Here is a 248,511-nt window from a genome sequence, read left to right on the forward strand (position 1 = left end):
AAAGAGGTAAAGAGACTGCAACCTGGTGTCCTCGTTATTTACTGCCACCTGCACTGCACCACCACAACATCATCACCATCACGCACACCTATCATTGTACGCCCTTCAGCAGGGTCACGGACCGGGTCTAGCCACCGTGACAACCCCAGAACAGAGACTCAGAGGCCCGGTACCGGGTACCCCTCGGCCCTGCGACAGTGGGGGCGCTACAACTTGGCGTCACGAACAGGATCTACTTAAGCCTGAAGAATCAGGTCATGTGTGCCTTGGAACTGTGCTTTATTATACTTGGACTGTGACTTATTGCAAAGACTGTGTATTGCCACTTGCCGCCAAAACTAGTCGCCATTACAGCGCTGAGGAGAGCGCAGGAGAAGAAGAGGGGAGTGGAGTAGGCGTGGACCAGCTGAAGAGCGCGAAAGACAATGGCCGCCCAGTCTAAACATTTTTGCATCCTGAGGACGTGTCCGTCAACAGCCGAGGTCCGCCTTCTCATCCTCTTTGGAGGGTGGAGACCATGGAGACGGGGCCGCCCACGAAAGAGACCGCGGGAAGGAGACGCTGGAGAAGAAGCCAAGATGGCGACGCCGGGAGCACCGCGTGGGGACGACCCGACCCAGCATGAGGCTGTGCCACCCGATACAGCCCCGGAAGCGCCATCGTTGCAGGGACTGGCCCTTACGGAGCTACCAATGGGCAGACCCAACTGGCCGCCGTCGGAGGAGTGTGTGGCCGCAGCCGAGGCCCGGCAGATAGCACGTCGCCTTGAGGCCGACGCCCGCGTGATCGCTCGACTGGGTCAGCCTACGGAGGTCCGCCTAACTCCGGTGTCCCCTGCTTCCTCCATCCCGGCCGCGGCAGAGCGTGAGCTGCAGGCACAGGGCCCGAGGATCCTGCCGGAGGCAGAACACCTGCGGTGCCTGATGACAGCATGGCGGAACAGACCCCAGCCTGCAGCCCAGGTCGATCTGACGAGTGTCGAAGAGACCCCGCCGTCACACTGGGGTGTTGTGGTGTCCTTCAACTCCCGGAAAGGAAGGGGAGTTATTCAGGAGATCGGGGAGCCACTACAGGTCCGTGTTGATCGAGAAGAAGTGGAGCCCTGCGGGGGAAGGTACGATTGCGACCTGGAGCCTGGCGACGCAGTGACCTATACCCGGTGGAGGAGGGAAACTGGCGAAACTGGCTGGATAGCTCGAGGCGTCCAACGGTGCGTCGCACTCCAGGCTGCTGCCGGAACGTCGGAGGACGAGCCTCCTGCAGGGAAGGTGCCGGAGCCCGTCCCCGCGGAACCCCAGGGAATCCAGGCCCACCGTGTGGCTACGGGTCGTGCCGGCCTGGTGAGGCCCGGAAGGAGACCGCCCCCTGCGCAGCCAGAAAACTGAGTAAGCAAGAATGCTTCATTATGTAAATAGTTGATTGTTTGTTTCCCGTTTGCTGCTACAACCCGATCAGGGTTAACTCTTAAAGGGATCCCTTTGTTTACCCGGGATCCCTATTGCTTTCTATTTCTTTTGTTTTCTACCTGTTTGCACAAGTTATCAAAAACTGCTGAATCATGAACAATGCATGATTACAAACTTTTTGTACATAGTTTGCACCTTCTTAAAGGTGCTCTCTACTGGTTTTACACAAGGAAAGGACTCTTTGCGAAGACACTGGTCTTGGAACCAGCACCGGAGTCCTTGCTGCGAACAGACTTGCAGCTTGAGAAGTTGCACTACCTCTTAGAGACTTAGTCCCTTCTTAAAGGGGATGTTCATCAAAAGCACTTAAAGAATGATGATGTTTTGAAGGAAAGTACTAATAATGCTGATATGTAAAAGTTATATGTAGCTAACTAGTTGATTGAGAGAAATGTTTAATGATGTTGATAAAAGAATGAGGACAGAAAGTGAACCCGTACGGGGTTAGTCAGTGAGTCCTCCTAGGAGCCATATAGAGATGGCTCGGTAATCCTGAACTGAAAGATGGAGGATAAGTTCTATACCGTGTATAGTAGCAGAAAGACAGTAGGCCCGGGCAGAAAGGGGCGGTCCTGTAACAGAAAGGAGAGGCAGTAGGCCTGGAGCGGATAGGACAGGCGGTCCTGCAGATGTAAAGAAGGAGAATGCAGAAAAGTTGATTAGCCTTATAATGTTTTATAAGAAGGTCTTTAGTGGATCCAGTGAGTACGTCCTTAAAGGCAAAGTTAAATTATTGTTCAAAAATTTTGCACTTAGTAGAATACCCTGTTGGGTAAGAAAAGTTATTTATAGTATGTTATTTAAAGTATTTAACCATGTTTGTAACGTTCAAGTGTCCTCACCTCCCATAAAGGGAAGCTCTGTTAGAAAGTTTACTTGTACTTGCATTTTCAAAATTGTATGTCTTTTTGCTGACATGTATTGTTGTTTTCTTCCCAGTCCAGGAGTACTGGATTTAACCGGGGGGGAGTGCAGCGCCCCAGAGTCCTGGTCGTTGCAGTACTGATGCTCCGCCGCTAAGGGGGGGCTATGGTACGTCTGATGGCACTGAAGGAGTTCTTCTGACCAGGTATCACAGACACCAATACACTTCACAGTCCGGCCTCCAGGGGGAGCTAAGGGTACTATGTATTAGGCCACTCCTCACAGTCTGGTAAAACTGGGGGTTGGATAGGAAGTTAGTTCAGAAAGCTGACTGAGTTGGAACCAGGCAACACCTTGTGGCAGAGGGTGTTGTAGGGGAAGATTCAGAGGGGTCCCTGTCAGGGGTGGGATCCTGACAGAGGCCTAGCAACCAGAGAGAACGTTACGGGACCGCGCCTGCACGATATAGCGGCGGTACCCCAAGAAAGGACAAGAAGCGAGGTTTATTGTGCTGAGTGAGAAACGAGATCAACGCAACAAGGACAATACCAGTAGGAGTCGTGCTGTAAGACGAGGCAACAGCCTACTGAGGCGCGTAACCGGTGGCCGGAACGCCGAGGAATTATAGAGCTCCAGGCCAAACTTCAAACCTACGGCAGGACAGTCAGTTATAGGCGGGCTGTCTCACCCAATTGACCTAGGAAGACACAGGGGGGTAACAACAGGAGTGGGGCGACGCTAGAGTCCCGGAAGAGCTCCGAGCCTCCCCGTCATACGGGTGCGTCCTAACCATAAGATCTGGGGGACGTGGAAGAACATCAGAATCGAGTTGTGAGGGAACACGAGAAACAGACACAACAGTTGCAAAGACTATCCCGTGGTGCTTAGCAGGGAAGGACTACAACACACAAGCGCTAGAAGGTAGGCACAGATTTCCACCTGCAAAGGGAGCTGTTGTGAACTATACTTTTTGGCTCCCTCTTGTGGTCACTAGTGATTTGGCACTTGGATTGTCTTTTACCAGGTTGGTGCTCACCTGCTTCGTTAGGCCTGGGGTGTTGCTATTTAAACTTCTTGGATTCTCAGTCCAGTGCCTGGCAGCGTTGTAATCAGTTCACTTCTGTTTGCTCCTGTCTTCAGGTCCTGGTTCTTTGCAAGATAAGCTAAGTCCTGCTTTCGTACTCCTGGTCATTTGCATTGTTCATATTTTTTGTCCAGCTTGTACAATATGTGATTCCTGTTATTGCTGGAAGCTCTAGGGGGGCTGATACTCTCCCCCCACACCGTCAGTCGGTTTGGGGGTTCTTGGATATTCAGCGTGGATATTTTGCAGGGTTTTTTGCTGACCATATAAGTCTTCTTACTATATTCTGCTATTAGTCAGTGGGCCTCTCTTTGCTAAATCTAGTTCATTCTTACGTTTGTCTTTTCTTCTTACCTCACCGTTATTATTTGTTGGGGGCTTGTATTACTTTGGGGTCTTTTCTCTGGAGGCAAGAGAGGTCTAATTTTCCCTGATAGGGGTAGTTAGTTCTCAGGCTGGCGCGAGACGTCTAGAACCAACGTAGGCACGTTCCCCGGCTGCTGTTAGTGTTTGCGCTAGGATCAGGTATATGGTCAGCCTAGTTACCACTTCCCTATGAGCTGGTATTTATGTTTTGCAGACTTTGCTGTAATCTTTGAGGTTCCCTGCCATTGGAACCATAACAGTATGCCAGGCCTATAAATAGTTAATGCATTGCTGAAGTGGGATTAAAAGAAAAGAAGTTCTGAGGTTTTTTTTTTTTTTTCTTCCTCCCCTTTATCTCTGAGTGGCTTGAAGCTTTGCTGCAGACATGAATGTTCAGACCTTGATTACTAGTGTGGATCAGCTTGCTGCACGTGTGCAGGGCATTCAGGATTTTGTTGTTAGCAGTCCTATGTCAGAGCCTAAGATACCTATTCCTGAGCTGTTCTCTGGAGATCGATTTAAATTTAGGAATTTTAGGAATAATTGTAAATTGTTTCTATCTTTGAAACCTCGTTCGTCTGGAGATTCAGCTCAGCAAGTCAAAATTATTATCTCCTTCTTGCGTGGCGACCCTCAGGATTGGGCCTTCTCGTTAGCTCCAGGAGATCCTGCATTGGCGGATGTTGATGCGTTTTTTCTGGCGCTCGGATTGCTTTATGAGGAGCCTAATCTTGAAATTCAGGCAGAAAAAGCGCTACTGGCCATCTCTCAGGGCCAGGATGAAGCTGAGGTGTACTGCCAAAAATTTCGGAAATGGTCCGTGCTTACTCGATGGAATGAATGTGCTCTGGCCGCAAATTTCAGAAATGGCCTTTCTGAAGCTATTAAGAATGTGATGGTGGGTTTTACAGTTCCTACAAGTCTGAATGATTCTATGGCGCTGGCTATTCAGATTGATCGGTGTTTGCGGGAGCGCAAATCCGCTAAACCTCTGGCGGTGTTATCTGAACAGACACCTGTCTCAATGCAATGCGATAGAATCCTGACTAGAACCGAACGACAAAATCATAGACGTCAGAATGGGCTGTGTTTTTACTGTGGTGATCCTACACATGTTATATCAGCATGCTCTAAACGACTAACCAAGGTTGTCAGTCCTGTCACCATTGGTAATTTGCAGCCTAAATTTATTTTGTCTGTGACTTTAATTTGTTCATTGTCTTCCTACCCTGTTATGGCATTTGTGGATTCAGGTGCTGCCCTGAGTCTTATGGACTTGTCGTTTGCCAAGCGCTGCGGTTTTGTCCTGGAGCCTTTAAAGGTTCCGATTCCTCTTAGAGGAATTGATGCTACGCCACTGGCGGAAAATAAACCGCAGTATTGGACACAAGTGACCATGTGCATGACTCCTGAACATCGGGAGGTGATTCGTTGTCTTGTTCTGCATAAAATGAATGATTTGGTCGTTTTAGGTCTGGCATGGTTACAGACCCATAATCCTGTTTTGGATTGGAAGGCTATGTCTGTCTCAAGTTGGGGATGTCAGGGAATTCATTGCGATTCTCCGCCGGTGTCTATTGCTACTTCTACTCCTTCAGAAGTTCCTGAGTATTTGTGTGACTATCAGGATGTATTCAGTGAGTCCAGGTCCAGTGCTCTTCCTCCTCATAGGGACTGTGACTGCGCTATAGATTTGATTCCTGGCAGTAAATTTCCTAAGGGACGATTATTTAATTTGTCTGTACCCGAGCATGCCGCGATGCGTTCTTATGTCAAGGAGTCTTTGGAGAAGGGGCATATTCGTCCATCCTCTTCCCCTCTCGGTGCGGGATTCTTTTTTGTGGCCAAGAAAGACGGGTCTTTGAGACCTTGTATAGACTATCTGTTTCTCAATAAAATCACTGTTAAGTTTCAGTATCCGTTGCCGCTATTGTCAGACTTGTTTGCTCGGATTAAGGGCGCCAAGTGGTTCACCAAGATAGATCTTCGTGGTGCGTACAACCTTGTGCGCATTAGGCAGGGAGATGAATGGAAAACTGCATTCAATACGCCCGAAGGTCATTTTGAATACTTGGTGATGCCCTTTGGGCTCTCTAATGCCCCTTCAGTGTTTCAGTCCTTTATGCATGATATCTTCCGGAAGTATCTGGATAAATTTTTGATTGTGTATCTTGATGATATTCTAGTTTTCTCGGATGATTGGGATTCTCATGTAAAGCAGGTCAGGATGGTGTTTCAGGTTTTGCGTGATAACGCTTTGTTTGTGAAGGGCTCAAAGTGCCTCTTTGGAGTGCAGAAGGTTTCCTTTTTGGGTTTTATTTTCTCCCCTTCTGCCGTGGAGATGGACCCAGTCAAGGTCCGAGCTATTCATGATTGGACTCAGCCCACGTCTGTTAAGAGTCTTCAGAAGTTCTTGGGGTTCGCTAATTTCTACCGTCGCTTTATCGCTAATTTTTCTAGCGTTGTTAAACCTTTGACGGATATGACCAAGAAAGGTTCTGATGTGGCTAATTGGGCTCCTGCAGCCGTGGAGGCCTTCCAGGAGCTGAAGCGCCGGTTTACTTCGGCGCCTGTTTTGTGCCAACCTGATGTCTCACTTCCCTTTCAGGTTGAAGTGGATGCTTCTGAGATCGGTGCTGGGGCTGTTTTGTCGCAGAGAGGCTCTGGTTGTTCTGTGATGAGACCATGTGCCTTTTTCGCTAGGAAGTTTTCGCCTGCTGAGCGGAACTATGATGTTGGTAATCGGGAGTTGTTGGCCATGAAGTGGGCATTTGAGGAGTGGCGTCATTGGCTCGAGGGTGCTAAGCATCATGTGGTGGTCTTGACTGATCACAAAAATCTGATGTATCTCGAGTCTGCTAAGCGCCTGAATCCTAGACAGGCTCGTTGGTCATTGTTTTTCTCTCGTTTTGACTTTGTGGTCTCATACCTGCCTGGTTCGAAGAATGTTAAGGCTGATGCTCTCTCTAGGAGCTTTGTGCCTGACTCTCCTGGAGTCTCGGAGCCAGCTGGTATTCTTAAAGAGGGAGTGATCGTGTCGGCCATATCTCCGGATTTGCGACGTGTGTTGCAGAGATTTCAGGCTGGTAGACCTGACTCGTGTCCACCCGACAGACTGTTTGTTCCTGATAAATGGACCAGCAGAGTCATTTCCGAGGTTCATTCCTCGGTGTTGGCAGGGCATCCGGGAATTTTTGGTACCCGAGATTTGGTGGCTAGGTCCTTTTGGTGGCCTTCCTTGTCACGGGATGTGCGGTCATTTGTGCAGTCCTGTGGGACTTGTGCTCGGGCTAAGCCTTGTTGTTCTCGTGCTAGCGGGTTGCTTTTGCCCTTGCCCGTCCCGAAGAGGCCTTGGACGCACATTTCCATGGATTTCATTTCTGATCTTCCGGTGTCTCGGGGAATGTCTGTCATCTGGGTGGTGTGTGATCGTTTTTCCAAGATGGTCCATTTGGTACCCTTGCCTAAGTTGCCTTCCTCTTCCGATCTGGTTCCTTTGTTTTTTCAGAATGTGGTTCGTTTACATGGCATTCCGGAGAATATCGTGTCCGACAGAGGATCCCAGTTTGTGTCCAGATTCTGGCGATCTTTTTGTGCTAAGATGGGCATTGATTTGTTGTTTTCATCTGCCTTCCATCCTCAGACTAATGGTCAAACGGAGCGAACTAATCAGACACTGGAGGCTTATTTGAGATGTTTTGTTTCTGCGGACCAGGATGATTGGGTGACCTTCTTGCCATTGGCGGAGTTTGCCCTTAATAATCGGGCTAGTTCCGCTACTTTGGTTTCGCCATTCTTCTGCAACTCTGGTTTTCATCCTCGTTTCTCCTCGGGTCATGTTGAGTCTTCTGACTGTCCTGGGGTGGATTCCGTGGTGGATAGGTTGCAGCGGATTTGGAATCATGTGGTGGACAACTTGAAGTTGTCACAGGAGAAGGCTCAGCGTTTTGCCAACCGCCGCCGCGGTGTGGGCCCCCGACTTCGTGTTGGGGATTTGGTTTGGTTGTCTTCTCGGTATGTCCCTCTGAAGGTTTCCTCTCCTAAGTTTAAGCCTCGCTTTATTGGTCCTTATAAAATTTTGGAAGTTCTTAACCCGGTTTCTTTTCGTTTGGATCTTCCGGTGTCGTTTGCCATTCACAACGTGTTCCATAGGTCTTTGTTACGGCGGTACGTTGTGCCTGTGGTTCCTGCTGTTGAGCCTCCTGCTCCGGTGTTGGTTGAGGGCGAGTTGGAGTACGTGGTGGAGAAGATCTTGGATTCTCGTCTCTCTAGACGGAGGCTCCAGTATTTGGTCAAATGGAAGGGCTATGGTCAGGAGGATAATTCCTGGGTGGCCGCCTCTGATGTTCATGCGGCCGATTTGGTTCGTGCCTTCCACGCTGCTCATCCTGGTCGCCCTGGTGGTCTTGGTGAGGGTTCGGTGACCCCTCCTTAAAGGGGGGGTACTGTTGTGAACTATACTTTTTGGCTCCCTCTTGTGGTCACTAGTGATTTGGCACTTGGATTGTCTTTTACCAGGTTGGTGCTCACCTGCTTCGTTAGGCCTGGGGTGTTGCTATTTAAACTTCTTGGATTCTCAGTCCAGTGCCTGGCAGCGTTGTAATCAGTTCACTTCTGTTTGCTCCTGTCTTCAGGTCCTGGTTCTTTGCAAGATAAGCTAAGTCCTGCTTTCGTACTCCTGATCATTTGCATTGTTCATATTTTTTGTCCAGCTTGTACAATATGTGATTCCTGTTATTGCTGGAAGCTCTAGGGGGGCTGATATTCTCCCCCCACACCGTCAGTCGGTTTGGGGGTTCTTGGATATTCAGCGTGGATATTTTGCAGGGTTTTTTGCTGACCATATAAGTCTTCTTACTATATTCTGCTATTAGTCAGTGGGCCTCTCTTTGCTAAATCTAGTTCATTCTTACGTTTGTCTTTTCTTCTTACCTCACCGTTATTATTTGTTGGGGGCTTGTATTACTTTGGGGTCTTTTCTCTGGAGGCAAGATAGGTCTAATTTTCCCTGATAGGGGTAGTTAGTTCTCCGGCTGGCGCGAGACGTCTAGAACCAACGTAGGCACGTTCCCCGGCTGCTGTTAGTGTTTGCGCTAGGATCAGGTATATGGTCAGCCTAGTTACCACTTCCCTATGAGCTGGTATTTATGTTTTGCAGACTTTGCTGTAATCTTTGAGGTTCCCTGCCATTGGAACCATAACAGGGAGCTCTGGATGTGCCATCGGACCGTATTCTGACTCATGGGTATGTAGAACGCAGTGGTGCCTGGATAGACCTATTCTTTTGGGCGCTTCCGTATTGACCTGTACTCACGTTCATACCGATTTATCAGATAGCTTAACTCAGCCACGTTCTCATGTAAGAAGACTCCAGGAAAAGAGGATTGCTTTAACCGAAATTCTTGTATTATGATGAAAGTAGCAGGTAAAAAGGAATATTCAACAGAGTACATGCAGTAGGATGCATACAGATATGGTGATGATGACAAAATGGAGAATAAGGGCGTGAACAAACATACATCACAGGACTACAGTGAGAGAGTTGGGACAAAATACAGGGAAAAGCAAACTTCTGCCTAGAAAGAAGGATAAAACACAAACAATGCAAACATTAAATGATTTCTCAAGTCGTGGGACATGACACTCCCCGTCTGAAATCCTTGGATTTCACGATGTCCGTAATTTTTCGAAGTCGTTCGAACCTGAAAAAAACAAGAGGAAGAAAACATGCATGCAATAATAAACATAAAAGATTTTTAAGTCCAACTCGTTGTTGTTGACCCGTAGATCACACCGAAAGATAAGTTCAAGTATATAAAACCCATCTTCAGATTGGGGAAGCCGCAAACATGCAAACTCTTCCACCAACCCAGAATCCAATGGGAATGTTAAGGGTTCAATCCAATGGAAAATGTCAACATTCAATAAACTGGGGAATGAGGAGGAACGCTCCCCGCCGTGAACAACGTCCAGGAGCATGTTCAGTTCATGTGGTATCCTCCTTACGTAGAAGCAGCACGAGTTCAGTGACCGGGCGGAAGAAGGTTCGGGTAGAGCCCCCTTTTGTCACCTTAACTTCTACCTTACGAGTCTTTCCGTCCTCACTGGGTAGGACCTTGGTGATAAGTCCCATTGGCCAGTCATTATGATGAGCCTCTGTATCCTTTAAGAGAACAAGGTCTCCTTCTTGGAGATTGGGACTGGGCGTCTGCCATTTGTGACAGTTTTGAAGCAAGTGTAAATATTTGGTCTTCCATCGATGCCAAAACACGTTAGCCAGGTGTTGTACTTGCCTCCACTGACGTCTGTAAATGTCCTTATTATCAAAGTTCCCAGGCGGAACTGTAGCAGCTCCAATCTTCTGTGTGAGAAGTGTGGCTGGAGAAACATCAGAACCCAAGTTGAGGTCCTTTAGGTTTGTGGCGTGGTCCTCAGATGGAAACGCGTTCATTACGTCTTGTACAACTTCAGCAATTTCTACTGCCAATACCGCAGCGCAAAGCTCGAGTCTGGGTACAGAGTGTGCAGGCTTTGGAGTTAACTTGGCTTTACTCAGGATGAAACCACAGTGTACCTTGTTAGCTCCTAAGGTCATCAGATAAGCTACTGCGGCTATGGCTTCTGTAGATGCGTCAGAGAAAATATGAACTTCTCTTCTGATTGCAGTCAAAGGTGATCTTGGAGAATAACAACGTGGGACTTGGAGTTGCTCTAAGAACTTCAGAGACTTCTTCCACGCCTCCCACCTTTGCTGTTTCTGAGTTGGGAGCGGGGTGTCCCAATCCGTGTTCTCGGCCGTAAGCTGTCTTAACAGTATCTTGCCTTGAATAGTGATGGGTGCTACAAACCCGAGAGGATCATAGATGCTATTTATGACAGATAGGACTCCTCGTTTGGTAAAGGGTTTGTCATAGGGTGACACTTGGAAAGTGAAGGTGTCCCGTTTGATATCCCACAGTAGACCAAGGCTGCGCTGTGTTGGAGGAACATCGGAACCCAAGATGAGGTCCTTTAGGTTTGAGGCATGGTCCTCAGATGGAAACGCGTTCATTACCTCTTGACTGTTAGAGATAATCTTGTGGAGTCTGAGGTTTGATGTGGATAGCATTTCCTGTGTTCTGGAGAGTAGGTCAATTGCATCTTCGCTTGTGGGCAAGGACTTGAGCCCATCGTCCACGTAGAAGTTCTTCTCTACAAATTGCCGAGCATCGGAACCGTACTCTCTCTCACCTTCCTGGGCTGTCCGTCTCAGTCCATAGATCGCCACAGCAGGTGAGGGACTGTTGCCGAAGACATGGACCTTCATCCGGTAGTCTATGACCTGATTGTTGACGTTGTTGTCCTTGTGCCATAGGAACCTAAGATAGTTTCTGTTGTCTTCTTTCACAATGAAGCAATGAAACATCTGCTGAATGTCGGCCATTATGGCAACAGGTTCTTGTCTGAAGCGGATCAATACTCCAAGGAGGCTGTTGTTCAGGTTGGGCCCAGTTAGGAGCAGGTTATTGAGAGAGAGGCCTTCAAACTGAGCACTGGAGTCAAACACCACTCTGATCTGATTAGGCTTGCGAGGGTGATAGACACCAAAGGATGGAAGATACCAACATTCTTCTCCCTCCCTCAGTGGTGGCGCAGGTTCAGCATGATTTCTGTCAAAGATGTTCTGCATAAAGTCAATGAAATGCTTCTCCATCTCTGGTTTCCTCTTTAGGGTACGCTTTAAGGATGAGAACCTTGCAGTTGCTTGCTGCAGGTTGTTCGGCAACCTCACTCTTGGGAAACGAAAGGGTAAAGGAGCTACCCAACTGTTGGAGTCGTCTTGAACAAATTCTTTATCCATAACCTTTATAAATTCTTTATCTTCCCTTGTGGGTGCCAACTTGTTGTCATTACTTGTGGAATCGAACACTGATGACCTGAGGTTTTCTTCCCAGGACTGGAGTGTGTTCATGTTGTTGAAGGATTCCTGTTGCCACTTGGTGTTGCTCACTTTCTCTTTCACCCAGTAGTGATGTGGGCATGGTTGGAAATGGGTGCTGCGACCATTTGACAAGATGTGTGTCTTGTAAGAGGAGATGTTGTTAGGTCTCTTCATCTTGTGTATGCAAACATTGCCTATGATTACCCAGCCTAGATCTAAGCGTTGGGCAAATGGTGCATCGTGTGGTCCATTAATTTGCTGACGCACCTTGTGCAGCCGGAGAATGTCTCTGCCAAGCAGAATCAGGATATCTGCACTGTTGTTGAGGGCTGGTATCTTGTTTGCTATCCCCTTGAGATGTTGGTGATGAAGAGCAGCCTCTGGCGTTGGGATCTCTTCTCGATTGGATGGAATCTGGTTGCACTCGACCAGTGTAGGTAACGGTATCTCGACGGTGTTCTCGAGAGATGTCGCTGTAAGACCACTGGCCCTTCTCCCATAAACCTCTGTAACACCACTGCAGGTACCTAAGGTGTAAGGGTAGGCATTTCCCTTTAAGTTAAACATATCAAAGAGTTCTGACCTTGCAAGTGATCGGTTGCTCTGATCATCCAGAAGGACGTACACCTTCACGGCTTTCTCTGGGTGACCGTTGGGATATACGTTCACCAGGCAAATCTTCGCACAGGACTTGTCCCAGAGGTCTTCTCCGCAGACTTCTGTGCATGAAGAAGATATTGTGGTATGGCTTGCAGTTTGAGCTGCGTCCTCCCCGCCATGGCTCGTGGTGGGGGAAGGAGTAAGTGTAGAGTCAGGACGGAATGGGTGGAGTGCTTGTACGTGGTCCTCACTGTCACACTCCATGCACTTAATTGTAGTTTTACAGTCTTTAGCAAGGTGTTCAGTAGAAGCACAACATCTGTAGCATACCCCGAACTTCTTTAGAAGCTCCTTGCGTTCTAGGAGCGGTTTCTTCCTGAAGCCGATGCACTTTTTTAAGGGATGTGGCTTCTTGTGGATGGGACATTCACGATTTGGGTTCTCTATCTTTTCACCTTTGTTACTCTTGTCTGGGGCTGGTGTTGGTAAGGGAAGAATATCCGTCTTCTTCACTGACACTGGACCCCTGCGGTTTCTGTCGTTCGAGCGTGCGCTGACGTATTTAGAAGGAGGTGAAGCTGGGCCACTGGATTCTTGGTAGGAAAAGCTTGGGTCGTTCTTGCGCTCTGCCACATCTTTTATAAACTCACAGAAGTAGGAGAACGGAGGAAATGACACTTGATGGTCTTTCTTGTATTTTGACCCTAGTGTAGTCCACTTTTCTTGTACGTTGTACGGTAGCTTGGAGATAATGGGATTTACTCCACGAGCAGTGTCCAGATAGCTGAGGCCAGGTAGGTGGGTGTCTGCCTTGGCCAGATGGAGCTCTAACAGCAAGTCACTGAGCTCCAGGAACTTTGAACTGTCTTTGCTTGATATCTTTGGAAAACTCTGTAGACGCTTGAACAGTGCATCCTCTATGGCTTCTGGACTGCCAAAGTTTTTCTCTAGTCTTTCCCATGCAGCCATGAGACCAGCGATTGGATTACTGGTATGTACAGACCTGAGTCTCTTGACACGCTCTGTGGATTGTGGTCCTAGCCATCTGATTAGCAGGTCCAGCTCTTCGGCAGCAGTGATGCCAAGGTCACTAGTTACGGTTCTAAAGGCATTTTTCCAACCTCTGTAATTTTCAGGTTGGTCGTCAAACCTTGTGAGACCGGTTTTAGTAAGTTCGCGGCGAATCATGTACCTTGCGAAGTCGGACATGTCTGTTCTTTCTGACTTAGGATGCACGAATGTGGGCTGAGCGGTGTTGTACATAGGAGTGGAGACGTTTTGGCCTTGAAATGTGGGTAAGTATGGAGTGGCATATGCATTTAGTCCAGCAACCGGTTTGGTGGGTATAGTCTCTGCTACATGCGGAGCTGGTACTGTGCGGTTGTCGAGAGTATAATGACCTGCCGGTATATTGGGTTGCGTGTAGATAATAGCCTGTGGAGTTTGATGAGATGCATGGTCTTGGCGCATACTGGAATACGAAGGAAGTTCAAGTTTGGGAGCATTGTACTGACCTTGAGTGTAGGGTTCTGTAAGTGGATCGGCATCCTGGTGTCCTGGAGAAGCATGAACGCCATCAGAAGTGTTAGTGATGATCTGCGGTTCGCCATTTTGGCTTAGCACGTAGTCTCTTGTGCGTTCAATAGGGTCCTCCGCCTCCACTTCACACAAACTGATGCTGTCTCTTTGACTCCCACTGATAGCTCGCTCCAGGATCCTTAACTCCGCCATGGCTGTTGCGTGCTCACATTCCTTCTCCAGAGCTTCCTTGCGTGCTGCATCCGCATCCATTTCTGCTCTCTTTTGTGCTGTGGCTGCCTCCATTTCTGCTCTCTTTTGTGCTGTGGCTGCCTCCATTTCTGCTCTCTTTTGTGCTGTGGCTGCATCCATTTCTGCTCTGGCTGCTTCTATTTCTGCTCTCTTTTGTGCTGTGGCTGCATCCATTTCTGCTCTCTTTTGTGCTGTGGCTGCATCCATTTCTGCTCTCCTTTGCGCAAAGGTTGCTTGTATCTTAGACGTTTCTGCCTTAGCACGTGCCCTTATAAGCTGCTGGCTGAGAGTGGAATATTTTGATGAACTTGACCTAGATGAGCGTTTTGAGTGCTTAGACGATTTGGATGAGCGAGATGATGCATCTGGTGTCCGTGCAATTTTAGCCTCTATCTTTGTCTTAATGTCGCGTACGGTGTAGTCCCTTTCAGAATTAAGTTGCTGGAAACTTTGCAATTCTTTTAAAGTCTCTGGCAGATTCAGTTTTTTCAGGAGAATAATGTATTGGTCAGTCTTCTCCATATACCTTTGGTATGCTGTGCATAATTGTTCTAGGGCTCCCTCAAGTGGTAACTCATGAGAAGCAGGCCTTGATACAGTGTCTATGTGACTCAGCACTTTCTCCCACAGTGAAGACACATCACGATATACGACACCTTTTGCAGTCTCTAAATTCTCCATGACTTTCCATGTAGGTTTAACTGTACGTTTTCCTCTTTCACTAGCTGGTGGATGGGGATCTGGGTCTCTGTCCTGTGTTTGTAAGTCTGGTAGGGACATTGTATTCCTTGCTTCAGACATGATTTGCTTGCAGGCAGGAAGAGTGGATGATGAGGGTTATACTTCTCACTGTTTATCTGCAGTGTGTGCTTCTATGCACGCTGGGGTCTGGCTGGGAACTGGGTTACTGTGTATCTGGGAAATGTCCTTTTCCACTGAGGTTCAGCACAGACCTTGAGTTACTGTCTCTGAAGGCAGGCTATTCCTTTTTACTACTCTGACTCATGGGTATGTAGAACGCAGTGGTGCCTGGATAGACCTATTCTTTTGGGCGCTTCCGTATTGACCTGTACTCACGTTCATACCGATTTATCAGATAGCTTAACTCAGCCACGTTCTCATGTAAGAAGACTCCAGGAAAAGAGGATTGCTTTAACCGAAATTCTTGTATTATGATGAAAGTAGCAGGTAAAAAGGAATATTCAACAGAGTACATGCAGTAGGATGCATACAGATATGGTGATGATGACAAAATGGAGAATAAGGGCGTGAACAAACATACATCACAGGACTACAGTGAGAGAGTTGGGACAAAATACAGGGAAAAGCAAACTTCTGCCTAGAAAGAAGGATAAAACACAAACAATGCAAACATTAAATGATTTCTCAAGTCGTGGGACATGACAGACCGGCCAGGCTTGCGCAGCCCGGTTAACCGTATTCCGGATTGAGGATCCTGAAGCCTTCAGTAAAGAGGTAAAGAGACTGCAACCTGGTGTCCTCGTTATTTACTGCCACCTGCACTGCACCACCACATCATCACCATCACGCACACCTATCATTGTACGCCCCTCAGCAGGGTCACGGACCGGGTCTAGCCACCGTGACAACCCCAGAACAGAGACTCAGAGGCCCGGTACCGGGTACCCCTCGGCCCTGCGACAGTGGGGGCGCTACACTGGCACCGGAGAATCCGTACAGTGCGTGCCCCATAGAGTGACTGCAGACTTGTAGCCCAAGACCGGACAACCCCTTTAAACTCTTCACCCTTCTAGACCCCTAGGAATGCAAACCACTAGGGTTGTTTAAATTAACCCCATCGCTGCCTTAGCTCAAAATGGATGTTGGAATTAACCAGAATTTAGACCGTAGAGATTTGTGATAATAAAAGTATTTTTGTGAAGCCACATCCTCAAGATCACACTGTGTTTTTATCCAGTTTTGATGGAAATGGTGGTATCATTACTTACTCCTTGGGACAATTTTTATCTGTTTTAGTCACAAATAAATATGATAGATGTCGTGCTACAAATACTGCGTGCGGGAAACAGAGCGCACAACAGGACGATACCCTAGGGAGGAAGGAGAGTGCTGGTTGCGCTCACCTGGTGGAGTTGTGATCCTCACAACTCCTATGTAGGCATGAAGAAAACAGCTCCTGCCCTGTGGCTGGTGGATAAATGGACATTTTTTTTTTTTTTTCCACTTGATAAAGACACCGGTACAGCATTGAAATGCGTTGTAAATAAAAAAAATGTTTCTCATCATCATTTCTGAAGAATTGATTTACTCCAGCAGCGCAGCCCACCTATGTGTTCATCCAACTGGTTCGAATGCCACACACACCATAGTTATTCCGTTTCCAGCATATTTTCTAACATCTAGACTCCATCCAATGACTAGTGTTGAGCATTCCGATACCGCAAGTATCGGGTATCGGCCGATACTTGCGGTATCGGAATTCCGATACCGGGATTCCGATACTTGCCGCGTATCGGATACCGGAATCGGAAGTTCTAAGATTCAAAAAGCAGAAATTCAGCCAATGAGATTGATTCCAAGTGTGGGCACATCCTGTTTAGCATGGAGGGCATGAAACTACTGGCAAGGCTGTGATTGGCTGCTGAAATGATGTCATGATGCAGTTTAAAAGTCGCTGGCGCCATTTTGCGATCACTCTGCTGTGAATTCAGTTAGTGACAGGACGCTGTTTGCTGACTGAGGGACAGTTTAGAGATAGCGATTTGCTTCTTTGTGCTTTCCAAAGGCTAATTTAGCAACCGCTGTGTTCACCTACTATTCACCTTGCTTTTGCCTTGTAGCGCTGTTTTCACAGCGATCTGCAGGGTCTGTGTGTGTGTGTGTGTGAGTGCAGCCCAGTCTCCAGTCTGAGTGCAGCCACATAGGCCATCCATAGTTGGTTGTATTCAGTTCAGGGAGGGTGGTTCATTGCCTCATACTGTTCCTTTTTTTTTTTTTTTTCCCAAGTAGTGTAGTCTGCTGCTAATTTATTCAAAAAAATCCTATTAGTGTCTTTCCACCCGTCTCCAGATAATTTGTGGAAAAACACTACATAGGATAAAGTAGAGGAGGGTTTTTGGGCCTTGCAGCGCCGTTTACGGCTGTCTGCACGGTCTCCGTGTGACTGCAGCTCGCCCTGTAATCTGTGAGCAGCTGTAGCCTGGTTGTCTCCAGCTCAGGGTTTTTCACTGCGTCATACCGCCAAATCAATTTTCTTTTTTTTCAAAGTAGTGTAGTCTGCTGCTAATTAATTTTAAAAAATCCTATTAGTGTCTTTCCACCCGTCTCCAGCTAATTTGTGGAAAAACACTACATAGGATAAAGTAGAGGAGGGTTTTTGGGCCTTGCAGCGCCGTTTACGGCTGTCTGCACGGTCTCCGTGTGACTGCAGCTCGCCCTGTAATCTGTGAGCAGCTGTAGCCTGGTTGTCTCCAGCTCAGGGTTTTTCACTGCGTCATACCGCCAAATCAATTTTCTTTTTTTTCAAAGTAGTGTAGTCTGCTGCTAATTAATTTAAAAAAATCCTATTAGTGTCTTTCCACCCGTCTCCAGCTAATTTGTGGAAAAACACTACATAGGATAAAGTAGAGGAGGGTTTTTGGGCCTTGCAGCGCCGTTTACGGCTGTCTGCACGGTCTCCGTGTGACTGCAGCTCGCCCTGTAATCTGTGAGCAGCTATAGCCTGGTTGTCTCCAGCTCAGGGTTTTTCACTGCGTCATACTGCCAAATCAATTTTCTTTTTTTTCAAAGTAGTGTAGTCTGCTGCTAATTAATTTAAAAAAATCCTATTAGTGTCTTTCCACCCGTCTCCAGCTAATTTGTGGAAAAACACTACATAGGATAAAGTAGAGGAGGGTTTTTGGGCCTTGCAGCGCCGTTTACGGCTGTCTGCACGGTCTCCGTGTGACTGCAGCTCGCCCTGTAATCTGTGAGCAGCTATAGCCTGGTTGTCTCCAGCTCAGGGTTTTTCACTGCGTCATACCGCCAAATCAATTTTCTTTTTTTTCCAAATAGTGTAGTCTGCTGCTAATTTATTCAAAAAAATCCTATTAGTGTCTTTCCACCCGTCTCCAGCTAATTTGTGGAAAAACACTACATAGGATAAAGTAGAGGAGGGTTTTTGGGCCTTGTAGCGCCGTTTACGTCTGTCTGCACGGTCTCCGTGTGACTGCAGCTCTATCTGTTGTCAGTTCAGCCCCCAAAAAATAAATAAATAATAAAGTTCACCAAACACACCAGTTACACCACTTTACATTTCTGTAGGCCACATTAGCTCATATTAAAGTCTAGTCCACACTTTAGATAATTAGTGCTTCTTATACCTGTTAGGAGGAGTTGCTCAGGAATAAGCACACAAATCCGTTAGTACTTTTCTGCTTATCTTTATCAGTCAACCAAGATGAAGAAGGCAGTGAGTAAGGCACGGGGGCGTGGGAGCCGTCGCGGAGCAGGGAGGGGACGTGGGGATTCTGTGCCTGCTGCGGGCACCGGTGACTCATCAGCACCCACTTTCACCAGGCAACAGTCGTTCATGCGAAGCTTTGTGTCCGAGCGCCGTACACCGCTGCTGCGTGAAGAACAAATTGAAGCTGTTGTCGGATGGATGGCAGCTAATGCATCAACTTCCATTAGTGCCACATCCTCTCAGACACAGAGCACTGGAGAGCAGCCATCTGTCTCTTCACCACCTGCCAAATTGCCCAGGCAGACAGAGAGCCCAGGACAGGAGCCGTCTCTACTTCTGTTCTCTGAATCTCTTGGCTTGGAAACAGGGGGCCAGCCAAGCAGCATTGGAGAAATGGAAGAAGAGGCAGGGTGCAGTGATGCCCAACAGCTTTTTCTGTCTTCCTCTGAAGAGGCGGGTGGGCCAGTGGCTCCGGTCACCACATCGCAGGCCGCATCAGCTGATGATGACACTCAGGTGCCACTTACTGGTGCGTGCTCTGCTGCTGAGACTACCCAGGAGGAGCAGTTGGGGGCAGAGGGTAGTGTAGATGATGAGGTCCTCGACCCATCTTGGCGTGAGGGACAGGAAGGTGGTGGGAGCAGCTCTGAGGAAGAGATTCCCCGTACGGCCCAAAGAGGGAGAGGGAGGGGGAAGACTGCGGATCCTGCAGCCTCCGCTTTGGCACCCGTTAGGAGCATGTCTCTTCCAAAAGCCAAAAAGGGCGCTCCCAAGACTTGCAGTGCCTGGTCCTTTTTTGACACAGTTGCAGATGACATTTGCTATGTCAGATGCAACGTGTGTCATCAAAAAGTCAAAAGAGGGAAAAATGTCAGCAACCTCAATACCTCCAACATGTGGAAACATGTGCGCAACAGGCACCCGGCGGAGTTAGAAAAACACACTGAAGAGGTAGGCCAACCAACAGCGGCAGCTACCACCTCTTCAGCTCGTGTTGCCTCTTCCTCTACCTCACACGCAGCTGGTTCGGCGTCCTCCCAGGATCGCCGTGGAAGAACCTCTGCCCCTGTTGTCCAGAGACCCGCTGTAATTCCACCCGCAGCGCCACTTTCCCAGTCATCCACACACTCCCAGCCCAGTCTACAGCCATCGGTAGTACAGGCATGGGAGAAAAGGCGGCCTTTCTCGTCAAACCACCCACGAGCACAGGCTCTGACTGCAGGCATTGCCAAACTTCTGTCACTGGAAATGCTGTCATTCAGGCTGGTGGAGACTGACAGCTTCCGTGACTTGATGTCATTGGCAGTCCCACAGTACAATGTGCCCAGCCGCTTTTACTTCAGCAGGCAAGCCGTCCCTGCCCTGCAGAAGCATGTGGAGGGACACATAAAACACGCGCTACTGAACGCCGTCAGTAGCAAGGTCCACCTCACCACCGATGCGTGGACCAGTCAACATGGACAGGGGCGATACCTTTCCCTCACTGCCCATTGGGTTAATGTCGTTGAGCCGGGTACAGACCGTGCGAGTGGCGCAGGACGTGTCCTGCCCACTCCAAGGATTGCAGGAATCCATTCTGTACGCATTGACTCCTCCTCTTACACCAGTTCCTCAGAATCATCGCTGCAGGAGCCGTCACAGTCCACCTCCACATGGACCCGTGATGAACGTGTACCTGTTACGACCGACATGAGCACAGCCGTGGCCAAACGTCAACAGGCCGTCTTGAAATTAATTTTCTTGGGGAATCGTAGCCACACAGCGCAGGAGCTCTGGAATGCCATCAAGCAGGAGAGCGATGTGTGGTTTGTGCCAGCGAATCTCCAGCCAGGCATGGTAGTGTGTGATAATGGCCGAAATCTGGTGGCAGCTCTGGGCCTCGGCAACCTCACTCACATCCCATGTCTGGCACATGTGCTCAATTTGGTCGTGCAGAGCTTTTTGAGGGACTATCCGGATCTTGATGCACTGCTGCACAAGGTCCGCCTAGAGTGTGCTCACTTGCGGCGTTCCAGCACGGCAAAAGCGCGCATTGCGGCTCTGCAGCGCCGACACCGCCTGCCGGAACATCGCATCATATGTGACCTACCTACCAGGTGGAATTCCACGTTACATATGTTGGAGCGGTTGTGTGAGCAGCAGCAAGCTGTAATGGAGTACCAGCTGCTTCAGGCGCAAAGAAGTCCAGTCAGCGCCGTACAGACTTCACAACCACAGAGTGGGCCACTATGAATGACGTCTGCCAGGTTTTGCGTCCCTTTGATTATTCCACGCGGATGGCGAGTGCAGATGATGCACTAGTCAGCATGACTGTCCCCCTTATCTGCCTGCTTGAAAAATCACTGCAAGCGCTAAGGGATGATGTTGTGGAAGAGGTGGAGGATGAGGATTCACCATTTCCATCATCTTCTGGACAGTCAGCGCCACGTGGTTCCTCACAAACGCGTAGGCAGGGGACCGTTTGTGAGGAGGATGAGGAGGAGTCAATGGAGGAGGAAGACATCCGTCCAGAGGAGGGAGTTACACAATTGTCCAGTACTCAGTGTGTACAGCGAGGGTGGGGTGATGACGAGCGGGCAGAGATCACGCCTCCAGCAGGGGACAGCGTTTCTTGGGCAGTTGGCAGTCTGCAGCACATGGTGGATTACATGCTGCAGTGCCTGAGAAACGACCGCCGCATCGCCCACATTCTCAACATGTCTGATTATTGGGTGTTCACCCTCCTCGATCCTCGCTACCGGGACAACGTAGAAAGCCTCATCACACCGTTGAACCGGGAGCGAAAAATGCGGGAGTACCAAGACACACTGGTCAATTCCATCATCTTCTCCATTCCAACTGAGAGAAGTGCTGCTAGTGCATTCCAAAGCAGCTCAGTGCGTCCAGGCCGTGGTGGAGGCTCTGCACAAAGAGGGAGCAGAAGCAGTGCCTCTGCCCAAGGCAAGACCAGTATGGCCGAACTGTGGCACAGTTTTCTGTGCCCGCCACAAAAGTCTACACCATCACAGACGGCTCCAGTCAGCAGGAGGCAACGGTTCCGTCAGATGGTGACAGACTACATGTCTTGCCCTCTTGCTGTACTCCCAGACGGCTCTTCCCCTTTCAAGTTTTGGGTCTCAAAGCTGGATACATGGCCAGAGCTAAGCCAGTATGCATTGGAGGTGCTGTCTTGCCCTGCGGCCAGTGTATTATCGGAACGTGTCTTTAGTGCTGCAGGTGGTGTACTAACTGACCGTCGCATGCGACTATCCTCCGATAACGTTGACCGGCTTACTTTCCTGAAAATGAACAAGGCCTGGATCTCGCCGGAATTTGCCACTCCTCCTCCTGATTGAATAATTAGGTCACTGTATACGTTATCCAGGTCTCCTGTTGTGTTCATCTTTCTACCACCTGAACTTAAATTCCTGGGCTCCAACACCGCCAGTTGAGGCTCAGACGTGCCGTCTGCACAGTCAAAACATACGACCCAGTGTTATTGGGTTTCAGTAACGTCAGCTGATCCCCAGCTGTGTAGCCGGCAATGTGTCATGCGACCGCCACGCTGACACAACAACTGAAATGTAAGGGAATCTGTCCCCCCCCCCCCAAGGCGTTTGTTACTGAAAGAGCCACCTTGTGCAGCAGTAATGCTGCCCAAGGAAAAGGTAGCTATTTTTGTTTAGCTCCTTGCACACGCAGAACTTAACACTTATAAAATGTGTCCCCTGCAACCGTAAAACCGTCCCGGAGGTGGGACTTTCCTTCGTAATGTGACGCAGCCCAGCCGTCATTCCTACCCCCCCGGCGCCGCGCACCGGCTCCTCAGCGTTGTTTTATTCCGTCCAGGAGCCTGCGCTGTTATGTTATCCCGTGGCCAGGCACACTTAGCGCTGCCCGTCTTCTGGCATCATTTGGTGTCTGGATGGCTGCGCCTGTGCGGCCGCGCTGGCAGAGAGCCCGCCTCGCAGTGTCTTCTGATTTAATCCCACTGGGGGCCTGGGATCCATGGACATGCGCAGTGCATATCTGAACCTCCACCTCTCACTCATTTCCCTATGGCTTCTTCAGACTGTTCGGTGTCAGCTGGTCCCTAACAGCATGCCACGGCCGTGACACCGCACAGTCTGAAGAAGCCATAGGGAGATGAGTGAGAGGTGGAGGTTCAGATATGCACTGCGCATGTCCATGGATCCCAGGCCCCCAGTGGGATTAAATCAGAAGACACTGCGAGGCGGGCTCTCTGCCAGCGCGGCCGCACAGGCGCAGCCATCCAGACACCAAATGATGCCAGAAGACGGGCAGCGCTAAGTGTGCCTGGCCACGGGATAACATAACAGCGCAGGCTCCTGGACGGAATAAAACAACGCTGAGGAGCCGGTGCGCGGCGCCGGGGGGGTAGGAATGACGGCTGGGCTGCGTCACATTACGAAGGAAAGTCCCACCTCCGGGACGGTTTTACGGTTGCAGGGGACACATTTTATAAGTGTTTAGTTCTGTGTTTGCAAGGAGCATGATGAAAAGAGCCACCTTTTCCTTTTGCATCTTTTGTGCTGCACAAGCTGGCTCTTTCAGCTACAAACGCCTTGGGGGGGGGTTAAAGGTTCCCTTTCGACTTTCTCAGGCTTCGGCCTACATTGTGTTCCTCTGCTTTTCCACCTGTCCCTGGGCTCCAACACCGCTAGTTGTTGCCTGGTAGTGCTGTACGCACAGTCCCAACAGTCGCTCCTCTGTTATTGGGGTTCAGTAACGTCAGCTGTTCCCCTGCTGTGTGTGTGGCAATCCCTCCTACCTCCTCCAACCTCCTCCTCCTCCACCTGTCCCTGGGCTCCAACACCGCCAGTTGCCGTCCAGAGGTGCTGTACGCACAGTCAACAGTCGCTCCTCTGTTATTGGGGTTCAGTAACGTCAGCTGTTCCCCTGCTGTGTGTGTGGCAATCCCTCCTACCTCCTCCAACCTCCTCCTCCTCCACCTGTCCCTGGGCTCCAACACCGCCAGTTGCCGTCCAGAAGTGCTGTACGCACAGTCAACAGTCGCTCCTCTGTTATTGGGGTTCAGTAACGTCAGCTGTTCCCCTGCTGTGTGTGTGGCAATCCCTCCTACCTCCTCCAACCTCCTCCTCCTCCACCTGTCCCTGGGCTCCAACACCGCCAGTTGCCGTCCAGAAGTGCTGTACGCACAGTCAACAGTCCCTCCTCTGTTATTGGGGTTCAGTAACGTCAGCTGTTCCCCTGCTGTGTGTGTGGCAATCCCTCCTACCTCCTCCTACCTCCTCCTCCTCCACCTGTCCCTGGGCTCCAACACCGCCAGTTGCCGTCCAGAAGTGCTGTACGCACAGTCAACAGTCCCTCCTCTGTTATTGGGGTTCAGTAACGTCAGCTGTTCCCCTGCTGTGTGTGTGGCAATCCCTCCTACCTCCTCCTACCTCCTCCTCCTCCACCTGCCCCTGGGCTCCAACACCGCCAGTTGCCGTCCAGAAGTGCTGTACGCACAGTCAACAGTCCCTCCTCTGTTATTGGGGTTCAGTAACGTCAGCTGTTCCCCTGCTGTGTGTGTGGCAATCCCTCCTACCTCCTCCTACCTCCTCCAACCTCCTCCTCCTCCACCTGTCCCTGGGCTCCAACACCGCCAGTTGCCGTCCAGAAGTGCTGTACGCACAGTCAACAGTCGCTCCTCTGTTATTGGGGTTCAGTAACGTCAGCTGTTCCCCTGCTGTGTGTGTGGCAATCCCTCCTACCTCCTCCAACCTCCTCCTCCTCCACCTGTCCCTGGGCTCCAACACCGCCAGTTGCCGTCCAGAAGTGCTGTACGCACAGTCAACAGTCCCTCCTCTGTTATTGGGGTTCAGTAACGTCAGCTGTTCCCCTGCTGTGTGTGTGGCAATCCCTCCTACCTCCTCCTACCTCCTCCAACCTCCTCCTCCTCCACCTGTCCCTGGGCTCCAACACCGCCAGTTGCCGTCCAGAAGTGCTGTACGCACAGTCAACAGTCGCTCCTCTGTTATTGGGGTTCAGTAACGTCAGCTGTTCCCCTGCTGTGTGTGTGGCAATCCCTCCTACCTCCTCCAACCTCCTCCTCCTCCACCTGTCCCTGGGCTCCAACACCGCCAGTTGCCGTCCAGAAGTGCTGTACGCACAGTCAACAGTCCCTCCTCTGTTATTGGGGTTCAGTAACGTCAGCTGTTCCCCTGCTGTGTGTGTGGCAATCCCTCCTACCTCCTCCAACCTCCTCCTCCTCCACCTGTCCCTGGGCTCCAACACCGCCAGTTGCCGTCCAGAAGTGCTGTACGCACAGTCAACAGTCGCTCCTCTGTTATTGGGGTTCAGTAACGTCAGCTGTTCCCCTGCTGTGTGTGTGGCAATCCCTCCTACCTCCTCCAACCTCCTCCTCCTCCACCTGTCCCTGGGCTCCAACACCGCCAGTTGCCGTCCAGAAGTGCTGTACGCACAGTCAACAGTCCCTCCTCTGTTATTGGGGTTCAGTAACGTCAGCTGTTCCCCTGCTGTGTGTGTGGCAATCCCTCCTACCTCCTCCAACCTCCTCCTCCTCCACCTGTCCCTGGGCTCCAACACCGCCAGTTGCCGTCCAGAAGTGCTGTACGCACAGTCAACAGTCCCTCCTCTGTTATTGGGGTTCAGTAACGTCAGCTGTTCCCCTGCTGTGTGTGTGGCAATCCCTCCTACCTCCTCCTACCTCCTCCTCCTCCACCTGTCCCTGGGCTCCAACACCGCCAGTTGCCGTCCAGAAGTGCTGTACGCACAGTCAACAGTCCCTCCTCTGTTATTGGGGTTCAGTAACGTCAGCTGTTCCCCTGCTGTGTGTGTGGCAATCCCTCCTACCTCCTCCTACCTCCTCCTCCTCCACCTGTCCCTGGGCTCCAACACCGCCAGTTGCCGTCCAGAAGTGCTGTACGCACAGTCAACAGTCCCTCCTCTGTTATTGGGGTTCAGTAACGTCAGCTGTTCCCCTGCTGTGTATACGGCAACGTGTACTGCGACCGCCACGCAGGCACAACAAGTTAAATGTAAGGGAACCTGACCCCCCCCCCCCCCAGGCGTTTGTTACTGAAGGAGCCACCTTGTGCAGCAGTAATGATGCAAAGGGAAAAAGTGCCTCTTTTCGTGATGCTCCTTGCACATGCTGAACCAAACACTTATGAAATGTGTCCCCACACAGCGTTACACCGTCCGGTAGGTGGAACTTTCCTTTGTCGTGTGACGCAGCACAGCCATCATTTTTACCCCCTTGGCGCCGTGCGCCCCCTCCTCAGCGTTGTTTGAATCTGTCCCGGAGCCTGCGCTGTTAGGTTAGCCCTTGGCCATGCACACATGTTGCGCTGCCCGTCTTCTGACCTCATTTGGTGTCAGGCTGGCTGCGCCTGTGCGGGTGCGCTGGCCGAGATCCCGCCTCGCAGTGTCGTCTAATGTAATCCCACCGCGGGCCTGTGATCCGTGCCCGTGCGCAGTGCATATCCTCTCCTCTCACTCCCCTCCCTATGGCTTCTTCAGACTGTGCGATGTCAGCTGGTCCCTAATAGCATGCCACGGCCGTGACACCGCACAGTCTGAAAAAGCCGTAGGGAGGGGAGTGAGAGGAGAGGATATGCACTGCGCACGGGCACGGATCACAGGCCCGCGGTGGGATTACATGAGACGACACTGCGAGGCGGGATCTCGGCCAGCGCACCCGCACAGGCGCAGCCAGCCTGACACCAAATGAGGTCAGAAGACGGGCAGCGCAACATGTGTGCATGGCCATGGGCTAACCTAACAGCGCAGGCTCCGGGACAGATTCAAACAACGCTGAGGAGGGGGCGAACGGCGACAAGGGGGTAAAAATGATGGCTGTGCTGCGTCACACGACAAAGGAAAGTTCCACCTACCGGACGGTTTAACGCTGTGTGGGGACACATTTCATAAATGTTAGGTTCCGCATGTACAAGGACCATAATTAAAAGAGCTAAGTTTACCTTTTCCAGCATTAGTGCTGTACACAATGGCTCTTTCAGCTACAAACGCCTGGGGGGGGGGGGGGTTAAAGGTTTCCTTTCAACTTGCTCGAGTGCAGGCTTCGGCCTACACTCCGCTCCCCCTGCTCCTCCTGCTGACCCTGGGCTCTAACACCGCCAGTTTTTGCCCAGATGTGCTAGCTGCACAGAGAAAAACACCAGCCAATGTGTCAGTGGGGTCCAGCACCGCCAGCTGTTCCCCTGCTGTGTAGCCGGCAACGTGTCCTGCGACCGCCACGCAGACACAAGAACTGAAATTGAAGGGAACCTGTCCCCCCTCCCCCAGGTGTTTCTATGTTTTACAGCTACCTTGAACAGCAGTAATGCTGCATGTGTTCAAGGTGGCTCAGAAACTTATTCTCCTTGCCCATGTTGAAGTGAACACGTCTAAAATGTGTCCTCTGTGACCATTAAAACGTCCCTCAGGTGTGATTTGACTTTGTATTGACACACGCAACAAGCTCCTTGGTAACGCTGCCCGTCTTCTGGCATCATTGTTTGGCTGGCTGCGCTTCTGCGGCCGCCCTGACCCACACAACAGCCCTCGTTGTCTTATTTAATGGGACTGCGAGGGTGTGATTGATGGGCAGGATCAGTGCATCAGTTCGCCTGTCCCTCCTCTCCTTCCGCCTTCTTCGGACTGTGCGGCTTCATGGCCGTGGCATGCGATAAGGGATCAGATGACGCCGCACAGTCTGAAGCGGGTGTAAGGACCCGAGTGTGAGAGGCGAACATATGTGCTGCGCCAGGCCCTGAATCCCAGCCCCGCAGTGTTTTAACAATGTTAAGACACTGCGGGGCTGGGATTCATGGTCATCGCGAACCGCACCGGCCGACATTACATGATGCCAGAAGATGGGCAGCGCTAACGGCGCTAGGCCAGGGGATAACACGACAGCGCAGACTCCTGTACAGCAAATAACAACGCTCGGGAGGCTGCACCCAGCACCAAGGTGGGATTCTTGACACCTGTGCTGCGTCTCATTACAAAGGGAACTCTCGCCTCCATTACACAGTTTGACTGTATAAAGGGCTAAATGTTATACGTGTTCCATTCAGCGTGTGCAAGGAGGAAAATTACAAGAGCAACCTTTGACTTGCGCAGCACTGCTGCTGCATAAGCTGTGGCTCTTCTACTTTGTAACCCCTGAGGGGGGGTTAAAGGTGACTTTTGAAATCGGTTCAATTAGGCTTCGGCCTACACTCTGCTCCACCTGCAGAGCCCGGGCTCCAACAACGCTAGTTGCTGTCCGGAAGTGCTGGCTGCACAGAGCCAAACACCTCGCCAATGTGTCAGTGGGGTCCAGCACCGCCAGCTGTTCCCCTGCTGTGTAGCCGGCAACGTGTCCTGCAAAAGCCACGCAGACACAACACACCCAAAGCTGCCGCCTGTGCAGGCTTCGGCCTACACTCCCCTCCCCCTGCTCCTCCTCCTCCTGCTCCTCCTCCTGCTGTCCCTGGGCTCTAACACACCGCCAGTTTTTGCCCAGATGTGCTAGCTGCACAGAGAAAAACACCAGCCAATGTGTCAGTGGGGTCCAGCACCGCCAGCTGTTCCCCTGCTGTGCAGCCGGCAACGTGTCCTGCAAAAGCCACGCAGACACAAGAACTGAAATTGAAGGGAACCTGTCCCCCCTCCCCCAGGCGTTTTTACGTTATCCAGCCACCTTGTACAGCGGTAATGCTGCATGTGTGCAAGGTGGCTCAGAAACGTATTCTCCTCGCACATGTGGAACTGAAAACACGTCTGCAATGTGTCCTCTGTGTGACCATTTAACCGTCCCGGTGGTGTGACTTTCCTTTGTAATGACACGCTGCAACCCCCTTGGTAGCGCTGCCCGTCTTCTGGCATCATTGTTTGGCTGCCTGCGCCTCTGCGGCCGCCCTGACCCACACAACGCCCCTCGGTGTCTTATTTATTGGGACTGCGAGGGTGTGATTGATGGGCAGGATCAGTGCATCAGTTCGCCTGTCCCTCCTCTCCTTCCGCCTTCTTCGGACTGTGCGGCTTCATGGCCGTGGCATGCGATAAGGGATCAGATGACGCCGCACAGTCTGAAGCGGGTGTAAGGACCCGAGTGTGAGAGGCGAACATATGTGCTGCGCCAGGCCCTGAATCCCAGCCCCGCAGTGTTTTAACAATGTTAAGACACTGCGGGGCTGGGATTCATGGTCATCGCGAACCGCACCGGCCGACATTACATGATGCCAGAAGATGGGCAGCGCTAACGGCGCTAGGCCAGGGGATAACACGACAGCGCAGACTCCTGTACAGCAAATAACAACGCTCGGGAGGCTGCACCCAGCACCAAGGTGGGATTCTTGACACCTGTGCTGCGTCTCATTACAAAGGGAACTCTCGCCTCCATTACACAGTTTGACTGTATAAAGGGCTAAATGTTATACGTGTTCCATTCAGCGTGTGCAAGGAGAAAAATTACAAGAGCAACCTTTGACTTGCGCAGCACTGCTGCTGCATAAGCTGTGGCTCTTCTACTTTGTAACCCCTGAGGGGGGGTTAAAGGTGACTTTTGAAATCGGTTCAATTAGGCTTCGGCCTACACTCTGCTCCACCTGCAGAGCCCGGGCTCCAACAACGCTAGTTGCTGTCCGGAAGTGCTGGCTGCACAGAGCCAAACACCTCGCCAATGTGTCAGTGGGGTCCAGCACCGCCAGCTGTTCCCCTGCTGTGTAGCCGGCAACGTGTCCTGCAAAAGCCACGCAGACACAACACACCCAAAGCTGCCGCCTGTGCAGGCTTCGGCCTACACTCCCCTCCCCCTGCTCCTCCTCCTCCTGCTCCTCCTCCTGCTGTCCCTGGGCTCTAACACACCGCCAGTTTTTGCCCAGATGTGCTAGCTGCACAGAGAAAAACACCAGCCAATGTGTCAGTGGGGTCCAGCACCGCCAGCTGTTCCCCTGCTGTGCAGCCGGCAACGTGTCCTGCAAAAGCCACGCAGACACAAGAACTGAAATTGAAGGGAACCTGTCCCCCCTCCCCCAGGCGTTTTTACGTTATCCAGCCACCTTGTACAGCGGTAATGCTGCATGTGTGCAAGGTGGCTCAGAAACGTATTCTCCTCGCACATGTGGAACTGAAAACACGTCTGCAATGTGTCCTCTGTGTGACCATTTAACCGTCCCGGTGGTGTGACTTTCCTTTGTAATGACACGCTGCAACCCCCTTGGTAGCGCTGCCCGTCTTCTGGCATCATTGTTTGGCTGCCTGCGCCTCTGCGGCCGCCCTGACCCACACAACGCCCCTCGGTGTCTTATTTATTGGGACTGCGAGGGTGTGATTGATGGGCAGGATCAGTGCATCAGTTCGCCTGTCCCTCCTCTCCTTCCGCCTTCTTCGGACTGTGCGGCTTCATGGCCGTGGCATGCGATAAGGGATCAGATGACGCCGCACAGTCTGAAGCGGGTGTAAGGACCCGAGTGTGAGAGGCGAACATATGTGCTGCGCCAGGCCCTGAATCCCAGCCCCGCAGTGTTTTAACAATGTTAAGACACTGCGGGGCTGGGATTCATGGTCATCGCGAACCGCACCGGCCGACATTACATGATGCCAGAAGATGGGCAGCGCTAACGGCGCTAGGCCAGGGGATAACACGACAGCGCAGACTCCTGTACAGCAAATAACAACGCTCGGGAGGCTGCACCCAGCACCAAGGTGGGATTCTTGACACCTGTGCTGCGTCTCATTACAAAGGGAACTCTCGCCTCCATTACACAGTTTGACTGTATAAAGGGCTAAATGTTATACGTGTTCCATTCAGCGTGTGCAAGGAGAAAAATTACAAGAGCAACCTTTGACTTGCGCAGCACTGCTGCTGCATAAGCTGTGGCTCTTCTACTTTGTAACCCCTGAGGGGGGGTTAAAGGTGACTTTTGAAATCGGTTCAATTAGGCTTCGGCCTACACTCTGCTCCACCTGCAGAGCCCGGGCTCCAACAACGCTAGTTGCTGTCCGGAAGTGCTGGCTGCACAGAGCCAAACACCTCGCCAATGTGTCAGTGGGGTCCAGCACCGCCAGCTGTTCCCCTGCTGTGTAGCCGGCAACGTGTCCTGCAAAAGCCACGCAGACACAACACACCCAAAGCTGCCGCCTGTGCAGGCTTCGGCCTACACTCCCCTCCCCCTGCTCCTCCTCCTCCTGCTCCTCCTCCTGCTGTCCCTGGGCTCTAACACACCGCCAGTTTTTGCCCAGATGTGCTAGCTGCACAGAGAAAAACACCAGCCAATGTGTCAGTGGGGTCCAGCACCGCCAGCTGTTCCCCTGCTGTGCAGCCGGCAACGTGTCCTGCAAAAGCCACGCAGACACAAGAACTGAAATTGAAGGGAACCTGTCCCCCCTCCCCCAGGCGTTTTTACGTTATCCAGCCACCTTGTACAGCGGTAATGCTGCATGTGTGCAAGGTGGCTCAGAAACGTATTCTCCTCGCACATGTGGAACTGAAAACACGTCTGCAATGTGTCCTCTGTGTGACCATTTAACCGTCCCGGTGGTGTGACTTTCCTTTGTAATGACACGCTGCAACCCCCTTGGTAGCGCTGCCCGTCTTCTGGCATCATTGTTTGGCTGCCTGCGCCTCTGCGGCCGCCCTGACCCACACAACGCCCCTCGGTGTCTTATTTATTGGGACTGCGAGGGTGTGATTGATGGGCAGGATCAGTGCATCAGTTCGCCTGTCCCTCCTCTCCTTCCGCCTTCTTCGGACTGTGCGGCTTCATGGCCGTGGCATGCGATAAGGGATCAGATGACGCCGCACAGTCTGAAGCGGGTGTAAGGACCCGAGTGTGAGAGGCGAACATATGTGCTGCGCCAGGCCCTGAATCCCAGCCCCGCAGTGTTTTAACAATGTTAAGACACTGCGGGGCTGGGATTCATGGTCATCGCGAACCGCACCGGCCGACATTACATGATGCCAGAAGATGGGCAGCGCTAACGGCGCTAGGCCAGGGGATAACACGACAGCGCAGACTCCTGTACAGCAAATAACAACGCTCGGGAGGCTGCACCCAGCACCAAGGTGGGATTCTTGACACCTGTGCTGCGTCTCATTACAAAGGGAACTCTCGCCTCCATTACACAGTTTGACTGTATAAAGGGCTAAATGTTATACGTGTTCCATTCAGCGTGTGCAAGGAGAAAAATTACAAGAGCAACCTTTGACTTGCGCAGCACTGCTGCTGCATAAGCTGTGGCTCTTCTACTTTGTAACCCCTGAGGGGGGGTTAAAGGTGACTTTTGAAATCGGTTCAATTAGGCTTCGGCCTACACTCTGCTCCACCTGCAGAGCCCGGGCTCCAACAACGCTAGTTGCTGTCCGGAAGTGCTGGCTGCACAGAGCCAAACACCTCGCCAATGTGTCAGTGGGGTCCAGCACCGCCAGCTGTTCCCCTGCTGTGTAGCCGGCAACGTGTCCTGCAAAAGCCACGCAGACACAACACACCCAAAGCTGCCGCCTGTGCAGGCTTCGGCCTACACTCCCCTCCCCCTGCTCCTCCTCCTCCTGCTCCTCCTCCTGCTGTCCCTGGGCTCTAACACACCGCCAGTTTTTGCCCAGATGTGCTAGCTGCACAGAGAAAAACACCAGCCAATGTGTCAGTGGGGTCCAGCACCGCCAGCTGTTCCCCTGCTGTGCAGCCGGCAACGTGTCCTGCAAAAGCCACGCAGACACAAGAACTGAAATTGAAGGGAACCTGTCCCCCCTCCCCCAGGCGTTTTTACGTTATCCAGCCACCTTGTACAGCGGTAATGCTGCATGTGTGCAAGGTGGCTCAGAAACGTATTCTCCTCGCACATGTGGAACTGAAAACACGTCTGCAATGTGTCCTCTGTGTGACCATTTAACCGTCCCGGTGGTGTGACTTTCCTTTGTAATGACACGCTGCAACCCCCTTGGTAGCGCTGCCCGTCTTCTGGCATCATTGTTTGGCTGCCTGCGCCTCTGCGGCCGCCCTGACCCACACAACGCCCCTCGGTGTCTTATTTATTGGGACTGCGAGGGTGTGATTGATGGGCAGGATCAGTGCATCAGTTCGCCTGTCCCTCCTCTCCTTCCGCCTTCTTCGGACTGTGCGGCTTCATGGCCGTGGCATGCGATAAGGGATCAGATGACGCCGCACAGTCTGAAGCGGGTGTAAGGACCCGAGTGTGAGAGGCGAACATATGTGCTGCGCCAGGCCCTGAATCCCAGCCCCGCAGTGTTTTAACAATGTTAAGACACTGCGGGGCTGGGATTCATGGTCATCGCGAACCGCACCGGCCGACATTACATGATGCCAGAAGATGGGCAGCGCTAACGGCGCTAGGCCAGGGGATAACACGACAGCGCAGACTCCTGTACAGCAAATAACAACGCTCGGGAGGCTGCACCCAGCACCAAGGTGGGATTCTTGACACCTGTGCTGCGTCTCATTACAAAGGGAACTCTCGCCTCCATTACACAGTTTGACTGTATAAAGGGCTAAATGTTATACGTGTTCCATTCAGCGTGTGCAAGGAGAAAAATTACAAGAGCAACCTTTGACTTGCGCAGCACTGCTGCTGCATAAGCTGTGGCTCTTCTACTTTGTAACCCCTGAGGGGGGTTAAAGGTGACTTTTGAAATCGGTTCAATTAGGCTTCGGCCTACACTCTGCTCCACCTGCAGAGCCCGGGCTCCAACAACGCTAGTTGCTGTCCGGAAGTGCTGGCTGCACAGAGCCAAACACCTCGCCAATGTGTCAGTGGGGTCCAGCACCGCCAGCTGTTCCCCTGCTGTGTAGCCGGCAACGTGTCCTGCAAAAGCCACGCAGACACAACACACCCAAAGCTGCCGCCTGTGCAGGCTTCGGCCTACACTCCCCTCCCCCTGCTCCTCCTCCTCCTGCTCCTCCTCCTGCTGTCCCTGGGCTCTAACACACCGCCAGTTTTTGCCCAGATGTGCTAGCTGCACAGAGAAAAACACCAGCCAATGTGTCAGTGGGGTCCAGCACCGCCAGCTGTTCCCCTGCTGTGCAGCCGGCAACGTGTCCTGCAAAAGCCACGCAGACACAAGAACTGAAATTGAAGGGAACCTGTCCCCCCTCCCCCAGGCGTTTTTACGTTATCCAGCCACCTTGTACAGCGGTAATGCTGCATGTGTGCAAGGTGGCTCAGAAACGTATTCTCCTCGCACATGTGGAACTGAAAACACGTCTGCAATGTGTCCTCTGTGTGACCATTTAACCGTCCCGGTGGTGTGACTTTCCTTTGTAATGACACGCTGCAACCCCCTTGGTAGCGCTGCCCGTCTTCTGGCATCATTGTTTGGCTGCCTGCGCCTCTGCGGCCGCCCTGACCCACACAACGCCCCTCGGTGTCTTATTTATTGGGACTGCGAGGGTGTGATTGATGGGCAGGATCAGTGCATCAGTTCGCCTGTCCCTCCTCTCCTTCCGCCTTCTTCGGACTGTGCGGCTTCATGGCCGTGGCATGCGATAAGGGATCAGATGACGCCGCACAGTCTGAAGCGGGTGTAAGGACCCGAGTGTGAGAGGCGAACATATGTGCTGCGCCAGGCCCTGAATCCCAGCCCCGCAGTGTTTTAACAATGTTAAGACACTGCGGGGCTGGGATTCATGGTCATCGCGAACCGCACCGGCCGACATTACATGATGCCAGAAGATGGGCAGCGCTAACGGCGCTAGGCCAGGGGATAACACGACAGCGCAGACTCCTGTACAGCAAATAACAACGCTCGGGAGGCTGCACCCAGCACCAAGGTGGGATTCTTGACACCTGTGCTGCGTCTCATTACAAAGGGAACTCTCGCCTCCATTACACAGTTTGACTGTATAAAGGGCTAAATGTTATACGTGTTCCATTCAGCGTGTGCAAGGAGAAAAATTACAAGAGCAACCTTTGACTTGCGCAGCACTGCTGCTGCATAAGCTGTGGCTCTTCTACTTTGTAACCCCTGAGGGGGGTTAAAGGTGACTTTTGAAATCGGTTCAATTAGGCTTCGGCCTACACTCTGCTCCACCTGCAGAGCCCGGGCTCCAACAACGCTAGTTGCTGTCCGGAAGTGCTGGCTGCACAGAGCCAAACACCTCGCCAATGTGTCAGTGGGGTCCAGCACCGCCAGCTGTTCCCCTGCTGTGTAGCCGGCAACGTGTCCTGCAAAAGCCACGCAGACACAACACACCCAAAGCTGCCGCCTGTGCAGGCTTCGGCCTACACTCCCCTCCCCCTGCTCCTCCTCCTCCTGCTCCTCCTCCTGCTGTCCCTGGGCTCTAACACACCGCCAGTTTTTGCCCAGATGTGCTAGCTGCACAGAGAAAAACACCAGCCAATGTGTCAGTGGGGTCCAGCACCGCCAGCTGTTCCCCTGCTGTGCAGCCGGCAACGTGTCCTGCAAAAGCCACGCAGACACAAGAACTGAAATTGAAGGGAACCTGTCCCCCCTCCCCCAGGCGTTTTTACGTTATCCAGCCACCTTGTACAGCGGTAATGCTGCATGTGTGCAAGGTGGCTCAGAAACGTATTCTCCTCGCACATGTGGAACTGAAAACACGTCTGCAATGTGTCCTCTGTGTGACCATTTAACCGTCCCGGTGGTGTGACTTTCCTTTGTAATGACACGCTGCAACCCCCTTGGTAGCGCTGCCCGTCTTCTGGCATCATTGTTTGGCTGCCTGCGCCTCTGCGGCCGCCCTGACCCACACAACGCCCCTCGGTGTCTTATTTATTGGGACTGCGAGGGTGTGATTGATGGGCAGGATCAGTGCATCAGTTCGCCTGTCCCTCCTCTCCTTCCGCCTTCTTCGGACTGTGCGGCTTCATGGCCGTGGCATGCGATAAGGGATCAGATGACGCCGCACAGTCTGAAGCGGGTGTAAGGACCCGAGTGTGAGAGGCGAACATATGTGCTGCGCCAGGCCCTGAATCCCAGCCCCGCAGTGTTTTAACAATGTTAAGACACTGCGGGGCTGGGATTCATGGTCATCGCGAACCGCACCGGCCGACATTACATGATGCCAGAAGATGGGCAGCGCTAACGGCGCTAGGCCAGGGGATAACACGACAGCGCAGACTCCTGTACAGCAAATAACAACGCTCGGGAGGCTGCACCCAGCACCAAGGTGGGATTCTTGACACCTGTGCTGCGTCTCATTACAAAGGGAACTCTCGCCTCCATTACACAGTTTGACTGTATAAAGGGCTAAATGTTATACGTGTTCCATTCAGCGTGTGCAAGGAGAAAAATTACAAGAGCAACCTTTGACTTGCGCAGCACTGCTGCTGCATAAGCTGTGGCTCTTCTACTTTGTAACCCCTGAGGGGGGGTTAAAGGTGACTTTTGAAATCGGTTCAATTAGGCTTCGGCCTACACTCTGCTCCACCTGCAGAGCCCGGGCTCCAACAACGCTAGTTGCTGTCCGGAAGTGCTGGCTGCACAGAGCCAAACACCTCGCCAATGTGTCAGTGGGGTCCAGCACCGCCAGCTGTTCCCCTGCTGTGTAGCCGGCAACGTGTCCTGCAAAAGCCACGCAGACACAACACACCCAAAGCTGCCGCCTGTGCAGGCTTCGGCCTACACTCCCCTCCCCCTGCTCCTCCTCCTCCTGCTCCTCCTCCTGCTGTCCCTGGGCTCTAACACACCGCCAGTTTTTGCCCAGATGTGCTAGCTGCACAGAGAAAAACACCAGCCAATGTGTCAGTGGGGTCCAGCACCGCCAGCTGTTCCCCTGCTGTGCAGCCGGCAACGTGTCCTGCAAAAGCCACGCAGACACAAGAACTGAAATTGAAGGGAACCTGTCCCCCCTCCCCCAGGCGTTTTTACGTTATCCAGCCACCTTGTACAGCGGTAATGCTGCATGTGTGCAAGGTGGCTCAGAAACGTATTCTCCTCGCACATGTGGAACTGAAAACACGTCTGCAATGTGTCCTCTGTGTGACCATTTAACCGTCCCGGTGGTGTGACTTTCCTTTGTAATGACACGCTGCAACCCCCTTGGTAGCGCTGCCCGTCTTCTGGCATCATTGTTTGGCTGCCTGCGCCTCTGCGGCCGCCCTGACCCACACAACGCCCCTCGGTGTCTTATTTATTGGGACTGCGAGGGTGTGATTGATGGGCAGGATCAGTGCATCAGTTCGCCTGTCCCTCCTCTCCTTCCGCCTTCTTCGGACTGTGCGGCTTCATGGCCGTGGCATGCGATAAGGGATCAGATGACGCCACATAGTCTGAAGCAGGTGTAAGAACCCAAGCGAGAGGCGAACATATGTACTGCGCCAGGCCATGAATCCCAGCCCCGCAGTGTTTAAACTATGTCAATACACTGCGGGGCTGTGATTCATGGGCATCGCGAACCGCACCGGCCAACATTAAATGAGGTCAGAAGATGGGCAGCGCTAACAGCGCTAGGCCAGGGGATAACACGACAGCGCAGACTCCTGTACAGCAAATAACAACGCTCAGGAGGCTGCACCCAGCACCAAGGTGGGATTCTTGACATCTGTGCTGCGTCTCATTACAAAGGGAACTCGCGCCTCCAACACAGTTTGACTGTATAAAGGGCTAAATGTTATACGTGTTTCATTCAGCGTGTGCAAGGAGCGAAATTAAAAGAGCAACCTTTGACTTGTGCAGCACTACTGCTGCATAAGCTGTGGCTCTTCTACTTTCTAACCCCTGAGGGGGGGTTAAAGGTTACCTTTGAAATTGGTTCAAGTAGGCTTCGGCCTACACTCTGCTCCCCCTGCAGAGCCCGGGCTACAACACCGCTCGTTGCTGTCCGGAAGTGCTGGCTGCACAGAGCCAAACACCTCGCCAATGTGTCAGTGGGGTCCAGCACCGCCAGCTGTTCCCCTGCTGTGCAGCCGGCAACGTGTCCTGCAAAAGCCACGCAGACACTTGCTCTTGTACCTTCTGCTCCACATCCTGGTTCCAGTACCGTCAGCTGGTTCCGGGCAGAGCCTTTGGCTTAGGTGCCTCCCTCTGGGTATCCGAGTTCCACCAACGTCAGGTGGTCCTTGGTAGTGCTTTCAGGCACGGGTACCTCCTGCTTAGTAACCGGGTTCCAGTAACGTCAGCTGGTCCTCGGTAGTTCCATTGGCTCTTGGACCTTCGGCTACCCATCCGGGTTCCAGCACCGTCAGCTGGTTCTCGGCAGTGTCTTTTGCTCTTGTACCTTCTGCTCCCCATCCTGGTTCCAGTACCGTCAGCTGGTTCCGGGCAGAGCCTTTGGCTTAGGTGCCTCCCTCTGGGTATCCGAGTTCCACCAACGTCAGGTGGTCCTTGGTAGTGCTTTCAGGCACGGGTACCTCCTGCTTAGTAACCGGGTTCCAGTAACGTCAGCTGGTCCTCGGTAGTTCCATTGGCTCTTGGACCTTCGGGTAGCCATCCGAGTTCCAGTTCCATCAGCTGGTTCTCGGCATTTTCTCAGCCTTCTTGTACCTTCTGCTACATTTCCAAGTTCAAGAGACTAAACACGATGACCCGGAAGAACACCCCTAAGATGACGACGACACCAGAGACGACAACCACCGTGATGACGACGACCCTGGAGACGATGACCCTGAAGACCACCCCGATGACGACGACCCCGGAGACCACCCCGATGACGACGACCCCGGAGACGACGACCCTGGAGACGACGACGACCTGGAAGACCGAGAAGCAGAAGAACAAGAGGCTGCAGAACAAAGAGCAGAAGGACATTAAGCATAACACAAAATATCAGAGCAAAAAAATATTATGTAAATTATAAGCAGAAGAAGACTAAGCAGTGTATGGGGGTGAGTCCGTTCCTCCTCGTGGTGCCCCTGGATAAAGCCTGATGCTGCAGGCCAAACTGAACGCGGACAAATGTAACTGGTTTGTGACAGGCAGAACGGAAGGTGTAATCTTCAAACTTTTATAGATAACAACTACGGGAATGCCTGTCACAAATAAGAATATGATGAAGAAGTTGAATATGATGAAGATAATAGTAAAATAAAAAGAATATGAACAATGTAACCCAAAAAATAATAGGTAGAAGATGAAGAAGAAGATGAATAAGGTGAAGAAGTTGATGTCAAAGAAGCTGATGATGAGGATAATTAAGAAGAAAGCGTGGGAGAAGTAAAAAAGAAGGTGAAGGGCGTGGAAGTAGTGAAACATCAATATCTGACATAAAAAAAAAAAAAAATAACATAGTCAAATTCTTTCTAACGCCGAACTTCATAAAAAAAAATTAAAAATCCTGCTATTCTATTACATTGGGCTAAACCTCTGTCCCTTTAATATCTCCGCCACGTCCCCCAATACATCCTACATTATTCTTAGTTGTTTTCCTTCATGTAGAATGAACCTACAAGTTTATAAAGGGTTTATTTTAATTCCGATATTTTCGTCCCATTGACTTGCATTGGGATCGGGTATCGGTATCGGATTGGATCCGATATTTTGACGGTATCGGCCGATACTTTCCGATACCGATACTTTCCGATATCGGAAAGTATCGCTCAACACTACCAATGACTCATTACTATGAAAACATTCAAAATTCGAAGCAAACGCGTTTCAGTCGCATGTCTTTAGTCCTTGCATGCATTTAGTCATTGCACCCCTACTCTGCTGCACCAAATATGGGATTACAAATTCATCTTTGTTGATACTGTTACACAAGGTGCATGATAACAAACTCTTCTCTCTGAATACTGGCATTGTTCACACTTACAACTTTGCTACAATTGTTTGTAATCTCTTCAAGCAAGTATTCAATTTGCCTCTTCACCATTGCTATTCTGCGGTTAACTATGTGTTTGATGATTGCACTCGTCTAATCCATTAGCCATCTGTCTACTAGAAGAATATGACTCTGCTATTAACTATTTTTCTGCTGCAAGTTCTTTATTAACTATACACCTGCTACAATTGTGTGTAATTTTCTCTTCAAGCAAGTATTCAATTTGCCTATTCACCATTGCTATTCTGCGGTTAACTATGTGTTTGATGATTGCACTCATCTAATCCATTAGCCATCTGTCTACTAGAAGAATATGACTCTGCTATTAACTATTTTTCTGCTGCAAGTTCTTTATTAACTATACACCTGCTACAATTGTGTGTAATTTTCTCTTCAAGCAATTATTCAATTTGCCTATTCACCATTACTATTCTGCAGTTAACTATGTGTTTGATGGTTGTACTTGTCTAATCCATTAGCCATCTATCTACTAGAAGAATATGACTCTGCTATTAACTATTTTTCTGCTGCAAGTTCTTTGTTAACTATACATCTACAGTTCCACACACCTGACACTGCTTCTTCTTGTGCATCCTGTTCCTCTTGTCTGTCTCCCTACAGTTTTACTCCTCACTGATCAACATGACATCCAGCAAGACCCACTCTGCTCTGTCATGGCTTCGAGTCTGTGCGTCTCACCCTAAGCTACGGCTGAGAAAATCCACCTCACTAGGGGACCCTTAAGATCATGCTGGGTCCTCAAAACAAAGAAAAATACTATAGAGTGTAAAAAAAAAATTGTTTCAAATGAAAACTCCAATCTAATAACTCAGAATGTCTAAATATGATATTTCATATATAAAAAAAGGTTAGGAAACCCTTTAATTAGTGAAACTATAACTGAAGGATTATAACACTGAAGAATATAAAATCACTATCCGAAGCTGATAACTATTGTTGATTATCAACTAGAATTACTACGTACTGTCATGGTATCAGTTTATTTTACCTAAACATCCATATCTGCAGACGTCTGCAAACCTGAGGGCACATTATTTTTTTCTATTAAGGGTAATGTATAAAAGTTAAACTAGGGTCTCAGTTATATTTCTGAATGTTTTCTATCAGATAACATTTCTAATATGATTTATGCATTAAGGTAATTACCTTGATTTTCATATTTGCACTTTCACCGTCTGCTGACATGGGAAACACAACACTGTCACCCCCAAACTGCACTGCCGACATTTGGCAAATGGACCCATTGACTCATTCAGTCATTGTTATATTGACACACCCTGTAAAAGTCCACGACTGAGAAAGAACAGGAACTTAGAAGAATCAGGCAATGATTTCTCCTGTCAATGTTCATACCTATTTCCACTTCCACATACATGCTAATAATATTTTACAGAAAATGGGTCAAAATTTTGTGTCTTGAGCAAATCGGAGATCAGGTTCTTGATATGTCTTAAAATACCATTAATTAGAGGCTCAGGCAGACTGCCCATTTATAATTATAAAGGACCCACAATGTTTTTCTATGAACTTCCCATTTTAGATCAGACATACAGAGATTTTTTTTTTTTTTTGCATATTTCTACAGTATATATGTGAGGCTTGTTGCTATCCACCTTTAGTAGTAGTGTAACTCCTTTTATTAAAAAAAAATACCAAATTCATAAGTCAACTTGACTGCGGACTGTCCATATATGCACATATGTGTGGCTAGCCTTAAAGAGACTCTATCTGTAAGATCAACCACTGAAACTACACATATTGGCATGTAGGTCTTTGAAATGTAAGTCTATCGAAACCTTTATATTTACTATCTGTTGCTGCATTCCCAAGAAATCAGCATTTTAAATAATATGCAAATAAGGTTTATAAGGCTCCAGACGTGACAAAGCACTTAAAGACTCTCTACCTCTACAGCATGTTTCTCTGCACAGCATAAACCTTTTTTGCTTGATCTATAGCTCCCTTCTGATTTCCTTGCCTGGCAACTGACGTCACTCAGACAGTGAGGTGACCATCAAGTGAAAGAGGTGGGTGCTGGGGGGAAGCTTTAGAGGCAGTGGCTCTATAAGTGCTTTGTTACACCCAGAGCACTTAACACCTAATTCATATGTGAATTACAACGCTGATTTCTCTGAAATGCAGCAACAGATAAAGACATAAAGGTGTCAATTAATTCATTTTTCAAAGACTTGTGTGGCCATATATGCAGTTTCAGTTGTTGATCTTACATATAGATTATGTTTAAGGCTAACCACACATATCAAAATTAAACCTATCAATGTATATATGGACAGCCTCCAGTCAAGCTGAACGCAGTTGCCATATCATATTGCTTGTAAGTAAAGTGGACAAGATTTTACCAAATCCCATTATATGCTGAGTAAAAAATCTGTGTAGAATCCATCCAGAAATTGACTCACATTGGGGATTTTAAATCTGTGGCATATATTTGAAAGAAAAGCTTATTTTATCTTTAGAAACTAAATGTAACAACATTAAATGTACAGTGTATTCTCAAAACATATTTATTTTGTACTCATTATCAGAATATCATACATTCCTATGATAGCTACAATATATGTAGACAATTATTCATAGATATTTACAAGTACTAAAGAGAAATATACAAAAAAAGAACAATTATTTCCTAAAGTTTATGGAACCTCTTAAAGGGGTTTTCCACTTTACACCATGTTAGGCTAATAGTTGTGGTCCTACAGACGAGCCACCCTTTGAAAGCAATGGATGCCCATTGATAAAATCTTGGTTGAATACTTATGTCAAGAGTTCTGCAAATGGAAGAAGAAATGGGAACAAGATCTAAATACTGTATGTACTGTAGGGATTCAAGCTCTCAAGTAGTCGCTTGGATACATGTGGAACAGGGTTTTATATCAAAACAATATCAATGGATAAAATAAACAGTTTTCTTCAGGAAGAATGAAACAACATAAATGTAACAGCCTCACCAACTCAATATTCCCAGCAGCAGCTCAAATTATAGTAAATGTGTTCACCAAACAAACACCTCTCTGGCTCCAGCACATCTCTTTTTTGCAGGGCAGATTAACCAGCATCTCTACCTTTCTCCAATCTCAGCACACTTAACTAACCCAGCTGCTGTTCATAGGCCTGTAAATCCCAGAGTGGATCATAGGTGTCATGATTCAGACCGGGTTTTGAGACCTGTCTTCCCCTTTTAATGGTCTGGTCATGCCAGGGGTTAACTTTCTCAGCCTCAGTATGGTCTCAGGTTTGCTATTTATCTCCGTTGTGTCCTGCAGACCATGTCAGTTATAGTTTTTGACTACGGCATGTGTAGCTGACTGCATTTGCCCTGATTTGTCCTGCTGCTTGCTTACTGAACCCGTGTCTGTTTATCGCCTCTTCCCTTTCCGACTCTGTGTTCCCCTTTCGTGTATTGACTCACTGGTTTTGACTTGGCTTGGACCCTGACCTGTTGTTTTGTCTCTTGTCTTTGGCATATCTGCTCCTGACTGGTACTGACCCATTTGGCTTGTTATTGACTCGGTGTTTGCTTATTCCTTTTGTACTGCGCTACAGTCTTATATTGACCCGGCTTGTTTTGACTATTCTGCTGCCACTTGGTGGTGGCCTCGCTGCTGCATTGCAGGTCTGGTCTTGCTGTGTGCAGTCCTCCATCCACTATTGCCACCTAGTGGAGCTTGCAATTACCTGCATTGCAGCGGCGTGACAATAGGATCGACTTTTCCCAGCAAGGTTCTTTTGGTTACTGCAAAAACCCGGACCAAAATCCAGGTACATTAAATCCTCACTGTAACCTAGGGATACATTACCGACACATACCTACCATCCAGGACCTTACCTCCTACTTTCCTACATTACTCAAGTCATAATGCTTCCCTTCGTCTACATTCTCTCCCTTTTTTCCAATTGAATGAACACTGAACTTGATGTACTTTTTCCAACTTTGGAAACTATACAGCCATGTAAGGAAGTGTGACCCAGTAACAAAACTAGCTGTAGATTTCTTGGAAAGAGACTCTTCTGTAGTCATGCAGGTCTTCGTGAATGAGATGTTGCACATGCGCAGTGAAGTACGTATGCTCATCCACCAGAGGCAGCTAGAGCTGTATTATAGTACCAGAACTGGAATAGATTAGACCAAAGGCATCAAAAATGGAGACTCGTAGGCTTTTGGGTCATGTTTGAGTAATATATTATTGCATATGCACTTGATATGACTTGGATCTGGGATCATTGGTTACCTCTTAATTGTGTGTTAAATAGCTGTGTGTCTAGGTCACTCCTTTCCTGTACGGCTCTCATCTGTTAGATTTTCTGTCAACTTTTCATCCTTTTCTATTTTTCAGATTGATGCCTCTTCCTGCTCTTGTAATTCCATTGCAGCTTAGCCAACAGATTTTTTTCTTTTCCGTTAACCCTCACTTTCTCCAATCCGTAATGTTTTCCCACCCACGGATTTCATGGACCTATTCACCGCACCCCATGCAAATGTGAACATATAATATTATAAGCTAATGACCGCACTTCCTGCCCTAATTCCCAGTCTACAGCATCCCTGAACTCTTCATCACTGGCAATAAAACTTTCCCATCTCCTGCTCCACCTAATACTATATTTATTAAGAGAGAAAGTTACATTTTCTAAATCAAATATTATTAGTGCTAATGTATAAATGCAATAGGATGAGTGCAAAAAAACAACACAGATGGAATTCTCAGCAGAGGAACATGAGGCCCCGAAGTAGGAATTTCGATTCAGTAATTTCTATCATGGGTTCTCATTTGTTTGTAAAAAAAAATAGGTCTCGTTGTGCGTATGTTCAGTCTTTGGAACATCTTTTAACCGCTTCAGACTTCCAAAGTCGTCAACTGGTTCAAGGAAGTGAGTTGACCGATCTTCAGGCGTTCGCTCTATACTTTATAATGGTAGTAAATGGGAAAGCTCAAAGAATGCCCAAGTATATTTTTTTAACATTTTGCCAGTGTTTTTGCTTGAAAAGCCGCTAGTGACTTCTTCATTGTTGATTGGAGTATTAAAAAAAATGTTGGTAAAAAAGATGCCGCAAAAACGCTGGAAAAATACAAAAAAATCCCCCACCGATTGCCATAAAGTTGATAAAGCGCTCAGGAAATAACAAAAAAAACACTAAAAAAGATGCTTCAGGAAAAAAAGACTCACGTTTCCTGAAGCGTATTACCCTTGAAAAGCTTGCTGGGATCACCCACTTGGAAAGACATCATGTACACATACATTTTATAAGCATTGAGTAGAGGGAACAATATAACTGTTACATGCCTGTGCAGCGCCCCAGAGTCCTGGTCGTTGCAGTAATGTCACTCTGCCACTAAAGGGAGCGATGTTACGTCTGATTGCACTAAAGGAGTTCACCTGACCAGGTATCACAGTCACACATTACACTTCACACTCTGGCCACCAGGGGGAGCAAAGGGTTCTATGTATTAGGCCACTCCTCACACTCTGGTAAAACTGGGGGTTGGATAGGAAGTTAGGGAGAAGCTGACTGGGTTTTGCCCAGGTAACATCTAGTGAGAGGAGAGCGTTGCTTGGGAAGATTCAGGGGGGTCCCTGTCAGGGGTGGGATCCTGACAGTGGCCTAGCGAAAGGACAGATTGTTACGGAGCCGTGCCTGCACCTCATTGCGGCGGCATCTTAAGAAAGGACACGAAGGGAAGGATATTGTGGAGAAGTGAGAAACGAGATCACAGCACAAAGGCGAAAGAACCAGGAGGAGTCGTGCCCCGAGATCGGCAACATCCTACTGAGGCGCGTAGCTGGTGGCCGGAACTCCGAGGGAGTAATAGACTCTACGCATTACTTTGAGCCAACGGCAGGACAGTTAACTTTAGGTTGGCTGTCTCACCTTTTACACCTAATGAAGACAACGGAGGCAATTGTGGGAGAGGAGCATCTCTAGGGTCCCTATAAAATAACTCCAGGCCTACCCCATCATACGGGTGCATCCTATCCATATCATCTGGGGGACGGAGAGAGAAAGAACAGAAACATACACCACAGTTGTGAGGACTATCCCGTGGTGCTCAGCAGGGAAGTAATACAACACACAGGCGCTAGTAGGAAGGCTACTGATTTCCACCTGCAAAGGGAACTCTGGATGTGCCTTCAGACCGGCCAGTCTCAGCCAGCCCTGTTAACAGTGCTCTGGATTGCGGATGCCGAAGCCTTCAGTAAAGAGGTAAAGAGACTGCAACCCTGTGTCCTCGTTATTTACTGCGACCTACACCGTCACCTACTTCTTTAATTGGGCGCCCCTTAGCAGGGCCACGGACCGGGTCAGGCCACCGTGACATCCCCAGAACCGAGAGAGAGACCCGGTACCGAGTACCCCGCTGCCCTGCGTCTGGGGGCCGCTCCACCTGTCCTGGGTATGGGCTCTGCTCCCTATGCCCTGGTCCGCTAAACTTTCTTGTGCTCCACATCGGGCTTTGCAAGTAGCCTGGCTCGCTCTCTGTGGCTCCCAAGGCACACAAGTGTCTCTTGGTATAAATACTTTTAGTTTGTTTGTGCGCAGCTCCCTGCTGTTATGATCATGTAGCAACTCACTCTGGAAAATAGGTAACACACTAAAAACTGCAACTATCCCTGCCAGTTCCTGTACAGACTAGAGATCCTGACCCCACAGTCCCCAGTGGTTTCTGCGTGAGCAGAGATAGCCCTAACCACACACTAGACGATGGCAACTCGGACCTAAGCTGCCTGAAAGGCCGCCGAGCTCTTCACATACCTCATAAAAAAAACGGAGGACAGAGCATAGTGCAAATTACCTACAGAAGAGAAAGTGCGCTGAAATGGAAAGAGATCCCAGAGTGAGTAAAACAAACCACGAAATACAAAATGAGTGACTCAGTACATACTGATAGTGAATTTTCCGCCTTCTTCCTAAAAAGAAACAGAAGAAAGGTATAGGTAAAGAACATAAAAAGCAAAGAAAGAAACTTATGTTGGTCTTTCACTGACTGGCTAAAGCAGTATGACTGAACATATAATGAGACTATCAGCAGCAGGAAATACCAGCAGGGGAAAATACCGTATTTTTCGGTTTATAAGACGCACTCCCCCCCAAATTTTAGGGGAAAATGGGGGTGCATCTTTTAATGTGGATATACCTTATCGGCGTGCCACTGCAGGTGTCGCGGTGGTGGTGCTGCGTTGTGTTCCTGTGGCGGTGCTGCGCTGTGTCCCCAATGGCAGTGCTGCGCTGTGTCCCCAATGGCAGTGCTGCGCTGTGTCCCCGCTACTGCGGGGGGCTCTGCCGACATTTTGTGAAAGGACAGAGCCCTCTGCAAGTTCTTCCATGGTTTCCTGTGTGGCGGTGGACTCCGGGAAAATGGCCGCCGGGCCATCTCCTGCGATCTTGGTGCCGAGATCTCGATTTTCACATGCGCCGCCTCCCGGCAGCCATTTTCCCAGAGTCCACCGCCGCACAGGAAACCATGGAAGAACTTGCGGGGGGTTCTGGCCTTTAACAAAATGTCGGCAGAGCCCCCCCACAGCATCAGGGACACAGTGCAGCACCGGAGACACAGTGCAGCACTGCACCACCACCGTGGACAGTGGACATAGCGCAGCACTGCCACCGGGGACACAGCGCAGCACTGCCAACGGGATACCCGCAGCGGTGTGCCACACTTTGGAACCCCCCTCATCCTAGCCTGCGACCTGCGGCAACGTTCCACTCCTGCCTCCTCCATCAGCGACCCTGGGCCCCCACTTCACCGCAGCCACCTTCCCCGGTAAGCATAAAACGCATGGATTATAAAAAGTGCAGCGCTCCAGAGTCCTGGTCGTTGCAGTACTGACGCTCCGCCACTAAGGGGAGTTATGGTACGTCTGATGGCACTTAAGGAGTTCACCTGACCAGGTATCACAGTCACACATTACACTTCACACTCTGGCCACCAGGGGGAGCAAAGGGTTCTATGTATTAGGCCACTCCTCACAATCTGGTAAAACTGGGGGCTGGATAGGAAGTTAGACAGAAAGCTGACTGGGTTTTGCCCAGGCAACACCTAGTGAGAGAAGAGGTTGCTTGGGAAGATTCAGGGGGGTCCCTGACAGGGGTGGGATCCTGACAGAGGCCTAGCGAAAAGGACAGATCGTTACGGAACCGCGCCTGCACTTCATTGCGGCGGTATCTTAAGAAAGGATAAGAAGCGAGGTTTATTGTGGAGAAGTGAGAAATTAGATCACAGCACAAAGGCGAAAGAACCAGTAGGAGTCGTGCCCCGAGATCGGCAACATCCTACTGAGGCGCGTAGCCGGTGGCCAGAATGCTGAGGAAGTATTGGGCTCCACGCATTACTTCAAACCAACGGCAGGGCAGTTAATTATAGGTTGGCTGCCTCACCTAAATCACCTAATGAAGACAACGGAGGCAATTGTGGGAGAGGGGCATATCTAGGGTCCCTATAATATAACTCCAGGCCTACCCCGTCATACGGGTGCGTCCTATCCATATCATCTGGGGGACGGAGAGAAAGAACAGAAACATACACGACAGTTGTGAGGACTATCCTGTGGTGCTCAGCAGGGAAGTGCTACAACACCCAGGCGCTACTAGGTAGGCACTGATTTCCACCTGCAAAGGGAACTCTGGATGTGCCTTCGGACCGGCCGGTCTCAGACAGCCCTGTTAGCAGTGCTCTGGATTGCGGATGCCGAAGCCTTCAGTAAAGAGGTAAAGAGACTGCAACCCTGTGTCCTCGTTATTTACTGCGACTTACACCACCACCTACACCTTTTATTGGGCGCCCCTTAGCAGGACCACGGACCGGGTCAGGCCACCGTGACATCCTCAGAACCGAGAGACCCGGTACCGAGTACCTCGCCGTCCTGCGTCTGGGGGCCGCTCCAGAAGCACCACCATTTTATTACAAAAAAAGTTTTTCCCTATTTTTCTCATGAAAATTTGGGGTGCGTCTTATAATCCGAAGCGTCTTATAATCCGAAAAATACAGTATATAATATAAAGCCACATCAGGAAGGTGATAGGGCAGACAAATGAGTAAATGAAAACACGTGTTACACTAAAAAAACTGAAGCAAGGATAACAGAAACTTAACACCCAGAGAAAAGGTGTATCAACTGTTGCTCGGCAGACAGAAAAGTTGACCACAAAGCACTGGCTCAAAGGTTCAAACCCAGATGCATGACACCTGTGTGTAGTCTCTAGGACGTCTACTTGCTGCCTGGACTTCCAGTTGTTCAGTTACCTGTCTGCCAGCAGCTTTTAGTACATCTGCAACATGTCTGCAGTCTTCAGGATACCTACTGGCTGACTGTGGCTTCCAGTTCTTTAGTTACCTGTTTGCAGCTTTCAGGACCTCACCTCTGCAACATGTCTGTGGTCTGCGGTCTCCAGAATGTCTTCTGGCTGCCTGTGGCTTCCAGTCCCTCAGTAAGCTGTCGGCAGTCTCCCGGACATCTCCTATCTGCCTGCAACTTACAGAGCCTCTAGTACCTGTCTGCATTTTCCAGGATGTCTCCTGTCTGCCTGTGGCTTCCAGGCACACACGTACCACACTACATCATACACATGCACATACCACCTACACAACACAGATGCACATCTCATTCAGACCACACACACAAACACACCACTCACTATGCACACCACACCACTCATAAACCACACATACATACCACACCAAACACACCACACATATACATGCTACATATATGTGATGACACAGCATTTATTCTTAATTATGCCAGACATATTATTCAGCAGGTCAAGAGACGTAAGCCATTATTCATATGAACCTGAACATTGGTTCTTGTTGTATATCGACTTGTGATATTGTTGAATGCTTGTTGATTACCCATTGTATCAGCCCCACAATTTATTCTAAATATTATTAAATAACCTTGGAGGACAAAGACTCCACTGAACAATAAATGTTTGTTATTATGTTGATTACCCACTGTATCAGTCCATGCAGCTTGTTGTTCTGCAAACATTACAAGACAAAATATGCAGGTTAATTGAACACTTGAACAATAAGGGATGACCTCCTCCCACCTTCCCCCAATCCTGTGGAAAAATGCCTAAATAAGAGCTGTAAACTACAAAAGGGGGATCTGCCTGTTTCCAGTCACGCTCTACAGGACACCACACACATACACATCTCATTCATACCACACACACACACACTACATATATATATACACACGTAGTTGTAGCGCCCCCACCGCCGCAGGGCCGAGGGGTACCCGATACCGGGCCTCTGAGTCTCTGCTCTGGGGTTGTCACGGTGGCTAGGCCCGGTCCGTGACCCTGCTGAGGGGCGTACAGTAATAGATGTGGGTAGATGATGGTGGTGGTGATGCTGTAGTGGTGCGGTGCAGTAAATAACAAGGACACCAGGTTGCAGTCTCTTTACCTCTTTACTGAAGATCTCTGGGTCCTCAGTCCGGAATCCAGATAACCAGGCTGCGCAAGTCTGGCCGGTCCAATGGCACCTCCAGAGTTCTCTTAACAGGTGGAAATCTGCGCCTTCCTACTAGCGCTATGTGTTGTGGTCCTTCCCTGCTGTGCTTACGGAAAGTCCCCACAACTGTTGTGTCCGTTTCTTAAGTTCCCTCACAACTCGATTAGATGATGTTCTGCTAATCCTCCGTCCCTCCCTGATGTTACGGTTGGAACAGCACCCGTATGACGGGTAGGCTCGGAGCTCTTCCGGGACCCTAGAGTCGCCCCTCTCCACAAGTTGCCCCCCAAGACTGCATAGGTGATTTAGGTGAGACAGCCCGCCTTAGACTGACTGTCCTGCCGTTGGTTTAGAGTATTGCTTGAAGCTGAATATTGTAATACTCCCTCGGCGTTCCGGCCGCCGGTTGTGCGCCTCAGTAGGATGTTGCCTCGGTCTTACAGCAAGACTCCTACTGGTATTCTCCTTGTTGCTTTGATCTCGTTTCTCACTCAGCACAATCTATCTCGCTTCCAGTCCCTCCTTGGGTACCGCCGCTATACTGAGCAGGCACGGTCCCGTTACGTTCGCTCAAGTTGCCAAGCCTCTGTCAGGATCCCACCCCTGACAGGGACCCTACCGAATCTTCTCCTACAACACCCTCTGCCACAAGGTGTTGCCTGGTTCCAACCCAGTCAGCTTTCTGTCTAACTTCCTGCCTGACCCCCAGTTTACCCACAATGGTGGGGAGTGGCCTAATGAATAGAACCCTTAGCTCCCCCTGGTGGCCCGGCTGTGAAATGTATTGGTGTCTGTGATACCTGGTCAGATGAACTCCTTCAGTGCCATCAGACGTACCATAGCTCCCCTTAGTGGCGGAGCCACAGTACTGCAACGACCAGGACTCTGGGGCGCTGCACTCCCCCCCGGTTAAATCCAGTACTCCCGGACTGGGAAGAAAACAACAATACAGGTTAGCAAAAAGACATACAATTTTGTTGAGTGCAATAACAATAAGCATACTTGAACAGAGCTTCCCTTTATGGGAGGTGAGGACACTTGAACGTTACAAACATGGTTAAATATCATAGCAACATGCTATAAGTAACTTTTCTTACCCAACCGGGTATTCTACTTAGTACAAAGGTTCAAACAATAGTTTAACATTGCCTATAAGGACGTACACTCTGAATCCACTAAAGACCTTCTTATAATCACATTATAAGGCAATTTTAACTTTTCATTCTCCTTCTTTAAATCTGCAGGACCGCCTGTCCTAACGGCACCAGACCTTCTGCCTCTCCTTTCTGTTACAGGACCGCCCCGTTCAGCCCGGGCCTACTGCCTTTTCAACTACTATATACAGTATAGAACATAACATTACTTTCAGCTTTGGATCCATGAGCCATCTCGATAGGGCTCCTAAGAGGACTCACTAACTAACCCCGTACGGGTTCACTGTCTGTCCCCAGGTTTCTATCATCATTATTAAACATTTCTCACAATTAACTTGTTAAATACACATAACTTCTTCATATAAACATCATCATCATTTTCTTCTGTCAAGACATTATTACTTTCTGTCTTAAAGCAATATCACCCTTTAAGTGCAACAGGTGAACGTCCTCTTTAAAAGGTGACCAAGTCTCCATGAGGTAGCGTATCTTCTCAAGCTACCAGTCCGTACTCAGCAAAGGCTCCGGTGCGGTAACTTCACAAAGAGTCCTTCCTTAAGTAAAACCAGTAGAGAACACCTTTAATAAGGTGCAAACTATTTACAAAAAGTTTGTATCATGCACTGTTCATGATTGCGGCAGTTCTGGAAACTTGTGCAAAACTTGGAAAAAGCAAACAAAACAATAGGGATCCCGGGTCAACAAGGGGGTCCCTTTAAGAGTTAACCCTGGGCGGGTTTAGCAAAATCAGGAATCAAACAAACAGTTAAGGAACTATTTACATTCTCATGGTATCGAGGTTTATTCTCCTAGTAAACCACAAGACATCAGTCGGAAGTGGACACCTTCCGACTGTGCAGGCTTCGATCCTTGATCAACGGCTGATGCCACACCAGTGTCGCTGGTGAATTTCCCGGGTGCAGTCAGACCACCTGATGCCTGAACCTGAAGGCGGACTCTAGCCGCCAGCTCAGTCGCTGCAATGAGACGTACAGTGGCAATATTGGTAAGATCAGTCACGTCTGGTTCCATCATGGTTGAAGTAACAGGTGACACCCTCCCAAGTTCACAGCGGCGAACGTTCCGGGCATACCACCCGTATGCATTCCGATGACGGGTGTAAGTCACCTGATCCCCTTTTTGCAATGGATCACCATCTCGGCTGCAGCAGGGAGTCTTCACGTTGCAACTAGTAACGAAGACGTCAGTTGGTAGCCCCGGTTCCTGTATGGAGCCCCATCCCCTCTTCGGGTGGAAGGCCAATACAGTTCCCCGCTTTACCACGTCCTTATTACCACATGCACGAGGTGATTGTTGTACTCTCGGTGGGTCAGTCAGCTCTGCCTCTTTCTGCCTTTTCCAATGTAGGATCAAGCATTGTTTGTATTGTTCCCAGGTAAGCACAGCAAGGGTGAACCCTTCCTCCCGAGCTCCATCCGGCCCAATCCTGGGGGTGTCCCACTGGAGAATCACCCCGTCTGGGCCCACGTCTATGGGTTCTCCCATCCTGGTCGGCAGCGGTGGTACCAGCTTCCCCATTGCGTCGGGGGGTAACACCACTAGTTCTGCCGAGAGGAGACGGCTTTTACTGGGGTGAGGGCCGGTCGCGGGAGCGGGATCGTGCAGGGGAGCAGGGGCGTCTTCCATACCTGCGCCCGATGTGATTCCACCGATGTCGATCCGGTCCATTGACGAGGACACTGGAATCGGCTGCAGCCCGGACCGCGGCTCTTCCTCTGTGGCTTCCGGATGCGACTCCGCTCCCCACGGCTCCTCCTCGGCTGGCTCCGATGTCGGGATAGGTGGGTTCAGCTCTCCTGTTGCCGGCTCCGAGGAGTTCAGATTCTCCAGCTGCGGTGGTTGAGGGTAAGTCGGGATTGCTCCTTCCTCTTTCAGGCACTTGCTGTTCATCATCGCTGTCTGATAGTCGGTGGCAATGCATGCACCTGGCTCTGCCATTTCTCTGGGGTCGAGCTTCTCCGTCACCCGCTTCCCGCCGTTGCAAATCAAGGGGTGGTCCCCTGCTCTGAGGCAGTTCTTCGCTTTGCAGCAAGAGGCGCAGGGGGCGGTCGCCGCTTCTGGCGCCACTTTGGTAGTCTCCTCCCATGGCACGCCCTCCTTCTTCTTTGATGTAGCAATGGCGGCGGTTTTTGGCGGGAACTTCTGGCGGCAAACGGCAATACACAATCCTCTCAATAAAGCACAGTCCAAGCACAACTAATCACAGTTCCAAGGCACACATGACCCGATTCTTCAGGCTTAAGTAGATCCTGTTCGTGACGCCAAGTTGTAGCGCCCCCACCGCCGCAGGGCCGAGGGGTACCCGATACCGGGCCTCTGAGTCTCTGCTCTGGGGTTGTCACGGTGGCTAGGCCCGGTCCGTGACCCTGCTGAGGGGCGTACAGTAATAGATGTGGGTAGATGATGGTGGTGGTGATGCTGTAGTGGTGCGGTGCAGTAAATTACAAGGACACCAGGTTGCAGTCTCTTTACCTCTTTACTGAAGATCTCTGGGTCCTCAGTCCGGAATCCAGATAACCAGGCTGCGCAAGTCTGGCCGGTCCAATGGCACCTCCAGAGTTCTCTTAACAGGTGGAAATCTGCGCCTTCCTACTAGCGCTATGTGTTGTGGTCCTTCCCTGCTGTGCTTACGGAAAGTCCCCACAACTGTTGTGTCCGTTTCTTAAGTTCCCTCACAACTTGATTAGATGATGTTCTGCTAATCCTCCGTCCCTCCCTGATGTTACGGTTGGAACGGCACCCGTATGACGGGTAGGCTCGGAGCTCTTCCGGGACCCTAGAGTCGCCCCTCTCCACAAGTTGCCCCCCAAGACTGCATAGGTGATTTAGGTGAGACAGCCCGCCTTAGACTGACTGTCCTGCCGTTGGTTTAGAGTATTGCTTGAAGCTGAATATTGTAATACTCCCTCGGCGTTCCGGCCGCCGGTTGTGCGCCTCAGTAGGATGTTGCCTCGGTCTTACAGCACGACTCCTACTGGTATTCTCCTTGTTGCTTTGATCTCGTTTCTCACTCAGCACAATCTATCTTGCTTCCAGTCCCTCCTTGGGTACCGCCGCTATACTGAGCAGGCACGGTCCCGTTACGTTCGCTCAAGTTGCCAAGCCTCTGTCAGGATCCCACCCCTGACAGGGACCCTACCGAATCTTCTCCTACAACACCCTCTGCCACAAGGTGTTGCCTGGTTCCAACCCAGTCAGCTTTCTGTCTAACTTCCTGCCTGACCCCCAGTTTACCCACAATGGTGGGGAGTGGCCTAATGAATAGAACCCTTAGCTCCCCCTGGTGGCCCGGCTGTGAAATGTATTGGTGTCTGTGATACCTGGTCAGATGAACTCCTTCAGTGCCATCAGACGTACCATAGCTCCCCTTAGTGGCGGAGCCACAGTACTGCAACGACCAGGACTCTGGGGCGCTGCACTTACACAAGCATACCACACATAAACCACACACGCACATCATACACACATATTTACACATGCTATATATACATATACACACCACACACACATAAACACATAATAAAAACCTGAAAAACTTAGATTCCAATGCAATAGATTTGAATACTGACCTTAATGCTGCAGTTTTTCAGGGATGCTGATGACATCTGTTTATTAATATATTATTTCATGATTTGATAGAAATAGCTCTTTTGCCCTGGCTGGATTATTAGATTCCTAGAAATGGTTTCCTTCTGCAGGCCTTTCATTGATGGCACTTCTTATAAAGACAAACATAGAGTATATATTCCTCTCTTTCAAGAATGAGTGGGTTGTCTGTTTCATTTGCTTATAGACTTTAATGCATAAATGTTTGCCAAAAGGCCATCTCTAGGGCTGTAATGTTTTATTCTATAATCCTACGAGGGAGGACTATGGGGAAGGAAATGAATGACACAACTTCATGCAGAAATCTGAAGTGTCACGCAAGCACGACCACAGAAGACTTTTTTTATAAGGCTATGTTCACATCTGCTCCATGTGGAAACTCAACGGACCTCAGTAATGTCCATCAGGCACCGGTGCGTGAGTGACTCTAGTGAGGTCGTCATGTGCACATAAAGATCACTTTGACACCTTGCTTCCTTTGTTCATAAATTTTCTTTTTTATCCCCCCCCCCCATAGAACAATGCAGTGTAGAGTAGTTTAGTGGCCATGCATTATCATTGGAGAACTACTATTGCTATGACTTAGGGAAAAAAAAAAATCATAGTGACAACAGTCTTAGGCCTTATTTACACAACAATGCAGGTAGTGCAGAAAATCCATAGTGAAAACCTGAGACTGGAGCTTGGGTTCAGCTCTTTATGTGGCAGATTATGTGCACACGTATTAGCACTGCCGTCATTCAGTAGAGCTAATTTGATGCTTTTTCTTTGTGAAATCAGTGGTGATAATTTACATGGATTTTAATCATTCACAACGTGTTCATTAGTCTAGAGTCGCACAACCATATTTTTTCTAATCTGAGAGAATCGGTCTATTCACGCTCTGATCAGCGTTTGATCTTGGAAGAGGAGAAGATGGAAAAAAACTCTCCATCTTCTCCATTCTATCAGTCCATGAAAATTTGACTGCACTCAGATGTTTTATGAGTACAGTCCGATTTTTTTTTTTCCCACTGAGTCATTAACTCACATGGCCGAGTATGATCTGATTTTCAGATGCAATGTTTTTTCCGTGACAGACTCAATCCAAGGAAAAAATACGAAATATGCATGGCCCCCATAGAAGAGTGTGGGCCAAGAGTGTTTGTCGGACCGAAAATACATCTGCACAAGTTAATATTAAAAGTAGTTTAGTTTTACAGAGCATGTACATGGTGTTCACATTTCAGAAAATGATGATTTATAGCTTAAAATAGCCTTATAGGGAAAAAAAATTCCTAGCAACACCCTGTATAAACAGCCTGCGGTGCACATCTGCTGCTAGGAAGCCACAGATTCCCACATTACATAAAACATCTGGAAAGAATATTTAAGTAATTCATCTTCTCCAGGGCTCCCTCATTGATTTTCTTCTGTCTGTCTCTCCTCCCTTCATTACTCCCACATACCCAGTCAGTGATTCAGGGGTAAGCTAGATGACATCAGTCCTGTGTTGTATAAAGAGGCAGAGCGTGGGACCAAGAGACACAGAAGTAGAGAAGAATTGTAGAAGTTTGTATTTTACTATAAAGAGGAAAAAAAGATACAAACAAACAAAAGCCACAAAGGATATAAGAAAGCGCAGTGATACATTAGCTCTAAAGAGAACAAGGTAAGATCAAAACTCTGTTAAGAGTTAGTAAACTTTTTAGAATTGTATTTGTTACTTACTTGACCACCTAATTATTTGGAACCATTCTCGTTACTGTTGGATTATTAATACAAGTATGACTGTACTGATCACATTGAAACAACCAAAAGAACCTTGAGAGGAATCTCTCTGAAACATACTGTTCGGGATAGCAGACAGAAAATAACTGGATTGTTACAATCTTCATTGTGTTGTAATCAATAGGAACTTCTTTGGAAAGTAAAAGTTACCGATAACAAAACAGAATCGTGTTCTGTTTGTATTGTTGTAAAATAAATAAATAATATTATGAAAAAATATATATTTGCTCGTGGATAAAACATTTATTACTTTTATTTTGTTTATTATAATGTATTTTAAAAAAATAAAAAATAAATAAAAATATATATATATGTATGTATAAGTTTTGGGAACCAGTCATATTGAAAATGTAATCTGATGTGGTGGCAGCATGTTATAGAGCAGGAGAGGCTGAACAGATTGATATGAGTGTGTGGGAAAAGCTTTGGTCTTAATTATATTCCTGTTGAAATCTCTGTCCAGTCTGGGCTAGGTCGTTAAGGCGGTGGTCCTAATTGGGGAACCCCTATCTCTGCATACAGGGAAAATAGCATATCATTGCACTGGCGGACACAGACAGGGTGCTTTGCAGTTCAATACCTCATCATAATGCACAATTTCACCTGCTTTGCAGGTGGTAATGGGGCCCGCTTACCTGTCGGGCCCCTATATGGCTACACAGGTTGCATCAATGGTAGATCCTCCCGTGTATCATTGATTAGGACCGCTGCTAACATAAAGCAAGTTACCCTGTTTGAATAATTGCAGTTTAGCCTATTCTTAAGTATTTAGTGGGCGTCCATCCTCGACTTTATTTTGGTGTTCTATGAATTTTAATAGTTATGTTCTTAGCATAGTTTCCAATGGGGGCGTAACTAGAATAGGTGTAAGGGTTGCAATCTCACCAGTGCCTTTGAACTTATGGGGGCCCAAAAGGTCCCTTTGGCTCATATAAAAAGACTATTAATTACTATTGGTCAATCTTCAAGGTCAAGATGATCATTGAGGGCCCTGTTGACAATTTTTCTTTGGGGCCCATAAGCACCAAGTTATGCCACTGGTCTCCAACATTTATAATAGTTTGTATTTGTATCAGAACTGGCCATTTGTAGGCACCACAAATTTGCTGGGATTGTTACCGAACAATCAGGGTAGTACCGGGACATTCAAAATAGTTGGCACTGAGAAAATAAAAAAGATATATTGCAGCCTCTTAGTATAGGATTATTCAGCCTTGCAACAATGCTACATGTAGTTCATTCATAAACTGGATATTTTATATTATCATGTATAATCGGCTTTTATTTAGCATTTTATACAAATGATGCAACTAACATTTTTATTTTCTTCTTTTTTATCAGTCTTTGCATTTGCTTCAACTTCAGAATTGTGCGGCCATCATGTCTCTACACGTACCTCCATTTTTCGTTCTGGTTCAACTTTGTGTAACCATTACTTGTTTGCCCCTTGAACAAAACACATCAACCCCAGTGGTCAGTAATGACACTCGGCCATGGCATAGTGATTTAGACTTTCTTCCTCAAACGTCTTCACCACTTAGGATGAACAATGAAGCTTCTGTCCCTCAAGCCCTGGGCATAACACGGAGTCAGAAAACAACGCAGGAACGCATTCTGTACATAACTGAATATGTGGACTATGAAGATGATGATAACTATGAAGATGAAGATGATGATAACGAGGTGTTCACTGAGCCCCCACATTATTCCAATGGAGCGTGTCCATACGATCGCTGCAAACACCTCCAGATACCTTGTGAGGAGATACAGAAGAGGTCGGGAGGGAAATGCCTTTGTCCTGGGATTAGTCCAAGCTCAGTTCTTCCTGACTCCCCCCGTTTGAAGCAGGTTATTCCTGGACAGGCTGTAATTGAGGTGCGCTGGTGTGCTCCTCTTTCAACGGTCCAGTCATACAGAGTGGTGTACGGTACACCTGAAGGACCACTGGAGATGGGACCCTTGCTCAATCAGTCGCATCGCTTCTTCTCAATTACAAATCTCCTCCCAGGAACTGCTTACAGGGTGTGTGTGGTGGCCATAAATGATGCAGGAGAAAGCCAGGTAGACCCTGCAGATAGAGAAGATGAAGACCTGGACCAAGGAGATACTGTAGGACCATGTGGCACATTTCATACCTCTGCTTCACATGGGGTTTATACGGCTATAGGAGTTGGCTTAGCAATACTTGCCGGAGTATTGGGGTCTTCTGTCCTTTTTTATTGGTTTTGGAGAAAAAAGAAAGTCAGAAGTATTAAGAGGGCAAGAGGGGATGATACTGGGGTAACAAATATGTCTTTTAAGGCAGAGAGCATTGAAAACCTGTGAGATTTTTGTAAATCTTATATAGAATGATATGGATTACATTTGTGCTCTATGCTATGTATATTTTATGTACATATTTATTTATTATATTTATATAAAATAAATATTTTTTTTATTGAAATCTGTTACATGTTTGACCCTGTAAAGAGTCGATGGACCACTGTTTTTTTTTTTGTTTTTTTGTTTGTTTTGGTTTTTTTTTTTGGGGGGGGGGGGAATAATTACAGAATCACAATTACACAAAGTTTGCAGGACCGGAATGGGATTTCTGGCAGAATCCCACTGGGTCAGACAGTGTTTATGTCACCGGCTTTGGCAAAGAGTAACTACACTGATAATGTTAAGTCTGTACAGTATCTGAGATTAGATAAGGGATCTGTGCTTATAAGGCCATGTGCACACGTTCAGTATTTTTCGCGTTTTTTCGCTATAAAAACGCGGAAAAAAACGCTTACATATGCCTCCCATTATTTTCAGTGTATTCCGCATTTTTTGTGCAAATGTAGCCTTTTTTTCCGCGAAAAAATCGCATCGCGGAAAAAAAAGCAACATGTTAATTAAAATGCGGAATTGCAGGGGATTCCGCACACCTAGGAGTCCATTGATCTGCTTACTTCCCGCACGGGGCTGTGCACACCATGCGGGAAGTAAGCAGATTATGTGCGGTTGGTACCCAGGGTGGAGGAGAGGAGACTCTCCTCCACGCACTGGGCACCATATAATTGGTCAAAAAAAAAGAATTAAAATAAAAAATAGTCCTATACTCACCTTCGATGTCTTCCCGCCTCTAAGCTGCATGCTGCCGCTTCGGTTCCTGTAGCTGGTGTGCGGTGAAGGACCTGCGATGACGTCACTGTCTTGTGATTGGTCGAGACCGGTCATGTGACCGCGACGTCATGGAAGGTCCTGAACCACACCGGCATTTATAGGAACGGACGCCTGCAGGTGAGTATAAACATTTTTTTTTATTTTTTTTATTATTTTTAAACATTCTATCTTTTACTATAGATGCTGCATAGGCAGCATCTATAGTAAAAAGATGGTCACACTTGTCAAACGCTATGTTTGACAAGTGTGACCAACCTGTCAGTCAGTTTTCCAAGCGATGCTACAGATCGCTTGGAAAACTTTAGCATTCTGCAAGCTAATTATGCTTGCAGAATGCTAAAAAAACGCGAAAAAAACGCGAAAAATCCTGAACGTGTGCACATGGCCTCATCCATCACTTCTCAGACAATTGCCTAACTGTCCGGACAATTGGAGGCTGCAGAGTTGTGTTCCCTTAACAAAAAGGTAACATCAGGTGGATCAGCATTATGACCAAAGTGCTTATATTGGATCACACCACACAGAAAAGAAGACCGGACACAATGAATGGATATAACTAGTTTTATCATTAACTCGCTACCAATTTTCACCATTCAGCTCAATTTGGACAATATACTGCATAAATGGTGTGAACCAGAGGAAGGCGAAACACATCCCCCTATGTATGGTTCCTCTACTACAGTGATATCACTGGGTGGGCCCTGTCACACTTACAGTATATCTTCTATCTATCTTCTATCCAGTATCTAATATACTTATATATGCTCTTTATTCTTTTTTTGTACCATTTTGTGAGACAATACCTATACTGATCTTATCTTATTCCTATAGTGTCTAGCTAATATTTAATGTGTATTCTCTATAATTCTATAGACTGCGACTAATTATCTTATACCATTTTTTTATTTTTATTTTTTTTTTACTATTTTTCAAAACTGTATGTAAATTATTATCTTATTCCTATATAATCCACTTTATATGTTATCTATAGCTTCTATCATTCTATAATATAGTTATGTTTTATTCTGATTTTACCCATTCAGCCGTGTCCAACCCTTGGACGCTCTGTAGGCCAGTACTCACCAGGCTTCCCTGGTTTCCATAGCTTCTTTCAGTTGCTTTATGTCCATTCTTGATGGTATCCAGCCAATGAATCTTCAGTCTTCCCCATTTCTTTTCACCACTGACCAGTATGTGTTTTTTACACCTATTTTTATATACAGCTCTATTCTTATTCCTATCTTATCTGGGTTATTTCTTAACTATGTTACCCATATTTTTTTTATAATAGATTTATTATGTGATACACTGCACTGAGCTCTGTATCTAATCCCAGCGTTACACTCCGCATATCTAATCGCAGCACATGATACACTTCTCATATCTAACCCCAGCGCATGATACGGCGAGAAGTACCAACTAACAGAATCGGTGCGGGTGCTGCCGTCCTTCATCTGCGACACTATCCACATCTCAGTATCACTTTGCAGTCACCAACAAAATGGCTCCACACTAAACTTCATCCTTTCTTATACATTGGAACCGCCCAGAAGGGGAGGAGAGAAGTGACATCACACACATGTGATCAGACCCCGCCCACATTTACTGCAGTCGTAATGCAAGCTCTAGTTATACACTAGGTTTTCATGGCAAGTTTCAACAGTTGTTCCCCCTAGTGTTTAAAAATAGAAAATATCAATAATTTTTAAATTATTTTTCATATTTTATAGAATTTAAACCAAAGTATAATGTTTTTTTTTCTTAAATAAATATATTAATACTTTACATTTTTTTTCAATCGTTGAAATTTTTTTTTTCCATTTTTTTTTATGGCACTTTCCCTGTAATGCTACAGTAAGAGACAATAACAATGCCCCACATTGTGACTCCATAATATAACAATGCCCTCCATTATAGCCTCATACATTTGAAATGCCTTATATTATAGAACTCATGTACAGTCATGGCCGAAAGTGTTGGCACACTTGAAATTGTTCCAGAAAGTGACGTTTTTCTCCCAGAAAATTATTACAATTACACATGTTTTGTTATGCACATTTATTTCCGTGGGGAAAAAAAAAAATTGGGAGGACAAAATTGTTGGCATGCTCAATTTAACTCTCTTCCCATCTCTATTGCCAAGTTGTGAACTGTGAGCTCTCACCAGAATTGGACTCACCCACTAGAAAACTGGAAAATCCTCTGACGGGCACTGGCATCTTCCATGGTGTCCATGGTGGCAGACATCTATGGGGCACCTGAGTTGAGGAGAGCCCAGTGCGGAACCGTGAGCCAGTACCGATGCCTGAGGACACAGATATCATTGAGCACAATGGTGGAGAACAGAGCTGTTGGCTCCCTCCTCTGCCATTCAGTCTGTGCATCTGAAACCTTACATGGCAGGCATGATCACGTCAACAGATCGTGCCTGCTGTGCAAAGCCACAGACCACATGCTGCAGAGACCAGAGCAGTGCACTGGGGAGAAAGCAGCTAGGAGAGCATTGTTTTTATTATTTTAAAAGTCATTTCTTGTGAAGGTCCCTTATTGTATATAGGGAGCTCTGGAGGTAAAATACTGTATATAGGGAAGCTGTGCACTATGTATTGCTTGCTGCACAATGACCTATCTGAGAATGCGTCAGTGAACTTATTCTTACAGTCTGACAGGAGGGTTTGTAATTCGTTTATCTGAGCTCCTCTGGCTCAATCATGACCATGTCACGAGTTTATCATGACAGAGAGGAGCCAGAAGACCGCAGAGTCTGATTTCTCCTACTCCTGCACTGATTAAAAGCACTTCACCTTCTTATCAAACACTGTAAATTTATTTTAGCAGTGCAGGGGTTAATTTGCTCAGTTGAGAGCTCCTGGCAGATTTCCTGCATTAAGGCTCCCAGCTGTTCACTGTTAGCCACTCCCATTTCCTATATAATCTAAGTCCTGGCTAGCACTCATTATCAGAGTTAGCTTATGCTGCATGGCTGGAGATTGTTGGTGTTTGTTATTGGAGAAGGCGTTTGGTGGATTTAACTGTGATTGCTGCTTTGTTTTGAGTGAGTGATAATTCTCTTTCTTCTCCTACTTTGGTTTAACCCCATCCTCCTCTTACCAGTGTTTACCGCTGTTGTATGTGTGAGTATATTTGTATATTTGGTATTTTCCTTTATCCCTGTTTGTATTACCTTGTTAGTCTGGTTGGTGTATTGCGGTACACTACTACTCCCCTCTTCCCTGGGTGGGGGAGGGGTACAGACTGAGAGCGGATTGAGGAGCTAACACAAGGTACACGGTCCCGGCATTTCCACCATCAGAAGCAATCCGGGGAACAGAGCAAGCTAGCACCCCTATCGTTAGGGACAGGGAAGGAGCCCCTAGTCCTGGGACACGCAACACTAGAGTCGTGACAAGATCACATTAAGAGATCACTCTGATGGCTTTATGGCGCAGATGACGATAGCATCACAATGCATGGACTGGCCAGCGGCACTCCTGAGAGCTGCTTAGAAATACACGCTGTCACACTTGGGTCAGGAGAGCCACCAGCCAGTCTGAGCATTGCATCGCGATTGTCGTCCATGTTACATGGTCGTCTGATTGTGCCCTTTAAGTGCAGGGACACAAAAAGCCTGCAAAAGCATAATGGTGCAACATTATTAATGGATCCCAATGGCAAAAAGAATTTTTAGCACCAATTACATGAATTAATGTAAAAACATATAAAATATATATATATATATATATATATATATATATATATATATATATATATATATATATATCTGCACACACATATTTATACCCAAATATGTATACGTATGTATACCCAAAGGTGGATTTGGGTGGCCTCCTTTTTTTTGGCCATTTTGCTCCATGATAATTAAAAAAAACCTGTACTCAGGTTTAATATACTTATTTTATTTGGTAACTAATAACAATGATAATATATACATATTATACTTCCACGGCAGCCTGAGACAAGAAAAATGGTTAATGTCTACAAATAGTGCAAAATTGAGAAGTTGACGCTGATCATGAAGATTTCTTAAGGTCCTTTTACATGGGCTAGGAATAAGAAGAGAGGTTTATTTTTTCTAAAACAAGCTGCAGCCATGGAAAAGGCTTTTTCCAAAACTGGAAAATCCCTTTAAGTACAGTGCCCCTAATATTTGGCGTGCATTGTACTGTATTGCCTCTCTTATTACCCAATGATACAGTTACAGATATTGTATTTGCTTCCTATACGTGGATGCTGTTACCTGGATATAGAAGCAGCTGCTGATAATAATATGAAATATATCAGTCATGGCCTTAACAAAAATGACATCTGAAATCTATGTAAATTTATCAATAAATATATTTATAGGAAATTATATGAAAATAAACATGAAAATAATATGAATTATTATTGTTCATTATTTTTTAAAAGTTCTTGTAAACTTAAGCACTACTCTACCCGTCATGTGCAAAATGAGGAATCTACAAATCAGGTTCTATGAAATAGGCTGGCCAATGGCAAAAAAATGGTAGATGTTACTTGCAATTAAAATGGGCAAGGGGGTTGTCCACTGATTAAATGTTAAAGGGAACCTGTCATCAGGTTTTTTTTCTACCCCTTCTAAAAGGAGCAGAGACCCTGATTTCAGTGATGTGTCACTTACTGAGCAGGTTGATGCAGTTTTGATAGAATCATTGATTTATTTTCTGTAGATCTAGCGGTTCTTTGAATGCTGAGCTCTGTATAACCCCACCCACACCACTGATTGGCAGCTTTCTGTATACACTGTGCATTGGCAGAAAATAAAATCCAAAATGTGCCAAACTCATTAGGAGGCATACGTTTTATTAAAACATTTATACCATTCACTCCAGCAATCTGATTATTATCATTTTTAAGACTGGTGTGTACAATGCCTTTCTTATGAAATATGGGCAAATCTATCTCAGGCGGCTTGTGCATGTAGCCTCTTCCGAGAGAAGGAGGACAGGGACTCTAGTGCCACCTAGAGATGCGCGGATCAATTCACGGGACCCTGGTCTAGTGTCCAGGCCAGTGGTACCTGGCTCCTAGACAGGAGGCCCACCAATCTCTTACTTGGCGCGACGTCATCTATGACGGACTAAATTAATACTTAATCGTGGTACGACCACCTTATTGATACCGTGTGTCCATGATAGATCGGGACTTTCATCACACAGTAAACTCCTCAGATGTGTTCCGTTCCACTGGTTACGCTTGGCCACTCATGATGTCTCTTCCCCTTTGCTGTCCCGCTTGCCTTCAGATCCGGTGTCATCTTCCTCACTGTCCTGTACTCGCCTACTTTGTCTCAGGCGGAATTTATCTCTGGGAGAAGAGTCCGCTCCACTGAAGGATTCACTGCTCCGTATGGTGGAGCTCAGCTTCATACGACGGAAATGCAGAGATGCCGCCTGGTAGGACTGGCTGGAGACGCTGAGCGAGCTTCTGCTGCGACGAAGAGCAACATCTCCAGCTGGGAAATCAATGGTACAGAATACAGAGAAATATGGCAATAAGGAAATATTTCTAATCTATCTTAAAAAGGTGTAAAGTGTAGAATTTATGACCCATCAATCTACTTTATGCCATATAATCAATATAAAATCAAATTTAGATGTTGGTCATCATCAAAGATCATATAAAAGTACCACACGTAATCTCTTTTCTGCAGAACACCTCTTCTTTGCTGTCCTCTTATCTTCTCCTATCATTCCCCATGCTTCTCACGTGCTTCACCTGTACTCTGGAATTCTCTACCCCCACCAGTCAGAATTCCCCCACTTTCTAAATATTCAAAGGCAACCAGAAACCGTATATCTTCTGAAAAGTCTGCAACCTACAATATCTCTGCTACCACTATACCACCATAAGAGTAGCTTCTACCCTCACTTACTATCTCCTCCCCTCTTCCCTGTCTTTATTTCTAAAATGGCCAGTTTTTGCTCTGATTTTTTTTCTATTTGTTGCCCTGAATATGCAGTTTTTAAATTTCTTTAAATCAGCCGTACAGTTCCAGATATGTGGGTTATTTAGTGTTGATTTTTAAGGCCTTTCTAAAGAGGTGTGGCTCACATGATCCTCTGGGGCGTGTCTCTAGCCAGTTCTGCATAATTGCCCTGTGAGCCACGCCTCCTTAATAAACAACATAAAAGTTAGTAGTAATTAAAAAGAAAATAAAAAAATTGATTACTTGATGGAGCAGTAGGGATAAAGTAAGAGAAAAAATAGCCTGTTGATGACAGGTCCTCTTTATAAAGGGGTTGTACATGATTTTAAAATCATGGATGCTATCTCTTAAAACATATTGGGCATGGTTTTGCGGATCTCAAGTGGAACTGTTCTGGGTGTTAGAATACTAGTAATAAAACTATTGTTTCGTTCTTACATTTTGTGGGACTATCTAGCTCCAACGAAGGCTCTTTAGGAGGGTTCAGAAAACGTGTAGCATCTCCAGGGCCTCTTGCAGGTTTCTCCTTGGTCTTCAGGAGTCTCTTCATTTTATCAGTTATCCAATTACTCCTCTTGTGACTGAAAAACAAAAAAGTCAGGAAATGAAACCGATGCTACCGGCCATGTTCAGTATGGAGCTACTAGAGAAGGCTTTACTGGACTAGAGAAGACTTGTAAATCCTCATATCGCGAGCTCTGCACACCGTGAGGATTTTTCAGTCCCCGCACCAGGAGTGGTGGGCGAGTGACCACAAGTCTGTGATTTGCATACATGTGGTCACGTGCCGTCTAGATATGCGCAGCCTCACTCAATGCATTGTATTGAGTGAGGATCGACACAGTCTAGTGGAAATGTTGTAAATTCTTCTTTTCAGGACCATTGGGGAAAGGGCCTTCTGTTCCTAGAAGGTACTATCATATACAGTTAATGATTCACTTTTGATCTGTTCTAGGGTTCAAACTTACGACCTCTAGTATGGCAGGCAGGAGCTACAGGCTGTACTGCTAAAAACAGGAGGATTTTCTCTGCCTAAAAGTCTTTATTATTTTCTTCTTCTTCAAGAATATTGTATTGGCACATAGAAATACATCTCTGCATACTGTACCAAAATATCCACATATGCCAGTGCATATCTATATACCTATATATTAGAGATAAAATTCAAATCTGAGATACTACAAAAATCCCAAAAAATTATGAAAAACATAATTGCATCATTCCTTATACACTTTCTATAAATAAATAAAGTAAATAACATGGACTTATTTGATATCCCTGTAATTGTAAAAACCCACACAATACATTGATGGATTATTTACCATGATCGGTAAATAGTGTAAAAAAAATGGCGATATTGTTTCTTTTTTCTCTCCATCATATCCATAAAAAATGAATACAAATGTAATGGCTACATAATTATTTGGAAAAATGGGACTTAAAAAAAACTACAGCTTGTCTCGCAAAAAAAAACAAGACCTCATATTTATGTAAAAATAATAATTTTACAGTTGTTGCAACTATGAACAAATAAAAAATGTCTCGTCATCTGTACATCACAAAAAATGTGTGTATGCATGTGTTATTTGTATGTGCGTATTTAATGAATGCTTGTGTGCATATGTGTACTGTATTGTGTATATGTGTGTAATGTGTAAATGCATGGGTAATGTATTAACATGTGTGTATTTTATTGTATTGTGCTTAAAGAGAACCTGGCAGCAGAATTTTCCTAAGTAAACTACAGGCATTGTCAGGTTGGCGCTGTTACACTGATTAAAATGATACCTGGGGTGAAGAAATCCATTTTGTGATTCTTGTGTAATCTAGGGCGGCCTGTGGGCTGGTCTTTTCTTGGTGGTCTAGACCAGAGAAACCAAGAAAAGACCTGCCCACAGAGCCCTGCCCCGAAGCCCGAGCATCTTCGTCATCATTCTGTGCATAAATGACAGGTCACTGAACCGTCAGTGACCTGCCTCCAATTTTAAATATCGCGCCTATGCAGTCAGTATTGCAGTCCTCAAAAAAAATTGTTCTCCAACAAAGTGACTGCATCGCGATAGCATCTATCGGCAAACAATGTTTTCAATCTGCACATGCGCCAACCACTGTGTACAGAGGATCAGGTGCAGCGACGATGACAGCCTCTTCTCGTGCACACATCCGCGGCGCAAGCATATCATTAAATTAAAACTTCAAACAAAGATTATACAGGAACCACAAGACTGATTTCTTCACCCCAGGTATCATTTTAATCAGTGTAACAACGCCAACATGACAATGTCTGTAGTTTACTTAGTAAAATCCTGCTGTCAGGTTCTCTTTAATGTGAAAATGGAATTAATTGTGTTTACTCTGGTGGAGCATGACGGGGACCGGGGGGACGCAGCACAAATCCTACGCAGGGCCTCTTCACTGTGGGCGGCCACCCCTGAATAGATGTGCTTGTATTTTGGAATAAGAACAGTTACCTGTGCGCTGCAGGAGCCGGTTCCAGGACTCGATACTGATCCATGATCTTATCAAGGAGCTTTTGCTTCTCGTGTTTCAACTCTGTCAATTTCTCTCTAAATTTCGAAAAAAGGTGAGGTCATTGCAGTATTTCCACTTTTTTGTGTGCGTCTTTTATCTCCAAACTCCCCCAACAAAAAATTCTATCTGCTAAAAAGCATATGGGTTGGTTCACACAAATGTATTTTGTTTTTCACTCCAGTGATTTTTTTTTAAATTTTTTTAAAATTTTGTTAGGTATCATGTGTTTAAGTGCCATGAAGGCAGTAATATAATGACCAGTCGCCGGCTTCTCCTGGTTTCAGCGGCGCTCCGGTCTACTGCAGCACCACGTGACTGCATTTGTGACCTGCCAAATCACCCAGTGATTGTTGTGTGGAGTGGAGGTCACTTTCTAATTTTCTCAATGCAAGTCTAAGAGTGTAAGGGAGCAGTCAGACGGCATATTACTTGTACAATGGACACATTGCAATCCTTGGACTGGCCATCGGCTCACCTGACATCAGCGTGACAGCATGTATTTCTATGGAGCTGTCACTCTCAGGTGAAGGGAGCCAATGGCCAGTCCGAGGATTGCGAGTAATACGGCCGTCTGTCTGTGCCCTTAGGAAGAGGTTACAGAGCACACAGTGGTCACGTGGAGCTGCAATGGATCCGAGCGCTGCTGAACCTTACAGAAGATGTTGACCTGTGAGTATGCTTCTACCTTTATGACACACACATGATACCTAACAAAGGGACAAATAAAAAAATCACTGGAGAGGGCCATTAAAAACACCTGCAATTTTCAGAAGTTGTAAATGTTCTATTACAGGCCTTTAATGGACGTTTTAAAAGTATGTACTTTTGCGCTTGCATTTTCCACTGCAATCTACAGGACAATACATGTAGATTAGGCACAGAAAAACTAGCATAATTCAGATTTCCAAATTTTGCTGAAAAGCATTGAATTCACCTTTTCAATATATAGAATATGCAAATTGTCTTTTCAGAGCGGAAGATGCCTAGTACTCTAGCGCCACCTATTGGAAGCAGAGATCCTAAAAGTCAATATCGGTACCTTAACAAGACATGCAATATGACTTGGGATAAAAGCCAAAGCAGACAGTTTGCAGACAGGGTTATTCGGGGTGATTGCTCCTCATCAGTGACATGTCACTCTCCATAAGGAGAAACGTTATCCCTTAGACCCCAGTCCAGAGCCTCTCACCTAGCCAAATCAGATCTCATACTTTGCACTGATGAGGGGCAACACCCGTAAACACCATGTCTGCAAACTGAGATTCTTGTTTGGCTTTTAACCTAAGTCATATTGCAAGGCTCATTGAAGGGTCAATATTGACTGTTAGGATCTCTCTTTCAACTAGGTGGTCCTGGAGTTCTAGTCCTCTTCCTCTATGAAGAGACAATTTGAATATTTAATTTCCCGGAGGAGCAGGCATGGCTTATAAGTCTCCTCACTCTGACATGCCAGGCTTGGCTTGTCACTCTCCACAAGGAGAAACCTTACCCCTTAGACCCCAATAAATAGAATGAAATTTACTGACAAAAAAAAAATCTACATTGAACACAACTGACATTCTGATGTTAGGTAAAGAAGATGTGTGACCACATATGTATGATTGATTGTGTTAAATCCATATGTGCCCAGTGAGAGTTCAAAAATGTGGCTGCCCGGTCACTAACGCCTCTAGCTCTATGCACATTACCACTTTTGTTCTCCATAGACACAGAGGTCAGAAGAAATTTAATTTAGCTGAAATCTGCACATCAAAGAACACTGTATGAAGCAGACATGTTGTAAGGACTCTGCCCATAAATGAGCACCGGTTGACTGTATGGGGTAGATCGATCGCCAGCAGGATCCTCCTGTGCTCACACAGTATGCATACTATGGAAAGCACGTCATTTGTTTACATGGGTTGATGTGCTGCCAACGACGATCATCGATTAGATGTTGTATTCATTCAACGGCTTATCAGTGGCATGTTTACAATGGCCGATAACAGGAAATTAATAAATGGCCGATGTAAATGGGCCTTATAGTGAATAGTAATTGCAAAGACACAATCCAACCTTCATAGATAAGCACTGCAATTACAAGTCCTGTAAATGTTCAGGATCCATCCTTACAAATGTTAACACCAGTAAGAAGACCGCGTGTTCTGCATTAGCCCATGACAATTCTCTTCCAATTTTATACTCATGGAAATAATAACTGAAATGGTAACCAACAAGCTCAAATTTCTCTCTTTCCTATACATAAGGACAGGATGTAGTCTTTGAATACTGGTGCGTTCAATAAATAGGACAGTCTTACCGGTAGCATCTTTCCTCCTCTTGCCTCAAAGCTCCACTTTCCAAGCTCTTCTCTAATAATTCACGATTATCTTGGGTTAATGCATTAATCTGAGATAGCAAATGGCTATTCTGCTCCTGAAGAGTAAATTTCACCTGGGATAACATCTAAATGACAATAAAAACAAAGAATTACTCATCTTTTGGGGTGCGTTGACATTTTGGCTCTCATCAGGGCCACCACTTTCCAATGTGCCGCTATCTTAGATCATTGACCACAACAACAAATTTCCAGAGTGATACTAACCTGGTATTGATCAGATAGACCAGTATTGCTGATCTCCATGCGTTGTACAGTCTCCTTCAATTCCATACGTTCTCTCTCAAGCTGTTCTCGCTGTCTCTGCCCAGCTCCTAGCTGTCTCTTCATTTCTCTTAGCTCTGAGGTCTTTTCAGTAAAGGTCTTCTCTAATCGAGACAGCTCCTCCTGAAGTCTAAATTGGAAGAGTAAGTTCCATCAGTTAATTAATTGAAGCAATAAATGAGACACTGAAGGTTAAATAGCAACGAGCTAAGCTTAAGGAGAGGATTTAGGATGGTCCTTGTGCCTTTCTAGGTGGATATTATAATAGAACCTTTTAAGGCAACCATTCAGAATTGTTCACCTCTTGTGCTCGTCTTGTAGTCTTTGATTTTCCAGGTGGAATTCTTGAGCTTTGTCCATCTGCTCTTGTACTTTTCTTTGCTGTTCCTGTTGGATCTGTTCCCCTTGTATGGAAAGTTGAGAGAACCTACCGGGAAAGTATACAGTACGAATCATCAAAACATATATCACTTTTACATAATAATATGATAGTCTTGGCAGTGTGCCGTAGTCTAAAAAAAGTCTGATTGGCCAGAGGCTTCCTTGATAGACTCAGATACTGATGTCCTAAAGGGGCACACACTTAACTTCTAGAGATTGGGGGACACTATACAGTAGCAGCCAGTCAGCCCTTAGGAGACAGTTCTGGAGGTATTGCCTTACCTCTCCTGGAGCTCACGATGCTCTTGTTTCAGCACCCTTATGGCATTTCGACCTCGCCTCAGCTCTCTTTGCATCCTTTCCATTTCCCCTTCTTGTCTTTGAAGGTCCCTGAGTATAGAGTCGTAACGTCCTTGTAAATCTGACCTCTCTCTGCGTACACCATGCAGCTCTATAAGTAGCAGAGACAGGGGCGATTCTGTTGCAGAAAGAGGGGTATCAGCAGAATTGGAATCAGATGAAGAAGGTCGCTCTGTAGTAGAGGTCACTTGACTAGATGATCCAGGAAGAGTTTTTGCTTCTGAGGTAGAAGGTAAACTCTTAGAATATGAAAAAGTGGATTCAATATTCTCAGTTTTAGACACAGTTGATGGTTGTGGAATTGGGCGCGTGTTTTGATCTAATCGCTTTATTAATTTCGGCTCCTGACCTTCTTCTTGCAGCAGTTTCTTCATCACGATTACCTCTCCAGACTTTAATTCCAAGTGCCTTTTCCGAGGTTCTGACTCTTGAAAACTGCTGTGCATTTTACGGTCTTCGGCTTTTCTTTTGAAGGATGTCTTTTCTCCAGCGCTTTCTTCTACTTGACTTTTAAGAACCTGCATATCGTTGGCATTTTCTTGCAGTTGTTTTTGAAGAAGTTCTGATAACTTTTTACTCTCATCCAGTTTGTACAAAAGAGACTGCTCAGATATCTCCCTTTCTTTCAGCTGTTTTATTAGCGAATGCTCTTTTCCTGCGCATTCCTCTAACTGGCTTTTGAGGGTTTGTATATCTTTTTCTTTTTGGTGGAGCAGTTTCTGAGCCTTTTCAGAGCTTTCTTGAAGTTGTTTCATTAGACATTGCGTCTGGTCATCTTTCTGCTGCATCTGTTCTTCCAGTGATTTTTCCTCCTTTGTCTCTGTCTGCTTGCTTTCTTCATTTCTTCTGCTCATGTGCTCTCTTTCTCTAGACATTTCATCCACTTGCCTTTTCAGCAATTCAATCTCTGTACCATCTTGTATTTGTTTCTCTGTAGCTTGCAGTATTCTGTCATCCAATTGTCGTTTCAAAGATAGCCTCTCTCTTTCATTTTCTTCCATTTGGATCTTCCAGGACTTTTCTTGTTCGGCACTCTCTTGCAACTGTCTTCTTAGGAACTGGAGTTCCGCACTGTTTTCTTCTAGCTGTCTCTTGAAAAGCTGCTCTCTTTCCTCTAAGCGTCTGTTGAGCATAAAGTTCTCCCCACTTCTTTCGTCTAGATGACTTTTTTGTGATTCTATTTCTTCTGTACTTTTTTGAAGCTGCCTTTTTAAGGATTCTATCTCCTCTAGTTTTTCTTTAATCTGCCTCCTCAGTGAAATCTCCCTTATCTCTTTGTCTTTGGACTGTCTTAACAGTGACTGTATTTCTTCCTCATTCTCTTTCATGATGGTCTGGTGCAATTGTCTCTCTCTTGCATGTTCTTCTAGTTGCCTTTGCTGCACTTTTCTTCTTCCTTCATTCTCCTCTAAATGTCTCCTAAGTACTTGTAACTCCCAGTCACTCTCTTCCAGCTTTCTGTTTAGAGATTGCTGTTTCCCGGTGCCCTCATCTAGCTGTCTTCTCTGGAATAATATTTGTTCGTCTCTTTCTTCAAGCTGTTTTTGCAGGCCATGTATATCCGCCTCGCTTTCTTTAATTTTTCTAAGCAGAGCATCCTCTTTCTCTGCACTTTTTTGTATCTTTCTGGTCAGACTTTCGAATTGGTCTGACATTTCATGAAGTTGGCTTTTCAATGAAGTTGTTTCTGCTGTCAGAGACTGCACGGCATCTGTTTCTTGTATATTCCCTTGAAGCTGGTGCTGAAGACATTTTTCCTCCATATCCTTGAGTTGTAACTTTAGGGACTGCACCACTATATCTTTTTCTTGCACCTGTATTTTTAGGGTCTTCAGTTTATGGGCATTCTCCTCTAGTTTCTTGGACTCTGATAACTTTTCTCTTTGACTGTGTTCAAGCTGTCGTCTCAATAATTGCCCCTCACTACTAGTGTCTTGTAACTGCTTTTGAAGGAACTGGAGAGTGACAGTGCTCTCTTCCAGTTGTTTCTTTACTAACTGTTCTATGCCTTCTATTTTTTCCAAGTTTCTTTTGAGTTCCTGTACTTCAGATGTCCTCTCCTCCAGCTGTCTCTTCACTAACTTTTCTAATTCTTCTCTTTTTGCTAAGTCCTGCTTAAGTTCTTGTACCTCACTTGTCTTCTCTTCCAGTTGACTTTTAACGAACTTCTGAAATTCTCCTTCTTTGGACAAGTTCTCCCTGAGCTCTTTTACCTCCTTGACTTTCTCTTCCAATTGTTTTTTCAGAAGCTGTTCTAATTCATCTTCTTTTTCTAAGCTTCTCTTGAGTATTTGTATCTCTCCCGTTCTCTCTTCCAGTTGGCTCTCCATTAACTTCACTAGTTCATTTATTTTTTCCAAATTCCGTGTAAGTTGATTTGCTTCATTATGACTTTCTCCCAGCTGCTTCTTCAGCGTTCGCTCTGTTTGTTCTCTTTTATCTACGTTTTTCTTGAGAATCTGCACTTCAACAGTTTTCTCTTCCAGTTGTCGCTTCACTAAATGCTCCAACTCTTCTCTGTTTTCTAAGTTTTTCCGGAGTAAATGTATTTCTCCAGACTTTTCTTCCAGTTGCTTCTTCCATAGCTGCTCTACTTCATCTCTTTTTTCTAAGTTTGCTTTGAGAGTTTGAACCTCGGTGGTTCTTTCTTCCAGTTGTCTTTTTAGCATCTCTGTTTCACTTGTGCTTTCTTCAAACTGCTTCTTTAACGATCCTTCCTCTCTTTCTTGAAGATGCATCTTGATGGATTGCATATCCCTCGTGCTAGCTGCTAACTGCATTTTTAAGAGCTGCATCTCCTCAGAACTTTCTTGTAGATGCTGCTTAAGCAAGTGCGAGTCTCTCATATCAGATAACTGCTGTTTTAGTAACGTTACCTCCACCACCTTCTCATAAAGTTGTCTCTGCAACATCGTGTTTTCATTTTCTTTCTCTTGTACCTGTTTCTTTATTGACTCTATCTCAGTAGCACCAAACTGTAGTTTTGAATTTAGAGACTGTATCTCATCTTTACCTAATTCCAGACGAGTCTTCAGTGTCTGCACCTCGTCAGCTCTCAGTTTCTGCTGTGCCTGCAATGATTGAACTTCTTCAGATCTCAATTCAAGTTGTGTCTTCAGTGACTCAAGCTCTCCAGCATTCAGCTCCAGTTGGGTCTTGAAAGATCTTGACTCTCCGGCACTCAACTCCAGTTGGATCTTTTGTGACTGCACCTCTGCAACACTCAAATCAATCTGTACTTTCAATGACTCTACCTTTCCAGTGCTCAGTTCCAACTCTGTCCTCAGAGACTTTACCTCTCCACTTATTAATTCCAGTTGTGCGCCCAGAGATTGTTCCCTGCTTCTGCTCGTTTCTAGTTGTGCCTTCAGTGACCGTAAATCTCCATCGCTGTGTCCTAGTTGAGTCTTTAATGACTGCGACTCTCCAGTACTGAGCTCCAGTTGGGTCACCAGAGATCGTACTTCTCCAGTGCTCAATTCCAGTTGTGTCTTTAATGTCTGAACTTCTGTCTGACATAATTCCAGCTGTGTCTTTAGCGCTTGCTCATCCCCAGTTTTTCGATCTAGTTGACACTGTAACGAGTTGACTTCTCCCACACTCAATTCTAACCCTGTTTTTAATGACTGTACCTCTTCAGTTCTCATTACTAGCTCCAACTTTAAGGATTGTATCCCTCCATCACATTGTTCTCTGTGCTTCATCTGTAGTTTCTCAGTTTCAGAACTATCCAAGCCCACTAACGGCAACAGCTCTGATGAAGTGTCTTTTAAATGGTTTTGGATTATCTGATCATCAGGATCAATGTTTCTGGGATGTTTGTTACTTTCTTTATCATTTCCAGTTTGTAGCTCTGAGTGATCAATGACTTGCTCTACTTTTAATGACTTGTCATCAGTTTCTGCCTTTGTATCTTCTGGATGTCTCTTTATAACATCATCCTCTGCTTTTTTCCTCTCTTTATCATTCCGGTCTCCATCTCCTGTTAGATGATCTTTATCCACCAAACTGCCACCATCTGGCTCCTAGTGGAGTACCAAGAAATTAAGATAAATAATTTAAAGCACTAAAGGCCCCATATATATTACATAATTATCGGCCAAACGATCGTTCATCCAACATCTACAACCCTTTGCTCCCCCATACATGGCAAAGCTTGGACGAGCGTCTTATTTTCCAGAAAACAAAAGGATCAGCCATTGGAAATCCAACCTGACAGATCTTTCTCTCTCCTGACATCTGTAGGGGTAGAGTCTGGAGTTCTCCATACACCTTAAACTTTAGTCAGATGGGGGCCTTAACATTACGTAATGTTATAACACTAGATATATTACAGGAAAGCTACTACTTATTCACAATTCATCATACAATATACTATCCCACTTCCATAGCCTGGCATGTTGTGTCTCCAAGTCTACATACTGAACATTCTGTAAATGTTTTGTGTTGCAAAATATTGGGCATAAGGAAAGTTTTACAACTATAGGAAATTCATAAGTCGGAAACAAACACTGTTACAGTCATTTTGAAAATGATCCTTTCATTCATCCCCTATAAATATATTCACACCCTTTGTATTTCCTGTGCTAATTTTAATCAAAATCATATAAATAACTATTTTTGATTACTTTTACTCAACTTCACTTATATCTTTTTGTATAGTTAGGACGGAGCTCACTATCTAGAATATAGTGATGCAGGAATCTTTCATCGAGTTTTTGGCACCCAATCTGAGAATGGCATAATGTAGAAACCCTGATTCCAGCAATGTGTCACTTACTGGGCTGTTTCCTGTAATTTTTCATAAAATCACTGTTTTATTAGCAGGAGATTATCACTAGAAGGTCTGATTTCCAAGGACTGTCAGAAAGGAGAAGGTAATGTATTTCTCCAAGTATGAGTCAAACAGATGGCTCTCGGACAACACTCTGATCAAACTCTAGTCAGAATATGATCCAAATAATAGGTCAGTTTTTCTTGTATGTGAGAAAGTCAAATTTCTGAATGAGACTAAGAGCAAAAGCCGATTTTAAGGCAGTGGTGTAACTGTTTAAGCATAGTGCCCCACCCAGTGGAGACATTGCAGTGTGCTTTTTTCCCCTCAATGCCCAAAAAGGTACCAGGTGGTGCCAGAATAACCCACCCCGATCTTACAACTTGTGATCAAATGTCTTCCCCAGTTGTGTCTCACCGACACCTAGAGTGGTGCGCCGAGCCCTGACTGTCCTCGAGTACACAGGTCTAGGTCATCTACCTAGGAATCCATCATGCTTCCTAACCTCTTCCTTCTTTCCAGTGTAGTGTTCTTACCTCTCTGACACACAAGTCCCGGATCTTATCTGAGAGCCGATCTTCTTGCTCTTTTAGACCTTTAGAACATTGCCCTGTATTCTCCAGTTCCACATTATCTCCAGTCAGGACCTGCAGTTTTTCTCTTAGATACTGATTTTCTTTTTCTAAGTGTAGCAGCGCTTGGGACATTTCGGAGCTCAGGTCCAAAACTGTAGATCACAATTTTAAAAATAATAGTTTTATGCAATGCAATCCAAGTAATTACAGGGAAACCAAATAATGTGTGAAACATTAAGACTTTACACCAAAACTCTTCTCTGACCACTGAACAAAAGAAGTCAAGAGAAATGGAGAAATCAGAGTTTTAGTAATATGTCTATCAGTACTTACATTCAGATTCAGAATCCAGTCGGTCCCAGCTTTGAGCTCTCTCAGGCACAGGTCTTATTTCCAATTTTGGGATTGTGTCACCATCAGTCTCATACACTCTCTCCCACACTTGAGATGTCTCTTCTCGCAGCATTCGTATCTCTTCGGCCAGTGTGAGGTTATCATGAAGAAGACTCTGCACTCTTTGTCCCTCCGAGTCTCTCTCCTGAAATAAATCAGTTGCATCCATTATACACAGCAATAAATGGCTCAACGCGCAACTTACATGACATACTGGACGGCAACAAACATGTTGATAGGAGAATAAGCCCTAGAATGGGCAGGAGGGTGGCTCAGTGGTTAGCACTGTATATGGCGGCTCAGTGGTTAGCACTGTATATGGTGGCTCAGTGGTTAGCACTGTATATGGAGGCTCAGTGGTTAGCACTGTTGCTTTGCAGCGCTGAAGTCCTGGGTTCAAATCCCACCAAGGACAGCATCTGTAAGGAGTTTGTATGATCCTCCCATGATTGTGTGGGTTTCCTCTGTGTTCTCAGGTTTTCTCCCACACTCCAAAGACATACTGATGGGGAATCTAGATTGTGACCCCCGATGGGGACAGTGATGATAATGTCTGTAAAGCGCTGTGATATATGATGGCGCTATATAAGTGAGTAAAATAAACATATACCATTTCTACTCTCTTGAGTTTCTCTTCGAGCAGCTGCTTTTCTCTCTCGCACATTCGCAGTCTCTCTGATCGCTCTCTTTCTGCAGAAAGTTGATGTTCCAACACTTCTTTATCTTCCAACAAACTTCTTGAAAATTCTTTTTCTTCCTGTAAACACGGTGCAAATTAAAACATTTCTAGATTTTTCAGATGTCAGTTAGGACAAAGGATCTAATGCCTGATCCGACTTTGGACATGGAGAGACATTTTCCGCACTTTGGGCGGTGCAGTTGACAAAGCGTTCTTATCGTACACAGTGGGTATTGTGCAGGATCCTAATTAGCGATGAGCGAGTGTGCTGGAATAAGATGTTATCCAAGCATGCTCGCGTCCTAATTGGGTATTTTTGGCATACTTGCTGTGCTTGCATGACTCACAGATGTTCGACAGCTGCAACACATGCATGAATTTCCTGTTTGTTAGGCTATCCCTGCATGTGTTATGGCTGTCAAACAGCAGGACATTCAGGCGCAGCGACTCGAGCATATGTTTCGAGCACGCCGAAGATACCCGATTAGGACACGAGCATGCTCAGATAACACCGCATTCGAACATGCTCTCTCATCACCAATCCTAATGTAATATTGAATACAAAGAAATTGCTTCCTTGTTATTCATAATTATACTAAGAATGTAGCCATGGGGATCTCGTCTAAGGAGATCACGATCTTTATTACATATTGCAGCATTGCATTACATAGTACAAGTGATCTACCAATCACAGATTCCAGTCATCCATGGGGCCGAAAAAAAATAAACATAATAAAAACTTATAAAAATGTAAAATAAATAAACGAGCATACAAATTCAAATTTAGCCCATCTAAAAAAATAAAAATAAAAAAATAAATAAACAGATTTAGCATAAACCAATACAGTTAACCGCTTAAAGAACAAAAAAATTGAAAAGCCAAAATTGATATTTTACAGTCACTGCACCTCCCCCAAAACAATTCATTGAAAAGTGATTCTGTTTATGTATCAATAAAAACTACAGCTCAGCATGCAAAAAAAAACAATCCCTCCAACAGCTCCATCAATGAAAATATTTAAAAAAAAATTACAGGTCTTAGAAAATGGCGCCATAAACTTGTACGACTATGTAGACACCAAAATAAACTAAAAAGTTATTTCTCTTGGGGAATAAAATAGAAGGTTATCTGTCATTGTGATCCTGCCTCTGATGATAATGAGACTGTTGCAAACTCTTCCTGTAAAGGGCAGGAGGTTTGGGGTCTTTGGTGGCCAGTGAGAGAATTACAGGATTTCTAGTTTGTTTGTTTTTTTTTCAATAAAGATTGTGATATGAAAGAATGGGTGGAAAATTGCACAAACGATCATTCATATGAAAACCTGACATTTTCCGATAGTCAATGCTAGTACTTTACATGTCTATATATAAGGACCTTTATTCCAGCATGAGGGTTGGTCATTCAGTTGGAGCTAATATTGAAGATTTAAGTCTCATAACTAAATTTAGCGGCTGTTCTACTGATCCATCTTGATAGTAGGAGTGATCTATTTTATTAAAGCAGGCGATTTACCAAATAGTTGCTGATTACATTACATCCATAGGTAGCGGAGTAACTTCAACCTTTTGGTCCGCAATGCCAAATCTCTAACAGTGCCCCAAATTTGCAGGGGTCTTTAACAGTATTCTTCTTTTCATATTGGCCAAATGGACTTTTTGAGCTCCTCCCTAAGCTCCAGGGTCCAGATGCGATGGCAACATCTGCACCCATTATGGTTATGCCCCTGTCCATAGTCCAATAATGTGACACAAGAACGCCAGTGGAATACATGATATATACAATGCTACTAACTTCTCATCCATTTCTCTCAAAAGAACATAGAGAGAAGCAAGAAGAGTAGCAAGTTGTCATGTGACCGCAAATTATGCATGAGCCAGACCTGTATAGCTCTCTGGACAAGGTCCATGGTGCGTAACTTCTCGGTGAGAGCATTCACTTGTCCTTCCGAGCGTCGAGAGCGCTCCCTTAGTGCATCAAGTTCATCACGATAACCACGAGACTGTGCGGCCAATTGGGAGAGTTCACGGACCTTGGGAGCAGAGGACAACTTGCTTATACAACAAATATCAAACCTTTTGAATCATTTAATAAACAAATGTATCATGTCAAGAGACAGAATTACAGAATCTTTGGACCAGATCTTGCTTCGTTAACTCTTAGTGATTGCCTATTATCACCATAAAAAAATTAGGAACACAATATGCTTTGGAAAATAGAGGGATGCGTCGAAAGGGGACCCCACTTATAGTGCCCGTATAATATAGCATTGTTAAGATTATAACAAATGGTCAAGGTAAAAGTAAATGTTTAACTATTTGTACTGTACCTGCTGATGCATTTTTCTTAACTCCACCTCTAATAATTGAACTTGTTGTTGACTGTCAAGTAATTCCTCCGATTTCTCTTCCCTTATAAAACACAAAAAGAAAACCTTATACCATAAGTACTGTTTAGACCCCTATCACCCCTTTTCAATTATCCATTTGTATTTAAAAAACATATGTAACTATATGTCATATATGTGGCTGTGTCTCCACATTGATGACCCAAGCATGCAAATGCACTCCTACACTCAGAACTTTATTTCTAATATATTCACTTTCCAAGTGGTTATTATTATTATTACTAATAAAAAAAAATATTTTTTGTTGGTGTAGAGTCTGTACAACTCCTTCACATAGCTGGCTGTGAATTTCCATCTTTACTAAGAGAGAGCTAGCAGTGAACGTTAGCAGTAGCAGCGGTGGCGTAACTAGAGTCCAATGAGTTCTATGGCAAAATTTTATGCTGGGCCTCAACTTACATTGGTCAGATGTATTAGCCCTACAAGCGTTCTAAATTCTATAAATACTTACATGTTGTCCCCCCATAATGTAATAATGTCTCCTATCGCGTACTAATGTCACCCATCTTTGTCACATTCCTGGTATAATGTCCTCCATTCTGGACCCCCGAGGGTATGTTTCCACGTAGTGTATTTGTTGCAGATTGGACACAGCAGGTCTACTTTAGAAATTGCAAATGGACCTGCTCTAGTAATCTCCTCAACACGGTTTCCAGAGCTCGGTGCACAAGTGTCCAAGATCCATCCCATTCTTGAATGGAGCAGAGGTGTGCAGGCTTATCCTCCACTGCATTCATTGTCTATGGAACTGTGTGGAAATAATGGAACTCTGCTTTCCCAGATGATCCCATAAACAGTGAATGGAGCAGAGAACGAGTAGCTCCACTTCCAAAGACATACTGATAGGATGTGAGTCCTGAAGGGGCAATAATGTCTGCAAAATGAGACCGTTCTTATGAAGCAGAATAAATAAGCATATTGATTGTACAGCACTTTACAGACATCACTGCACCCATCAGGGGACATACCTCCTACAGACCTGTCTTCAGAACATGGGAGGAAACCCACACAGTCACACAAAATCAGGGTTATGGAGTCGGTAAGCCAAACCTCTGACTCCTCAATTTCCACGACTCCAACTCCTTCATACATGGCTCATGTTTAAGTTTAAGTGATAAATTTACTGTAGTGAAATGGTAACATGAGGCTTTTAATCATTATACTGATACAATAATCAAGCCATTTAGATAGAACATAAAATATATTTATTGGAATACAACTTTAGAACAAAAAAACTTTTGCATATTTACAATTTGTTATACACTATGCAGTAAGTGGAAAAAAAACCCAGCTTTCATCAAAAATATACTGAATAACATTTGTGCAGTCTATGAATTTGTTCTGAGAAATCGTATCGCCTCCATCAGATCCTTCTTCATAGATGACCTCAAACCTTACCTAATTATTTTAAGGCTAGAGAACAACCTCCCTACACTAACTTGGGTTGGTGGCAAAGCAGTAACCACATGGGCAACATCTCTGACAATTTCAGGGTATAAAGAAATTGCCTCGTGCACAGTCAGTTTTGATGAACGATTGAACTCTTCAACTTCTTTGAGAGCAAGTGGAAAATGTTGCTGAAATGTGGTCAATCTGTTTTCTATGGGAGTGGAATCTTTTTCCCTGCAGCAACGCTTTGCCTGCTCCATGTCATCCAAATACTTGTCGAAATCAAACTCCTCATCTGAAGAGGATGAAGAAACGGCAGCAGCAGCACTGGCAGGGCCCGAGTCCTCTTGCTCTTGGTGGTCCTGTAGCCCACTCATCCTAACTGCTACCTCAATCAGAGCTTCTTTTCCTTTAGTAAGCTGTTGATCATCCTGCAATATACAATGACTCGGGTCCACATAAACAGCTGCCAGAAGAATTTTATTTTCTAATAGCAGTGTCTCTCTCCGTTTCATCGAAGCAGCAATGCAATCTGGGATTAAACCTCCTATTTGGGACAGGCAAAACAACAAGTTCTTCCACTCCTTTATAAAAATGCCAGGAGATAAATCCTCAGCTTGTAACTTTTTAGTCACTGTAAATGGGTGATGAAGAAATTCCTTCAATTCAGTCACCTGTGTCCATTGACCTTCATATAGTGTTACCTGAGGGTTGGCCATATCTACAAGGAAGGGTTTCAGCTCAAGCAATCGCTCAATCATTAAATAGGTGCTGCCCCACCGAGTGGCTTGATCCACAGTTGCCCCTTTTCCAGCACGTCTCTTCAAGATTGAATCAATTTTAGGGGTTCTGGCAGCAATAGCCAATTTCCTCACTTTGCTAATCAGAGTTCCAGCATGTCCCACTTGCAGACTATCTCTTATTGCCAGCGGCAGCATGTGCACAACACAGCGCATGTGATGAATAGGAAAGAGGTGTGAAGCAGCTTCAACAAGATCATCTCCATCAGTCGTGTTCATGCCCAGCGGTGCCAAGAGAAGCAAAGAGAAACTGGTATAAATGTATGTGGGAGAAAGAGGGATGAAACGGGCCCCGAGAGACAACAGTTAGGTCATCTACAGCCGCACTGTGCTACATAAGATGGATGGCTGATAGATGATGTAGATGGGTGATGAAAGCATTATGGATAGATAGGTTGAAGCAGAGATTATATAAGAAAACTACAGAACTTTTGATATCTACTAACCTACCTTTGCCTGACATTGCCATCTCCGTGTGTGGTTCCACCATTACTCCCAAGCAACATGCCCGCTGCCTTGGGGTCATACTTGATTCCGAGCTTTCATTCACCCCTCACATACGATCATTGGCTCGCTCTTCTTATCTGCATCTCAAAAACATTTCTAGAATTCGCCCTTTTCTTACCTTCGACTCTGTAAAAACACTTACGTTTCACTCATTTATTCTCATCTGGACTATTGTAACTCTCTACTAATCATCCTCCCTCTTATCAAACTCTCCCCACTCCAATCTGTCCTGAATGCTGCAGCCAGGATCATATTCCTCACCAACCGTTACACCGATGCCTCTACCTTGTGCCAGTCATTCCACTGGTTACCCATCCACTCCAGAATCCAGTACAAAATTATTACCCTCATCCACAAAGTGCTCCATGGCTCAGCACCACCCTACATCTCCTCCCTGGTCTCAGCCTACCACCCTACCTGTGCCCTCCGCTCCGCTAATGACCTCAGGTTAGCATCCTCAATAATCAGAACCTCCCACTCCCGTCTCCCAAGACTTTTCACGTGCTTCGCCAATTCTTTGGAATGCACTATCCATGTTAATAAGTTTAATCCCCAATCCCCACAGTTTCAAGCGTGCCCTAAAAACGCATTTGTTCAGACTGGCCTACCGCCTCAACGCATTAACCTAACTATCCCTGCGTGGCCCATTCAAAAATACTTAAACCATAATCAGGTTCCTCGCATCATGTTCTCATGCACTTTATGCAGTTAATAGCCTCTGTGTCTGTACTGCTACATATTTAGGCTGTTAACAGGTTCATGCAGCTTTACATGAACGTCCGAACAACGAAAGCAATTGTTACCATCCACCTCTCGTGTCTCCCCTTTTTCCTCATAGTTTGTAACTTGCGAGCAGGGCCTTCATTACTCTTGGTATCTGTTTTGAATTGTGATTATTGCAATGTCTATTGTCTGTACAAGTCCCCTCTAAAATGTAAAGCGCTGCAGAATATGTTGGCGCTATATAAATGAAATTATTATTATTATTATTATATCACAATAATTAAATGATTAAATGGGTATACCTTCCCAGTTTACCATATTTATGTCAAGCAATCCAGTCATGCAAATGCATATGTATGATGTCATATACAAAGCGCTGTGCTCTGAGGTCACCTGTCATGATATGTAGAGACCACACAGGGGGTAGCTCAGCAGACGGCATGACACACACACAATGAAATGGAAATGGGGAGAGGAAGGCCCTACTGATAGGGAAATGAGGGATGGACACCTCCTGCTCAAACCTGAGACTGCCCCTGCACTCCCCAAACACCCTACGTGGGTCCTCACCCCCACTGCAGTCAGGAACCTCGTCCCTCGCTGTCACTTAGCACTGCCCTGGCTAGTGCACTTGTCAGCAAGGGTGCTAGCCTCAGCACTGCAGATGGAATGACACAGGGGACAGTGACAAACATGAGACAGACGAAGACAAAAACACCAAACTTAGCTTAATAGCCTTCTCTACTGCAAAGCACTGCACAGCAGAAGAAAGGGACGCAGACCACAAAACCAGCTGAAACACCACAGCAGCCAGAGAGCTCCTTCCTCCAGGCTTGGTCAATATAGAATGCTCTATCACAGTCAGCTGATGCATCAGGTGACTATTTAAAGGATGGTGGGAGTGGTCACCACCCACATCAGCTGACCTAGCCATTCTACAGTTGCAGCAGGGTTTCAGCAAGGGAAACTGACATTAACCCCCGTTGGTCCTGAAAGGAAAAAAGCTCCATTTAAATCTAAGTGGAACCAGAGCTGCCACATATCCAAGAATGGATCGTGATATCACCTCATCCTCACGCTGGGTCAGTGGACGGTTCACCACCGTGCCGATCCCATATCTTTATTCTCCAGTGCAGGTTTTGCATGTGAGCTGCGGTTATATACTACATAATGTTATAGTAGATAATTTTCAGGACTGCAGGACAGTATAGATCTCGACCTCGTATAAATATAACACCTCAAAAAACCTCTCATGCACACTTTAAAAATTGAAGTGAGTGGCTGCAATGGGAACTAGTTTCTCTTTTCACAACCTTCTCTTAAGGTACCTTCACACTAAACGACTTTGCAACGATAACGATAGCGATCCGTGACGTTGCAGCGTCCTGGCTAGCGATATCGTTGTGTTTGACACGCAGCAGCGATCAGGATCCTGCTGTGATATCGCTGGTCGTTGCTGAAAGTTCAGAACTTTATTTGGTGGTCAGATCGGGGTGTATCGTCGTGTTTGACAGCAAAAGCAACGATGCCAGCAATGTTTTACAAAGGTAACCAGGGTAAATATCGGGTTACTAAGCGCAGGGCCGCGCTTAGTAACCCGATATTTACCCTGGTTACCATTGTAAAAGTAAAAAAAAAAAAAAAAACACTACATACTCACCATCTGATGTCTGTCACGTCCCCCGGCGTCCGCGCTGCTGCTCAGAGCTTCCTGCACTGAATGTGTCAGTGCCGGCCGTAAAGCAAAGCACAGCGGTGACGTCACCGCTGTGCTTTAGGGCCGGCGCTTACACAGTGCAGGGAAGCTGAAGGCGAGGGACGCGACAGACACGGCAATGTAAATATGTAGTGTTTGGTTTTTTTACATTTACACTGGTAACCAGGGTAAACATCGGGTTACTAAGCGCGGCCCTGCGCTTAGTAACCCGATGTTTAAAGATGCGGCAGCACTCACCAGCAAGGTGCGGTTACAATTCTTTATTGCAGACGAAACTTCATGACAGCATTTTCACGGCATCGGGGGATGTGCAAAGGAGGTGAGCAGGGAACGACGACGGTAACCGTTTCGCGCTATTCCAGCGCTTCTACGGGTCTGATGTGCTGGGAAGTGACGCCAGTAGAAATAGGTTGGTCTGGAATGACCCATCCCATTCCCACTGCACGCCCACATCCCGAACATCTAAAATACAACATGAACAACACATTAAGAAGACCAACATTTAAGCGTTAAAAACAAAGAAAAAAAGCCCTGGAAATACAACTGATGATACATAACGATGAAAAAACACAGGAAATTAATTAATCGCTTCCCAATCTCGCAATTACATGACATGCAAGATTAACCATGATGCTATGGGTCTACTCTAATAGACGCTGATAATTCCAAACACCAAACTGAAAAAGTATTATTATGAGGGATAAAGATAATGGCTAATGGTCGGAAACACTCGAGATAGACCACAGGATTATTATAAAAAAACGGACATGTCTGTCCTGTCATTGAAGCCGGAAGGTCCTGCGGCTCTAGTCCGCATGATCCACCGCGCTTCTTGTCTTAGCAAAAACCTATGTAGATCACCTCCTCGTGCAGATGGTGTTACCTTTTCTATCCCTGCAAACATGAGAACTTCTGAATTACCATCATGAGTATCTGTAGCGCCCCCACTGCTGCAGGGCCGAGGGGTACCCGGTACCGGGCCTGTGAGTCTCTGCTCTGGGGTTGTCACGGTGGCTAGGCCCGGTCCGTGACCCTGCTGAGGGGCGTACAGTAATAGATGTGGATGGTGGTGGTGGTGCGGTGCAGTAAATAACGAGGACACCAGGTTGCAGTCTCTTTACCTCTTTACTGAAGGCTTCAGGGTCCTCAGTCCGGAACACGGTCAACCAGGCTGCGCAAGTCCAGCCGGTCCGATGGCACCTCCAGAGTTCCCTTTGCAGGTGGAAATCTGTGCCTTCCTGCTAGCGCTATGTGTTGTGGTCCTCCCCTGCTGTGCTTACGGGATAGTCCCCACAACTGTTGTGTCTGTTTCTGATGTTCCCTCACAACTCGATTAGATGGTGTTCTGCTAATCCGTCCCTTCCTGATGTTACGGTTGGGACGCACCCGTATGACGGGTAGGCTCGGAGCTCTTCCGGGACCCTAGAGTCGCCCCTCTCCACAGGTTGCCCCCTATGTCTTCCTAGGTGATTTAGGTGAGACAGCCCGCCTATGACTGACTGTCCTGCCATTGGTTTGAAGTATTGCCTGAAGCTGTATATAGAAATACTTCCTCGGCGTTCCGGCCGCCGGTTGTGCGCCTCAGTAGCATGTTGCCTCGGTCTTACAGCACGACTCCTACTGGTATTCTCCTTCTTGCTTTGATCTCGTTTCTCACTCAGCACAATATATCTCGCTTCTGATCCTTTCTTAGGGCACCGCCGCTATGCTGAGCAGGCACGGTCCCGTGACGTTCTTTCTCGTTGCCAGGCCTCTGTCAGGGTCCCAAACCTGACAGGGACCCTACCGAATCTTCCCCCACAACACCCTCTGCCACAAGGTGTTGCCTGGTTCCAACCCAGTCAGCTTTCTCTCTAACTTCCTGCCTGACCCCCAGTTTTACCAGTATGTGAGGAGTGGCCTAATGAATAGTACCCTTAGCTCCCCCTGGAGGCCCGACTGTGAAATGTATTGGTGTCTGTGATACCTGGTCAGATGAACTCCTTCAGTGCCATCAGACGTACCATAGCCCCCCTTAGTGGCGGGGCCACAGTACTGCAACGACCAGGACTCTGGGGCGCTGCACTCCCCCCCGGTTAAATCCAGTACTCCGGGACTGGGAAGAAAACAACAATACATGTCAGCAAAAAGACATACAATTTTTGTGAGTGCAATAACAATAAGCATATTTGAACAGAGCTTCCCTTTATGGGAGGTGAAAACACTTGAACGTTACAAACATGGTTAAATACTTTTAAATAACTTTACTATAAATAACTTTTCTTACCCAACCGGGTATTCTACTTAGTGCGAATTTCTGAACAATAATTTAACATTGCCCTTAAGGATTTACACTCTGAATCCACTAAAGACCTTCTTATAACACATTATAAGGCTTAAGCAACTGTGCTACATTCTCCTACTTTTATTTCTGCAGGGCCGCCTGTCCTAACTGCTCCAGGCCTGCTGCCTCTCCTTTCTTTTACAGGACCGCTCCTTTCTGCCCGAGCCTACTGTCCTTCCACTACTATACACAGTATAGAACTTGTTTTTCTTTCAGTTCAGGATCACTGAGCCATCTCTATATGGCTCCTAGGAGGACTCACTACTAACCCCTACGGGTTCACTTCCTGTTCTCATTCTTCTATTAACATTATTGAACATTTCTTACAATCAACTAATTAGGTACATTTAACTTTCACATATCAACATCATCAATACTTTCTTTTTCAAGACATTATTGCCATTCAACCATCTTAAGGCAACACTGTTCATAAGTGCAGGATGCGAACATCCCCTTTAAGAGGGGACCAAGTCTCTATGAGGTAGTGCAACTTTTCAAACTGCAAGTCCGTATGCAGCAAGGACTCCAGTACAAGTTCCAAGAACCGTATCTTCGCAAAGAGTCCGTCTTTTATATAAAACCAGTAGGGAGCACCTTTAAGAAGGTGCAAACTATATACAAGGAGTTTGTATCATGCATTGTTCATGATTCAGCAGTTCTTGATAACTTGTGCAAACGTAGAAAACAGACAAAAACAATAGGGATCCCGGGTCAACAAAGGGATCCCTTTAAGAGTTAACGCTGGACGGGTTTAGCAGCAACGTAGCAGAAAACAAACAGTTTGAAGAACTATTTACATATTCAGAGTTTTAAGTTCTTACTCTTGTGGTGCAGAAGGTGGTTTCCTTCCGGGCCTCACCAGACCAACGGGTCGCGCTGCCGATCCAAGGAGCGGTTCCTGACCCAGCAATGACAGGATCCCTCGCCGTGATGCCCTTCTCACTGATGGACCGGCACACCCCCAAGGTACGTGGTGGGTCCGGGTTCCCCGCTGCTCCGTAAGGACAGGTTCCGTTGCCTTTTCAGCAGGAGGTTCGTCTTCTGATGTTCCGGCAGCGGCCTGGAGTGCGACGCACCGCTGGACGCCCCGAGCTATCCAGCTGGCCTCCCTCCTCCATCTGGTGTAGGTCACAGCGTCACCTGGCTCCAGGTCGTGAGCGAACCTTCCTCCGCAGGGCTCCACTTCCTCCCGGTCTACACGGACCTGTAGCGGCTCCCCAATCTCCTGTATAACTCCCCTTCCGTGTCGGGAGTTAAAGGACACCACTACACCCCAGTGTGACGGCGGGGTTTCTTCCACGCTGGTCAGGTCAATCTGGGCTGCAGGCTGGGGCCGGCTCCGCCACGCCGTCATCAAGCGCCGCAGGTGTTCGGCCTCCGGCAGGATTCTCATGCCCTGTGTCTGCAGCGTACCTTCAGCCGCGGCCGGGTTGGGAGGAGCAGGGGACACCGGAGACAGGCGGACCTCCGTGGGCTGGCCCAGCCGAGCGAGCACGCGGGCATCAGCCTCCAAGCGGCGTGCTATCTGTCGGGCCTCGGCTGCGGCCACACACTCCTCGGACATTTGCCAGTTAGGTCGACCCACCGGTGGTTCCGTGAGGGCCAGTCCCCGCAACGATGGCGTCTCCGAGGCTGTGTCCGGTGATGCGGCTCCATGCCGATTCAGGTTATCCCCATGCGGTGCTCCCGGCGTCGCCATCTTTATCTCCTCCCCAGCATCTTCTTCCCGCGGTCTCTTTCGTGGGCGGCCCTGTCTCCATGGTCTCCACCCTCCAAACAGGATCAGGAGGCGGGCCTCGGCTGTTGACGGACACGTCCTCAGGACACAGAAATATTTAGACTGGGCGGCCATTGTCCTTCGCGCTCTTTAGCTTGTCTACGCCCACTCCACGCCCCTCTTCTTCTCCTGCGCTTCTCCTCAGCGCTGCAATGGCGGCGGTTTTGGCGGTAATCCTTGTAGTAATGGCAGCACACAGTTCTCTCAATAAAGCACAGTCCAAGCACGACAAATCACAGTTCCAAGGCACACATGACCCGATTCCTCAGGCTTAAGTAGATCCTGTTCGTGACGCCAAGTTATAGCGCCCCCACTGCCGCAGGGCCGAGGGGTACCCGGTACCGGGCCTGTGAGTCTCTGCTCTGGGGTTGTCACGGTGGCTAGGCCCGGTCCTTGACCCTGCTGAGGGGCGTACAGTAATAGATGTGGATGGTGGTGGTGGTGCAGTGCAGTAAATAACGAGGACTGTTATGACCCCAATGGCAGAGGGTCTCAGAAATAATTACTAAGTCTGCAAACACAAAAAAACAGCTCATAGGGCAGTGGTAACTGAACTGACCATATATCTAATCCTAGCATCACAAATAGCAGCAGCCGGGGAACGTGCCTACGTTGGTTCTAGACGTCTCGCGCCAGCCGGAGAACTAACTAACCCTAGAAGGGAAAAGAAAGACCTTTCTTGCCTCCAGAGAAAAGACCCAAAAGTTGGATACAAGCCCCCAACAAATAATAACGGTGAGGTAAGAGGAAAAGACAAACGTAAGAATGAGCTAGGTATTTAGCAAAGAGAGGCCCACTAGCTAATAGCAGAATATAGTAAGATGACTTATATGGTCAGCAAAAACCCTATCAAAATATCCACGCTGGATATTCAAGAACCCCCGAACCGTCTAACGGCCCGGGGGGAGAACACCAGCCCCCTAGAGCTTCCAGCAAAGTCAGGAATCACATTTAGTACAAGCTGGACAAAAATAAGAGCAAAGCAAATAACCAAAAAACAAAGAAGCAGGACTTAGCTTAATTTTGCACGAACCAGGACCAGCAGACAGGAGCAAACAGAAAGGATCTGATTACAACGATGCCAGGCACTGGACTAAGGATCCAGGAAGTTTATATAGCAACACCCCTGGACTAACGACCCAGGTGGGTGCCAAACTGAGGAAAGACAATCCCAGAGTCATATCACTAGTAACCACAAGAGGGAGCCAAAAAGTCTAATTCACAACAGTACCCCCCCCTTAAGGAGGGGTCACCGAACCCTCACCAAGACCACCAGGCCGATCAGGATGAGCAGCGTGAAAGGCACGAACTAAATCGGCCGCATGCACATCAGAAGCAACCACCCAGGAATTATCCTCCTGACCATAGCCCTTCCACTTGACCAGATACTGAAGCCTCCGTCTGGAGAGACGAGAATCCAAGATCTTCTCCACCACGTACTCCAACTCGCCCTCAACCAACACCGGAGCAGGAGGCTCAACAGAAGGAACCACAGGTACAACGTACCGCCGCAACAAAGACCTATGGAACACGCTGTGAATGGCAAACGACACCGGGAAGATCCAAGCGAAAGGACACAGCATTAAGGATTTCCAATATCTTGTAAGGACCGATGAAGCGAGGCTTAAATTTAGGAGAGGAGACCTTCATAGGAACAAATCGAGAAGACAGCCATACCAAATCCCCAACACGAAGTCGGGGACCCACACCGCGGCGGCGGTTGGCAAAACGCTGAGCCTTCTCCTGTGACAACTTTAAGTTGTCCACCACATGATTCCAGATCTGCTGCAACCTATCCACCACAGAATCTACCCCAGGACAGTCAGAAGGCTCCACATGTCCCGAGGAAAAACGAGGATGGAAACCAGAGTTGCAGAAAAATGGCGAAACCAAAGTAGCGGAACTAGCCCGATTATTAAGGGCAAACTCAGCCAACGGCAAGAAGGTCACCCAATCATCCTGATCTGCCGAAACAAAACACCTCAAATAAGCCTCCAGAGTCTGATTAGTTTGCTCCGTTTGTCCATTAGTCTGAGGATGAAAGGCAGACGAAAACGACAAATCAATGCCCATCCTAGCACAAAAGGATCGCCAGAACCTGGAAACAAACTGGGATCCTCTGTCAGACACAATATTCTCAGGAATGCCGTGTAAACGAACCACATTCTGAAAGAACACAGGAACCAGATCGGAAGAGGAAGGCAGCTTAGGCAAAGGCACCAAATGGACCATTTTAGAAAAGCGATCACATACCACCCAGATGACAGACATGCCCTGAGACACCGGGAGATCTGAAATTAAATCCATGAAAATGTGTGTCCAAGGCCTCTTCGGGACAGGCAAGGGCAAGAGCAACCCGCTGGCACGAGAACAGCAAGGCTTAGCTCGAGCACAAGTCCCACAGGACTGCACAAATGACCGCACATCCCGTGACAAGGAAGGCCACCAAAAGGACCTAGCCACCAGATCTCTGGTGCCAAAAATTCCCGGATGCCCTGCCAACACCGAGGAATGAACCTCGGAAATGACTCTGCTGGTCCACTTATCAGGAACAAACAGTCTGTCAGGTGGACAAGAGTCAGGTCTACCAGCCTGAAATCTCTGCAACACACGTCGCAAATCAGGAGAAATGGCCGACAAGATAACTCCCTCTTTAAGAATACCAACTGGTTCTGCGACTCCAGGAGAGTCAGGCACAAAGCTCCTTGAAAGAGCATCAGCCTTCACATTCTTTGAACCTGGTAAATACGAGACCACAAAGTCAAAACGGGAGAAAAACAATGACCAGCGGGCCTGTCTAGGATTCAGGCGTTTAGCAGACTCGAGATACATCAAATTTTTGTGATCAGTCAAGACCACCACACGATGCTTAGCACCCTCGAGCCAATGACGCCACTCCTCAAATGCCCACTTCATGGCCAGCAGCTCCCGATTGCCAACATCATAATTCCGCTCAGCAGGCGAAAACTTCCTAGAGAAGAAAGCACATGGTCTCATTACCGAGCAACCAGGGCCTCTCTGCGACAAAACGGCCCCTGCCCCAATCTCAGAAGCATCCACTTCGACCTGAAAGGGAAGTGAGACATCAGGCTGGCACAAAACAGGCGCCGAAGTAAACCGGCGCTTCAACTCTTGGAACGCCTCCACGGCTGCAGGAGCCCAGTTAGCAACATCAGAACCTTTCTTGGTCATATCCGTCAAAGGTTTAACAACGCTAGAAAAATTAGCGATAAAACGACGGTAGAAGTTAGCAAAACCCAAGAACTTCTGAAGACTCTTAACTGACGTGGGTTGAGTCCAATCATGAATAGCTCGGACCTTGACTGGGTCCATCTCCACAGCAGAAGGGGAAAAAATAAACCCCAAAAAGGGAACCTTCTGTACTCCAAAGAGACACTTTGAGCCCTTAACAAACAAAGCATTCTCACGCAAAACCTGAAACACCATCCTGACCTGCTCCACATGTGAGTCCCAATCTTCAGAGAAAACCAGAATATCATCCAGATAAACAATCATAAATTTATCCAGATACTTCCGGGAAAATATCATGCATAAAGGACTGAAACACTGAGGGAGCATTAGAGAGCCCAAAAGGCATCACCAAGTACTCAAAATGACCTTCGGGCGTATTAAATGCTGTCTTCCATTCATCTCCTTGCTTAATGCGCACAAGGTTGTACGCACCACGAAGATCTATCTTGGTGAACCACTTGGCACCTTTAATCCGGGCAAACAAGTCCGACAACAGAGGCAAAGGATACTGAAATTTAACAGTGATTTTATTCAGAAGCCGATAGTCAATACAAGGTCTCAAAGATCCGTCCTTCTTGGCCACAAAAAAGAATCCTGCACCAAGAGGGGAAGAGGAAGGACGGATATGCCCCTTCTCCAGAGACTCCTTGATATACGAACGCATTGCGGCATGCTCAGGTACAGACAGATTAAATAGTCTTCCCTTAGGAAATTTACTACCTGGAATCAAATCTATGGCGCAGTCACAGTCCCTATGAGGAGGCAGAGCACTGGACCTGGACTCGCTGAATACATCCTGATAATCAGACAAATACTCAGGAACTTCCGAAGGAGTAGAGGAAGCAATAGACACCGGCGGGGAATCAGCATGAATTCCCTGACAGCCCCAACTTGACACAGACATTGCCTTCCAATCCAAGACTGGATTGTGGGTCTGTAACCATGGCAGACCCAAAACGACCAAATCATGCATTTTATGCAGAACAAGAAAACGAATCACCTCCCGATGTTCAGGAGTCATGCACATGGTTACCTGCGTCCAAAACTGCGGTTTATTTTCCGCCAATGGCGTAGCATCAATACCTCTAAGAGGAATAGGATTTACCAACGGTTCAAGAACAAAACCACAGCGCTTGGCAAATGACAGATCCATAAGACTCAGGGCAGCACCTGAATCCACAAACGCCATAACAGGGTAAGAAGACAATGAGCAAATTAAAGTCACAGACAAAATAAATTTAGGTTGCAAATTACCAATGGCGACAGGACTAACAACCCTTGTTAGGCGTTTAGAGCATGCTGATATAACATGTGTAGAATCACCACAGTAAAAACACAACCCATTCTGACGTCTATGATTTTTCCGCTCATTTCTAGTCTGAATTCTATCACATTGCATTAAATCAGGTGTTTGTTCAGACAACACCACCAGAGGATTAGCGGTTTTGCGCTCCCGCAAACGCCGGTCAATTTGAATAGCCAGCGCCATGGAATCATTCAGACTTGTAGGAATGGGGAAACCCACCATCACATTCTTAATGGCTTCAGAAAGGCCATTTCTGAAATTTGCGGCCAGAGCACACTCATTCCACTGAGTAAGCACGGACCATTTCCGAAATTTTTGGCAATACACTTCAGCTTCATCCTGGCCCTGAGAAATAGCCATCAAGGCTTTTTCTGCCTGAACTTCAAGATTGGGTTCCTCATAAAGCAATCCGAGCGCCAGAAAAAACGCATCAATATTTGCCAATGCCGGATCTCCTGGCGCTAGCGAGAAAGCCCAATCCTGAGGGTCGTCCCATAAAAAACAGATAACAATTTTAACTTGCTGAGCTGAATCTCCAGATGAACGGGGTCTCAGAGATAGAAACAATTTACAATTATTCCTGAAATTCCTAAACTTAAATCGGTCTCCAGAAAACAGTTCAGGAATAGGTATTTTAGGTTCAGACATTGGACTACTGGTAACAAAATCTTGTATGCCCTGCACACGAGCAGCAAGCTGGTCTACACTTGTAATCAAGGTCTGGACATTCATGTCTGCAGCAAGCACACCACTCAGAGGTAAAGGGGAGGAAGAGAGGAAAAAAAAACAAACAAAAAAAAACTCAGAATTTCCTTTCTTATTATCCCACTTCTGCAATGCATTAAACATTCAATGTTGTCCTGGCATACTGTTATGACCCCAATGGCAGAGGGTCTCAGAAATAATTACTAAGTCTGCAAACACAAAAAACCAGCTCATAGGGCAGTGGTAACTGAACTGACCATATATCTAATCCTAGCACCACAAATAGCAGCAGCCGGGGAACGTGCCTACGTTGGTTCTAGACGTCTCGCGCCAGCCGGAGAACTAACTAACCCTAGAAGGGAAAAGAAAGACCTTTCTTGCCTCCAGAGAAAAGACCCAAAAGTTGGATACAAGCCCCCAACAAATAATAACGGTGAGGTAAGAGGAAAAGACAAACGTAAGAATGAGCTAGGTATTTAGCAAAGAGAGGCCCACTAGCTAATAGCAGAATATAGTAAGATGACTTATATGGTCAGCAAAAACCCTATCAAAATATCCACGCTGGATATTCAAGAACCCCCGAACCGTCTAACGGCCCGGGGGGAGAACACCAGCCCCCTAGAGCTTCCAGCAAAGTCAGGAATCACATTTAGTACAAGCTGGACAAAAATAAGAGCAAAGCAAATAACCAAAAAACAAAGAAGCAGGACTTAGCTTAATTTTGCACGAACCAGGACCAGCAGACAGGAGCAAACAGAAAGGATCTGATTACAACGATGCCAGGCACTGGACTAAGGATCCAGGAAGTTTATATAGCAACACCCCTGGACTAACGACCCAGGTGGGTGCCAAACTGAGGAAAGACAATCCCAGAGTCATATCACTAGTAACCACAAGAGGGAGCCAAAAAGTCTAATTCACAACAGAGGACACCAGGTTGCAGTCTCTTTACCTCTTTACTGAAGGCTTCAGGGTCCTCAGTCCGGAACATGGTCAACCAGGCTGCGCAAGTCCGGCCGGTTCGATGGCACTTCCAGAGTTCCCTTTGCAGGTGGAAATCTGTGCTTTCCTGCTAGCGCTATGTGTTGTGGTCCTCCCCTGCTGTGCTTACGGAATAGTCCCCACAACTGTTGTGTCTGTTTCTGATGTTCCCTCACAACTCGATTAGATGGTGTTCTGCTAATCCGTCCCTTCCTGATGTTACGGTTGGGACGCACCCGTATGACGGGTAGGCTCGGAGCTCTTCCGGGACCCTAGAGTCGCCCCTCTCCACAGGTTGCCCCCTGTGTCTTCCTAGGAGATTTAGGTGAGACAGCCCGCCTATGACTGACTGTCCTGCCGTTGGTTTGAAGTATTGCCTGAAGCTGTATATAGAAATACTTCCTCGGCGTTCCGGCCGCCGGTTGTGCGCCTCAGTAGGATGTTGCCTCGGTCTTACAGCACGACTCCTACTGGTATTCTCCTTCTTGCTTTGATCTCGTTTCTCACTCAGCACAATATATCTCGCTTCTGATCCTTTCTTAGGGCACCGCCGCTATGCTGAGCAGGCACGGTCCCGTGACGTTCTTTCTCGTTGCCAGGCCTCTGTCAGGGTCCCAAACCTGACAGGGACCCTACCGAATCTTCCCCCACAACACCCTCTGCCACAAGGTGTTGCCTGGTTCCAACCCAGTCAGCTTTCTCTCTAACTTCCTGCCTGACCCCCAGTTTTACCAGTATGTGAGGAGTGGCCTAATGAATAGTACCCTTAGCTCCCCCTGGAGGCCCGACTGTGAAATGTATTGGTGTCTGTGATACCTGGTCAGATGAACTCCTTCAGTGCCATCAGACGTACCATAGCCCCCCTTAGTGGCGGGGCCACAGTACTGCAACGACCAGGACTCTGGGGCGCTGCATATCCTTTATGTGCTTAATCAATCTAGGTACCCCTTTGCCAGTGTGAATAGATCTAAGATGTTCTCTAAAGCGTATAAACAACTGGCGTTTCGTTTTACCCACATAAAATCTCTTGCAAGGACAGAACATGACGTAAACGACATAGTCCGTCCTGCAAGAGATAAACTGTTGGACTGTGTGTCTAATAGGACCAATATTCAGGGTTTGACCGGTAATATGACTACTGCAAAAATTACAGTGACCACAACGAAAGTTTCCTTTAAGGGGCGACTGTTGTAACCAACTAACCTGCGAACCCAATGTCTGGTTGTGAACCAAAATGTCCCTAATACAGGTGCTCCGCTTGTTCGAAATTAACGGACCGCTGGAAGTTCTATTCAAAAGGTCCTTATCCCATTCCAGGACATGCCAATGCCTTCTAATAGATGCTCTGATTGCCTGGTCCAATGGTCCATATCGAAAGCAAAAATTAAAACGCGGTTCATTTGGTAGATTACTCACTGCGTTCTGTCCCTGAGATTCATCCTTCACGCGATTCATTGCAGTTTGTAGAAGTGTATCGGGGTAACCTCTTTCACGTAATCTCTGGCATAACTCTCCCGACTGATGTTCAAACACCCTTTGGGTACTATTAACTCTCCGTGTGCGCAATAACTGACTGTAAGGCAAAGCGCGTTTAGTATGTGCAGGATGGAAACTGTTGTAATGCAATACTGCGTTAGTGGCAGTGGGTTTGCGATAGATAGATGTGTGAATGTCACCATCCTGTATGGTGACCAAAACATCCAAAAACTCTAACCTGTCTCATCCAAAGACAGAGGTAAAACGCATGCCCATGTTATTAATCACATTCAAGTAGTCCACAAATAAACCAAATTCCTCCTCCGTTCCGTCCCACACCAGGAAGACATCATCCACATACCTGAGAAATAACCTGATGTATTTGAGGAAGGGGTTCCGTTCGGAATACACAAAATCTTCCTCAAAGACTGCTAAATACAGATTGGCAAAAGTGCATGCGACCGGGGTCCCCATGGCAGTCCCAGTGGTTTGAAGATACCAGCTACCCGCAAAAGTAAAAGCGTTATGGGTGAGTATAAAACTCAATCCACCGCACACAAAATCGATGAAGGCCTGACTCCTGTCAGTGGTGCGAAGAACACGTCTGATGGTGTCGACCCCCAATCGTTGCAGGATGCTGGTATAAAGATTAACCACATCAATGGACGCCAGGGAGAACCCCGGCCGCCAATGGAACCCCTGTATGTGGTTCAGGAATGACTTAGTGTCCCTGGTGTAGGACGGAACAGAGTGAAGAAGTGGACGCAGTAGCCACTCTAAATATTGGGACAGGGGTTCAGTCAAGGACCCTATCTCCGACACAATTGGTCTCCCAGGGGGTTGGGTGATTGACTTGTGTACCTTCGGGAGGTAGTACCAGTATGGTTTGGTGGGAAATTGTGGAAAAAGCTTTTCGGCTTTTTTCTGAGTGATTATCTGCTGTTCCACAGCTATCCTCAAAAAAGATTGTAATTCCCCTTTGAATTTTTTTGTGGGGTCCCCAGGCAATTTGCAGTATACATCTGCGTCTGAGAGTTGCCGTGCCGCTTCGGACAAATATGCCTCCTTAGGCAGCAGGACAGTCCTTCCCCCTTTGTCGACTGGGCGTATAATCACATCAGACCAACCTGCCATCTCTTTTAAGGCTGTCTTTTCGGAGGCTCCCAAGTTGTCTGGTGCCTCTTTATAAATTAAGGCTTCAATGTCTTTCAGGACTAGTGTCTCAAATAGATCAGCCATATTCCCTGGAGAGGTTTGTGGCATGAATGTCGATGGAACGCCACCGACAAAGGGGGTAGGATCGTCAAATGGACCTGCGTTCTGCAACACGACGGATTCATTGATACCAAGCAACAGAGCGGCATCGTCATGGAAATTGGCTAGTGCTTCTTTGGTGGTTCCTGCAAAAAAAACCAGTGGTCCTATTGTACAAGGACGTTCTCCTTCCCGTATAGTAGTGTGAGTAGAGCCAGATGAAAAAGTCTTATGGAGATGAATTTTCCTTATGGCTTTAAATAAATCAATTTGGAATTCTACAAAGTCGAACCTATCTGGGATACAATAGTTCAAACCTTTAGCTAGTAAGGAGTATTATGCTGTTTTTTTTTATAATAATCCTGTGGTCTATCTCAAGTGTTTCCGACCATTAGCCATTATCTTTATCCCTCATAATAATACTTTTTCAGTTTGGTGTTTGGAATTATCAGCGTCTATTAGAGTAGACCCATAGCATCATGGTTAATCTTGCATGTCATGTAATTGCGAGATTGGGAAGCGATTAATTAATTTCCTGTGTTTTTTCATCGTTATGTATCATCAGTTGTATTTCCAGGGCTTTTTTTCTTTGTTTTTAACGCTTAAATGTTGGTCTTCTTAATGTGTTGTTCATGTTGTATTTTAGATGTTCGGGATGTGGGCGTGCAGTGGGAATGGGATGTGTCATTCCAGACCAACCTATTTCTACTGGCGTCACTTCCCAGCACATCAGACCCGTAGAAGCGCTGGAATAGCGCGAAACGGTTACCGTCATCGTTCCCTGCTCACCTCATTTGCACATCCCCCGATGCCGTGAAAATGCTGTCATGAAGTTTCGTCTGCAATAAAGGATTGTAACCGCACCTTGCTGGTGAGTGCTGGTGAGTGCTGCCGCATCTTTCTTCAGTTCACATGTTGATACAGACTTTGTTTCTTGCGAGCACCTCCAGCAGTGAAGTGAGACACCATTCATTCATACACACCGGGGTTGGACTGCAGTATCTCGCTTTCAGAAGCTGTGCGGCTCTATCTTTTTTCTACTATGTAACCCGATGTTTACCCTGGTTACCCGGGGACTTCGGCATCGTTGGTCGCTGGAGAGCCGTCTGTGTGACAGCTCTCCAGCGACCACACAGCGACGCTGCAGCGATCGGCATCGTTGTCGATATCGCTGCAGCGTCGCTTAATGTGACGGTACCTTTAGGTGTTGGAAGTCATTTTCATGACTTAGCCAGTAACAGCTCCTGGACAGCACGGTGGCTGGGTGGTTATGTTGGCAGTGGATTAATCTGTGTAGAGTCTAGCTGTTCAACAGTGAAGATATATTTATTCATGAACAAAGATAATGCAGCTTACAACTGATATTACAGCTCGGGATCTTCGCCTCTTATCTGCCAGCTTGTAAAGTGAAAGCAGAATGTGCTCCAGCTACACACAGTGTGAACAGTGAGCGGGTACATCCTGATACTCTTTTGTTTTAGGCAATGTGTTATTGACAATATAACACTATTGTTGGAGACAGAGACTCAGGCACCAATAAACAGTAGTACATAGTAGTTGTAATATATGCAATAGTAAACATTATTCTGACAGGTTAGCATTGTAGGTTTCCAATGCTCGGGTTATTGGTTAAAATCTAACCAAGGACAATCATTTTCCAGTGAGCCAACTCTCATGTAATGTGTGCTACATATGACTTACGCCCCAGCACAAGATGCATGGAACAACTATGCTCCATATTTGCATGTGAGAACTCAGTGATGCCACTAAGTGGCCATGAGTGGTAAGGCAGTCACATTTTCCACCTTTAAAAAGGACCTGTCACTAATTTTGTTTTTTTTAAACTTTTTTCTTTTTCGTTTTTTCCTCCACTTCTTCCAAGAACCATAACTTTTTTATTTTTCCGTCCACTTAGCCGTATGAGGGATTTATTTTTCTGTTGGACAAGTTTTAATTTTGCGGCAAAATTGCAAACACAAGTGCAATTCCTCAATTGTTTTTTCTTAGTTACCATGTCCACTACATGGTAAATCTGACCTGGCAATATGATTTCCCAAGGTCAGTACGAGTATGCAGATACGAAATGTGTACAGTTTTTTTTTTTTAAGTGGTGAAAAAATGTGGATATATGTGATGAAAAAATTATAATTTGCGTGAGGGCTTATTTTTTGCACCCTGAGCTGACATTTTTTACTGATATCATTTTGGGGTAGATGCAGTGTTTTAACAGCCTCTTTTTGCATTTTATTGCAAGGTTGCGGTGGCCCAAAAAAACGGTTTGACTTTTTTTTCTCATTGCGCCATTTACTGGATTGTTTTATTTTATAAAATGCGGAGATACCAAATATGTGTATTTTTAAAGAAAAAAAATTATTGACTTATATTTAATGGAGAAAAAGGGGGATGATTTGAACTTTTGCATTTTTTTTTTCATATTTTTAAAATATTTTTCCCCTCACTTTTTACTGTGCTGGTTAGACTTGAAGCTGTGATCATCCGACCGCCTGTACCAAACAAAACAGTGCATCCACTCCACCAACGGCTGATAGAGGCAGATGATGGCTGAATAAATCAGTCATCATCTGCCGGGAAATATGTGGGCTCAGCTTGTGAGCCAGGTGGGGACACAATGTATGACGTAACTGTATGTCATATGTCGTGAAGAGGTTACACATTTGCACACATGTTTGTGTATATAGCCCCATGTTATACGTGCCAGTGGATGCTCACAAGATCTATCCTTCTAGATATGACTTACAGCTCTTGCCGTACACGACGTAGCTTGCTCTGTAGATCAGCAATGCGAAGAGAGTGATTCTGCCAAGCATTCGGGTCAGAAATCACACTTTTAGAGACTGTTTGAGCCCTGGGATCAGTCGGTCTCAGCTGATTTTCACATCGGATGATTGACAGCCGCTGTAAAGAAATGACAAAAAGTTTGCTATAAAGCTATAAAGACTTGAGGGTCCCAAGTCCAATCCAACCCATACGTTTCCACTTATCCACAACTTGTCTGCTACTAAAGGGGCTTTGGGGCCTTTTTCTTCCTTACTTAAATGCATGTGTTTAAGGCTAAAAGTCATTTTTGCGATTGGGTTTCATTAAAAATATTGCACAAAATCCTGAAAGGTTCACAATCCCTTTAAGAGAGAGGTCAGATGGCCATATAAATCAGACCGCAGTGCATGGATTGGCCGGCGGCTCTCACAACAGCTGCATAGAAATAGATGGAGCTGTCATGTTTGGGTGGGTAGAGCTGCCGGCCAGTCCGTGCTCTGCGTTCCAATCTCACTATGATGTATACACTCATATGGCTGCACCTTAGCCTCCATTTTAAGGAGCCTTACAATATGACTAAGGATGTTAGCTAAGCCAGACACCCATGCACAGAATTGCACTCTTACCTCCAGAGCGTCGTCTCTCTGCTTCAGGATGTCCTTCAGGTGAGCACATAACATGTGCACCAAGTCTTCCAGGTCAGAATGGGGGAGCTGGCACAACTCCGACCCTGGTAGGGAGAATATTTTCCGAGAGTCTTGGGTCATCTTATAAAGAGAGTACAAACGATTGTCAGCAGAGACTGAGCAGAGAAACAGGTAAGGCAGAGGGTGCACTAGGGTGGTCCGCCGGCTCACCTCCTGAATCTTTCCCGCCAACTCGGTTTGGAAATCAAGACTTAGACTACGAATTCCACCAATTATTTCTTCACGACCCTCACCCTGTAAAGAAACATCATGGGGACAATGGGGGGACTTTATTGGTGCCCTTTATATATATTGATATAATTACCTTGAATTGTCTGTCATCCACTTCTGTCTGCACGTCCTCGAATCCCACAATCCAGCGCGCCGCACCAGAAGTACGCCGGTGGCCATATTGGAATACCCAAGTGATGGCTATACGAATATGGCACCCGCTGGTCATACCAGGCCCTTGCGCAGTACCACCAGCAGGTCATCGCCGGACCCCCACTGCTGGGACTCCCCCGCCGCAAGAACCCCACACCGTAAGGACCTCTCCCCATCACTGCACCCTCCCGATGCGATAGCATCGGGCCTCCATCTAGTAATTTCATTAACCCCTTAGTGACAGCCAATACGTCTTTTAACTGACCTGAGATATAAGAGAATAGCCTCCCCATACAGGTGACAATCCAGCAGCTGTCGGCTGTCCACTATAGCTGACAACTTGCTGCATCAGCCATCATCAGTGTTTGCACCGTCCATATCTGTTTAACCCCTTAGATGCTGCTGTCAATAGTGACTACATCATTATAAATGGTTAACAGAGTATGGGGGCTTCCTCTTTATCCAAATTGGTGCCCTCAGATCATGATTTTGTGGTCCTGATGTTTGTGATGGCAATTCATGACCAAATAGTGGCCTAAGAATCTAACAGCTGTAGTAATCTGTTCAGAAGTTAGAGACATTTAGGTGATAAAAATACACATTTTCATTTCTGTCATGCCACTTTGCATTAATTCCTGTAACGCACCTGAAGAGTTAATAAACTACCTGACAGCAGTTTTCAATACGTCAGGGGGTGCTGATTTAAAAATGGTATCACGTTTGGGGGTTTCCCAATATATGAGACCCCTAAAGTCACTTCAAACATGGATAAGTCTCTAAAAAAATAAATTTTGTAAATTTTCTTGAAAAAATTAAAAATTGCTGCTACATTTTTAATCCTCCTAAAATTCTACCAAAATAAAATAACATTTTACAAATGGTGCTGATGTAAAGCAGACATGTGGGAAATGTTATTTATTAATGGTTTGCTGTGGTATGGCCATCTGGATTAAAGGGATAATCATTCAAATTTTGAAAATTGCTAATTTTTTAACATTTTTCTCAAATTTTTGATATTTTTTATAAATAAACAAAACATATTGACCGAAATTTACTATTATCAGAAAGTATAATGTGTCACGAAAAAACAAACTCAAAATCACTGGGATTTGTTGAAGCGTTGCAGAGTTATTAGCACATAAATTGACACTGGTCGGATTTCAAAAATTTGGCTCCGTCACTAAGGGGTTAATTCACTTACAGATTAAAGTAAAGTTGGCTGAACCTACTGATCTGCATGGGGCCACCTGCGTCACCCCCTGCAGATGATGCCGGACTGATAAAGATCGATATTCGGGAAGATGGAATTTCAATGTTGCCTGAAATATGGCTTCTTCCCATCTCTCTATTGAACATACATGGATGCTCGGCTGAATTGAGCATGCCTGTCTATGGTGGTTTCGGTGAAGAGGTTGCTGTTGGCTGAACAAAGATTTGACTGTCAGGTATCTAAGGTGTATGGCCACCATTAGGGTATGTGAGCATGTTCGGGGTTTTTTTCCAGGTGGATCCGTTCCAAAAGTCATCTGACAAAGCATCGAGAAAATGCTCCCCCCAAAAAAATCACATGTAAAGATGTTGCTCAGAATCATCCTGAATTTCTTTTAACAGATTCAGGTTTCAAAAAACGCTAGAAGAAGTGACCTGACCATTCTTTCGGGGTTTTCTGGTCTAAAGACCCTCTATACTTTATACTTTACAATGCAAGTCAATGGCAAGCTTCAACAGATGCCTGGAAGACACCCAGGCGTCTTTAACTTTTCTTGAAAAGCTGTTAGTCCTTTCTTTATTGCTGATCTGAGTTTAAAAAAAAAAACATCCAAAGCATGAATAAAAAAAAGGTAACAAAAATGCTGAAAAACACACACAAAAAAAGCTGATCAAAAACACATAAAAAAGCTAAAAAATGATGTTTCAATAATAAAAAAAAAAAAGAAAAACACCTGCGTTTCCTGAGGCTGCTTCCTTGATGAGTTTCTCAGCCAGAAAAAGATGTGGAGTGCACACACCCATAGGAGGCATTTTAATAATAAGTCATGATGTGCGGCATGCATTCACGTTCCTCTGATGTAGACACAGTGGGGCACATTTATTAATGGCGTCTAACCGTTGGTCCGGGGAGCTTGAATATGTGCCATATGTATCACCGCTGTGTGATAGACTTGTCTTATCTTGCTAGTTAGGGATTTTCCTCTTACTTGCCCCACTTCCTAGTTGATTTACTTTAATTGTGCTCGTCATTAATACATTTGTCTCAAATCACAAAATTTGTCGAAAACAAGGAAAGTTAACTAGTGAAATTCAAAACAATAATAAATGTTCCCCCCAAAAATCCTTGTGTCTGAATTTTGGTTCGAAGTATGGTGCAGTGACCTTAGTTAATTACCTGAACAGCAGCTCCAAGCATCAGTGATATTATCTTCACCATTTCTTGCAGGGAAGCATCTAAATAAGCAGATGTTACATATAGAATCATTATTCATATGTTACTAGTAATTTGCAATTATATTTACTACATTCATGGCCAAAAGTGTTGGCATGCTTGAAATTGCTCTAGAAAATGAAGCATTTCCCCCAGAAAATTATTCCAATTACATGTGTTTTGCTATATACAAGTTTATTTTCTTTGTGTTTATTAGACCAACACAAAATAAAACACAGAAAAAAAAGGTAAATTAGAAATAATTTCACACCAAAATCCTAAAAATGGGCAGGACACAATTGTTGGCACCTTTCCAAAATTGTGGGTAAACAACTTTGTTTCAAGCATATGATGCTCGTTCAAACTCACCTGTGGCAAATAACAGGTGTGGGCAATATGAAAATCACACCTGAAACCAGATAAAAAGATAATCTTTGCATTATGTGTCTGTGTGTGCCACACTAAACATGGAGAACAGAAAGAGGAGAAGAGAACTGTCTGAGGACCTGAGAACCAAAATTGTTGAACAATATCAACAATCTCAAGGTTACAAGTCCATCTCCAGAGATCTTGATGTTCCTTTGCTCACGGTGTGCAACATAATCAAGAAGTTTACAATCCATGGCACTGTAGCTAATCTTCCGGGACGTGGACGGTAGAGAAAAATTGGTAAAAGGTTGCAACACAGGATAGTTTGGGTATTAGATAAGGAGCCCCAATCAAGGTCCAAAGAAATTCAAACTGTCCTGCAGTCAAGGGGTGCATCAGTGTCAGTGTGAACTATCTGTCGATATCTGAATGAAATTAAGCACTACGGCAGGAGACCCAACAGGACTCCACTGCTGACACAGAGACATAAAAAAGCTGGACTGCAGTTTGCCAAAATGTACTTGAGTAAGCCAAAATCCTTCTGGGAAAGCGTCTTGTGGACAGAATTAGACCAAGATGGAGCTTTTTGGTAAAGCACATCATTCTACTGTTTACTGAAAACAGAATGAGGCCTACAAAGAAAAGAACTTAGTACCTACAGTAAAATATGGTGGAGGTTCAGAGATGGTTTGGGGGCCTTGACGGTGTGCAAGACTTCCTGAAATCTGAAGGCTACCATATGATTTTGGGTCTCAATGTATTGCCCAGTGTCAGAACAGGAGAAAGACTCCAAACAAACTTCAAGGAGCACCCAAAAATGGATGGAAATAAATTGCTGGAGAGTTCTGAAGTGACCAGTAATGAGTCTGGGTCTAACTCCCATTGAACACCTGTGGAGAGATCTTAAAATTGCTGTTGGGAGAAGGCGCCTTCAGATATGAGAGACCTGGAGCAGTTTGCAAATGAAGAATGGTCTAAAATTCCAGGTGAGAAGTGTAAGAAGCATGTGGATGGTTATAGGAAACAATTGATTGCAGTTATTTATTTCAAAGGGTGTAAAAGCAAATATTAATTTGAAGATGACAACAATTTTGTCCGGCCCATTTTGGGGGGTTTGTGTGAAATTATGTCCAATTTGCTTTTTTTCTGTGTTTTGGTTTTTTTTGTGTGCTGTTCCAATACATACAAGGAAATAAACATGTGAATAACAAAACTTGTGTAATCGCAATAATTTTTTTCTGGGAGAAATACTCTATTTTGTGGAACAATTCCAAGGGAGCCAACACTTTCCCAATGACTGTATGTTCTGGCACTGATGGTTGCAGGCTGACCTGAGACTGGGTCTTGAGACATGAGATGTGTGTCTGGGAGGGACATCAGGATCAATTGCTGCAGTTCATCCTGGAATAGATCATAATAATCTCCTTTTATTTCCCAATCATGTACATCACAGCTATCGATGCTGCACTATGGAAGTGGAGTACGCGGACTTTACATGTAGCATTTGCAGTTACTCATCACACCCAATAGACGGTGCTCATAGTGCCGCCATGATACAGCAACAGTGAGTACCACTATAATGGTGCCAGTCACAGGCCTGCATATGTGTTCTATCCAAGTTTTCCACGGATGGAAAACCTACCCAATGTAGTCTAGGGCTGTTCCCGTGGCCATATATTAAGCAGAAGTCAGAATAAGGTTTAGGCCCATGTTCACATGTAGCCAGGTACGGCTGGGACTGAAATTCAGTCCTGGCATTTGAAATCACACAGGCCCATGTTGTCCCCGTCCCCATGAACCAGGTGGGATATATCACCAATATTACCCTGGATGGAGGAAAGGAAGATTTTCTACAAGACCAATATTTCTTATGATACCGGTGGCTGCTGGGGTAAGTGACGGAGTCAGCAACTGTGTGCTCCATCACAACTTAACAGTATGGGCGTCTTGAGAACAATGATTCTGTTAATAACGTAGCAGACAAGGCCGCCCATGACCAGACAGGCCCTTCTGGCACTTGCCAGATAGTGCATATAGTGTAACTTCTGCCCCTTTTTTTGTTACTTTTTATCTGCATGTTTTCTGCCCCAAAATATACAATAAAATCTTTTGAGTATTGTGTTTTTTTTATACATTTTCCCCTTTATTTGATGCATTTTTGGTGCATTTTTTAAACATCATTTCTAAAGGGGTTGTCTGAGACTTTAACATTGATGGCCTATCCTTAGGATAGCCTTAGACTTTAACATTGATGTCCTATCCTTAGGATAGACTTAGACTTTAATAGTGATGGCCTATCTCTAGGATAGACTTAGACTTTAACATTGATGGCCTATCCCTAGGATAGACTTAGACTTTAATAGTGATGGCCTATCCCTAGGATAGACTTAGACTTTAACATTGATGGCCTATCCTTAGGATAGACTTACACTTTAACATTCATGGCCTATCCCTAGGATAGACTTAGACTTTAACATTGACGGCCTATCCTTAGGACACCCGGTACCTCCGACGATCTGCTGTTCTCAGTTTTGGCAATAACAATGCTCAGTTACGGAGCGGCGTAACTCCGTCGATTACTGTTGCTGTCGGGTACTGCTCTTCCGCCCCCTATTGATATGAATAGAAGGCAGGTGTACAGTACCCCGCTGCGACCACTATAGTGTCGACAGAGCTGTATTTTGCAGCTCCACAACTCACCAGTTTCCACTACCACTGACACCAAGAACAGCTGTTGGCAGGGGGTAACTGGTGTCGCACCCCCACCGATCAGTGGGAGCTTGGTGTACAGAGTCTACTGCAGCTGGGAATAAAGAGACATTCACAGCAGAAGAAATTAATTCTTTTACTGCACTGCCCTGGACTACAACTCTCAGCAGTCTTTGCTCCTCTTTACATCCTGGAAGAAGAGGAGTAGATGAGGAAGAAACTGATCGGATGAGCAAGTTGGAGAAGAAAGAAGGAGCTAGCTGTGCATGAGGGAGATGTGTGAGACCTTCCATTGCAGACTGGTAAGAGCCTGACATTGGAGAACAGAGAACAGAGGCACAAAGTGAGTCCTGACAGCTCAGCAGCTCAGTGTGTGAGAAAGGAATATAATCCTGGAGTTGAACCACATCTGCAGAGCAGCCATGTTATCAGGAGATGTCCACCAGATCCCGATCTACCTCAGAGGAGGATCCTGCCATCCATTCCCTGTGCCCAAGGCATCTGGACCCTGCAGCCCCAAGCTTGATTCCTGTGTGACCCCAGAATTGCTACAGCAAGACGTGAGTAGCTAATGCTGGAACATGTAGTTCCACTGTTGAGTTTATAAGAGACACCTTTCTCACGGAGGCGACTTAAATGGGTGTTACAAATGTTTTTTTTTAATTTTTTAAAGGTCCCCGCAGAAGCCTATAGAGAAGAATGCACCAAAAAAACATACTGTACAGTTAAGCAGTGTATTTAAAGGCACAGGGTGCAGGAGTTTTCATGAAATTGTGGCACCCCAGGAGTCACGGGGGAGGTGATGTCATGCCTGGAAACAAGGAGGGATCCCTTAATCAGGTAATACTGATGCAGCGCCCCCACCTCGTCGCAGGGCCGAGGGGTACCTGGTACCGGGCCTCTGAGTCTCTGCTCTGGGGTTGTCACGGTGGCTAGGCCCGATCCGTGACCCTGCTGAGGGGCGCCCAAATAAAGGAATGACCGTTCGGTGTGTGGTGCAGGACGCAATCAATCACAAGGACACAGGGGTGCAGTCTCTTTACCTCTTTACTGAAGGTCTCAAAGTCCTCAATCCGGAATACGGTTAACCAGGCTACGCAAGTCCGGCCGGTCCGATGGCACCTCCAGAATTCCCTTTGCAGGTGGAAATCAGTGTCTACCTGCTAGCGCTTGTGTGTTGCGGTCCTCCCCTGCTGTGCTTAAGGGATAGTCCCCACAACTGTTGTCTCTGTTTCTCATGTTCCCTCACAACTCGATCGGATGATGTTCTTCTCCTCCGTCCCTCCCTGATGGTCTGGTTAGGACGCACCCGTATGACGGGTAGGCTCGGAGCTCTTCCGGGACCCTAGAGTCGCCCCTCTCCTAGTGTGCCCCCCATGTCTTCGTAGGTGATTTAGATGAGACAGCCCGCCTGTGACTGACTGTCCTGCCGTAGGTTTGAAGTATTGCCTGGAGCTCTATACTTCCTCGGCGTTCCGGCCACCGGTTATTTGCGCCTCAGTAGGATGTTGCCTCAATCTTACAGCACGACTCCTACTGGTATTTCTCCTTATGCGTTGATCTCGTTTCTCACTCAGCACAATAAACCTCGCTTCTTTTCCTTTCTTGAGCACCGCCGCAATGTCGTGCAGGCACGGTCCCGTAACGTTCTCTCTAGTTGCCAGGCCTCTGTCAGGATCCCACCCCTGACAGGGACCCTACCGAATCTTCCCCCACAACACCCTCTGCCACAAGGTGTTGCCTGGTTCCAACCCAGTCAGCTTTCTCCTCTAACTTCCTGCCTAACCCCCAGTTTTACCAAAGTGTGAGGAGTGGCCTAATGAATAGAACCCTTAGCTCCCCCTGGAGGCCAGACTGTGAAATGTATTGGTGTATGTGATACCTGGTCAGATGAATTCCTTCAGTGCCATCAGACGTACCATAGCCCCCCTTAGTGGCGGAGCAACAGTACTGCAACGACCAGGACTCTGGGGCGCTGCACTGACATGCAACACCGTTCTGACTCCAGGCCAGAAGGGGGAGCTCTAAATCCGGCTTCAGGGTAGCTTCCCTGGCTACATATATATTCTGTCTGGAGGAGGAGTTGGTAGAGAGTCTGCTATGGACAGTGAGAGGAGAGGGGGCAAAAGGAGAGGAGCCTGGGGTTTGGAGCTGCCAGTGGGCTCACCCCAGAGGAAAACGCCAAGAGACCGGACACCGGGGTCCGTGGTGGTGTGGGAGTTGCAGACCCAGCCACTGAACCCGGAGGGCAGGAGATTGCAAGTCTCCTGTCCGATCCAACACCTGCAGGTACCACAGCAAGTGAGGAGCCTGGGGCTGCCAGAGAAAGGACAGTGCCCATGAAAGTGTCAAGCTGTCAGCCACACAGGTTGAGAATACAGACGCTGAGAGGACTCGTGCAGAGCTTCAGGCACCAACGGTCAGATATACAGCGCAGAGGGAAGGCCTCCGAACCCACCTGGCTAAGTGGATCCCAAGCTGTTTCCAGGCTGCCCGGACCCCATCATCACCTGTTACCTGTACCCTGGACTGTACCTGAATTCTACCAGTAAATGGTAAAGAAAACTGTTATCCCTGTGTCCTGCAATTATTCCCTGCTCCCTCAGTCCTGCATCCCACCGGCAACCATTGCTTTTATCAGCTACACCGGGAGCCCTGGGGACCGAGCTCTACCTGTGGGGAGCTATACCATCTAAGCTGCAAAACCATCAGCCCCAGAGGACCCCTTTAAACAGCATCGGCCTCCCCTGGCCGAATACCTCAGGTGACGTCACGAACACTACTACATCAGACTTTATTCACATTTTGATTAACCCCCTTTTACTGGACGCCCAGGGCCACGGATCGGGTCACTACCACAGTGACCACCCCTTAAAGAACAGAACTGACCCGGTACCGAGTACCCCACGGTCCTAGTGGGCGCTCCAAAATCATATCCACTTTGCTTGGACAGCTAAATGCAGACTTTCTACACAAAAAAACGCAGCAGACTAAAAACCCCCGCAATATATACGCTACGTAGGAACATGGCCTAGGAAGGTACATTTTTTTTTTCGAAAAAGTTTGCCCATCTCTGCCCACTGCTGCCCCGTTATTTTTTGCATTAATCACATTACCTGGTAATAAGATCGCAGTCTCATTTTCAGGCCGTGGAGATCTACATTCCCATGATATGGGCGGGAGTCACTAATTAGGAGACAGTTATAATTACTAACAGTAAAGTACAACATTTCTTTCTCAGTGGTGCACTGCAATATGTAGCGCCTGCACCAGATTCACACAGAAGTAGAGAATCATTCTCTAGGTTAAAAATGGGCAGAATTTGCTCTTATTTTATTCCCACAACACCATGTTCCATTTTTTTTTTTTATTCCACCATAGGGTTCCTGAGTATGGAACTTTTTATATAGTGCTAATTTTTCTAGTCTTTAGTGAGAGGGTGTGTCTTACAGGATCCTCGGGGGCGTGTCTTTAGGTTACTCTGCATTGTTACTCTGTGAGCAACGCCCCCTTGAAAGACCATAAAATTTGCACTAAAAGAAAAGGCAGCTTTTATAAAAATAAAAAAAAGCTTAAGGGGTTAAAATACAAACAGAAAATGGCCACTTTTAACCTAGTTACAGGTCCCCTTTAGGACCCGATATTATATTTTACACCGAAGATAAAAACGTCTGGACCGCTTCTCTTACATAAAACTCATGATGTAGTGCAGAGCGCACCCTGTAGTCAGCTGCAGGTACTCTCTCAGGGGATCCTTCATGGGAGATAGTGGTCCACAGTCAAAAGCTCGAGACTGCTCAAAGGTTCGGATCTGAGGATTGGGAAAAACATAATATGATAGTAAATAATACATTATAATAATAAAAATAATGAATTTACATTATTAAAGGGTTTCTTCCAAAAAATAAAAATAGAACAGCAGCGGAAATGTTTTTAACATAGAAAAAAACAATGTACTCGTCTGTTAAGTCATCCACCAATACAAACTCTAGAGGTCCCTGACCACCTCTGTTTATATTTCAGGAGAAAAGATTTTTCATTCTATTTTATTTGCTTTCCATTGGTTGGAGCTTCATTTCGTAAGGGGGTTGTGTTTATGAGACTTAAAAAAAAAGAAACGTTTTCACATTTTTTAAAAATTTATTTACAATCGTTTGATCTAACTGTTCGGCAAACCCGCCAATCAGCCAATCAAACGCGAGTGTCACTTCTTCAATTTTTTTTCTACACTGCTCAGTAGTTTTACTAGTGGCTGTAAATGGTATTGCAGTCCCATTCACTTTAATTGAATGCTGTTTTTCCTTCAGTTCTACAGAGAATCGGACCCCAATGTTTCTAATATTGAGGGCCTATCCTAAGGATAGGTCATTATTTTTGCAGAACTGGATGTCCCTCTAAAGGGAATCTGTGATCTGCAGCATGAATTAGAGGATGGCTGCGTCATTGCAGCCAGGTATATTTTACTCTGAAATGCTGCGGCACTTCACAAAATACATACTAAGGGTATGTTTCCACGTTCAGGAAACCTTGCATGTTTGACGCTGCACAGAGCCGCAGCATCAAACACGCAGCGTCCAGATGTTACAGCATAGTGGAGGGGATTTTATCAAATCCCGTCTCCACTATGCGTGGTAACACGCACCCAGCGGCCCTGCGATTCCGGACATGCTGCGCATCTTTTAAGATTGCAGCATGTCCGTTTACCTTGCGGCGCCGCTGCGCCGCCGCAAGGTAAAACACAGGGCCCTATGTGTGGGGTGCGATGATGCCGGATGTGTGCAATGAACACATCCGGCATCATCTCGTCACAGAAGGGGGCGGGGCTTAGGGCGGAGCGGGTTTGCGCTCCGTCCAAACCGCCGGCCATCCTGAAAGTGGACACGTACCCTTAGAGAAGCAGGTTGGGAACTTTTTCTATCATTCATCACTCTATGGCCGGCGTCACACTCAGCGTATGAAAATACGGTCCGTTTTTTACGGCCGCAATATGCAGAAATGTTCCCAAAATAGTGATCCGTATGTCATCCGTAGGCAGGGTGTGGCAGCGAATTTTGCGCATGTCACCCTCCGTATGTAATCCGTACGGCATCCGTACTGCGATATTTTCTCGCAGGCTTGCAAAACCGACATCTAATGGATTTATGTGCTCAAATGTTCGTTAAAACATATATACAGTATATATACACTCACCGGCCACTTTATTAGGTACACCATGCTAGTAACGGGTTGGACCCCCTTTTGCCTTCAGAACTGCCTCAATTCTTCGTGGCATAGATTCAACAAGGTGCTGGAAGCATTCCTCAGAGATTTTGGTCCATATTGACATGATGGCATCACACAGTTGCCGCAGATTTGTCGGCTGCACATCCCAAAGATGCTCCATACAAGGCAGGATGGATCCATGCTTTCATGTTGTTTACGCCAAATTCTGACCCTACCATCCGAATGTCGCAGCAGAAATCGAGACTCATCAGACCAAGCAACGTTTTTCCAATCTTCTACTGTCCAATTTCGATGAGCTTGTACAAATTGTAGCCTCAGTTTCCTGTTCTTAGCTGAAAGGAGTGGTACCCGGTGTGGTCTTCTGCTGCTGTAGCCCATCTGCCTCAAAGTTCGACGCACTGTGCGTTCAGAGATGCTCTTAGGCCTACCTTGGTTGTAACGGGTGGCGATTTGAGTCACTGTTGCCTTTCTATCAGCTCGAACCAGTCTGCCCATTCTCCTCTGACCTCTGGCATCAACAAGGCATTTCCGCCCACAGAACTGCCGCTCACTGGATTTTTTTTCTTTTTCGGACCATTCTCTGTAAACCCTAGAGATGGTTGTGCGTGAAAATCCCAGTAGATCAGCAGTTTCTGAAATACTCAGACCAGCCCTTCTGGCACCAACAACCATGCCACGTTCAAAGGCACTCAAATCACATTTCTTCCCCATACTGATGCTCGGTTTGAACTGCAGGAGATTGTCTTGACCATGTCTACATGCCTAAATGCACTGAGTTGCCGCCATGTGATTGGCTGATTAGAAATTAAGTGTTAACAAGAAGTTGGACAGGTGTACCTAATAAAGTGGCCAGTGAGTGTATATATATATATATATATAAGTTTGAAGAAAAGAAGGCAGCACTCCAAATCCTTTTCAAAAGTGCAAAATGTGCAGTTTATTCAAGCCCACATCTTTCTTGTGCGACGTTTCGGCTCGCAATGAGCCTTTCTCAAGCAGTGGGTGTGACTTACTTTTGTGCTTATATAGGTATAATCTACCCCCATTTACATATACAGCCTTTGATTTTCATTTACATACTCGTTTACAATTCATCCTTAATAATATTAATGCTCAGTGTGCTTCCCTTATACATAAAGTGCGATCTATACATAAAGTGCAATGTGCTAAGGTGCTATTGTTTATCACGTGTCTTCACAATTACATTTCCAATGCATTAGATACTGTTTCATTACGTTGACATATTCATATCTCATATTTATATACATAATTATCGTTTTTTTCTTACCCTGCTGCGCCTGGGTAAATGCACATGGAGGACGCTGTGTTCACCATTACTGGCGTTCTACTTTGCCTACTGCGCATGTCTTAGTCTCCCTCCTCTCTGTCACGGACTCTCAGCCAATCACAATATGTTCCAGTGCCCTTCCCCTTGCGCTTGCGCACTGATGTTTTGTCTTCAGTTAAGCGCCATCTTTAGTGGGGCTACCATGCCGAGGGCAACGGACCGCACCTCTCAGTGCTCATTCACTATTAATTAGATACTTTTAATACTGTGGCGATTTATTACAACTTCTGTCATTCTCATTAATTTTCACAGTATTTTGTTTCCACTCTGACATACCGGACGGCACCTTATTCAGGCTGTCTCCGATTGTCAATGGGTCTCCACACAGATGTGTAGCCCCTCCGGACCACAACATCATCATACAGAGAATCCATAAAAGTGGATAATTTCAATAAATTTAACCATACACATATAATTTTCATATGCTCACTTTATTATATTGTATACATTATTGTGACCGGCTGGCTGTCAATCATGACATAAAAATTGACAAAAAATATTAAACATATATAATGAGAAGGGGGGGGAAGGGGGAAAAATAAAGAGAGAAGAAAAAACTTTTTATCCTCCATGTGTTTCCATCCCATTTTTCGCAGGTTGATGATACATTGTGAAGACACCACTAAAATTAAAAACATAAAATGTACAGGTTAAAAATTGAGGCAACGTAACAAATTATATTATGTACTATGCCCCAACACTTCAAACCGGAGTCCATACACATCTGATTCACAAGTGTATCCCTATAGGGGCTAATACATATTGGGCTGAATTTTAAATTCTGCATTAAGTCCTTTTGGTCTTAAAGTATTCAACTCATAGATCCATTTGAGTTCTTGTTTTTTAAGTAGGCATTCTCTATCCCCCCCTCTCCTCTGTACAGGTATTCTGTCTATTATTCTGAACTTGAGATCTTTTTCTGTATGTTTGAATTCTGTGAAATGTTTGGAGACCGGGAGGTCTAATCTTTTCTTCCTAATGGAGTGGCGATGGTTATTCATCCGAACTTTCAACTCGCAAGTTGTTTCTCCTATGTACCATAGTTTGCACGGACATTCTAACAGATATATCACATGATCTGAACTGCAGGTTAGGTACTGTCTTATCCTATACTCCTTACCCGTATCTGGATGTTTAAAAGTGGACCCTTTTATTATATGGGTACAATTGACGCACGAGAGGCATGGGAAACAGCCTTTTGGACTCGTTCCCTTGATTGTAGTTTGACAAGAATTTTTTAGGGAGCCTATATCTGATTTTACTACATAGTCTTTAATGTTTTTACCTCTACAATAAGAGAATAATGGGGGTTCTCTAAGTTCCCTGATAGTTGGTAGGCAATTTTTTAACATGCCCCAATGTTTTCTAATAACTCCTACTATACTTTTACTTTCTTCTGTGTATGTCATAACACACGGTATTCTTGTTAATACTTTTTTCTTGTCACTCCTGACTAGTAGTCCCCTTCTATCTTTTTTTATGGCCACAGATTTGGCTACATTTAATATTTTCCTTGGATATCCTCTTTCCAAAAATTTATTTACCAGTGTGTCCACAACTCCTTTTACTTCTTTCTCTTCTTTCACAATCCTGCGAACTCTAAGTAACTGGCTGAGGGGTATCGATCTCACCATATTACGGGGATGTTGGCTATCATATGTTAGTAAATTATTTTTATCCGTTTCTTTTACAAACAAAGTGGTTACCAATTCTCCATTCTCTTGTCTAATCAACACGTCCAAAAATTGGACATGGGTTTTAGAGGAGGTCAATGTAAATTTAATGGTCTCATCTATCTCGTTCAAATATTGGTGGAACTCCTCCAATTCTTTCTCTGTACCCTTCCATAGGAGGAAGACATCATCTATGTACCGCCACCACGTCTCCACATGCTTAAAGTGGTGGGATACATAGATGAGGTCCTCCTCCAGAATACTCATGACAATATTTGCATACGCGGGGGCCATATTGGCCCCCATTGAAGTACCGCACTGTTGGGAATAAAAGGTGTCTCCAAATAAAAAGTAGCTCCGCCCTAAGATTATTTCCAACAATTTAATCAGAAAATTTTTTTTCCTTCCTTAGTAATCTCAGTTGTATCTAACTTCCTATTTACCGCTCTGATGCCTGCGCTATGTCTAATCGAAGTATAAAGTGAAATGACATCGAACGATGCCAAAATCACTTCACCCTCCAATTTTGTTGATTCCAATTTATTTAAGAAGTCAGTGGTGTCTTGGATATATGATTTTGAATTTCTAGCAATGGGGTTAAGGATTCTGTCTAAGAATATACCTATTTTACTGAATACTGAATCAACCCCCGATACTATCGGTCTCCCCAGGGGATTATTTAACCCCTTCCCGACATTTGACGTACTATCCCGTCGAGGTGGGGTGGGCCCGTATGACCGCCGACGGGATAGTACGTCATAGCCGATCGGCCGCGCTCACGGGGGGAGCGCGGCCGATCGCGGCCGGGTGTCGGCTGCATATCGCAGCTGACATCCGGCACTATGTGCCAGGAGCGGTCACGGACCTCCCCCGGCACATTAACCCCCGGCACACCGCGATCAAACATGATCGCGATGTGCCGGCGATGCAGGGAAGCATCGCGCAGGGAGAGGGCTCCCTGCGGGCTTCCCTGAGCCCCCCGCAGCAACGCGATGTGATCGCGTTGCTGCGAGGGTCTTACCTCCCTCCCTGCCTGCTCCAGACCCGGATCCAAGATGGCCGCGGATCCGGGTCCTGCAGGGAGGGAGGTGGCTTCACAGAAGCCTGCTCAGAGCAGGCACTGTGAAGCAGCCTGCACTTCTCGCAGATCGGTGATCTGTCAGAGTGCTATGCAAACTGGCAGATCACCGATCTGTATTGTCCCCCCCTGGGGCAAAGTAAAAAAGTAAAAAAAAAAATTTCCAAATGTGTAAAAAAAAATAAAAAAAAATATTCCAAAATAATGAAAAAAAAAAAAAAATATTATTCCCATAAATACATTTCTTTATCTAAATTAAAAAAAAAACAAACAATAAAAGTACACATATTTAGTATCGCCACGTCCGTAACGACCCAACCTATAAAACTGCCACACTAGTTAACCCCTTCAGTAAACACCGTAAGAAAAAAAAAAAAAAAACGAGGCAAAAAACAACGCTTTATTACCATACCGCCGAACAAAAAGTGGAATAACACGCGATCAAAAAGACTGATATAAATATCCATGGTACCGCTGAAAACGTCATCTTGTCCCGCAAAAAACAAGCCGCCATACAGCATCATCAGCAAAAAAATAAAAAAGTTATAGTCCTGAGAATAAAGCGATACCAAAATAATTATTTTTTCTATAAAATAGTTTTTATCGTATAAAAGCGCCAAAACATAAAAAAAATGATATAAATGAGATATCGCTGTAATCATACTGACCCGACGAATAAAACTGCTTTATCAATTTTACCAAACCCGGAACGGTATAAACGCCTCTCCCAAAAGAAATTCATGAATAGCAGGTTTTTGGTCATTCTGCCTCACAAAAATCGGAATAAAAAGCGATCAAAAACGGTCACGTGTCCGAAAATTTTACCAATAAAAACGTCGACTCGTCCCGCAAAAAACAAGACCTCACATGACTCTGTGGAGCAAATGTGGAAAAATTATAGGTCTCAAAATGTGGAGACGCAAAAACTTTTTTGCTATAAAAAGCGTCGCTGGTTTCACACTTGCGTTTTTGTCTGCAGCGTTTTTTGCACAAAAAAACGCATGCGTTTTTTCCCTATATTTAACATTGAAAACGCATGCGGTTTTTTTGTACGCGTTTGGTCGCGTTTTCAAACGCATGCGTTTTTTTTCTGCATGCGTTCATTTTCAGAAATACAACCTGCAGTATTTTCTTGCGTTTTTAAGCACATGCGTTTGTTTGCGTTAAAAACGCATGCATTTTTATCGAAAAAAAACAGAAAACACACTGAAAAGCCACCCACCACCATCAAGGTGATAGAGATCCAAACCCTAACCCTAACTCTACCCCTAACCTCACCCCTAACCGTTTAATGAACATTTTCTGACAGTCATAGTGCCACGTATTTCAGTGCCACGTATTTCAGTGCCACGTATTTCAGTGCCATGTATTTCAGTGCCACGTATCACGTATTTCAGTGCCACGTGTTTCAGTGCCACGTATTTCAGTGCCACGTATCACGTATTTCAGTGCCACATATTTTAGTACCACGTATTTCAGTTGCACGTATTTCAGTGCCACGTATTTCAGTGCCACGTATTTCAGTGCCACGTATTTCAGTGCCACGTATTTCAGTGCCACGTGTTTCAGTGCCACGTATTTAAGTGCCACGTATCACGTATTTCAGTGCCACGTATTTCAGTGCCACGTATTTCAGTGCCACGTATTTCAGTGCCACGTATTTCAGTGCCACGTATTTCAGTGCCACGTATTTAAGTGCCACATATCACATATTTCAGTGCCACTTATTTCAGTGCCACGTATTTCAGTGCCACGTATTTCAGTGCCACGTATTTCAGTGCCACGTATTTCAGTGCCACGTGTTTCAGTGCCACGTATTTAAGTGCCACGTATCACGCATTTCAGTGCCACGTATTTCAGTGCCACGTATTTCAGTGCCACGTATTTCAGTGCCACGTGTTTCAGTGCCACGTATTTAAGTGCCACGTATCACGTATTTCAGTGCCACGTATTTCAGTGCCACGTATTTCAGTGCCACGTATTTCAGTGCCACATATCACATATTTCAGTGCCACTTATTTCAGTGCCACGTATTTCAGTGCCACGTATTTCAGTGCCACGTATTTCAGTGCCACGTATTTCAGCGCCACGTGTTTCAGTGTCACGTATTTAAGTGCCACATATCACGTATTTCAGTGCCACGTATTTCAGTGCCACGTATTTCAGTGCCACGTATTTCAGTGCCACGTGTTTCAGTGCCACGTATTTAAGTGCCACGTATCACGTATTTCAGTGCCACGTATTTCAGTGCCACGTATTTCAGTGCCACGTATTTCAGTGCCACGTATTTCAGTGCCACGTATTTCAGTCACGTTTAGGGTTAGGGTTAGGGGTAGGGTTAGGGCTAGGGTTGGAGGTAAAGTTAGGGTTGGGGCTAAAGTTAGGGTTGGGGCTAAAGTTAGGGTTAGGGTTTGGATTACATTTACGTTTGGATTAGGGTTGGGATTAGAATTATGGGTGTGTCAGGGCTAGGGGTGTGGTTAGGGTTACCGTTGGGATTAGGGTTAGGGGTGTGTTTGGGTTAGGGTTTCAGGTAGAATTGGGGGGTTTCCACTGTCCAGGCACATCAGGGGCTCTCCAAGCGCGACATGGCGTCCAATCTCAATTCCAGCCAATTCTGCGTTGAAAAAGTAAAACAGTGCTCCTTCCCTTCCGAGCTCTCCCGTGCGCCCAAAAAGGGGTTTACCCCAACATATGTGTTATCAGCGTACTCGGGACAAATTGAACAACAACTTCTGGGGTCCAAGTTCTCTTGTTATCCTTAGGAAAATAAAAATTTGGGGGGCTAAAAATCATTTTTGTGGGAAAAAAAAGATGTTTTATTTTCACGGCTCTGCATTATAAACTGTAGTGAAACACTTGGGGGTTCAAAGTTCTCACAACACATATAGATAAGTTCCTTGTGAGGTCTAGTTTCCAATATGGGGTCACTTGTGGGGGGTTTGTACTGTTTGGGTACATCAGGGGCTCTGCAAATGCAACGTGACGCCTGCAGACCAATCCATTTAAGGCTGCATTCCAAATGGCGCTCCTTCCCTTCCGAGCTCTGTCATGCGCCCAAACAGTGGTTCCCCCCGACATATGGGGTATCAGCGTACTCAGGACAAATTGGACAACAACTGTTGGGGTCTAATTTATCCTGTTACCCTTGTGAAAATACAAAACTGGGGGCTAAAAAATCATTTTTGTGAAAAAAAAAAAAGAATTTTTATTTTCACGGCTTTGCGCTATAAACTTTAGTGAAACACTTGGGGGTTCAAAGTTCTCAAAACACATCTAGATAAGTTCCTTGGGAGGTCTAGTTTCCAATATGGGGTCACTTGTGGGGGGTTTGTACTGTTTGGGTACATCAGGGGCTCTGCAAATGCAACGTGACGGCTGCTGACCAATCCATTTAAGTCTGCATTCCAAATGGCGCTCCTTCCCTTCCGAGCTCTGTCATGCGCCCAAACAGTGGTTCCCCCCCACATATGGGGTATCAGCGTACTCAGGACAAATTGGAAAACAAATTTTGGGGTCCAATTTATTCTGTTACCCTTGTAAAAATACAAAGCTGGGGGCTAAAAAATCATTTTTGAGAAAAAAAAAAAATTATTTTCACGGCTCTGCGTTATAATCTGTAGTGAAACACTTGGGGGTTCAAAGCTCTCAAAACACATCTAGATAAGTTCCTTAGGGGGTCTACTTTCCAAAATGGTGTCACTTGTAGGGAGTTTCAATGTTTAGGCACATCAGGGGCTCTCCAAACGCAACATGGCGTCCCATCTCAATTCCAGTCAATTTTGCATTGAAAAGTCAAATGGCGCTCCTTCCCTTCCAAGCTCTGCCATGCGCCCAAACAATGGTTTACACCCACATATGGGGTATCAGCGTACTCAGGACAAATTGCACAACATTTTTTGGGGTCCAATTTCTTCTCTTACCCTTGGGAAAATAAAAAATTGGGGGCGAAAAGATCATTTTTGTGAAAAAATATGATTTTTTATTTTTACGGCTCTGCATTATAAACTTCTGTGAAGCACTTGGTGGGTCAAAGTGCTCACCACACATCTAGATAAGTTCCTTAGGGGGTCTACTTTCCAAAATGGTGTCACTTGTAGGGAGTTTCAATGTTTAGGCACATCAGGGGCTCTCCAAACGCAACATGGCGTCCCATCTCAATTCCAGTCAATTTTGCATTGAAAAGTCAAATGGCGCTCCTTCCCTTCCAAGCTCTGCCATGCGCCCAAACAATGGTTTACACCCACATATGGGGTATCAGCGTACTCAGGACAAATTGCACAACATTTTTTGGGGTCCAATTTCTTCTCTTACCCTTGGGAAAATAAAAAATTGGGGGCAAAAAGATCATTTTTGTGAAAAAATATGATTTTTTATTTTTACGGCTCTGCATTATAAACTTCTGTGAAGCACTTGGTGGGTCAAAGTGCTCACCACACATCTAGATAAGTTCCTTAGGGGGTCTACTTTCCAAAATGGTGTCACTTGTAGGGAGTTTCAATGTTTAGGCACATCAGGGGCTCTCCAAACGCAACATGGCGTCCCATCTCAATTCCAGTCAATTTTGCATTGAAAAGTCAAATGGCGCTCCTTCCCTTCCAAGCTCTGCCATGCGCCTAAACAATGGTTTACACCCACATATGGGGTATCATCGTACTCAGGACAAATTGTACAACAACTTTGGGGGTCCATTTTCTCCTGTTACCCTTGGTAAAATAAAACAAATTGGAGCTGAAATAAATTTTGTGTGAAAAAAAAGTTAAATGTTCATTTTTATTTAAACATTCCAAAAATTCCTGTGAAACACCTGAAGGGTTAATAAACTTCTTGAATGTGGTTTTGAGCACCTTGAGGGGTGCAGTTTTTAGAATGGTGTCACACTTGAGTATTTTATATCATATAGACCCCTCAAAATGACTTCAAATGAGATGTGGTCCCTAAAAAAAAATGGTGTTGTAAAAATGAGAAATTGCTGGTCAACTTTTAACCCTTATAACTCCGTCACAAAAAAAAATTTTGGTTCCAAAATTGTACTGATGTAAAGTAGACATGTGGGAAATGTTACTTATTAAGTATTTTGCGTGACATATGTCTGTGATTTAAGGGCACAAAAATTCAAAGTTGGAAAATTGCAAAATTTTCAAAATTTTCGCCAAATTTCCATTTTTTTCACAAATAAACGCAAGTTATATCGAATAAATTTTACCTTTAACATGAAGTACAATATGTCACGAGAAAACAATGTCAGAATCGCCAAGATCCGTCAAAGCGTTCCAGAGTTATAGCCTCATAAAGGGACAGTGGTCAGAATTGTAAAAATTGGCCCGGTCATTAACGTGCAAACCACCCTTGGGGGTGAAGGGGTTAATGATTTATGAATCTTTGGGGTTATGTACAGTACCGGGGTTCTAGGGAATTCTATTGACAAGTAGTCTTTTAGTCCCTGATCGATTGTTCCAGATTGTAATGCTTCTTGTAGGCAGTTATTAATTTCGCTCATTATTTTAAATTTGGGATCACCATCCAGTTTTTGATAAACTCGTTCATCTCTTAACTGCCGATCTATTTCTGCAATATATTTTGCCTTGTCCATGATGACGACAGCACCACCTTTATCTGCGGGTTTTATTATGATGTCGTCATCATGGACAAGCTCTTGTAGTGCTATAAATTCCTCCCTCGTTACATTAGGGTGTCTAAATTCTCCTGAGACCCCATTTTTTAATTCCTCAATATCCCTTCTCACCACTTTCTCAAATGTATCTATTATTGTGGAATTAGTGGGTGGTATAAAATCACTGTTTTTTCTCAATTCCATATTTTTACAGTCAAACAGAGAAGACAGAAAACCCCCATTATTCTCTTATTGTAGAGGTAAAAACATTAAAGACTATGTAGTAAAATCAGATATAGGCTCCCTAAAAAATTCTTGTCAAACTACAATCAAGGGAACGAGTCCAAAAGGCTGTTTCCCATGCCTCTCGTGCGTCAATTGTACCCATATAATAAAAGGGTCCACTTTTAAACATCCAGATACGGGTAAGGAGTATAGGATAAGACAGTACCTAACCTGCAGTTCAGATCATGTGATATATCTGTTAGAATGTCCGTGCAAACTATGGTACATAGGAGAAACAACTTGCGAGTTGAAAGTTCGGATGAATAACCATCGCCACTCCATTAGGAAGAAAAGATTAGACCTCCCGGTCTCCAAACATTTCACAGAATTCAAACATACAGAAAAAGATCTCAAGTTCAGAATAATAGACAGAATACCTGTACAGAGGAGAGGGGGGGATAGAGAATGCCTACTTAAAAAAAAAGAACTCAAATGGATCTATGAGTTGAATACTTTAAGACCAAAAGGACTTAATGCAGAATTTAAAATTCAGCCCAATATGTATTAGCCCCTATAGCGATACACTTGTGAATCAGATGTGTATGGACTCCGGTTTGAAGTGTTGGGGCATAGTACATAATATAATTTGTTACGTTGCCTCAATTTTTAACCTGTACATTTTATGTTTTTAATTTTAGTGGTGTCTTCACAATGTATCATCAACCTGCGAAAAATGGGATGGAAACACATGGAGGATAAAAAGTTTTTTCTTCTCTCTTTATTTTTCCCTCTTCCCCCCCCCTTCTCATTATATATGTTTAATATTTTTTGTCAATTTTTATGTCATGATTGACAGCCAGCCGGTCACAATAATGTATACAATATAATAAAGTGAGCATATGAAAATTATATGTGTATGGTTAAATTTATTGAAATTATCCACTTTTATGGATTCTCTGTATGATGATGTTGTGGTCCGGAGGGGCTACACATCTGTGTGGAGACCCATTGACAATCGGAGACAGCCTGAATAAGGTGCCGTCCGGTATGTCAGAGTGGAAACAAAATACTGTGAAAATTAATGAGAATGACAGAAGTTGTAATAAATCGCCACAGTATTAAAAGTATCTAATTAATAGTGAATGAGCACTGAGAGGTGCGGTCCGTTGCCCTCGGCATGGTAGCCCCACTAAAGATGGCGCTTAACTGAAGACAAAACATCAGTGCGCAAGCGCAAGGGGAAGGGCACTGGAACATATTGTGATTGGCTGAGAGTCCGTGACAGAGAGGAGGGAGACTAAGACATGCGCAGTAGGCAAAGTAGAACGCCAGTAATGGTGAACACAGCGTCCTCCATGTGCATTTACCCAGGCGCAGCAGGGTAAGAAAAAAACGATAATTATGTATATAAATATGAGATATGAATATGTCAACGTAATGAAACAGTATCTAATGCATTGGAAATGTAATTGTGAAGACACGTGATAAACAATAGCACCTTAGCACATTGCACTTTATGTATAGATCGCACTTTATGTATAAGGGAAGCACACTGAGCATTAATATTATTAAGGATGAATTGTAAACGAGTATGTAAATGAAAATCAAAGGCTGTATATGTAAATGGGGGTAGATTATACCTATATAAGCACAAAAGTAAGTCACACCCACTGCTTGAGAAAGGCTCATTGCGAGCCGAAACGTCGCACAAGAAAGATGTGGGCTTGAATAAACTGCACATTTTGCACTTTTGAAAAGGATTTGGAGTGCTGCCTTCTTTTCTTCAAACTTGTATGCTATTTGGGTTGATGTGTGGACCGTCATACCCAGGAGGCCGGGCACCCACTGGTGAGCATTGTGCTGTTCCAATTTTTTGTCTATATATATATATATATATATATATATATATATATATATATATATATATATGTCATTGATACACATATATATATATTCTGTATTTATATTTAACTCAGCGTGAGATATGTGAAAAGCCGGTAATTCAATTGCCGGCTTTTTCTTTCTCCTTCCCAAACCCGACATGATGTGAGACATGGTTTACATACAGTAAACCATCTCATATCCCTTTTTTTTTGCATATTCCACACTACTAATGTTAGTAGTGCATATGTGCAAAATTTGGGCAATGTAGCTTGTAAAATAAAGGGTTAAATGGCGGAAAATTTGGCGTGGGCTCCCGCGTAATTTTCTCCACCAGAGTGGTAAAGCCAGTGACTTGGGGCAGATATTAATAGCCTAGAGAGGGACCATGGTTATTGGCCCCCCCTGGCTACAAACATCTGCCCCCAGCCACCCCAGAAAAGGCACATCTGGAAGATGCGCCTATTCTGGCACTTGGCCACTCTCTTCCCATTCCCGTGTAGCGGTGGGATATGGGGTAATGAAGGGTTAATGTCACCTTGCTATTGTAAGGTGACATTTAGCCAGATTAATAATGGAGAGGCGTCAATTATGTCACCTATCCATTATTAATCCAATTGTATGAAATGGTTAATAAAACACACACATTTTTTTTAAGTATTTTAATGAAATAAAGACACAGGTTGTTGTAATATTTTATTATACTGGTAATTACTTAATTGTATTAACTGGTAGTTACCTTGAGTTGCGGTGATGCGCCCTCTGCTGGATGTCCTCATGAACTGGAGCCTGGTAAAAGTTCCCACGCTCGAGTTCATATGAGGACATCCAGCAGAGGGCGCCTCACCGCAACTCAAGGTAACTACAGGACATTCCCCTGCACTCCATTCATTCCCGGGGGTTTTACAGCCATGAGCAGTGCTTTAGCACAGCTCCTGGCTGTAAAATGATTTAACCCCTTCAGATGGATTTACTTCGTGGGACTTGACCTGAGCGATGGAAGGTATGAGATATTGTTGTTTTTTTATTTTTCCTTTGTTACAGAACGAGGGTCTTCAGGTGGATTACCAGTATAATAAAATATTACAACAACCTGTGTCTATATTTCATTAAAATACTTTGTAATAATGTGTGTGTGTTTTATTAACCATTTCGTACTATTGTATTAATAATGGATAGGTGTCATAATTGACGGCTTTCCATTATTAATCTGGCTTAATGTCACCTTACAATAGCAAGGTGACATTAAACCTTCATTACCCCATATCCCACCGCTACACGGGAATGGGAAGAGAGAGGCCAAGTGGCAGAATAGGCGCATCTTCCAGATGTGCCTTTTCTGGGGTGGCTGGGGGCAGATGTTTGTAGCCAGGGGGCCAATAACCATGGACCCTCTCTATGTTATTAATATCTGCCCTCAGTCACTGGCTTTACCACTCTGGCGGAGAAAATTGCGCGGGAGCCCACGGCAATTTTTTCCGCGATTTATCCCTTTATTTTACAAGCTACAGCACCCAAATTTTGCACATACACACTACTAACATTAGTAGTGTGGAATATGCAAAAAAAGGGATATGAGATGGTTTACTGTATGTAAACCATGTCTCATATCATGTTGGGTTTGTGAAGGAGAAATGAAAAGCCGGCAATTGAATTACCGGCTTTTCTATAGAACACCGCTGCGTATTTCTCGCAAGACACACTGCTGGTCCGTGTGTAATCCGTATTTTTCTCGCCCCCATAGACTTTCATTGTCAATTTTTTTGCGCAATACGGTGACAAAAGCAGCATGCTGCGATTTTGTACGGCCGTAGAAGACCGTATAATACGGATCCGTAAAATACGGCTGATAGGAGCTGGGCCATAGCGAATCATTGGGCCGTGTGTTATGCGTATTTTACGGGTGTATTTTCTGCGCTCATACGTCCGTAAAACTCCCCAGTGTGACGCCGGCCTAAGGGGTAACGTGACTACTTTTTAAAATGTCTCCATTGATAAAACAGCTGAAAACATCTGGAAACCCCAAACTCTGCCCATAAGGCAGAACATAAGAAAAAGCAAACAAACAGGTGAGTACATATAAAATATTTACTATAAAAAAAAAAACATAAAAAAAAGCTGCAAATTAAAAACAAACGAAAAACACCCAAAACTAGACAAAAGCAGATGCAAATCCAATAATGAATATAGCCCTATGAGTCTCAGCTGACTAGTCTGAAGCAGGTCACTGGCGGCTTTTCTCTGTCCCAATCCCCTAGACCAGGGGTGGGCAATTAATTTTCCAGTGGGGGCGCACAAGAAACCATGACTTTTGTGGAGGACCAAACCAATAGGCTGAAATGAATTCTGCTTAATATTAACATTAACACATTAATTATAATTATTACTTTATATTACTATCACTTAATATTGAGCATAACTAAGTATGCTGAAATTCCCTATATACAGTATGAGCCCCGACATACCCTCCTATATATAATATGAGACCACACATAGCCTCCTAATTACAGTATGAGCCCCCACATAGCCTCCCTATACACAATGTGAGCCCCCACATAGCCTCCTATATACAATGTGAACCCTCACATAGCCTCCTATATACAGTGCGATCCCTCACATAGCCTCCTATATACAGTGTGATCCCTCACATAGTCTCCTATATACAATGTGATCCCTCACATAGCCTCCTATATAAAGTGTGAGCCCTCGCATAGCCTCCTATTTACAGTGTGATCCCTCGCATAGCCTCCTATTTAGTGTGATCCCTCGCATAGCCTCCTATTTACAGTGTGATCCCTCACATAGTCTCCTATATACTGTACAATGTGAACCCTCACATAGCCTCCTATATACAGTGTGATCCCTCACATAACCTCCTATATATAATGTGATCCCTCAAATAGCCTCCTATATAAAGTGTGAGCCCTCGCATAGCCTCCTATTTACAGTGTGATCCCTCGCATAGCCTCCTATTTACAGTGTGATCCCTCACATAGCCTCCTATATACAATGTGAACCCTCACCTAGTCTCCTATATGCAATGTGGTCCCTCACATAGCCTCCTATATACAATGTGATCCTCACATAGCCTCCTATATACAGTGTGATCCCTCACATAGCCTCCTATATACAGTGTGATCCCTCACATAGCCTCCTTTATACACCCAAACATCTCATGCATATGAAAAATAAACACATAATAATAATAATAATCTTGATTTTTATATAGCGCTAACATATTCCGCAGCATTTTACACACATTATCATCGCTGTCCCCATTGGGGCTCACAATCTAAATTCCCTATCAGTATGTCTTTGGAATGTGGGAGGAAACCGGAGAACCTGGAGGAAACCCACGCAAACATGGGGAGAACATACAAACTCCTTGCAGATGTTGTCCTTGGTGGGATTTGAACCCAGGACCCCAGCGCTGCAAGGCTGCAGTGCTAACCACTGAGCCACCGTTCTGCCCATATACTCACCTTGCTGCCATTTCCCCGGCGCTCTGGTATCCGGTGCACTGACTCTCCGCACAGCAGATGCAGTGAAGTTACAGGTCCTTCTCAAAAAATTAGCATATAGTGTTAAATTTCATTATTTACCATAATGTAATGATTACAATTAAACTTTCATATATTATAGATTCATTATCCACCAACTGAAATTTGTCAGGTCTTTTATTGTTTTAATACTGATGATTTTGGCCTACAACTCCTGATAACCCAAAAAACCTGTCTCAATAAATTAGCATATCAAGAAAAGGTTCTCTAAACGACCTATTACCCTAATCTTCTGAATCAACTAATTAACTCTAAACACATGCAAAAGATACCTGAGGCTTTTAAAAACTCCCTGCCTGGTTCATTACTCAAAACCCCCATCATGGGTAAGACTAGCGACCTGACAGATGTCAAGAAGGCCATCATTGACACCCTCAAGCAAGAGGGTAAGACCCAGAAAGAAATTTCTCAACAAATAGGCTGTTCCCAGAGTGCTGTATCAAGGCACCTCAATGGTAAGTCTGTTGGAAGGAAACAATGTGGCAGAAAACGCTGTACAACGAGAAGAGGTGACCGGACCCTGAGGAAGATTGTGGAGAAGGACCAATTCCAGACCTTGGGGAACCTGAGGAAGCAGTGGACTGAGTCTGGTGTGGAAACATCCAGAGCCACCGTGCACAGGCGTGTGCAGGAAATGGGCTACAGGTGCCGCATTCCCCAGGTAAAGCCACTTTTGAACCATAAACAGCGGCAGAAGCGCCTGACCTGGGCTACAGAGAAGCGGCACTGGACTGTTGCTAAGTGGTCCCAAGTACTTTTTTCTGATGAAAGCAAATTTTGCATGTCATTCGGAAATCAAGGTGCCAGAGTCTGGAGGAAGACTGGGGAGAAGGAAATGCCAAAATGCCTGAAGTCCAGTGTCAAGTACCCAGTCAGTGATGGTGTGGGGTGCCATGTCAGCTGCTGGTGTTGGTCCACTGTGTTTCATCAAGGGCAGGGTCAATGCAGCTAGCTATCAGGAGATTTTGGAGCACTTCATGCTTCCTGGCACCTGCTCACAGTGCCAAAACCACTGGTAAATGGTTTACTGACCATGGTATTACTGTGCTCAATTGGCCTGCCAACTCTCCTGACCTGAACCCCATAGAGAATCTGTGGGATATTGTGAAGAGAAAGTTGAGAGACGCAAGACCCAACACTCTGGATGAGCTTAAGGCCGCTATTGAAGCATCCTGGGCCTCCATAACATCTCAGCAGTGTCACAGGCTGATTGCCTCCATGCCACGCCGCATTGAAGCAGTCATTTCTGCCAAAGGATTCCCGACCAAGTATTGAGTGCATAACTGAACATTATTATTTGATGGTTTTTTTGTTTGTTATTAAAAAACACTTTTATTTGATTGGACGGTTGAAATATGCTAATTTATTGAGACAGGTTTTTTGGGTTATCAGGAGATGTAGGCCAAAATCATCAGTATTAAAACAATAAAAGACCTGACAAATTTCAGTTGGTGGATAATGAATCTATAATATATGAAAGTTTAATTGTAATCATTACATTATGGTAAATAATGAAATTTAACACTATATGCTAATTTTTTGAGAAGGACCTGTACTTCATCGCATCTGCTGTCCCACACGCTGATTGATGGAAGAAGGAGATAGCGCCTCCGTCCTCCTCCACTAATGTATTCACCACTCTCTGCATCCTGAGGGTATGGATAGTGGGGGTGGTCACATTGAGAAGTGGATGGCGGTAGAAGACAGGCAGCGGGCATGGTGCGGCCCATGGGTCACTGATTTCAGCCCTACAGCTATCTCGGTCCATGGAACGGACTGGAATGGGAGGAGGGCCGCATGTGGCCTGCAGGCTACACTTTGCACATTTCTGCCCTATACTGACATACAGTGCTGCAATAATGCAGAAGTTTTATTCATCCAGTGGTTCCGGCTGCACGAATGAGATGACATGTTCCCTTATGACATGATTTAAGAGATGGCTTTCTTTTGTAATGCTTTAGAGGAACAAGTAGGTAGAAGCTGGACTGTGGAGTCCCAAATTTAGGACATGAGTGTTACATTTTCTCAAGAATTGGTTACTGTCCTGATTTAGTATGTTACATCCTGTAGAGGCCACGTAAGTTTCTGAAACTTTTTGATTGTAATTGTTGGGGAACTGTCTGCAGCTTTAGCATTGTTTGACCTTTTATCAGGGAAGCATACCATATGTACAAGAAGAAACCTTGAAGGCAAAGGATCCCACCACTATCATACAATCAATGTAAAATGGGCCACTCTTGGTTTCACACGCCTCACTAGCCAAAGAGAGCCAAACTGTCATCCATTCATAGGTCGGCGCTCTGTCCAACAGGAGGACTCCTTCCAGCTTCTCTTTCGCTATTCCACCTAAGCAATCTTCCAGTTGCTCCCTGCCTTACTGTAGAGAAACAAGTTGTCATGACCATTGTCTCAACCTAAGAGATCAACCTTCTTTCGGCCTTGCACTTCACATGATACATGGCACACACCTCTGATGCCAGTGCAGCGCCCCAGAGTCCTGGTCGTTGCAGTACTATGGCTCCGCCACTAAGGGGGGCTTTGGTACGTCTGATGGCACTGAAGGAGTTCATCTGACCAGGTATCACAGACACCAATACATTTCACAGTCGGGCCTCCAGGGGGAGCTAAGGGTACTATTCATTAGGCCACTCCTCACATACTGGTAAAACTGGGGGTCAGGCAGGAAGTTAGTTCAGAAAGCTGACTGGGTTGGAACCAGGCAACACCTTGTGGCAGAGGGTGTTGCGGGGGGAAGATTCGGTAGGGTCCCTGTCAGGGGTGGGATCCTGACAGAGGCCTGGCAACGAGAAAGAACGTGCCTGCTCAGTATAGCGGCGGTGCCCCAAGAAAGGATAAGAAGCGAGATTTATTGTGCTGAGTGAGAAACGAGATCAAAGCAAGAAGGAGAATACCAGTAGGAGTCGTGCTGTAAGATCGAGGCAACATCCTACTGAGGCGCAAACAACCGGCGGCCGGAACGCCGAGGAAGTACAGCGTTCTAAGCCATACTTCAAACCAACGGCAGGACAGTCAGTCACAGGCGGGCTGTCTCATCTAAATCACCTACGCAGACATAGGGGGCAACCTGTGGAGAGGGGTGACTCTAGGGTCCCGGAAGAGCTCCGAGCCTACCCGTCATCAGGGTGCGTCCCAACCGTAACATCAGGGAGGGACGGAAGATTAGCAGAACATCATCTAATCGAGTTGTGAGGGAACACGAGAAACAGACACAACAGTTGTGGGGACTATCCCGTAAGCACAGCAGGGGAGGACCACAACACATAGCGCTAGCAGGAAGGCACAGATTTCCACCTGCAAAGAGAACTCTGGAGGTGCCATTGGACCGGCCGGACTTGCGCAGCCTGGTGAACCGTATTCCGGACTGAGGACCCAGAGACCTTCAGTAAAGAGGTAAAGAGACTGCACCCCTGTGTCCTTGTGATTGATTGCGTCCTGCACTACACACTGAACTGGCATCCTTTTATTGGGCGCCCCTCAGCAGCAGGGTCACGGACCGGGCCTAGCCACCGTGACAACCCCAGAGAAGAGACTCAGAGGCCCATTACCGGGTACCCCTCGGCCCTGCGGCGGTGGGGGCGCTGCACCAGCACTCCTCTAACAGGCTAAGACCAATGCTCCTCAAGCTTCCTCACCAGTGCCGACCACCCAAGAGCTGTAATCAGCAGGTTGTCCTGGCACATCATGTGGGTACCACCAAAGACTTAATACTTCGAGCTTCTTATATCCATGGCAATACATTGCAACAAAACATATTTCACATCACATTTCCAGCATGCTCAGTCACACATCGACATGTCTTAAATAGAGTTTCTCCATCTACAGAAGCCCATGCAACTATTTACAAGGGCAGCATATATAGTCAATTTGTTGCCAATGGGGGCTTCACATATCCCTCCTTACACTTCCAGCAAATTTAACAAGTACACTCTACTTACATTTAAGGGGTAGTGTTACCCCCTTTGCTTCCTTTGTCCTACAAGTTGCCTTCCCAAAGGGGAGCAGAGCTTTACATTCTTCACAGTAAATTTCCCACTTCTGTGGAGTTGACTCTTCCACCTTGACGCCCTTATGGTCTTGTAACCTTACAGAAGCCTGCACATCCACTGACAGTGGCTTTAATTTATAGACAGCTGGCTATAAAGACTCAACCAGAAGTGTGTGGCAATATGGTTCCTAAACTCTGACAACCCCATTTCACACTTCCACTACAGATGGAAATTCTAGCTCATCTCACAGCAATAGATCTACATGGTGGAGGAACTCAGTAAATGGGTTCAAGTGTGATCTTCTGGCCTTTCCTTTGCAAACGTTTAGTTTTTTTAAGCCTTACAAGACAAAACAGCCAAACTGTATTTTTTTTTTAAAGTCATCACTCTTCCCAATAGGTGACCTTTTCTTACAGCATCTTACAAGTCTCCTATCCACCATTTCCGACTCTTAGCCCACCACTCCACCTCGGCAAGTCTAGGACTATTTGCAATGTTGCAATATTTTCTTTTTTGATGCATAGGTGAACTCAACCTTTAATGATTACCATTTGTCTGTTGATAATTCACCAAGCCTGTCTTAAAATCCACACCCATGTCCTCCAACAATATTAGCATTACTTACAAACAGAAATGTGTAAGCTGTGCACTGATCTCAAACATGAGCAGTGGGATAGCAATAATGTTATTCACTCATCCGGCTCCAGCCTCGGGCCTGCTCCCAGTTCCTATGGCTTCCTCCATTTGATGCACTCCACCCTTGTAAAGTAACCTGATAATCTCCTTTAACATCATCATCGAAGGCCTTTTAAGGCCGATTCTGACAGCTTAGTACTGTCTGGGTATTCAGTAAGCTTTGCATTCAGTTACAAATTCAGGATTTTTTCTTCACCATTCATTTCTCTTAGCTGGCTAATCATAACTTCAGCAAACTCTGTTTTCTTATCAGCTATCTACACTCACCTGCTAGCTCAGATTTCCTCCAGTTAACCATTATCTGCTTTACAGATAATATATATATGTGTCTCAATGACATATATATATATATATATACTGTATATATGTTTTAACGAACATTTGAGCCCATAAATTCATTAGATGTCGGTTTTGCAAGCCTGCGAGAAAATATCGCAGTACGGATGCCATACGGATTACATACGGAGGATGCCATGCGCAAAATACGCTGACACACCCTGCCTACGGATGACATGCGGATCACTATTTTTGGGACTTTTCTGCGTATTACGGCCGTAAAAAACGGACCGTATTTTGATACGCTGAGTGTGAGGCCGGCCTTAAGATGTTGCAACAGTGTGTAATTTACTCTGCAAGCAAATATCCAGTTTGCCTGTTCATCATTACTACTCACTAATTGCATTCAACTCTGACATTAACTATTTAGCTGCTGCAAGTTCTGCACAGACAATACATCTACAGCTCATTTGGGCAACAGATTCTCACCTAATTTTATAGAAAGCAAATGGTGACTCTATAGCCCATAGAAGGCAAAGAGGGCAAAATCTACTATATAATTGTCTAAGGGTACTTCCGTCTTTCTGTCCTTCTGTCGTGGTTATTTGTTCGCTGATTGGTCTCGGCAGCTGCCTGTCATGGCTGCCGCGACCAATCAGCGACGCGCACAGTCCGGAAAAAATGGCCGCTCCTTACTCCCCGCACTCAATGCCCGGCGCCCGCATACACCCCTCCGCTCACACAGGCTTAATGGCAGCGGTAACGGACCGAGTTATGCCGCGGGTAACACACTCCTTTACCGCCGCTATTAACCCTGTGTGACCAAGATTTACTATTGACACAGCCTATGCAGCGTTAACAGTAAAAGGATCTAATGTTAAAAAAAATAAAAAATCATTATATACTCACCTTCCGCTGCCTTTCCCGCTCCTCGCCACCCTCCGGTAACCGCTCTGTGCAAGCGGCAGATTCCGGTACCACTTAGCGCATAGCAGAAGGACCTGCCATGACGTCACGGTCATGTGACCGCGGCGTCAGCACACCCAGGGACCGCAAGCTGCAGCCTGTACCGCGCACAGGCGACAGAACTACAAGTATGGTGAGTATGTTAGAACTACAAGGGGACTTCGGATCAGAAGGTGAGTATGTTTATTTTTTTATTTTTTAACCTGTCACTTACGTGGCTGGGCAATATACTACGTCACTGGGCAATATACTAAGTGGCTCTGTGCTGTATACTACGTCACTGGGCAATACACTACGTGGCTCTGGACAATATACTACGTAACTGGGCAATATACTACGTAACTGGGCAATATACTACGTCACTGGGCAATATACTACATCACTGGGCAATATACTACGTCACTGGGCAATATACTACGTGGCTCTGGACAATATACTACATCGCTGGGCAATATACTACGTGACTGGGCAATATACTACGTGGCTGGGCAATATACTACGTGGCTGGGCAATATACTACGTGGCTGGGCAATATACTACGTGGCTGGGCAATATACTACGTGGCTCTGTGCTGTATACTACGTCACTGGCCAATATACTACGTGGCTCTGGACAATATACTATGTCACTGGGCAATATACTACGTGGCTGGGCAAATATACTATGTCACTCAGCAATATACTACGTGACTGGGCAATATACTACGTCGCTAGGCAATATACTACGTCGCTGGGCAATGTACTACGGGGCTGGGCAATATACTACGTGGCTGGGCAATATACTACGTGGCTGGCCAATATACTACGTGGCTGGCCAATATACTACGTGGCTGGGCAATATACTACGTGGCTGGCCAATATACTACGTGGCTCTGGACAATATACTACGTCACTGGGCAATATACTACGTAACTGGGCAATATACTACGTCGCTGGGCAATATACTACGTGGCTGGGCAATATACTACGTGGCTGGGCAATATACTACATGGCTGGGCAATATACTACGGCTCTGGACAATATACTACGTGGCTCTGGACAATATACTACGTCACTGGGCAATATACTACGTCACTGGGCAATATATTACGTCACTGGGCAATATACTACGTAACTGGGCAATATACTACGTGGCTCTGGACAATATACTACGTAACTGGGCGATATACTACGTCACTGGGCAATATACTACGTCACTGGGCAATATACTACGTAACTGGGCAATATACTACGTGGCTCTGGACAATAACTACGTCACTGGGCAATATACTACGTAACTGGGCAATATACTACGTCGCTGGGCAATATACTACGTGGCTGGGCAATATACTACGTGGCTAGGCAATATACTACGTGGCTAGGCAATATACTACGTGGCTGGGCAATATACTACGTGGCTGGCCAATATACTACGTGGCTGGCCAATATACTACGTGGCTGGCCAATATACTATGTGGCTGGCCAATATACTACGTGGCTGGCCAATATACTACGTGAGCATACATATACTAGAATACCCGATGCGTTAGAATCGGGCCACCATCTAGTATTTAATAAAACCCAATTTCTTAATGATGTTGCTTACACGACAGTACACCTTGCACACAACAGCACCCAATTTGCACCTTGTGCTCTTATTGGATCATCTGGACTTTCCAATTGTTTTCCAAAATACTAAAGGGATATTAATGATTAAATTTACATTAAAAATGATATTCCAATTCCAGCTACTGGAAGAAAACCACTTTATTTGTAGCATTGTCATGTCTTCAGACTTGTTTATATGAGTCACTGGAAGTCACTGAAGTTTACAGTAAGCAGAACTCGGACAATATTTCGGGTGGGTGTCATGTTATTGTGTAAACTCTTATATACTTAGAAAAAAAATTGTTATATATTTTAACTATTAAGTGACACACAGAAGTGATGACTATCTACCCATAAATGCTACTCAGTATTTAAATGCTAAGATAGTGTAACACAATAATATAAAAATGTCATTTGGTCGACAACTTAGTATATATTACCAATAATTGTATACAGGGCTGAGAGGATGTATAGGTGGAGGTAGGTGCCACATAGTGTAAAAACAGAAGGGCAGCAATTTAAAGGGAATCTGTCAGCAGGTTTTTGCTGTGTAAGCTGAAGACAGCATCATGTAGAGGTTAAAACACTTATTTACATGCAATGATTGTTTCAGCGTCAGGAGCTTCCTTTGCTAGGACACAGCAGAGCCTGGTAGTTGACTCCTCCCCCTCCTGTGACAAGCAGCTCACTGTCTATGAGCCTGGTCGGGGCGGGGTTAGCTTTCTCAGCTCTGCTTCATGATAAACCTAAAAACTCTGTGTCAGAACGCCTGCACCCAGTAAACTAAGTGATACATCATTGGATTCAGCTTCTCTTTGCTTACATCAGTCTGCTCTCAGATGAAATAGCAAAAACCTGCTGACACATTCCCTTTAAGAGAAAAAAAATCACATTGTTTGAGCAGCAGCGCTGACTGAGTCCTGACGCTTATCCTGATTCCTTATAACAAAAGACCAGTAACTGCCCTGCAAACATTGCTGAGTAGTACTGTAGTCAGTAGTTTAATGCCGGCACGGGAAGCAAACTGTATATTATGTTGTTTGTTAATGTGAGTAGCGCTGATCTGGTAGAGAAACTCCCACAACAGTGTGTCCAAAAGAAGCCAAAAAAAAAGCTTAAAACACTAAGCAAGGTTACAGGGAAACTAACAAGAGATTAAATCTTTCCAAACCACAGACAGGATGAATCAGACACTGGCTTTGTTATTGCAGCTGTCTGATTGCAGCACTTCACAGAAAACATACTTTGAAAAACCTGTCTGGGTCCATGTGTATCAGGTGACTAGTCCAAAGCTGGCAGGACCCCAGCAGATCTCCCCGCCCTGCTCCCCTATACCGAAAGTTGTCTCCCTATATGTGTGTATAGGGAGAGACCTTTCCGCAGCGGTGGCATAACTAGAGCCCAATAAGTCTTGGTACAAGATTTGGAGAGCCCCCCATCCTGGTATATACACTCACTGGCCACTTTATTAGGTACACCTGTCCAACTTCTTGTTAACACTTAATTTCTAATCAGCCAATCACATGGCGGCAACTCAGTGCATTTAGGCATGTAGACATGGTCAAGACAATCTCCTGCAGTTCAAACCGAGCATCAGTATGGGGAAGAAAGGTGATTTGAGTGCCTTTGAACGTGGCATGGTTGTTGGTGCCAGAAGGGCTGGTCTGAGTATTTCAGAAACTGCTGATCTACTGGGATTTTCACGCACAACCATCTCTAGGGTTTACAGAGAATGGTCCGAAAAAGAAAAAAAATCCAGTGAGCGGCAGTTCTGTGGGCGGAAATGCCTTGTTGATGCCAGAGGTCAGAGGAGAATGGGCAGACTGGTTCGAGCTGATAGAAAGGCAACAGTGACTCAAATCGCCACCCGTTACAACCAAGGTAGGCCTAAGAGCATCTCTGAACGCACAGTGCGTCGAACTTTGAGGCAGATGGGCTACAGCAGCAGAAGACCACACCGGGTACCACTCCTTTCAGCTAAGAACAGGAAACGGAGGCTACAATTTGTACAAGCTCATCGAAATTGGACAGTAGAAGATTGGAAAAACGTTGCTTGGTCTGATGAGTCTCGATTTCTGCTGCGACATTCGGATGGTAGGGTCAGAATTTGGCGTAAACAACATGAAAGCATGGATCCATCCTGCCTTGTATGGAGCATCTTTGGGATGTGCAGCCGACAAATCTGCGGCAACTGTGTGATGCCATCATGTCAATATGGACCAAAATCTCTGAGGAATGCTTCCAGCACCTTGTTGAATCTATGCCACGAAGAATTGAGGCAGTTCTGAAGGCAAAAGGGGGTCCAACCCGTTACTAGCATGGTGTACCTAATAAAGTGGCCGGTGAGTGTATGTCCCTCATACTGGCGCTATCCTGGCATATACATACGGTATATATCCCCCATCAGGTTATATACTGTATGCCCTTTATTGTGGGCCCCATCCTGTTATATGTCACCTGTTCTGCCTATGTTTGTTTATTTTTTTTTATACATTAGCGATTCCACTCTTGATCCTGTCCCCGCCGCACGGCGTCCTCTTTTGAAGCTGGTAGCTGACTTCGCCGTGCAACTGACAAGAGCACATGTTGTCAGCTGCTGGCCTCTGATAGGCCGGCAGCATGTATTGCCATGCACTGACCCAACAGGTCCTTGTGCCACAATACACTTTAGCTGAATGTGCATCCGAGGACGCGCATCCAGGTGAAGTTTGCTATGACTTCAGTAGGCCCCTCATTCGCATGGGTCCGGTTGCTGTCAAGGGGATTTGGGTATGTGCACACGTTGCGGATTTTGCTGCGGATCCGCAGTGGATTGGCCGCTGCAGATTCGCAGCAGTTTTCCATGCATTTACAGTACCATGTAAACCTATGGAAAACAAAATCAGCAGTGCACATGCTGCTGAAAAGAAAACACGCAGAAACTTAGCGTTGTTTATTCCGCAGCATGTCAATTCTTTATGCGGATTCCGCAGCGGTTTACACCTGCTCCATAATAGGAATCCGCAGGTGTAAAACCGCAAGTGAAATCTGCAAAAAAAACGCAACGCGGTAATTCCGCTGGAAATCCGCAGTGCGGATTACCTGCGGATTTACCAAAATCTGCAGAGTAATCCGCAGCGTGTGCACATAGTCTTAAGATAGGGAAAAGCTGCTGGTGATCTGCCTTGGTTCCCACCTGGCTTTTCAAAGTATGTTTTTTATCTGAAACTCTGCAGCATTTCAGAGTCAAACATACCTGACTGCAAGAAGAAAGCCAGTGTCCGATCCATAGTGCCTGTGGTTCGGGCAGCATTAATCTAATGACAGGTTCCCTTTAAACGCAAGGCCAACAAATAACACAATTCATAAGCGCTTCTTCTCCAAAGAAATTATGCTACTCGAACCAAGGCCTCCTAAGGCCTTATACATTTAGGCCTCATTCAGACCTCCGTTTTTCTCACGTATTAGACTTTCATCAGTTTTTCATGTATGTGGAGACATTTAAAAAAAAAACGTCATCCGAGCGCTGTCCGATTTTTTTCAAAGACTCATTGACTTGCATTTCTCATTTTGCTTTGACCCTGTTGGATCAAAATCAGACAGGACTCCACAATTTTCGGTGGACCTCTAGGTCCGTGAAAAATTACAGATATGTGAATGGCCCCATAGACTATAACAGGTATGATAGCAATCCGTGAAAAGCACAGATAACACTAGTATGCGAAAATTGGATGTCTGAATGAGGCCTAAAGGAAAGACATCCAAACACTTCAATTTCTGTGCAAAACGGCCAACCATCCAAGTAAAATTCAGATGTCCATGTTGCACGTACATGTTTTATCTGGGTTATTTTTTTTCATAAGAACACATGATTCACTGATGGTAAGAATGGACACATGGATGACGCATGGATGATTCACTGTTGGTGAAAACGGACACATGGATGATTTACTGATGGTAAAAACGGACACACGGATGACACATGGATGATTCACTGATGGTAAAAACGGACACATGGATGATTCACTGATGGTAAGAATGGACACATGGATGACGCATGGATGATTCTTGGATGATTCACTGATGGTAAAAACGGACACACGAATGACACATGGATGATTCACTGATGGTAAAAAAGGACACATGGATGATTCACTGATGGTAAAAACGGACACATGGATGATTCACGATGGTAAAAATGGACACATGGATGGCGCATGCGGCACCTACGGAGATCTTACCCACAGGTCATTACTTTCGTTATAGCCTCAGCTGCCGGTTTACCATGTGATCCTTCTGACGCACATACACACCTCTCATGGGCCTTTGTGATCGGTTGGCCTTTGCTATTTCGTCTGCTCTATCCCTCCCCCAACACACTCCTCCTGATGAAGTTGTGACAAAACGTGCATTGGGGCCACGGTGAGCATTCTGACTGACACTAATGCTGTAAGTACATTATTATTTAATAAGCCTTCTTGATTGGTTTTTATTTTATGGTGTTTCCTCCTACACACATGATTTACTCCATTTGGAGACCCTTTTCTGCTGGCCACTATTGTGCCTGGGTTCAGCCAGCCACTCTGTGTTAGGCCACATGGCAGGTGATTTGACCTGTGCATTCATTAGATGGATTCCATTTTTTTGTACTTACTATCTACTACTCTTGGCTATTCCATGTGGTTGAATTATTTATTGTGTTGGACTATGCACTTTAGTTGATCGGTCTTTATGCTCCCGACACCTTGTGTAGTAACCTCTGTTTTGTACCTGTTGTTGTTTTTATTTTACTTTAATAAAAATTATTTTAAGGATTATACTCTGTGAGCTTTTGCCGCTCTTTCTTTGGTGTTATTATGTTTCATCTTATGAGTCAATCCTATCCATGTTTATGGTGGCTTGGGCAATTGTGTAATCACATTAGACACATGGTAGAACTGAAATAATTGCGGATCCACCCATGACTACAGGTGATCCTTTATAAGTCAAGTGAAAATAACTTTTGACTTCTCTAAGGCTGGGGTCACACATGGCGTAAGACAATACGCCACGTATTATACGTCCGTACTACGGCCGTAATACGGAGAAATGTCCCCAAAATATTGATCCGTAGTCAGGGTGTTTCAGCGTATTTTGCGCATGGCATCCTCCGTATGTAATCCGTATGGCATCCGTACTGCGAGATTTTCGCGCAGGCTTGCAAAACCGACATCTAATGGATTTATGTGCTCAAATGTTAGGGAAAACATATATACAGTATATATATATATATATGTCATTGAGACACATATATATATAGTCTGTATTTAGATTTCATTCAGCGCGATATCTGTGAACAGCCGCTAATTCAATTGCCGGCTTTTCATTTCTCCTGCACAAACCCGACAGGATATGAGACATGGTTTACATACAGTAAACCATCTCATATCCCCTTTTTTTTTGCATATTCCACATTACTAATGTTAGTAGTGTGTATGTGCAAAATTTCAGCGCTGTAGCTGCTGAAATAAAGGGTTAAATGGCGGAAAAAATTGGCGTGGGCTCCCGCGCAATTTTCTCCGCCAGAGCGGTAAAGCCAGTGACTGACGGCAGATATTAATAGCCAGGAGAGGGTCCATGGTTATTGGCCCCCCCGTGGCTAAAAACATCTGCCCCCAGCCACCCCAGAAAAGGCACATCTGGAAGATGCGCCAATTCTGGCACTTGGCCACTCTCTTCCCACTCCCTGTAGCGGTGGGATATGGGGTAATGAAGGGTTAATGCCACCTTGCTATTGTAAGGTGACATTAAGCCAGATTAATAATGGAGAGGCGTCAATTATGACACCTATCCATTATTAATCCAATTGTAGGAAAGGGTTAAAAAACACACACACACATGATTACAAAGTAGTTTAATGAAATAAACACAGCGGTTGTTGTAATAATTTATTGTTCTCCCATTCCATTTCCAGGACCTCGCTTGGCAACATAATAAACGCACAAGATACATACCTTCTGCTGTCAGATCTCGTCCCACGAAGTAATCCATCTGAAGGGGTTAACTAATATTACAGGCAGGAGCCCTGCAAATGCAGCTGTGCTCCGTGCTTGTAATCCCCGGGGAATGAATGAAATGTAGGTCATTGACCTACATTTCCTTCAGTCGCGGTGATGCGCCCCCTGGTGGATGTCCTCATATGACCTGGAGCGTGGGAAAAAGTTCCCAGGCTGCAGTTCATGAGAACATCCAGCAGGGGCGCATCACCGCGACTGAAGGAAATGTAGGTCAATGACCTACATTTCATTCATTCCCCGGGGATTACAAGCACGGAGCACAGCTGCATTTGCAGGGCTCCTGCCTGTAATATTAGTTAACCCCTTCAGATGGATTACTTCGTGGGACGAGATCTGACAGCAGAAGGTATGTATCTTGTGCGTTTATTATGTTGCCAAGCGAGGTCCTGGAAATGGAATGGGAGAACAATAAATTATTACAACAACCGCTGTGTTTATTTCATTAAACTACTTTGTAATCATGTGTGTGTGTGTTTTTTAACCCTTTCCTACAATTGGATTAATAATGGATAGGTGTCATAATTGACGCCTCTCCATTATTAATCTGGCTTAATGTCACCTTACAATAGCAAGGTGGCATTAACCCTTCATTACCCCATATCCCACCGCTACAGGGAGTGGGAAGAGAGTGGCCAAGTGCCAGAATTGGCGCATCTTCCAGATGTGCCTTTTCTGGGGTGGCTGGGGGCAGATGTTTTTAGCCACGGGGGGGCCAATAACCATGGACCCTCTCCTGGCTATTAATATCTGCCCTCAGTCACTGGCTTTACCACTCTGGCGGAGAAAATTGCGCGGGAGCCCACGCCAATTTTTTCCGCCATTTAACCCTTTATTTCAGCAGCTACAGCGCTGAAATTTTGCACATACACACTACTAACATTAGTAATGTGGAATATGCAAAAAAAAAGGGGATATGAGATGGTTTACTGTATGTAAACCATGTCTCATATCCTGTCGGGTTTGTGCAGGAGAAATGAAAAGCCGGCAATTGAATTACCGACTTTTCACTAACAGCGCTGCGTATTTCTCGCAAGTCACACTGCAGGTCCGTGTGGAATCCGTATTTTTCGCGCCCCCATAGACTTTCATTGGCGTATTATTTGCGCAGTACGCTGACAAACGCAGCATGCTGCGATTTTGTACGGCCGTAGAAAGCCGTATAATACTGAACCGTAATATACGGCTAATAGGAGCAGCCCCATTGAGAATAATTGTGCCGTATGTAATGCGAGTTTTACGGACGTAGTTTCTGCGCTCTTACGTCCGTAAAACACGCATGTGTGACCCCAGCCTAACAATTAAGGAATTTGACACAGCGGAATAAATGATTCTTCAATCATCTGGTCTAGAAATTCATTAACCTGGGAAATTTAAGGTAATAAATGGAGGTTTCTTGATGGCGACCACCATCAACAGGAAGTGGCTCCATCATGTTTGGGAAGACCCTCCAGATTAAAGTTGCATGTTGGGTTTTCTAGAAGCATGGCCATGCTGGCGGCTTTCAGAAATTCTTTACAGGCTGGACCTGTGCTGCACATCACTGGTTCTGGAAGAATTGCTATGGAGAGAACCAACTTGCATGTCACAAGAACATAACTAAATTGCATGAGAGATGGAAGAAAGCGACATAATCACCTTTATTTGAGATGGTTTACATGGCTTTTACCATTTTCTGGCTCACCGTTACAGATAATGGATTTTTATTGCAGATTGCAATGAAATACCGATAAAATGTTTATAGACACAATGAGGCATTACAATGAAATGCCCCTCAACTTGTAGCAGCCATCAAGTCTATAGATTGTTATGTATAGAGTTATGGAACTTTTTTTTCTGTAAGAAGCCACAACTTCTGTAAAAAAAAATATTTTATTATAGAGACGTTTGCAGAACGGATACTGAACTAGGGGAATAGGGAAAATGCTTTGCTCCATTAATTTGCCATATGAGGAAATATTACTCATTCAGTGGTCTAACTTGGGTCGTCACAGGTGCAATTGCCCTTGGCTCAAAAATTCTTCGGGATGCACTTTCCAAAAGAAAACAAATGGAAAGTAACAGTGGAATTGTAAGCAGCTAAAATCCGATGACAGTGCATATGCCCCAGACTTCTAGTCGGGTGCCCCGGTTCTCCGGCAAACACCACTTTGAACTCTATCGGAAACAACATGGCACAAATACAGTCATATGAAAAAGTTTGGGCACCCCTGTTAATCTTAAGCTTAATGTTTTATAGAAATTGTTTTTTTTGCAACAGCTATTTCAGTTTCATATATCTAATAACTGTTGGACACAGTAATGTTTCTGCCTTGAAACGAGGTTTATTGTACTAACAGAAAATGTGCAATCTGCATTCAAACAAAATTTGACAGGTACATAAGTATGGGCACCCTTATCATTTTCTTGTTTTAAATACTCCTACCTACTTTTTACTGACTTACTAAAGCACTTTTTTTGGTTTTGTAACCTCATTGAGCTTTGAACTTCATAGCCAGGTGTATGCAATCATGAGAAAAGCTACTTAAAGTGGCCACTTGCAAGTTGTTCTCCTGTTTGAATCTCCTCTGAAGAGTGGCATCATGGGCTCCTCAAAACAACTGTCAAATGATCTGAAAACAAAGATTATTCAACATAGTTGTTCAGGGGAAGGATACAAAAAGCTGTCTAAGAGATTTAACCTGTCAATTTCCACTGTGAGGAACATAGTAAGGAAATGGAAGAAAACAGGTACAGTTCTTGTTGAGGCCAGAAGTGGCAGGCCAAGAAAAACATCAGAAAGGCAGAGAAGAAGAATGGTGAGATCAGTCAAGGGCAATCCTCAGACCACCTCCAGAGAGCTGCAGCATCAACTTGCTGCAGATGGTGTCACTGTGCATCGGTCAACTATACAACGCACTTTGCACAAAGAGAATCTGTATGGGAGAGTGATGGGAAAGAAGCCGTTTCTGCAAGCACGCCACAAACAGAGTTGGCTGAGGTATGCAAACGCACATTTGGAGAAGCCAAATTCTTTTTGGAAGAAGGTCCTGTGGACTGATGAAACCAAGATTGAATTGTTTGGTAATACAAAAAGGCGTTATGCATGGTGGCAAAAAAACACAGTGCGTTGTTTAGTTGACCAATGCACAGTGACACCATCTGCAGCAAGTTGATGCTGCAGCCCTCTGGAGGTGGTCTGAGGATTGTCCTTGACTGATCTCACCATTCTTCTTCTCTGCCTTTCTGATGTTTTTCTTGGCCTGCCACTTCTGGCCTTAACAAGAACTGTACCTGTGTTCTTCCATTTCCTTACTATGTGCCTCACAGTGGAAATTGACAGGTTATATCTCTGAGACAGCTTTTTGTATCCTTCCCCTGAACAACTATGTTGAATAATCTTTGTTTTCAGATCATTTGACAGTTGTTTTGAGGAGCCCATGATGCCACTCTTCGGAGGAGATTCAAACAGGAGAACAACTTGCAAGTGGCCACTTTAAGGCCATGTGCACACTTTGCAGTGTGCTCTGCGGGTTTATCCCGCAGCGGAATTGATAAATCTGCAGGGCAAAACCGCTGCAGTTATCCCTGCAGATTTATCGCGGTTTGTTCCGCGGTTTCCGCTGCGGGATTACTCCTGTACTATTGATGCTGCATATGCAGCATCAATAGTAATGATAAAAATAATAAAATTTAGTTATACTCACCCTCTGACGTCGTGATCTCCTCGGCGCTGCACTCGGCGGTCCAATTCCAAAGCTGCTGTGCCGAGAAGGACCTTCATGTCATCACGGTCATGTGACCGCGACGTCACCGCAGGTCCTGCTCGGCACAGCAAACCTGAGACCGGACGGCCGCGGGCAGCGCTGAGAGGTGAGTATAGCATTATTTTTTATTTTAATTATTATTTTTTTTACACTATTCATGCTTCCCAGGGCCTGGAGGAGAGTCTCCTCTCCTCCACCCCGGGTAGCAATCGCGCATTATCCGCTTACTTCCCGCAAAGTGGGCACAGCCCCATGCGGGAAGTAAGCGGTTCAATGCATTTCTATGGGTGCAGAATCGTAGCGATTCTGCACAAAGAAGTGACATGCTGCGGGTTTTAAACCGCTGCGTTTCTGCACGGTTTTTCCCGCAGCATGTGCACAGCGATTTGCGGTTTCCATAGGGTTTACATGTTAATGGAAACACTATGGAAACTGCTGCGGACCCGCAGCATCAAAATCGCCGCGGATCCGCGGTAAAAACCGCGAAGTGTGAACATGGCCTAAGTAGCTTTCTCATGATTGCATACACCTGGCTATGAAGTTCAAAGCTCAATGAGGTTACAAAACCCAAAAAAGTGCTTTAGTAAGTCAGTAAAAAGTAGGTAGGAGTATTTAAAACAAGAAAATGATAAGGGTGCCCATACTTATGCACCTGTCAAATTTTGTTTGAATGCAGATTGCACATTTTCTGTTAGTACAATAAACCTCATTTTAAAGGCAGAAACATTACTGTGTCCAACAGTTATTAGATATATGGAACTGAAATAGCTGTTGCAAAAAAAATAATTTTTATAAAACATTAAGCTTAAGATTAATAGGGGTGCCCAAACTTTTTCATATGACTGTGCAATTGGATCATGTAGCAGACCACCAGTTCTTGCATTGCACAGGGTGCTGGCGACCCACGCAACGCCGCTGCTCTCACTGACTGTAGATTCTAGTTTTTTTGGATGCAAGTGACAAGACTTTTAGGGCCCAGAAGATGACAGAATTCTGCTCGATCTATCCAAGTGCGGAGTCTCAAACTCGAGTACAAACACTACCGTAGTAAAGCTGAAATAACCATAGTATACACACATATTTCTAAATAAGCTTTCCAAAAACTCTAGATTATGATCAATCACCAGTGCTGAAGGCTTTAGAGATGCACGTCATCAGTATGGTTTGTAAAGGTGAAAATAGCCAGCTGCCCACAGACTGGTACACGGGGCTCCAAATCTCACCACTGACCACGTGCGAAAGAAAGAATGACCTTGCTCAATTAATTTTTTTAAGGGCCTTCAGCTTGTTCTTGAGCCATGGTGACTTGGTGGATGAATGATCTGTAGGTAGCCTAGATAGGTCCACCAGCATCTTCTCCACCATTGCCTTGATAGTATCAACCCATCGGGTTGCTGGTTTTCCTCTTCCGACCATGATGTCCTTCTCCAGTGATCACTCTGTTCGTATGATGTGTCCAAAGTAGACAACTTGTAGCTTGGTGATCCTTGCACCCAGTGACATGTCTGGCTTGATTTGTTCCAAAATTAGTTTCTTTCTTCTTGCCATCCATGGTATTGATAACATCTTTCTCCAGCACCACATTTTGAAAGTGTCGATTCTTCTGATGTTTTGTTTCTTTATGGTCCAGTCTTCACATCCATATGTCACCACAAAGACTAAACTGTATATACAGTGGGGCAAAAAAGTATTTAGTCAGTCAGCAATAGTGCAAGTTCCACCACTTAAAAAGATGAGCGGCGTCTGTAATTTACATCATAGGTAGACCTCAACTATGGGAGACAAACTGAGAAAAAAAAATCCAGAAAATCACATTGTCTGTTTTTTTATCATTATATTTGCATATTCTTTTGGAAAATAAGTATTTGGTCAGAAACAAACAATCAAGATTTCTGGCTCTCACAGACCTGTAACTTCTTCTTTAAGAGTCTCCTCTTTCCTCCACTCATTACCTGTAGTAATGGCACCTGTTTAAACTTGTTATCAGTATAAAAAAACACCTGTGCACACCCTCAAACAGTCTGACTCCAAACTCCACTATGGTGAAGACCAAAGAGCTGTCAAAGGACACCAGAAACAAAATTGTAGCCCTGCACCAGGCTGGGAAGACTGAATCTGCAATAGCCAACCAGCTTGGAGTGAAGAAATCAACAGTGGGAGCAATAATTAGAAAATGGAAGACATTCAAGACCACTGATAATCTCCCTCGATCTGGGGCTCCACGCAAAATCCCACCCCGTGGGGTCAGAATGATCACAAGAACGGTGAGCAAAAATCCAAGAACCACGCGGGGGGACCTAGTGAATGAACTGCAGAGAGCTGGGACCAATGTAACAAGGCCTACCATAAGTAACACACTACGCCACCATGGACTCAGATCCTGCAGTGCCAGACGTGTCCCACTGCTTAAGCCAGTACATGTCCGGGCCCGTCTGAAGCTTGCTAGAGAGCATTTGGATGATCCAGAGGAGTTTTGGGAGAATGTCCTATGGTCTGATGAAACCAAACTGGAACTGTTTGGTAGAAACACAACTTGTCGTGTTTGGAGGAAAAAGAATACTGAGTTGCATCCATCAAACACCATACCTACTGTAAAGCATGGTGGTGGAAACATCATGTTTTGGGGCTGTTTCTCTGCAAAGGGGCCAGGACGACTGATCCGGGTACATGAAAGAATGAATGGGGCCATGTATCGTGAGATTTTGAGTGCAAACCTCCTTCCATCAGCAAGGGCATTGAAGATGAAACGTGGCTGGGTCTTTCAACATGACAATGATCCAAAGCACACCGCCAGGGCAACGAAGGAGTGGCTTCGTAAGAAGCATTTCAAGGTCCTGGAGTGGCCTAGCCAGTCTCCAGATCTCAACCCTATAGAAAACCTTTGGAGGGAGTTGAAAGTCCGTGTTGCCAAGCGAAAAGCCAAAAACATCACTGCTCTAGAGGAGATCTGCATGGAGGAATGGGCCAACATACCAACAACAGTGTGTGGCAACCTTGTGAAGACTTACAGAAAAAGTTTGACCTCTGTCATTGCCAACAAAGGATGTATTACAAAGTATTGAGATGAAATTTTGTTTCTGACCAAATACTTATTTTCCACCATAATATGCAAATAAAATGATAAAAAAACAGACAATGTGATTTTCTGGATTTTTTTTTCTCAGTTTGTCTCCCATAGTTGAGGTCTACCTATGATGTAAATTACAGACGCCTCTCATCTTTTTAAGTGGTGGAACTTGCACTACTGCTGACTGACTAAATACTTTTTTGCCCCACTGTAAGTGGTGTCTTCATCGTCAGTGAAATGTTCCAATGTTCCTCAATTTGAAGACCTTGTCCAGTGACTTTAATGGATCAACTAATGTATATTAACATTTCTTCAATGCTTCACTACAAAGTGTTTCAAACAGGTACAGCAAATCCAAAAACAAACAAACTAGCAACGCGATTCTGGTCAGGTACCTTACTCATGGTGCTCTGGATATGATCTTTTGGTTTGCACAAAAGTTCATCGTTCTAGGCAGCGCATTGATCTGTGTAACCAGGACTCGTGCTGCCGAGAACAATGGCAGCCTATGATATTAGGTCAGTGCGCGTCTGATGCCAGGTCTTCTGGGGTAAACATGGTATTAAGTGGAGGACAATCGGTAAATATTTACAAATCAGAGATCATATGACGCTGAACATTTATTAAATGTTAAGGCGCCCAAGCTTGTGATGATTGTGCACAGATGACTGCATCAGTCACATTGTTGATAATTCACTTCTGGTGACACAAAGACAAAATGAGGAAGAGACACAGATGGACATACCGTATAAGCCGATGTTGCAACCCAACCTGCTTTTCAGCGCACTATGACCACTTGTCCTGACTTAAAGTCACCGTCCTATTTACGGCGTTTCACATCCCATGATCTTTGTCCAATATAATGGGCAGAAAGGAGAAGAGCCAAGCTCCTTGTAGGCCCCTCTTAGGGTGGTTCCACACTTGCGTTTTTGTAAGCTGCGTTTTAGCGCTAAAAAACGCATGCGTTTTTTTCCCTATACTTAACATTAAAAACGCATGCGTTTTTTGGCGCGTGCGTTCATTTGCAGAAATGCAACCTGTAGTAATTTCTAGCGGCGTTTTTTTGGCGCGAAAAAACGCATGCGTTTTTTTCGCGGCAGAAAAATGCATTGCTGTCTATGTAAACGCATGCGTTTTTAAGCACATGCGTTTGTTTGCGTTAAAAACGCATGCGTTTTTATAGAAAAACACAAGGAAACACAAAAAAAACAAGAAAATTTTAACCCTAACCCTAAGGTTAGGATCCCTAGTAACCCTAGGGATCCTAACCCTAACCCTAGGTATCCTAACCCTAACCCTTAGGGTTAGGGTTAGGATCCTAACCCTTAGGGTTAGGGTTAAGATCCCTAGGGTAACGGTTAGGGTTAGGATCCCTAGTAACCCTAGGAATACTAACCCTAACCCTAGCCCTAGGGATCCTAACCCTAACCCTTAGGGTTAGGGTTAGGATCCTAACACTTAGGGTTAGGGTTAGGATCCCTAGGGTTATGGTTAGGGTTAGGATCCCAAGGGTTATGGTTAGGGTTAGGATCCCAAGGGTTAGGGGTAGTGTTAGGGTTAGGGGTAGGGTTAGGATCCCAAGGGTTATGGTTAGGGTTAGGGGTAGTGTTAGGGTTAGGGGTAGGGTTAGGGTTAGGATCCCAAGGGTTATGGTTAAGGTTAGGGTTTGGATCCCTTTATCACCTTGATGGTGGGGGGTGGCTTATCAGTGACCTGGTGACCAGGACATTCTAATAAAAAGCTACCCCTAACCCTAGGGATCCTAACCCTAACCCTAACTCTAACCCTAGCTAATTCTATTAATAGTGTGTTTTCTAGTTGATTTTGATGATTGGTAGCTGTCACACACTTCTCAGCATGCATTTCAAAAACGCAAACGCGGGAAAAAACGCCTGTAAACGCGGGAAAACGCCGCGTTTTGCCGCAATTTTTTTTTTTGCCGCAAAAACACATGCGTCAAAAAAACGCGGCGTTTTGCCACGTTTACATGCGTTTTTTCACCACATGCGTTTTTTAAAAAAACGCAGATCAAAACGCAAGTGTGAAACCAGCCTTATACAGTAACTTTAGTATTTTGGGGCTTATAGGGAAATTCCCATTTATTATAATTACTTTAATGTTCATATTTAGGTAAGCAAAGTAAAAATAAGCTATTTTGCTTTTGTCAAGCCCCTGGACCAAAAGGGAATGGAAACAGAAAGGCAAAGAGATTTCTTATATTCTAGCATAAAATGTGTTAATTTTTTAAATGCTACCCAAAAGTGGAGGATTCCTTAAATATTGGTATTCCCTATGAAATAACAATTCTGGACATCTTTTTCTCAAAAGTCGGCTTTGTACTGTTCCTCTTTTATTCCCCTTGGAATGGATTCCTAATTGGGTAACTAAGTTTTCTCTTATCTCCTGGGCGTTTCTGGTGTGTGTGTAGCACCCATAGTCATGGTGTATATCCAGAGATTGTCCATGAGAAACCACCAACACGTTTCTGGTGTGTGTAGCACTAAGGGTATGTTTCCACGTTCAGGATGGCCGGCGGTATCGCCGCTTGGCGCTAAGCCCCGCCCCCTTTCTGGGACGCGATCATGCCGGATGTGTTAACTCTTCACATCCGGGATGATCGCTCTCTCCCATAGCGCCCTGTGATATGCCTTGCGGGGACGCTGCGTCCCCGCAAGGTGTACGGACATGCTGCGATCTGAAAAGACGCGCAGCATGTCCAGAGTCGCAGGGCCGCCGCGTGCGGGTTTCCACGCATAGTGGAGATGGGATTTCATAAAATCCCCTCCACTATGCTGGAACATCTGGACGCTGCGTGTTTGACGCTGCAGCTCTGCGCAGCGTCAAACAAGCAGCGTTTCCTGACCGTGGAAACATACCCTTATACACATGGTGTATATCCAGAGAAAAAGATTATTCACTGCATACTCAGTGTGTCAAGCAGAAATGATGGTGTTTATTTACAGTGGTGCTTTGACATGAACGAATGGAAAATTGCTTCTTGATTATGTCTATGAATAATTGACATTTTGATTCAGAGAATATTTTTCAAAATATCACAATAGAGAAGTAGAGGAGAAGCCAGAAACATGAAAGTATCCTTATAGCACGCTGTGCAGCCTCACTGTAAACAAACGGCTTCACTTCTGCTTCACCCATTGAGTGTGCAGTGAATAATTCTCTTGATGTACACTGCTCAAAAAAATAAAGGGAACCCTAAAATACCACATCCTAGATATCACGGAATGAAATATTCCAGTTGCACATTTTTATTCCTTACATAGTGGAATGTGTTGAGAATAATAAAACATAACAATTATCAATGTAAATCAAAATGAATCTCCCACGGAGGTCTGGATTTGGAATGATATTCAAAATCAAAGTGGAAAATCAAATTACAGGCTGATCCAACTTCAGTGGAAATGCCTCATGACAAGGAAATGATGCTCAGTAGTGTGTGTGGCCTCCACGTGCCTGTATGATCTCCCTACAAAGCCTGGGCATGCTCCTGATGAGGCGGCGCCAAATCCTGGACGGTCTGTGGTGCAATGTGACTTTGGTGGATGGAGCGAGACATGATGTCCCAGATGTGCTCACTCGGATTCAGGTCTGGGGAATGAGCAGGCCAGTCCATAGCTTCAATGCCTTCATCTTGCAGGAACTGCTGACATACTCCAGCCACATGAGGTCTGGCATTGTCCTGCATTAGGAGGAACCCAGGGCCAACCGCACCAGCATATGGTCTCACAAGGGGTCTGAGGATCTCATCTCGGTACCTAATGGCAGTCAGGCTACCTCTGGCGAGCACATGGAGGGCTGTGCTGCCCTCCAAAGAAATGCCACCCCACACAATTACTGACACACTGCCAAACCGGTCATGCTGAAGGATGTTGCAGGCAGCAGATCACTCTCCACAGCATCTCCAGACTCTGCCACATCTGTCACATGTGCTCAGTGTGAACCTGCTGTGAAGAGCACAGGGTGACAGTGGCGAATTTGCCAATCCTGGTGTTCTGTGGCAAATGCCAAGCGTCCTGCATGGTGTTGGGCTGTGAGCACAACCCCCATCTGTGGACGTCGGGCACTCAGACCATCCTCATGGAGTCGGTTTCTAACCGTTTGTGCAGACACATGCACATTTGTGGCCTGCTGGAGGTCATTTTGCAGGGCTCTGGCAGTGCTCCTCCTGTTCCTCCTTGAACAAAGGCAGAGGTAGCGGTCCTGCTGCTGGGTTGTTGCCCTCCTAGGGCCCCTCCACATCTCCTGGTGTACTGGCCTGTCCCATGCTAGCGCCTCCAGCCTCTGGACACTACGCTGACAGACACAGCAAACCTTCTTGCCACAGCTCGCATTGATGTGCCATCCTGGATGAGCTGCACTACCTGAGCCACTTGTGTGGGTTGCAGAGTCCGTCTCATGCTACCACGAGTGTGAAAGGACAACCAACATTCAAAAGTGACCAAAACATCAGCCAGAAAGCATTGGTACTGAGATGTGGTCTGTGGTTCCTACCTGCAGAACCACTCCTATATTGAGGGTGTCTTGATAATTGCCAATAATTTCCATCTGTTGTCTATTCCATTTGCACAACAGCATATGAAATTGATTGTCAATCAGTGTTGCTTCCTAAGTGGACAGTCTGATTTCACAGAAGTTTGATTTACTTGGAGTTAGATGCTGTTGAGTGTTCCCTTTATTTTTTTTGAGCAGTGTATAGTAGGATCCCACTCAGATTTCGCAAGCACCTCCAAGAAACCCCAATTGTGCACTCCAAATAGATTCCATATCCAGAGATTGTCCACTAATGCGATTCGGGTGTGTGTGGCACTCTTAGGGCTCATACTCACTTGCGTGAAATACGGCCGAGTCTTGCATGTTAAAACCCGGCTCTGCCGCCGGCACTCCAGAGCGGAGCGTGCGGCCGCATAGCAATACATGGAGCTGCACGCTCCGCTCCCAAGTGCTGGCGGCAGAGTCGGGTGTTACCATGTGAGCCTCAGCCGTATTTCACGCAAGTGAGTATGAGCCCTTATTCATAGCATATATCTACAGATTGTCCATGAGAAACCACCAGTGCATTTAGGGTGTGTGTAGCACCATTACTCGTGGTGGAGACTGTTCATGAGAAACAAAAACGCGTTTCTGGTTTGTAGCATGCTTACTCATGACATTTAAAGATTGTCCATGAGAAACCACCATTGTGTTTCTAGTCTGTGCTGCACATATAGCGTACATCCAGAGATGGTCTATGAGAAACCATCTACACGATTCTGTTTTGTTTAGTACCCTTACTCATGGCATATATCTACAGATTGACCATGAGAAACCACCATCATTTTAGGTGAGTATAGCACTCTGACTCATGGCATACTACCAGAGGTTGTCCATGAGACACTACCAACGCGTTTCAGGTGTGTGTAGCACCCTTACTCATGGTGCCCATCTACAGATTATCCATGATAAACCACCAACACGGTACAGGTGTATGTAGCAACCTTTACTCATTGCGTACATCCAGAGATTGTCCATGAGAAACCACCAATGTGTTATACACCATGTGTAAGAGTGCTACATGCACCAAAAACACGTTGGTTGTTTCCCATGGACAATATGTGGAAGCACAGCAACTACTTATTAAACGATTCTTAAAAAATCATTGCAGATTTTACCAACGTCCGAGCTGGATTCACGCTTATTAATATTTTATGCCAAAAAGAATCAGCATGTCTGCCATACTCACATGATCAAGTAGGGCAGTAACGTGCCGAGGTTATCATTAGCACACACAAGTTTTTTCCTTCAAATTAATGGCCTAAAGTAAGAGTTGGCAGAAGTCAAAACAGCAATTCCGCAAATAATAAATGGCAATAAATTTGTCCGAAATGCGTTGAGTCTGTGTGATTAGCATCTGGGTGTATGGAGGGCTGATAAGCCTGTGCTGCACTGGAGGAGACAGAATGTCTCAAAATGATGAAATGGATTTGCTCAACATACAATTTCCTCAACACTTGTTGCAATTTGCACTAATGATACGTAGACATATGTGGAAAGTAGAATACGCGATGATATATCTGGTGCTGCTGGCACAGTTCAGGGGGTGGATATGAATATACAAGGACGATTGAAATAATGCACTAAGAGAAAAAAAAATGTAGCAGGGACACAGCTAAAGATTTGGGGTTTGTGCCGGAGTCCTTATTTCTCCAGATGAGCTCCACTTTGAGCTGTATCAGCGTCAACATGAAGGTAAATAAAGGAGCCATAGTGCTGCCCGTCCTGTACGCCGCTACAAGATGTCAGCGTTCTGGCACAGCCGGCACAATGTCATTGCGTTGCACCAGCTGCGTCCATCCTTGTTGTGCGGCAGTAGAGGACTCGGTCGCTCGAATTAGGAGAATTGTGGTGGATGGCACAAAGGTGGCATTGCTACTTTTGGAGGGGGCAAAAATGGACAATTACTTTTAAGGGGTAAATAATACTTTTTAAAAAGGGGCATTGTTTGTTCTACTTATGGGACATTATTATTATTGGGATAGAGTAAGCAATAATCGCCTTTTTCAACCCCCAGAGTTTACAACCCACGTTTCGCCACTGCATTGTGCACCGCCAGATAACTCAGTGCTGACGCATATAACGACATGTGTGATTTTATATAACATCACACTAAATAAATCCATATACCATTTTTGCATAAAGACAAAAATGCAAGTAAGGACTTTCTTACCCATGTGACCAGAGCTCCATCCATTAGGTGGTCGATGGTCGGCCCCTGTTGGTCATCCATGTCTTCCAGTTGCTGTACAGGTTGTTAGGTCTCCTCTGCTAGCTCTCCGGCACTTTAGGAGACATTTTATCTCTGGATATTTGTCTCGTCGCTCAGTCGTCTCCCCTATGTCCTCCGTACATCAGACTTCTCAGCGTCACTGTGGTTTCTGCACATAGATCAGTTCCTCTCTCTAAGTCCTGTATCCTCCCTCTTCTTACCACAGTCAGTAAGATGCCGGAAGTTTATCATTGCGCAGTCTCAGAGTTTGGCCCCCGTAAGTCTTTAGATGCCAGTAGGTGTATACCCGATAACCACCTGTACAGTGTATGGGGCACAGAGTATTTCAGAGATCACTGTTCCACTTGTGCAGTTTCTATGGGATAATGCCTGCCAGGCCTCATTCATCAAGGCCGAGTTCAAAGATTACATTTTCTATGTGGATTTTATGCACATATTTTTACACCTGTACATATTTTCAGCAATCATTCATGGATTTATGTGAATTTTTGCTGTAGAAAATAAATACACAGAAAGAAAAAAAAAAATAACGCAAATATGTGAATAAAATTAAGTTAAAACTTGTGCACTTTACTGTTAATGTTAAAATGCTGCAGATTTTATTTGTGGAAAATCAGTGCTGTAAAAACGTGAACTAAGCGGCAATGTGTCATACAGTCCACGCTCCTATGTTGGCTACTTGGATTGTTTACAGGGGGGGGGGGGGTATTAAATTATTGTAGGTGGCAGTACATTGCCAAGGGCAAATAGGGTATGTGCTGCCAACAAAATGCCCACTGCCTAGGGACAAATTGTAGTAGAATGTACAAAAAAACAAACTTTTTTTTTACCCTGTAACAGGCGCTGACCCCATCTTTTGTATTGAAACATCTAATGAGGATGTGCAAAGGTCATTGTGAAGAGAGGGGGAGGAAGTCAGCTGTGATGTCGCCTATATAGAGGTGTTACCTGTCAAAGTAATCCTGTCTCTGATAAGGAAACTGCTGTAAAACTTTATAAAAAGGAAGATCTGTCCTGACATAGCGAGATACAGCTCATGTTAATAATGAAAGCACATTTCAGGTAAAAGTATTGTCTTTATTAAGGATTATGTTCTATTACACCATTGATGGAGATACTGGTAATTATGTAATGCTACGCAGTATTACTCAGAGTAGTTAAACACATGATAAGTTGTGTAGGATTCCACCTTACAGCTGAGACACTATACTTCCAGCCAAACTGCAAGTCAGGCCTGTCCCGTCTTCTTCGACATTAATGGCTTTCACCTTCCCACCTTCAACGATCAGAGAAAACCTAAGGAAGAATGATAAGGAACATCAGTGATTCTTGAAGAACAACTTGGTTAAAGGGCGCAGTCAGATGGCTGTATAGAATCGGACCGAGATCTTATCGCACTGCTGGGACTGGCCGGCGGTTCTCCCAATCACAGAGTTACAGATGTATGAAACCATCACGGTAGGGTCAGGACAGCCGAAGGAAGAAGGATAAGGAACAGGTCGGCACGCAGTGCACGGATTGGCCGGCGGCTCTCCCAACCACAGTGTTACAGATGTATCAAGCCATCATGGTAGGGTCAGGAAAGCCGCTGGCCAGTCTAGGCACTGAATTTTGATCTCAGTCCGATTTATTCGGCCGTCTGACTGCACTCAAAGAAGCATTCCTAGCCAACATTACTAGCGAACTCACAGGATAAGTCATAGATATCTCTCCATTCATTCTGTGCCTGATTGCCTAAAATCGATCAAAGGACACTCAAGTCTGCACATCGTTGTGGACCCAGACCAGTGGGATCAGCATCAACCAGAACTTCATGGTCTATAGTGTGTATGTAAGGGGTAATTCACACAATGCAGATTTGGTGAGTATTTTCAGGGCAGATTTACATGCAGAAAATCTGCCGCATAACACAGTACTGGCTAATAGTGATGAGCGAGCGTGCTGGGATAAGGTGTTATCTGAGTATGCTCGAGTGCTAGTAGAGTATTTTTGGCGTGCTCTAATACGGTGTTCGATTCCCCGCGGCTGCATGTCTCGTGGCTGTTCGACAGCCGGAATACATGCAGGGATTGCCTAACAATAGCTCACAGTTCGACAGCTGATCTAGCAGACAGATACATTGATTGGCAGGTTCTGGAGGCGAAGAGTGAAAGTGCACGCCTCAAAAAAAAAAAAAAAAAAATCTAAAGAGATGCCCAAGTTGTAATGCGAGCAGAGATTTCACATACTGCTCTCCAAGAGCAACAAATGTGGATCTCTCTGCAATGGAGCGACGTAGCTCAAAACGGAAAAACGTGGTAGAATCAGGGGAACTGCAGGATTTTTACAAGGTATTTAACTAAACTAAAATGGTAGACATATTTGTGCCCAAATCTGGGGCAATTTTAAGCTTTTTTTCTAAATATGCTTAATTAAAACAAAGAGAAGTGCTGTAGGTTGTTTTGATGCACATTATAGAGCCAGACACACTGTATGATGGATAACAGCAGCATCAAATATCACTGACCAAAGTGGATTGGAAAAAAAAAATCTTACAATACATCCTTTATTTTATCAATAGAAAAAACATTTGGCGCTTTGCTTTTCAGGTATATTGCAGAACTTAATTAAAGACGGGCACCGGTAATGTGTTTGGAATATAAAATCAAAGTACCGGTACTTAAAATCTGAGCACAGAACAGGTGATGAACCATGTAGGATGAACAAGAAAATATTGGGAGCATGTATTACTTGATTTAACCAGCCATCATCTGCCACAAACAGGCACTGGTGGAGCGTGCCCATGACGTGATCGTGGGGCGCCACTGGTTTGATAGGACAACTGGGGGTCTGCTGAAGATTCCGTACCTGTCATGGCGATTCTCATGTGAAAGTCAGTGTTTAGCAGGCGGTCATAAGAGAGACTATGAAGCTGTAATTGTCTAATCACGTGACACACACAAAAAAAAAAACTAAATAAAAAAAAAATATTTATTTTTGGTGCCTCAAATGAAAGTAAAGATTGAGAATTAAAAAAAAAAAAATTTACAAAAGTTTAAATCACCCTCATCTTGCACCATTAAAAATAAAACAACAACAATACATAAAAAAAATCATATTTAGTATTGATGCAGTCCTAAAAGTGATCAAAACATAAAATTAATCTTATTGATAAAACAACGGTGTAACGAGAGAAGAATTAAAAAAAGAAAAAAAAAAAAAGAAAAAAAAAAAATTATTATGTTTTGTTTTTACCGCCGCATCTTTGCAATAACAGGAGATCAAAACATCATATCTACCCCAAAATGGTATCAGCGCAAATGTCAGCTAAAAGTGGAAAAAAAAAATGAAGCCCTCACCTGGTCCCAGATTCCCAAAAAATGTAAAATGTTACGCATCTCAGAAAAAGGAGACAAAAAATAAATAAATAAAAAAAATTCAGCTTTTAAACAAAATTTCCACATTTTTTTCACTACTTAAAAAAAACAAACAAACAAAAAAAACTGCATATATTTGGCATCTGCCCTGGAGAATCATATCGCCAGGTTAGTTTACCATATAGTAAACAATGTAACTAGAAAAAAAACAAAAAACAACAAAACAATTGTAGAATTGCACTTTTTTTTGCTAATTTCAATGACCTTGGAATATTTTTCCTGCTTTCCAGTGCATCAGATGATTAAATGAATGGAGTCATTTCAAAGTATAAATCGTACCGCAAAAAGCAAGCCCTCACAATTATATGGATGGAAAAAAAAAAAAAAAAAAGTTATGCTCTTGGAAGAAGGGGAGGAAAAAAATGAATATGAAGAATAATGCTCCTGTAGTTCCCCAGCGCCAGGAATTTTCACCTTTTGCAACGTTTATTTCCAAAAAGATCTTCAAGCTCCTTTTTCTCTAGCAGCAATCCAGTAGCCTGAGAGCAAAACGTGAGAAGTCAGCGATCGCACAGAACCTAATCCTATCACGCAATAGATGTATATCTTGGCAATAAGGTACAGCAGCCATGAGAATTAGTGAAGGTCCATTATCACCATAGGATTGGCTGGGACTGTCAAGTTGCGGCATTTTATTATATAACAAATAATCAAAAAGAAAAAAAGAAAAAAAAAAAAAAAAGAAAAAATAAAGCCGCACTGCTGCTTATATTTAGAGAAACGGTTAACATGTGTGTGGTATTAATAAAAGTCTTTTGCCTCGTTGCATTGGAGGTGCTTGCAATGAAAAAAAGTTCACGAGAATACAATGCTGAGAAAAAAATGCAATAGCACTCACCAATGAGGTGCAATAACGGTCCTTTATTGAAGAGACGGGTGCATAAACGACATCTTCACGGCGTCGGGGGTGAAAGAAGGAAGTGAGCAGGGGATGAGGTCATCCCCTGCTCACTTCCTTCTTTCACCCCCGACGCCGTGAAGATGTCGTTTATGCACCCGTCTCTTCAATAAAGGACCGTTATTGCACCTCATTGGTGAGTGCTATTGCATTTTTTTCTCAGCATTGTATTATTATATAACAAACCCTACTAAAATCCAACTTTTATAAATTAATGAAAAATACCGTACATTAGAATATCTCCTTAAAAGGTTATTCCCATCTTCATAGATGGCTCTTACCAGATCGTGCTGGTAAATACAAGCAATTTAACAATTTACTGTTTCTTAAAATTTGCATCCGTTGTTCAGATATTAATATTTTTCTTTGGTTTACAGCTTGTTGCCTTGGAGACCGACCACCACTGCTGTCTTGATTGTAAGCCCTGTACTGAAGCTGGCCGGGATTAGGAGGTAACAGTGCACTCCGGTGATCCTGACCAGCTTCAAAACAGTGCTTTCAAGCTCGACAGAAAAGAGCTTGTAAGCGCTGCGCATGTTCTGCTCTCTAGCAGGTTTCCAAGATAATAAGCAGTAAAGAAAAAAGTATCAATATCTCAGGAACAACTGATTATTTTAATAATCAGTAAACTGCAAAATTGGTTTTATTTACATGCTCTATCCGACGAGATCCATTTACAGAGCCTTGAAAAAGTATTCATACCTTGCGAACTTTTCCAGATTTTTTCACGTTTCACTATTTTCAGAGATTTATATTTTTATATAGTTAGAAAACCATCATTTCCTTTCCACAAATTCTTGCTACTTAGTGTTGATAGATTACATACATTCCAAATAGAATACATATAAGTTTGCGAGTGCAGCTTGAGAAATTTTTGGATAGGTGTGAATACTTTTTTACGGCACTGTACATCCTGTACAGTCAGATATAGTTAGAGAGCAGGCCCAGGGCTATTTATTTATAGGTCGTAATTCAGGATTCATCGTAATTACCTTGGCAAAGTCTCCGCATGGATCAGCTAACATGTGGACCTACAAGAGATTACAGGATTGATCAGTGGATCATTTGATAAACAATTTGTACGTATTTGTATCTGATCTTTTGTGATCTAGTTCCAATGGACCGGAGAACAGATGCCATGTTTCGTTACTGCAATCATTTTCTTGCAGTTCACAATTTTTGCAGTATTTATGCTTTAAAAGGAAAACCGTCATCAGGTTTTTAGACAAAGTAATGTCATCACCTCCACACATTTATATTACAAGTCCGTGTCTCCGTTGTCTCCTAATCCATTTGTGAATTCTTATGCAAGTAAACTCGCAAGTGCAAGGGGCTTGGTTCTCCGGCCCCTCTCCCTCCCTTTCTCCTGCCAGTGATTGACGGGTCACTTTTCTCTATGACCTGCTCCCCCGCCGGCATCTCGTGCAAACACCGTAATTCACAGCGCGCATGCATATCCTCATGATATTACTAGAGCCGGACTATCCATCTGTGCATGTGTCACCATTGAGAATGATGGCGCCTGTGTAAAATGTCAATATCTGTGACCTGCCGACATCTTGTGCAATTGTCGTAACGTCCTCATGACATCGCGAGAGCCGGGCTATCCATCTGTGCATGCGTTGCCACCCCCTCCCAGTAATGAATTTGCCTGTGCAAGATGTCAGTGTCTGTGACCTGCTCTCCCACCTGAGATTTTGTGCATGTGCCATCACTCCCAGAGGTAGAGCATGCGCAGTAATATCCATCTTCAAGACATTGTGAGAGCCTGCCTATCCATCTGCGCATGTGTCGCCTCCCCAAGGAATGATGGTGCCTGTGCAAGATGTCCGTGTCTGTGACCTACTCTCTCATCTGAGATTTTGCACATGTGTCATCATTTCCACTGATGGCGCATGCGCAGTAAAATCCTCATTAAATCGCGAGAGCCGGGCTATCCATCTGCACATGTGTGGCCCTTCCCGGGAATGATGGCACCTGCGCAAGATGTCAGTGTCTGTGACGTGCTCTCCCACCTGAGATTTTGCACATGTGCTATGATTTCCAGGGGTAGCGCATTCGCAGTAACATCCTCAAGACATTGCGAGAGTCGGGCTATCCATCTGCGCATGCGTCACCCCTCCCAGGAATGATGGCACCTGCGCAAGATGTCCGTGTCTCCGACTTGATCCCCCACTTAAGATTTTGCGTACGTGCCATTATTGCCGGAGATGGCGTATGCACATGGCTCCTCCAGGAATTAATTTTGTAAAAACTAATGTTTGCTCCTTATATTTAGTTTGTGATCCACAAGCTCTGTCATTTTTGATTGGACAGTACCTAGATTGGAGCAGATTCCATCAGGAAGGGCTTCAAACCCCCCCCCCCCCCCAAAAAAAAAAAAAACCAAACAAAAAAAAACACCACATTTTCTATCATGTGCTTTGTCAAAACCTGTGGTGGATGAAGAAAAAAAAGCTGAAAATACAGAACAGATAAACAGCAAAGAAGTTTTGTGGTACAAAGCAATAGGAAGTGTCTTTAGAGCAATTTTTTACAGTTGTTATTGGAAAGCGGACACTTTCCGCAAAAAAAAATAAAATAAATAAAAATTCTAAAAGAAAAAAAAAAAAAAGTGACAGCTTTACAATTTCTCATTTAACTTTGGCTGTGAATAAAGCTAACAATATCATTCAATCCCAAATCAGCAACAATTAGACAAATATTTCCTTAAAGGATTAATGTAGTTATATGAAAAAAACAAAACAAAACACGTTATATTTCGGAATTTTTGTGTACGATTGGTTGGGGTCCAGACGGCGCGGACTCAGCTGTGCCCCTTTGTGTCCGATCTGCTTTATTTCAGCTGGCGAGCAGAGGAATGTATGAACTGAAAGTCTAATGCCAGATTTTAGCCGATGGCTTTTCCTCCTTTATCCAGAGATTAGTAGAAGTCTCGGCATCCAGAAACTACACAATTAAAAAAAAACAAAAAAACAAAAAAACCAACCTTCTGATGTCTCATTATGACATACCAGAAGTTGTGCCAGTTGTCTAATATCACCCCCCAATAGCCCAGAAATTCTGATAATCCAACACTTTCATCTAACTATAAAATTGCAAGTTAATTGTAAACAAACGGAATTTTGAGACTTCTGTATTTACCACGAAGGGAGCAGATTTTCTGATAGTCTTATTTTATGTCTACAAATAAGTTCTAGATACAAAAACAGTCCTAAGTCCCAGTATATACAAATAAAAATATAAAATAAAAATCTGATTTTTATTCTACTTAGATTTAAATAGTAAGAAGTTACAAAATATTCAGAAAAAGTTTAGAATTCACCTTAAAGCTTTGATGTGAAGAACCTGCTTTCTACTTCTTTGCGCTTCAGTGCCGCCCTGATGTGCACAGAATTCCCCCTGCACTCATGTTATACAACCAGAAAAGTGGACGGTGGCCAACTCTGAGGGTTACACAACACACTACCTGACGAAACATTTAACCCTTTGAGTGAAAACTCCACACTTCTCTTCCCAGCTTCAGATAGCAGCGCCATGATTTGGAAGGGGGTATCGGGCAAAACAAAATCCAGACAGATGCACTGAAAACAATGCACACAGTAGTGTGTACAAGTGATCTAGATAATACACCCCATTGGGGATTTAGAGAATGGGGTGAGCTCAGTTTAATGTAATTGTCCTAATTCATAACTAGTTTTCATAGTTAAGTCTTACCGACAGTCAGAAGATCATTCCACACTTTCAGATACTTGCTCCCTTGCAGTTCTGGTAAGTAACCAGGTCTCCCTACATCTACACATACGGTAAGTAATATCCACTATATGGATAGAAGTATTCAGACACCTCAGGAACTTATAAATCCATAGACATTAATATGGAGTTGGTCCTTGTAGCACTATCCCTCCTGCACTAAACTCTAGCCGGCACAATGCAGTCAGGGGGTGACGTTCTCTTGGCATCCACCAAACCCAGACTCAACCGTCACTACACAGAACACGTTTCCACGGGTCCAGTGATGGCTTTACATCACTCCATCCATTGTGCTTGGTGATGTAAGGCTGCTCAGCCATGAAGCTCCTGGTGGGGGTGCAGTGTGCCGATGTTAGTACCAGAGGAGGTTTGGACTCTGCAGTTATGGAGTCAGAAGAGCGTTGGTGCCTTTTCTGTCCTCGGTGATGCCACTCTGTAATGTTACGTGGTCTACACTTCTACTGTTCCTTCCACCTCTCAATAACATTATTCACAAATGATGGGGAAAGATTTAGGAGGGGAGAAATGTCATGAATGGACTATTACAAGACTGCACTGGGTCACATGGTAGTAAAGGAAGACAGCATGTCGGGAGCAGGAGGTTATACACTGGGGTCAACATGGGACAAGATGTTATAGACTAGGTGGTGATGGGGCAGGGTGAAAAAACAGAATTAAATGCTTAAAGGAGCCATGTCCCAATACTTTTCTCCAAATAGCGTAGATAGCACAGGATGCCTACTATGGTGGGCGACAGGGATGTGGAGTAGGAGTCTGAGTCGGCGTCATGGAAATTAAGGAGTCGGAGGTTTGGCTTACCAACTCCACAGCCCTGATGGGCGAACTACCACTTTAATAAAGAACTGCTTCAGAAGCGGAGCCGTTTCGCCTCCTAGCATGTAACACAGTGACTCATTCTGGGCACATAGTTGGCACAACATCTTTCCTTTACCTTCCCATCGGCGCCATGCACTTTTCCCCACTCGCTCAGAACAAAGACATCATTGACCGAGATGCATGCGATTACTTCCGCCCCGCGGGATTTCAAGTCGTCAGCCTGAGTCACGTATCCAGGCAGGTGCGTCTGGGGAAAAAACACAAGGAAGACGACAACTAAACATAACAAAATGTACGTTCTCGGCCTGGAGGGGGCACATCTACCAGATTTCAGCTGGAGGGGATACAATATCCAGTGCGGTGTACAGTGTAGGGTTTTTTATGGAGCGTAATTTGCCTATAAAGTTTGTGTGCCCGGATCAGGAGCCACCAGCGCGCTCCAGCGACCCCCACAACTTTCAGAGCAGCGCTTACAAGCCTCTAAACACTGAGCAAGTTCAGCCACTGCTGATGGGCTGCAGAGGTGGTCAATAACTTGGGCAACGAACAGAAAACAAAATCAAAAATCCCTCAATCCTTGAGAACAGAGAAGATTTTTAACCAGAAGTAGGTTTTAATTGCTTGTTAATTCTAAGAACTTTGCAATTTTAACAATTTTTAGATCATGAGAATAATCCTTTAAAAAGGTGTAAGCCAAAAATAATTGGCCAAAAAATCCACATCTGGGCAAAGTAAGCATAGCTTTAATTTACTGTTCATAGAACAGATGCACAAAGTTATACAAAGGATTAAAGGGAATCTGTCTCCAGGTTTTTGCCACCTAATCTAAAAGCTGCATGATATAGAGAGAGAGAACCTGATTCCAGCGATGTATCACTTACTCGACTGCTTGTTGTAGTTTTGATAATCTCCTGCTTATAAAACAGTGACTTTATCACTAAAGGACTAGTAAACCTGCTGCCAGATAGTCCAACCTGCCCCCACCACTGATTGGCTGCTTTCTGCCTATGTACAGTGTGCACAAAAGCTGAAAATCAGTGGTGTGGGCGGGGTTATACATGGCTAGGCATTCAGAGCACTGCTAGAAAACGTGGATTTTATAAAAAACTACAACAAGCAGCCCGTTAAGTGACACACCGCTTGGAATCAGGGTCTGTGTCTCTACATTATACTGCTCTCAGATAGGGGAGCAAAAAACCTGAAGACAGATTCCCTTTAAAAATCTGAGCATTTTACTCCAAATGTTCTTCAGTTAGAGACATGGGTGCAAAGAAAAAAGTGTCCCACTGCTTTTCTCTAAAACAAACAAAGAAAACCAACATGTTTTTCATGGATTTTTAAACATGCCCTTGGGGCAAAGATGCTGCTGCAAGATGATTCTTTGACGTTTATACTAAAATGATAACTGCATGCACTACCTAAAATGAATTGTTCTGTGCTTAGAAGATGTTTTTTTTATTTTTTTCAGTGTAGAAATAAATGACAGGAAAAACACATGTACAAAATGACAATAAATACTAAAAACTGTATACAAAAAAACTTGTGTTATAAAATGGTACAAATGAGGAAGGCCTAACAGAAACTTACATGAAACTTAAGTGATGCAATTGAAAAATATTCCCTTGATGTCCCTTGTGCTGCCAGTTACTCCACTGGTTACGAAAGATTCTTTTGGGGTCACGTTAGGCAACAAGAAACCTCTCAGAGCCAAGAGTCATTTCCACACCGGCCCTATAGCTGTAATTACTGTTACAGGAGTGTTGGCAAATCCCACCCCCACTTATTCTCAGGGGAAATGACGGCTCTCAGGGATGTTTAGGACCAAACCACAAGATAAATTGGACGGGGGTATCTGGTAACCAGAGTGATCCTGAAATATATACAGTCCTGGGGGAACTGGAGGGGAGAGCCACGGGGACGGGGGTATCCGGTAACCAGAGTGATCCTGAAATATATACAGTCCTGGGGGAACTGGAGGGGAGAGCCGCAGAGACAGGAGGGGAGAGCCACGGGGACATCTGGTAACCAGAGTGATCCTGAAATATATACAGTCCTGGGGGAACTGGAGGGGAGAGCCGCAGAGACAGGAGGGGAGAGCCACGGGGACGGGGGTATCTGGTAACCAGAGTGATCCTGAAATATATACAGTCCTGGGGGAACTGGAGGGGAGAGCCGCAGAGACAGGAGGGGAGAGCCACGGGGACGGGGGTATCTGGTAACCAGAGTGATCCTGAAATATATACAGTCCTGGGGGAACTGGAGGGGAGAGCAGCAGAGACAGGAGGGGAGAGCCACGGGGACGGGGGTATCTGGTAACCCGAGTGCCTACGATCCTGAAATATATACAGTCCTGGGGGAACTGGAGGGGAGAGCAGCAGAGACAGGAGGGGAGAGCCACGGGGACGGGGGTATCTGGTAACCCGAGTGCCTACGATCCTGAAATATATACAGTCCTGGGGGAACTGGAGGGGAGAGCCACGGGGACGGGGGTATCTGGTAACCAGAGTGATCCTGAAATATATACAGTCCTGGGGGAACTGGAGGGGAGAGCAGCAGAGACAGGAGGGGAGAGCCACGGGGACGGGGGTATCTGGTAACCAGAGTGATCCTGAAATATATACAGTCCTGGGGGAACTGGAGGGGAGAGCCGCAGAGACAGGAGGGGAGAGCCACGGGGACGGGGGTATCTGGTAACCAGAGTGTTCCTGAAATATATACAGTCCTGGGGGAACTGGAGGGGAGAGCCGCAGAGACAGGAGGGGAGAGCCACGGGGACGGGGGTATCTGGTAACCAGAGTGTTCCTGAAATATATACAGTCCTGGGGGAACTGGAGGGGAGAGCCGCAGAGACAGGAGGGGAGAGCCACGGGGACGGGGGTATCTGGTAACCAGAGTGTTCCTGAAATATATACAGTCCTGGGGGAACTGGAGGGGAGAGCCGCAGAGACAGGAGGGGAGAGCCACGGGGACGGGGGTATCTGGTAACCAGAGTGATCCTGAAATATATACAGTCCTGGGGGAACAGGAGGGGAGAGCCACGGGGACGGGGGTATCTGGTAACCCGAGTGCCTACGATCCTGAAATATATACAGTCCTGGGGGAACTGGAGGGGAGAGCAGCAGAGACAGGAGGGGAGAGCCACGGGGACGGGGGTATCTGGTAACCCGAGTGCCTACGATCCTGAAATATATACAGTCCTGGGGGAACTGGAGGGGAGAGCAGCAGAGACAGGAGGGGAGAGCCACGGGGACGGGGGTATCTGGTAACCCGAGTGCCTACGATCCTGAAATATATACAGTCCTGGGGGAACTGGAGGGGAGAGCAGCAGAGACAGGAGGGGAGAGCCGCGGGGATGGGGTATCTGGTAACCCGAGTGCCTACGATCCTGAAATATATACAGTCCTGGGGGAACTGGAGGGGAGAGCCGTGGGGACAGGAGGTGAGAACGGAAGGAGAGAACCGCGAGGACTGGAGTATCTGGTAGCCTGAGTGCGTTCGATCCTGAAATATAAACAGTCCTCTGGGGATGGGAGGCGGGAGCCGCAACGGCTTAGGATATCTGGTAGCCCGAGTGCGTACGATCCTGAAATATATGCAGTCCTGCGGGGACGGGAGGCGAGAGTTACCGGATAAGCCGTTTTATCCATGGCATTGCTGGATCTGAGCCAGGTGACTCTTCTTTCTGACCAGACACAACTTACCTTGGAGCACCCTGGAGTAAAAGCCCCTGGAACGCCAAACAGCACCCCTTTCTTGTTTCCGAACACATCTCTGACGCTTTTCTTGTTTGCAGGACCTCCATCAAAGATCTGCACATCCGGTAGAGAATCTCCAACCTTGAAGAGAAATCACCTATCAGACACGTCGGCTTCTTGTTTGCCTCGTTCAGTTTCATATAGGAAACAATGGGTGGACCCCTAACCATAATAAGCCAGGCAGACCTCCAGATTTGTCACGGGCTTCAGCGTGAACCTAGCACTAGAGATCAGGACCTTACCTTGACCATGGGATAAAACGACAAATGATAAAAAAATGAGCAAGATTTGATTTGGAGCTGGAATATTATTATTATTTATTATTATCACACAGTAGAGGAAACCAGACCTCAGTGAAGGAATCGATCAGATTTTTTCTAACTGTAGAAGTGCATGAAAGTTAAGTAAGGAATGTGGAATAACCGGGGCGGTAATGGCGGCCGTGGTGTGGTCACCCAGCCGACCGTAAGCTAATACAAAAGCCACATGTGTTGCAACTGATTTCATGGCGGAAACGCCTTGTAAAAAATGAAGCTAGTGCAATAAAAAAAAAAAAATCATATGCAAATTAAAAAAAAAACAAAAAAAAAAAAACGCATTTTATTTTTAAAGGGAACCTGTCACCCCAAAATGGAAGGTGAGCTAAAAGCCCACCGGCATCAGGGGCTTATCTACAGCATTCTGTAATGCTGTAGATAAGCCCCTGATGTAACCTGAAAGATGAGAAAAAGAGGTTATATTATACTCACCCAGGGGTGGTCTCGCTGCGGTCCGGTCTGATGGGTGTCGCGGTCCGGTACAGCGCCTCCCATCTTCTTACGATCACGTCCTCTTGTCTTCACGCCGCAGCTCCGGCACAGGCGTACTTTGTCTGCCCTGTTGAGGTCAGACAAAGTACGCCTGGAGCCGCAGCGTGAAGACAAGAAGAGGACATCATCCTATGAAGATGGGAGGCCCCGGACCGGACCGCGACACCCATCAGACCGGACCGCAGCGGAACCGCCCCTGGGTGAGTATAATCTAACCTCTTTTTCTCATCTTTCAGGTTACATCAGGGGCTTATCTACAGCATTACAGAATGCTGTAGATAAGCCCCCTGATGCTGGTTGGTTTAGCTCAACTTCCATTTTGGGGGTGACAGGTTCCCTTTAAGATTTTTACTTTAATCTCTAGAGAGTTCATGAACCAAAATAAATAAAAATGTAAAAACTCAATGGAACATGCACAGTGTGAACCCAGCCGAAAATGGACAAAAGGAGACATGCATCTGACTCCCCCTGGACAAACAAGGTGTCCAAACATCACAGGGTCTATAATGGCCCACCTTTATTAAAAAAAATCGGGAACTTGAACTAAATGGTGCAAACACTTTAGCTCCACCACCTCATTCTTATCAGAGGTCACGTCCGAATGAGAAATTTGGTACAAATTACAGCACAAATTGTTCGGTGCTTCAAAGGGGTTGTCCGGCCTTAAGGCTACAAGTCTGCAGTCATTCTATGTGACTGCAGACTTGTGAATGCTCACATCGTGCACACTGCTTGCTGTGTGGATTCTCCAGGAATGGTGGGCTCATGACCACAAGTTGGTGATTTTCACACTTCCGGCCACATTCCGACTAGACGTGTCGCGTCTCGCTGAATACACTTGCACTGAGCTAGGCAGTGCACATCTAGTTGGCATGTGACAGTATGCATGCAAATCACATACATGCTGCTGATGGAGAATCCTCACAAGTCTGCAGTCACAGAGTTTAAGGCTGGACAACCCCTTTAATATTGATGGCTACTATGCAGTTAACTGAGCTGTGCTGTTCCACAACTAATCTTCATACACGAGCAGGCGCATACTAAGAGCAGCCGTCTTCATACACGAGCAGGCGCACACTAAGAGCAGCCTTCTTCATACATAAGAGCAGCCTTCTTCATACATGAGCAGGCGCACACTAAGAGCAGCCGTCTTCATACACGAGCACGTGATTACTAACAGCAGCCGTCTTCATACACGAACAGGTGCATACTAAGAGCAGCCTTCTTCATACACGAGCAGGCGCATACTAAGAGCAGCCGTCTTCATACACGAGCAGGCGCACACTAAGAGCAGCCGTCTTCATACACGAGCACGTGATTACTAACAGCAGCCGTCTTCATACACGAACAGGTGCATACTAAGAGCAGCCGTCTTCATACACGAACAGGTGCATACTAAGAGCAGCCTTCTTCATACACGAACAGGCGCACACTAAGAGCAGCCGTCTTCATACACGAGCACGTGATTACTAACAGCAGCCGTCTTCATACACAAACAGGCGCATACTAAGAGCAGCCGTCTTCATACACGAGCAGGCGCATACTAAGAGCAGCCGTCTTCATACACGTACAGGCGCACACTAAGAGCAGCCGTCTTCATACACGAACAGGCGCACACTAAGAGCAGCCGTCTTCATACACGAACAGGCGCACACTAAGAGCAGCCGTCTTCATACACGAGCACGTGATTACTAACAGCAGCCGTCTTCATACACGAACAGGTGCATACTAAGAGCAGCCTTCTTCATACACGAGCAGGCGCATACTAAGAGCAGCCGTCTTCATACACGAACAGGCGCACACTAAGAGCAGCCGTCTTCATACACGAGCACGTGATTACTAACAGCAGCCGTCTTCATACACGAACAGGCGCACACTAAGAGCAGCCGTCTTCATACACGAGCACGTGATTACTAACAGCAGCCGTCTTCATACACGAACAGGCGCATACTAAGAGCAGCCGTCTTCATACACGAACAGGCGCACACTAAGAGCAGCCGTCTTCATACACGAACAGGCGCACACTAAGAGCAACCGTCTTCATACACGAGCACGTGATTACTAACAGCAGCCGTCTTCATACACGAACAGGTGCATACTAAGAGCAGCCTTCTTCATACACGAGCAGGCGCATACTAAGAGCAGCCGTCTTCATACATGTGCAGGCGCACACTAAGAGCAGCCGTCTTCATACACGAGCAGGGCCGGACTGGCCATCTGGCAATTCTGGCAAATGCCAGAAGGGCCTGTCTGGTCGTGGGCTGCCTGGTCTGCTACATTGTTAACAGAATCTGTGTTCTCAAGACATCCATACTGTTAGGAGTTGTGACGGAGGTATCATTAGAAATTTTGGTCTTGTAGTAAATCTTCCTTTCCTCCATCCAGGGTAATATTAGTAATATATCCCATCTGGTGCTGGGGGACAGGGACAACATGGGCCTGTGTGATTTCAAATACCAGGGCTGAATTTCAGCCCCAGTCCGTACCTGTACACGAGCACGTGATTACTAACAGCAGCCGTCTTCATACACGAACAGGTGCATACTAAGAGCAGCCTTCTTCATACACGAGCAGGCGCATACTAAGAGCAGCCGTCTTCATACACGAACAGGCGCACACTAAGAGCAGCCGTCTTCATACACGAACAGGCGCACACTAAGAGCAGCCGTCTTCATACACGAGCACGTGATTACTAACAGCAGCCGTCTTCATACACGAACAGGTGCATACTAAGAGCAGCCTTCTTCATACACGAGCAGGCGCGCACTAAGCAGCCTTCTTCATACATGAACAGGCGCACACTAAGAGCCCCAGTCCGTACCTGTACACGAGCACGTGATTACTAACAGCAGCCGTCTTCATACACGAACAGGTGCATACTAAGAGCAGCCTTCTTCATACACGAGCAGGCGCATACTAAGAGCAGCCGTCTTCATACACGAACAGGCGCACACTAAGAGCAGCCGTCTTCATACACGAACAGGCGCACACTAAGAGCAGCCGTCTTCATACACGAGCACGTGATTACTAACAGCAGCCGTCTTCATACACGAACAGGTGCATACTAAGAGCAGCCTTCTTCATACACGAGCAGGCGCGCACTAAGCAGCCTTCTTCATACATGAACAGGCGCACACTAAGAGCAGCAGTCTTCATACACGAGCAGGCACGCACTAAGAGCAGCCTTCTTCATACACGAACAGGCGCACACTAAGAGCAGCCGTCTTCATACACGAGCACGTGATTACTAACAGCAGCCGTCTTCATACACGAACAGGCGCATACTAAGAGCAGCCGTCTTCATACACGAACAGGCGCACACTAAGAGCAGCCGTCTTCATACACGAACAGGCGCACACTAAGAGCAGCCGTCTTCATACACGAACAGGCGCACACTAAGAGCAGCCGTCTTCATACACGAACAGGCGCACACTAAGAGCAGCCGTCTTCATACACGAACAGGCGCACACTAAGAGCAGCCGTCTTCATACACGAACAGGCGCACACTAAGAGCAGCCGTCTTCATACACGAACAGGCGCACACTAAGAGCAGCCGTCTTCATACACGAGCAGGCGCACACTAAGAGCAGCCGTCTTCATACACGAACAGGCGCACACTAAGAGCAGCCGTCTTCATACACGAGCAGGCGCACACTAAGAGCAGCAGTCTTCATACACGAGCAGGCGCACACTAAGAGCAGCCGTCTTCATACACGAACAGGCGCACACTAAGAGCAGCCGTCTTCATACACGAGCACGTGATTACTAACAGCAGCTGTCTTCATACACGAACAGGTGCATACTAAGAGCAGCCTTCTTCATACACGAGCAGGCGCGCACTAAGAGCAGCCTTCTTCATACACGAACAGGCGCACACTAAGAGCAGCCGTCTTCATACACGAGCACGTGATTACTAACAGCAGCCGTCTTCATACACGAACAGGTGCATACTAAGAGCAGCCTTCTTCATACACGAGCAGGCGCATACTAAGAGCAGCCGTCTTCATACATGTGCAGGCGCACACTAAGAGCAGCCGTCTTCATACATGAACAGGCGCACACTAAGAGCAGCCGTCTTCATACACGAGCAGGGCCGGACTGGCCATCTGGCAATTCTGGCAAATGCCAGAAGGGCCTGTCTGGTCGTGGGCTGCCTGGTCTGCTACATTGTTAACAGAATCTGTGTTCTCAAGACATCCATACTGTTAGGAGTTGTGACGGAGGTATCATTAGAAATTTTGGTCTTGTAGTAAATCTTCCTTTCCTCCATCCAGGGTAATATTAGTAATATATCCCATCTGGTGCTTGGGGACAGGGACAACATGGGCCTGTGTGATTTCAAATACCAGGGCTGAATTTCAGCCCCAGTCCGTACCTGTACACGAGCACGTGATTACTAACAGCAGCCGTCTTCATACACGAACAGGTGCATACTAAGAGCAGCCTTCTTCATACACGAACAGGCGCACACTAAGCAGCCTTCTTCATACATGAACAGGCGCACACTAAGAGCAGCAGTCTTCATACACGAGCAGGCACGCACTAAGAGCAGCCTTCTTCATACACGAACAGGCGCACACTAAGAGCAGCCGTCTTCATACACGAGCACGTGATTACTAACAGCAGCCGTCTTCATACACGAACAGGCGCATACTAAGAGCAGCCGTCTTCATACACGAACAGGCGCACACTAAGAGCAGCCGTCTTCATACACGAACAGGCGCACACTAAGAGCAGCCGTCTTCATACACGAACAGGCGCACACTAAGAGCAGCCGTCTTCATACACGAACAGGCGCACACTAAGAGCAGCCGTCTTCATACACGAACAGGCGCACACTAAGAGCAGCCGTCTTCATACACGAACAGGCGCACACTAAGAGCAGCCGTCTTCATACACGAACAGGCGCACACTAAGAGCAGCCGTCTTCATACACGAGCAGGCGCACACTAAGAGCAGCCGTCTTCATACACGAACAGGCGCACACTAAGAGCAGCCGTCTTCATACACGAGCAGGCGCACACTAAGAGCAGCCGTCTTCATACACGAGCAGGCGCGCACTAAGAGCAGCCGTCTTCATACACGAACAGGCGCACACTAAGAGCAGCCGTCTTCATACACGAGCACGTGATTACTAACAGCAGCTGTCTTCATACACGAACAGGTGCATACTAAGAGCAGCCTTCTTCATACACGAGCAGGCGCGCACTAAGAGCAGCCTTCTTCATACACGAACAGGCGCACACTAAGAGCAGCCGTCTTCATACACGAGCACGTGATTACTAACAGCAGCCGTCTTCATACACGAACAGGTGCATACTAAGAGCAGCCGTCTCCATACACGAACAGGCGCACACTAAGAGCAGCCTTCTTCATACACGAACAGGCGCACACTAAGAGCAGCCTTCTTCATACACGAACAGGCGCACACTAAGAGCAGCCGTCTTCATACACGAGCACGTGATTACTAACAGCAGCCGTCTTCATACACGAACAGGTGCATACTAAGAGCAGCCGTCTTCATACACGAACAGGCGCACACTAAGAGCAGCCTTCTTCATACACGAGCAGGCGCACACTAAGAGCAGCCGTCTTCATACACGAGCACGTGATTACTAACAGCAGCCGTCTTCATACACGAACAGGTGCATACTAAGAGCAGCCTTCTTCATACACGAGCAGGCGCGCACTAAGAGCAGCCTTCTTCATACACGAACAGGCGCACACTAAGAGCAGCCGTCTTCATACACGAGCACGTGATTACTAACAGCAGCTGTCTTCATACACGAACAGGTGCATACTAAGAGCAGCCTTCTTCATACACGAACAGGCGCGCACTAAGAGCAGCCTTCTTCATACACGAGCAGGCGCACACTAAGAGCAGCCTTCTTCATACACGAACAGGCGCACACTAAGAGCAGCCTTCTTCATACACGAGCAGGCGCACACTAAGAGCAGCCGTCTTCATACACGAGCACGTGATTACTAACAGCAGCCGTCTTCATACACGAACAGGTGCATACTAAGAGCAGCCTTCTTCATACACGAGCAGGCGCGCACTAAGAGCAGCCTTCTTCATACACGAACAGGCGCACACTAAGAGCAGCCGTCTTCATACACGAGCACGTGATTACTAACAGCAGCCGTCTTCATACACGAACAGGTGCATACTAAGAGCAGCCGTCTTCATACACGAACAGGCGCACACTAAGAGCAGCCGTCTTCATACACGAGCAGGCGCACACTAAGAGCAGCCGTCTTCATACACGAGCAGGCGCACACTAAGAGCAGCCGTCTTCATACACGAGCAGGCGCACACTAAGAGCAGCCGTCTTCATACACGAGCAGGCGCACACTAAGAGCAGCCGTCTTCATACACGAACAGGCGCACACTAAGGGCAGCCGTCTTCATACACGAACAGGCGCACACTAAGAGCAGCCGTCTTCATACACGAGCAGGCGCACACTAAGAGCAGCCGTCTTCATACACGAGCAGGCGCACACTAAGGGCAGCCGTCTTCATACACGAGCAGGCGCACACTAAGGGCAGCCGTCTTCACAAATAACTAAGTTGTGCATGTAAACATGAAATACATAAAATCTGCATTGCATTACTGCTCTAGAAAATAGGAAACATTGAGAATACTTAGCACATAAATTGGCTCATTCATGTGTGCCCGGCAGCCACGATAAGGCGATTCTTGTTGCTGGGAACCTCATCATTAAGAGCACCATAAAGTCGGCCAGATTTTGTCTGTTTCTCAATGTTTCGGGTCTTTTTAAGAACGCCATGACTGGAATATGCAACTTTTTTTTACGTTTTTCAGGTAGAAGTGCAGTCATACAGCCGTCGTACTTCTCTGCTCTCTGTAATTTTAGATTTCACTGCAAACACTAGAGAATTGATGTAATAAAGAGAGAAAACCCTGGAGACATGTAGTTCAGGCGTTTCTGACAACTATCTGAGCCATTGACGCCCAGTGTGCGCGGTGTCAGTTATGGGGGACTTCAATCACTGACGTTATTACACACCAGCACTGATATAAGAGCTATTATTAGCACAGGAGATATTCTCAGCCCTGATAACGCTCCGCACCGGCCGCATGCGCCCTAGGGTCCGTTGTACACACAGCGCGGTTACCTTGATAGACATGGCTCTGCTCCACACTCCGCTCCTGGCGACTGCACACAGCTGTGACTGGAGGAGGAATGATACGGGCAACCGAAGAGCCATGACAACTATGGGCAGGGCCACAAGGGGGCGGCGGCAATGGCATGACTCTACTGAAAGACGCCTACCAGCGGCAAGTGGATAGAGCGCATGCGCGAGTCTCTCACCCCCAGCGCGCTTGCGCTTAGAATCTCCTTGCGTTGGTGAACGGTTACCTAGCGACACAAAGTGGAGGCGGAGCTACAGACCTGCGGTGACCTACGTCCCCGGAAGTAGTTCAAGTGTGAAGCACGTGGGTGCCGGTACCGGAGAATGAAGCTTTTGACGCATAATATGCTGCGGAGCCACGTAAGCGGGGTGACGCGAGGATTCCCGCTAATCATCCGGGTATAATACTTGTGTGTGTGTGTCTGCGCCACACTGAGCCTCGTCCCTATCTCTGCTCTGTCAGGTCTTCTGCGCCTTTTTCCTAACTCTGTAGTGCCCGGGAGGTAATGATTTTGGGGCTGTGACTCTGCCCCTGGCTGATTTTTGTGGGGTTGTTTTTTTATGCAATTATGAATTATGACCAGATTAAAAGTGTCCAGTGTTTGCCTTTATTTTACTCCTGTTGTTCCCCTGGCTATTCCGGCTTTTGTTTTCTTAAAATCCACCATTCGGTTCCAGAGATTATTTAGTGCTGTTTTTTTCTCCTTTTTTCCAAAAGGGCGTGGCTCACAGAATAATTATGCAGATCAAGCTAGAGACACGCCCCAGAGGAACCTGAGCCACGCCTTCTTGAAAATATCTTAAAAATAAGCTCTAAATAAAACAGCCCCTATCTCTGGCACCATGTGGTGGATTACAAAAAAAATTCAGAGGAGCAGCGGGAATCTAGTAAGAGCAAGAATTGGACACCTTTGACTAGGTGACAAAAAAAGAATCCTGATAAATTCTCCTTATGTGTCTCTGTGCTAGTCTGTCTCCATGGTTACAGACTACTTTAGTTGGATTTCATGTAGCATTGGGGGCTCCTCAGTGCTCCTCCCCACCCCCCACTAATCATCAGTTTTCCACCCCGCGCCTCTTAGCTTGATTGACAGCTCTCTTGCTGACAGCGAGCACTGCCTGATTTTAATCCCTGGCACTTCTCCTTTTTTTTTTTTTTTACTATATAAATAAGAAATATAGACATATGTAAGTGATAGTATTGTCATAATCATTCATCCATAAAGAAATAAAACCTTATGGCCCTTCCGGAGCATTCTGATGTCGGTGCAGATAAGTAATCAGTCCAATATCGGACCGCAGTGCACGGACTGGCCGCGGATATCCTGACCTGATTGTGACACTCTCATAGCTATATATCTATAAAGCTGCTCTGCTCTGGTTGGGAGACCTGCGGCCTGTACGGCGTGTTTTACCTGCATGCACATCTGAATAGGCCCTTACAATAAGAGGAGGGAAAGATGCAAATGTAAAAACAAAAATTGCTTGCTGAGAAAAAGGGATAATGATAATAATAAATCTTTATTTATATAGCACCAACATATTCTGCAGCACTTTACAATCCAACAGTTCATATACAAGTCATAAGTAACAATGTTAAAGATAATTAAAGCACAGATAATGATTCCCCTGCCCGTAAGAGCTTACAGTCTACAATGAGGTGGGGGAGACCATCTTGAGGGAATGGGGATAAATAAAGGCTGCATTCGGTTGTCACCAGCCAGTATGTGTGGTTATTTTGGGTGCAGTGGAGTTTGATGGAACGTGATAGGCCGCTCTAAACAGATGTGTTTTTAGGGAGCGCCTAAAACTGTATAAGTTGGGGTTAGTCCTGATTTCTTGGGGTAGAGCATTCAAAAAAGGATTGGTGCAACTTATGAGAAGTCTTGGAGTCAGGAGTGGGAGGTACAGATTAGTGCAGAGACAGGAGAGAAGCGGGCCAAGGACTGACTCCTCAGGGACCCCAATAATGAGACAAAGAGGGGAAGTGGAGCCAGCGAACAAAACACCAGGAGAGAGCAGTGTCCTTAACCCCTTCCCGACCCATGACGCCACGTAGGCGTCATGAAAACCCGTGCCAATCCGACCCATGACGCCTATGTGGCATCATGGAATGATCGCGTCCCTGCAGATCGGGTGAAAGGGTTAACTCCCATTTTACCCGATCTGCAGAGACAGGGGGAGTGGTGCTTCAGCCCAGGGGGGGTGGCTTCACCCCCCCGTGGCTACGATCGCTCTGATTGGCTGTTGAAAGTGAAACTGCCAATCAGAGCGATTTGTAATATTTCACCTAAAAAACAGGTGAAATATTACAATCCAGCCATGGCCGATGCTGCAATATCATCGGCCATGGCTGGAAAACCTGAAGTAAAGTAGGTTCTACCACAGCGATCAAAATAAAAAAAATAATAAATAAACCCCCCCCCCTTTATCACCCCCATAGATAGGGACAATAATAAAATAAAGAAAATATATATTTTTTTTTTTTCCACTAGGGTTAGGGTTAGAACTAGGGTTAGGGTTAGGGGTAGGGTTAGGGTTAGGGTTACAGGTAGGGTTAGGGGTAGGGTTAGGGTTATGGCATGTGCGAATTTGGCTGCGGATCCGCAGCGGATTGGCCGCGGATCCGCAGCGGATTGGCCGCTGCGAATTCGTAGCAGTTTTCCATCAGGTTTACAGTACCGTGTACACCTATGGAAAACCAAATCCGCTGTGCCCATGGTGCGGAAAATTCCGTGCAGAAACGCTGCGTTGTATTTTCCACAGCATGTCAATTCTTTGTGCGGATTCCGCAGCGTTTTACACCTGTTCCTCAATAGGAATCCGCAGGTGAAATCCGCACAAAAAAACACTGGAAATCTGCTGTAAATCCGCAGGTAAAACGCAGTGCCTTTTACTTGCAGATTTTTCAAAAGTCGTGCGGAAAAATCTCACACGAATCCGCTACGTGGGCACATACCCTTAGGGTTAGGGTTGGAATTAGGGCTAGGGTTGGAAATAGGGTTAAGATTAGGCTTGTGGTTAGGGTTACGGATAGGGTTAGGGGTGTGTTGGGGTTACAGTTGTGGTTAGGGTTGGGATTAGGGTTAGGGTTGGGATTAGGGTTAGGATTAGGGTTAGGGTTGGAATTAGGGTTACGGGTGTGTTGGGGTTAGGGTTGTGGTTAGGGGTGTGTTGGGGTTAGGGTTGGGATTAGGGTTATGGCTACAGTTGGGATTAGGATTAGGGGTGTGTTGGGGTTAGTGTTGAAGTTAGAAATGAGGGGTTTCCACTGTTTAGGCACATCAGGGGTCTCCAAACGCAACATGGCGCCACCATTGATTCCAGCCAATCTTGCATTCAAAAAGTCAAATGGTGCTCCCTCCCTTCCAAGCCCCGACGTGTGCCCAAACAGTGGTTTACCCCCACATTTGGGGTACCAGCGTACTCAGGACAAACTGGGCAACAACTGTTGGGGTCCAATTTCTCCTGTTACCCTTGCAAAAATAAAAAATTACTTGCTAAGACATAATTTTTGAGGAAAGAAGAATTATTTTTTATTTTCACGGCTCTGCGTTGTAAACTTCTGTGAAGCACTTGGGGGTTGAACGTGCTCATCACACATCTAGATAAGTTCCTTGGGGGGTCTAGTTTCCAAAATGGGGTCACTTGTGGGGTGTTTCTACTGTTTAGGCACATCAGGGGCTCTGCAAATGCAACGTGACGCCCGCAGACCATTCCATCAAAGTCTGCATTTCAAATGTCACTACTTCCCTTCCGAGCCCTGACGTGCGCCCAAACAGTGGTTTACCCCCACATATGGGGTATCCCTGTACTCACAACAAACTGGGCAACAAACATTGGGGCCCAATTTCTCCTGTTACCCTTGTGAAAATAAAAAATTGCTTGCTAAAACATCTTTTTTGAGGAAAGAAAAATGATTTTTTATTTTCACGGCTCTGCGGTGTAAACTTCTGTGAAGCACTTGGGGGTTGAACGTGCTCATCACACATCTAGATAAGTTCCTTGGGGGGTCTAGTTTCCAAAATGGGGTCACTTGTGGGGTGTTTCTACTGTTTAGGCACATCAGGGGCTCTGCAAATGCAACGTGACGCCCGCAGACCATTCCATCAAAGTCTGCATTTCAAATGTCACTACTTCCCTTCCGAGCCCTGACGTGCGCCCAAACAGTGGTTTACCCCCACATATGGGGTATCACTGTACTCACAACAAACTGGGCAACAAACATTGGGGCCCAATTTCTCCTGTTACCCTTGTGAAAATAAAAAATTGCTTGCTAAAACATCTTTTTTGAGGAAAGAAAAATGATTTTTTATTTTCACGGCTCTGCGGTGTAAACTTCTGTGAAGCACTTGGGGGTTGAACGTGCTCATCACACATCTAGATAAGTTCCTTGGGGGGTCTAGTTTCCAAAATGGGGTCACTTGTGGGGTGTTTCTACTGTTTAGGCACATCAGGGGCTCTGCAAATGCAACGTGACGCCCGCAGACCATTCCATCAAAGTCTGCATTTCAAATGTCACTACTTCCCTTCCGAGCCCTGACGTGCGCCCAAACAGTGGTTTACCCTTCATATGGGGTATCACTGTACTCACAACAAACTGGGCAACAAACATTGGGGCCCAATTTCTCCTGTTACCCTTGTGAAAATAAAAAATTGCTTGCTAAAACATCTTTTTTGAGGAAAGAAAAATGATTTTTTATTTTCACGGCTCTGCGGTGTAAACTTCTGTGAAGCACTTGGGGGTTGAACGTGCTCATCACACATCTAGATAAGTTCCTTGGGGGGTCTAGTTTCCAAAATGGGGTCACTTGTGGGGTGTTTCTACTGTTTAGGCACATCAGGGGCTCTGCAAATGCAACGTGACGCCCGCAGACCATTCCATCAAAGTCTGCATTCCAAAACGTCACTACTTCCCTTCCGAGCCCCGGCATGTGCCCAAACAGTGGTTTACCCCCACATATGGGGTATCAGCGTACTCAGGAGAAACTGGACAACAACTTTTGGGGTCCAATTTCTCCTGTTACCCTTGTAAAAATAAAAAATTCTGGGCTAAAAAAATATTTTTGAGGAAAGGAAACACATTTATTATTTTCACGGCTCTGCGTTATAAACTTCTGCGAAGCACTTGGGGGTTCAAAGTGCTCACCACACATCTAGATTAGTTCCTTGGGAGGTCTAGTTTCCAAAATGGGGTCACTTGTGCGGGAGCTCCAATGTTTAGGCACATAGGGGCTCTCCAAACGTGACATGGTGTCCGCTAATGATTGGAGCTAATTTTCCATTCAAAAAGCCAAATGGCGTGCCTTCCCTTCCGAGCCCTGCAGTGTGCCCAAACAGTGGTTTACCCCCACATATGGGGTATCATCGTACTCAGGACAAACTGGACAACAACATTTGGGGTCCAATTTCTCCTATTACCCTTGGAAAATTAAAAAATCCTGGGCTAAAAATCATTTTTGAGGAAAGAAAAATTATTTTTTATTTTCACGGCTCTGCGTTATAAACTTCTGTGAAGCACCTGGGGGTTATAAGTGCTCACTATGCATCTAGATAAGTTTCTTTGGGGGGTCTAGTTTCCAAAATGGGGTCACTTGTAGGGGAGCTCCAATGTTTAGGCACACAGGGGCTCTCCAAACGCGACATGGTGTCCGCTAACGATTGGAGCTAATTTTCCATTCAAAAAGTCAAATGGCACGCCTCCCCTTCCGAGCCTTGCCGTGCACCCAAACAGTGGTTTACCCCCACATATGAGGTATCAACGTACTCAGCAGAAATTGCCCAACAAATTTTAGGATCCATTTTATCCTGTTGCCCATGTGAAAATGAAAAAATTGAGGCTAAAAGAAATTTTGTGTGAAAAAAAAGTACTTTTTCATTTTTACGGATCAATTTGTGAAGCACCTGAGAGTTTAAAGTGCTCACTATGCTTCTAGATAAGTTCCTTGGGGGGTCTAGTTTCCAAAATGGGGTCACTTGTGGGGGAACTCCAATGTTTAGGCACACAGGGGCTCTCCAAACGTGACATGGTGTCCGCTAGCGATGGAGATAATTTTTCATTCAAAAAGTCAAATGGCGCTCCTTCCCTTCCGAGCCTTACCATGTGCCCAAACAGTGGTTTACCCCCACATGTGAGGTATCAGTGTACTCAGGAGAAATTGTCCAACAAATTTTAGGATCCATTTTATCCTGTTGCCCATGTGAAAATGAAAAAATTGAGGCTAAAATAATTTTTTTGTGAAAAAAAAGTACTGTTTCATTTTTACGGATCAATTTGTGAAGCACCTGGGGGTTTAAAGTGCTCACTATGCTTCTAGATAAGTTCCTTGGGGGGTCTAGTTTCCAAAATGGGGTCACTTGTGGGGGAGCTCCAATGTTTAGGCACACGGGGGCTCTCCAAACGCGACATGGTGTCCGCTAAAGATTGGAGCCAATTTTTCATTCAAAAAGTCAAATGGCGCTCCTTTCCTTCCAAGCCCTGCCGTATGCCCAAACAGTGGTTTACCCCCACATATGAGGTATCAGCGTACTCAGGACAAATTGGACAACATCGTTCGTGGTCCAGTTTCTCCTTTTACCCTTGGGAAAATAAAAAAATTGTTGCTAAAAGATCATTTTTGTGACTAAAAAGTTAAATGTTCATTTTTTCCTTCCATGTTGCTTCTGCTGCTGTGAAACACCTGAAGGGTTAATAAACTTCTTGAATGTGGTTTTGAGCACCTTGAGGGGTGCAGTTTTTAGAATGGTGTCACTTTTGGGTATTTTCAGCCATATAGAACCCTCAAACTGACTTCAAATGTGAGGTGGTCCCTAAAAAAATGGTTTTGTAAATTTTGTTGTAAAAATGAGAAATCACTGGTCAAATTTTAACCCTTATAACTTCCTAGCAAAAAAAAAATTTGTTTCCAAAATTGTGCTGATGTAAAGTAGACATGTGGAAAATGTTATTTATTAACTATTTTGTGTCACATAACTCTCTGGTTTAACAGAATAAAAATTCAAAATGTGAAAATTGCGAAATTTTCAAAATTTTCGCCAAATTTCCGTTTTTTTCACAAATAAACTAAAAAATTATCGACCTAAATTTACCACTAACATGAAGCCCAATATGTCACGAAAAAACATTCTCAGAATCGCTAGGATCCGTTGAAGCGTTCCTGAGTTATTACCTCATAAAGGGACACTGGTCAGAATTGCAAAAAACGGCAAGGTCATTAAGGCCAAAATAGGCTGGGTCATGAAGGGGTTAATGCCTAGTGACTGGAGCCTAGAGAGTAGGAGAGGGTGGTCAACAGTGTCGAAAGCTGCAGGAAGTTTTAGAAGAATGAGCAGAGAGTGGTCACCCTTACATTTTGCTGTCAGAAGGTCATTGGTCACTTTGAGTGCAGTTTCTGTAGAATGTAGGGGGGGGTATATGTAGTTTGTATTGTGAAATCTCTTGACAATTCGGTCTTCAGAATTCATGGACACAGGCCACCTGGTCCTTGGGTCTAGCTCACATTCTATGTAACTTAGGTTGCACTATACAGTCAAGGCCGAAAGTGTTGGCACCCTTGAAATTGTTCCAGAAAAGTGTTTCTCTCAAAACTTATTACAATTATGTACAGTATTTTCCGGCATATAAGACGACTTTTTAACCCCTAAAAATTGTCCCAAAAGTCGGGGGTCGTCTTATACGCCGGGTACGGCGTGTGCAGGGAGCGATCCTGGATGTTCCCAGGGTCTGAAGGAGAGGAGACTCTCCTTCAGGCCCTGGGATCCATATTCATGTAAAAAATAAAGAATAAAAAATATGGATATACTCACCCCTCCGACGAACCCTGGCTGTCACCGCTGCAAGCGTCTGCCTCCGTTCCTAAGAATGCAGAGAGTGAAGGACCTTCGATGACGTCGCGGTCAGGTGGTCCTTCACTCTCTGCATTCTTAGGAACGGAGGCAGACGCTTGCACCGCTGAGGTCCAGGGTCCGTCGGAGGGGTGAGTATATCCATATTTTTTATTTTTATTCTTTATTTTTTACATGAATATGGATTCCAGGGCCTGAAGGAGCGTCTCCTCTCCTCCAGACCCTGGGAACCACACACCGTATAAGACGACTGGGCGTATAAGATGACCACCGTCTTATACAGAGGGCATATCCCAAATTCCATATTTTATATGGAAAAGTTGGGGGTCGTCTTATACGCCCAGTCGTCTTATACACCAGAAAATACGGTACACATCTTTTGTTACACACACGTTTATTTCCTTTGTGTGTATTGGAACAACACAACAAACAGTGAAAAAAAAAAAAAAGCAAATTGGATAGAATTTTACACAAAATCCCAAAAATGAGCCGGACAAAATTGTTGGCATCTTCAACTTAATATTTGGTTGCACACCCTCTGAAATAAATAACTGCAATCAATCGCTTCCTATAACCATTAGCAATCTTCTTACACCTCTCACCTGGAATTTTGGACAATTCTTCATTTGCAAACTGCTCCAGGTCTCTCATATCTGAAGGCTCCTTCTCCCAACAGCAATTTTAGGATCTCTACACAGGTGTTTAATGGAATTTAGATCCGGACTCATTGCTGCCACTTCAGAACGCTCCAGCGCTTTGTTTCCATCCATTTCTGGTGCTTCTTGAAGTATGTTTGGTGTCAGTGTCCTGCTGGAAGACCCATGACCTTGGATGCAAACCCAGCTTTCTGACACTGGGCACTACATTGCAACCCAAAATTCTTGGGTAATCTTGAGATTTTGTGATGTTTTGCACACAGTCAAAGTTACCCAGTGTCAAAGGCACAAAAACATCTTTGAGCTTCGACCGTATTTGTAGGTACTGTGTTCTTTTTTTTTTTTTTTTTTTTAATAGTCCCTGTGTTAGCAGTGGGGTCCTCCTGGGCAGGGTATGGAGTCAGTAAGCCAAACCTCCAACTCCTCAATTTTCCTGACTCCATCACTCTGACTCCACATGCCTGCCTCACTACTGAGCATGTGCAGAAAGTGCAGCACAGATTCATCTTAACTAAAAGCCGAGACATTTCATAAGTTTCCCAAATTCTTATGAAAACATTTACAGCACATCCTGCACTGAACTACTATACTCAATTTATTATATATTTTAGGAGTTGGTTCGTATTATATCGAATCCACAAAAATGGCCACAACTGACTCCACAGCCTTGCTCCTGGGTCTCCTTCCATAGCATTTTGTTTCTTTCAAATGTTGGTGGATAGCTCGCCCTGACACTGATGCACCCTGAGCCTGCAGGACAGCTTGAATTTCTTTGGACCATAATTGGGCTGCCTATCCATCATCCGGACTATCCTGCGTTGCAACCTTCATCAATTTTTCTCTGCTGCCAACTTCCAAGAAGATTAGCTACAGTGCCATAGGTGGTAAGCTTCTTGACTATGTTGTGCACCTTGAACACCAAGATCTCTGGACATGGACTTGTAACCTTGAGATTGTTGATTTATTTCTTCAAGAATTTTAGTTCTCAAGTCCTCAGACAGTTCTCCTTTCCTTTTTCTGTTTTCTATGCTTAGGGCTCTTTTCCATTTGCGAGAATCACGTCCGTGTCTCGCATGTGAAAACCAAGCTCTGGCACCGGCACTTGGGAGCGGAACGTGCGGCTCCATGTGTTGCTATGCGGCCGCACGCTCCGCTCTGGAGTGCTGGCGCCAGAGCTTGGTTTTCACATGCGAGACATGGACGTGTTTCTCGCAAATGGAAAAGAGCCCTTAGTGTGGCACACACAGACACACAATTAACAGATTGAGACAATGTCTCTTTTTATCTGGTTTCAGATGTGATTTTCATATTGCCCACACCTGTCACTTGCCACAGGTGAGTTTGAACGAGCATCACATGTTTGAAACAAAGTTGTTTGCCAACAATTTTGTCTTGTCTATTTTTGGGGTTTGGTGTGAAATTGTGCCCAAGTTGCCCTTTTCCTGTTTTTTTTTTCTATGGTTACTTCTGTATTATAAAATGTGTGTAATTTCAATAATGTTCTGGGAGAAATACTTAATTTTTTGGAACAATTTCAAGGGTGCCAACACTTTCAGCCATGACTGTAACTACGGTACATTCAGCTAATGATGTTTGATAATATATGTCCTGGCACCACCTACATAACTGACTCTTGTGCATATACTGAGCTGTAGAACCCAATTTGGGTATGTTCACACAAGGCATGTATTTTTTTTTCTGCATGAAAAACGCAGTGCGTGCGTTTTTCCAACATGGCAGCCATGGGGGTCTTCAGCAGGTAGACATGCAAGTGTGCTCGAGCCCCAGCCCTCCTAAACAGTCACATAAAACTCACCTGTGTAGACATTAATGTTTGATCTGTCATAACTACGTCTTATTCCTGCTCTTTCCTGCACAATTGGTATGGAGTGGTGCCCCTTTTCTACGGAGCAGGACCTTATTTCATCTTTCCCTCTTGCAGCACTAGATGGCGCCGTACTAGGATGCATTCTAGAATACCTAGCCTCCGCTCTGTATTATTTGTTCTGAATGACTTAATGTTTTCTCTGCTTTGATTTTAGGCCGAGGAGGTGAAGCTGAATTCTGTGGACTTTAACCGCGAGTTTGTGACTCGTATGATTCCTAAGCTGGAATGGGAGGCCCTGGTGCAGTCTGCAGAGAGCGTGAGTAGCCTTCATTCACTCTAGCATCTGTGTATAAGTAAAAATGTAGCATCGCTCGTCACATTTAATCATTTTTTAATCTTTTTTTGTGCTACTTTTATTTCTTTGGTTCTAAAAATATAGAATAGACTGCACCTGGTCTTTCTTCGTAATCTCACTTCCAAACGATACCTCCAATATTCACTATAAAAAAAACAAAACAACACAAAAACGGTGACCCTGCAATAAGTGTTCATGTATTTCAAGCAGTAATATTTAGAATACGGCTACATAGAGACTGTGGCTGTGATACAGGTGACGTGTCCAAAAATCATTATGTATAGCTGCAGCAAAAATTCCATATACCGTATATACAGTACAGACCAAAAGTTTGGACACACCTTCTCATTTAAAGATATTTCTGTATTTTCAAGACTATGAAAATTGTGCATTCACACTGAAGGCATCAAAACTATGAATGTGGAATTATATACTTAACAAAAAAGTGTGAAACAACTGAAAATATGTCTTATATTGTAGGTTCTTCAAAGTAGCCACCTTTTGCTTTGATGACTGCTTTGCACACTCTTGGCATTCTCTTGATGAGCTTCAAGAGGTAGTCACTGGGAATGGTCTTCCAACAATCTTGAAGGAGTTCCCAGAGATGCTTAGCACTCGTTGGCCCTTTTGCCTTCACTCTGCGGTCCAGCTCACCCCAAACCATCTCGATTGGGTGCAGGTCTGGTGACTGTGGAGGCCAGGTCATCTGGCGTAGCACCCCATCACTCTCCTTCTTGGTCAAATAGCCCTTACACAGCCTGGAGGTGTGTTTGGGGTCATTGTCCTGTTGAAAAATAAATGACGGTCCAACTAAACGCAAACCGGATGGAACAGCAACAACTGTTAGGGCTTGTTTCCATTTGCGAGAAACACGTCCGTGTCTCGCATGTGGAAACCAAGCTTTGGTGCCGGCACTCCAGAGCGGAGCGTGCGGCTCCATGTGTTCCTATGCGGCCGCACGCTCCGCTCCCAAGTGCCGGCACCAGAGCTTGGTTTCCACATGCGAGACACGGACGTGTTTCTCGCAAATGGAAACAAGCCCTAACAGTTGTTGTAGAGATGTGTCTGCTGCTAGAACTCTGTGTGGCACTGACCTGGTCTCTAATCTGAGCTGCTGTTAACCTGCGATTTCTGAGGCTGGTGACTCGGATAAACTTATCCTCAGAAGCAGAGGTGACTCTTGGTCTTCCTTTCCTGGGGTGGTCCTCATGTGAGCTAGTTTCTTTGTAGTTCTTGATGGTTTTTGCAACTGCACTTGGGGACACTTTCAAAGTTTTCCCAATTTTTCGGACTGACTGACCTTCATTTCTTAAAGTAATGATGGCCACTCATTTTTCTTTACTTAGCTGCTTTTTTCTTGCCAAAATACAAATTCTAATGGTATGTGTCCACGTTCAGGATTGCATCAGGATTTGGTCAGGATTTTTCATCAGTATTTGTAAGCCAAAACCAGGAAATCCCCTCCACTATGCTGTAACATCTGGACGCTGCATTTTTTATGCATGCTGCTCAATGCTGCATCAAAAACGCAGCGTTTCCTGAACGTGGTATGTGTCCACGGTCAGTAAACGCTGCTTGTTTGACGCTGCGCAGAGCTGCGGCGTCAAACACGCAGCGTCCAGATGTTCCAGCATAGTGGAGGGGATTTTATGAAATCCCGTGTCCACTATGCGTGGAAACACGCATCCGACTTCCCTGCGACTCCGGACATGCTGCGCGTCTTTTCAGATCGCAGCATGTCCGTGCTACCTGCGTCGCCGCAAGTAATATCACAGGGCGCTATGCGAGGGTGCGATGATCCCGGATGTGTACAGTTAACACATCCGGCATCATCGCGTCCCAGAAAGGGGGCGGGGCTTAGCGCCGAGCGGCTTCGCCGCTCCGGCGATACCGCCGGCCATCCTGACCGTGGACACGTACCCTTAGGGTATGTGTCCACGTTCAGGATTGCATCAGGATTTGGTCAGGATTTTTCATCAGTATTTGTAAGCCAAAACCAGGAGTGGGTGATAAATGCAGAAGTTGTGCATATGTTTCTATTATACTTCTCCTCTATTTGTTCCACTCCTGGTTTTGGCTTACAAATACTGATGAAAAATCCTGACCAAATCCTGATGCAATCCTGAACGTGGACGGCGATACCGCCGGCCATCCTGACCGTGGACACGTACCCTAACAGTCTATTCAGTAGGACTATCAGCTGTGTATCCACCAGACTTCTGCACAACACAACTGATGGTCCCAACCCCATTTATAAGGCAAGAAATCCCACTTATTAAACCTGACAGGGCACACCTGTGAAGTGAAAACCATTCCCGGTGACTACCTCTTGAAGCTCATCAAGAGAATGCCAAGAGTGTGCAAAGCAGTCATCAAAGCAAAAGATGGCTACTTTGAAGAACCTAGAATATTAGACATATTTTCAGTTGTTTCACACTTTTTTTGTTAAGTATATAATTCCACATGTGTTAATTCATAGTTTTGATGCCTTCAGTGTGAATGTACAGTTTTCATAGTCATGAAAATACAGAAAAATCTTTAAATGAGAAGGTGTGTCCAAACTTTTGGTCTGTACTGTATATAATGCTATATATAATAATACGTTTCTGTTTTTTCCTCCCCTTCTCCCAAGAGCAATGACTTTTATATTTCTATCAACATAGCCATATTGGGGGCAGATTTATTTTTTTTGCAGTATGATATGTAGCTTGTGATGACCTCATTCACGTTACATATAATGTACTGAAGAACAGTTAAAAAAAAAAATAAGTAAGGTGTAATAGTGAAGAGAAAAAAAAAAACTATTTTGCCATTCTTTTTTGGGTTTGGTATCTATTTTGCAGTACCCATGACCTGGCAATACGATTCTTCAGGACAATACAAGTCCAGTTATACCAAACTTCTAGATCATTTTTTTTATATCTTAGTACTTAAAGGGAGGGTGCCGTGATTTTAGTTTTTGTATTAATAATTATTGATTATATAATCAATTATTTTTAATATAAAAGTAATTGTACTACTTTCATACTTTTTTATTTATTCACTTTTACTTTTACCACTGGAGGCCGCCATTTTTATTAGTGTGGGTGTAAGTGTCTGGGCACGACACTTGCACACCTCACTTACGGCAGCCATGGGCATAGGAGCCAACAGTCGGGCTCCGACCGCTTCTTTCATTGAGGCTGCTCCTCCTGCCTCTCAGCTGTGACTTGGGCACGCCCACTGAGCTGCTACGTCACAGCTGTGAGACGAGATCACGGCCATTTTGTTGTTTATTTTCCTCTGTCATCGCACACACAGCTCAGTGCGTGCGATGGCAGGAGCTGCCAGGGAGAAGCTGCTGCTGGGAAGCGAGGGTCCGAGGTAAGTATCTGCAGCGAGGAGCGGTGATTGCAGCCTGTACTTCGTATTACAGTACAGGCTGCAGTCACTGCCGACCTGTTCAGAGCACAGCAGGGAGATCGTCACACTGCTCTGCCCTGAACAGGATTCAGCACTTCCTGGGAGAGGAGGGAAGGTAAGTACAGAGTTTTTATTTTCTTATGCATCTACCACTGCTACCTGCCCCTATATACCACTGCTGCCTGCCCCAATATACCACCTACCACTGCTACCTGCCTCTATATACCACTGCTACCTGCCTCTATATACCACCTACCACTGCTACCTGCCCCTATATACCACCTACCACTGCTACCTGCCCCTATATATATACCACCTACCACTGCTACTTGCCCCTATATATACCACCTACCACTGCTACCTGCCCCTATATATATACCACCTACCACTGCTACCTGCCCCTATATACCACCTACCACTGCTACCTGCCCCTATATACCACTGCTACCTGCCCCTATATACCACTGCTGCCTGCCCCAATATACCACCTACCACTGCTACCTGCCTCTATATACCACTGCTACCTGCCTCTATATACCACTGCTACCTGCCTCTATATACCACCTACCACTGCTACCTGCCCCTATATACCACCTACCACTGCTGCCTGCCCCAATATACCACCTACCACTGCTACCTGCCTCTATATACCACTGCTACCTGCCTCTATATACCACCTACCACTGCTACCTGCCCCTATATACCACCTACCACTGCTACCTGCCCCTATATATATATACCACCTACCACTGCTACTTGCCCCTATATATACCACTGCTGCCTGCCCCTATATATACCACCTACCACTGCTGCCTGCCCCTATATATACCACCTACCACTACCTGCCCCTATATATACCACCTACCACTGCTACCTGCCCCTATATACCACTACCTGCCCCTATATACCACCTACCACTGCTACCTGCCCCTATATACCACCTACCACTGCTACCTGCCCCTATATACCACCTACCACTGCTACCTGCCCCTATATACCACCTACCACTGCTACCTGCCCCTATATACCACCTACCACTGCTACCTGCCCCTATATACCACCTACCACTGCTACCTGCCCCTATATATACCACCTACCACTGCTACCTGCCCCTATATATACCACCTACCACTGCTACCTGCCCCTATATACCACTGCTACCTGCCCCTATATACCACTGCTACCTGCCCCTATATACCACTGCTACCTGCCCCTATATACCACTGCTACCTGCCCCTATATACCACTGCTGCCTGCCCCAATATACCACCTACCACTGCTACCTGCCTCTATATACCACTATCTGCCTCTATATACCACTGCTACCTGCCTCTATATACACCTACCACTGCTACCTCTGTCCTGTGTAGCTAATCTAGTCCTGTGTAGCTAATCTAGTCCTGTGTAGCTAATCTAGTCCTGTGTAGCTAATCCTGTCCTGTGTACTGTGTCCTCAGCAGTCAGTATCACACAGGACAGGATTAGATACACGGCTCAGCAGTTGGTATCACACAGGACAGGATTAGATACACGGCTCAGCAGTCGGTATCGGACAGGACAGGATTAGATACACGGCTCAGCAGTCGGTATCACACAGGACAGGATTAGATACACGGCTCAGCAGTCAGTATCTAATCCTCTCCTATGCACTCCTCTCCCCCCTGCGTGTCTTTCCCATTGTGGTTTATTATTTTTGTTGTGGGAGATGAGGGAGTCGAGGATTATGCATTCGGTATGGTTTAAAAAAGATTAATAAAGGACTTTATTCTGGCCGAGTCTTTATTTACAATACAACTATAGGATTAGTATCGGATGGGTGCCTTATAGACGCCTCTCCATTACTAAGCCGTGGGCTTGATGTCACCGGACAATATGAAGGTGACCTTAACCCCACAAATATGAACCCCACTTACTACCGCTACAGGGCAAGTGGAAATTGCCAGGCAAAGCGCCAGAAAAGGCGCATGTAAAAGGTGGCTGAGAGCTGATGTTTTTAGCCTGGGGGGGACAATATCCAATGCCCCTTCCTAGGCTATTGTCAGCCAGCAGCTGTCTGCATAGTATTTGATGGTTATTAATTAAAGGGGGCCCCACGTCTTTTTTTTTTTGGGGGTGTCCCCCATTTTAATAGCCAGTAAAGGCTAAGTATGCAGTTTGGAGCGTGTGAGTGTGAGCACCCCCCCCCCATAGACCAGTACACTGCTCTCCTGAAATACTCTGTGCTCCTGTCACCCTGCTCCTTCCACCATACGTCTCTGTGACCTCCCTAGAGCAGCACAATACCATATGGATCACGTATAATGCCGGTATATATATTTATCACATAATACTCCCATAAAGACCACTTATTATGCCGAGATATTATAATATATATATAATATCACACATTATGCCGCCAAGTATTGTGTGATTTATGTGACGGTATTATATGTGATCTATATGGCGGTATTATGTTTGATCAGTGTTGTGGAATGATGTAAAAACTATATGACGGTGGTATATGAGAACTATATTGTGGGATTATGTGTGATGTATGTGGCAGTACTTGGTGAGAATTATATGGTGGTATTATGTGAGAACTGTATGACAGTATTGTGTGATCTATTTGATAGTATTGTGTGATCTATATGGCGGTATGTGAGAACACTATGGCAGTATTATCTTCAGAAAGCGGACCCATTCTATGGTGGTCCTGGCTGAGCACCTGCACACGGGTCTGGGGTAATAGAGGGGGCAGCATGACCTCCAGTTAGGTGCAGTCAGGGCTGGTGATGCAGCTGAAGAGAGGGGTCTCATTTTTATCATTACTCTATGGCTACATTTCCTTCCCAGCGTCACCCCGGACTGCGCCTGTCGTCTCACTTTCACACATCACCAGGACAGGATGGAGAAGACAGGATCTGAGGAGGGGAATGGGGTCTGCATGCAAAGTCTGGATCAGAACAGGCCATCAATCTGCAGAAATGTTTCCTGGATTTCTGTGGAGCAGACGGTCCATCCATGTGTATAAAAGACAGCGCTCTATGTACAATCCCTGGCTGCTCCGCGCACTGAACATGGTGCCCCCCATAGACCAGCACACTGCTCTCCTGAAATACTCTGTGCTGCTGTCACCCTGCTCCCTCCACCACATATCTCCCAGAATCCTTGCTGCCTGCCATCCTCGGTGACTGTCTACTTGTCAGTATAAGGCTGCCGTCACACTAGCAGTATTTGGTCAGTATTTTACCTCAGTATTTGTAGCCAAAACCAGGAGTGGGTGATGAATACAGAAGTGGTGCATATGTTTCTATTATACTTTTCCTCTATTTGTTCCACTCCTGGTTTTGGCTTACAAATACTGAGGTAAAATACTGACCAAATACTGCTAGTGTGACGGCAGCCTTACTCTGCAGTCACCAACAAAATGGCTGCTCACTGGGTTCCTGAATCTCCTCCTCTCTTATCCCTTAGCAAACACCCAGAAGGGAAGGAGAGGAGACATCACACACGTCAGCAGACTCCGCCCATAATTACTGCAGTGCAGTAATGTGAGCTAGTTGTACACTAGGTTTTTCTGAAATTTCAGCAGCTGCTCCCCCTAGTGTTTAAAAGTGGAAATTCCAAAACTTTTCAAATTATTTTTCATATTTTACTAAATTATACACAAACGATAATATTTTTTAAGAAAATTTAAACATTAATTCTTTACATTTTTACAATTGCTGTAAAAAAAAAAAATGTTGATGGCACCTTCCCTTTAAAGAAAGTAAAAGTTTGGTGACACAAACCCAATTTTTGTTCTGTATATTTTTTTTATAGATGTGTAATTTTTTTGTGTCTGTGTGCAATGGCTTATTTTTTTGCACTTAAAACTAACAAACCTTTTATTTCCCCAGACTATTTTGGATGCGTATGACCATGTTCAAGGCCATGTTCACACTTTCAGTATTTTACATTAGTATTTATAAGCCAAACCAGTGGGTGATTAAATACAGAAGTGGTGACATGTTTCTATTAGGGTATGTGCACACGTATCTGTGAGGGCTGCGGATTTTTCCTGTGGATTTGATAAATCCACAGGGCAAAACCGCTGCGGTTTTTCCTGTGGATTTATCGCGGTTTCTGCTGCAGGTTTACACCTGCAGTTTTCTTTTGGAGCAGGTGTTTCCGCGCGTTTTTTTCCGCAGCATGTGCACTGCGGATTTCGTTTCCCATAGGTTTACATTATACTGTAAACACATGGGAAACCGCTGCGGATCCGCAGCAAAATCTGCAGCGTGTGCACATACCCTTATACTTTTCCTCTGATTATTCCACTCCTGCTTTTGGCTTACAAATACTGATGGAAAATACTGAACATGTGACCGTAGCCTTAGAGGCAGGTCCTGGCTGTATAACACAGCCGGCGCTCGCTGTATATGGAGAAGGCTCAGCGCCGTGCACCCGACATGTCGGGAAGGGGTAGTGACACCAGTTTGCTCTCGTTGCAGCTGGGGCATGGCTCGGACCTTCCAAGAGAACTTGTATCTGGATATGAGAATGATGAGGAGTTCTTGAAGAAAGTTCACCATGTATTGCTGGAGGTAAGACCCCAAGATACAAGGAGGGTGGGGGGTGGACGTGCACCATGTTATACTAGTGCACTCCTCTTCTTATTAATCTCTGCCAGGTTGAAGTTACTGAAGGTGCCTTGAAATGTCCTGAGTCCGGCACAGAATTTCCCATCAATAGAGGAATTCCCAACATGCTCATTAATGAGGAGGAGTCCTAAGGAGCCGTCCTGTTCCCCGGCCTGTAAATATCATCCCACCCTTTGTTCTGTCCGTTCTTATTAAACGCTGTTACCTGTTGAACATTTTGCGTCTTTTCTGAGAAGCCCCTTGCAATTGTCTTTAGTATGTACCGCAAGACACGGATTGTCCGGGGGTCTCCTAAACCGATCTTGACGGCCTCATACATGACTACGAGACCCACGGCCCGTCTGGGCATTGTGGTTCGTACTTAGACTGTGATTCACAGATGTCTGAATGAGGCTTACATTGTATACCCAAATGATCAGCACAAAACATGAAATCTCCCTGATGTTTATTGCAGTTCAGGCCCATGAGAGCCTTAATAATATACAACGGTCTGTATATAAGCCATGAGGTATATTACATATGCACATTATTCTATAGGCTATGTACAGTAGATCACCCACCAGGACTAGGGTAACCAACCAAAATACAGAGGAGCTAAAACAAGGGGGATAGAGGACATCGAGACAAAAATACCAGTAATTCAGGGACTGTAGTAAGAATACTAGAAGCGCAGGAGAGCAGAATGTAGTGTAGCTGCAAGGGAAGGCAATACAACACTAGACGAAAGGACCAGGTCCCCTCCGATACTGCAGGGTGTCGGTACCTCGCCGGCATATATTGTTTTCAAGCTGTGGATAAACTGTCCCTTATATGGTAAATGAAGTAAAAGTCAGGATTTATGCACCAAGATGTCAGAACTGCCCAATATGTTCCCCAAGCAGGGGGCCGTGTGGGTACCCTAATATCGGACGTAAGATATAGCTCATCACTTGTCTGCATAGATCACTTCTATATTGAACAATAATTTACACTTTGCCTTCATGTCAGCGGAAAGTTCATTGAGCACATTGACTAATACTGGTGCAGTCTGGAGAGGAGTAGCTAGTAAAAGTAAGGTGACCAAACCAAAAATGCATGCAAGGGGAAATGGGTGATCATTTGGTTAATGAACCGTTTCGATCCTTACTGTTGTACTCTTTGCTTTCATACATCTGATCTGAAGATATAACATGGTGAATATAATCGAGAAAACGTTCCACAAAAAAAACACAGACCTCTATTCATTAGTCTGACTTTTTGCTTTTTTTTTTTCCCCCAAAAGATCAAAAGCCAATGCACTTTTCTCTACACTCGAGAGCTCATTCTTACTATTGGGCCAAGTTTATATATCGAGGGTTTTAAATGCTATTATTAAGGGTTTAGGCAGATGTCAGTTTCTCTCGTACAAATTCGACTTGTGTTTTTCATGGATAGCATTAGTCTATGGGCAGGTTCACCTGTTCGATATTTTAATTTTTCCCCCCTTTTTGTCAAAGCGGTTTGCACAAAAACACAGAAACTTGTCCAATATTAATTTGAGCACCATATCAAGGTCACCGATGCAAGTCTATGCATCGGCATCGGATGCCTCCTGTGCGCTGTCAGTTTTTCACAGACTGATCGAAGAAGCTGGAGAAACATCAGGTTTTTTTTTGTAGCTTTGATCACATGCTTTTGTGAATCCCTAATGTGTTTTCGTGCACCCACTTCCTCTTGTAGGGTTTTTGACACTTGTGTGGCTTGGCAGAAGTGAGCAATGAACAAAACAGATTGTAAATGTGAAGAACGTGACCATGCTTGCGTACATTTACCATTTATATTATGGCACCAATTGCTCTGCGCTAAATGAAAAATCTGATGCATACCACCATATATATGGTTCGAGTTTGGTTTCCATATATTTTGCCATAAATGCCAATCAACCTGTGAAACTGACAGGTTTGCTCTGGATACACTGTCCGCCAACCATTTTTTCCTAACAGGATTTGTCAGTCTGTGCCAGATTACTCGGGGACTTCAGTTAAGGTAAAGTTATCACTGAGTTGAACTCAGGGCAGAGGAGTAAATAGGCTTGGTAAGACTTAATGGGATTTTCGGCGTTAATTTTATATGCATGCGGAGGGGCGATATTGGCCACGGCAGGGTGCTGGACTGGCGTCTCTCTTTCTCCATCAGGAAGAAAGACATGATAATAATTCTCTGCACCATTAACGATGCATACAATTGTTATTTATGGGAGTCCAAACCCTCCCTGGCCTAATGGCATTATAGCTTTACCATTAGGAAAATGTGGCTGCAGCTCATCTACATAGTCTCCACATATGATAATCACAGTAGTGGCTCTAGCCGGGAGTTGCAAAAAAAAAAAGTATAAAGGGAAGACAAGACTTGTATGTTATCCATGATTTGGATCAATTCCTGGTTTGGACTCAACATGCCTGGAGCTGAAGTTGCATGACTGACTGTGGTCTGCGTCCATAGACTTGTAGTCCGTATGGACATCCCATAAATGCAACGACAGCTTTCTGCCGCTGTCTCTGTTTGCAATGTTATAGCAAGGAAAAATTAGAGGAATAGTATAACTCCTATACAAAAGGAGAATGAATAATGGGACAAACGTACCATTGATGCAACTGGTGCAGCCGTAAGGGCAACTTCTTCTACCTCCAAAGCAGGTGATATTGTGCATTATAATAAGAGACTGCAAATGGCTCACATGCTGTTCTTGTACAAGGGTCTCCGTGTCCGCTCCTGCTTAAAATCTCTTGTAAATCATGTCTTTCTCTAAGAAATATATTGTATAAATATTAGTTTTTTGCAGCTAACCTGATCCCTCCTGAGAATTTGCTGTAAATTGGATCAAATATTCCACCCAATTTCCAGGTTAAGAGACCAGAGCAGTTAATATAACTGGCAGGGTCCTGATCCAGTAACATTTGTTGCATGCAATGTTGCTGTACTGCTAGGACTCATCCTGCATGGTGGATTAAAGAAGAGTGTCCCGTATTTTGTGTCGCAACCGGATTGCCAGTAATTATAATGTAATGTTCTAACGTGTCAGTGATATTCAATGATGGTCTGTTCTTAGATGGGGGCCTAACGACATATCCAGCACTCTCTCTATTCTTTCCATTCATTTGAAGAAGGAAGATTGACTGACTGCATGCCTTGGTAGGAGCACATGGATTGTTGTGATAGAGCTGTCCGTGCATGGCGGTAAAATTGTGCAGAATGTTAATGATGGAAAAAGTTGCATGCAGTCCTGCATAATTTATATTTTTTATATCTGTGCAAGACAAGGCTTTAGCCCTGGTAGGGAAACCTAGATGTTTGGATAATGGCATGATAACTCATAAGCAGGTATTAATTTGTGGCTCTAAGGGCTTTCGTAAGCCATACAAAAGTGTTAAAGCTAAAAATTTGGTTCAGTAGCAATGATTAAAGGGGTTGTTTGGGCATATAAAATTATTAGACTTAATGCATTTAGATTTGCACAATCTCAATCTATGATAGCTGTACAAGGGCCTTGAGCACCATCTCTTTCCTGACTGCATCGGTGGCTCTTCTTTTTATTAGTAAAAATACATCTGTGATTAGATGGATTATAACAATATGGCGGCGCTGTGGATTAACCTACACGTTTCAATCAAATTTGTTAATCATGGTATAGGCATTATGAGACCTGGACCATGATTAAGAACAAGCTTGTTTGAAACCCATAGGTTCATCCCCAGCACTGTGCCTTTCGACTGTAGTCCGTCTAATCCTGGATGTATGCTATACTTGTCGAATAAGGAAGAATTTTATATCTAGAAGTGCCGAATGGTGTCTAGATCTCCAGGATCTAATAGCATTACCAAGCCTGGGGGCCGGCAGGTAACGCTCGAGCAGTGTTGCCTGGGGGCCGGCAGGTAACGCTCGAGCAGTGTTGCCTGGGGGCCGGCAGGCTCCTTGCACATCAAATATGGAGTGGTGAGAGACATTCTTCTTTTGATTAGCCGGCCTGGCTCAGTATCCCACCAAAGAAGAGCAATGGATGCAGTCAGAGAAGGGACAGTTTTCGCTACTCCACAGATTACCAGGTCATGGGAATCTTTTCCCACCAACTCTAGATGATATATGTTATCGGTGTCAGTGGCGGACTGGGTTGGCAGAGGCCCACCAGTAAGATTGATTCTTGGGGCCCGCTGTTCAGCTACATGCAAACATATACCCTAACCCTAGTACATAAATTAAGTTTTACTTCTATGTAATATTAATTTGGCTAGCTAGTTTAATGAATGATTACATTATACCTTTTTCTGCAAATTGTGAATCAAGTGTAATAGTACTACTCATTAGCAGTCCTTCACAGGGGCGTCCTACCGGAGGATTCTCCGGTGGGCCAGTCCGAGCCTGATCGGGGTTGAGGGGTAACATTCCTGCCTACTCCCTGTTCAGCTTTTCTCATCTCTGGTGGCAGCTGGATGTAAATACTGGATGGAGTGGAACAGCACATCTCTGCACAACGGATAGCAGCTGCTGCCACGAACTGTAGATCAGTTCCTATTCTGTTCTTAGGCACCAATACGACATACTCATCAGGACTGATACACAGTGGATGGAGCTGTGCTGATCCATTCAGTGCTTACATCCAACCACTACCAAAGTAGATAACATCTGCTATTGCTGATCATCGATATTACAGTAGTCATCCAGACAACCCCTTTTAATGTAATTGGGGTGGTGGGGGGGATGCAACATTTCTACGATTTGCTAAAATCATGTTTCTTGACCGCTCTGCAAACTGCCATTGTAGAGTAACATTATTCTCTAATTACCATTGGATCTCATAGATAAGGAAAACCACGTAGAACAGTACATGGTGCATAATCCAGGCCTCTACATGTGATCGGCGTAGACATAAGCTTACGGAAGTCCACCAGCCCGACTTGTTTTCCCCTTACATTCAGCAGAGAGTCAGCAAGTAATGGACCAGAACGTCACTAAATGTGTAGTATCTTCATATTAGGTATTACACATGAACAAACCTGGGTTTGCAAAATAAAAGTGCACCTTTAAATTACAACGGCCCCTTCCCACCATGGCCAGCACCTGCAATTATCCATAGTGTTTTAAAACTAAATTATTGAGCAAACTGTTTTCTCCTAGTAAAGAAATGGTAGATTCCCAAAATGGACTGAAAGTCCCACATTTTCGGGGAAAATTGTCACTTGGATAGAATTTTAAAAATAAATTGATTGCTGTAAAGTTCTACATGAACAGTAAGAGAGTGACACGGAACACTAAGTCATCATCCAGGAACTGAGTGATGTGCCCTATTGCTTACTTATGGGAGCAAGATTATGGCTCAAGAGTATGTCTGACGGATGGAAGGACTCCCGGCAATTCTTCCTATGGCTTATCCTACCATAGGATATCAGAACTTTGCTAAATTAAATTAAAAATAACTAAAGGGCTTTGATGCCACATAGCTGATACATACATCTTCTTGCTATGTCTGCCAGCGTCCATGTATGTCCACTTCATATTGCATACATGCCTGCACCAATTCTGCCATATCTTCCTTAACAGTCTATAATGCATTACGGGAAGAATGTGTGCATGGAGAATAAACATTGCTTGTCCTATACATTCACTATGAACTCCCAGCTTGCATCCTCTGGGTCTTTGCTAGGAAAGTACATAGGGATTTCATCTACCCTAATCCATCATGGCTTCCAGCATCTCTAGGAAAAGCTTGTGCATGGGAACAGTCCCTTCTTCTCGTAGGGCGTGGAAGTGCTGGAGGACTCGGCCAGCTGTCTGGCGAAGTAAGGGGAGTGTTAGAAGCAATTTTCCATCGCGGCACGGTTCCTCGGGGTGACGACTTGATTCGTATTCACTAAGTGCCTCTTGCAAAGCGTCGCGGAGACGTAACACTGCGTCTGGATCTTCAATGTGCACAGAGTCTACAAAGAAGAGAAGAATAGAAAAATGGCTGCTTTGACCTAGACTATGTTACAGAGCATAGCAAATCATAGAACATGATATAAATAGGCCCTAATGTGAATGTCAACTCTTAAAACACTACTTTTTTGTTAAAGGGTTTTCCAGTACCATCATCAGCATCATTGCTATAGGAGCTTTCTGCAATACCTGCAGCAGCCACTAAAAAGCATGATGGCGCTGTGGTGTTCTGCTCTGTACAGTGGCCGCCAGAGCCACTAACAGCTGATTGGTCGAGATGCAGAGCATCGGACCTTCCACTGATCTGATATTGATAATCTCTCTTTAGGGTGCGGTCAGACAGCTGTATAAAATCGGAACGCAGTGGACAGACTAGCCCGCGGCTCTTCCGACCAGTGCGTGACAATTTCATGTATGTGTATGCAGCTGTCACACTTTTGAAGATCATTAAGAGGAGCTCGGTGACAGATTTCTGTTATCAGCATTCTGCAGCCTGCTATGTACACTGATGCATGAAAGTTGCAGAAACCAAAGAAACTAATCGCTCCTACTAAAGTAAATGGTAGCTGAGCTGCAAGACCCAAGAACAGCCACTACAGAATAAAGCTTTGTATTTTCTAGGGCTGAGAGACCTTTTAACATCTGACTGATGGGAGTGCAGATGTGATATCAATTATCTAATCTAACGATATGGGCTGAGCGAAATCTTGTAATCCAGAAGGTTAACCACAAGCACATTGAGCTTGTCTAAAATTTGAAAAATATCTGTCACAAGATCAAAAGTGTCCAATGTTTGTTCCTATTTTATTTCCGCTGATACCTTGAGTATTCATCTTTTTTTCTTTATAACTCCACCATGCGGATCCAGAGATATGAGCGTTTGATTAGGTACTAATTTTTACCATCTTTACTAAGGGGGTGGTGATCACAAATTAATAATGCAAAGCAGCCTAAAGTCACGCCCCCGAGGATCCTATGAGCAAAGACCCTAAAATGTAGCACTAAACAAAAAAAGCCCTGATGTCTAGGACTGGAAAAAACAACACACAAAGGGCAACACACCTGAATTTGTAAGGGTGAGGGCTTTTAACATGACATATTCCTCTCTCTCCACACGCAAGGCCCGATACTTGCGCACTAGATGAAGTACGCAGGAGCAGAGGTCAGACAGACGGGCAGAATGAGAGGACTCCTCGTCCAACACAAAATCCTCAGCAAACACAACTTCATCTTCATATGGAAGAGAGCGAAACACAACTCCCAAAAGGAGAACCTCCATCCAGACGCTCTGCAAGAGGCTCATCTGGTCCGATAAGGAAAGCGAGGAAAAACCTGTAAAAGAGCAGCTACTTACTGTGTTGTACATCCTACTTATACAGGCAATGTACTAACGGCCACACGTAAACAGTGATACTAATCAGCACCGAAAGTAGCACTGTCAGCGACAGACTCGAGGAATGATTTATTACACCTGATACATAACATACAGGCACACCTGCCCCACATGGAAGATTTAACAGATTACTATAAAACAAGCTTGTGAGATTTTTTTTTTTTCTAAATTGCTTGAAGTGTAAACTTTATCAAACAATAGATTGACAACCTAAGGTTTTTTTTTTCTTTGTTTTTTTTTTTTTTTTTTTTTTGGGGGGGGGGGGCGCACCCCTATGACAGCTTAAGTTAATATGTAAATAAAGCATAGTCATAGTTTAATGAAAAGCTATATCCAACTCTTCTTTGTGAGCACGACTAGTTGTGTACTTTTTGTTTTACCATAAATGTTTCCATTCGCTAACAGCAAGCAGATGTTTTACAAACTGAGTAATTCTCAGAGAAACGCATACATTTGCAGAGCATTTGTTATACTATGATTAAAGGGAATGTGTCATTGGAAAATGACCTATAGTAGAAATCAGGTTTTTGGGTTAAGTGTTTTTTTTTGTTGTTTTTTTTTTTAACATGTCAAAAGCAGTATTAAAAATAAAAAAAAATATAACCCTTGAGCTTTTCACACTGGCCATTGGAGCTTTTTTACACTTTAACGTCCTATTGTTTCAGGAAATAACACATGTACAAAGCCGCAAAAGGTCATTGTGAAGGGAGGGGGAGCAGGGGAAGCTGTGACATCGCCTATTGTGATTGGTGGGATCCTGTGTTATCAGCTGTGCATAGAGGTGTTACCTGTCATTCTAATCCTGCTGAAAACTCTTCCTGAAATAATGGAGCATGAATCTAAAAGACCCAGTGGCCATTATGAAAATTGCAAGATTACTTATCTTGTTTGTTGTTGTTTTTTTATAAAGATCATAAATCTGAAAAAAAACAAAAAACAAATAAAAAATAGAATTATTCTTACCGTTAATTCGGTTTCTAGGAACCTTCCACGACGGCATATGGAGGTTGTCTCTTTGCCCTAATGGGGAACAGGAAACACAGAGGTTAAAAGGACCTCCCACCTCCCACTTGCCAGTGACTTACAACTGAGACCATTGCACTGGTTTACCTTTAAAATCCCAGAACTAATCCAGGAATATATATCGGGTGGGAAATTAGTGCCGTCGTGGAAGGTTCCTAGAAACCGAATTAACGGTAAGAATAATTCTATTTTCTCTAGTCACCTTCCACGACGGCATATGGAGGAATACCAACTAATTTTGGCACTAGGGAGGGACAACGGCCTGGAGTACTTTGCGGCCGAAGGCTAAGTCCTTGTTGGACAATACATCTAGTCTGTAATGTTTAGAGAAAGTATGGAGTGAAGACCACGTTGCTGCCCTGCAAATCTGCTCCGGAGATGCGCCTGCTCTTTCTGCCCAGGAAACCGATGTGGATCTTGTTGAATGGGCTTTGATACCTACTGGAGGTAACTTGTTTTGAGCGAGATAGGCTTCCGTAATAGCCTTCTTGATCCATGTAGCGATGGTACTTTTGGCTACCTTTTTCCCCTTGTTTTGTCCTGAGAGATGGATAAACAGGTTATGATCAATTCGGAATGTACTGGTGTGATCCAAGTATTGTAAAAGAATACGTCGAACATCCAAGGTGTTGAATCTTCTTTCTTCCGAGTTTGCTGGATTGTGGCAAAAGGTTGGTAGAAAAATCTCTTGAGAACGGTGGAAGTCAGAGATAACCTTCGGAAGAAAGGACGGATCAAGACGAAGCACAATTGAATCATCTCTTACCAGGAGATAAGGTTCTCGTGTAGACAAGGCCTGTAATTCACCAATTCTTCTGGCTGAAGTAATGGCAACCAAGAACACGGCTTTATAGGCTAGGTTTTGTGGAGAACAAGATGATAGTGGTTCAAAGGGTGGGCCTGTCAGACCCTGGAGAACTATATTGAGATCCCATGGGGGAACTATGACCTGTTTTCTAGGATTCATTCTAGTAGCCGATGTCATGAACCTTTTAATCCAGCGATGACTCGCTAAATCTTGATCAAAGACCGCGCTAAGTGCAGAGACCTGGACCTTGAGGGTACTAGGCCTGAGACCTATTTCCAAGCCTTTTTGCAAAAAGTCCAATATAACGGGTATATTAGGCTTGAGGGGGTCTGGAAGGTTAGGCAGACAGAATGAAGAAAACTTTTTCCAGATCTTGTTGTAGATGGCGTTGGTCACCGGTTTTCTCGATTTTTGTAGGGTAGCTATGACAGGAATTGATAGTCCTTTAGCTCTTAAAACCTGGGTTTCAGCAACCACGCCGCCAAGCTCCACTTCTGAGGGTCTGGGTGGAGAATGGGACCCTGAGAAAGAAGATCGTGTTTTATCGGCAACATTACTGGTCCATCCACTTGTAGTTGGGTAATTAGGTTGAACCAACTCCTTTTGGGCCACAATGGAGCTATCAGGATAGTTGGAGTCCTTTCTAGGCGTATCTTCCGTAGAACCTTGGCAAGGATGGGGATTGGCGGAAAAGCATAAGCTAGATGAAACGGCCAATCTTGGGTTAAAGCATCCAACCCCCTGGGATTGCCTCTCGGGTTCAGGGAAAAAAAGGTTTCGACCTTTGCGTTCTGGTGAGAGGCAAAGAGGTCGACGTCTGGATGACCCCATCTGTGAACCAGCATGCTGAATATTTGAGGATCCAGGCTCCACTCGCCAGGATGGATTTCCTGGCGGCTTAGGTAGTCTGCCTGAATATTTGTAGTTCCCTTGAGGTGGATTGCCGTCAGGGATAATAAGTGCTTTTCGGCCCAAGAAAAGATTCGAGCGGAGATTTTTATTAGACTGAGGGTTCTTGTACTGCCCTGGTGCCTGATATGGGCCACCGTGGTCATGTTGTCCGAGTATATCTGTACATGTTGACCCGAAATCTGATGACTTGCCGCTAGTAGAGTCTCTTCCACAGCCTTGAGCTCCCTGAAATTTGATGATTTCTCGGAAATCGATTGGCTCCACTGGCCCTGATAGGGGACATGGTTCACTATGGCTCCCCAGCCTCTCTTGCTGGCATCTGTTTTGATGGTGGTTAGAGGAGACTGAATCCAGCATACCCCTTTCAGAAGGTTCCTGGGCTTCATCCACCATGTTAAAGAAGCTTTCACTCTGCCCGGAGTGTGGATCCTCTTGGCAAGAGTGCCAGGTTGACCATCCCAATTGTGAAGAATGTGGGCTTGTAGAGTCCTTGAGTGAGCTTGAGCCCAAGCCACCGACTGTATGCAGGCTGTCATGGAACCCAACAGCGACATTCCCTCTCGCAGAGTAGGAGATCTCGTTTCTTTGAACTTCCTGACTTTTGTTAGTAGGGGAAGTCTGTGATCGTCTGGGAGGAAGGACATTTGTTTTGCTGAGTCCAGCATTACTCCCAGAAATCTCCTGGTTTTTGCAGGTTGAAGCTGAGATTTTTGTAGGTTCGGAATCCAACCTAGAGATCTCAGAATGTCTAGAGTGGTAGAGACATGTGCTATCAGGGTTATCTCGGTGGAAGCTACTATCAGAAGATCGTCCAGATAGGGCACTATACAGACACCTTGCTTTCGGATAAATGACACTACTTCGGCCATCACCTTGGAGAACACCCTCGGTGCTGATGAAATGCCGAAGGGAAGGACTCCAAACTGATAGTGCTCCACCCGATGATTCCCCTGTATCGCATGATTGTGGGACTGGGGAAATTACATTTGATCTGATAAGGTCTTTGAGACCTAAGGACAATAGACTGCGATCCCTTGATGATGGAAGGGAAGTGACTTTTAGACCCTGAGGTGGGGGAGAAATTAACTCTATTAACAGGCCGTCTCTGATGACATTGAGAACCCAGTGGGAGCTGGTAATATCCTCCCACTGAACCACATATTTCGAGAGTCTTCCCCCCACCGGGTCGGAGTCATTGTTTGTCCTGCTGAGATTGTTGCTGCTGCTGCTGTTGCGGGACAAAGATATTCTTTCCCCTGCCCTTTGCGTAGCTCCACCTGCCGGTTTTTCCTTTGCCTCTTGCTTGAGAGGGCTGAGGTTGTGGGCCACGAAAAAAACGTTTCCTAGGCTGTTTTTGCTCAGGGAGCGCCTTCTTTTTGTCGGTGGCTTTATCGAGAATATCGTCTAGGGCAGGACCAAAGACGTAGTCTCCTTTGAAAGGTATGGTGCAGAGCTTAGACTTAGAGGTGATATCCCCACTCCAGAGCTTAAGCCAGAGGGCTCTTCTGGCAGAGTTGGAAAGTACGAGGGATCTGGCGGCGACTCTTACAGACTCCAGAGAAGCGTCCGCCAAATACCCTGTAGCTTTATGCAGAATGGGTAGGGAATCCAATATCTCGCCTCTTGAGGTACCTTGAGATATGTGATTCTCTAATTTCTCAAGCCAGCAGGAGAGGGCTCTTGCCACACAGGTGGAGGCGACGTTAGCCTTAAGGACAGCTGCAGAAGTTTCCCATGATTTTCTGAGGAGACTTTCGATCTTTCTATCCATGGGATCCTTCAATTGAGAAGAATCCTCAAAGGGGAGTGCGGTTCTCTTGGCGACTCTAGCCACTTGCACATCGACCTTGGGAATATCTAATTTAAGGTCATCCTCAAGCAGAAATCTGTGCTTCATTTCTGAAGGGGTACTAAGACGCCTCTCAGGTAGTTCCCATTCCTGATTAATCATATTAGTGATATTGGCATGAACTGGGAAGCCCACTCTCTTCTCCGATGAAAGACCACCGAACATCTGATCCTGTATGGACTGCGGTACAGGTTCCTCTTCTAGTCCCATGGTATTACGGACAGCAGAGACTAGATCCTCAATATAGTCTGAGGAGAAAAGGTACTTCCTGACCTCAGCTTTAGGGGATACTGGATCCTCCCAGCCAACAGATGAGGCATGAGAGAGGTCCGAATCAGAGTCGGATTCCACAACCTGAATCTTCCTCTTCTTAGCCGGGGAATGATGCTGTGGCTGCGGAGATGGAGGTGGGGGTGGAGGTGTAAAGGCTGCCAGAGAAGATTGTACCTCCTGTTTTACTAATGAGCGAATCTCATCCAATAGTGATGGCTGCTCAGCTCTTATTATCTTGTCCGTACATGACTGACAAAGTTTCTTGTCCCAGTTAGGAGGACATTTAGTGGAACAGATAGGGCACTTCTTTCTATAGGCACCTTTAGGGGCAGGTTTTTCTCCCTGAAATATATAAAGGGAGAGAGGGGTGAGGACTTCTAACCCCTGCTACACTCCTCCCGGATCCCATCCCTGCGAACACTTACAGAGGCAGGGGTGGCGCTGGGCTCCGCAGATACGGGGCATGAAGAACCTTCCATACTGAAGGAGATAGCCTTACCTCAGTGGTGGTTCAGCAGGCTTTTATGGACGCCGTCCAAGCAGCTGCTCCAGCGATTAATCCCCCTCCCCCTCCAGAATCCAGGTGAGGGAGCTGTGCGGTCCGACACGCCGGCCGGCGAAACCCGGAAGTACCGGCTTCTGGATGCATGAAGAAACCGGAAGTGACGCGCGAGAGCCGCTGACGTCACTTCCGGAACGCCGAGCCGACAACATGGAGGAGGAGGACGCCGGGCAGCTCCAGGAGGAGCCCGGTTAGGGAACCCCGGCCTGCTTTGCCTCGTGGGGGCGCGGGAAGGCCGGGCGGATGTCCCGAGGCCCTGCAAGCAGGAACGACGGGAGCAGCATGAGAAGGAGGCCAGAGGCGACCATCTGCTGCCCGGCTAAACAGGCAGCGCCTGCAAGGTACCGTAGCCACCGGCCACTACAGCACATGAGGAAACCTCTACCTGTCCCATGGGGAACAGGAAAGACACTGGCAAGTGGGAGGTGGGAGGTCCTTTTAACCTCTGTGTTTCCTGTTCCCCATTAGGGCAAAGAGACAACCTCCATATGCCGTCGTGGAAGGTGACTAGAGAAACACAGTATATTGGCTTTGTAAACAAAACAAAAAAAATGCATAGCTCCCAACCATCCCAAATCCAGATTTAGAAGTGCTGTTCAGGGATGTCAGGGCTATATCCCGTCCTGAATTCATTGCTATGTTTGTCCTAAATTCATTGCTTAATAGTTGCTTCTCCTCTCCTCACTCTGGGAGAGGGACTAGCATCTCTGTTGTTTGTACATATTTAAATTTATTTAATTAACTCATTCTTCTCTTTTACTGAAATAAGGTATTCCCTGGGATTCAAACTACCAATCTGCAGCATTGGAGGTAGCAGCAAATATTAAGAGCCACAGGCTGCACTGTCAAGTATTTGAAAAATGTCTGCACTAGAATGTGCACCGTATTCTTCCTTACAGGCACATTGTACTGGTACAAAGAGATACATTTCTATATACTACTGCATATCTATGTACCTGTATACAATAAAAGTCAGATTTTTTTTAATGAAAATGATAATTGATAATATAATGACAAGGCAAAGTGGATGTGATTTCATGAGAACTCCTGCCCACTATGAGTCTAAAGACGCTGTAGAATAGTGCGGTTTTGGTGGTTTTTTTCCCGCAATGTGTTAAGTGTGTCGCATAGTTTTCCCCTCTTTCTAGGACAGTTCGTAGGTATGTACATGAATCACAAAAACCTGATTTAAACAATAGGCCATTTTCTGATGACCTGCCTTTACAGCTAGGAGTGTCTGTGCACCTAGCCTACAGCATACGATTGGAGAAACTAGAGAAAAGGAATGAAAAGTCTCAACCAACAATTGTATCTTAGCAAGTCGTGAAGTTTACTAGCAGACGGTCTGTGATGCTACTCACATACCTGGGATATTCTTGGCCCAGCTGATAATAATGACAATCTCTCGATCTGCGAGATCGCACAGCGTACTCATAGACTTCAAGTAGCCATCGGGAAGTGACGGGTCTGGCATAGCAAACAGCTTATCGGGCTCCGCCACCAGCAGATGTGACACTACAGTGTTCACTGGAGCTAAAGGGCAGAAAACAGAAAGGTCAATCTGCTAAATGAACATCATTACCATTCACAACACTTCATTGTAATGCAGAAGGAATATAAGGAGAACCATCATGAAGTCGCCTAATACAAGCAACACCCAGGAGCGTGATAAATATGCCACCTATTAGTGGCTGAGGAGTCAATAGGATTTTCCAGATTAGGACGATACGGCGATGCCAAACTTTTTTTGTTTTAGTGGTTAAAAAAACCGTAGCTTATTTTGCCAATTTCTGGAGACTCTTAACGGTTGTCATTTTTCTGTCGATCGAGCTGTGCCTGTTTCTTTTTGCATGGCGAGCTGTCGTTCTTATTGATACCATTCTGGGGTTATATACAATGTCGAGCTGTCGTTCTTATTGATACCATTCTGGGGTATATACAATGTTTTGATCACATTTTAGTTCCTTTTTTTTTTGTGGAAAATAATAAAGGCAATTCTGATATTTCGATTTTTTTAAAATCGTTACAGAGTTTACAGTACAGTATGGGTTAATTTTATATTTTGATAGATCAAACTTTTACCGACACAAAACCAATTGTGCTTTTTTAAGTCTTTCATTTTGAATTGGGAAAAGAGGGTGAATTGCAGTTATGGTATATAATTTAACATTTTTAAATAATTTTTATTAAAGGGGTTGTCCACTACTTGGACTCTTTTGTGAAATACTGCATTCTCCAGTGTAAAATAAAAAAATAACAGACTCTCACCTCCCGCACCAATGCAATGACGTTGTTATGCCATGTGAGCGCTGCAGCCAATCGGTGTCTGCCAATGCGCTGCAGTCTCATGCTACCCTCCATGTTTCATCCAAGAGAAGTGCGATAACTGCAGCCCATTAGTGGCGACTAACTGATTGCAGAACTGGAATGGTGCCGCTGCGAGAGTGTTATTTGAACTTTACACTGAGAAATATAGTATTTAAGACGGATTTGTCCAAGTAGTGGACAACCCCTTTAATATTCACTTTATTTTTTAATCCCCCTAGGGAACATAAACGTGTGATCTGTATACTGCAATATATAACATTTCTTCTCTCCTATGAAGGCCAGCGACTTAATAGGAGCAGCAATGTGGCAACGATGGAATCCTCTGTTGGGCTCTCAATTGCCGTGGAAACTCGCCAGAATCCTACAATCTTCTTGTCGCGGGGTAGGGAGTGTTTTCATCAGTTTTAATACCGCAGCATTTAAATGGTTAAACACCAAAGATGGCTGAGCCCGCTCCATATACTTAACACCTAACATAGGACAGTCCAGAACGTCCAATGTCTGGAAAGGGTTAAAGAACAGTTTAAAAGATTTTAAAAAATTATTCTCTTTTGAAGTGAAAGCTCAACTCCTATTGGATAAGGGGCAGATACAAAGAATAAAAGAACGTCCCTACCTAATAAATGGTAAAACAGTGGTGTACAACGTAAACTGATAAGTGCAGCCGGAGGTCAGACGACCAGTTCTTACCTTGTTTTTTAACTATAGTTGTACTTTGATGAGATTGGTGTCCTCCTGGCGTATATTGTAGGAGGTCTCCTTCCGGTCTCCTCTTATATTTCTGCCGACCTCCTCTTACACGGTCTAAACGCACCCCTGCAAGTAAAAATTGTTTGTTTTTTTCCAAAGTCCTTCTGTAGAACCTGCTGCCCATCGTTTAGAGAACGGCTCTAATAACATTTCATGCCATTATATTATTAAAGGGAACCTATCACCCCGTTTTTTAAAAATTAGATAAAAATAGTGTGAAATAGGGGCAGAGCTGGGCTTTACATTACTGCCTTTTTGGTGCCTTTACACCCCCGTTAGGCTGCCGAAATACCTTTGTGAAGTGGCCGTTTTGTCCTGTCACTCAAGTTGGTCAGGTCGGATGGGCGTGGTCACAGCGCTGTTTCTCCCCCAGATCAGGCTCATCATTACGTTGGTGGCGTAGTGGTGTGCGCATGTCCAAAGAGAAGATCCACTGCCCAGGAGATTCAAAACAGCGCGGTCTTCGCTATTCGCCGTTTACCGGTGGGCGCGGCCATTTTACCTGTGGCCGCGCGTGCGCAGATGGAGCGCTCTGCTGCCCGGGGCTTCAGGAAAATGGCCGCCGCGATCTCCATCTGCGCACGCGCGGAATCCCGCGGCCATTTTCCTGAAGCCCCGGGCAGCAGAGCGCTCCATCTGCGCACGCGCGGCCACAGGAAAGATGGCCGCGCCCACCGGTAAACGGCGAATAGCGAAGACCGCGCTGTTTTGAATCTCCTGGGCAGTGGATCTTCTCTTTGGACATGCGCACACCACTACGCCACCAACGTAATGATGAGCTTGATCTGGGGGAGAAACAGCGCTGTGACCACGCCCATCCGACCTGACCAACTTGAGTGACAGCAGAAAACGGCCACTTCACAAAGGTATTTCGGCAGCCTAACGGGGGTGTAAAGGCACCAAAAAGGCAGTAATGTAAAGCCCAGCTCTGCCCCTATTTCACACTATTTTTATCTAATCTTTAAAAAACGGGGTGATAGGTTCCCTTTAATTAGAATGCCGGACCAGGTGGCCAGAAAAATTCACGTTACCAGTTTGGTTCCCTATAGAGCAGTAGACTTGCTAGTCATCCAGGTAACACAAGTCCATAATACGCTAAAACATAATGCTCACCTTCCTTGAGCATGCCCACCCGAAGACACTTGGTAAATCGGCACGCTTGGCATGCCTTCCGTCTCCGTTTGGTGATCTCACACTCGTTGGTGGCAGGACAGCTGTACTCAATGTTGCCTACATGCAAAAGAGAAAAGTTCTTATATTCTCAGCAATATATGAAGTGAGGACCTAGAAAAAGACATTTCTTATTGACCAACTAATCACATAATTACTTACAAGACATTAAAGTTTGCCACTTTAAATTTCCGATTTACTAACACATGACTCCTTCAATCATCGCAGGACATATTCCTCTTCTGTTACAACATATCATGATTGAAATTTATGGCATTTATCGGTTAGATATGACCTAAAAGTCTAATCGGTAAGGATCCAACTAATTGTAAGAATGGTCAAGCTTGGTCCTAGAAAGAGTGACCAGATATGTATGTACAAATCGTACTTCAAGCACCTCTGTAACGTCTACATTAAAGATGTTCTCTGCTACTTTTATATGCCTTGGATAGATTATTAATAATTATGGGCACTCCCACTGATGTACTCCACCAGTGGTCGTATGTAGGACCTATCCTTAGGTTATCAACACAAGATCGGAAAATGGACAATGCAGGTAACATAAGATCAGACTAACCTTGTATAGTACGTTTGAAGAAAGCTTTACAAGCTTCACAAGAAGCCACTCCATAGTGGTATCCAGATGCCACATCACCACACACCAGGCAGAGCCGTTTAGGGATGGAGTTTAGGACATATTTGCCCCTTCCGGGTGTATCTTCTTGTTCATCATCGCCTCTGCAGCAGCGTGGACCCTGAGGTTCAGGCCCATGACCACTACTATCGCTGGATCCACTAGGACTCCTCCGTCCAATGCTTTCTGGGGTACCTGGTTCTGCCTTGATGCAGAGATCAGGGCGTCTGTCACGAGAAGACATTATAAAGAAGTGTTCTGTGAAAAGAAAGGAATGTTTGTTAATATTTGGAAATAAAATAAAATACATTCTAATCATCCCTTACGTGAATCCTGTCCACTATATCAGTTTTGTTTGTACACATATATGAGGAACACATCCCAGGGCTTGCAAAAATTTGCAAATAGCATTATGAATAGTTTTTGCTTTTATGTATGATAGAAGAATTCACATTGGCCTGTTCCCACATAGCAGCTTAATAAATGTACTAAGGTTTACATTTAATAGGTAACAGGTGAACCTAAGCACCTTTTTTGTCCCAAAATTGAAAAAATGTGACTGCTGTGTTCCAAAAAAACAATGCAATACCTATCTGTAAGTTGTGTGTAGTGTAGCGGCTAGGCACTATTGCGCCAAGTGTCAGACACAAATCCATAGGCTGGTGTGGTATTGTTCCTGGAAGAATGCAGTTATGTTTCTCCCATCCTGGAGCCTAGGTGTTCACAAGACTCATATCTGGTGAAGATTTTAGTTGTTGATTTCCAAACTAAAATACCATGTCTGCATCTAAAATCCACACACATTTTCTGCATTTATTCATGCGTTTTCAACTGAGAGTTTTGTTGTGGAAATGCATAAAAAAATGGAGTAAAAATAATGTCAGGCTGGCGGATTAAGAGTCCCCATTTAAATCAATAGGTAAAATCTGTGCCCAAAAATGTGCATTTCCGCAACAGAAATTGACATGCTGCAAATTACCACAAAAAAAAAACACAACAAAAAACAAATTTCCAAGATGATTTTGCACCAAAAAAACTGAAATATGGGTGAGAGTAAATGGATAGCCTTCTAATTGCAATGCAAAGTCATATTCACATATTTTTTCCCTATCCATTTCCTTGAACAGTGTGCAGGTATTTACACAGGTTTTTCCAGTAGCAAAACAATGGGTGAAATTTATAGCAAAAAGGAAAAAAATAATTCGACACAGACAGAACATGCAGTAGATTTACATTTCTGTGGCATGCTCTTTTGCAGTTTGTTGAACATTTTCGGGATAGATTCCTATGGTGCATTTAGTATTCAGTGCAGATTTTTCCGCAGCAACACTGCAGCAGAATTTGCAGCAAAATCAAGGCGTACTGCTTGCAGAATTTGTTACAGATTTGGTGCATTTTTTCACCCTTTCCATTAGGAAAGATGAAATCTGCAGTGATTCGGCACTAAGAATTCCCATGCTGTATACTTTAAAATCTACAATGCAGTTCAATTTCCATGCAGAAATTTTCTGCAACGTGTAAATGAAATTTTTTTTTTGCGATCTCATATACTTCACTCATCATGTATTATGCTGCAGGGTTTTTGCAAGCAAATCCGCACCAAATACACAAGATATGATCCTACATTAGTGCAACACCTGTACCAAAAATCTAAAACAACCTGCAAAAGAGCATGTCGCAAAAATTTAAATCTACGGCAAAGGTAAACGCAGCATAAAGGGACTTATTTGCCCTGCAATGACTGTGCAAGAAAGATGAGCAGTTGGATGCTTTCCTTGGAAATATTAACAGATCATTGGAGGTCGCTGTAGCAGAACTCCCCTTGATCTTAGCCAGTCATCAGGGGGTCATGGTGCAGACATGTTCATTTAAAGAGAACCTGTCAAGTCAAAAGTGGCAAGTTTTTGCTCCCCCGAGTATTCTGTATTTTTCGTTTTAAAAAATCGGTTCCAGAGATATGGGCCTTTTTATTTAGTGCACCCAATATGACAATTTTCATGGTCTTTACTGATAAGGTGCAGCTCCCAGGATCCTCAGGGGTGTGTCTTTAGTCTGCTCTGCACTATTACCCATGAGTCACGCCCCTTTGCTAAAGACCGTAAAAGTTAAAATACTATGAGGAAAGACCCATATCTCTGGAACTGTATAGAAGGTTTTAAAATAAAAAAATGGAATACTCAGGAAGCAGCAGGAATAAAATATGAGCCAAAACTGCACATTTCTGAACTGGCGTCAGGTCCTCTCTAAGACAGTGTCTTGCTGTTAAAGGGATTGTCCGGTCTAAACTGTATGGAGTCCGAATAATCATTAAGTGCCCATACAGTTTAGACACACGATATGCGGCCGGCAATGATGATTTTTAGGTCCCCATACACTATTGAATCAGCTTCTGAATGCAAATTTTGCTCATTCACCAGATGCACACTTTTAATAGGCTAATTGTTGCAAGTAAGCATTTATATGGGCAGGCAACGTAGAGGGGTCTGAAGTCCATTCAGATTACATGTGTCCCAAAGTCTCCTGGTCAGGCAACCCTTACCTCGTGCACATGACCAACCACCTGCTGACGGCAGGCAACTCGTGTTGGATTTTGGAAACAGAAGCAAAGGCAGAAAATAATTAAATTTTAAAGGGTTGCTCCACTACTTTTCTGGATGACCTATCCTTACGACTGGTCATCAATATCTGGATCTGCAGTAGCCAGCAGCACCTACACAACTGCTAGCATCAAGAACAGCCGATTGGTGAGAGTGATGGGAGACGGACCCCCACTGATCTGATATTACGGTAATTACATATCCCCTGAATAAAGTAGCAGAGCACCCCTTTAATGATCATCTTTTTTTTCCATCTGAAATCAGGCGAAAATACTTTTTTCTAACTTTTCTAAAGTGTATAGCAAGTAACCTAATATCTGTGGATACCTGTACCAAAGTCAATGCACCGAAACAAGCCACATGTAAAAGATATAATAGACAGAATGTACTGTAAAAAGTAAACTTCAAAATTAAAAAAGTCACATTCAGGTAGCAGCCGGTTGTGGAGGAATGTCAGGACTCCTATTGTACATTGTTTGGGGCAGGCAGAACAGCCACTAACTATATACTGTAGGAGCAAATCACTAAGACGACTGTAGACAAATCACCAGGACTCAAAATAATAAAAAGAAACTATCCTAAGATTATATCATACAAGTTTATTCTTAGGTAGAGGGGAAAAAAAAATCAGAGGAGGTAACCAAGAAGAGATCGTGACCTTTGCACTGGTAAAGCCTCATACACCAGTGTTTAGTTAGACTGGTTTAGCAATAACCTAAGGGTGTAAAGGACAGAAACAGAAGCACAGTTGTAGCAACACAACTATGTTGATGCGTTACACAGGAGATAAATCGAGCAAGAACTGTAAATTGACCGGATTTGTTTTTAGAAAACAAGTGGTAAAATGTTAGAGCGGAACACAACAAGGACGGGACTAGACATAAGTGTTGGGGACTCCAAGCATTGCCATATAATAGGGTTACAATATTACAAGGCGGAGACACAAAGTTACAAAATATGTAAATATATCAGAAAGCAACACATTAGTTTATAAGAGGAAACTAACAAAGTAATGAAACTGGAACACAGGAAGAATAGAAATTAGGCAACTGGTCAGTTTAACCTTTGGCCTGTACCCCTCCCCACTTTTACAATATATCGGCTCACTGAGCGTAGTTCCTGAGTACATAAACTTTACGATGTATTTAGCCTCATTGCCTGCACTTTATTATATACTAATAATGAACAAAAAAAGAACATGGCCTGATGGAAACTCACAAGAAGATACACATGAAGGCAACACTACTACTCCCGCTGTGGTGGGTCACACACCGTTTGTCGACAGGTGGTCGGTTGGTCTTGGCTGACAGTCGTTATAAGAGACGTAACATCTGTAGATAGAAAAACACAAAGCATGAATGTACAGGAGATCTATAATATATATTTTATTATTATGCTTGCTTATTGCTGACTTATTCTGCAGCGCTTTACAGACATCGTCAAGCTCTTTACATTCTGATAACGACCATAATAAAGTTATTCCTTGCGTCGTCCTTTTTGTTTCTCCCATTAGGCAATTTCTTAATTATAGCCCATTTTGGTAAACTGAATTCATACAAATATGTCTGCTCTTACGATGCTGGCCACCCAGCTTTCTCAGACTTCGCAGAAGAAGGGAACATAGCACAACATATGTTGGAAGGTTCCCATTTAGGAAATCTAAATCAATAATATGAGAGCTATAATAGTAGTAAGTCATACAACTTTCCCCAAGTATGGAAATAGTTAATAGTAAAATAGGTTTAACAACTTGACTAAGGCAGACAAAGAATTATAATTAGTGTGATTTGAGATTTTGGAGGTTAATGCCAGTTAATGCATAAAAGCACACCGAACCAGCTCAACTGCGAGCAGTAATCCGGAAAGTATAAATACTACTTAAATAGAATGATATATAATGACATTTCTAGCTACACAGAATGTGATCCATGTACATCTCTCACTTTACATATAACTGCATCTGATCAGAGCCCTGAGCTGCAACCACGTACACTGACCCACGTCTCCAAAATCCCAATGACCTTGGTTCAAAGTCACTGCATGTTTCCAAGAAGAACGAGCGAGCGCAGTACAAGGATAATGTGATCATCGAGGACTGGATATAATCTACATGGATAATTGGTAATGTACCCCTACACGGCGGTCTTAGGGCTCCTATCAATCCATGGCAAATGGTAATAAAACATATATTTGTATATTCGGTATACACACATATACATATATTACCTATACACACATACAAACACACACTATGTATATATTCCTTTACATAGTGAACGGTCCAATATAAATGAATGGTTTATCTCTACAGATTAGAGACGTGTTAAACTGTCTGAGTCTTGTTACACATGCCTAGAAATGCCCTGACATTTGTCGGTGTGATCCTTCATAAAAAGTTTTGGCACAACATTGTAATAATTGAAATAATGCAAAAATAGCACAAAGAGCTTTGATACATAATAGACAAAAGACTAAATTAACACTATATATATATATATATATATATATATATATATATATATATATATATATATATATACACACACACATAAAAATACATTACATAGTTATACACATACAGTACATACATATTTACACATACATACACTACAAGCATTATACATATTACACATACATACACTATAGACACATTACAGATATTATACATACACTATACACACAGTACACATTACACATACACTATACACACACATTATACATACACTATACACACATGACACATACAAACACTATACACACGACACATATTACACACACTATACACACAGTACACATATTATACATACACTATACACACAGTACACATTATACATACACTATGCACACAGTACACATATTATACATACACTATACACACAGTACACATATTATACATACACTATACACACAGTACACATTATACATACACTATGCACACAGTACACATATTATATATACACTATACACACAGTACACATATTATACATACACTATACACACAGTACACATTATACATACACTATGCACACAGTACACATATTATATATACACTATACACACAGTACACATTATACATACACTATACACACAGTACACATATTATACATACACTATACACACAGTACACATTATACATACACTATGCACACAGTACACATATTATATATACACTATACACACAGTACACATTATACATACACTATACACACAGTACACATATTATACATACACTATACACACAGTACACATATTATACATACACTATACACACAGTACACATTATACACATATTATACAGACATACACACAGTACACATATTATACATACACTATACACACAATACACATATTATACATACACTATACACACAGTACACATATTATACATACAGTACACATATTATACATACACTATACACACATTATACATATTACACACAATATTATCCATACAATATAATTGTGAGTCCCTATAACGTGGACACATGTGCACAGCCCATCCCTGGCCGTCCATACACTTGTGCACACACTGTCACCACAGTCCCCACTCGTGCCATAACTCACGTCAGGCAGGCTCCTGCTGTGGCTGTCCGTGGCCCCGGCTCCAGGACACTCACTCTCCCCACTCGTGCATACCTTGTGTGTGTCTCCTCCCGTGCAGGCTGCTGTCCGTGCACACAGTAGTGTAGGACACGGCAGAGGACGCGGCTCACACTCACACACACTCCGTGTCACACACTCACACACAGACACACTTCCTACACTGGCTCCTCCTCCCGCGGGGAAGGGGCGGGGCCGGGCATGCTGAGCAGCCGCACTGCCTGCGCCGAGTAGTGTCCGGCATTGGCGGCCGGTGCTGTGCGCGGAGCTGACTGGCTGCGGCTGCGGTCCGGCTTCATTACATATGCTATGAGGGGGGCACGATGGATAAATATCTCCGTGTCCTGCGCCGGGCAGTGATGCCGGGGCCGGCGGGGGCTGTGTGCAGTGTGCACAGACGGTTGGTGCAGTAGTGTCCCCGTCTCTAAACGACCTTGTGTGCGACCTTGAGGCAGAGTGAAGTCACCGTGCAGCTCCTGTCACTCCTCCTGAGCCTCCCTGTGGTCACAAGTTTGTCAGTGACACTGCAGTGACCTTGAGCAGCTGATCCGCGCCGTCTGCCAGGGAGACATTGGGATTATGTGCAGCAGACACAGCGTACAGGCAGAGGAGTACCATGTCCTTCATGTGACCTCTACCAGGAGAAGAGCCTCTCGCAGCTGCCCCCCAGCCTGTGTGCTGCCGCTTATCCTGTACGCTGCCCCCCAGCCTGTACGCTGCCCCCCAGCCTGTGTGCTGCCCCTTATCCTGTACGCTGCCCCCCAGCCTGTACGCTGCCCCCCAGCCTTTGTGCTGCCCCTTGTCCTGTACGATACCCCCCATACTGTACAATTCCCCCATTCTTTGTGCTGCCCCCCAGCCTGTATGATACCCTCGAGCCTATATGATGACCCCCAAGCCTGTACGATGCCCCCCAGCCTGTGTGCTGCCCCTTATCCTGTACGATGCCCCCATTCTGTGTGCAGCCCCCAGCCTGTACGATGCCCCCCAGCCTGTACGATGCCCCCAGCCTGTACGCTGCACCCCAGCCTGTGTGCTGCCCCTTATCCTGTACGATGCCCCCATCCTGTACAATTCCCCCATTCTGTGTGCTGCCCCCAGCCTGTACGATGCCCCCTAGCCTGTACAATGCACCCCAGCCTGTACGATGCCCCCCAGCCTGTACGATGCCCCCAGCCTGTACGCTGCACCTTATCTTGTACAATGCCCCCATCCTGTACAATTCCCCCATTCTGTGTGCTGCCCCCAGCCTGTATGATACCCTCCAGCCTGTACAATGCGTCCCAACCTGTACGATGTCCCCCAGCCTGTACGATGCCCCCCATTCTGTACAATGCACCCCAGCCTGTACGCTGCCCCTAGCCTGTACACCACCCCCCAGTCTGAACGCCGCACCCCAGCCTGTATGCTGCCCCCCAGCCTGTACGCTCTCCCCCAGCTTGTATGATGCCCCCCAGTCTGTACGATGCCCCCCAACCTGTAAACTGCACCCCATCATGTACGCTGCACCCCAGCCTATACACTGCCCCCAGCCTGTGAACTGTCCTTATCTTGTACGCTGCCTCCCATCCTGTATGCTGCCCCCAGACTACATTGCCCCCCATCCTGTATGCTGTCCCCAGACTGTATGCTGCCCCCCATTCGGTATGCTGCCTCCATCCTGTATGCTGCCCCCCAGACTGTACGTTGCCCCCTTCCTGTATGCTGTCCCTCAGCCTGTACGCTGCCCCCCAGCCTGTACGCTGCCCCTAACCTCTACGTTGCCCCCAGCCTGTGCTTTTCCCCCTAGCCTGTATACTAGTTGCATGTTGCAAATATAGGAATAACCTGTACAGAATCAATTAAAAAAATTAATAATTTTTGTGTTGAAAATTTCACATTCAAATCTCCTTACGGATCTGGACTTGGGAATTTTACCTAAAGTTTAGCAAAGAGTAAAATCTGTAGAATGCTCTCAGGCCCACTCTGAACATAGCATGCTAGAAATTGCAGCAGACTTTTAGGCAAGGATTACACTGACCTTAGAACTTACACGTGGATTTTGTGACGGAAATCAGCAGCGTTTCTGCATCTAAAATCTGCAAACAAAATCTTCCAAGCAAAATGTAGCAAAACGACGTCACTGCGGATGTACGATCCCTATTGCAATGATTGGTAGAATCCACACCAAAATGATGTGTTTCTATAACAAAAGCCAAGTTCTGAGCGGAGTCTGCACCCAAAAAACAAAAGCAAAGCATATGGATGAGATTAAGTTAAAACGCACCCACTTTCCTGGTGCTGTGAAATGCATGCAGATGTACAGGTCCTTCTCAAAAAATTAGCATATAGTGTTAAATTTCATTATTTACCATAATGTAATGATTACAATTAAACTTTCATATATTATAGATTCATTATCCACCAACTGAAATTTGTCAGGTCTTTTATTGTTTTAATACTGATGATTTTGGCATACAACTCCTAATAACCCAAAAAACCTGTCTCAATAAATTAGCATATCAAGAAAAGGTTCTCTAAACGACCTATTACCCTAATCTTCTGAATCAACTAATTAACTCTAAACACATGCAAAAGATACCTGAGGCTTTTAAAAACTCCATGCCTGGTTCATTACTCAAAACCCCCATCATGGGTAAGACTAGCGACCTGACAGATGTCAAGAAGGCCATCATTGACACCCTCAAGCAAGAGGGTAAGACCCAGAAAGAAATTTCTCAACAAATAGGCTGTTCCCAGAGTGCTGTATCAAGGCACCTCAATGGTAAGTCTGTTGGAAGGAAACAATGTGGCAGAAAACGCTGTACAACGAGAAGAGGTGACCGGACCCTGAGGAAGATTGTGGAGAAGGACCGATTCCAGACCTTGGGGAACCTGAGGAAGCAGTGGACTGAGTCTGGTGTGGAAACATCCAGAGCCACCGTGCACAGGCGTGTGCAGGAAATGGGCTACAGGTGCCGAAGCGCCTGACCTGGGCTACAGAGAAGCAGCACTGGACTGTTGCTAAGTGGTCCCAAGTACTTTTTTCTGATGAAAGCAAATTTTGCATGTCATTCGGAAATCAAGGTGCCAGAGTCTGGAGGAAGACTGGGGAGAAGCAAATGCCTGAAGTCCAGTGTCAAGTACCCACAGTCAGTGATGGTGTGGGGTGCCATGTCAGCTGCTGGTGTTGGTCCACTGTGTTTCATCAAGGGCAGGGTCAATGCAGCTAGCTATCAGGAGATTTTGGAGCACTTCATGCTTCCATCGGCTGAAATGCTTTATGGAGATGAAGATTTCATTTTTCAGCACGACCTGGCACCTGCTCACAGTGCCAAAACCACTGGTAAATGGTTTACTGACCATGGTATTACGGTGCTCAATTGGCCTGCCAACTCTCCTGACCTGAACCCCATAGAGAATCTGGGGGATATTGTGAAGAGAAAGTTGAGAGACGCAAGACCCAACACTCTGGATGAGCTTAAGGCTAGGGTCACATTGCGTTAGGGCAATCCATTAAGCGCATAGCGCTAGCGGGTTGCACTAACGCAATGCTTCCCTAGGGTCCGCGTTCGGCGTCCCCGCTAGCGCAGATCCCCGATCTGCACTAGCGAGGAACGGACCTCGGCCGCGCCGCGGACGCTGCAAGCAGCGTCCGAGGTCCGTCACTCAAATGACGCGACATCGCTAGCGCCCGCCCAATGTGGGCGGGCGCTAGCGACGCGCTCACTACTACAGGCTATGGCGGCGTTAATGGACTACGTTAACACCGCGTTATGCCGCGGTGTAACGTAGTCCGTTAAACGCGGTCACATAACGCAATGTGACCCTAGCCTAAGGCCGCTATTGAAGCATCCTGGGCCTCCATAACATCTCAGCAGTGTCACAGGCTGATTGCCTCCATGCCACGCCGCATTGAAGCAGTCATTTCTGCCAAAGGATTCCCGACCAAGTATTGAGTGCATAACTGAACATTATTATTTGATGTTTTTTTTTGTTTGTTATTAAAAAACACTTTTATTTGATTGGCCGGGTGAAATATGCTAATTTATTGAGACAGGTTTTTTGGGTTATCAGGAGTTGTATGCCAAAATCATCAGTATTAAAACAATAAAAGACCTGACAAATTTCAGTTGGTGGATAATGAATCTATAATATATGAAAGTTTAATTGTAATCATTACATTATGGTAAATAATGAAATTTAACACTATATGCTAATTTTTTGAGAAGGACCTGTATGTGCAGAGAATTTACGTAAAATACACAACATGTACAGCCAGCCATATTGTGCATTTTGAAATTAATATTAAAGGGTTTGTCAAGGAATTAAACATTGATGGCCTATCCTTAGGTCACCAATGTATGATCGTGGGGATGTGACACCCGCCACCCCAACTGATCAATTGTTCCCAGTGCCTGCAGCAGCCGGAACTGCTCAATTGCAGAGTTGCACAACACAATGCCAGCATTCAAATCAATAGGTGGTGGATGTGCAGTACCTGGCCATGGCCACTATTCCGTCCACAGAGCTGTGCAGCTCCGCAGCAGAGCCGTTCCGGTCGAACAGCTGACCGGCGGGGATATCGGATATGATATGCCCACCAATCAGACATTGATGACCTATCGCAAGGATAGACCATTAATGTTAAACCCCAGGCAACCCCTTTAATTATTTTGCTGACCTTCACAGCAGGTATTGACCCCGATTTATCAAGATCGGGGTGTGCTGGAGTCAGATGCCCCTGAATTATTAAGAGCCGCACGCCCCCTAATGATTGAGGAGCATGGGACAAGTAGCGTGCACCTCACTGCAAATCTTACTCTAGTCCCTGGTGGAGTAATATTTGTGGCTTAACAAAGGTATCCATTCGTCCTGAATTTGACAAGTGACAGTCATCTCCCATGCCTCTGTCCATCCTTCCCTTGCTCTGCCCACTTTGTCAGAGCTGGGCAAAAATGGTGTGAGAACACAAAGTCACAAATTTTAATGCAGCCTCAAGTTGTAACAAAATTTTGTGATATTTCAAAGCATTTTTTACACCAGAATTCCGTCTTGAAATCTTTGATGAATCTCTTGCTGTGCACAGGGTAAATTCTGCATTTAACTCATAAGGATGTCATTGCAGTTTAACTGTGAAATCCTTGATGGAAAAAGTCTGAAACTCGTCGACTATTACAACCGCAGTGAATCGTGTAGCCAAAGGGTATGTTTACGAAGGATGGAAATGCTGCACAGGATCCGCAGCAAAATCCGCAACGTGTGCACATAGCCTTACAATGCCGCCATACAAATAAGATTTGAACCTTTCTTATCTGCATGTTATGAAAAATACTTAGGTGCGGATAACAATTGAGGGAAAATTCACACATTGTGTATTTTTTGCAAGAATCTGTGTGAAAAAAAAAAATCAGTAGCATAATGCAATAGCAAATAAGTAGATGGGATTCCAACAAAGCTCATCAACATGTTGCTGAAAATACGCAGATTGTCAATTCTTTCTGTGGAACTCATTATGGATTCCACCCTTTGCAATGCCAACAATTATATTTACTGCAAAGTCTACAAATAACATCAAGACAAAGATTCAAAAAGCATAGAAAAATATGACACTCCCCTTGAGAAAGCACACGGGCGAAACGCATGTCGTGGCATTTTTTGCGGTGGTGTCTGAGATCTTTTTGACTACATTATGGGTAAGCACTGAGCTGTTACTAGGTTATATGGGTGGCCCCAGCAATCGATCCTCTACCCTATATGATTTCTTCTTTTTGACATACCACCACTGCTCTTTTTTTGCTTGGCATATCCTCTTTATGAATATCTCATGCATATGTCCTTTTTTTGTATTTGATGTATGTCTTTTAATTATATGCTCGATAAACTTTATTGATTTTATTTTGGATTAATAGTGGTTTATGGATACTCTGTATCCATCTTTAGGTGATATAAAGTCCACAAATAACACAAATATTCAAATCTATATGTGAACATAACTCCAAAATTAAAAAACACAATAAACTAATCCAGCCAATCTTCTGATACTCGTATTTATACTTGCTTGGTCCCTTGCCGGTCTCTTTATCCGGTCCTGTAACGATGACGTGCCATGTTTTTAGAGTGAAGACTACAAGGGTTCTATGCAAAACACAGCATGACCTGTTTATTAAAAATGTCTCCACTTTTTCATTTAGAAAGTGTATAGAAAAGGACTGACTGTGCGTCATCAGTCTAAAGCTGGATGCAGGCAAGTTTATTAAATATCGTTCGAGTTTCATCCAGAAAACTCAATTTTCATTTGCGTGCCATCTGTGTGTGTTTATTATGTCCTTGTGACAACCAAGTGGCGTCCGTGTGTCTGTGTGATCCGTTTTCATCTACATTAAAAAGTGTACATGGTCAAATACAGTTTCCTAGGTTTATGATTTTTACAAATGTATCCATAAAAATCGGATGCCACGGATGTTCTGGATGTTCTGTGTGGGATTCTATTTTTTTACCCACCCATAAACTTGAATGGATGAGTATTTGATCATGTACATTTTTTAATGAAGATTTATGAAAACGGATTTCAGGCGGATGTATAGACATGCGAATGGCAAACGGATGAAAGTTACATGAAAAATAGTTGAACATTTTTATACTTTCGTCTGCACTAGGCCTAATTCAGATAGAGGAAAACATACTGGCACACAGAGCTGTAAAGAATTACAATGAGCAATAACTTTCAAAAGTAAAAGAATATTTGTTGGAGCTCTCGACGGGGCCCATTCTATGTTCTGCATTGGGGCCACATGATTTCTCGATGGCGTATAGCGTTATTGTCTAGTAGTATTATGACATTATTTTTTGGGCAATATTATGACAATATTACAGTCAATTTCCAAAACTAAATTGGGGTCCTGCAGGGTATGCCCAGGAGCCCCAGACACCTTGAATCAGCCTGTTAAAAAGATTTATGTAATTTATCATTCCCAAAGCCGAGTCCGCACATACTGTACATTTTTTTTTTATCAAGGATTGAGTTTTATGAGATTTTTGCTACATGCTCCTATATTTTGCCTTGAGCAAAGCTGCACCAAAAATATGCTTTGGCAGGTGATCATCTGCCCTGGCAGAGCATTGACATTCTTGTTTAGCGGAGACAAATGTGATTTTACATCGGCACTTCCATTGGCAGCTGAAAGGTTGGTTGGTTGAAAATGATGTCCATGGGCAGTGTCAGTCCAGCAGTGAATATGGATTGCTATATGTATACTGTAAACCTGAGCAATGTGTATAGCAAATACAAATGCATGGGAGGATTCTTTATTAAGAGTTATCAAGTTTCCCAAGTTGTCAGTACAGACCAGTTGCAAGTTGAGAGATCTAGGTTTGTTAGGAAAAGTGACGTTTCTCCACATTCCATAGATAAATAAGGCACCAGCATAAAAGAGCCCAGACTTCTAAGCAATAGGGACAATGTAGCTGTTAATTTCATATGAATGTACATGTACATTTGAGAGATTTTAAAGAATTTTAATGTTTGTTTAGTTGCTATAGAAGAGCTGTTATTTAAAGTTTAAGATTTTTCCACCTTCATTTTATCCAAAAGCCATAACTTTTTCATTGTTCCGTAAACATAGCCACACAAGGGAGAAAGTTTAAACTTTTAGATTTAAAAAAAAAAAAACATTTTTAATATTTTTTTAACCGCTGTCAAAGATTGTTAGCATCTTGTAAATCATTAAACTGCAGAGATAGGAACTGACTTTGGAACTGTTGGAGGCAGATGCCGGCTGTTTAACACTGCCAGCACCTGCTGTGTAATGAAGGGCTCAATCCCTGCTCAGCCCCTGGCCCGCTCTACCTCCCTTTACCTTCATGCCACTCTGTGTTTTTAAAATGTATTGACCTCTCCCCATTATTGCAATTCCTGCTACTCTTGGACACCAGCACAGACACTTTAGGACGCTGTCTGCTGCAGAAAAGGACTGCAGGAACTGTTGAGTATCTGTACGTCTGGTATAAGGTCTGCAAAAGGAAACCTGGGGTCTATACCAAAGTGGAGAGGTGCAGTTTTAGCTTGGTTGGTTTAGTTCTAAGCATGTAGTCTTTAAACAGGGCTAGTCCGAGGGCCGGCCTGGGGTGTATAACGGTATCAATGTATAGACAGGTGTCAGGCCTGGGGTCTATTTAAAGGTCTGGTAATCTAAGTCTAGTCTGTAATCCATATAGAGAGCTGGGCTGGACTTGGGTCTGGTCTGGTGTCCTTAGTTATTTGGGGTCAGTATTTTGAAGGAATCTGTAAGGGGGGAGTCTGGTCTGGGGTCTGTATAATAGACGTGGTCCAGAGTCTATGGAAATCGCCAGTCCAGGGTCTGTATAAATGAACGCCTTGTCTGGGGTCTGTATAAGGCTATGTTTACATTTGCGTTGTTGGGCGCAGCGTCGTCGACGGATACCGACGCATGCGTCATGCGCCCCTATCTTTAACATGGGGAGCGCATGGACATGCGCCGGTATGCGTTGTAATGCGTTTTACGACGCATGCGTCATATTGACGCACAAGACAGGGCGCAGAGGACGCTACTTGTAGCGTTTTCCCTGCGCCGAAACTCCTGATCTTTACTATCTTATGACAACTCATGCGTCGCAAAACGCTGCGTTGTGGGCATGCGTTGTTGGTTGCGTCGCCGACACTGCGCCCAACAACGCAAATGTGAACGTAGCCTAATAGACGTCGTCCAGAGTCTATAGAAATCGCCAGTCCAGGGACTGTATAACTTAGCGCCTGGTCTGGGGTCTGTATTCAGAGGGGAACATGCATTTCTTTTCTCTTCTTCGGAATGTTTCTGATAAATCCTTTGTAAATATATGTAACTTGTATCACAAACATTTTGCAATTATCATTAAACACTAATAATTGCCTAACTGGTGAATCTACCTGAAATATACTATAATGCGGCACCCCTCGGCTGTAATGCATAGTCAGTTTAACATGAAACGTTCAGTGTTTTATCACTATGGGTCAGGGTACAGTCTTGTAGGGGAAGAGTCACATGACACCTGTAATTACAGAGTGACCTTCAAGATGTCCTTGAGGAAACACGGAAAGGAATTCAGCAGCAAAAGAAATCACAAAGAGAAAAAAAAAAAGAAGTTTGTTAATCCCTTCGTCATTATGCACAGGTTAGATGCTGCAATTTTTATGTATTTTTATGTTAGTTAAAATATATAAATTGGGATGTGAAGTTTTGTAACTAGAAATAGGAATAATTAGGGTATGTGTCCACGGTCAGTTAACGCTGCGTATTTGACGCTGCGTCAAACACGCAGCGTCCAGATGTTCCAGCATAGTGGAGGGGATTTTTTGAAATCCCGTGTCCACTATGCGTGGAAACACGCACGCGGCGGCCCTGCGACTCCGGACATGCTGCGCGTCTTTTCAGATCGCAGCATGTCCGTGTTCCTTGCGCTGTTCCGTGCGCTAACTTACACTGAGCTTTAGTAGCAGAAACTGAGCAGAATGTAACCAAATCCTTTTCATAATCTCGAAACGCTAAGTTTTGAGGATTTGTAAGTTTTAACATAGCCACGAAGCATGTTTTGGATTGCTACATGTGTAAACTGTCAGAACCACCATCAGCACATGAATGCAGCGCCAGAACCACCATCAGTACATGAATGTAGCATCAGAACCTCCGTTATTACATGAATGGAGTGCCAGAACCACTGTCAGTACATGAATAAATCACCAAGCTTAGTACAGCAATCAATTGCAATGTCAGGTCCACCCCATGTATAATTGTATCTCATGAACCTACAACTCCCAGTTTATCGTTAACAATGGTATGGAGATACTGGGAGTCAGGGTTGGACTTGGACTCAAATTCAGCCCTGGCATTTGAGAGCACCCAGGCCCAATTGCTATGAAGTGAATGTGATATACAGGTCCTTCTCAAAAAATTAGCATATAGTGTTAAATTTCATTATTTACCATAATGTAATGATTACAATTAAACTTTCATATATTATAGATTCATTATCCACCAACTGAAATTTGTCAGGTCTTTTATTGTTTTAATACTGATGATTTTGGCATACAACTCCTGATAACCCAAAAAACCTGTCTCAAAAAATTAGCATATTTCACCCGTCCAATCAAATAAAAGTGTTTTTTAATAACAAACAAAAAAACCATCAAATAATAATGTTCAGTTATGCACTCAATACTTGGTCGGGAATCCTTTGGCAGAAATGACTGCTTCAATGCGGCGTGGCATGGAGGCAATCAGCCTGTGACACTGCTGAGATGTTATGGAGGCCCAGGATGCTTCAATAGCGGCCTTAAGCTCATCCAGAGTGTTGGGTCTTGCGTCTCTCAACTTTCTCTTCACAATATCCCACAGATTCTCTATGGGGTTCAGGTCAGGAGAGTTGGCAGGCCAATTGAGCACAGTAATACCATGGTCAGTAAACCATTTACCAGTGGTTTTGGCACTGTGAGCAGGTGCCAGGTCGTGCTGAAAAATGAAATCTTCATCTCCATAAAGCATTTCAGCCGATGGAAGCATGAAGTGCTCCAAAATCTCCTGATAGCTAGCTGCATTGACCCTGCCCTTGATGAAACACAGTGGACCAACACCAGCAGCTGACATGGCACCCCACACCATCACTGACTGTGGGTACTTGACACTGGACTTCAGGCATTTTGGCATTTCCTTCTCCCCAGTCTTCCTCCAGACTCTGGCACCTTGATTTCCGAATGACATGCAAAATTTGCTTTCATCAGAAAAAAGTACTTGGGACCACTTAGCAACAGTCCAGTGCTGCTTCTCTGTAGCCCAGGTCAGGCGCTTCTGCCGGTTCAAAAGTGGCTTTACCTGGGGAATGCGGCACCTGTAGCCCATTTCCTGCACACGCCTGTGCACGGTGGCTCTGGATGTTTCCACACCAGACTCAGTCCACTGCTTCCTCAGGTTCCCCAAGGTCTGGAATCGGTCCTTCTCCACAATCTTCCTCAGGGTCCGGTCACCTCTTCTCGTTGTACAGCGTTTTCTGCCACATTGTTTCCTTCCAACAGACTTACCATTGAGGTGCCTTGATACAGCACTCTGGGAACAGCCTATTTGTTGAGAAATTTCTTTCTGGGTCTTACCCTCTTGCTTGAGGGTGTCAATGATGGCCTTCTTGACATCTGTCAGGTCGCTAGTCTTACCCATGATGGGGGTTTTGAGTAATGAACCAGGCAGGGAGTTTTTAAAAGCCTCAGGTATCTTTTGCATGTGTTTAGAGTTAATTAGTTGATTCAGAAGATTAGGGTAATAGGTCGTTTAGAGAACCTTTTCTTGATATGCTAATTTTTTGAGACAGGTTTTTTGGGTTATCAGGAGTTGTATGCCAAAATCATCAGTATTAAAACAATAAAAGACCTGACAAATTTCAGTTGGTGGATAATGAATCTATAATATATGAAAGTTTAATTGGAATCATTACATTATGGTAAATAATGAAATTTAACACTATATGCTAATTTTTTGAGAAGGACCTGTACAGTTAGGTCCATATATATTTGGACAGAGACAACCTTTTTCTAATTTTGGTTATAGACATTACCACAATGAATTTTAAACAAAACAATTCAGATGCAGTTGAAGTTCAGACTTTCAGCTTGCATTTGAGGGTATCCACATTAAAATTGGATGAAGGGTTTAGGAGCTTCCGCTCCTTAACATGTGCCACCCTGTTTTTAAAGGGACCAAAAGTAATTGGACAATTGACTCCAAGGCTATTTCATGGACAGTTGTGGGCAATCCCTTCGTTATGTCATTCTCAATTAAGCAGATAAAAGGCCTGGAGGTGATTTGAGGTGTGGTGCTTGCATTTGGAAGGTTTTGCTGTGAAGTAAACATGCGGTCACAGGAGCTCTCCATGCAGGTGAAACAAGCCATCCTTAAGCTGCGAAAACAGAAAAAAACCCATCTGAAAAATTGCTACAATATTAGGAGTGGCAAAATCTACAGTTTGGTACATCCTGAGAAAGAAAGAAAGAAAGCACTGGTGAACTCATCAATGCAAAAAGACCTGGGCGCCCACGGAAGACAACAGTGGTGGATGATCGCAGAATAATCTCCATGGTGAAGAGAAACCTCTTCACAACAGCCCAACCAAGTGACCAACACTCTCCAGGAGGTCGGCGTATCAATATCCAAATCTACCATAAAGAGAAGACTGCATGAAAGTAACTACAGAGGGTTCACTGCACGGTGCAAGCCACTCATAAGCATCAAGAATAAAAAGGCCAGCCTGGACTTTGCTAAAAAACATCTAAAAAAGCCAGCACAGTTCTGGAAGAACATTCTTTGGACAGATGAAACCAAGATCAACCTCTACCAGAATGATGGAAAGAGAAAAGTATGTTGAAGGCGTGGTACAGCTCATGATCCAAAGCATACCACATCATCTGTAAAACACGGCGGAGGCAGTGTGATGGCTTGGGCATGCATGGCTGCCAGTGGCACTGGGTCACTAGTGTTTATTGATGATGTGACACAGGACAGAAGCAGCCAAATGAATTCTGAGGTATTCAGAGCCATACTGTGTGCTCAGATCCAGCCAAATGTAGCCAAACTGGTTGGTTGTCGTTTCATACTACAGATGGACAATGACCCAAAACATAAAGCCAAAGCAACTCAGGAGTTTATTAAAGCAAAGAAGTGGAATATTCTTGAATGGCCAAGTCAGTCACCTGATCTGAACCCAATTGAGCATGCATTTCACTTGTTATAGACTAAACTTCAGACAGAAAGGCCCATAAACAAACAGCAACTGAAAACCACCGCAGTGAAGGCCTGGCAGAGCATCAAAAAGGAGGAAACACAGCGTCTGGTGATGTCCATGAGTTCAAGACTTCAGGCAGTCATTGCCAACAAAGGATTTTCAACCAAGTACTAGAAATTTACATTTTATTTACAATTATTTAATTTGTCCAATTACTTTTGGTCCCTTTAAAAACAGGGTGGCACATATTAAGGAGCTGAAACTCCTAAACCCTTCATCCAATTTTAATGTGGATACCCTCAAATGAAAGCGGAAAGTCTGAACTTCAACTGCATCTGAATCGTTTTGTTTAAAATTTATTGTGGTAATGTCTAGAACCAAAATTAGAATAATGTTGTCTCTGTCCAAATATATATGGACCTAACTGTATGTTCGTCGATTTTTGTGAATTGCTTGAGATATATATCACAGTTATAAAATGCAAACTGCTGTGAAGCCAGAATAACACTATGTGAAATTTAAAGATAACCCGGTCAGGTCATTATAACTCTATTCACCTACAGATATAGGGTTAAACTACAGGTTACTAGCATCATGAAGGTGCTCACTCGCTGTACTGAAAGTGCAGCATCTGGGATAAAATAAACTTTATTTCTCCCTGGAGCCACTGGCTTTCAGTCATACAGGCATGCCCGCAGCAATTACAGTCACCGCTCACAGCAGTGAGAGCGGTAGCGGTAATCACACCCCAGCACTTTGACAGCCAGATGTGCACTCATGCTCCTTACAATGCACTCTAACAACGTGCTCCCTTTTCGGCTCAACACTTCCCATTAGAGCCAACGAGGGAGCGCACTGTCACTCATCTTACTGGTCACCATCGCTGATCCTGCTGGACACTGACACAAGATCTTACTGAGCATACATCAGAATTGACAACCAATGTATGCCCAACCCCAGGAACAGTCGTAAACTGATGAAGACACTTTTTTTAAGGGGTGGGGACAGAGGCTGCTGCACTAAATGCAGCCTCTGCCTCCTGATAACATCTTGTTTGAGTATTCAAGCATGCAATGGGGATTCTCAAATGGAATATCATCAAAAGGGAAAGAGGCGAAAAAAAACTAAAGCAGTTAGATTAGAGAGGGAATGATAAGGACTTTTTAATTAAAGCATATCAGAAAAGCTATTACACTCCCTGACAGAAGTTATGTCGCTTATCCATGTTATGTAAATAAAAGCTTATAACCTGACGTTAAATTCATCCATTGGTTGTATGAATTATTCTTTTGAAAGCTGAAACCCTCCGAAATGTGGTTTAGGTTAAGAAAATAAATTGGCATCAATGCAGAAATAATGATCAGTTAATGGACACAGAATGGTCAGATTTTGGCAAGACAAAAGTTTTGTCGCCTACAGAAAGTAATGTGATATTCAAACAAATAATTAACTTAAAATACAAATATATGTTGCATAACATTGGTGAATGAAGTTGTGGTGCTATTAGAGTCATATTTAATATTTTGTGTGACTTCCATGAGCTTGAAGGACTGCATCCATGCGGTTCAACAATGATTCATACAATTTATTAATGAAGTCATCAGGAATAGCAAAGAATGCAGTCTTACATGCCTCCCAGAGTTCATCTAGATTCTTTTGTTTTGTCTTCCAAGCTTCCTCTTTCATCCTACCCCAAACATGCTCAATGATGTTCATGTCTGGTGACTGGGCTGGCCAGTCCTTGTACACCTTGATCTTTTTTGCCTGGAGGAACTTTGTTGTAGAGATGGATGGATGAGATGGAGCATCATCCTGCTGCAGAATTTGACCCCTTTTATGATTTGGAATATAAGAGGTAGCTAATACTTCTTGATATTTTAGGCTATTGATATTGCCTTCCACCTTGCAAATGTTTCGCACACCCCCATACTGAATGTAACCCCAGACCATGATCTTTCCACCACCAAACTTAACTGTTTTCTGGGTGTATTTTGGATCCATACGGGCTCCAGTAGGTCTCCTGCAGTATTTGCGGCGGCTGTAGTGTCATTCTACTGAATATTCATCAGAGAAATCCACCTTCTGCCACTTTCCCAGCATCCATCTGTTTAGCAGGCTGTGGGACTTTGCAAATGCCACAAGGTTTTTTTATTTGCCTTTTGTTTAGTGCTTGCTTCTGGGCACTGATTCGACCATGGAGGCCATTTCGAGACAGAATCCTACAAACTGTTCTAGTTGACACAAGGACTTGAGGTGACCAGGCCTGTTGGAGCTCTGCTGCAGTGGAAGAGGGGCCTGCTTTGGATTTTCTAACCAACAAACGTTCCTCCTGACCAGTTGTCTTGCGGGTCTGCCAGACCTGGCTTGTCAAACACATCTCCAGTCTCTTCAAATCTTTTTTTAATTCTTTGTACTTGACGCTGAGACACATTAAAGGTGCCTACCACCTCTGCTGTGGATCTGGTCTTCAACCTCTTGATAATCGAGGCTTTGGTAGCAGGGTGGATTTTTGGCATGTTGCCAGAGCTCAAGTTGCAGTTCAAGTGAAGGTCTGGGGTGCTGGGTTTATTTTTATACACACACACTAATTAACTGATCATTTATTGAGCGGAGGTGAGGATGTAAACTAGGATTGGGTGCATTATATGACCAGGCGACAAAACTTTTGTCTTGCCAAAATCTGATCATTCTGTGTCCGTTAACTGATCAATATTTATGCATTGATATCAATTTATTTTCTTAACCTAAACCACATTTCTGAGGGTTTCAGCTTTCAAAAGAACAATTTATACAACCAATGGATGAATTTAACGTCAGGTTATAAGCTTTTATTTACATAACATGGATAAGCGACATAACTTCTGTCAGGGAGTATAGATGTTTACATTAAATAATCATTTGGAATGAAAATCATTATTAGCTGTGGAATACAATACCCCTTTTAAGGTGCATTGACTGCACCTAAATGTACCATTAAAGGGAACATGTCAGTGCCCTAACTCCCTAAACCTAAAGCAATGATTGGCCACAGAGATCGTGTGACATAACAATGTTATGCAATCCCTGGAAGAGCAAGTGCTAACACCGGCAGAACTGCACCCTGCATCGGAGGTGAGTATAGGTGTTATTACTTTACAAGAGAAACATATGGATTGAGAAGGGGTTACATCTGTTCTTGAGCTATGTAAAACAGTGGGTGACTAACTAATCAGAGCTACTGATTTCCCTGGACTAATCCTCCTCCTTTACAGCCAGGCCTTTGCAAACTTTGTGGCTGACCGAGTGCATTGTCACTGCTGCCTCCCTAGCAGTGCGCCAATGAAGTCGGGGTCTGTGCACCCAACTTCACTGCACATTCCCAGGGAAGTAGAAATATGTCCGCATGACCAAAATTTGCAAAGAGTCAGCAGTGATGCTGGTTTAGGGGGCCAGGGTAGCATTTAAGTTCCCGTATTGGGGGCTTCACAGACTGTCAGAAGGAACAGCACTGACCTTTTCGCATCTTATCACTATCTCCAGTTTGTAAAAGCCATTTACACAAGGCACAAGATTTAACCCTTCAGCTACCTAGCAGACAGCTTCTATAAACACAGGACAGTGGGGTGGGGGGGGGGGCTGAATGTGGGAGGGCATGTAATCGGCAGAACCCACCTGAGCATGGCTGCCTATACCTGGCTGCTCTTGCTGGGCTGGCTGAGTCACTAAGCATGATTAAGCTGACTGCATCCTTCCTCCTTCATGTACTGAATGCGGATAGGAAGGAGCAGAGGTCAGGTCACCACTGGATTCAACCCCTGCGCAGCGCAGGAATCTATATAGAACAAATAGCGCATCAAGGGGATGGTTTGCATGTGCATCCCTGGAGGGAAGGAGCGGCCCACCTGGCCAGTCTGGTCCTGCTGGGAGTTGTTGTTAACAGTCATCATTAGACTGTGGACCATACCGGAACCACAGCCGTGATGAGAACAGGAAGGATCACAGATAAACAATTAGATCCAGGTGCCTTATACTTGTTATATTATCTGATTGAAGTCTTTCCCATTCCCTTTTTGTTTTCATGTAGTATGGGCAACATGATGAGATTTCAAGCCGCCTAGAGCTCATATCGACAGACTTCTCTCTTTTCTGTTTTCAACAGCACTTGACGACACAGGTTGCTTAAAAATAAAAGTATCTTTATACTGCCCCATAAATAAAAATGTGCCCCATGCTGAACCCCTGAATAAATAATTGCCTCTACTTCCTGCATAAAATATCCCCCCACACTGCCACTCTGTGAAATGTTCCCTGAACATTGTCCCACTGAAAAATGTCTCGCCCCTTTGCAAAATATCCTCCCACACTATACCTCTACAAAATATCCCCCCACACTGTACCTCTACAAGATATTCCCCCACACTGTACCTCTACAAAATATCCCCCCACACTATACCTCTACAAAATATCCCCCCACACTGTACCTCTACAAAATATCCCCCCTACACTGTGCCTCTACAAAATATCCCTCCCACACTGTACCTCTACAAAATATCCCCCACACTGTACCTCTACAAAATGCCCCCCACACTGTACCCCTACAAAATATCCCCCACATTGTACCTCTACAAAATATCCCCACACTGTACCTCTACAAAATATCCCCACACACTGTACCTCTACAAAATGCCCCCCACACTGTACCTCTACAAAATATCCCCCCACACTGTACCTCTACAAAATATCCCCACACATTGTACCTCTACAAAATATCCCCCCACACTGTACCTCTACAAAATATCCCCCCACACTATACCTCTACAAAATATCCCCCCACACTGTACCTCTACAAAATATCCCCCCTACACTGTGCCTCTACAAAATATCCCTCCCACACTGTACCTCTACAAAATATCCCCCACACTGTACCTCTACAAAATGCCCCCCACACTGTACCTCTACAAAATATCCCCCCACACTGTACCTCTACAAAATATCCCCCCTACACTGTGCCTCTACAAAATATCCCTCCCACACTGTACCTCTACAAAATATCCCCCACACTGTACCTCTACAAAATGCCCCCCACACTGTACCTCTACAAAATATCCCCCCACACTGTACCTCTACAAAATATCCCCCACATTGTACCTCTACAAAATATCCCCACACTGTACCTCTACAAAATATCCCCCACACACTGTACCTCTACAAAATGCCCCCCACACTGTACCTCTACAAAATATCCCCCACACTGTACCTCTACAAAATATCCCCACACTGTACCTCTACAAAATATCCCCCACACTGCACCTCTACAAAATATCCCCCCACACACTGTACATCTACAAAATATCCCCCCACACTGTACCTCTACAAAATATCCCCACACATTGTACCTCTACAAAATATCCCCCCACACTGTACCTCTACAAAATATCCCCCTACACTGTACCTCTACAAAATATCCCCACACACTGTGCCTCTACAAAATATCCCCCCACACTGTACCCCTACAAAATATTCCCCCACACTGTACCTTTCCAAAATATCCCCCTACACTGCCTCCTGCAAAATGTCCCTTGCACACTGCCCCTCTGAAAAATACCCCACACACACACTGTACCTCTGCAACATGTCCCTCACACACTGCCCCTCTCCAAAATATTCCCCCACCCTACCCCACTAAAAAATATCACCCCGCACTGCTCCTCTCCAGAATGTTCACCCCACACTGTCCTTTTGGAAAATATCCTCCCACACTGCCCCTCTCCAAAATATCCCCCACACTGTCCCTCTCAAAAATATTTCCAAGCACACTGCCCCTCTCCAAAATATCCCGCCTCACACTGCCCCTCTCCAATATATCCCCCCACACTGTCCCTCTCCAAAAATTCCCCCCCCACACCGTCCCTCTCTTAAATATTTCCCCCCACACTGCCCCTCTCCAAAATATCCCCCCACACTACTGAAAGATGCAAATACATTTGAATATAAGTAGTTATTTCCCGGACAGCTCTGCGCACTGCAGGAAAACCTTTGGAGGGCCGCAGGTGGCCCGCGGGCTGTATGTTAGGCAGGCCTGCTTTATAGGAAGATCTCTGGCTACAAAATTACCAGGGGCCACTTGCTAGCAATGTGGAGTTAGGGGTGGAGGAAAGGGTAAAGGGATATCTTCACTTTAAGGGCTTGTTTCCACTTGCGAGATATACGTCCGTGTCTCGCATGTGAAAACCAAGCTCTGGAGCCGGCACTCTGGAGCGGAGCGTGCGGCTGCACAGCAACACATGGAGCTGCATGCTCCGCTCCTAAGTGCCAGCTCCAGAGCTTGGTTTTCACATGCGAGACACGGACGTATATCTCGCAAGTGGAAACAAGCCCTAATCCTGACATTTGTGTCATTGGATTTGATGGATAGATATCGTTCTGTAATTATAGTTTATTTTATACTAGAACTTTATATTAAATGATAGTTGATAAAAAAAAAAATAGAAGCAGCATGGAATTCTTTAAAAGGTGCTGCCAACCTTTGGGGACAATTTTTATTTTTTAACATAAATGCTTGTATTTTGGGGCTGAAAAATTATTTTTGCAACTGGCTATTGTTAACTTTTTTTTAGTGAACTCCAATTGTAAAATAATATTTTAAAGCATCAAATGAACTTATTATTGCTTATTTAGTATGCGTTGCTTATATAGCGCTATCATGTTCTGCAGCACTTTATACACATTATCTCATGTTCTGCAGCACTTTATACACATTATCACCACTGTCCCCATTGGGGCTCACATTCTAAATTCCCTATCTCTAGAGTGTGGGAGGAATCCAGAGAACACCCACGCAAACATGGGGAGAACACACAAACTCTTTGCAGATGTTGTCCTTGGTGGGATTTGAACCCAGGACCCCAGTGTTGCAAAGCAACAGTGCTAACCACTGAGCCACCAATGCGTTTAAGTAAAATAGGAAATTGTTCCCCAAAGATGGACAAGCCCTTTAATACCTTTATTGCACTTACCAGCCATTTTAATTATATTGTTATTCTCTTTTGGACAATTTATTTTTGTTAAAATAGTTGCCCCAAAAATAATATCATAGGATACATGCTACTCACAAATATAACTGTTCTGTTTTAAAGGGGTTTTCCACTAATATTTGACCCCCTTTCATAAGTCCTTGCGATGTGCTGCTAGTCACTAGAAATCATATAACAGCGCTTGTCAGCCAAAGGCACCGGCAGTCCGAAACATCGTCAGGATCAGTGCAGAGGACAGTGAAGTGAGTGATCTGTGCTCAGACACCTGTCAATCATTGAAAGGTAGCTCCGCCCCCATTAGTGACCTCCTCTTGTAATTTCGTCCAATTTCGGTGCACAGATCAGAGGGAACCAAGCAGGAACCAGTGGCTGAATGACAACTAAGGGTTATGTGACCCACACGGGGATGCACTCATAATGCTCTCATTAAAGTATATTAGAAAAATGACTGTTAGGAAGTGTTAGGACTTATAAAAGGGGGTCAAATAGAAGTGGATAATCCCTTTGATTTGTGTGGGAACCCATCAGCAAGTATGCAGGTCCACTAAAGCACTGCCAATGGTCTGAAATTAGTGGGATATCCAAAAAATGCATGAGGCATGGTAGGTCTTCTGATGATCACTCTCTCCAGAATGCGGGCGTTCCGATGCAGCCTCCTCCTCCCCCTAAATACAACATAGTCTTGATAATAGTACATAATAGGTCATTTCTAATTAACTAGTCATTAATTTGGTGGCGTTCTTTTGTGTATATAGCACTGCAATGACTCCCAGAATGGATGCACCCTAATGACTTTTATTTATCTAAGGAAATGGAGAATCATGATGAAGGATGTCTCTAATAATCCTTAGAGTGATTCCTCCTATTGTGCAGGTCTTCTAATAAAAATCAGTTTTTTATTCGTCATTATTGGGCAAAATAGTTGGATGTCGAAAGAAAGAAAGTAAAAGGACAGTAGGGGGCGCCATTACACATACAGTATATAACCTGGAGCATTTTTAAAAATTGACTACAAATCAAATACTTCCCTGCAGTTTTTATGTTTTGTGCAATGTAACAGCAGAATAATGTCATATTTACTAATGAGACAACCCGTCAGGATTGTAGCATATAAATATTATCACATACCATGTAAACATAAAATATACCAATACCAGGCGTTAACGAAGACAAAACAATATTCTCCATTCCGCCAGCCGTCTAGGTCTTCTCAGAGTGTTTTCAAGGTCACACTCAACTTAATGCCGGTCAGACATATTCATTAGTCAGATTTAATGATGTGAAACTGTGAATGAGCTGACCTTGGGCAGAGGTGTTTTCAGTTCTTGCTTTTAGCCAATCAAACAATATTTTTGATATTCATAATGTTCATTACACATGCATTTTTTTTACTATATTAAGGCCATGTTCACACAATGCGTTTTTTACCGCGGGTCCGCAGCTGTTTTCCATGCAGGGTACAGTACAATGTAACCCTATGGAAAACAGGAAACGCTGTGCACATGATCCTGAAATTCACTAAAAAAGCCGCGCTGAATAGCTGCGGTAAAAAAGAAGGACCATGTCACTTCTTTGTGCGGAACTGCAGCGGTTCTGCACCCATAGACCTCCATTGTGAGGTCAAACCCGCAGTAAAACCCGCAGATCAAAAATATATCTGCGGGTTTTATTGTGGTTATGGGTGGAGAAACCGCTGCAGCAGGAAGTGCGGGGAAGCGGGCGGAAGTGCGTGGGCGGAAGTGCGTGGGCGGAGTGTGTTCCTGTATCCCGAAGAGACATGGAGGCATACCGCCGCATGGGGATCGATGTCGGCCGTTTGATAGATTTGGTATGTGTGTGTGTGTGTGTGTGTGTGTATGTATGTGTGTGTGTGTGTGTATGTATGTGTGTGTGTGTGTGTGTGTGTGTGTGTGTGTGTGTGTCCCCATGCGACGCTAGTGCCACCACTGTGCTAAGTCGCCGTATGGGACTACTACTCCCATCCGGTATTAGGATGGGAGAGTTGTCCCTGTGTCCGGCGACTTAGCACAGTTGTAAAGTTACACAAAACACACACAATACACATACATGACACACAGTACATACAACATATAACACAGAGTATATACTCACCAACAGCACACTGGTAGGCGAAGCCCTCGATCCCCTAGAAAAAAATCCCAAAATAAAAAATCAAATTCATACTCCCTGTCCGCAGAATCCATAAAACGAGTGTCCCACGCCGATCGGCTGCTCTCCGGTGATACACTGCCAGGAGCGAAGCTCCTAGCAGTGTATCGCGTACTGTTCCGGAGTTCAATGGCTCCGGCGTCTCGGTTAACGGCAGTACAGCTGCGTTGAACTTTCCCACGCAGCACTGCCGTTAAGCGAGAGTGCCGGGGTCAATGACCGCCGGTAAACTCGCTCGGGCATGCGCAGTGACACACCGACAGGAACTATGGCTCCTGTCAGTGTGTTGCTGCAGCCGTGGAGAGCAGACATATCTCTGGATGTGTCTGTTCCCCATGGAAGATCTTCGTGGGACCCTCGATGGATTTCTGCGGACAGGGCCAGGGAGTATGAATTAGTTTTTTTATTTTGCGTCTTTTTCAGGTCGAGGGTCTTCAGGACGGATTGAGCGTACAATAAAATATGGTCAAAAAGTGGGTGTCTTTATTTCATTAAAATAATTTTTTTCTAGTGTTTGTGTTTTTTTTTTAACCCTTTCATTGGATTAATAATGGATAGGCGTCTTATTGACGCCTCTCCATTATTAACCGGGCTTAATGCCACCTTACAATAGCAAGGTGGCATTAACCCCTCATTACCCCATATCCCACCGCTACACGGGAGTGGGAAGAGAGGGGCTAAGTGCCGGAATTGGCACATCATTTTGATGCGCCTTTTCTGGGGCGGCTGCGGGCTTATATTTGTAGCCAGGGGGGGGGGGCAAATATCCATGGCCCCTTTCCTAGGCTATGAATATAAGCCCACGGCTGTCTGCGTAGCCTTTCTGGCCTAAAAATATAGGGGGACCCCAACACTTTTTTGGGGGGGGCTCTCCCTTTATTTCTGAGCCAGAAAGGCTACGCAGACAGCTGTGGGCTTCATATTCATGGCCTGGGAACAGCCATGGGTATTTTAACCCCTTCCCAGGCCACAAATATTGGCCCGCAGCAGTCTGCCTAGCCTTTCTGGCCTAAAAATATAGGGGGACCCTATGTCATTTTTTTTTTTTTCGGGGGGGGGATGTCCCCCTATATTTTTTTTGATCATTTTAATAGCATTAATAATGGATAGGCGTCTTATTGACGCCTCTCCATTATTAACCGGGAATAATGCCACCTTACAATAGCAAAAATACGTGCAACTGAAATACTTGGCACTTAAATACGTGATACGTGGCACTTAAATACGTGATACGTGGCACTTAAATACGTGGCATTTAAATACGTGGCACTTAAATACGTTGCACTTAAATACGTGGCACTGAAATACGTTATACGTGGCACTGAAATACGTGGCACTGAAATACGTGATACGTGGCACTGAAATACGTGGCACTGAAATACGTGGCACTGAAATACGTGATACGTGGCACTTAAATACGTTGCACTTAAATACGTGGCACTGAAATACGTGATACGTGGCACTGAAATACGTGGCACTGAAATACGTGATACGTGGCACTGAAATACGTGGCATTGAAATACGTGGCATTGAAATACGTGGCACTGAAATACGTGATACGTGGCACTGAAATACGTGGCACTGAAATACGTGGCACTGAAATACGTGGCACTGAAATACGTGATACGTGGCACTGAAATACGTGGCACTGAAATACGTGATACGTGGCACTTAAATACGTTGCACTTAAATACGTGGCACTGAAATACGTGATACGTGGCACTTAAATACGTGGCACTGAAATACGTGATACGTGGCACTAAGTCTACGTTCACATTTGCGGTCTGCGCCGCAGCGTCGGGCGCCGCAGCGTCGCCGCATGCGTCATGCGCCCCTATATTTAACATGGGGGCGCATGGACATGCGTTGCACTTGCGTTTTGCGACGCATGCGTCACTGCGGCGCACGCGTCCGGGCGCAGAGGACGCAGCAAGTTGCATTTTTGCTGTGTCCAAAATCAACCAAAAAAAGGACGCATGCGTCGCAAAACGCAGCGTTGTGCATGCGTTTTGCTGCGTTTTTGTTTGCGTTGTGCGTTGCGTCGCCGACGCGGCGCACAACGCAAATGTGAACGTAGCCTTAAATACGTGGCACTTAAATAGCTGGATAGAGCTGGATCCGCGGGCTGTGATCTGGCCTACGCTCAGCACTCTGCGGAGCGCTGTCATTCAAAACACGTCCACTCATTTTGGTGTTTAGTCCCAAAATGGAGGATGGAAGAAGAAAAGGGTTGGACAAGGAAATGACATCATTTCTTTTTTTTTTTTTTCCCCACTGCAGTTAAAGCTTTATTTGTGTCAAACACAGACAATCTGCAGAGAAAACTGCATAAAAAACCGCACTAAAAACCGCATCAAAAACCGCACCAAAAACCGCACCTGCGTTTTCTGCCAAGAGCTGCGGTTTTTAGTGCAGAAAAACAGCAGGGAAATCAGGAACGTGTGAACATGGCCTAAGGGAAAAAATGCATAGGAAATTTTCTGATAAGCAGGTAAAAAAAAAAATGATGGCAGAAGTCTCCAAACTCCAAAGCAAGACCCTAAACTGCACATCCTCGGTTCTGCATTTTACTCATTCGGTGCAGACTGGAGAATGATTGTTCACCCCAGATAGGTCTCATAGGAATAAAATGGGGCATCAGTTCCACCTTCAATAGTGTGATACAACACTAATATGACTGGATGTGCCCCATTGCTTGTGTTGGGTGCAATACTACAACTTCAGCGACCAAAAGGGAAAATATACATAGGAATACACTGAACTGTATTCATGCTTGCTAACTTTTAGAATTTTTTTTTCGGGAGCATGGCCATTTTTTTTCCTGCATAACCATACCCCCTTTCCTCACTCCATTCCCATGGGTGCTGGGCCAGCATCATGCTAAAAACAATCAGATATGCTGCTTTCCGTCAAGTATCTTATGTGCCCTGCAGATTTGCCAACTCGTCCGGGAGGCTCCTGGAAAAAAGGGGGAGACCGGAAGAGTTGGCAAGTATGATTGTGCGCATGAATATGCATATAATGAGTGTTTATATGTTACTTCAGAACTACAATGTTCTATGATAAAGGCAGGCAAATATTTTGAAACCCCCATAATCGTTCAATCAACACTCCCTGAGGAAGCATCAGCGAAACGTGCATCAGAGGTGAGGAGGAGGATACACAGCAACTAGCTGGCCAATGAGACCCCTGGTCAGTACCTATTATGATTATTTCCATGCTAATGTTTTATTATAATTTTCTTTAGGCTATGTGCCCACGTTGCGGATTAGCCTAAGGAATTTTTTGTGCGGATTCTGCATCTCTTGGCAGAAAACGCAGGTGCGGATTTGTCACGTTTATTGTGCGGATTTACTGCGGATTTCTTGCGTTTTCTACCCCTGCGGATTTCTATAATGGAATGGGTACAAAAACGCTGCAGATCCACAAAAAAGAAGTGACATGCTACTTCTTTTAATCCGCAGCGTTTCCGCATGGAATTTTCCGCACCATTAGCACAGCATTTTTTTTTTTCATTGATTTACATTGTACTGTAAATCACTTTGCGGATCTGAAGCGTTTCTGCGTGGAAAAAAACACTGTGGATCTGCAGGAAATCCGCAACGTGTGCACATAGCCTTATATTTGTATGGTCTGCATTTTATATTCATAGAATCCTAGAATGTTACAGTTTGAAGAGACCACCAGAGTCATCGTGTCCAACCCCCTGCTCAATGCAGGATTCACTATTTCAATATTTATTTCCTTGAACTGAGGACACTTTTGTTTCATGTTGTACATGTTATTTATTGCACTTATCAGTGTGCTTGTTTTGTCCCATATGTCTTTATACCACTTTTTTTCCATTCATTTGTGGTGCTTCTCACTTGAATATTATTACGGTGTTTGCTTATTACCATGTCAAGTATCCAATATACATAACATACATGCTGTGTTCCTCCACCTCCATTATTTTTAATTACCGTAGTCTTGTGTCTTGGTGTTTTTTATCCTTGGTTGTCCAGCTATATTTATTAATTAATTAATAAAATTACATTTTGTTACCTACTGTATATATACAGTAATTCTTTGGGTTTTCACTGGCGTCTATGTAGGTTCAAATATTTTGAATCCATTCCTGACTTAAAGGGCTATTCCCCAAATAACTATATCTTTCTGATTGCTGGGGGTCCAACTTCCAGGACCCTCCAGTGATCCCGAGAACAGGGTTCAACTTTTTTCGGGCAGTCCCATAAACAATGAATGGACTGGAGGTTGAGAATGTGTACATCTACTCTATTCAAAACGGGGCTTTGTTCTAAGGGTCCCAGAGTCTCATTCTCAGGATCACTGGGGGTCCCAGTGGTCAGACCACAAGTTATCGTGTATCCCATGGACTTGCTGTTTTAGTAATATCTTATTAAGATGTGGCAGATGGGTAGAGTCTAAACGTAAGACTCATTGGGATTTCAGCAGAGAGGTTGCATATTGCTGCCCTACAGTGTTAAATATACAGAATGCACTCATTAAAGGAGAAGGTATAATATGGAAAAACAGATTATAAAGTTACCTGAAAAACATAGCATGCCAAGGAATTGTACGAAAGTCTGCCAAGCTGTAAAAGGGAAAGTTTATAAGCTGTTATATCGGGGACGTGAGGACAGGTAGATTCCTCTATGTATTGGCGTTTTCTTGGCTTGTTTTTTTTAGTGCATTAAAAATGAAGAAAACGCTAGGGTATTTTGAAGCAAAACAAAATGCTGACAAAAATGCTCCTTTAGATGCCCGGGCATCTTTTTATCTTTCACATTGACTTCTATTATAAAGTTTTCCTAGCAGAAAATGCCATCAGAATGGATATGTTATTTCCTTTAACAGTTTGGCATCTTTGAAATCCTGAAGCTTTTAAAAGAAGCTCAAAAGCTTGAATATACAGAGGGGGAAATAAGAATTGACATGGAATTCTCACCAGATGTCGGTAACAACCCATCCAATCCACACAGGCAAATAAATCAAACCTAGGTGTCCATAAATTTAGTTGTGTAATAGTGAGAAATGAAACAGTGAAAAAGTATTGAATGCATGAATAAAGAGAGGTGCAAAAAGCCATGGAAAGTCATGACACCAGATGAAATTTATCAGTAATTAGTAATCCTGCCACTTAATATCAGATGTTTCAACTGATGACCTATAAAAATGTGTCTCATTACCAAGGTGCCACCAAAGAAACATCTCATGATGGGTAAAAACAGTGAGCTGTCTCAAGACATTTGAAACCTTATTGTTGTAAAACATCCTGATGACATTGGTTAGAAAAGAGTTTCTAAACTGCTAAAGGTTCCAGTGAGCACTGTTGGCGCCATAATACAGAAGTGGAAAGAACATCATTTCACCATAATCCGGCCACAACCATGTGCTCCCTGCAAGGAAGCAACACTGTTTGACAATCAATTTCACATGCTGTTGTGCAAATGGAATAGACAACAGATGGAAATTATTGACAATTTTCAAGACACACTCAATAAAGGGGTGGTTCTGCAGGTGGGGACCACAGACCACATCTCAGTACTAATGCTTTCTGGCTGATGTTTTGGTCTCTTTTGAATGTTAGTTGTGCTTTTACACTCGTGGTAGCATGAGACCATCTCTAAAACCCACACAAGTGGCTCATGTAGTGCGTAGCGTCCAGAGGCTGGAGGCACTACCAGGAGACAGGCCAGTACACCAGGAGATGTGGAGGGGGCTGTAGGAGGGCAACAAGCCAGCAACAGGACCGCTATCTCAGCCTTTGTGCAAGGGGGAACACTGCCAGAACTCTGAAAAATGACCTCCAGCAGGCCACAAATGTGCATGTGTCTGCACAAACGGTTAGAAACCGACTCCATGAGGATGGTCTGAGTGCCTGACGTCCACAGATGGGGGTTGTGCCCACAGCCCAACACCATGCAGGACGCTTGGCATTTGCCACAGAACACCAGGTTTGGCAAATTCGCCACTGGTGCCCTGTGCTCTTCACAGATGAAAGCAGGTTCACACTGAGCACATGTGACAGAGTCTGGAGATGCCGTGGGAGCGATCTGCTGCCTGCAACATCCTTCAGCATGACCGGCTTGGCAGTGGATCAGTAATGGTGTGGGGTGGCATTTCTTTGGAGGGGCACACAGCCCTGCATGTGCTCGCCTGAGGTAGCCTGACTGCCATTAGGTACCGAGATGAGATCCTCAGACCCCTTGTGAGACCATATGCTAATGCGGTTGGCCCTGGGTTCCTCCTAATGCAGGACAATTCCAGACCTCATGTGGCTGGAGTGTGCCAGCAGTTCCTGCAAGATGAAGGCATTGAAGCTATGGACTGGCCCACCCCTTCCCCAGACCTGAATCCAATTGAACACATCTGGGACATCATGTCTCGCACTATCCACCAACATCACGTTGCACCACAGACTGTCCAGGAGTTGGGGATGCTTTAGTCCAGGTCTGGGAGGAGATCCCTCAGGAGACCATCCGCCGCCTCATCAGGAGCATGCCCAGGCATTGTAGGGAGGTCATACAGGCACGTGAAGGCCACACACACACTACTGAGCATCATTTCCTTGTTTTGAGGCATTTCCACTGAAGTCAGCCAGTAATTTGATTTTCTACCTTGATTTTGAGTATCGTTCCAAATCCGGGCCTCCATTGGTTAATAAATTTGATTTCCACTGATGATTTTTGTGTGATTTTGTTGTCAGCACATTCAACTTTGTACAGGACAAAGTATTCAATTGTCACATCACCGCCGCCGCCTCAAGGGCCCCCTTGAGGAAGCGAGTATCATTCTCGCGAAACGCACGTCGGGGAAGGTGGTCGTTCCCTGGACTGAACCAAAACTACTATGGGTAATTAACTTTTGATCCAACTTGTGTCTTATATGCTATTTTGGTGCAGCGCTCTAATGTAGCTCATATGCGGTGCTTACTTTGACTGGGAATACTTTATCTTATATAGGGAAAATCTTTTTTCTCCTTGTACATGTGGATTAACAATTTACCTTTGTTCCATGTCTATACATATGTCCATTTGGACTTTATTCTGAGTGCTGCACAACAAATAGCCCAGGGTAGCGATCACTTAGTGTTTTCACCATTTAGGATCACACGGTTTCCATATAAATGTAATATTTATTCAATTTGTTTCATATTTATGATTTGTTTGTTTTGTTTTTGTATTTAAAAAATTATATTTTACCTGATATTTTAAATATACAAAAGACTCAGGTTCTCCTAACTTTAAAATGTTATGTTAGAGTCAGTATATTATTCAAAAATTATGCTAATTTGTGGCTTTTTTTTGGTATGTTTTCCCCATAATCCTGTAGAATGTAAGCCTGCAAGGGCAGGGTCCTCGCCCCTCTGTATCAGTCTGTCATTGTTAGTTTGTTTACTGTAAGTGATATCTGAAATTTGTATGTAACCCCTTCTCATGTACACAGGGCCGTTTCTTCAACAGGGCGGGCAGGGCGGCCACACGGGGCGCCGTGGGGCCGGGGGGCGCAGGAGAGGCCTCGGGCCCCGGTGGTCCCCTGCCCGCTGCTGCTGCTGTTTAAGGGCTGTCAGGGGCGCGGATGCCGCGCTCAGTGCTGAGCGCGGGCGCGCCCTGCCCGAACTCAGCTGCAAATCTGACAGCTGAGCGGTCAGATCATCGCCTCGCGTCGCCGCGCCCCCCCCCCCCGCACCGCACATAATGGTTGCGGCCACCTCGGCGCCGCCACTCACCCATACCTCCCAACCGTCCCGATTTCAGCGGGACAGTCCCGCTTTGGCACCGGGGTCCCGCTGTCCCGCTTCGGGCATTTAAAATCCCGAATTTGCGGCCGCCGGTGAAGCCCCGCCCACTTCCGGGACGTAGAGAGAGCCTGTTTTTTTTTTTTTTTATATAAAAGCTGCCTCCTGACCGCCCGCGCAACACCCCCCCCCCCTCCCGCCCCCTGTGCGGCGCTGCCACGCTGAAGGAGAGAGCCTGCAGCAATCAAGAAGAAAGGTCAGCGATTCACTACC

At 45.1% G+C, this 248,511-nt stretch overlaps 5 protein-coding genes across 10 annotated transcripts; 2 read left to right on the forward strand and 3 right to left on the reverse strand.

The window, feature by feature from the left end:
* The first annotated feature begins 55,912 nt into the window (after positions 1-55,912).
* Positions 55,913-58,680, forward strand: LOC143806735 (LRRN4 C-terminal-like protein). Its single transcript, XM_077287570.1, has 2 exons — positions 55,913-56,118; positions 57,579-58,680. Exon 2 carries the CDS (start codon positions 57,618-57,620, stop codon positions 58,560-58,562), a length of 945 nt encoding a protein of 314 aa, XP_077143685.1. The 5' UTR covers positions 55,913-56,118; positions 57,579-57,617; the 3' UTR covers positions 58,563-58,680.
* Positions 58,681-63,292: 4,612 nt separating this feature from the next.
* Positions 63,293-155,555, reverse strand: LOC143806736 (uncharacterized). 3 transcript variants are annotated; one of them, XM_077287571.1, is made up of 20 exons: positions 155,353-155,555; positions 111,343-111,464; positions 110,770-110,839; positions 106,276-106,345; positions 104,540-104,598; positions 101,941-102,024; positions 101,710-101,850; positions 101,064-101,221; positions 80,018-80,099; positions 79,571-79,720; positions 77,622-77,768; positions 76,952-77,156; positions 76,580-76,770; positions 71,192-75,294; positions 70,830-70,955; positions 70,472-70,658; positions 70,187-70,332; positions 67,827-67,922; positions 65,794-65,936; positions 63,293-64,881 (listed from the first exon to the last, which is right to left on the reverse strand). In XM_077287571.1, the coding sequence occupies exons 1-20, from the start codon at positions 155,410-155,412 to the stop codon at positions 64,631-64,633; spliced, it is 6,591 nt and encodes a 2,196-aa protein (XP_077143686.1). In that variant the 5' UTR covers positions 155,413-155,555; the 3' UTR covers positions 63,293-64,630. The 3 variants fall into 3 exon arrangements, with proteins under 3 accessions (XP_077143686.1, XP_077143687.1, XP_077143688.1); XM_077287572.1 differs by lacking the exon at positions 155,353-155,555 and adding an exon at positions 134,144-134,271; XM_077287573.1 differs by lacking the exon at positions 155,353-155,555 and adding an exon at positions 132,888-132,999.
* Positions 155,556-156,468: 913 nt separating this feature from the next.
* On the reverse strand, positions 156,469-176,177 carry PRDX5 (peroxiredoxin 5). Its single transcript, XM_077287579.1, has 6 exons — positions 176,022-176,177; positions 168,018-168,152; positions 164,432-164,563; positions 160,719-160,757; positions 159,243-159,307; positions 156,469-156,708 (listed from the first exon to the last, which is right to left on the reverse strand). The coding sequence occupies exons 1-6, from the start codon at positions 176,112-176,114 to the stop codon at positions 156,603-156,605; spliced, it is 570 nt and encodes a 189-aa protein (XP_077143694.1). The 5' UTR covers positions 176,115-176,177; the 3' UTR covers positions 156,469-156,602.
* A 17-nt stretch (positions 176,178-176,194) lies between these two features.
* TRMT112 (tRNA methyltransferase activator subunit 11-2) lies at positions 176,195-194,960 on the forward strand. Its single transcript, XM_077287580.1, has 4 exons — positions 176,195-176,438; positions 186,583-186,684; positions 194,598-194,690; positions 194,777-194,960. Exons 1-4 carry the CDS (start codon positions 176,364-176,366, stop codon positions 194,876-194,878), a joined length of 372 nt encoding a protein of 123 aa, XP_077143695.1. The 5' UTR covers positions 176,195-176,363; the 3' UTR covers positions 194,879-194,960.
* Positions 194,961-199,421: 4,461 nt separating this feature from the next.
* Positions 199,422-218,817, reverse strand: ESRRA (estrogen related receptor alpha). Of its 4 annotated transcripts, none has more exons than XM_077287574.1 (8): positions 218,539-218,739; positions 216,193-216,305; positions 212,321-212,635; positions 211,687-211,803; positions 210,514-210,639; positions 208,861-209,028; positions 201,738-202,007; positions 199,422-200,677 (listed from the first exon to the last, which is right to left on the reverse strand). In XM_077287574.1, the coding sequence occupies exons 3-8, from the start codon at positions 212,619-212,621 to the stop codon at positions 200,430-200,432; spliced, it is 1,230 nt and encodes a 409-aa protein (XP_077143689.1). In that variant the 5' UTR covers positions 212,622-212,635; positions 216,193-216,305; positions 218,539-218,739; the 3' UTR covers positions 199,422-200,429. The 4 variants fall into 4 exon arrangements, with proteins under 4 accessions (XP_077143689.1, XP_077143691.1, XP_077143690.1 ...); XM_077287576.1 differs by having other exon boundaries at positions 199,714-200,677; positions 216,247-216,305; positions 218,539-218,817; XM_077287575.1 differs by having other exon boundaries at positions 199,714-200,677; positions 218,611-218,758.
* Between the last annotated feature and the right edge of the window lie 29,694 nt (positions 218,818-248,511).

The sequence above is a fragment of the Ranitomeya variabilis genome, chromosome 2 (genome assembly GCF_051348905.1).
Source record: "Ranitomeya variabilis isolate aRanVar5 chromosome 2, aRanVar5.hap1, whole genome shotgun sequence".
In the NCBI taxonomy this organism is placed as follows: Eukaryota; Metazoa; Chordata; class Amphibia; order Anura; family Dendrobatidae; genus Ranitomeya; species Ranitomeya variabilis.

Coding starts and splice junctions, on each gene's coding strand:
- TRMT112 (XM_077287580.1), top strand. CDS start 176,364: ATGAAGCTTTTGACGCATAATATGCTGCGGAGCCACGTAAGCGGGGTG. Junction 176,439..186,582: donor GATTCCCGCTAATCATCCGG/GTATAATACTTG, acceptor CTTTGATTTTAG/GCCGAGGAGGTGAAGCTGAA. Junction 194,691..194,776: donor TTCACCATGTATTGCTGGAG/GTAAGACCCCAA, acceptor AATCTCTGCCAG/GTTGAAGTTACTGAAGGTGC.
- ESRRA (XM_077287574.1), bottom strand. CDS start 212,621: ATGTCTTCTCGTGACAGACGCCCTGATCTCTGCATCAAGGCAGAACCA. Junction 209,029..210,513: donor AACTATAGTTAAAAAACAAG/GTAAGAACTGGT, acceptor TCTGCCCTTTAG/CTCCAGTGAACACTGTAGTG. Junction 202,008..208,860: donor CTGGGCCAAGAATATCCCAG/GTATGTGAGTAG, acceptor GCTCTTTTACAG/GTTTTTCCTCGCTTTCCTTA.
- LOC143806735 (XM_077287570.1), top strand. CDS start 57,618: ATGTCTCTACACGTACCTCCATTTTTCGTTCTGGTTCAACTTTGTGTA.
- LOC143806736 (XM_077287571.1), bottom strand. CDS start 155,412: ATGGATGACCAACAGGGGCCGACCATCGACCACCTAATGGATGGAGCT. Junction 106,346..110,769: donor GACTGCGATCTTATTACCAG/GTAATGTGATTA, acceptor GATCTATTCCAG/GATGAACTGCAGCAATTGAT. Junction 101,222..101,709: donor AGAGAGACGACGCTCTGGAG/GTAAGAGTGCAA, acceptor ATTTCTTTACAG/CGGCTGTCAATCATCCGATG.
- PRDX5 (XM_077287579.1), bottom strand. CDS start 176,114: ATGGCTCTTCGGTTGCCCGTATCATTCCTCCTCCAGTCACAGCTGTGT. Junction 168,153..176,021: donor GCAGAGCCATGTCTATCAAG/GTAACCGCGCTG, acceptor TTTCTCTTCAAG/GTTGGAGATTCTCTACCGGA. Junction 164,564..168,017: donor TTACTCCAGGGTGCTCCAAG/GTAAGTTGTGTC, acceptor TTTTTTCCCCAG/ACGCACCTGCCTGGATACGT.